Source organism: Schistocerca gregaria, chromosome 5 (assembly GCF_023897955.1).
Source record: "Schistocerca gregaria isolate iqSchGreg1 chromosome 5, iqSchGreg1.2, whole genome shotgun sequence".
Classification (NCBI taxonomy): domain Eukaryota; kingdom Metazoa; phylum Arthropoda; class Insecta; order Orthoptera; family Acrididae; genus Schistocerca; species Schistocerca gregaria.
The window spans coordinates 82,674,924-82,963,281 of NC_064924.1; the positions used below are offsets into that span (position 1 = coordinate 82,674,924).

Sequence of the window (288,358 nt, forward strand, 5' to 3'; positions counted from 1 at the left end):
CGTGGCAGGGATTAGGAAAGTTGTCGATACCTTCTCTGAGGTATATGACAGAAAACGTTCACGCACCCCGATCACACAATTCTTCATCTACATCTGCATAAATACTCCGCAAGACACCGTACGGTGCCTGCCGGAACGGGCTCTGTACTGCTACTTGTTACACTACTGGCCATTAAAATTGCTACACCAAGAAGAAATGCAGATGATAAACGGGTATTCACTGGACAAATATATAACACTAGAACTGACGTGTGATTACATTTTCACGCAATTTGGGTGCATAGATCCTGCCAAGTCAGTACCCTGAACAACCACCTCTTGCCGTAATAACGGCCTTGATACGCCTGGGCATTGAGTCAAACAGAGCTTGGATGGCGTGTACAGGTACAGCTGCTCATGCAGCTACAACACGATACCACAATTCATCAACAGTAGTGACTGGAGTATTGTGACGAGCCAGTTGCTTGGCCACCATTGACCAGACGTTTTCAATTTGTGAGAGATCTGGAGAATGTGCTGGCCAGGACAGCAGTCGAACATTTTCTGTATCCAGAAACGCCCGTACAGGACCTTCAACATGCGGTCGTGCATTATCCTGCCGAAATGTAGGGTTTTGCAGGGATCAAATGAAGGGTAGAGCCATCTGAAATGTAACGTCCACTGTTGAAAGTTCCGTCAATGCGAACAAGAGGTGACCGAGACGTGTAACCAATGTCACCCCATACCATCACGCCGGGTGACACTCCAGTATGGCGAAGACGAATACACGCTTCCAATGTGCGTTCACCGCGATGTCGCCAAACACGGATGCGACCATCATGATGCTGTATACAGAACCTCGACTCATCCGAAAAAATGACGTTTTGCCATTCGTGCACCCAGGTTCGTCGTTGAGTACACCATCGCAGGCGCCTCTGTCTGTGATGCAGCGTCAAGGGTAACCACAGCCATGGCCTCCGAGCTGATAGTCCATGCTGCTGCAAACGTCGTCGAACTGTTGGTGCAGATGGTTGTAGTCTTGCAAACGTCCCCATCTGTTGACTCAGGGATCGAGACGTGGGTGCACGATCCGTTACAGCCATGCGGATAAGATATCTGTCATCTCAACTGCTAGTGATAAGAGGCCGTTGGGATCCAGCACGGCGTTCCGTATTACCCTCCTGAACCCACCGATTCCATGTTGTGCTAACAGTCATTGGATCTCGACCAACGCGAGCAGCAATGTCGCGATACGATAAAAGGCAATCGCTATAGGCTACAATCCGACCTTGATCAAAGTCGGAAACGTGGTGGTACGTATATCTCCTCCTTACACGAGGCATCACAACAACGTTTCAGCAGGCAACGCCGGTCAACTGCTGTTTGTGTCTGACAAATCGGTTGGAAACTTTCCTCATGTCAGCACGTTGTAGGTGTCGCCACCGGCACCAGCCTTGTGTGAATGCTCTGAAAAGCTAATCATTTGCATATCACAGCATCTTATTCCTGTCGGAAAAATTTCGCGTCTGTAGCATGTCATCTTCGTGTTGTAGCAATTTTAATGGCCAGTAGTGTAGATCAAAATAGTTCCAATCTCCGTTCCGATCATGGCTTTGGACAGGGTGGGGGTTCCCCTGCTTATCAGACAAATGCTGGAACTGCAAAACCTTTCACATTATTCACAACTTGGTGTGCCCTTGCTCCACTAACAGCCTCTTCGTATAATTGGCCTAAAAGTGCCGGGGCCGACTAGTGAGCCAGATCTAAAACAGCCAGCTCTACTCTTTGGAGTAGAAACAGAAAAGAAAAAAAAGAAAAAAATACAGAGAGCTGGGACTTGTCTTCACCAGCCATCAGGATTACGATTTTGTGTAGTTTCCCTTAAATCACGGCAGGTTACTGCCCGAGATTCCTTCAAGTAAGCCGTAATATTTCTTTTTAAAAGACGGCGTTGTCGACTTCGATTATTAGAACTGCTAACTTACCAACTCCGCTGTTGCAATTTCACCCTTTGCGTCAACGGTCCAAAGTCAGCCATAGCAAGACACGGCTCGTATGATAGCTGGTTCTGCCTACAAGTGGTCCTAAGCTAACGGTTGTAATCTTAATTTCTCCCGTATTATGCGATTTTAAACAAGAAATAGTTCAGGAAGTAGACATTAATGGTCATATACTGAATGAAATACACTGTCGAAACTTCCTTGGTAGCCGGTCACGTAACAATTTAAAATGGAATCTACACAAACCCGAAATAATCAAGAAGCTCTGTACAGTGTGGTTGATGCTTAGAGACATGCCACATAGCGTTGGCGGAAAGGAAAGAGTGTTCCCTGTTGTTGTATGGAATTGTCTACTGTTGAGTGCACCTACAATAAATAAAGTGTTTGTCGAGCAGAAGCGAGCGGTAAGAATACTGAGTACCGTAGATAATCATAAAGCTCGCAGAAGCCTTTCCAAGGATCTTGGATTTCTTCAATCACTTCTCAATACATTTACTATTTAATGTTTTTGTAGCTGACAACAATAACTAATTTCAAGTGAAGTGTGATGTGCACCAGCGCAATACAAAACAGAAAAATAATATAGATACAGATTTTTCCTCCTTGTAGAGGGCTCAGAACAAAGTTATTTACTCTGGTGGGAATGTATTCAAGAAGCTCCCGTCTAATATAAACCAAGAAATTGGGAATCCCTACTAATTCAAAAGAAAATTAAAACATACTTATTACGCGACTATTTCCAGCAATCATTCAAATATCTACATTCAAGGACTTAATGTTCTATTACTTGCATGGCGAATAACAATGTTTGCTATAAAATTGCATGAGAAGTAGTATAGTTCTGTAAACAGGACTTAGTATCTACATACATACGTAAATATTTTCTTAGAGAAATAGCATTGTAATCAAGTAAATGTTCAGTTACCAATTACACATAAACATAAGCTATCTAGCATAACCAAGGCTTCAGCAACCCTTCTGAAAGTATCAGATTTCTACGCATAAATGTACATCTACATGTATTTATACTACACAAGCCGGCTTATGATGTGTGATGGAGGGTACAATGTGCACCTCTGTCAGTTTCCTTTCGCGTTTCAGTCACGATTGTTTCCGCCCCCGGTAGCGTGACAGAATGTCAGTCCTAACGACCCGGGTTCGATTCCCGGCTGGGTCGGAGATTTTATCCGCTCAGGGACTGATTGTTATGTTGTCCTAATCATCATCATTTCATCCTAATCGACGTGCAAGTCGCCGACGTGGCGTTAAATCGAAAGACTTGCACCAGACGAACGGTCTGCCCGACGAAGGGCCGTAATCAATATATATATATATATATATATATATATATATATATATATATATATACTCAGGACTGGTCCAAGTGGAGAATGACTGTTGGAATGGTAAGCCTCCGTATGAGCTCGATTCTCTCTACTTTTACCTCCATGGTGTTTCCGTAAAATAAGTAGGAGGAAGAAATACAGGATGGCCTGTGGGAGCTATCCACAAATTACGACACACGAATTTGATGACTTTTGGAGCGCTCTCCAGTCCATGTCACATGAGGCCACCTTTATGTGACGCCCTTCACTGGTTTGACGTCAAACATGTTGCAATTTTAACTTTAGGAATTATTAAATTAAAAGAAACACTTCCAGAATTATTTACGTGTTACTACATGAAACCATTTTTTTCATAAAAACAACAATAACTAAACATTTTAGAAAATTCACAGAACACAACTGATCGAGTGAACGATAAAAGTTTAATCCTCTTATGTCCACGGACTTTGAATCCATTCCTTTTTATTGATCATGGCTGGCATAGCAATCACTTCGTCCTCGATATCGATAATGTTAGCAACATGCGATGTATCCACATCTTCTTCTTCCAAACATATAGCATCATCATCGTTCATCAAACAAAAAAATTCCCTGGCACGTTCTATTGGCTGTTCTTTGAGGACGAATGTTCGTGATGAGAGAAAGCTCTTGTTGGCTCTTGCGCGATTTCATGTGTTGCTTATTGGCATTGTATGATGGAAAACATCGGCCAATAGATATCACACGACAATCTAAATATGTATGCCTCTACACTGGGCAACAGCCATCATACGGAATTGCTTCAAAGGTGATGACGACTGGAGATCCAAAGACAGCTGTAGTACTAGCGGAGCAAATTTACGATCAGAGTCATCATTTTGTTCGGGTACATACCTGTCTGAAATCTGTTGAATCAAAACAGGCGGTGGTAAAAACCCCTCTCGTAAAAATCGCCACAGGCTAGGTCGTCACGCACCTCAACAAGCAAGAGCCCCACATTTTAAAATTTGTAAAATGTATTATGATGAACGTACATGAGATGCCTACTAGCTCCAAGTCAGCAGTTCGATTACTGGAATCAAGATGCGAACAGAAAGTGTCGTGTTTCAATACAACACCAGAAAGTTCGCGACTAAGTAGCGCCATTCCTCTCTCCACTCTGAGAAGTCTTCCTGGGGCATTTGTGGCGATGTAAATACCATCTAAGTCAAAATCTTCAAACTGTTATACAACTGAAACAGTAACTCGCTCGAAACGTGAATTTTCGTCCGGACCACAATAGCAAGTAGAAATAAACAAGGGTTTTACAAAAGCTTCTACCTTTCTTATTAACTTTTCGAAAGCAGATAATCCAGAAAGTCTGTGTACGTCTGTGACATGAATGAGTCACTACTTTAGAAAAAAATGGTTCAAATGGCTCTGAGCACTATGTGACTTAACTTCTGAGGTCATCAATCCCCTAGGACTTAAAACTACTTAAACCAAACTAATCTAAGGGCATCACAAACATCCATGTCCGAGGCAGCATTCGAAACTGCGACCGTAGCGGTCGCGCGGTTCCAGACTGAAGCGCCTAGAGCCGCTCGGCCACCCCGGCCGGCTCTGCTTTAGAGGAAGAATGTTTTCCACTACGAACCGCTACGTATGCAGGCCCACTGCGCGTCGCAACTTCAGGTTTTCCTTCATAATTTTCTTTGTTACAATGCCTGTGTAAACAGAGGGAATAAGTTTATGTTTTTCAGCGACCGCGAAATCGTGATCCGGTTATATTACACGGAAAGTCAAGGTGCATTAATATTGATGCCTGCGCATTTACTGCTATAATGCCTAATGGCACACGTTTTTTGTCCATACCTGACCAAGGCCCGAAATTGAAGCTAAAGATTCAAGGTTTCTTATTTTAGCCATACAGACTTTATTATCTTTATGCTTTACATGCAGCGTAGAGTCTGGTTTGCACAGTTTAACAGGTTTTTTTTTCCTTCGTCTTATTGACTCATCTGGAAAGAACTCTTAAAGTATGAGGGTTGGAACTCAAATAGTGGCAACTATTTATTCGCAACCGATACAATAGTGTTACATGTTTTTATCTGTTACTGTCCTTCAAAGTGGTCACCAGCGTTGTGTAGAACCCGTTGGCAGAGCCTGTTCTGTTGATGGTGTGAATAGAGTGGTCTACTGCCTGTCGAATCTCTGGAAAGTTCTGAATCGAATGCTACGAAATGGTTCCTTCATCTTCGGAATCAAATTAAAGTCACAAGGACTTAAGTCGTATTACTGTTCGTTTTGGAGCATCACCTGCAACCACCTTTGCGAACAAAGCGGCGAAACTTTCTGCGCAACCATCATTTTGCACGACAATGTGCGGGCGCATACAGCGCAAGCTGTGGCTGATCTGTTCAGTCGATGGAACTGGGAAGTACTGTACAATCCTTGTGGCTTTGATTTGATTCCGAAAATGAAGGAACCACTTCGTCGCATTCGATTCAGAACTGTTCCAGAGATTCTACAGGCAGTAGACCGCTCCATTCGCACCATCAACAGAACAGGCTCTGCTAACGGTATACTACGCCCTCCACATCGCTTGCAACGGTTTCTACACAACGCTGGTGACCACTTTGAAGGACAGCAACAGGTGCAAACACGTAACTCTTTTGTATCGGATGTGAATAAATAGTTGCCACTATTTTAAGTTCCAACCGTCGTATAAGGCTGATCGAGTAATAGTATAACCTTTGTTCAGCTTACAAGTTTTTCAGCACCTTACAATTTCAGTGAGACGTGGATCACCAGCCGCGCCATCATAAATTGCAATCTGCTTTATGACTGCAATAAAACGGATTGATTTTCTTCTACTGCAGACAGACCAGCAGTATTTCGAATTAGATGAGCTGCTGCTAAGTCGGAATTAGTTTCACAAATTTGTAGAGCTTCTTGTTTCTTAGAATCACACCTTTTTTCGTCATTCCTCTGCTCTGATCTTTGTCTTCGGTATTCTTTTTTTCCTGTTGAATAACGTTCCTGAATGTGCAACTGACTCTAGTACCGGTACAATATTATTCCTATGCGTCTTATCACTAGACGTTGCTTTAAGTATTGTTTGAAGTAACTGACTACCAATTGATTGCTTCTTAATATTGTTAGTGTCTCCTGGTATGCCCTGTTTGGTTTCTTTGTGCCAATAAAAGTAAACACACAAAATGTTGAATATGGGCATTTCACACAACGATAGTGAAAATCGCATTGAAATCCACCCTGTACCTTTCGAGATTATCTCGAACAGGCAGAAAGATGAGGTTTCTGATTTTGTTTTTTAATAGTTATAATGACATCTGAACTTAACTCATGGGGTTGTTCCATTTTTCAATCTGCCTTGGAACTCCAGATATATTATTATCTAGGGAAAATGAAATATTGAAATACACTCCTGGAAATGGAAAAAAGAACACATTGTCAGACCCACCATACTTGCTCCGGACACTGCGAGAGGGCTGTACAAGCAATGATCACACGCACGGCACAGCGGACACACCAGGAACCGCGGTGTTGGCCGTCGAATGGCGCTAGCTGCGCAGCATTTGTGCACCGCCGCCGTCAGTGTCAGCCAGTTTGCCGTGGCATACGGAGCTCCATCGCAGTCTTTAACACTGGTAGCATGCCGCGACAGCGTGGACGTGAACCGTATGTGCAGTTGACGGACTTTGAGCGAGGGCGTATAGTGGGCATGCGGGAGGCCGGGTGGACGTACCGCCGAATTGCTCAACACGTGGGGCGTGAGGTCTCCACAGTACATCGATGTTGTCGCCAGTGGTCGGCGGAAGGTGCACGTGCCCGTCGACCTGGGACCGGACCACAGCGACGCACGGATGCACGGCAAGACCGTAGGATCCTACGCAGTGCCGTAGGGGACCGCACCGCCACTTCCCAGCAAATTAGGGACACTGTTGCTCCTGGGGTATCGGCGAGGACCATTCGCAACCGTCTCCATGAAGTTGGGCTACGGTCCCGCACACCGTTAGGCCGTCTTCCGCTCACGCCCCAACATCGTGCAGCTCGCCTCCTGTGGTGTCGCGACAGGCGTGAATGGAGGGACGAATGGAGACGTGTCGTCTTTAGCGATGAGAGTCGCTTCTGCCTTGGTGCCAATGATGGTGGTATGCGTGTTTGGCGCCGTGCAGGTGAGCGCCACAATCAGGACTGCATACGACCGAGGCACACAGGGCCAACACCCGGCGTCATGGTGTGGGGAGCGATCTCCTACACTGGCCGTACACATCTGGTGATCGTCGAGGGGACACTGAATAGTGCACGGTACATCCAAACCGTCATCGAACCCATCGTTCTACCATTCCTAGACCGGCAAGGGAACTTGCTGTTCCAACAGGACAATGCACGTCCGCATGTATCCCGTGCCACCCAACGTGCTCTAGAAGGTGTAAGTCAAGTACCCTGGCCAGCAAGATCTCCGGATCTGTCCCCCATTGAGCATGTTTGGGACTGAATGAAGCGTCGTCTCACGCGGTCTGCACGTCCAGCACGAACGCTGGTCCAACTGAGACGCCAGGTGGAAATGGCATGGCAAGCCGTTCCACAGGACTACATCCAGCATCTCTACGATCGTCTCCATGGGAGAATAGCAGTCTGCATTGCTGCGAAAGGTGGATATACACTGTACTAGTGCCGACATTGTGCATGCTCTGTTGCCTGTGTCTATGTGCTTGTGGTTCTGTCAGTGTGATCATGTGATGTATCCGACCCCAGGAATGTGTCAATAAAGTTTCCCCTTCCTGGGACAATGAATTCACGGTGTCCTTATTTCAATTTCCAGGAGTGTAATATGGAAACTTACTTTTACGCCCAAGGGCTCTAGCTGTTTTGGTGGTTTTGACGACGAAGAAATTGTTGAAAAAATTTACGAATATCGCTTCCTTTTTCGTAAATTTTATTTGCAATACTCTGATTTTCGAATTCTTTTCACCTTCAACACTATTACTACTTTTTAACTTGGCCATAATGTTTTAACGTGGTCTTGTAAATTTTGTTCATTTTTGTCAGCGTAAGGTGATGGCCTATACTTCATTTAGTTTGCATTCAAGAACACCTAAATCAGTTACTTCTTTATTTTAAATTTGTTACATAAATTGAAAATCACAAAATAGTAGAACTAAGAAAAACACGTCATCACTCAGTGAAAGTCAAGTGCAAACTGAATGATACACACAATGAAACATAGACGAAATCGGGGAGGCAGCGATTTTTGTCAAAGCCTCAAAGCCGGTTTTTTGTTTTTATTTCTTTGTATTTTATGGGGTTCTGATCCGAGGCTCCTTACACCATACTACATAACATTTCACTTATCTAGCAGAACATGACAGTGCTGAGGCAAAACATTAGCCATTAGGGGCAGTAAAAACTCCACAACACGACGAGTATAGAACATGGATTCAAGTTTTGCGTTCCAAGGTCCAGGTCATTAGTGACTACAAATAATGACGATTTACAAATAGTCTTATACTCAACTAATGGGCAACATACATTGTGAAACAAAACGGCAAAACTTAATTTAATCATTTACAATGATGTGTGACCGACACAAACATAAATGCCTGGGAACAATGGTTTGGACATTGCATGCCGAATCTCAGCCTCGACCTAGAGTACCGACGTGGTAATAGCACCAGTGTAGGACGTTTGTTTTTTGGCTGGCCATTGAGATCATACGTCAATAATTGACGAATTAGCGTCTTAGTGGAGGAAGGAAGTTTGGCACGAAAGCTTTCAGATATGGATTGGATCTTCTCTGGCACAGTCTTGATATGTAAGTAATTGTGAATCATGGTATCTTTAACAAAGCATGGAGCATTTAATACGATGCGCAACGCCTTGTTTTACACAGCCTAAAGGTTGTGGAGATGCGTAGATGCGGCATGTCTCTCTATGGGACAGGCATACAATTTGATTGACCGGTCGTATTATCGATTTATAAAGGAGACTCGATTTATGAGACCCTTTTTCCAGTTACAGGAAACCTGTTTTTAAGGGATACAAGGCAACAAGCACAATAATGCTTTGTTTGAGAAGTCGATTACGTGTTTTTCAAAGGTAAGACGTTTATCGAGGGGAGTTCCAAGATATTTGGCGGAGCTAGTCCAAGGAATACCTTCACTGAATAGCAGGAGCGGAGTACGTAAATTCTGTATTTTTCTTGTACAAAACGTGCATTGGGTTTTTCCCACATTTGTCTTGACCCACGCTGCCGTACGTTGGACGGTCGCAAGTCTGGCATGTCAGAAAAATGTATATTAAACAGTGTTGGTCCCAAAAGCGAACCTTGTGGCACGCCGGCGCTTATAGGTCAGACATCACAAGCAGTATCACCAACGAATACCGAATACATTAAAAGTGCAGTCTGTAAGATACGAACTAGTTAATCTGACAACGGACCGTGGGAATTGTAATTTTACTAGCTTCTACAGCAAACCATTATGCCATACCGTATCGAAGACTTGAGCAATGCTCAGGTATATACACTGGCGCGGACTGAGCATCTTTATAAAAACCTGAATCTTCTTCTGCTAGCCACAGCAGGTGTAGTGGAGATGAATGTTTTGGTTGCGTGTTTGGGAGAACTGATTTGCTGTAGCATGCTTGGCGGAGTGGACGGAGTATGACCCACTCCGCTACTTTCGAAATTGGTGATAAGAGACTAATTGGCCTGTGATTTTTCAGATACCTATCGTCCCCGGTTGGTTTAGGCATAGCAATGACCTTATGGTTTCACTGACTGCAAAAATTCCTTAAATTAATGATAATGATTAACACTTTTCGGGCACTAGGAAGCAAGTTTCGTAACATCATGTTACTGATCCCATCAATACAGGGAATTTACGTGATTTTATGCGAGACAGAACTTGTTAATTTCTCGCAGATCAATTAAATCGATGCGCTCTTTTTCATCATCGGTGTAATTGACGTCAGTAGTATTAATAATAACAATGTGGTAGGGATCGAAGAGTGCAGAATTTGGAGTAAAGAATGACGCAATTTCTTTTCCCAAAGCCTGAAGCTATTCGGTTGGTGAAGTAGTCGTAATAGGTCCGTCATGTAGTGGTGGAATAACGGTCGGTATGTGAAGGATTTTTATAGAAACCTTCCAGACTGCATTTGAACTTTGGTTAATCAGTTCAAGCCTACAGGGTCATGCGTAGTTTTTATGTCGCTATGTTTTTTCGCTAATCTCTGTAGTTAGCCTATTTAATTCTGTTTTTACTGTTGTATTACGCATCCGTTGTCAGAGTTTCCGTATGTGGTACTTGGTTTTCTTTAACCGAAGAAACTCGGGAGTAAATTGAACGGTATAATCTGTGCGACGGTAGAGGGACAAGATGCCGAGATTAAGCGCTGTAGTCAAAAGGTCGGCAAATAATACCGCTTGCTGTTCCAGCTTTTCAGCAGTCTGTACATTAGTGACATCATTCATCGTTTCAAGTCGTTGTTTGTATAGTTTCCAGTTAATATTCCTATATGGAGGAATTTTCTCTCTGCTGGTGAAGTACCTCCAACGGATACTGAAACGGCAATGGTCAGAATTCAGGATACAAAGAGTATCAACATTTAAACTACTGGCAATTGAAATTGCTACACCAAGAAGAAATGAAGATGATAAACGGGTATTTATTGGACATATATATTGTACTAGAACTGACTTGTGATTACATTTTCACGCAATGTGGGTGCATAGTTCCTGAGAAATCAGTACCCAGAACAATCACTTCTTGATACGCCTGGGCATTGAGTCAAACAGAGCTTGGATGGCGTGTACAGCTACAACTCCCCACGCAGCTTCAACACGATACCACAGTTCGTCAAGAGTAGTGACTGTCGTATTGTGGCGAGTCAGTTGCTCGGCCATCATTACCCAGACGTTTTCAGTTGGTGAGAGGTCTGGAGAATGTGCTGGCCAGGGCAGCAGACAAACATTTTCTGTATCCAGAAAGGCCCGTACAGGACTTGCAACATGCGGTCGTGCATTATCCTGCTGAAATGTAGGGTTTCGCAGGGATCGAATGAAGGGTAGAGCCACGGGTCGTAACACATCTAAAATGTAGCGTCTACTGTTCAAAGTACCGTCAGTGCGGACGAGAGGTGACAGAGACATCTAACCAATGGCACCCCATACCATCACGCCGGGTGATACGCCAGTATGGCGATGACGAACACACGCTTCCAACGTACGTTCACCGCGATGTCATCAAACACGGATGCGACCATTATGATGCTGTAAACAGAACCTGGATTCATCCGAAAAAAAAGACGTTTTGCCATTCGTGCACCCAGGTTCGTCGTTGATTACACCATTGCAGACGCTCCTGTCTGTGATGCAGCGTCAAGGGTAACCGCAGCCATGGTCTCCGAGCTGATAGTCCATGCTGCTGCAAACGTCGTCGAACTGTTGGTGCAAATGGTTGTTGTCTTGCAAACGTCAGCATCTGTTAGGTCAGAGATCGAGACGTGGCTGCACGATCTGTTACAGCCATGCTGATAAGATACCTGTAAACTCGACTGCTAGTGATACGAGGCCGTTGGGATCCAGCACGGCGTTCCGTATTACCCTCCTGAACCCACCGATTCCGTTTTCTGCTAACAGTCATTGGATCTCGACCAACGTGAGCAGCAACGTCGCGATGCGATGAAAGGCAATCGCTATGGGCTACAATCCGACCTTGATCAATGTCGGAGAAGTGATAGTACGCATTTCTCCTCCTTACACGACGCATTACAACAACGTTTCACCAGGCAACACCGGTCAACTGCTGTTTGTGTATGAGAAATCGGTTGGTAACTTTCCTCACGTCAGCACGTTGTAGGTGTCGCCACCGGCGCCAACCTTGTGTGAATACTCTGAGAAGCTAATCATTTGCATATCACAGCATCTTCTTCCTGTCGGTTAAATTTCGCGTCTGTAGCACTTCATCTACGTGGTGAAGCAATTTTAATGGCCAGTAGTGTATAAGGGTCGGCACATTTTTGTAGAGAACGACGCCCAGGAGTCTGGTAAGAACGCAGTATTTGTGGCATAATAATTTGGTTCATTTGGTGAAAGGCGCGCTAGGTTGGAGGTGCTGTGTTAGATAAACACTATATTTCCGTTAGGATTGGTGGTTGTTGAATGCCACACGTGATGTTTAAAACTCTGATTGCCCGCTAGTATTGCAGGTTTAGTAGGGCCGCCCAAATCACTAGAGAGATCAGCTGGTAGAAGTTTTCTCTGGGATAGCTGGCTCACGGAGCCTTATGTCACTTTGAGACGTTCTTATCTTGACAGATACTACTTCTGGGCTAACCATCTGCGGCAAAAGAATTTCCCAGTACTGTATGTTTTTCCGGACGAGTACTGCAGTGCGGTGGCTTTTAAATCGTGATAACAACTATCAGTCTATGTCAAGACGAACAACTGCTTGCATATGTACCAAAGATGGACCAATAAGTTATTGACTTGGTCAATTTATGAATCTCTTCCTATTGAATTAATAAGCCAACTTTTCTAAAATTGTAATTGTTTGTATGTCTCTACGTGTACACCATATCTACTGATTTCCGTTCAGTTCGGTTAATTTCTTCGGGCTGGGTCGTTTGTTTACGGTCTTAGAGTGTATTCCGGGCACGGCCCTCAAATTCTTAAGGCCACTTTACATGTCCATATAACAGACAATCTTATATATTTGGATGTGGTGTTAGAATTAAGCTCTGACTGGCATCCAGCACGGGGTGCTGTTAAACTGAAACAGGGCGAACAAGATGCTCCGATGTGTGACCCGATGAAGCGCTTTGCAAAGACTTAATTCAGCTTTTAATCACAGGAGCGTCGACACCACAGTCATCGCCCACTGTGCACGCGCAGATGGCTTCAATCCAGCTCCCGGTAGAGGCCACAATGAGCGCCTCCACCGCCTCGCGATTATCACCAGAAGCGTCTTGCAATAATAGCCACAGCAACTACCACCATCTGAAGACGTCGAACAAATGTTTCATTGGAATGTTGTGGGACTTGCACAGTTTTATCTGGCGGCAAATCCGAGAATTGTAACTACTGGCCATGAAAAATGCTACACCACGAAGATGACGTGCTACAGACGCGAAATTTAACCGACAAGAAGAGGATGTTGTGATATGCAAATGATTAGCTTTTCAGAGCATTCACACAAGGTTGGCGCCGGTGGCAACACCTACATCGTACTGACATGAGAAAAGTTTCCAATCGATTTCTTATACACAAACAGCAGTTGGCCGGCGTTGCCTGGTGAAACGTTCTTGTGATGCCTCGTGTAAGGAGGAGAAATGCGTACCATCACATTTCCGACTTTGATAAATGTCGGATTGTAGCCTATCACGATTGCGGTTTATTGTATCGCGACATTGCTGCTTGCGTTGGTCGAGACCCAATGACTGTTAACAGAATATGGAATCGGTTGGTTCAGGAGAGTAATACGGAACGCCGTGCTGGATCCCAACGGCCTCGTATCACTAACAGTCGAGATGACAGGCATCTTATCCGCATGGCTGTAACGGATCGTGCAGCCACGTCTCGATCCCTGTGTCTACAGATGGGGACGTTTTCAATACAACAACCATCTGCACGAGCAGTTCGGCGACGTTTGCAGCAGCATGGACTATCGGCTCGGAGACCATGGCTGCGGTTACCCGTGACGCTGCATCACGGATAGGATCGCCTGCGATGGTGTACTCAACGACGAACCTGGGTGCACGAATCCAGGTTCTGTTTACAGCATCATGATGGTCGCATCCTTGTTTGGTGACATCGCGGTGAACGCACATTGGAAGGGTGTATTCGTCATCGCCATACTGGCGTATCACCCGGCGTGATGGTATGGGGTGACATTGGTTAGACGTCTCGGTCACCTCTTGTTCGTATTGACGGCACCTGGAACAGTGGACGTTACATTTCAGATGTGTTACGACCCGTGGCTCTACCCTTCATTCGATCTCTGCGAAACCCTACATTTCAGCAGGATAATGCACGACCGCATGTTGCAGGTCCTGTACGGGCCTTTCTGGATACAGAAAATGTTCGACTGCTGCCCTGGCCAGTACATTCTCCAGATCTCTCACCAACTGTAAACGTCTGGTCGATAGTGGCCATGCAAATGGCTCGTTACAATACACCAACACTAGTCTTGATGAACTGTGGTATCGTCTTGAAGCTGCATGGGCAGCTGTTCTTTTACACGCCATCCAAGCTCTGTTTGACTCAATGTGCAGGCGTATCAAGGCCGTTATTACGGTCAGAGGTGGCTGTTCTAAGTACTGGTTTCTCAGGATCTATGCACCCAAATTGCGTGAAAATGTAATCACACGTCAGTTCTAGTATAATATACAGGGTGTTTCAAAAATGATCGGTTTATTTGAAACGGCAATAAAAACTAAACGAGCAGCGATAGAAATTCACCGTTTGTTGCAATATGCTTGGGACAACAGTACATTTTCAGGTGGACAAACTTTCGAAATTACAGTAGTTACAATTTTCAACAACAGATGGCACTGCAAGTGATGTGAAAGATATAGAAGACAACGCAGTCTGTGGGTGCGCCATTCTGTACGTCGTCTTTCTGCTGTAAGCGTGTGCTGTTCACAACGTGCAAGTGTGCTGTGGACAACATGGTTTATTCCTTAGAACAGAGGATTTTTCTGGTGTTGGAATTCCACCGCCTAGAACACAGTGTTGTTGCATCAAGACGAAGTTTTCAACGGAGGTTTAATGTAACCAAAGGACCGAAAAGCGATACAATAAAGGATCTGTTTGAAAAACTTCAACGGACTGGGAAATTGACGGATGAACGTGCTGGAAAGGTAGGGCGACCGCGTACGGCAACCACAGAGGGCAACGCGCAGCTAGTGCAACAGGTGATCCAACAGCGGCCTCGGGTTTCCGTTCGCCGTGTTGCAGCTGCGGTCCAAATGACGCCAACGTCCACGTATCGTCTCATGCGCAAGAGTTTACACCTCTATTCATACAAAATTCAAACGCAGCAACCCCTCAGCGCCGCTACCATTGCTGCATGAGAGACATTCGCTAACGATATAGTGCACAGGATTGATGACGGCGATATGCATGTGGGCAGCATTTGGTTTACTGACGAAGCTTATTTTTACCTGGACGGCTTCGTCAATAAACAGAACTGGTGCATATGGGGAACCTAAAAGCCCCATGTTGCAGTCCCATCGTCCCTGCATCCTCAAAAAGTACTGGTCTGGGTCGCCATTTCTTCCAAAGGAACCATTGGCCCATTTTTCAGATCCGAAACGATTACTGCATCACGCTATCTGGACATTCTTCGTGAATTTGTGGCGGTACAAACTGCCTTAGACGACACTGCGAACACCTCGTGGTTTGTGCAAGATGGTGCCCGGCCACATCGCACAGCCGACGTCTTTAATTTCCTGAATGAATATTTCGATGATCGTGTGATTGCTTTGGGCGGGCTATCCGAAACATACAGGAGGCGGCGTGGATTGGCCTCCCTATTCGCCAGACATGAACCCCTGTGACTTCTTTCTGTGGGGACACTTGAAAGACCAGATGTACCGCCAGAATCCAGAAACAATTGAACAGCTGAAGCAGTACATCTCATCTGCATGTGAAGCCATTCCGCCAGACACGTTGTCAAAGGTTTCAGGTAATTTCATTCAGAGACTACGCCATATTATTGCTACGCATGGTGGATATGTGGAAAATATCGTACTATAGAGTTTCCCAGACCGCAGCGCCATCTGTTGTTGACAATTGTAACTACTGTAATTTCGAAAGTTTGTCTGCCTGAAAATGTACTGTTGTCCCAAGCATATTGAAACAAACGGTGTATTTCTATCGCTGCTCGTTTAGTTTGTATTGCCGTTTCAAATATACCGGTCATTTTTGAAACACCCTGTATTTGTCCAATGAATACCTGTTTATCATCTGCATTTCTTCTTAGTGTGGCAATTACAATGGCCAGTAGTGTATTTGCTACAGATCCGTCGGGAAATCCTGAGAAGTCACAACAGATGTTATTCCGATGGCAGTGCTGAAAACCTCTTATTGTAAAGGGGGTGTAGATAAAATGATCGTTCCCCATGAGATCGAATGGAATTGCTTGGTAGTGTATAGAAAGTGTTTCTTCACAGTGAGTTGAAATGAATGTACTTCAGGGTTAACAGATGATGAACCGATTGTGTCTATATGCATCCGGTGACCGTACCTCCGAAATTTCAAGTTTCCAGAGCTCTTAACTTGACACCATACATCCGTCGTGTTAACAGCCCACTTTGGCGTTTCCGACTTTGATAAAGGTCGGATTGTAGCCTATCGCGATTGCGGTTTATCGTATCACGACATTGCTGCTCGCGTTGGTCGAGATCCAATGACTGCAGAATATGGAATCGGTGGGTTCAGGAGGGTAATACGGAACGCCGTGCTGGATCCTAACGACCTCGAATAACTACCGCGGATGGGGCCCCTCCACGCCCACACCAACGTGGTGACCAAGCCAAAAGTTCTACTGTCACCTCCGTATAACATGTTAGTTTTTGAATCAGGAGTCACAGGATGTGGGCTCTGATGTTGTCCATGCGTCTGGGTAAGATTACTCATTAACATGGTCCATCAGGAGATAGAGAGTGGACGAAAGCGATCGAAGGGTAGCGGTTGTAAGGGCAGAGGAAAAAAAAAGTGCCAAGGCAAGAGCCAAGGGAAAAAAATCTCTGCGACAGTAGGACGGGTAGTAAGGGCAGTAGCGGCTTGCTATCTGCGACAGTGCATGCAAATTGTGGCTATGTTAGTTGGAGGTATCGTGCATCGTTACCTTTTTTGTTGTTGGAGCTTGTTTCGGCGCTTGCTGCAGTTGCTGCGTCCCTGCAACAGTTCAAGATCGTTGTAGATTAGTGGGCGATCGGTCATAGATCGGCTCACAGTCGGTGTAGGGGGTGTGTGTCGCTGGTTTGCGTGCTGTGTACAGTACGGTTTCCCTGCGGTTGCCTGTTTTTCCGCTGGTCGAACATCTGGGGTTTCCAGTAATAACTGTGTTGCAGGGGCTCGCCAGTACTGTCGTGTTAGCGTTCTATGGACCATAGATGTTTAGTTCCTAGCCAGTAATGTCTTTGGTCTGTTATGCTTCCATCTATGGTTGTGGTCGTAGTTACCCAGAGAAAGGATAAAAGGGTTGCGCGGGTGTCTCGTGTTATTGTACAGTCGTGTGGAGAGTTTTTGGAATACCTGCAAGATGGTATCTAGCCGGTATTCCCGGTGAAGGTCCGCGATGCGTGTGTAGCGCGGAGCGTTGCTTATGATTTTGATCACTTTGTTCTGTATGAGCTGCAGACGGCGCAGGCGAGTTCGCGCAGTGTATCCCCGGACAGGGGCTGCGTACGTCATCAGGGTTTGAATAAGTGTCATGTACATGGACCTATACACCCTCCTGTTCAGTGTGCTACGCCTGTTAAGCATAGGGTAGAGTTGTTTGAGCCTCGCGTTAGCTTTGTTGGTCACGTGTTGAATGTGGTCCCTCCAGTTTCCTGTCCAGCCAGACACCGAGGTATTTGACCTTCTCGCGGAGACGTATTGGGCGTGTGTGTAGTGTTATTGGGTTGCAGTGCTGATGTTTGCTCAGTTGCTTCGGTCTTCTAGTGAACAGAACGGCCTCGCACTTGTCGACGTTTACTCTAACACGCCATTTCACCAGCCAAGGCTCCGCCGTTCTGAGTGCAGACTGTAGTCGTGAGTTAATGTTAGACGGCTTCCAATCTTGCGCAAGGATGACGGTGTCATTCGCGTAGATTGCTACCGTCGTGTTGTGTGTAGCTGGGAGGTCGTTAATGTAGAGGTTAAACAGTAAGGGCCCTGGGATACTTCCTTGGGGTACTCCTGCCCGTATACCATGTCGTGTCGATTGTTTGCCCTGCACGTCGATGTTGAAACTCCTGTCCGTCAGATATGAGTGTATGAGATGTACGAGCCCGTCGGGAAACCCTGCGTCACGAAGTTTGCGTATTAGGCCGTTGTGCCATAGACGATCGAAAGCCTTTTCGATGTCCAGGAACACCGCCCCAGTTGCTTTGTTTGTGTTGTATCCGTATGTTATGTATTCAACGACACGGAGGAGTTGTTGTGTTGTTGAGTGGTGATGCCTGAAACCGAATTGCTCCGGTCTCAGGGTGTGGTTTGTGATACAGTGCCTGGTGAGACTTTTTAATATTACCATCTCAACAATCTTGCTGAGCGCGCTCAGCAGACTGATGGGTCGGTAATTTTGTGGGAGGGAGTGGTCTTTCCCCGGCTTCCTGAACATCAGGACCTTGGCAATCTTCCAAAAGGCGGGGAAGTGTTGGTGCTTGAGTATGGCATTCGTGATGTGTGTTAGGTAGTCTACAGCTTTGTCCGTGAACTCCTGGAGGACACTGTTTTGAATGCCATCGTGACCAGGGGCCTTCCTAGCGGTGGTATGCATGATGGCCCATTTGACTTCTGCTGTACTAGCTTGTCGGATGATGTTGCGTGCTGGTTGGGCCAAGATGCGTGTGACCTCGTGGTCCGTAGCAAGTGTGAACGCTGGGTCTTAGGGTTCCAGGTTCGGTGTGAATGACGCTGTGACTGTGAGGGCCATCAGTTCCGCTTTTCCTTCCGCAGAATATGCTGGTCCGTCAGGCCCTTGTAACGTGGGGGTGTACAGTTTCTCCCTGGTGAAGTGTCGGGCCACCTGCCACACGCCAGGTCGCGTGGTGTCCAGCCCTTCGAGTTTCTGGTCCCACTGATGTGTCTTAAATGTTTGTATTTTTCCCCGGATTATAACCTGGAGCCTGTTCATGTGCTGTATGAAGTGATGGCGCCTGGTACGCTTGCCAATGTCTCCTGAGGCGGTTCCTCATTGAGATTAGGCCCAGGATTTCCTGGGGCAGGGCTGCACTGTGTTGTTGTGGCATGCGGATAGGTATGGTGTCGGCTATTGCGTCCTGGACGGCGCCGGTGAGGGTTTCAACTGCCTCGTCAATTTGGGCTGTCTCGTTAATCGCGTGGGTGGGTGGGATGCGACTGTCAAGCGTTTCCTTGAACTGGGTCCAATTCGCGCGCCTGTAGTCTAACATCCTGCGTTGTTCCATGTGCTGCAGTGTTTCTTCAATGTACAGTATAACGGGTTGGTGATTTGAGGGCAGATCGTTTTCAACGGGAACGTTGAGTGTCGTTGTTATGCCCTTGACGAGGGCCATGTCTAACACGTCTGGTAGGGAATGTGCGTCGGTTCGGTCGGCGCTAGTGTGATGTAGTATCGTTCTAGTGCGTGTTCGTATAGTTTCTTGCCGTTGGAGTTTCGTATTCGTGAGTTCCAGTCCTGGTGTTTTGCGTTAAGATCTCCAGCGGCTATTACGTGCGGTGATATGTTGAGTATTGTGCTGATGTCGCGTGTTTTAATGTTTTTAGGGCTGTTGTATACTGGCACTAGTGTAGTGTAGGCTCCGTTGAACATGACCCTGACGACGGTTGCCTCTAGTTTTTCAAGTTCAAGAAGCACTATGTTTGTGTGCTCTATGTCTTTGTGTATGATGATGGCCGCTCCGCCGTGGCCGGAGCCGTCCGGTCGGTCGGTACGATAGACGCAGTAGCCGGTGAAGTTTAGTTGGTTGCGTGATTTGAGCTTAGTTTCGCTCAGTAGTGCGATAAGGATACCCTTACGCTCCATGAGCGCGGCAAATTCCGCCCTTTTGTTGTTGATCCCGTCTGCATACCAGAACAGGATCTGTGTCAGTGTCTGGTTGTTTGCGATGGGGGCGGGGTGTGGCGTGTTATCCATGTATTGGTGTAAACAGTGTGCTGAGCGCTGTTTGTATGGCAGCCCAGTACTGCCCAGGTTGAGCAGTCAAGAGCTGTGCGATGAGTGTGGTGACGGCCGCCGCGAAATTGTTAAAGATCTGAGCGGTCGTGTGATGGGGGAATATTGTTTCCAATAAACCCTCAAGTGTTGTGTTGGTGTTGTGTGTGTCGGCCTGGGGCTCGGTTGTGGTGTTGGCGGCCGCTGGTGCGGGTGTTGGCGTTATGTGTGGGCTGGCCCTTGTGTTGTTGTTATGTGGAACATTTTGAGGTGCCTGTGTGTCAGACGTGGTGGGGGGTGGAGTAGTGTGTGTGCTGGTATATCTGGCTTGCTGACTGTGTGTCTGTGTGTCAGTGTTTTGTTGTCGCTGGGTACTTTGTTGTGGTGCACGTGTGTTCCCGCTCCTGTTTCCGCGTGTACGCCTACGCCTTCTCTGGGTTTTTGGTTCTGCTGTTCCTTGTGTGTGTGTGTTTACCTGTGTGTCGTGTGTAGGTTCGCAGGCAGTGGCTTCAGGGGGCGGGGTTGTGTTGTTTTTGGGGCTGGTGTTGGTACCGGTGTGGTTGCAGTGTCGTGTGTTGGCTGAGACGACTGTGTTGTTGTCGCAGCGGTTGTTTTAGGAGCGTATGCTGGGCGCAGAGGTTCCGCGGCCTGCTCCGCTCCTCCAGGGCGTGTAGCCATGGCGAACGACACTCCGTTCCTGACAGGGTTAGGGGCGGGCCGTGGACGTGTCATGACGTTGGGTGGCTTCGACTGCTGATTTTTGCGCCTCTGCGCCTCTCTGTATACGTTGCAGCCCCTGTAGTTGGCCACATGGCCTTGGCCACATTTGGTGCAACGGCGTATGTTTTCGTGGATCAGAGTACATGCGTTGGATGCGTGTTTGACAGCGCATCCGCGGCAACGGGGTGCCAGGCCGCAGCGGTGGGCCGAATGACCGAACCGCTGGCAGTTGTTACATTGTTGCAGTAGCTGTGGCGGTTCATATATTTCTACCCTTACGTCCATCCGCAGAAGGCTCTTTATCTGCAGAAGGCCGTGGGAGGCGGCCGTGTCGGCCATCTCGACCAGGTAGTGTGGTAGACGGTGTTGGGAGCGGAAGCCCGACATCCTGGAAGCACTTTTGCAGTCGAATCCTAGGAATTTGAGCGCCGCTTGTACTGTGCTGTTTGGGGTACTGGGATCCACTCCCTTTACCACGTACTGCTGTGTCCGTTCTTCTGCGGTCCTGTACGTATAATGTTCGATCCCCTTCTCTTTGAGGAAGATAAGGAGATCTTTATATTCAGTGTTAGTTGATACGTACAGCGAGGCCCTATCCCAAGAGTACTTCGTCTGTACCGTGCAAGGTGAGTGCCTTTCCGCAAATGTTGTGTTGAGGACGCTGAGGTCCCCGTAGTTCTGTATTACGACTGGGGGAAAACCAGTCTTCTGTTGTGCGGGCGTAGTTGCGGTTGGTACTTGTGTGGTGTTGCTGACCGCAGGTCGGGTCGTGTCTGTCGTTGTGTAGGTGTTCCTAACCGGAAGTGTGGGTTTTGGCGTAGGTAGCAGCGCCTTTCGGCTACCTTGCGAGTGTGGTTTCTCGCTTTTTTGCGTGGTGTTTTCTGTTTGGGACGTGGGCCCTCCACCTGCCAGGGCCCAGTGTAGCGTTGTTCTGTGTCCGCATCTGCAGCTGCTGGTTCCGCCGTTGGAGTCAGCTGCCGCAGTGGGATAGTAGTACAAGAGTCACCAGTTGCAGGTGAATGTAACGTTATATGGAGTGTGCTTGTCCGCGTGGGGGACTCACTTGGGCCGCAGAGGTCCGTTATCAATCGACGCTGGCTCAGCAGTTCCTGCGCTCGCGCAGCGATCTGCCGGTCTTTCTCGGCCAACACATCCTCAACGGCGGCAAGCGGGACGCTGACGTCGACGGGAACAGACGACTCTCGCGCCTCTTTAGCTGCAGCCTTGCTGCAGGTTAGGGCGGGGGAAACACCAGCGGAATCTGCCATCTTCGTATGAACCATGAACCTTGCCGTTGGTGGGGAGGCTTGCGTGCCTCAACCTCAACGATACAGATAGCCGTACCGTAGGTGCAACCACAACGGAGGGGTATCTGTTGAGAGGGCAGAAAAACGTGTGGTTCCTGAAAAGGGGCAGTAGCCTTTTCAGTAGTTGCAGGGGCAACAGTCTGGATGATTAAATGATCTGACCTTGTTACACTAACTAAAACGGCTTTGCTGTGATGGTACTGCAAACGGCTGAAAGCAAGGGGAAACTACAGCCGTAATTTTTCCCGAGGGCATGCAGCTTTACTGTGTGGTTGAATGATGATGGCGTCCTCTTGGGTAAAATATTCCGGAGGTAAAACAGTCCCCCATTCGGATCTCTGGGCAGAGACTACTCAGAAGGACGTTGTTATATGGAGAAAGAAAACTGGCGTTCTACGGATCGGAGAGTGGAATGTCAGATCCCTTAATTGGGCAGGTAGGCTAGAAAATTTTAAAAGGGATATGAATAGGTTAAAGTTAGATATAGTGGGAATTAGTGAAGTTAGGTGGCAGGAGGAACAAGACTTCTGGTCAGGTGAATACAGGGTTATAAATACAAAATCAAATAGGGGTACTGCAGCAGTAGGTTTAATAATGAATAGGAAATTAGGAATGTGGGTAAGATACTACAAACAGCATAGTGAACGCATTATTGTGGCCAAGATAGATACGAAGCCCATGCCTGCTACAGTAGTACAAGTTTATATGCCCACTAGCTCCGCTGATGATGAAGAAATTGATGAAACGTATGATGACATAAAAGAAATTATTCAGATAGTGAAGGAAGACGAAAATTTAATAGTCATGGGGGACTGGAATTAGGTAGTAGGAAAAGAAAGAGAGGGAAACGTAGTAGGTGAATATGGAATGGGACTAAGGAATGAAAGAGGAAGCCGCCTGGTAGAATTTTGCACAGAGCATAACCTAATCATAGCTAACACTTGTTTCAAGAATCAGAAAAGAAGGTTGTTTACATGGAAGAAGACTGGAGATATTGACAGGTTTCAGACAGATTATATAATGGAAAGACATAGATTTAGGACCGAAGTTTTAAATTGTAAGACATTTCCAGGGGCAGATGTGGACTCTGACCACAATCTATTGGTTATGAACTGTAGATTAAAACTAAAGAAACTGCAAAAAGGTGGGAAGTTAAGGAGATGGGAACTGGATAAACTGACTAAACCAGAGGTTGTTGAGAGTTTCAGTGAGAGCATTAGGGAAAGAAAATAATGGAGAAAAGAAATGCAGCAGAAGAAGAATGGGTAGCTTCGAGAGATGAAATAGTAAAGGCAGCAGAGGATCAAGTAGTAAAAAGTCGAGGGCTAATAGAAATCCGTGGGTAACAGATGATATAATGAATTCAATTGATGAAAGGAGAAAATGCAAAAATGCATTAAATGAAGCAGGCAAAAGGAATACAAACATCTCAAAAATGAGATTGATAGGAAGTGCAAAATGGCTAAGCAGGGATGGCTAGAGGACAAATGTAAGGATGTAGAGGCTTATCTCACTAGGGGTAAGATAGATACTGCCTACAGGAAAATTAAAGAGACCTTTGGAGAAAAGAGAACCACTTGCATGAATTTCAGGAGCTCGGACGGAAAGGTGGAAGGAGTATATAGAGGGTCTATACAAGGGCGATGTCCTTGAGGACGATATTATGGAAATGGAAGAGGATGTAGATGAAGATGAAATGGGAGATATGATACTGCGTGAAGAGTATGACAGAGCACTGAAAGACCTAAGTCGAAACAAGGACCAAGGAGTAGACAACATTCCATTATAACTACTGATAGGCTTGGGAGAGCCAGTCCTGACAAAACTCTACCATCTGGTGAGCAAGATGTATGAGACAGACTAAATTCCCTCAGACTTCAAGAAGAATATAATAATTCCAATTCCAAAGAAAGCAGGGGTTGACAGATGTGAAAATTATCGAACTATCAGTTTAATAAGCCACGGCTTCAAAATACTAACACGAATTCTCTACAGACGAATGGAAAAACAGGTGGAAGCCGACCTCGGGGCGATCGGTTTGGATTTCGTAGAAATATTGGAACACTTGAGGCAATACGTACCCTACTTCCTATCTTAGAAGAAAGATTAAGGAAAGGCAAACCTACGTTTCTAGCATTTGTAGACTTAGAGAAAGCTTTTGACAATGTTGAGTGGAATACTCTCTTTCAAATTCTGAAGGTGACAGGGGTAAAATACAGGGAGCGAAAGGCTATTTACAATTTGTACAGAAACTAGATGGCAGTTATAAGAGTCGAGGGGTGTGAAAGGGAAGCAGTGGTTGGGAAGGGAGTGAGACAGGGTTGTAGCCTTTCCCCGATGTTATTCAATCTGTATATTGAGCAAGCAGTTAAGGAAACAAAAGAAAAGTTCGGAGTAGGTATTAAAATCCATTGAGAAGAAATAAGAAATTTGAGGTTCGCCGATGATATTGTAATTCTGTCAGAGACAGCAAAGGACTTGGAAGAGCAGTTGAACGGAATGGATAGTGTTTTGAAAGGAGGATATAAGATGAACATCAACACAAGCAAAACGAGGGTAATGAATTGTAGTCGATTTAAGTCGGGTGATGCTGAGGGAATTCGATTAGGAAATGAGACACTTAAAGTAGTAAAGGAGTTCTTGTATTTGGGGAGCAAAATAACAGATGGTCGAAGTAGAGAGGATATAAAATGTAGACTGGCAATGGCAAGGAATGTGTTTCTGAAGAACAGAAATTTGTTAACGTCGAGTATAGATTTAAGTGTCAGGAAGTCTATTCTGAAAGTATTTGTATAGAGTGTAGCCATGTATGGAAGTGAAACGTGGACGATGAATAGTGTAGACAAAAAGAGAATAGAAGCTCTCGAAATGTGTTGCTACAGAAGAATGCTGAAGATTAGGTGGGTAGATCACATAACTAATGAAGAGGTCCAGAATGAAGTATTGAATAGAATCGGGGAGAAGGGAAGTTTGTGGCACAACTCGACAAGAAGAAGGGACCGGTTGGTAGGACATGTTCTGAGGCATCAAGGGATCACTAATTTAGCATTGGAGGGCAGCGTGGAGGGTAAAAATCGTAGAGGCAGACCAAGAGATGAATACACTAAGCAGATTCAGAAGGACGTAGGCTGCAGTAAGTACTGGGAGATGAAGAAGCTTGCACATGATAGAGTAGCATGGTGAGCTGCATCAAAACAGTCTCAGGGCCGAAGACCACAACAACAACAACAACGACAACATCTTGAGCCGAGCCGGTGCACGGTGAGCTGCCGTCTGGGGGTCACTCTTCCATGTCCGCCAGTCGTCGCCTCTGGACGCGGTGTACCAATTTGTACTTTCCATTCTTTGCGTCGTACTCGCAAGTGCTTCCTTCGCCTGGGCTTTTATTAGAGCAGTTCCTACCGCGTTGACGTGTCCAGTTCGCCTAGCGATTCTTGCTCGGTTATTTGTGATTTTTGCCAACTTTTTGGCGTCAGCTGCCTCTACCCTTGGTAAATCCGCAGTCCTATTGGCTTCGACGGCCCTTCTCTTCTCGTTCACAATCGCTAGTATCTTATTCTCTGCTTCATCCATTCTCTTTTCTAGGTTCTGCTTAATGCCCTTCACCACCAACAAAATCTCTAATAATAAATCCTTCGGCTGACTAGGGCATCTCCACCCATTGGTGATGTTACTCTAGACGCTTGAGCACTGTTATACTGTCGTGGCCGAATTTTCCTCGGTGTGCCCTCATCTGTGGTGTTATTTATATAAACATGAGCCTCCACATGCCTAGTGACTTCTACCTCCCCTTCGTTCTCACTGATTTCACCGCTCATATCCTTCTGCAATTGGTCTGACCCGATTCGCGTCTATCATCTGTTCTTACACACCTCCCGTCCCGTAGGACGGACCTCCTCTGATCCTGTTCCATCGTGTGCAGTCTATGTATCTGGGATGCGTTCGACAAGTCGCGCTCTGCTACGAGTGAACATTCATTCACGGAACATCAACAACAAAATATATAACAGCGAAAACCCCATATAACACTTGATACAAAAATTGCTCTAACCCACTCCCACTACTACTATAAAAAAAATTGCTCCACTAATGTCGATAAGACAACTCCTCCAAAATAATATCAATATTGAAGCAACGTGTCAGTTTCAGCGAAATGTGATGTGGTACAGGACCCACACACATCAACCAACACACACAAAGCAAATCAACATGAAATAATTAAATAAACAAAATCAATGGCTATTACATGTGCACTGCAAAATATTTCTACCACGAAATCTAATTACAGAAGAAAAAATTAATTATGATATATTTCTTTAATCAGAAAAGTTATCAATCAAGTCCTGAAAGCGTCTCAGCAGTCGCAGAAAAGAACCGAGACAATAGTCGCCATATTGTGTGAGGTACCGTGGTGGGGAAGAGTTTGCACATCTTTAATTCTGACGAATTTTGCATGAGAACGAGACATACACTCGACCCCCTCCTTATCTACCAGATAATTAATTATGCGTATAATGGTAGCGGAAGGAAATGATGGTGGACCCTAATTGGTAAAAAATACGAGTGCACACTCACAATAATGTAATAAAAATCGTAATCTACTCAGAGAAAAAAAAGAGAATATCATAATAAACAAGATGAAATTGGATTCTGCATATATCTACGAAATGGTATGCGGATTAAAAATTACAATGAGATTTATTATACATCAGAACATAAAGGTACATTATTACCGACACAGCCGGCCGCGGTGGCCGAGCGGTTCCACGCGCTTCAGTCCGGAACTGCCACGGTCGCAGGTTCGAATCCTGCCTCGGGCATGGATGTGTGTAATGTCCTTAGGTTAGTTAGGTTTAAGTAGTTCTAAGTTCTAGGGGACTGATGACCTCTGATGTTAAGTCCCATAGAGCTCAGAGCCATTTGAACCATTTGATTATCAACACGAACAGTAGGTTAAAGGGTAGGGTATCATGAACTATTATGAAAATAGGTGTTGACTCGAGAACAAGGGGCTCCTAGTCTCTGTGATGCAATAGATTGACGATAAAGACTGGAGGTCCTAATGAATCAAATATTACTCTCCCGACTATATTGCAATATCGCGGTTAGTAGTGAGAGCTCAAATGGGATCACATGGAGAAACAAGCAAGGTGGACGTGTAGCAAAGTGAGCGAGCGCGCGTGCTGTTGAGGGTTTCAGTACACAAATGATAGGTCCTACAATGCCAAAGCCGCAAAATACTGTACCATACCGGAAATCTGCAGCACGTCGTCGGTAAGCAGCGTTCTGATGATGTAGGCGCCGACTTCTGCTGTGCAACTACTCTGGTTCCAACCCTGGCCTCGAAGGCTGTCCGAGAAATCTGCCAAAAAAAAGTGCAACTAAGTCGCAAGACCGTCGGACTCCGACGAAGATCAGATCCCGAATGCCCTGCGCCCGTGCAACGCAAGAGCGAAGCCAACATTGCTCAACTCCCTACTATGCTAGAAAACCACGAATCAGCATTCAGTGCTGATTCCAAAATCCCGCCAAACTGCCTCAGAACATCATTCGCGCCAATAGCGAACGTTCCTTCCAATTGCGAGCAGGGCTTTATGACGCCTATTAGCCTCAGTTTAAGTTGACCAATCATGCCTCTGCTACTCAGCTGCGGGCACTGAACTTGCCGTTTGACCAGCTACGAAAACAATGTACGTAGGCCACCGGCTATCCAGCTCCAGACAGTCGCGCCCAGCAGGGCACGGTCCGCAAGTATTCTCAGAATCATGACGACAATGCAGTCAGTCGGTGCCAGCAGTCTTCGTTCCGGACGCGCCGGAACGGTAAACACATAAATTGCGGCGAAACCCAGACGTCTCGCAGGTCTTTTCGCCCTGAATATAACAGGCGAAACTTGAGTGACGTCAGTTGTTCCGCTAGGCGCTTAAGCCTATTGATGTACCACCCTCTGAATATTCGCAGACGTGCAGCTCACAACCGGAAACGCAGTGCGCCACGTCCTCCGGTGCTCCCCTCGCGCAGGGCACCCACGGAAGCAACCCAACATGCACAGCAATCAAGTGAGAAGTATTTTGAGCTTTCAGTATTGATACTCTCATTACAATAACCTTATTTGGCCTTTTACCACCGTGCAAAGACATAAAACATTGATAAAATTGATGAAAATGAGAGGCGACATGCAAAAGAGGGCATGGGACCTCTCAATTGTTCTACTTAAATTCGTCAAAAAGTTATCTGTCCCAAGATTTTGTGAAGTTTTCATCTTGAAGAATATGTGGAACTCTAATGAATGTGGAATTCTAAATTTAGAAGTTGTGGGAGGACCTGGAACTCGCTGGGTGCCATATGTTATTTAATCATTTGGCGATTGCAGCCTCCATAAGAAACACGCCGTTCGCCGTTACTTAGCTGGTAACTACACATTTCAAAATTTTCAAAGTGTTCAGTACATACATCTGTGGCTGCCTATGTCACACATTCACCCTGACAGCTACAGGAAAGATATGAAAACGATAATTATGCACACGACTGCATCAGTTGGGCTTGAAGAGCGATGTCATATACTTTGATTTTAAATTGTCGATCATTGGTACTAAGCACAAATTACTCCCCACCAACAGAACTGGGCGAAGAAGGTTAAAGTACTGCACTGATAGGCTTAGAAACATAGAACGCAGTTCCAAATATTACTCTGTCAAACAGCAATCTACATCAGGAAAGTGGTAAAGTTGTGTATCTCACGATGCATATGACACTAATGATTTAAACTAACATTAAAAATGGGTAGTACCAGGTTACGCGTCACACCTGAATGTCAACACACTTAACACTGAAATAAGAAAAACCGAACTCGTGATAGGGTTTGCAATGGAAAATTCAATGGAATTGTAACAGCGTTTCTCTAAAGATCAAATTTTGCAAAACGATCAGAAAAAAATGTACTATTCAGAACATTCAGTGGATATATTACTGGTTAGCACAATTTGAGTCAAGTGCGGTATTGCAACTAATCCATTTCTCAACAACAAACTGATCACACCATCTTAAAATCGTGGAGACACCAAGTAACGTGATTTACCTCCCAATAACTGTTCAGACAGTAGACCATATCGAGTTGAGGATTCTCGACCAGAGCGACCATCTAGTGGATTTGTGTGGTGAAGAGATCACGATATGCCTGCATTTGAAGCAGGATGGGTGTATGTTATAAAACTGGCATACACACCCAGCAGGACTTCACTTTACAACAGAAACATAACGCGCTAAGGCCAAATAACCGTTATCCTTAAATTGCTACGCTTGAAACCATGCAGGAACAATGCTATCACTCAATATAACCACACCAGTCGAGTATGATGTACAAATCATCTGTCAGGAATACTTCTCACACAAAATGGTTCCAGTGGCTCTGAGCACTATCGGACTTAACCTCTATGGTCATAAGTCCCCTAGAACTTAGAACTACTTTAACCTAACTAACCTAAAGATGGCACACAACATCCAGCCATCACGAGGCAGAGAAAATCCCTGACCCCGCCGGGAATCGAACCCGGGAACCCGGGCGTGTGAAGCGAGAACGCTATCGCACGACCACGAGATGCGGGCTCTCACACAAACCTTTTGGATCAGCAGCATTCGAGAACAGTGATGAGATATGAATTGTGATCGAGCATCAGGATGCTGTGACCATTCCAAGCAGGTGTTTCCTGTATTTTGAAGGTAAATTACGAAAAAACATGGGAGATCAATGGCAGCATTTCATTTTACACATGTTGCATGTTGTTTCAGGAAATAAGATACGAGCTGAATAGTATAGAACTGACTGCAGTAGGAATGTAGATATAACATCACCTTTAAAAACATTCATTTCAGGATCAAAATTGGGATTGAACGGTTTAGAAAATGCAATAAGGTTTATAGATAATTTGCTAAAATGTGTATGGGTTACTTTGAGGATATGAGGAGAATTCTAGTTAATGTGAAGTAGGAACTTATATTAATAAGAAGTGGTCCATGTCCACAAAGTGCCAATGGAAAAGAGAACAAAATTGTGCACGAGAAATTAATTTGGAAGGTCTGTTGTCTCTGTAACCAATGAAACATGCTTGAAACTAAAAAAAAAAAAAACTTTAAATACCTTTGATCTCAGATTCAACTGGCCGGCCGGGGTGGCCGAGCGGTTCTAGGCGCTACAGTCTGGAACCGCGCGACCGTTACGGTCGCTGGTTCGAATCCTGCCTTGGACATGGATGTGTGTGATGTCCTTAGATTAGTTAGGTTTAAGTAATTCTAGTTTCTAGGGGACTGATGATCTCAGAAGTGAAGTCCCATAGTGCTTAGAGCCATTTGATTTTTTTGAGATTCAGCTGCCTTTAAATTTAAGATCATGGGAGCAGTTTGAATATCCTCTACTTCCAAACTCATCAATTATGGTCTATTAAGACATCATTTCAGTCAGAGACATGTCTATTTATCAACCTCACATTTAAAACCAATGCGAAAGCGAACCTCAAACATGATTAAAATGAATTCGACAGTTGTGGTTTAACAAACACAAACGTACAGAAAGATTGGTATTGGTCCAGTAATGTATACAGCCTGCTTTTTGCTATGTGTGTTAGGTTTATTCCTGCATCTTGTGAGAGCGAAGAGAGAGAGGGATGTCTGCTCAGTCCAAGGGACTTTGAGGAGTCCGCTCCAATTATCGTTATAGATTTCTCCAAAAGAATGAGTCTGTAAATGGCAGTCTTATTGACGTTCGTATTGAATCTGAAGCCTATGAAAACTTCCCAGAAAACACAGCAGCATTCGCAATAATACTACATGATTGGATCATCAACTACAGCCCACTTTCTGGAATCGTGCAAACACCTGTGTAAGTTAATAAATATAGCATAAAAACTAAACCATTTCATGATAACACCTCTAACTGCTAACATAGTAACTGATGAGCAAAGCTTTCCTGATTAACAACATTTCGTATTTCAAACTCTCTCTTCTTCATGAACGACGGAGAAGTTATCACAATATTTTTAACAATCGGGGCTCCTTGTAAACCATTCGGAGCCATCAACTGCCTCAAAATGCGTCGAAATGTGTCATGGTTGAGGATGTATTATCACAGTATGAGCAGGGAATAAGACGGAATGATTTCTGAATATCTAGCGACATTCCTCAGAAAATTTGATCATACAGGTTCAATTATGTGAAAGACAGTGACAAATGTTTATGGATACAGCATATTTACAAGAACGCCTCTGTTACCGATCTACATAAATATGAGTGTCCTCCATAGCATTACCTTATGCTGAAGGATTGGCGTGTTAGATCGTTAAAATCCCGAGGTGGTTGGAGGTCCATGTCCGTAATCCTGCAAATATTCTCAATTGGGGAGAAATCCAGCCATCTTGGTAGCAAAGATAGACTTTGGCAGACACGAAGATAAACAGTAGAAACACTCGCCGAAACATAAGTCCAGGATGCCTTGTCATGAAGGACAAGACGACTGGGTGTATGAGGGGCGTTTGAAAAGTCCGTGCAAAGTCCGAGAAATGGCACCAACGGCGCGTATCGAGGTCATGTTTAGTTAGTAGCAACTTTGGAAAGAATGGACACCATAATTCAGCTACATTGGTCTATTTATTTGTGTTTGCCATTCGTGTGAATCAAGGAAGTCGAGTGACTGCCAAAAAAATGGACGAAAAAGAATTTCGTGTTGTGATTAAATATTACTTTATGGAAAGCAAAACGCCTCAGGAGACTAAAGAGAAGTTTGATAAACATTACGGTGACTCTGAAACTTCGATTAGAACAGTTTATAAGTGGTTTTAAAATTTCCGGTGTGGCCATATGGGCACAAGTGATGCTGAACGTTCTGGACGCCCTGTGGAGGTGACGACTCCAGAAATCATTGATAAAATCCATGTTATGGTGACGGATGACAGAAGAATTAAGGTGCGTGAGATTGCTAGTGCTTTGGGCATCTCGAAAGAACGGGTACATAATATTTTGCATAAACATTTGAACATGAGAAAGCTATTTGCAAGATGGGTTCCGCGATTGCTCACGTTTGACCAAACATGGAATCGTATGAAGTGTTGTAAGGATGGTTTGTAGCTGTTCAGGAAGAAACCGCAGGACTTAAAGCGTTGTTTCGTCGCTGTGGATGAAACATGGATACATTACTATACTCCTGAGACCATGAGACCAAAGAACAAACTAAACAATGGGCTACCAAGGGAGAATCTGCACCAAAAAGAGCGAAGACTATTCCTTCGGCCGGAAACGTGATGGCGATTGTCTTTTGGAATTCGCAAGGGATAATCCTCATCGACTATCAGGAAAAGTGTAAAAATATTACAGGTGCATATTATTCATCGTTATTGGACCGTTTGAAAACCGAGCTGCAAGAAAAACGCCGGCGATTGGACCGCAAAAAAAGTCCTTTTCCATCAGGACAATGCACCAGCACACACCTCAGCAGTTGTGGTCGCAAAATTAATGGAAGTAGGATTCCAACTCGTTTCACATCCTCCCAATTCTCCAGATTTGACTCCCTTGGACTACTATTTGTTCCCCAATTTGAAGAAACGGCTGGTGGGACGAAGATTTTATTCAAACGAGGAGGTGACTGCAGCAATTAATAGCTATTTTGCAGATTTGGACAGTTTCTATTATTTGGAAGGGATCAACAAATTAGAACAGTGTGGATGAAGTGTATAAGTCTAAAAGGAGACTGTGTTTGAAAATAAGAAAGGTTTACCCCAAACATGTAAGTAGTTTTTATTTGTGCATGGACTATTCAAGCGCCGCTCATAGAATGTCGTCGATGTACCGTTATGCTATAGGACCCGTCGCAGATGACACACAAAGAGCTCCTGCTATGGAAAGAAAATGCAACCCAGGCCATCATTCCTGTCTATCAATCTGCATGGCAGCTGATAGTCAAGTTGGTATCCCACCACTATCTGGGACGTCTCCAGACGCATCTTAGCTGGTCGTCATAGTTCATTTTGGAATGGGAATCGTCACTGAACAAAATTCTACTCCACTCAGCTAGATTATAGGCGAAAGACTTGCCTGAAGACCCCAGACAATGGTGGAATACCAACCACACTGTCTCCTACCACGCAGCGATGGTGTGGGGTGCCATTTCTTTTCACAGTAGGACCCCTTTGGTTCCTGCAGCACCTGTACTGCACAGCGGTACGTCTACAATATTCTAAGGCCCGTTTTGTTGCCCTTCATAGCAATCCATCTTGGGCTTGCATTTCAGCAAGGTAATGCCTGCTCACTTATGGCGAGAGTCCCTACTGACTGTCTTCATGCTTGTTGAAGTTGTTGTGGTCTTCAGTCCTGAGACTGGTTAGATGCAGCTCTCCATGCTACTCTATCCTATGCAAGCTTGTACATCTCCCAGCACCTACTGCAGCCTATATACTTCTCCAATACTAAATTGGTGATCCCTTGATCCTTCAGAACATGTCCTACCAACCGATCCCTTCTTCTAGTCAAGCTGTGCTACAAATTCCTCCCCAATTCTATTCAATACCTCTTCATTAGTTATGTGATCTACCCGTCTAATCTTCAGCATTCTTCTGTAGCACCACATTTCGAAAGCGTCTATTGTCTTCTTGTCCAAACTATTTATCGTCCAAGATTCACTTGCATACATGGCTACACTCCATGCAAATACTTTCAGAAACGACTTCATGACACTTAAAACTATACTCGATGTTAACAAATTTCTCTTCTTCAGAAACGCTTTCCTTGCCATTGCCAGTCTACATTTTATATCCTCTCTACTTCGACTATCATCAGTTATTATGATCCCCAAATTGCAAAACTCCTTTACTACTTTAAGTGTCCCATTTCATAATCTAATTCCCTCAGCATCACCCGATTTAATTCGACTACATTCCATTATCCCCGTTTTGCTTTGGTTGATGTTTATCTTATATCCTGCTTCCAAGACACTGTCCATTCCGTTCAACTGCTCTTCCAAGTCCTTTACTGTCTCTGACATAATTACAATGTCATCGGCGAACCTCAAAGTTTTTATTTCTTCTCCATGGATTTTAAGTCGTACTCCAAATTTTTCTATTGTTTCCTTTACTGCTTGCTCAATATACAGATAGAATAACATCGGGGAGAGGCTACAACCCTGCCTCACTCCCTTCCCAACCACTGCTTCTCTTTCATGCCTCTCGACTCTTATAATTGCCATCTGGTTTCTGTACAAATTGTAAATAGCCTTTCACTCTCTGTATTTTACCCCTGCCACCTTTAGAACTCGAAAGAGAGTATTCCAGCCAAAAGCTTTCTCTAAGTCTACAAATGCTAGGAACGTAGGTTTGCCTTTCCTTAATCTTTCTTCTGAGATGAGTCGTAAGGTCAGTATTGCCTCACGTGTTCCAATATTTCTACGGAATCCAAACTGATGTTCCCCGAAGTCGGCTTCTACCAGATTTTCCATTTGTCTGTAAAGAATTCGTGTTAGTATTTTGCATCCGTGACTTATTAAACTGATAGATCGGTAATTTTCACATTGTCAACACCTTCTTTCTTTGGGATTGTAATAATTATATTCTTCTTTAAGCCTGATGGTACTTCGCCGGTCTCTTACATGGTATAGTTTTGTCACGACTGGCTCTCCCAAGGCCGTCAGTAGTGTTAATGTAATGTTGTCTACTTCCGGGGCCTTGTTTCGATTCAGGTCTTGCAGTGCTCTGTCAGACTCTTCACGCAGTATCGTATCTCCCATTTCATCTTCATCTACATCCTCTTCCATTTCCATAATATTGTCCTCAAGAACATCGCCCTTGTATAGACCCTCTATATACTCCTTCCACCTTTCTGCTTTCCCTTCTTTGCTTAGAACTGGGTTTCCCTCTGAGCTCTTCATATTCATACAAGTGGTTCTATTTTCTCCAAAGGTCTTTTTAATTTCCCTGTAAGCATTATCCAGCTTACCCCTGGAGAGAGAAGCCTCTATATCCTTACATTTGTCCTCCAGCCATCCCTACTTAGCCATTTTGCACTTCATGTCGATCTCATTTTTGAGACGTTTGTATTCCTTTCTGCCTGCTTCATTTACTGCATTTTTATATTTTCTCCTTCCATCAATTAAATTCTACATTTCTTCTGTTACCCAAGGATTTTTATCAGCCCTTGTCTTTATACCTACTTGATCCTCTGCTGCATTCACTACTTCGTCCCTCAAAGCTACCCATTCTCCTACTACTATATTTCTTTCTCCTGTTCCTGTCAATTGTTCCCTTATGCTCTCCCTGGAACTCTGTACAACCTCTGGTTTAGTCAGTTTATCCAGGTCCCATCTCCTTAAATTCCCACCTTTTTGCAGTTTCTTCAGTTTTAATCCACAGTTCATAACCAATAGATTGTGGTCAGAGTCCACATCTGCCCCTGGAAATGTCTTACAATTTAAAATCTGGTTCCTAAATCTCTGTCTTACCAATATATAATATATCTGAAACCTGTCAGTATCTCCAGGGTTCTTCCATGTATACAACCTTCTTTCACGATTCTTGAAGTGTTAGCTCTGTGCAAAATTCTACCAGGCGGCTTCCTCTTTCATTTATTACCCCCAATCCATATTCACCTACTACGTTTCCTTCTCTTCCTTTTCCTACTATCTATTTCCAGTCACCCATGACTATTAAATTTTCGTCTCCCTTCACTACCTGAATAATTTCTTTTATCTCATCATACATTTCTTCAATTTCTTCGTCATCTGCGGAGCTAGTTGGCATATAAACTTAAACTATTGTAGAAGGCGTGGGCTTCGTGTATATCTTGGCCACAATAATACGTTCACTATGCTGTTTGTAGTAGCTTACCCGCTCTCCTATTTTTTATTCATGATTAAACCTACTCCTGCATTACTCCTATTTGATTTTGTATTTATAGCCCTGTATTCACCTGACCAAAAGTCTTGTTCTTCCTGCCACCGAACTTCACTAATTCCCGCTATCCAATTCCCCGTTTTTAATTTTCTAACCTACCTACCCGAATAAGGGATCTGACATTCTACGCTCCGATCAGTAGAACGCCAGTTTTCTTTCTCCTGATAACGGCGACTCCTTGAGTAGTCCCCGCCCGGAGATCCGAATGGGGGACTATTTTACCTTCGGAATATTTTACCCAAGAGGACGCCATCATCATTTAACCATACAGTAAAGCTGCATGCATTCGGGAAAAATGACGGTTGTAGTTTTCCCTTGCTATGAGCCGTTCGCAGCACCAGCACAGCAAGGCCGTTTTGGATAGTGTTACAAGGCCAGATCAGTCAATCATCCAGACTGTTGCCCCTGCAACTACTGAAAAGGCTGCTGCCCCTCTTCAGGGACCACACGTTTGTCTGAGCTCTCAACAGATACCCCTCCGTTGTGGTTGCACCTGCGGCACGGCTATCTGTATCGCTGAGGCACGCAAGCCTCCCCAACAACGGCAAGGTCCATGGTTCATGGGGGTATCGTACGACTACAGATCAATGAGCCACATCTGGAATCGATGAAATCACAAAATATCTGGATGTAACGTTTTGTAGGGATATGGAATGATGGCATAGGCTCAGTCATAGGTAAAGCAAGTGGCAGACTTCGATTTATTGGTAGAATACTGAGGAAAGGCAGTCAGTCTACAAAAGAGATTGCTTACAGATAACTCGTGTGGCCCATTCTATAATATTGCTATGTGTCTGGGACCTGTACTAAATAGGACGAACATGGGATTTGAAAATATACAGAGAAGTGGAGCATGAACGGTCACATATTTGTTTTATCCATGGGGTAGTGTCATAGAGATGCACAAGAAACTAAGCTGCAGATTTCTGAAGACATACGTAAACTATCCCGAGAAAACCTACTTACGGAGTTTCAAAAACTGGATTTAAATGGTTTCAGTAGAAATATGCTACAAGCCCCTACAAACCTCTCATAGAAGGATCGGGAGAAGCTAAATTAATTTCAGAAGCATAGAGACATTTAAACAATCATTCTTCTTGTTCTCCATACGTAATGGACCAGGAAGAAACACTAATAACTCGTACGATGGGACGTACGCTCTGCCATGGACTTCACTGTGATTTTACGGAGTACAGATGTGGATGTAGACGCAAACGAAATGTACACTCCTGGAAATTGAAATAAGAACACCGTGAATTCATTGTCCCAGGAAGGGGAAACTTTATTGACACATTCCTGGGGTCAGATACATCACATGATCACACTGACAGAACCACAAGCTCATAGACACAGGCAACAGAGCATGCACAATGTCGGCACTAGTACAGTGTATATCCACCTTTCGCACCAATGCAGGCTGCTATTCTCCCATGGAGACGATCGTAGAGATGCTGGATGTAGTCCTGTGGAACGGCTTGCCATGCCATTCCCACCTGGCGCCTCAGTTGGACCAGCGTTCGTGCTGGACGTGCAGACCGCGTGAGACGACGCTTCATCCAGTCCCAAACATGCTCAATGGGGGACAGATCCGGAGATCTTGCTGGCCAGGGTACTTGACTTACACCTTCTAGAGCACGTTGGGTGGCACGGGATACATGCATTGTCCTGTTGGAACAGCAAGTTCCCTTGCCGGTCTAGGAATGGTAGAACGATGGGTTCGATGACGGTTTGGATGTACCGTGCACTATTCAGTGTCCCCTCGACGATCACCAGAGGTGTACGGCCAGTGTAGGAGATCGCTCCCCACACCATGATGCCGGGTGTTGGCCCTGTGTGCCTCGGTCGTATGCAGTCCTGATTGTGGCGCTCACCTGCACGGCGCCAAACACGCATACGACCATCATTGGCACCAAGGCAGAAGCGACTCTCATCGCTGAAGACAACACGTCTCCATTCGTCCCTCCATTCACGCCTGTCGCGACACCACTGGAGGCGGGCTGCACGATGTTGGGGCGTGAGCGGAAGACGGCCTAACGATTTGCGGGACCGTAGCCCAGCTTCATGGAGACGGTTGCGAATGGTCCTCGCCGATACCCCAGGAGCAACAGTGTCGCTAATTTGCTGGGAAGTGGCGGTGCGGTCCCCTACGGCACTGCGTAGGATCCTACGGTCTTGGCGTTCATCCGTGCGTCGCTGCGGTCCGGTCCCAGGTCGACGGGCACGTGCACCTTTCGCCGACCACTGGCGACAACATCGATGTACTGTGGAGACCTCACGCCCCACGTGTTGAGCAATTCGGCGGTACGTCCACCCGGCCTCCCGCATGCCCACTATAAGCCCTCGCTCAAAGTCCGTCAACTGCACATACGGTTCACGTCCACGCTGTCGCGGCATGCTACCAGTGTTGAAGACTGCGATGGAGCTCCGTATGCCACGGCAAACTGGCTGACACTGACGGCGGCGTTGCACAAATGCTGCGCAGCTAGCGCCATTCGACGGCCAACACCGCGGTTCCTGGTGTGTCTGCTGTGCCGCGCGTGTGATCATTGCTTGTACAGCCCTCTCGCAGTGTCCGGAGGAAGTATGGTGGGTCTGACACACCGGTGTCAATTTGTTCTTTTTTCCATTTCCAGGAGTGTATTGTGGCACTAGTACAGGAACGTTCGCATTGTTTTTTATCGTAGCTTCAGTTGCTTTCAAGTGCATAGGAAGAAGTTCATTTTTCTCACAGTTAAGTGTGTTTTGCACAAATTTCACACAACATACTTCACACAAACTGCATACTTTTATCATTGGGAAGCTTACTGTTAAATACTATTCGCAATAAATACACAAATAATTAGTATGAAGCTCGGAGGTTCTCACCTTCAGAGAAAGAAAGGGCAGCGATATTTTCCAAAATTGTGATTAATGTACCAACTGAAGACATAAAGAGTTGTCGCTTTAATAATTCTTGTGCGAGAATAAATACTACAGTCCCAACGATTAGCAGTATTTACAGTCTCTTTACGGCTTCAGAAGAGTGTTATGGTAATACGTACTACATTTATTATTCTGGTGTACAAAGCAAGTCACTTCAACGACTATTTCAGATGCAAGCTTCGTTCCACGGGAGGCCCACCTTCTTGCCCAGACTCGATACGATTACAAAATTCGAAGTACATCACCAACGGCGAACCTGGGCACGTAGGCCTACACGTCATAGTGACGTCACATTGAGTGTAACACTGAAAATGCAGATAAGTTCCTTGTGCACCATGAGCAATTTTTCGCCCTTTAACATCCGTTGATAACTTGTACTGTACTTCTAATTCTGATTCTGTAAGCATTGTTACAAAAACTTTACTGGATGTAATAGTGAATTTATTTGTGAATGTATACAATTTATTGTAATTATAATGTAAATATTTTAAATTGCTGGGTAATAGCCAGTGACACTTAATTTAAATGTATCGATAGCAACGACGACATGGCAGTAGCTGCACCGTTGTTTATCTTTGCATATGGGAGAGTCTGTGTCGCGCTGCGAGCAGAGAGGAAGCAGAGCAGCATTGAGTCATGCAAGAGTGCGGGAGCGTTTGTTGGGCGCTCCCGCAGACGTCGCGTGTGCAGCAATGATCGCGCCAGTGCAGGCACCTGTTTCTTTAGCCCGCCAGTATTGAGAACACGGTAGGAGCGAACAGGCGCAGGTATAATACTCCGCCTGCCCGTGCACAGAAATATACGCATTTTAGACAGTTGAGCGGTTACGTCGGTCAGTGGAACAACATATCGAACAAGCACTACAGGGTGAAAAGAGAGGAGACATGTCGCCTTCGGAATTTTGGCGCCACCTGCTAAGTTTAGTCGACGACACCGAGTTGCCAGATACGACACTGCAACATGTATGGCGCATACAGTTACCAGAGGCAGTTAGAATGGCTGTAGTGCTTTCCGACGCTCGCGGTATTTCCTCCTTGCTCTCACCAGCCGACAGGGTCTATGCCTCGTTAGATGCAGGGCATACGTCGTCTGTGACTTTCGAACGCAGCAGACGTTCAGGAAGCTGCAGCAATACAAAGACGCCAACAAACGGACGTTACTCAACAACTGGACGAGCTAAGAAATCACATTGACGACTTGCAGCGACAGATATCGACGTCGCTGGGAGGCAAAGCAGCCGCATACAAGAAGAGCAAGGAAGATGGCGACGTGTGTAAGGAATGTATCTGCTGGTACCACCGTCGCTTCGGAAACAGGGCGACGCGATGCACATCACCATGCACTCACCCAAATGGCGACAACGGCCTGCGATGGGCGCCGCCGGTTACGAGTTGGAGCACCAGCGCCTACCACTGAGAGGTGAGAGCGTTGACAGAAAACTACTGGTGAGTAACCGTTCTTCTTTGCCTTCGCTGCCCATCGACTTTTTGTCACAGGCGTTAAATCCGTTCACGCTTATCTAATCGACTAAGGCTCTAACGTCAGTACATTGCCAGTTAGAAGTTGCGATGTGAAGCTTCCTCCATCTCAATCAAAGCTCACAGCAGCAAATCAGACTTCAATAACGACTTCTTGGGGTACTCAGTGACAGCAGCCGGTATCAGCCCACTACAAGATAAAATTGTCATTATGGAAGAGATGGCTCGCCCCGTTGATTGTCATCATCTACGCCGGTTCCTTGGAGCAGTTAATTTCTACAGACAACTTATGCCTAATGCGGCTGCCATCCAGGCACCTTTGACGTCAGTACTAGCTGGCAAAGACGAAGTGAGCAAACGACCTTTGCAGTGGACACCAGAGATGTTGATGGCAATCGCTAAGACCAAGGCATGTCTACGTCAGGCAACCCGGTTCCTCAGGCCCGACTGGCAACTGTTGTGGATGCTAGCCAGAAAGCCATCGGCGCAGCTCTCACATTTTCGGCCACAGGTGGAAGCCAGGCCATTCACGGTTTTCAAAGACCACAAGCCGATTACCTTTGCCTTCAGTGGGAACAAGGATGGCTGCTCACCAAGACAGTTTAGCCACCTTGAATTCATCGCCCAATTCACGACAGACCTGCAGCATATAAAAGGAGCTGAGAAAGTCGTAGCGGATTTCCTGTCTCGGTTGGAATCAAACTCTCAGGCTATTGACTACAAGAAGCTAGCTGCTGCCTAAGAGACTCCATTAACTCGCCGAATTCCGTTGCGACAGTACATCCGGGTTACGTCTGCGGCAAATAGCTTACACTACAGCCCATTGAAATTGCTACACCACGAAGATGAAGTGCTACAGACACGAAATTTAACCGACAGGAAGAAGGTGCTTTGATATGCAAATGACTAGCTTTTCAGAGCATTCACTCAAGGTTGCGCCGGTGGCGACACCTAAAACGTGCTACATGAGGAAAGTTTCCAACCCATTTCTCATACACAAATAGCAGTTGACCGGCGCTGCCTGGTGAAACATCGTTGTGATGCCTCATATCATCACGTTTCCGACTTTGATAAATGTCGGATTGTAGCCTATCACGATTGCGGTTTATCGTATCGCGACATTGCTGCTTGCGTTGGTCGAGACCCAATGACTGTTAACAGAATATGGAATCGGTTGGTTCAGGAGAGTAATACGGAACGCCGTGCTGGATCCCAACGGCCTCGTATCACTAACAGTCGAGATGACAGGCATCTTATCCGCATGGCTGTAACGGATCGTGCAGCCACGTCTCGATCCCTGAGTCAACAGAGGGGGACGTTTGCAAGACAACAACCATCTGCACCAACAGTTCGACGACGTTTGCAGCAGCATGGACTATCAGCTCGGAGACCATGGTTGTGGTTACCCTTGACGCTGCATCACAGACAGGAGCGCCTGCGATGGTGTACTCAACGACGAACCTGGGTGCACGAATGGCAAAACCTCATTTTTTCGGATGAATTCAGGTTCTGTTTACAGCATCATGGTGGTCGTATCCGTGTTTGGCGACATCGCGGTGAACGCACATTGGAAGCGTGCATTCGTCATAGCCATAGTGGCGTATCGTTCGGCGTGATGGTATGGGGTGCCATTGGTTAGACGTCTCGGTCACCTCTTGTCCGCACTGACGGTACTTTGAACAGTAGACGCTACATTTTAGATGTGTTACGACCCGTGGCTCTACCCTTCATTCGATCCCTGCGAAACCCTACGTTTCAGCAGGATAATGCACGACCGCATGTTGCAGGTCCTGTACGGGCCTTTCTGGATACAGAAAATGTTCGACTGCTGCCGTGGCCAGTACATTTTCCAGATCTCTCACGAATTGAAAACGACTGGTCAATGGTGCCCGAGCAACTGGCTCGTTACAATACGCCAGTCACTACTCTTGATGAACTGTGGTATCGGGTTGAAGCTGCATGGGCAGCTGTACCTGTACACGCCATCCAAGCTCTGCTTGACTCAATGCCCAGGCGTATCAAGGCCGTTATTACGGTCAGAGGTGGTTGTTCTGGGTACTGATTTCTCAATATCTATGCACCCAAATTGCATGAAAATGTAATCTCATGTCAGTTCTAGTATAATATATTTGTCCAATGAATACCCGTTTATCATCTGCATTTCTTCTTGGTGTAGCAATTTTCATGGCCAGTAGTGTACAACCTGCTGATGAACGTTTGCGGATTTGGTGCGATGTATCACGGGGAAAACTGAGACCTTTTGTACCTAAGAAATTGCGACGGCAATTATTTGACAGCATCAATGGACTGGCTCATCCGGGGATAAACGGCAGCGTCAAACTGATGACGGACAGTTTTATATGGCCCGACATAAAGAAGGAATGCCGTAGCTGGGCAAAAACGTGCTAAGATTGTCAGAGGGTCAAGGTTGGACGACACGTGCACAAAGCGATAAGAAACTTCCTACTTACGTCGCAACATATCACACATGTGCATCTGGACACAGTGGGACGTACTGCCGTCGAAAGGATACCGTTACCTCCTCACTGCAGCGGACCGCTTCACCAGATGGGCAGAGGAGGTTCCATCATCGGAAATTTCCGCGGAAACGGTGGCACGGATATTTCTTTCGTCATGGATCGCAAGGACAATCTGCTTTACTTTCTGATTTTTATTAGTAGTCTTTGTATTGACTTATGTTTTATACTTGATTGGTGTTCGAGCTTTAGTAAATAAAATGTCACCAAAGATCAAGGGGCGTCAATTCGAATCGACGCTGTTCTCAGAATTGGCCAACCTCTACGGTTTCCACCATCATCGTACCACGGCTTACCACCCAACAAGAAATGGAATGGCACAGAACGTTAAAAGCCGCTTTAATGTGCCACACGCAGTCTTGGTTCAAATGGCTCTGAGCACTATGGGACTCAACTGCTGTGGTCATTAGTCCCCTAGAACTTAGAACTACTTAAACCTAACTAACCTAAGCACATCACATACACCCATGCCCGAGGCAGGATTCGAACCTGCGACCGTAGCAGTCGCACGGTTCCGGACACACGCAATCTTGGTCGTCAGCATTGCCACTGGTTTTGTTGGGCCTTCATACAGCATTAAACGCAGATTTAGGTGCATCAACTGCAGAATTGTTTTATGGCGAACCCTTAAGACTGCCCGCAGAATTATTTACCGATCAAACCGGGGTACGACAGACCGAACTGCCTTATGTACTGCAAACGGTGCGCGAGCATATGGCCGGACATCGCCCATCCACTGTCGCGAGACATGGGGCGGTAAGTACATTCGAGCACAAAGAATGTACACATGTGATGCTACGGACAGACGCTGTAAACTCACCTCTGCAGCGCCCATAGTCTGGGCCTTACAGAGCCCTCTCCCGGGATAGATCAAAATGGGAAGACCCAAGTGGTATCGTCAAACCCCTGGGGTGGGGGAGGGGGTGGCGGGAGGGGGGGGGGGCTGTGTGGGAGTCGTCAGAGGAGCATCCGTGAATGCACAATGAAACGCAGCATTATTCTGTGGCGACGAGCGCAAGGACAATCTGCTTTACTTTCTGATTTTTATTAGTAGTCTTTGTATTGACTTATGTTTTATAGTTGATTGGTGTTCGAGCTTTAGTAAATAAAAAGTTATCGCTTGACTACTACATTGTATCTCTTCAACAGACGGAGATAAGCTGTATTTGACCAAAAAGCTATAATTCCAAACATCTACACAAATGATTTAAAATTGCCACCAGCGACAAAAACGGTACACAATATCTACCTATAAACAACACATCCATTTTTTTCTTTATACGATTATGACGCTTCGCCACAGAACATAATCGATTTATGAGCTACGATTAAAATATCAACGTCTAAAATATGACGTTGTAGCCGCTCGCTATTATCCGAAATAACTGGATTAGTAGATTCGTGTGGAATCCAAAAATCAAATCTTTATTATTACTCTGATAGACACTAAACTACGGCAATCAGCAAATTACAAACAATGGCGCTGAACTTCTCAGCCATCCGATCTCTCGTCTCTGCGCTATTGTCACTGTTATACGTCGCCACAGTAGCTCCCACCCCACTATTTTCGAATGTGGGGCACGCGGGTACCATTGTGTGGCGACTCTCTGGAGAATGTGGCTGCTGTTTCTTCTCTTTCGACTGCAAAAATCTTCTTCCGGAGCCTTGGCGCCTGGAATTTCTAGACACGTAGGATAAATGCGAAGTTCAGCTCGGTAGAACACTTCTCTGGGCTGTTCTGTTACTGATCGAGGTGTCTTCTCTGCTGTTCCCGTGGCTGCAGTTGACTGGCTGCCGAGGCGTCTGGAGAGTAGGGGAGCCGAATTGCGACTTTTCTTCCTGCCCGCGATTTGTATTCCACCTGGACTGCGTGTTCAACTGGCTGCTCGTCCTTCTCCTTCTGACAAGTCTGTAAACTACTTTTCTCCTCGCTCGTAAAGACCACTGTATTGTCAGGCGTTAATGTCTCTCCACCGTGTCGATTGTTTATGGTTTCGAGTGTTGTAGGCTGCACTGTGTCCTGTGCCACATACACTGGTTTTAGTCTCTCAATAGATACTGTCGTGGCCTTTCCTTCGTGCTCTATGACAAAAGCAAGTGTCTCACGCTTCAAGACTCAGTATGGTCCCACATATGGCGGGCGCAATGCATCTACTTGTAATCATACATGTGAACGTTGATGGAGATCTTTATGAATAAATACAGGTTTTGTACCGTGACGCAGAGGAACCTATGGACGAAGTTTTTGCATTGAACGTTGTAACTTTTGTGAGAAGTCTTGTGACATGCTAGCTGAAGGGATCATTGTATTTCGTTGCTCTATTAAATCGGCGGGAATACGAATTTGCTGGCCAAGAACCAATTTGCTTGGTACTGGGCCGATATCTGTTTTAACGGCTGTTCGTAACCCAAGCATACTACCGGCAAAGCTTCGGTCCATTTCTCCTGGTGTCACATGAGTGCAGCTTTAAGAGTTCTGTGGAGTCTTTCCACACTACCATTCTGGTAGGATGAAAGCTTGTAGTCCGTAAATGGGAAATTCCACATAATCTAGTATGCTCTAAAAAAAGTTCACACTCAAAGCAACGACCCCGGTCAGTTGTCACCATTGTTGAGGCTCCAAATCGTAGCAGCCGTCTCTGCCGAGATCTCCGTAATCGGTACAGCTTCTGTCCAACGTGTAGAGTGGTAAATCATTGTAAATAGGTACCTATATCCTTCTAACAAGAGTAATGGTCCCACGGGAGCCTAATACCTTCTGTTGTTACCTCGTCCCACAGAAATTTGCTCTTCCTTTTTCCTGCTATACATTTATCAGGGTTTAAAAGGACGTCAAATTTTTGTAAACGATCGCACAATTGTCGTAAATGTTTCTTGTGTTTTTCCTCGTCTCGTGAAAACACCAAAATATCATCAATGTAGGCGAAACAAAATTTTAATCCACGGAAGACCTCATCTATGAATCGCTGCCATGTTTGCGGAGCATTTCATAACCCAAATGACATAAGTTGAAATTCAGATAACCCGAAAGGTGTTATAACCGCTGTTTTTAGAATATCACAGGGACCCATTGGGATCTGGGTGTGCACCTTATAATAATCTATGGCACTGGATACTGTTATCCCCTACAAAATACCCGTAACGTTTCGAATGTAAGGGATTGCGTGACAACCTGGGACTGTCCTGACGTTTAACGTCCTGAAATCACCATAAAGTCTATAGATACCAACTTTCCTACTCTCCAGATGTAGATGTGATACCCATGGGCTGTCGAAAGGACGTACAGTCCCCCTGTCTAACCATATATTGAAGTGTTGTTTGGCAGCTGCGTACTTCTCTGGTGCTGGCATGGCGGGGCCAAGCGTAGACCAGCGGACCAGGTACAGTTCTGATATAGAACGTCGTTGAATGCTGACTCTGCTTCCTCCGTTCGTCGGGGTAGTCGTGCATTATCATTCGAAATGGGCGATCATCCTTAGCTGCGATTGTTGTTGTTTGAAATTCCACCAGTTTGATGGCAGGAATCTTGTGATAAATTGCTAGTAATTAGTTGTTGAATATGTATATCAATTAGTAACTTGAAATGTTCTAGGACGTCTGTCACCGAGATAGGGTGGGAGACTGCAGCCACGACGGAATTCCATGTTCCCTGAGTGTCTGGACTGACGTTCGAGTTGCTCCGAACATCCATATCGTTGTCTCATTTGTTGCTTTCAACGTAAACATTTGCTTGGGTTGCATCATTGGAATGCACTGTTGTGGCAGGATGCTAATATTTGATCCGCTTTCGACAAGGTATTCTTTCCCATTCAAAGCTCTCTTGACAAAAATAAGCCTGTCCTTGTTTTTCCTGATTTGTTGATTAGCGATTCGTGCTACAGTCACGTTGTCTTGCTCCTATCTCTCGTTGAGGGTTGTGGGGCGATAAAATCGTTACTGGCGGTCGATAATGCCCCTTATCTGCTGGCTCAAAATGGCTCTGAGCACTATGCGACTTAACTTTTGAGGTCATCAGTCGCCTAGAACTTAGAACTAATTAAACCTAACTAACCTAAGGACATCACACACATCCATGCTCGAGGCAGGATTCGAACCTGCGACCGTAGCGGTCGCCCGGCTCCAGACTGTAGAGCCTAGAACCGCACGGCCACTCCGGCCGGCCCTTATCAGCTGCTCTTGGCATTTCGGTACCCGCATCGTCGTTCATGCTTCATAGCCCGTGAACCAAATGTGCTGTTATACCACCAACACACTAACAAACTTTTCTTTCTCGAACGTGGCCTGTGGTCGTAACGTTGAGTAAACCATGTCTCCTATGGAAGCCGACTAGCGGTGAGCCGTGCGGGATTAGCCGAGCGTTCTAGGGGCTGCAGTCACGGACTGTGCGGCTGGTCCCAGCGGAGGTTCGAGTCCTCCCTCGGGCATGGGTGTGTGTGTTTGTCCTTAGGATAATTATAATTTAGGTTGAGTAATATGTAAGCTTAGGGACGGATGACCTTAGCAGTTAAATCCCATAAGATTTCACACACATTTTTGAACTAGCGTTGAGTTCATCTTCCAGTATCGTAAAGCGGCGCTGCAGGCCTCTTAAGGCACCACACAGTTTGTCGTCTCCTTTTTTGGTCTCTACAAGCGCGGCTTCCAACTACATCTCTTCTATGTTGTCCTCTTGAGGTCTGTCCTCCGATTCCCCTTAACTACGGCACGTTTCCTTGATATTGTAGTCGCTCGTGAGAAATGGGAAATCAAGTCCGCTTTGTCCCCCAATTCTGATAGCGACACGCTATCGACCACTGACCGTACTAATCCAATATCTGTTTGAAAACGGTTGAGCCAAATAGTACGTGATGTTTCGTCCGAAAATAGACTAAGCTAGCTACCATAGGGCAAAGCGTGGCAGTGCTCGAAGCCCCCCAATCTCAAGGGGCTCCCCGACCTCCACGAACGACGTTCGAGAAAGTTATATAATATCTAATTTGTATCAAGAATATTCGACTTTTAATTTTTGGACCTTGGCCAGCAAACTTCGAATGGCACGAACTGAAATCACGAATTTTAAAACCCTCGTCACCAGTTCAAAGACCTCGTCGTTACTGCTGTGGAGGCCGAGTTGCCACTGTTATTACGGTAGGCCGAGTTTGTGAGCTCGTGAAACGACTTCTGGTGCAATACTCTCCCTGCCACTACTACACAGCTATGCCTCACGGCCAGCTAACAGGGTCGGAGAACGAAGGTTCTGCGGCACTCCAATAAATTAGCAACAAAGTCACAAAAACGAGTTAAAAGGTTTACTTATCTTTGTGGCTAGCTGAAGTCTGCAACACTGCATGTAATGTAACACAAAAAAGACCCTCAACGGGTAAGTGCAAATAATCGTAGGTAAACTTCAGAGTACAAAGCAAAAGAATTTTACAACAACTGTGTGTTCACTTCTAATACATCACTAAACGACTTCCCTATCTAAGTCAGCCATTGACGAGTATCTGTTACCAAGTGGGTGATGTGGTGTCGCCGCCAGACACCACACTTGCTAGGTGGTAGCCTTTAAATCGGCCGCGGTCAGTTAGCATACGTCGGACCCGCGTGTCGCCACTATCAGTGATTACAGACCGAGCGCCGCCACACGACAGGTCTAGTCTAGAGAGAGATTCCCTAGCACTCGCCCCAGTTGTACAGCCGACTTTGCTAGCGATGGTTCACTGTCTACATACGCTCACATTTGCAGAGACGACAGTTTAGCATAGCCTTCAGCTACGTCATTTGTTACGACCTAGCAAGGCGCCATATTCAGTTACTATTCAGAACTGATAATATTGTGACTCATGTACCGTCAAGAGCGACGTTCATCATTGATGGATTAAAGTTAAGTATGAAACTAATTCCGTCCGCTTTCTGAATTCTAATTCCTTCTCATGTTCCAGACCTCACGTCAGTATAGTCCTTCCGTCCTCACGCCAGCCTGCGTGAACTAAAACGCGTGCATTTCGGCCTCCTCTAGTAACACGGTGTTGGCCCTTCTGCTAACACAACAGGTGAGAGCTGCTCTTCTAACTTTCGTGCAGTCTTCTGTCCATTGTAGTCCAGTCATTGGCGGATTGCACTCAGTCAGCAATTCGACCAGGCGAAATCGATACCTTCATCGTCAACTCCGCCCGTGTCGCTGGTGGAATTCCGACAAGTGGCAAGTCTCTGTGTCACTGGCACCAGCTCGCATCTTTGCGTCTGTGGTGCTTTTGTCCTGGCTGTGAATGGTTCGAACAACACAGCAACAAAAATTACTTCCACCTCCAGAACATAGATATAACAAGGTATACTGCTTATCCGCTAAGAAGCCGGGCCGATGTGGCCGTGCGGTTCTAGGCGCTTCAGTCTGGAACCGCGTGACCGCTACGGTCGCAGTTTCGAATCCTGCCTCGGGCATGGATGTGTGTTATGTCCTTAGGTTAGTTAGGTTTAAGTAGTTCTAAGTTCTAGGGGACTGGTGATCACAGATGTTAAGTCCCATAGTGCTCAGAGCCATTTGGACCATTTATCCGCTAAGACCTTGACCCTGCCGCCGTTCAGGTCTTGTCGGTTGAAGTCGGGGCTATTGTGGCTGCCAATATTCGCAAACTAACAGTGAGTGGCGCTGAATCACTAGCAGCGTGTCTGACAATACAGTGTGTGACTACATTTGAATATGAAATCTCTACAATGTATTATTACGGAACACTGTTGCTGCCGCGCGGAACTGCAGCCCTGCAAAGTACCGATTTTATCTCGTCTGCCAAGGCCTTGCTTGCTCCGCACCATCCCAGAATTCTCCTTAGCAACGAGCGGCTACGTTATAGTGGATAAGCAATGATACATCATTAAGAATGGTAATTCATCTGCCACTAAGCAAATGATCCGTAATCATAGAGGCCCGATAAAGTGTTGTAACCAACTGCACACTGACTTTCATAAAATAAGAAGAGAACATGTGGATCTTGGTCTTGGATGATTGTGTTTTGTTTTAGTGATCGCCTCGTCATCAGTGCAGCAAATAATACGTCCTGTGTAGACCTGTATACACTATGCGATGAAAAGTATCCGGACACCCCCAAAAATATACGTTTTTTATATTAAGTGCATTGTGCTGCCACCTACTGCCAGGTACTCCATATCAACGATCTCAGTAGTCATTAGACATCGTGAGAGAGCAGAATGGGTAGACTGACCAGACGTCCGGATTAATTCGGGCATGTCCTCCTTTTTAGCTCTTTGTCCGGGGTCCGGGCGGATTTTTACAGTGTCCGGCTTTTTCGCAAAGTTGAGCGTAATACAGTTAAATTTACAATTCGTCCAGTTCTATTGATATTTTGTTAAATACTTTAACTATTGGCACAGCCTTCGTGATAAACCCGCACGAAGGCGGTGTTAGTAGATGGCACCAGGATCGTCATTGTTATCGTTGATCTACCTATAAACGAATGCAAATATCGATTATTTAAAATTTTCGTTTCGTATCTTCACTTTATAGTGGCTTGGCCTCGTGTAGTGCACGTGTGATTTGTGAGTGTAATTTTTAACCGAGTGAGTTACGTAAAATATTTGGCTATGCCTAAACGAAAGTGTACATTTTCTAATGTCCTTTCCTGCAAATATCCAGCTTTAAGAAAGGGAGAAATGAATTTGAAACGGAATGTGAGATATGTGGAGCTGGAACGTACGTCTCAGTGGCCAATAAAGGTAAGAAATAACTCGACAGATAAGGGTCATGGTTTTATTTCATCGTTTCGTAGTCATTCAGTTTATTTATATTCAGAAGGTTAAAGTGCAGTTTACATGTCGCCAGCTGCTGCTTGAATTGTAGATGTTGGTAGCGGTGCGTCGAATGAAGGGAAGTGAATGGTTTTACGTTTTTCGGTTTGTAAACAGTTCCGTGTTGTTGACATAACAAAGCAATTGACGCCGTCCTGTCATCACAATCAATGTTTTTAATTTTTGTATGTTGTTCAGTTAACCACCACCTGACCATCAGTAACAATTAACTACTAGTTTTACCGGTAATTCCCGGCAGTCACGTGACTTGCCCAAAGCTAATGGGTGGTGTCCTCATCTGCAGCTGACCCGTTGGATGTGTCAACTTTTTTCTTCTTTTGTCCTTTTCGAAGCTGTTTGTCCTCCTTTTTAAACAGTTGCATCTGGTCACCCTAAGAATGGGGCGCTCTGTGGAACTCACGGACTTCGGACGTAGTCAGGTAATTGGGTGTCACTTGCGTCATACTCTGTGCGCGAGATTTCCACACTCCTAACATCCCTGCGTCCACTGTTTCCGATGTGATAGTGGAGTAGAAACATGTAGGGATACGTACAGCACAAAAGTGTACAGGCCGACCTCATCTGTTGACTGACAGAGACCGCAGATAGCTGAAGAAGGTCGCAATGTGTAATAGGCAGACATCTATCCAGACCATCACACAGGAATTCCAAACTGCATCAGGATCCACTGCAGGTACTATGACAGTTAGGCGGGAGGTGAGAAAACTTGGATTTCATGTATGCTATATGGGTAATCGTGACTGGAAGCAGTTATCAGAGAGAATTAAAGAACACAGTTCCCTGAGTGGCCATACGGAAGCACGTGATGTGTACTATGACAGTTAGGCGGGAGGTGAGAAAACTTGCATTTCATGTATGATATACGGGTAATCGGGACTGGACCCAGTTATCAGAGAGAATTAAAGAACACAGTTTTCAGAGCGTCCATACGGAAGAACGTGCTGTGTATAAACTTTGGGAAAAGAATGATTCTATCGAAAATGAAATTGGTAGATGCGTCATTTTGGAAAATAGTACCTGCAAGGGTATTTGATGTCAAACTTACTCTCGCAAGAAGTTCATTGACTTTCAGAGGACATTAAGAGACTTAAATCAGGAGGGAGAATACCATGGTAATTTTCTGTCTCTTGTAGAGCTTTTAGACAGGTATGATCACATTGTGCGGCAAGTTTTAGAGATGCCCAAATATAATCATTTTCACTTCCAAGAACTTTATTAGCATTTTAAATATTTTAATTTTTTCAGTTGCTTACATTCGCAAACATTTTTAAAATCACGCCTTTTTGCTTTTAGGGTCTACAAGGTATTTGAGTCCAACAATTGAAAATGAAATGATTGAGTGCTCAGGGAACCAAAAAAATGTTCAGATGTGTGTGAAATCTTATGGGACTTAACTGCTAAGGTCATCAGTCCCTAGGCACACTACTTAACCAAAATCATCCTAAGGACAAACACTCACACCCATGCCCGAGGGAGGACTCGAACCTCCGCCAGGACCAGCCACACAGTCCATGACTGCAGCGCCTGAGACCTCTCGGCTACTCCCGCGCGGCGCTTAGGGAACAAACTTGAAAATGAACTCCTAGAACAAATTAGAACATCACCGTTTTTCGCCATCAAAATGGACACTACACAGGATACGTCGAAGGTAGATCAGCTAAGCATTATTCTGAGGTACGCAGTAATAACCACGTCGGAAAATGGACAACCAATCGATACAGAGGTAAAAAAAATATATTCTAAGGCTTTTAGGCATTTATCAAACATGGCGCAGCAGATTAAGTCAAGCAGATTATTTTTTATTGATGAAAATATTGGTTTAAAAAAGTGTGTGGATCTAGGTTATGATGGAGCCACTGCAACGAGTGGTGTTTATAATGGTGTAGAAAAACAGATTAAGAATATTCTGCCAAATGCTGATTATGTACATTGCGCCAGTCATAATTTGAAAGCTTTGAAGCATTGAAACAAAAATGCTAAATTTCGAGTTCGCATTCCTTTGTGAAATAATGTACCAAATATTGAATGACATCAATTATGCAGCCAAAATGTTACAAAGATGCGATATCGGTTTGAACGAGGCAAGCAGAGCTTTAGCAGATATTAAAACAAAATTGATGTTTTATAGAAATGATTTAGAATCAGATATTTAATTTTCTAACACCTTCATTTTTGGTCACTGTAGATCAAGCAACTTTATTACAAAAATGTGATCAGTTCCGAAGTAAATATTTTGATATAATAGTCCTTCAATTTATTAATACTTATCACCTTGTTCTACCTAAATTTACTCCGGCATGGGCTGTTCCCAAATACATGAGAAAATTATAACTAAATATGCAGTGCTAGGATGCGACATGGCGGACGTGTTTACCGCAGGTTTATTAATTTGTACAATACCTGTCACTTCTGTAACAGCTGAAAGATCATTCAGAAAATTAATAATAATCAAAACTTATTTGAGGAATAGTACGGGTCAAGCTCGACTTCAACATGTGGCACTCATAGCAGCCGAAAACTAGGCCGCATCAAATCTAGGTTTAATGAGACTTACTGATGAATGTGCAAAAACTGAAGACAGAAAAAGAATGTAAAGTAACTTTTAAAAATAAACTGTCTACTTCCTTTTATTGCGTAGCTATGTTATTAATTACAATCTACTACAGCCGCGAAAACATGGCCCTACCTTCTGTCCACATCTACATGTACATCTACATACATACTCCGCAATCCACCATACGGTGCGTGGTGGAGGGTACCTCGTACCACAACCAGCGGGAAAATGACTGCCTATATGCCTCTGTACGAGTCCTAATCTCTCTTATCTTATCTTTGCGGTCTTTCCACGAAATATAAGTTGGTGGCAGTAAAATTGTACTGCAGTCAGCCTCAAATGCTGGTTCTCAAAATTTCCTCAGTAGCCATTCACGAAAAGAACGCCTCCTTTCCTCCAGAGACTCCCACCTAATTTCCTGAAACATTTCCGTAACACTCGCGTGATGATCAAACCTATCAGTAACAAATGTAACAGCCCGCCTCTGAATTGCTTCTATGTCCTCCCTCACTCCGACCTGATAGGGATCCCAAACGCTCGAGCAGTACTCAAGAATAGGTCGTACTACTGTTTTATAAGCGGTCTCCTTTACAGATGAACCACATTTTCCCAAAATTCTACCAATGAACCGAAGACGACTATCCGGCTTCCCCACAACTGCCATTACATGCTTGTCCCACTTCATATTGCTCTGCAATGTTACGCCCAAATATTTAATCGAAGTGACTGTCAAGCGCTACACTATTAATGGAGTATTCAAATATTATGGGATTCTTTTTCCTATTCATCTGCATTAATTTACACTCATCTATATGTAAAGGTAGCTGCCATTCTTTACACCAATCACAAATCCTGTCCAAGTCATCATGTATCCTCCTACAGTCACTCAACGAAGACACCTTCCCGTACACCACATCATCATTAGCAAACAGCCGCACATTGCTATCCACCCTATCCAAAAGATCATTTATGTAGATAGAAAACAACAGCGGACCTACCACGCTTCCCTGGGGCACTTCAGATGATACCCTCACCTCCGATAAACACTCACCATCGAGGACGCTTGCCGATCGGAAATCGTAATTCTAAACGAAATCGTGTTGATCGGTACTTTAGCAAGAGTGAGTAGCTGACACTGATAACAGCGTGCCTCCTCACACCTCTCTGACACCGCGGACGTACAAGTCCTGACTTGACTGTTCCCTATGTGCTCCGCGGATGTTTTCGTGGCTTTTTACTAGCTTCTACCCGCGACCTCGTTCTCTAGTATGAACCAACACTGAAAATTATCCTACGTGATCATTCTATGGGTATGAAAGTATCCTATGTCCTACCCAAGCTGTATACTATCCACGCGCAAAATTTCATCCAAATGTAACCAATCGTTTTTGAGTGAAAACGTAAGAAACAACCACATTTATAATGCTCTTAGGAAGTACGATTAAATGGTACCTGCTATGTGTGTTACGCATTATAATTTACTTAGTAGTAAATAAGTTTGTCTTATTATGCCATGCAGTTGGAAGTAAGTAGCTGTTTCCGAAGTAGTTTTGCTTTTGTTAAGTATTTAGTTTAGTTTATATGAGCCCCAGTTTCATTTTTTCCCCAGTGCCCTTGTTTACGTAGCTGCGCCACTGCAATGTCCTGCTAAGTTGCGTAAATGTCGTGGTAATTCTGACGGAGAACGATCTCCAATTGCTTTCTCAAACAAAACACGCTACAAGCGTTATTGCTTGGGCAATACTAAGCCTTTTAGGATGTCTCATTGAAGGCTTGATACGATTGCTCATGACCTGGCTTCATGATGAGTTCTTGTGCTACCTTTGCTTGCTCTTGGTCCATATTCGCGAAAATACGGCTTAGTTTGTCACTGTCGCTGTTCACATTATATTGCTGGAAAATGTTCTCGGTTCTTATAAACCACTCTTTCGGCAATGTGGTCCAAAATTTCGGCAAACGTAGTGTTGTAGTTGTACTTCCGGTTGCTGTGGCGGAATCGTTCATTTGTACGCTCGTATCTTCCCGTTGATCTTCCATCGTTGTGCAACACTGCTTTTTATTTGTGATTTGCACTGTATTCTTTACCGTTCGGGGACACCAATGTAGCCGCTAACTATTATCCGACGCACTTGCGTCGATTCCAAAAACCAATTCTTTATTATTACGCTGATGAATACTAAACTATGACAACCAGTAAATTACAAAGATAAACAACGGCGGTGAACTTCTTAGCCGTCTCAACTATCGACTCCGGACTACTGTCACTGTAATACAGAAGTCACTGCTGTAATACGTCGTCACAATGTCATTAGTCAAAGGCGACGAGTTGTATCCCATTCTTCAGTTGCCCCGAGTAACCTTACTGCGTTTTTCACGAAACGTTCAAGAATATAACTGACATAATATGTAATGATGACACTCGCTCGACTCCCGAATTTGTGGCAGGGAAAACACGTATATTTAACGGTAAATTTATCTCTGGTAGGTCGGCAATGCTAGTTGTTGGTGGTTGCTAGGCAACGTGAACCTGCAAACAGAACGCTATTCTGTGAGCGAAGTCAATGTTTTGGTAGATATCTTGTGAAGGTTGTTATTGCTACAACGCCAGTAACGTGCGTGTTACACATTTTAGATTTTAATTGGTGAAGAGTCATAAATCATGAATTCTGTAAATACACATCATGGAATACCAAACGGTCGGCCCAGTGTTGGAATATCAAATTCGGCGCGAGTGTCAAGCGTCGCCAGAAGTGGTGTGGGGAGACAGAGAAAAGGTATGATTGATTGAAAATCTGTTTAACTGCATTTGAAGTCTGTTGAGAATTTTGATTTTGCAGTGATTAACCACTTGGTATGAAGGACGTAAGAGTTTGTTCTTCCACGTTTTGTTCTCACCAGTTTTCATGTTATAGTTCCAGATTGCCCGTTAATTGAAAGTCGTAATTGGTTGATACATCTACATTACGCACGAAAGGAATTCGGGATATGTAAAATATTAATCCAAGAAGAACTTGAGAAGAGCAAAGGATTCTCTGAATTCGCAAACTATATGCAGGTATCAACGAACAGTTTTTTTTTCGTAGTTGTAGATTTTGCTGATCTTGATTATCGTATACACATTCAAAATGTTCTGTGCAGAATATTCAATTTTACGTACTTATAATAACATGACAAACATGAATTAAAATGTATTTACGCCTTGTAGGGTTTAATACTGAGGCACGAAGGAAGAATCCAAGATTCCCTCGAGTATTTTCAAACATGTCATGCCATTAATCCCATGAACGTAGACAACATCAAGCAGGTTGCAAGATCTCTGTAAGTAATATTTTGAAGGATTTGAATGAGATAACTCTTTTTATTCTAGATTTCATTTCATAGTATCTACTATAAATTAATTACTTACTTTCCTTCGTACATAAAGTTGTTACTTACTGCATGTATTGAATGGTACATTATTAACAGAAAATAGACAATTTTCAAATTGTAATTATTTATTTTCAATTGGCCCACACATTTATTCATCCAGGTATCATCGTACATGATATATGATTTATAAATTATAGAGTGCAGCAATCAGTCGTCCTTTTTTAGATTTTATTACGCAAATCCAGATTTCGGCTCGTAGCTGGCCATTCTCAATGCACTATTTTCTAACCTCAATGCATGTACGTCCCTGTTGTTTGGGTGTCAGTCTAAAATAGGACAACTGATTGCTGCACTCTGTAATTTGTAAGTCACATAACAGTCGCTGAGTGCACCCACTTTCCGAATGGAAGGTAACCTGATATTAGATTTGTAACGAAAATACAATTAGATTAGATTACATTCGGTTTACATTCCATAGACCTTAATGAGATAATTCTCGTGGGTGTAGACAAGTCAGAAAGTATGAAAAACACAAAACATTTGAATATAATACTGACTACCCTGATCATTTGTCATGTGATGGTCAAAATAGGTAAATACATTACAGTAAACTGGATCCTCTTTAATAAACTGTCAGAATGAAATGTAATTATGCACTTTTAATAAATTTATCATACATGAAATATGTAATCATTACTGTTGTCACCCAATACTGTCAAAACTGAAATGTAACAGACTTTTTACTGAAGCTGGTCTAACACTCCCTGTTAAGATATTCATCTATTGAGTAGTAGGGGTTTGCTTATCAAAAAGTCTTTTACATTCTGTTTAAACTGTGCACTACCTGAAACCAAGATTTTAATGGTTGCTGGCAATTTATTGAAAATATGTTTTCCTGAGTAGTGGACTCCCTTTTGGACCAAGGTAAGTGATTTTTAGATTTTTTGTGTGGATTGTTCTTATCCCCTGGTATTGATACTATGTATTGAGCTATTGGGTGGAAATAGAGATAATTTAGTTGCAAAAAATTTCATTTAGAAATAAATATACTGAGAAGCAGTGGTTAGGATACGAAGTTCCTTGAACAGGTGTCTACATGATGTTCTTGAATTTGCACCACAAATGAGTCTTATTGCAGACTAAAAGCTTTTTCTCGGTTTGTCAGGTTATCCCAGGATGTGCCCCTGTATGATAGAATAGAATGAAAATAAATTGCTAAAAAAAAGTACATATACATCAGATGTAGGGGCCTAAGTATCCTTTTATGAGGCAAGGAGAGATAGATAGCTGTGACTCTGATGAAGGAACCATCCTTTCACTTGTCTGAAATGATTTTGGACTTAAATCAGGATGACTATACTGACAGAGCAAGGTACTTCTCCAGAATATGAGGTCAAGATCTTAACAGCTGCACCCTCATTTGGTTGGTACCTTTAGTACGAAGTCCTTTCATATAAACACTTTTTGCCCTTCATCACTGCAGACATCAAAAAGTCTGCTGATGATTTCAGAACCATGAACTTGCTGCGCTGTGCCCCTGCACTAACTCCAGTCCATAGGGAAAACTGATTCCAGGCTCGTAAATATGCCACTACACAATTCCCCAAACACGCCTTCATATGCTCACCTCAGACTGACATCCCCCTCCCCCTCCATGATGAGTGTGATGCTGGACTTGGGACAATGACAAGACAATACTATCATGCATTATAGATCTTTTCACATGATTGTATTGCAATAGCATTGCAGTATCATAATATGATAAGGTGGTGTTGTTAACCCTCCATTATTAACCACTATTCTGAATCATATAAGTAATCTTCTTGCTAAAACATTACATACAAAGAATGCTTTAGCTCCCTTTTTAAACAGGTGTATCTTAGTAACCTTTTCATCTGCTTGGACACTTTATTATACAGCTTTATTCCATGATAGAATATACCATTTTTAGATTTTTGTTTGTTTTTCCTTGGTAATTGTAAGTCCAGACTGGCTCTTGTTCCATGAGTACTCGTAATGAAACACTTAGCAATATTTTCTCTAACATGCGAAACAGATTGAAGATGTACTCACATGGCACAGTATGTGTACCAGTACCCACGTTTTTAAACAGTTCTTTACAATGGGTCCATCTACTACTTGTAGTTATTATATTTTATTCTTTTGGCCCTTTTCTGCAGTTTAAAAACTGCATCCATCTTTTGTGTCTTCGATCCCCAGAAAAGAATCCCATAGCCAAGATTTTAGAGTACGAAAGCATGCTACCACAAAACATTTGCTGTTAAAAGCTGAACATGCTGGTGACTTTTTTTTTCTACCCTCTTCGTGTGTTTGTCCCATGTTAACTGACAATCAGTATACATCCCTAAAATTTTTTGTTACGCTATCAGTAAAATTATTAACTATGTGTAGTGCAACAGATGTGTGTTCTCTCTATAATGCTGAAGTGCATACTGTTTGTTTTTTTCATGTTCACTGTCAGTGTATTACACACTAACCAATCGTAAACATCCATGAAGGTTTCATTTTCTTTCCTTTGTAGCAGTTGAATGACTATAATGTTGTTGTCACCAGGAGAGAGCTTGTCCTTAATTATAGGTTATGGGGAGTTACTAAGAGATTATGGAAGTTAACATTTTACAATTTGAAGCTTTAAAAAGTTGGAAAAGGTGCTGTGTACATTTCACTCACTTATGCTACTAAAATGTTTTATAATAGATTGTAAAGGTTTCCTTCCTGTGTACATAGTAAACTTGTCTGTGAATGATTTTGTCTCCATATCTTTCTAAGTGATGACAAAAAATTTTCATTGTGCACATGTCTGCTTAGAAGTTAGGAATAAAACTGCTTTCAGATCAAATCACGTTGCAAGTTCAAGGCATTCATGTGTAAGCTGTTGTGGTTTTTCTAATCAGGTGATGTCACAAGATACACAATTCACTCATTTATCCATACTAAATAATACAAAGCACACTGATGCTTTCATATTAATGCCCTTCTCCTTTACTTAAAAAAAAAAAAAAAAAAATCGAGCTGGGAGTAAATTATTAGAGACTGATGAAATATTTGATAATTTTGTGAAATTTTGTGTGTTTGGTGGTCTTATTTGTCTTTTTACAATTTAAGTAAATTATTTATGTGGTGTTTGCTGCTTAGGATTTCTTTAACTTAGTTTTTTGTAAAAAAAAGGCAAGGAATTACCATTTTTTTAGTCCTTCAGCAGCTATTAAGTTTCTTAAAAGACAAGCCTGATACAAATGATAATGGAAAATTAAACAGTGCAAATGATATTTGGAGTGAAAGTGGGGTAAAAATGAAAGTAAAAGATGATTGCAAACTGCAAAAGTATGCCTAAGTACTGTAGCAAATTCAGATACTTATATTGGGAAGCACCAGAGTGTTAATACAGTGGATGGCAGAGTAACAAAACAATTTACAGCTGGACTGGGAACGGCACCCTCCAAATTTGCTGTGTGGTTACTGACAGCCTCTTGTCAAGCTTGACAGCTATGTTCTGGGAAAGTTATTTATATATATATATTCAAAACAGACTTGAAACCAAAACACTACCCTAGAAACACCTATGTTTGTGTGTTTCTTGTCTGGCTTATTTTACTAAAGATTTATGACCACTGGATGTGTGAACTCTTTCTACTTTTTGCACACTGTTTTCCAAGTATGAGTGGAAGCGTTTGTACTATATTCCTGTTATGCCTTGTGATCCTACCTTGTTTACTAATATTTTATGGTCAACTGTATCAGAAGCCTTGAACAAGTCAAGGACTATGCCTGTAACACAGCCATTCTTATCAAGAGCTTCAAGTACCAGTTTTGTGAAATCTGTAGTGACCAGCAGGTGTATTTCACCACTTTTGAAACCACACTGCTTTGTTTAAAAAGTTGTTTTTGTTCATGTAACTATTTAGTCTTTCCTTAATGACTGATTCAGTTATTGCTGTGAATACAACCATAGTGAAACTGGCCTGTATTTTCAATACCCTCAGCATTATCTTTGTTTAGTAATGGCACAACTCGTAGGCACACTGGAGAAATACTCGACTAAAGGGCTCATTTTTTTATGTTTGTTGCTGGGGATTTTATGCTGTCTATGCACAACTTAAGAACAGAGAGTGAAACCTCATCTACACCTGCTTACTTCTTATTTTTTAATTTCTGCAGTGTCTTCGTGGTTTTAAGCTCTATTGTGGCCTGATCATCTTTTGTGAAATCCTTGCACATAGGCTCCCATTTTCTGTCAATGATTCAGCCCAGCACTTGACTTGAAATGGCTGGTGATAGGATACTCCTCCCATAACTTCTCCTGTGCCACTGGTATGTAGCAGCAGTGCTCTCTTCTTCCGTACTGTGTTACCCTGATTGATGCTTTTTGTGGTTTTACTAATTTGGTGATGGTTATTTTGAGTAGTATCTGCTTCCTCATCCTTCCTATTGGTGTGCAGAGTCTGCTGTACACTTTCTTTTCCTACACGATCTTGAAGTTCCTCTCCCCTCAACTCTTACAGATGGAATGTGTTGATAGTAGACACAACAAAATCGTCAGACTGTGTCCTCCTCCTGTTAGCCTTCCTACCACCTGCCAGCATGTCTTTTATTTCTTCCTTTCTTTTTGCTTCATCATTTACAACTCTGACAGTATTTCAGGGACATATTTTTCAGACATTCAGTTTCATTATTCTTTTGTTCCAAATCTCCTCACATGAAGACACTCAACAACTGAGCTAGGTTAATAGTTGGCTCCTTTTACCGACCTCCCGACTCAGCAGCATTAGTGGCAGAACAACTGAGCGAAAATTTGGAATACATTTCACATAAATTTTCTCAGCATGTTATAGTCTGAGGTGGAGATTTCAATTTACCAGATATAGACTGGGACACTCAGATGTTTAGGATGGGTGGTAGGGACGGAGCATCGAGTGACATTATACTGAGTGCACTATCCGAGAATTACCTCGAGCAATTAAACAGAGAACCGACTTGTGTATATAACATCTTGGACCTACTGATAACAAACAGACCCGAACTTTTCGACTCTGTAAGTGCAGAACGGAATCAGTGATCATAAGGCCGTTGCAGCATCCCTAAATATGGAAGTTAATAGGAATATAAAAAACGGGAGGAAAGTTTATCTGTTTAGCAAGAGTAATAGAAGGCAGATTTCAGACTACCCAACAGATCAAAACAAAAATTTCTTTTCCGACACTGACAATGTTGAGTGTTTATGGAAAAAGTTCAAGGCAATTGTAAAATGCATTTTAGACAGGTACGTGCCGAGTAAAACTGTGAGGGATGGGAAAAACCCACCGTGGTTCAACAACAAAGTTAGGAAACTACTGCGAAAGCAAAGAGAGCGTCACTCCAAGTTTAAACACAGCCAAAACCTCTCAGACAAACAGAAGCTAAACAATGTCAAAGTTAGCGTAAGGAGGGCTATGCATGAACCGTTCAGTGAATTCGAAAGTAAAATTCTATGTACCGACTTGACAGAAAATCCTAGGAAGTTCTGGTCTTACGTTAAATCAGTAAGTGGTTCGAAACAGCATATCCAGATACTCCGGGATGATGATGGCATTGAAACAGAGGATGACACACGTAAAGCTGAAATGCTAAACACCTTTTTCCAAAGCTGTTTCACAGAGGAAGACCGCACTGCAGTTCCTTCTCTAAATCCTCGCGCAAACGAAAAAATGGCTGACATCGAAATAAGTGTCCAAGGAATAGAAAAGCAACTGGAATCACTCAACAGAGGAAAGTCCACTGGACCTGACGGGATACCAATTCGCTTCTACACAGAGTGTGCGAAAGAACTTGCCCCCCTTCTAACAGCCGTGTACTGCAAGTCTCTAGAGGAATGGAAGGTTCCAAATGATTGGAAAAGAGCACAGGTAGTCTCAATCTTCAAGAAGGGTCGTCGAGCAGATGCGCAAAACTATAGACCTATATCTCTGACGTCAATCTGTTGTAGAATTTTAGAACATGTTTTTTGCTTGCGTATCATGTCGTTTTTGGAAACCCAGAATCTACTCTGTAGGAATCAACATGGATTCCGGAAACAGCGATTGTGTGAGACCCAACTCGCTTTATTTGTTCATGACACCCAGAAAATATTAGATACAGGCTCCCAGGTAGATGCTATTTTCCTTGGCTTCCGGAAGGTGTTCAATACAGTTCCACACTGTCGCCTGATAAATAAAGTAAGAGCCTACGGAATATCAGACCAGCTGTGTGGCTGGATTGAAGAGTTTTTAGCAAAAAGAACATGGCATGTTGTTATCAATGGAGAGATGTCTACAGACGTTAAGGTAACCTCTGGCGTGCCACAGGGGAGTGTTATCGGATCATTGCTTTTCACAATATATATATAAATGACCTAGTAGATAGTGTCGGAAGTTCCATTCGGCTTTTCGCGGATGATGCTGTAGTATACAGAGAAGTTGCAGCATTAGAAAATTGTAGCGAAATGCAGGAAGATTTGCAGTGGATAGGCACTTGGTGTAGGGAGTGGCAACTGAACCTTAACATAGATAAATGTAATGTATTGTGAATACACAGAAAGAAGGATCCTTTATTTTATGATTATATGATAGCAGAACAAACACTGGTAGCAGTTACTTCTGTATAATATCTGGGCGTATGCGTGCGGAACGATTTGAAGTGGAATGATCACATAAAATTAATTGTTTGTAAGGCGGGTACCAGGTTGAGATTCATTGGTAGAGTCCTTAGAAAATGTAGTCCATCAACAAAGGATGTGGCTTACAAAACACTCGTTTGACCTATACTCGAGTATTGCTGATCAGTGAGGGATCCGTACAAGATCGGGTTGACGGAGGAGATAGAGAAGATCCAAAGAAGAGCGGTGTGTTTCGTCTCAGGGTTATTTTGTAACCATGATAGCGTTATGGTGATGTTTAGCAAACTCAAGTGGCAGACTCTTCAAGAGAGGCGCTCTGCATCGCGGTATAGCTTGCTCGCCAGGTTTCGAGAGGGTGCGTTTCTGGATGAGGTATCGAATATATTGCTTGCCTCTACTTATACCTCCGGAGCAGATCACGAATGTAAAATTAGAGAGATTCGAGTGCGCATGGAGGCTTTCAGACAGTCGTTCTTCCCGTGAACCATATGCAACTGGAACAGAAAAGGGGGGTAATGACAGTGGCACGTAAAGTGCCCTCCACCACACACCGTTGGGTGGCTTGGGAGTATAAATGTAAATGTAAAACCCAATGTTACTGTATTTCTTCTGTCTCATTAACTATATTTTTTATAATGTGATCTCAAGCCGAGATGATACCACCAGGATGATGACAGTAACTTGTCTTGAATGCCAAAGATTAACAACTATTAAAACGGTTTGTATAAATTAACTATTCTGTCAAATATTAACTTTTGTGACATAGGTAACCCACAGAAACTTGCCATGTGTAAAGTGAAATTCATGTTCCTACTTTTTGTGTGAGACCATTCATTTTTGGAGATCGAATGACACATTTTTGATGTCATATTGGAGAGTAATGTTGCATTCCCAAATCCTCTCTGACCTTTTTCCCACCACCATCAATATATGTCTTCTCACTTCTATCTTATCCTCATCCTCCATATTTACCAGCACTTGAGATACCACACTTGAATAAGGGAGAAATGGAGTTCGAATATTCAACTGGCTACCTGGATTGAAGATTTTGTGGTTTTGCTAATTTGCTGATGGGTGTTTTGAGCAGGGCTCTGTGACTTCACTTCCTCGTCCTTCTCCAATACGAACTTGGGCACCAAATTTAATGGCCATGTTGTTGATGCAGTGTGAAGCAAAATAGTCTTCTCCTTTCTTCTCTCCATATTTGTTTTTCCCTCTCTTTTATTGAACATAGATTTCCCTGTGTCCTCTAGGACTGATGTAAATATTCTGCCACTAATTTCTATCAGAAAACAAGCTCGAGAAAACTTGCACTACAACAGTTGAACCTGTTGTAAATGACCCAGCATACAAAGAGGTAATTAACAGTTTGAAGAAAAAAAAAAAACCTAGAAACCACTAAGCAGTAGGAACAGATGGAATACCAAGGAAATGCTGAAATATGATGATCATAAAATTCATGACAATTTATTTCATCTTATTCTTAAAATTTGGCAAGATGAAAAAATACCTGATGATTCGAAGGAATCAATCATTGTCCTTGTACACAAAAAAGCAGATAAACATAATTGTAGGAATGTCCCTATTAGTCATAGCTTACAAAGTACTGTCAGATGTAATGTAGCAAAGACTCGTCGCCTATACCAAGGATGCAATAGGTGACTCCCAGAATGGTTTTTGGAAAAATAGATCAAAATAGAAAGCATATTATACATCAAAATTGACAATTAAAAAATATGGGAATATAACAAGAGCATCCGTTCATTGTGTGTTCATAACTTTCAGATAGCATACAATTCAGTGCACAGAGAAATGGTATGGGAAATCATGGCAGAATATGGAATCCCCAAGAAACTCATCATCTTAGTTCAAGTGTGTGTGGAGAAGGCAGTGGGTGACACACTGTGGCTCCAGTTGTTTTGAGAACAAAACTGGGCTGAAGCTAGGTGATGCTTTAACCCTATTTGTCTTCAAAAATGTCATAGGAATTGTGGGAAGAGAAACCAAATGAGCAACAAATGAAAACATCACAGATAAACACCCAAATATACTGAAGTATGCAGATGACATAATTTTAAGAGGAAATAACAGTGGTGAAACTGACACAGTGTTCAAGAAGCTAAATAATACTGCCCTGAAAGTAGATTTAAAAGCTAATGAAGAAAAAACAGAATACAAGATCCAGAGTGAAATTTTCACTGTGCAGCAGAGTGTGCACTGATATGAAATTGCCTGTCAGATTGAAACTGTGAAACTTGAACTTAGGACTTAAGCCTTTTGTGGACAGGTGCTGTACCAATTGAGCTATCCAAGGATGTCTCATGACCTCTCATCACAACTTTACTTGTGCAAATACCTCATCTGCTACCTTACAAACTTCACAGAAACTCTGCTCTTCACATATATCACGCTAACAATTTTAAAGAATCTGGCTGTGATTTCAGTCACAACTAGAAGTTGTAAGTCTATGAAGTTTTAGTCTTCCAGGAAGTTTCAGAACACAAGATCATACAAGGGGAAAATATGACTGCAGGACAGTGTGATAACCTTCATAGATAACTACACTTTCAAGAACACTCCCAACTTCAAACATCTTAGTGTAATTATAAGTGATTGCAATAGAAGACAAGTTGAATACCAAACCAGACAGACTGCAAAATTTACTTTTCCCTCCAATAACTTCTATCCTCCAAACTCTGGACCAGGAAAATCAAGCTGGAACTCTACAACACCATCATCTGGCCAGCACTGCAATACAGATCCAAAGCACAGGGCATAATGAAGAACAAGAAGCACCAGCTTTCAGTCTTCGAAAATATAGTGTACCAAAAATGTTTGGGCCAGCATTTGACTAAGCAACATGAAGATGGGTTTGGAGATTCAACAAAGAGATAGTTAAGCTAGTCAACCAACCCATGGTAGTGAAAATCTCCAAAGCAAGATGACATTTGCAAAGGGCAGGCCATGTTGTCAGAATGGAGAAAGGCAGAATAGTGTGTCAGATATATGTTAAGAAGGTGGAAGCTGAAGACCCCCTGGAAGACCAAGAAGCAGATGGTGAGATGAGGTGACTGCAGAATGCTGGGTTTCACTGAGTGGGAGGAGGTGGCATAAGAACTGGAGGCAAATTGTGACAGCAGTGCAGGATCATCGCGTCCCAAAGAAACAAACAGAGTGAGTGTTTTCTCTGAGACATATTCTTTAGTGGTGATTTTCATGCTGTTACTACACTACTTCTTTTCCTTGAAACTTGACACTGATGACTTACACACTCAATATGTCTCTTCTTCTTAGCTAGGGGGAAAAACATTCCTGGACATAATACTTTAATTTGACTCCTATTGCATATTTTTTAGCATTTTCATTTAACCATACAACTGTGTGGTGTTTATACTGGTTGTTAGAATCCTAGCACTTCCTCAAAACTGAAAGTGAAGTACTGATTTATGTGTGTGAAATTTAGAAAATGAAGTGAATAACTGAAGAAGAGAGAGAACTAAATAGGTAAAAAATTGAGGATAGCTTACCTACTGACTTGTACTGGCCAAACAAACCACAGGCAGTCCTTGGCCTCACTCATTCAGCCTTCCATACTTTCTTGTCAGCTGCATCTTCATCTCCCAGACACAGCATCTGCATGTCTGCCATGGTATTATCCTTCCATTTCATTCTCAGTCATCCTAATGGTCTCGTTCCTTCGGCTTATCCGTCCATCACTGTCTTTATTACTATGTTATCTCCTCTACTTCTCGCATGTCCATACTCCTGAGTCTTTTGGTTTTCACACTGGCTATGATGTCAGGTAGTGTTCATTTTCTTTCACTGGTACATATATTTTTCTCAGTACTTTATTTTCAAAAGTGATAAGCTTTTTCTCTGCTTTTTTCAGGATCCATGCCTTGCTTGCTTAGTACACTATTGCTTTGATGATGGTCTGATATATTCTTATTTTTGCCTGCCTAGATAGTAACTTAGATCTTATAATGTTGTGTATAGTTCCTAGACATCTTCTCCTGGCTTGAATTTTCGAGCTAGCCACTGTGGCCGAGCGGTTCTAGGCACTTCAGCCCGGAACCGTGCTGCTGCTATGGTTGCCGGTTCGAATCCTGCCTCGGGCATGGATATGTGTGATGTCCTTAGGTTAGTTAGATTTAGGTAGTTCTAAGTCTAGGGGACTGATGACTTCCAATGTTAAATCCCCTAGTGCTTAGAGCCATTTGAACCATTTTTTGAATTCTCATTACGATCTTAGGCAACTGAGACTTCAGTCATGTGTGTGTGAGTTATACTTGCATGAGTATACAGGGTGTTACAAAAAGGTATGGCCAAACTTTCAGGAAACATTCCTCACACACAAAGAAAGAAAATATGTTATGTGGACATGTGTCCGGAAACGCTTACTTTCCATGTTAGAGCTCATTTTATTACTTCTCCTCAAATCACATTAATCATGGAATGGAAACACACGGCAACAGAATGTACCAGCGTGACTTCAAACACTTTGTTACAGGAAAAGAATTCGCAGAAGTGTACCCGTGGAGGCCAATCAGCTGCTGATAGTGCCTGCACATTCTGTACATGGTACGGAAACAATTGGTTCTCCTGTAGCACTCTCCATACAGTGACGTGCTCAACGTTACCTTGTACAGCAGCAACTTCTTTCCCGCCGACATTAGGGTTATCGTCAACTGCACAAAGAATTGCCTCGTCCATTGCAGGTGTCCTCGTTGTTCTAGGTCTTCTCCAGTCGCAAGTCATAGGCTCCCTAAGACGCTGATCAATTGCTTTGAATGTCTTCGTCAGGATACCTTCGTTCCGGAAATCTGTCTCGATACAAATGTACCACGCCACGGCTATTGCCCTGTGCTAATCCATACATCAAATGGGCATCTGCCAACTCCGCATTTGCAAACATTGCACTGACTGCAAAACAACGTTCGTGATGAACACTAACCTGTTGATGCTACGTACTGATGTGGTTGATGCTAGTACTGTAGAGCAATGAGCCGCATGTCAACACAAGCACCGAAGTCAACATTACCTTCCTTCAATTGGGCCAACTGGTGGTGAATCGAGGAAGTACAGTACATACTGTCGAAACGAAAATGAGCTCTGACATGGATATTAAACGTTTCCGGACACATGTCCACATAACATGTTTTCTTTATTTGTGTGTGAGGAATGTTTCCTGAAAGTTTGGTTGTACCTTTTTGTAACACCCTGTATATGTGTGTGTTTGCTGTCTAATTCTGACAAAGGCCTTACTGTCCAAAAGCTATCATTTGTGACAGTCTTTTTGTTGTGTCTATCTGTGACTCAGCATCTCTGCTATATGGTGAGTAGCAACTTTCCATTTCACAATATTGTTTTCTCTCTTCTGTGTTGGTTAGGTTTCTGATTGAAACTTCCTGGAAGATTAAAACTGTGTGCTGGACCGAGACTCAAACTTGGGACCTTTGCCTTTCGCAGGCAAGTGCTGGCAGAAGTAAAGCTGTGAGGACAGGATGTGAGTCGTGCTTGAGTAGCTCTGTCGGTAGAGCACTCGCGCGCGAAAGACAAAGGTCCCTAGTTTGAGTTTCGGTCCAGCACACAGTTTTAATCTGCCAGGAAGTTTCATGTCAGTGCACACTCCGCTGCAGAGTGAAAATCTCATTCAGGTTTCTGATTGTTAGATGGTTTGGTCCTAACTGAGCTCTTCTTCCTATTACAATGAACTTTGTTTTATTTTCGTTGATACTTAGACCTATTTTCTTAGCTTCTTCCATCAATATAGTTTCCAGTTTCTCCATGTCTTCCATGCTCCTTCCTATCGCCACAATATTATCTATGAAAGCCACAACATTTATTTTTTCCCCTATGATGACTCCTGCAGTTTCTTGTATTACTCTCCTCAGGATGCTGTTGAGTGCAAAATTGAAAATTTTCCTGTCTCACTCCTGTTTTTACCTCAAATGTTTCTGAGAAGTCCCCCTGTACTTTCACTCTACACTTTGATTCTATTACACACACTTTAGTTAGATTTGTCAGCATATCCGTATCCCACACTTTGCCATTATCTTCCACACCTCCTATCTTACTGCACTGTCATATGCTTTGTTGAAGTTATAAACTTACAGAAGGTATCCTGATCAGTTCTTATCTAGTATTTGTCTTAGTGTGAATGTTTGGTTGGCTGTTGACTTACCCTTTTGAAACTCCAGTTGTGCTGTGTCTAATATTTCTTCAGTGCATGCGTTGAGCTTGTTCAGTATAATTCTTGGGGTTATTTTATAGCACATGAATGATAGAGATATCCCTCTATAGTTCTATGTCAATATTTTGTCTCTCTTCTTGTATATGGGAAATACAGCAGCAGTTTTCCATTCCTCTGGCATTACTTCTTTCCTCTACTCCTCTTTTATGAGTTTGGCTAACCATTCCTATGTCTTGTCTCCCCCTTCTTTGGTGAACTTTGCTGATATCATTGTGTGCTTGAGGCTTTCCCATTTCAGTCTTTTTATTGCCTCATTCCCCTCCATCAGAGTTGGCTCTTCGACTAGTGGTTGTATATTCTGGTTGTTTTCTGCCCTGTTTTCATTCTTGTAGGTGTGTACCAGATTGTGCAGTAGTTCTTTGAAGTATCTTCTCCAGTTCTCTAGATTTCCTTCATTTGTAGTGATCAGTTTCCCATTCTCATCCTTCATTATTACAGACTTATCTCTGTACTCCTTTCTATAGCTTCTCATTGTCCTGTAAAACTATTTACTATTTTTCTGGCTGTAATCCTCCTCTGCCTTCTCTATCTGTTTATTTATGAGTGATGTTTTCTCTCGCCTGATTGTTCTGCTCATTTATCTCATGGTTGTCCAGTATTTTATTTGGTTTTCATTGTTATTATTGCTCATCATTGCCTGTGTGGCTGTCTTCCTGGCCTGAACAGCTTTTCTACATGTTTCATTGAACCATGGTTCGTGCTTAATATTGCTATTATTGTTATCTCCTAATAGTTCCTGTGCTGTCTCCTTCTTCTTCCATTTTGTATTGATATCTTCATCTTCTTTCCTATTGCTTTCATTCCATGATCCTGTGAATCCATTTGTAACCTTAATCTTAAACAGTTTATTCACTTGGTCTTCTTTTTGCCTACACCCATATACTCTTTGGGCTCTTTTGCCGCAGTTGCTCTTACTTCGTTCATCTTTATAACCACAGGAGAATGTTTTAATCCTATCTCAGCCTATCTCATTGTCCTAACATCAGTTACTACCTTTTTATGTTTTTTCTCTATCAACATGTGGTCTATTTAGTTCCTAGTTAGATCATCTGGTGAGGTCAATGTTTCTATATGCATGTCTCTATGGGGAAATGATGTACTGACTATTTGCATGTTTCTGGCTGTGGTGAAGTTGATGAGGCTTGTATCACCATGAAACAGAATGTACAAGCTTAACATGCATATATATGGTTACCATTGATATTCTTGCCCTATTTTGGCATTTAAATCTTCCAGCACAATTCTGATTTCATACTGTGTTAATCTGGAGCACTTCTGGTGTAAGGTATTGTAGAATTCATCTTTTATGTCTTCCTTCTTGTCCTCAGTTGGGGTGTGGACATATACTAATGAGATGTTTCTGTATTTACCTTTGATTGTGTGTCCTTTATTCATAAGCTTGGGTTGTTTGCCGTAACATTCATTCCAGTCCGAGGCTGGGTGTGAGCGTAGAGGAACCCTCCAGTTTTTTTACAATGTTGAATGGTTAGTCCAACGATTAACCTTCCCACTTTATCTGGACTTGGGACTGGATGGAAGGCTATCTTCCTCCCAGATGTTGTTAATTAGGAATAGCATGGCAGTAAAAAGAAAAATAAATGAAAGGATTGTGCTAGAATTTTTAGTATAAAAATTATCTGTAAAACTGTATATTTAATAAGGAAAGTTCAAGAAAGTAATGGCAGAATGTAAATAATTTGGAATTAAAAGAGGCCACTCATTGAATAGCAGCAGTGTGAAGTCATTGCCAGATATACATAAAAGACAAAGAAAACATTCTAGAATAAATCCTTTCTCAAGTGAGAGAGTATGTTCACCCCTCCCCCACCCTCTCTCTCTCTATCTCTCCTGTGGCCGTGTGTCCTTAACCCAGAAGCTAGCAGGTTTTCTTTCACTTTTGTGTGTATGTGAAATATACTGAAATGTCTTTCTAATGTTGCAATATTATGAGAGGAAAGAATTGTTTCTCTATTTGCACTCTATAATATATGTCTATTGATGGAAGTTCCAGTATATTAATATTAACATTACAGTGTTATAGAAAGGAAATGAGAATCATGTTGCAGATGAGATTGGTACTTGCATATGTATATCAGTTTTCATTTTGTGAGGTATCTGCTTGAAATTGTGTGATAAATATTAGGTTATTTAATTATTTTAAATATCTATTGCACTCTGTTGAAAAAACACATTTCCATTCAAAATCAACTGAAGCTCCACAGAATGATTGCTTATTTGCTGTATTGTCAAACTAGTAGGCACAGCAGTGCCCGTTGTCAGTACAATCAAAATATAGTAGTTTTTATTGTGTATTAATGTTGATTTTGTGGTATTTCAATAGTCGTTTTAAGGTAGTTCATTTTTGTCTTTATAACTTTTGATGCTGCTGAACATGGGTACTTGTCCTGGCAATTGTTTGATAATATTATGAATAACATTAATTTTGTGCAGCTTTAGTTTACCATGAATCAATACATTATATTTTAGCAGTATCAGATGCAAAAGATATGCCATTGTCATGTGTAACTAATTTGATTATTGTATGCCATACATGACTAATTCCCTTTGACTGTTATGTTCTTGTATGTGAACACTCAAAGTATGTATTAGATAAATGTGAAAAAATGTCTCATGGCAATTTCAGATATGTTTTACAAAAAAAATTCTGATAACTGTGCTACACTCAGCCTTTAAACTGTATGTTTATGCATACACATTCATTGTGTAATTTAATGTAAACATTTCAATCATAGGTATCTACTTGGAAGGCACAGATTGGCCTTAGAGGCGTACCGAGAAGCAGAAAGTCTTGTTCTCAAGCCTGAATGGGATATTTATCATAACTTAGGTATTCCTTAGAAAAGCCTTTCCAGTTTTCGTCTCAATTGCTGGTTTCACTATTTTGGAAGCACATTTTTGCTTGAAATATGCTGAGAAAATTACAGTACAGATTTTTATGAATTATTTGAATTACTTTCTTGCACTTCTTTGTTTGCTACAGTTTTTGCAGTGATATACAAGTATATAGTGAATCCTTTCAAACTTAACAGCAAAGAGTACAAAGAGCACCACACTGCATGTTTGCACTGTAGTATGGCATGAAGTTCCTTACCATACATTTTCATTTTGAAAATGTGCCATAATTTTAAGTGTGCATAGCTGAAATATGTGCATTGTGAATAGCGATACAAAAGGGAAAATAAAAGCTGCAATGTTAACTATTGAAACTGAAAGTTATTTAAACTTTTAAAAACCTCTCTACCTAATATACTGATTGGGCTACAGTTGCATTTCTTTTTATCTTCCACAGATGTAGCCTCTTTTGTTTATTCATTGTGCGCATGACATTCAGTACACTTCGCTTTGTATTAAGGTGTAATAAAAGTACTTCTTTTGTATTCCTGTGCCTGAACTTGAATTCCGTAAACCCATTTTGGTTATGAGCCCAGTCAGAATTTCAGCACAGAGGTTTCTTCATCTTGCTTTGCTGCTTGACTGTGAGGAGCATTACCTTCTCCATTGTGCCTTAATTATGTATAAAATAACTGTAATAGATACATATTCTGTATTTTGAGTTCACGCAAAGGTTTTAGTGAAACAAGCTCATCCATATTTAGGGTCATTCCATTTCAAATCAATACAGAAAAGTACAGTTTTCAACCTGACCATTCCCTGTTTTTATCAAGTTCGGTGTGTTCATTGCACAAGAGGAGAGAATGAAAGATGTCCAATTTCAGAATTATAGCACAAGTATGTCAAAAGTAATGGCTGCCTGGAGTTCTAAAAATATGTGGAGTATTCAAGTAACACCCCTGACAAAGGCAGCTGCAGCTTGTGTTCTATTAGAGATAGAACTGTGAATCAGATAATTCTGGAAAGTGCAAAGAACAGGCTTTCAAGTGATATCAATCATGGGCATATCCAAATTGTGTACTTATTTAAGATCAGTTGCCTTAACCTTATCACGACAACATAGTAAAAAGTCAAGTTGGGATGACATTTGGCTTGTTGTTGTTGTTGTTGTTGTTGTTGTGGTCTTCAGTCCTGAGACTGGTTTGATGCAGCTCTCCATGCTACTCTATCTTGTGCAAGCTCCTTCATCTACCAGTACTTACTGCAACCTGCATCCTTCTGAATCTGCTTAGTATATTCATCTCTTGGTCTCCCTCTATCATTTTTACCCTCCACGCTGCCCTCCAATGCTAAATTTGTGATCCCTTGATGCCTCAAGATATGTCCTACCAATCGACCCCTTCTTCTAGTCAAGTAGTGCCACAAACTTCTCTTCCTTTCAATCCTATTCAATACCTCCTCATTAATTACGTGATCTACCCACCTAATCTCCAACATTCTTCTGTAGCACCACATTTCAAAAGCTTCTATTCTCTTCTTGTCCAAGCTATTTATTGTCCATGTTTCACTTCCATACATGGCTACACTCCATACAAATACTTAAAGAAACGACTTCCTGACACTTAAATCAATACTCGATGTTAACAAATTTCTCTTCTTCAGAAACACTTTCCTTGCCATTGCCAGTCTACATTTTATATCCTTTCTACTTCGACCATCATCACTTATTTTGCTCCCCAAATAGCAAAACTCCTTTACTACTTTAAGTGTCTAATTTCCTAATCTAATGCCCTCAGCATCACCCGACTTAATTGGACTACATTCCATTATCCTTGTTTTGCTTTTGTTGATGTTCATCTTATATCCTCCTTTCAAGACACTGTCCATTCTGTTCAACTGCTCTTCCAAGTCCTTTGCTGTGTCTGACACAATTACAATGTCATCAGCGAACCTCAAAGTTTTTATTTCTTCTCCGTGGATTTTAATACCTACCCCAAATTTTTCTTTTGTTTCCTTTACTGCTTGCTCAATGTACAGATTGAATTACATCGGGGAGAGGCTACAACCCTGTCTTACTCCCTTCCCAACCACTGCTTCCCTTTCATGTCCCTCGACTCTTATAACTGCCATCTGGTTTCTGTACAAATTGTAAATAGCTTTTCGCTCCCTGTATTTTACCCCTGCCACCTTTAGAATTTGAAAGAGAGTATTCCAGTCAACAGTGTCAAAAACTTTCTCTAAGTCTACAAATGCTAGAAACATAGGTTTGCCTTTCTTTAATCTTTCTTCTAAGATAAGTCGTAAGGTCAGTATTGCCTCACGTGTTCCAACATTTCTACGGAATCCAAACTGATCTCCCCCGAGGTCAGCTTCTACAAGTTTTTCCATTCGTCTGTAAAGAATTCGCATTAGTATTTTGCAGGTATGACTTATTAAACTGATTGTTCGGTAATTTTCACATCTGTCAACACCAGCTTTCTTTGGGATTAGAATTTTTATATTCTTGTTGAAGTCTGAGGCTATTTCACCTGTTTCATACATCTTACTCACCGGGTGGCAGAGTTTTGTCAGGACTGGCTCTCCCAAGGCCGTCAGTAGTTTTAATGGAATGTTGTCTACTCCCGGGGCCTTGTTTCGACTAAGGTCTTTCAGTGCTCTGTCAAACTCTTCACGCAGTATCATATCTCCCATTTCATCTACATCCTCTTCCATTTCCATAATATTGTCCTCAAGTACATCACCCTTGTATAGACCTTCTATATACTCCTTCCACCTTTCTGCTTTCCCTTCTTTGCTTAGAACTGGGTTTCCATCTGAGCTCTTGATATTCATGGCTTAGGAGATATAAGTTAGTATCTACAGCTGTGTGATACAATAAAGCAGTATAAATCGAATGCAAACTGCATTAGATGACGTAAAGTAATGAAAAACATGTTAACTGTTAAAAAGATGGTGTGATAGCAACACACAGTCAGGTAGCAATAGTAATATACCAACAGCAATCATTTGTAATATGCAAAGTGAAAATGTGGATGCTTGATATAGTTAGTGGCATAACTACAGACATAAAATGTGTGTTAGAAGTAGAAAAAAACACACCAAAGCAAGGGCTTGTAGCCTCAGATGTTGATTTAGTTGCATTAAATTACAGTCTGGGATTCATTGGTGAGTCACTGGTGGAAATAAAAACACAAAGAGGGTACATATGTGCAGATAATGTTCGAGAAAGTGTCTGAAGTATTCCAGAAAAAATGAGGAGGAGGATGAAACAACTATGGAATCTAAAATTATAATGCAATTGGATCAGCAATTCAAAACCAGCACCACAAGTGGGGGAGAAGATCCAAATATTGACACTTCTTCTGGAAAGTTGGAGCATTTGAAGGATTGAAAATGAATTTGGAGCCTCAAACCATTTAGGAAATGGTTTACATCTGATACTGATTGTTAATGCATACAAACACTGTCTTGTTAAGGTCATTTGCAATCTTGCACTGCCAAAGTGTTATATGTCAACGTGTGAGAACTGTCCACGTACACATTCTTTCTTTCTTTAGGAGTGTTGTATGATGATAATGGACTTGATGATATAACATTAAACCATGGATATGTACGGATAGAACAACTTTCCAGATTGATCTATTTTCTGTGGAAGTCTTCTTGGAAAACATGTTGAAAAATTGAAAAGAAACTCCTGCTGCACTACTTTACAGTCATTCAACCGTCCAAATTTCTGAAACACCTGGAAGAGATGTTTTGTGACCATGAAAATTTTATACGTGTGGCTCTGCAGAGAATTATGCATTTGTCCTGCAGGATGAGCTCCAGGAGTCTCACTGGAGCAATGCACAGGGCGATTTGTTGTTTATTATACACACACAGAAAACTGATCACATTTCATTTATGAGGTCTGTCCAAAAAATCCTGGTACCTTTTTAATTTAGCAGCCGTGATGTGGTGGATTGGAGTGAAATGTGGTTGGCATTGTGGCACATGCGAAATTGTGCATGCCAATTGAAGAATGACTGTATGGGAGATTGCAGAAGAATGTAACATGTCTGATGGATCATGTCATGAAATCCTGATACAGCATCATGCAATGCATCATTTGGCGAGCAAGTTCATCCCATGGTTCATAAGTGAAGACCAGAAAGACCTTCACTTTGCAACCGGTGAGGAGCTATTAGATCACGCAAATGAGAACAAGATGTTTGTTAAAGAGAATCATAACTGGTGATTCTTTGTCATGAATTTGTGCTACAGGGACAAACCATTAATCGATTGTACTGCCGGTACATATTGTGACACCTGTGAGAAAAAATTGTGAGAAGAAAATGGCCTGAAATGTGGTGAGACAATTCATGGTTCTTGCATCGTGATAACGCACCCGCACATTCATCCATGTTTGTGCATTTCTATTGTACAAAAAACGAAATCTGATTAACTTCATGATGTACCATTTCCATAGAACAACCCAAGTAGTTTCATTACTTCTCAGATGGCGCTGTAGCGTAGTACAGACACCACAAAAAATTTGCAAACATACCTTTTCATCAAAGTGATTTCAATGACTGTGGAGAGTGGCTAAGGACCATATAACTGTGTCGCTGGTACCATCAAGAGATTTGCTCCCCATGCCAGTCTGCAGTGCATTTCAAACTCTCAGATAATAACACCCACACAGTTGTTTGAGTGGTGTTCCAACAACATTACAGTGTGTCACTTTTATGAAACTGAAATTGAGTATGATGAAGCATCTCTCCTTCAAGAGCGGTTATAGCTCATATTTGCACAGTTGCAGGTACTTTACTCACAAGATACAATGAGTTATTCCCACTGCCCATAACAAAATCCAAATGAATGTTTTCCCCAATTCATCATACACCAGAAATGAATATTTGACACAGATACAAGACTCATACCTTGGTGATATCACTAGGTTTGCTGTATGCATTTTCAAAGATCAGTGCTGTCTTGGATGTGTTTTAATGTTAATGAAGATACCAGTTAGTTTCCTACATCCTCAAGACTGTTTACTTTTATTTGTATACCCCAAGAAATCTGATTCTTTACTGTGGACAAGGAAGGCATTCATACAAAGGTTGATGTGCGAACTGCAACAGACCAAATGTTCACCAAGAACTGCATTAACAGTGTTATATTTTGCTACCCAGTATTGAGGCATGGTAAGTCCTGATGATACATTCGTCATTTCATTTGTTTATTTGAACCTGTTTGCCATACATTCCACATGTTTTGCTGGGATGGTTATATCATGTTTTCCATCACTAAAGCTCAGATGTTGTTATCTGTTATCTTGCATATTGCAAATGCTTGCTATTGTTGTATTTGTGTTGCTACCTTACTGTGCATTGCTATTGCACCATCTTTTTAACAGTTAACATGTTTTTCATTATTTATGTCATTTTATTGCAGTTTGCATTCAATCTGTATTGTTTTATTCTATCACATAACTGTAGATTTTAATTTATATCTCCAAATCTAAATGCCATCCCTACTTGATTTTTACTATGTTGTATAGTATAAAATGAAGAAGTAAACATATATTTTCAGAAATTTTGAATGTGATGTATTTTGAGACATTCAGGGTGAAGGTCTAGATCACTGACCTTTACTATGTACATTGTTTGAATATGGCTATGATGGATATCATTTGAAAGCTTGTTCCTAGCCTTTTCCAAAATTACATTCATGGTCCCATCTCTGTTAGAACAGAAGTGACAGGCATTTTTGTTAGCAGTGTTTATTGAATTTTCTGCTTATTTTTAGAACTTCATGCAGCCACTGACCTTTACTGTGTAAATCTTTTGAATATGGGTATGATACATATCGTTTGAAAGCTTGTTCTTAGCCTTTTCCAAAATTACATGATTCGTGGTCACATTATTTATCGATCATATGTTGAAAACAATAAACTGGTTGGGTGAGATTAAGATATGTGAACACAAAATAAGCAGTCTCGCATATGCGGATGTCTTAATTGTGATGGCAGATTCAATTGAAAGTTTGCAAAGTAATATTTCAGAGCTAGACCAGAAATGTAAGGACTATGGTATGAAGATTAGTATCTCCAAAACGAAAGTAATGTCAGTGGGAAGGAGATATAAACAGATCGAGTGCCAAATAGGAGGAACAAAGTTAGAACATGTGGACAGTTTCAAGTACTTAGGATGCATATTCTCACAGGATGGCAACATAGTGAAAGAACTGGAAGCGAGGTGTAGCAAAGCTTATGCAGTGAGTGCTCAGTTATGATCTACTCTCTTCTGCAAGAAGGAAGTCAGTACCAAGACTAAGTGATCTGTGCACCATTCAGTCTTTCGACCAACTTCGTTGTATGGTAGCAAAAGCTGGGTGGATTCAGGTTACCTTATGAATAAGGTTGAGGTTACGGATATGAAAGTAGCTAGGATGATTGCAGGTACTAGTAGACGGGAACAATGGCAGGAGGGTGTCCACAATGAGGAAATGAAAGAAAAACTGGGAATGAACTCTATAGATTTAGCAGTCAGGGCGAACAGGCTTAGATGGTGGGGTCCTGTTACACGCATGGGAGAAGAAAGGTTACCCAAGACACTCATGGGTGCAGCAGTAGAGGGTAGGAGGAGTCGGGGTAGACCAAGGAGAAGGTACCTGGATTCGGTTAAGAATGATTTTGAAGTAATAGGCTTTACGTCAGAAGAGGCACGAATGTTAGCACTGAATAGGGGATCATGGAGGAATTTTATAAGGGTGATTATGCTCCAGACTGAACGCTGAAAGGCATAGTCAGTCTTAAATGATGATGATGATTTAAATTTACTAACTCATTCTATTTTATAAGTTTGTGTTTGTGTATTTTGGTGGATTTTTTGTATGAGTTTTGCTTTTCCAGTTGAATGTGTGACTTGTGAGACTAGTTCTACACCTTGTTCTTTCCAGAAGATGGATTTATTGAATTTTTTTCCGTTTTTTTTTTCGTTTATTTTTAAACATGTTCTGCTGGCAAGATATAACTGTTTAAAAGAAATGTTTTATTTAATCTGTCATAGAAAGTAATGTGTAGAATAGCAACAACCTTAATTCTTATGTTTCATGTAGGCATGTGTCTCCTGCACCTAAATGAAAGGGTTAAAGCAAAAGAATGCATTTCGAAGGCCATTGATTTGAGCCGCCAAGAATGTTCCTATGTAGCACTTGCAAAAATATACTTGCTTGAGAACGATATTGTTGCTGCAGTTAATGTATATAATGCAGCATGCAGGTAAGCATTTCTTGTTGTTTATAACTAAGTATGATACAGGGAGAATGGTAAACATGTAAAATTTGGTGGGTATAAATTACTAATGAACATCTGTATCTTAAAAAATCTTGTAAAATATAAGCATGTAGCCATATCTGCAAAGGAATGTGTAATGTGAGTGTAAACTGACTTGTTCTACAGCATTACAATTCACCTTACAAATGGTCCTTCGAACATGAAACAAACAAACTAACTTATGAGGTGGTGGTTTGTACTAATTAAGACACTCACCACAGCATTCCTCGGACACCTGACAAGTCCTACAGTTCCAGAAATGCTCTGCCAAGCCTCTAGGCCATCACAATCTGTCCTCGGTCAAACTCAGATAGATTGCATGCTTTCCCCTTTCTACACACAGACAGCATGCTCACTGATACTATGTGCACTGTGCTTGTGGCTGACTAGCATTCATTCGTCGCCAGATGGTGCTGCTATCACCTGGGTGGGTTTATATTGCTAGTAGGTTGGTGGTCGTAATGTTCTGGCTGATCAGTATAAGTATATGGTGCTATAACTGAGTAATCAATTCAATCCCCCAAATTTCTCAACATGCAAATTAAACTTACATCCACAAAAAGAGCCACAATCCACCACCTAAAAACTGATCCTGACCTTATAATCCTACCTGATAACAAAGGCTCCACCACTGCTGATTCGACCACAAGGATTGCCTGGCAGAAGGACTTCATCACCTGTCAGATTCATCCACCTACAATCCCTGACACAGTGATCCCATCCCAGAAATCCAGCAGGATCTCCAGTCTTTCCTCAAATCCTTAGGCCCATCCCAGAACCTCTCCCCAGAGTCCATCTCTCCCCTCACCCCTGCCATTCCCTGCTTACCTCCTACATGCTTCCTAAAGTCCATAAACCCAGCCGTCCAGGACATTCCATTATGGCCAGTCACTGTGCCCCCACTGTGAGAATCTCTGCTCTTGTAGACAACGCCTTTGGCCCATTACCCACAACCTATCCTGCTATATAAAAGGTATCAACCATTTCCCCCTCCAACTCTCCACAGTTTCTGTTCCTTTACCACACGGTGCCCTGCTCATCACTATTGTGAGGCCTCCATTTACACTAACACCCCTAATGCCAATGGCCATACAACTATTGAACTCTACTTTTCCCAACACCTGATTGATTCAAAACTCACCACTCACCAACTCCTTTGTAGTCACCATGACCAGCTATATTCTCACCCACAATTACCTCTCCTTTGAAGATACTACATACAAACAAATCTGGGGTATGACCATGGGCTCCCGTATGGCACCATCTTGCGCCAACATATTCATGGGCCATCTAGAAGAATCTTTCTTAAACACTCAGCATCTGGATTGAGGGTAAGGATGCCCTATCCACATTCCTTCAGAACCTCATCATCTTCTTCCCCATTCATTTCACCTGGTCCTACTCAACCCATGAAGTCACCTTCCTCAATGTTGATCCCCATCTCAAAAATGGCTATATCGGTACCTCTGTCCATATCAAACCTACCAACTGCCAGCAGCCTCTCCACTTTGACAGCTGCCTCCCATTCTATACAGTCTACACACCCATGGCCATCGCATCTGTAGTAACGAGCGGTTCCTCTCTAAATAAATCAAGGGTCTCACTGAGGCCTTTACAGATTGTAATTACCCTCCCAACCTTCTACAATCTTCCATGCATTAGCTTTCCAGTTGCCGACACCTCCCAAAGTCCCACGATCTGGCTACAGAGGAGCATTCCCCTTGTGACTCGGTACCACCCAGGTCTGGAGCAACTGAATTACATTCCCCACCAGGGTTTTGACTATTTCTCGTTGTGCTCTGAAATGAAAAATGTCTTACCCACTATCCTTCCCATCTCTGCTGCAGTGGTATTCCACCGCCCGCCGAACCTACACAGTGTCCTCGTCCATCCCTACACAACCCCTGCTCCCAACCCCTTGCCTCATGGCGCACATCCCTGTAATAGACCTAGATGCAAGACCTGTTCCATACATCCTCCCACCACCACCTATTCCAGTCCAGTCAGAAACATTACCTATCCCATCAAAGTCTGAGCTATCTGTGAAACCAGTCATGTGATCTACAAGCTAAGCTGCAACCACCGTGCTGCACTCTATGTGGGCATGACAGCCAACAAGCTATCTGTCTGCGTGAATGGCCACTGACAAGCTGTGACCAAGAAACAACTGTACCACCCTGTTGCTGAGCACTCCGCCCAACATGACCTTCATTTCAGTGACTGCTTTACAGCCTGTGCCATCTGAATCCTTCCCACCGGGACCACTTATCTGAATTGCACACATGAGAACTCTCCCTGCAGTATATCCTGTGTTCCTGTAACCCTCCTGGCCTCAGTCTTCATTAGCCATTGTTCTTACCCATCTAGCCCCTTCCCTGTTCCCTTTCCAGTGCTACACAGCTCTCTGTTCCATCAGTGCACCCAGTCTTTTTACTTCTCTTCTTTTCCACTACCCCCCCCCCCCTCCCCCACTCACCATCTATCCTCCCAATTGCATTTAGCTGCCCTAGTCTCCACCTCATCCCTGCACGCTCCCAGCAGCACTTTGCTGTCCCCCACCTCTAGCCAGCCATCTCTCCCCCTCCCCTTCCCATCCTTCTCCTTGCTGCGACACAGTTGCCTCTCCCATAATGCACTGCTGCTTGCAGTCTGGCTCCATGGCTGCAGCTGCCTGAGAATGTGGTCATGTGTGTGTAAGTTGCGTTTGCATAAGTGTGTGTATTTTTTGTCAATTTTTGACAAAGGCCTTTTTGGCTGAAAACTAACATTGTGACAGTCTTTTTGTTGTGCATTTCTGCGACTCAGCATCTCCGCTGTATGGTGAGTAACAACTATCCTTTTCATAATAGTATTACAATAATCAAACACATTTACTTATCTTTTGAGAAGCAGTCATGTGGAACACAACATGCATTTCCAGTCTCTGAATAATGTCTTTTGCCAGCTCAGTACTAAGCTATCTTTCTAGCTGCTCTGGTTCTTGTGGATCTAACTAGCTATGACATCGACAGCCTCTGTCCAGTGAAGCCGAGCTGTCGAACTGAGGAGATGATCTGCACTGACGAACTCACCTCTGAGCACTGCTGTTGATGTCCTTTATGTGAATGCTGGAGAGGGCATTGTATAGTGTAGTCTTCTCAGAGAGGGGAAGCACAGCACCAGATTTGCATATACTGCCCTGCTGGCACCACCACTCGGTGTCCACAGATATTATTGTTTATGCTGGCAAGCATCTGACAGCCAGTGCACGAGAGGCACGAGTGGTGTCATTTGATGATACGACAAAAACTGTAAAGGGGTGAAGTCCAGGGACCTTGGTCTTCAAGAGAAGTAACCATTACTGCCAATTAATCTTCTGGGGAATGTTAGGTTTACATGATCTGTCACCTTACAACTAGAACATGCAGAGACCTACATGCTGGAAGAACATACCCATCCTCCCGGCTGAAGGAACTCCTTCCAATAAGTATATTATTCTAGAATACCAGATACACCAAGATCATTTGTAACAACCAATCTCGTCATCTCTGATATTTCAGAATAATGGAACACATCAGATCACCCCCCAGCAGTTGACACAATGTCATCTTCCAATAATGATGGAAGCTCATTTTCAAGTAAGTCTAGGTAACAGGACCCTGTAAGGTGATGAGATAACACAAGTCCAATCTACAGGTTGCTTATCACCACATGTAACACATTTACAGAGAAGTGTTCTTAGAAAATGTGTCTCCAAAAGCATTTGAGTTTTTGTCGGACCACAGATTTGAGTTAAGAGTGTTATTGATACCATCATGGATGAAAGAGTAAACAGTATTAATTGGGATATTCAACCATTTGCAACTATCCAGTGACAAAATTCCAATTGTATACCTTCTCCCTGTCAAAGATACTGAATCCACTGTAAATGATATGGGTGAACACCCCACATACATAATGTCCACGATATTCTTTTGTATGTGTAGAAATTCTGCACATGCTTATTGAAGGACTATGTTCCACTAACTAAATAATGTCTTCTGTGTTGTGAATGACTAGTTCATTTTAACTCTCAGATAAAACATGATGCAAGGTTGTGCACCAATCTGTCACAGTTTAGTGAAAATACAAGTAAACACTATTGAATCTGATACTTTGCAGTTAGACAATCATTTAACATATTCTCTACAAACAGCAGCAGCGTTTCCAGTACAAAATACGTATATAAACACTGTATCAGCGTACTTTGCATCTGTAAATCTTTTCAGTATTCGTAAATGGAATAGTAGAATTGACCAACAAATCGTAATAACAAATTGAAAAATTCAGTTAGATAAACACAAGCACAACTTCACAACTAGAACTTCAGTACAAAAATGAATAAACCCGTAGCAACTGCAGTACAAACACACAAAATGAAAATTTATCTCTATAAGCAGCTGTGTCTCTGTAACCAATAAAAGTTCAGTATTGTTATGTGGAAGGTTTTATTCAAACTAATTTATGCTACCAGCTTTTGGTGTCTGTGGCAGACAACACTACAGTGATTTTCTTCCTTTTCATGAACTGAAGTAACTCACTTATCTCAGTGAATTCCTCAGAATCATTGCCTACCCTGAAACATATAACATGGTTCAGCCTGGAAAAGCGTTTTAAAAGATAGGATGCACTTATATGTTTCAATGGGGTGCATAAAATTTACTCTCTCATAGCTGAAAAGAGAGTTCATTCTATCCGGTCTGACTTGGGCTACTAGATAAAGCAAGGTCTTCGTTAAAATAACTGTACTGCATTATCACTTTAGCAGCACACATACCACTTCTAAGTCTGCCCTGACATGAAAACATATTTGATCAAAGTTTGTACTATTCATGTCATTGACACAGCATATTACCTAATTGGAAGTCAGCATAAGTACAGTGCTCATGGCCAGTTGTCCAATGGACCATAATTTTAACCAATCAGTAATCAGGTTTAAATTCCACACAGTATTCATCAGTTTAGTATGCTTACCCAGTGCAACACACTTCAACACTAGTCAGTAATCTAAAGTTTCTGAAATATGATTGGCTATTATGTTAACCCCCCCCCCCTCCCCCCCTCGCCCCCCTCAATATGGACCTTGCCGTTGGTTGGGCGGTTGCATGCCTCAGCGATACAGATAGCCGTAGCGTAGGTGCAACCACAGTGGAGGGGTATCTATAGAGAGGCCAGACAAACGTGTGGCTCCTGAAGAGGGGCAGCAGCCTGTTCAGTAGTTGCAGGGGCAACAGTCTGGATGATTGACTGATCTGGCCTTGTAACATAAACCAAAACGGCCTTGCTGTGTTGGTACAGCAAACGCCTGAAAGCAAGGGGAAACTACAGCCGTAATTTTTCCTGAGGTCATGCAGCTCTACTGTATGGTTAAATATTCTGGAGATAAAATAGACTTCCATTTGGATCTTTGGAGGGGGGGGGGGGGGGGGGCTACCCAGGAGGATGTCATCAGGAGAAACAAAACTGGTTTTCTGCATATCGGAGTGTGGAATGTCAGATCTCTTAATTGGACAGGTAGGTTAGAATATTTAAAAAGGGAAATGGATAGGTTAAAATTAGATATAGTGGGAACTAGTGAAGTTAAGTGGCAGGAGGAACATAACTTTTGGTCAGGTGAACACAGGATATAAATACAAATTCAGGTAGGGATAATGCGGTAGTAGGTTTAATAATGAATAAAAAAAACAGGAACACAAATAAGCTATTATGAACAGCATAATGAATGCATTATTGTAGCCAAGACAGACACGAAGCCTACACCCTCCAAGTAGCACAAGTTTATATGCCAACTAGCTCCGCAGATAGGGAGAGATTGAGGAAATGTATGATGAGAGAAAAGAAATTATTCAGCTAGTTAAGGGAAACAAAAATTTAATAGTCATGGGGGGCTGAAATTTCATAGTAGGAAAAGGAAGAGAAGGAAAAGTAATGATTGAATATGGACTGGGGGAAAGGAATGAAAGACGATGCCACCTGGCAGAATTTTGCTTAGAACATAATTTTATCATAGCTAACACTTCGTTTAAGAATCATGAAAGGAGGTTGTATATGTGGAAGAGACCTGGAGACACCAGGTTTCAGATTGATTATATAATGGTAAGACAGATTTCGGAACCAGGTTTTAAATTATAAGATGTGGACTCTGACCACAATTTATTGGCTATGAACTGCAAATTAAAACTGAAGGAACTGCAAAAAGGCAAGGTTTTAAGGAAATGGGACCTGGATAAACTGAAAGAACCAGAGAGTTTCAGAGGGAAGATTAGGAAATGATTTACAAGAACAGGGGAAAGGAACACAGTAGAAGAAGAATGGGTAGCTTTGAAAGAAGAAATAGCGAAGGCAGCAGAGGATCAAATAGGTAAAAAGATGATGGCTAGTAGAAATCCTTGGGTAACAGAAGAGATATTGAATTTAATCGATGAAAGGAGAAAATGAAAAATGCAAAAATGAATCAGGCAGAAGGAAATACAAACATCTAACAAATGAGATTGACAGGAAGTGCAAAATGGCTAAGCAGGTGGCTAGAGGACAAATGTAAGCATGTTGAAGCATATATCACTAGGGGTTAGATAGATGCTACCTACAGGAAAACTAAAGAGACCTTTGGAGAAAAGAAAACCACCTGTATGAATATCAAGAGCTTAAGCAGAAAACTGGTCCTAAGTAAAGAAGGGAAAACAAAAAGGTGAAAGGAGTATATAGAGAGTCTACACAAGGGAGATGTACTTGACGATGATATTATGAAATTATGAAGATGGAAGAGGATGTAGATGAAGATGAGAAGGGAGATATGACACTGCATAAAGAATTTGACAAAGCACTGAAAGATTTAAGTTGAAACAAGGCCCCAGTCATAGACACCATTCCGTTAGAGGCACTGATAGCCTTGGAAGAGCAAGCCATAACAAAACTCTTCCATCTGGTGAGAAAGATGAAATACTCTGACTTCAAGAAGAATAAAATAATTCCAGTTCAAAAGAAAGTGGGAGCTGACAGGTGTGAAAACTACCAAACTATCAGTTCAATGAGTCACTGTTGTAAAATACTAACACGAGTCCTTGACAGAAGAGACGAAAAACTGGTACAAGCCGACCTCAGGGAAGATCAGTTTGGGTTGAAGATAAATGTAGAAACACATGATACAATACTGACCCTACAACTTCTCATAGAAATTAGGGTAGGAAAAGAAAAACCTATGCTTATAGAAGTCTAGACTTAGAGAAAGCTTGTGGCAATGTTGACTGGAACACTCCCTTCCAAATTCTAAAGGTGGCAGGGTTAAAATACTGGGAGCAAAATCCTCTTTGTAATTTGTACAGAAACGAGGTGGCAGTTATAAGAGTCGAGGGGATCAAAGGGAAGCAGTGGTTGAGAATGGAGTGAGTCAGGGTCATAGGCTATACCTGATGTTATTCAATCTGTTTATTGGGCAAGCAGTAAAGGAAACAAAAGAAAAATTTGGAGTGGGAGTTAAAGTACAAGAAGAAGAAATAAAAACTTTGTGGTTTGCTGCTGACATTATTTTGTCAGAGACAGCAAGGGACTTGGAACAGCAGGAACAGAATAGACAGTGTCTTGAAAACAGGATATAAGATGACCATCAACAAAAGCAAAACAAGGATAATGGAATGTAAATCAGGTGATGCTGAGGGAGTTAGATTAGGAAACAAGACACTTAAAGTAGTAGATGAGCTTTCCTGTTTTGTAAGCAAAATAAATGATGACAGTTGAAGTTGGGAAAATATAAAATGTAGACTGGCAATGAGAAGAAAAGCCTTTATGAACAAGAGAAATTTGTTGACATCAAGTATAGATTTAAAAGTCGGGAAGTCTTTTCTGAAAGTATTTGTATGGAGTGTAGCCATGCATGGAAGTGAAACATGGACTATTAATAGTTTAGACAAGAAGAGAATATTGTTGTTGTTGTTGTTGTGGTCGTCTTCAGTCCTGAGACTGGTTTGATGCAGCTCTCCATGCTACTCTATCCTGTGGAAGTTGCTTCATCTCCCAGTACCTACTGCAACCTACGTCCTTCTGAATCTGCTTAATGTATTGATCTCTTGGTCTCCCTCTACAATTTTTACCCTCCACGCTGCCCTCCAATATTAAATTGGTGATCCCTTGATGCCTCAGAACATGTCCTACCAACCGATCCCTTCTTCTAGTCAAGTTGTGCCACAAACTTCTTTTCTCCCCAATCCTATTCAATACTTCCTCATTAGTTATGTGATCTACCCATCTAATCTTCAGCATTCTTCTGTAGCACCACATTTCGAAAGCTTCTATTCTCTTCTTGTCCAAACTATTTATTGTCTATGTTTCACTTCCATACATGGCTACACTCCATACAAATACTTTCAGAAAAGACTTCCTGACACTTAAATCTATATTCGATGTTAACAGATTTCTCTTCTTCTGAAACGCTTTCTTTGCCATTGCCAGTCTACATTTTATATCCTCTCTACTTCGAACATCATCAGTTATTTTGCTCCCCAAATAGCAAAACTCCTTTACTACTTTAAGTGTCTCATTTCCTAATCTAATTCCCCCAGCATCACCAGACTTAATTCGACTACATTCCATTATCCTTGTTTTGCTTTTGCTGATGTTCATCTTATATCCTCCCTTCAAGACACTGTCCATTCTGTTCAACTGCTCTTCCAAGTCCTTTGCTGTCTCTGACAGAATTACAATGTCATCGGCGAACCTCAAAGTTTTTATTTCTTCTCCATGGATTTTAATACCTACTCTGAATTTTTCTTTGTTTTCTTTACTGCTTGCTCAATATACAGATTGAATAACATCGGGGAGAGGCTACAGCCCTGTCTCACTCTCTTCCCAATCACTGCTTCCCTTTCATGTCCGTCGACTCTTATAACTGCCATCTGGTTTCTGTACAAATTGTAAATAGCCTTTCGCTCCCTGTATTTTACCCCTGCCACCTTTAGAATTTGAAAGAGAGTATTCCACTCAACATTGTCAAAAGCTTTCTCTAAGTCTAGAAATGCTAGAAACATAGGTTTTCCTTTCCTTAATCTTTCTTCTAATATAAGTCGTAAGGTCAGTATTGCCTCACGTGTTCCAGCATTTCTACGGAATCCAAACTGATCTTCCCCGAGGTCGGCTTCTACTAGTTTTTCCATTCGTCTGTAAAGAATTCGTGTTAGTATTTTGCAGCTATGGCTTATTAAACTTATTGTTCGGTAATTTTCACATCTGTCAACACCTGCTTTCTTTGGGATTGGAATTATTATATTCTTCTTGAAGTCTGAGGGTATTTCACCTGTTTCATACATCTTGCTCACCAGATGGTAGAGTTTTGTCAGGACTGGCCCTCCCAAGGCCGTCAGTAGTTTCAATGGAATCTTGTCTACTCCGGAGGCCTTGTTTCGACTAAGGTCTTTCAGTGCTCTGTCAAACTCTTCACGCAATATCATATCTACCATTTCATCTTCATCTACATCCTCTTCCATTTCCATAATATTGTCCTCAAGTACATCGCCCTTGTGTAGACCCTCTATATACTCCTTCCACCTTTCTGCTTTCCCTTCTTTGCTTAGAACTGGGTTTCCATCTGAGCTCTTGATGTTCATACAAGTGGTTCTCTTATCTCCAGATGTCTCTTTAATTTTCCTGTAGGCAGTATCTATCTTTCCCCTAGTGAGATAAGCCTCTACATCCTTACATTTGTCCTCTAGCCATCCCTGCTTAGCCATTTTGCACTTCCTGTTGATTTCATGTTTGAGACGTTTGTATTCCTTTTTGCCTACTTCATTTATTGCATTTTTATATTTTCTCCTTTCATCAATTAAATTCAATATTTCTTCTGTTACCCAAGGATTTCTACTAGCCCTCATCTTTTTACCTACTTGATCCTCTGCTGCCTTCACTATTTCTTCTTTCAAAGCTACCCATTCTTCTTCTACTGTATTTATTTCCCCCATTCCTAACAATTGTTCCCTTATGCTCTCCCTGAAACTCTGTACAACCTCTGGTTCTTTCAGTTTATCCAGGTCCCATCTCCTTAAATTCCCACCTTTTTGCAGTTTCTTCAGTTTTAGTCTACAGGTCATAACCAATAGATTGTGGTCAGAGTCCACATCTGCCCCTGGGAATGTCTTAAAATTTAAAACCTGGTTCCTAAATCTCTGCCTTACCATTATATAATCTATCTGATACCTTTTAGTATCTCCAGGGTTCTTCCATGTATACAACCTTCTTTCATGATTCTTAAACCAAGTGTTACCTATGACTAAGTGTGCTCTGTGCAAAATTCTACCAGGCGGCTTCCTCTTTCATTTCTTAGCCCCAATCCATATCCACCTACTATGTTTCCTTCTCTCCCTTTTCCTACACTCGAATTCCAGTCATCCATGACTATTAAATTTTCATCTCCCTTCACTATCTGAATAATTTCTTTTATTTCATCATACATTTCTTCAATTTCTTCGTCATCTGCAGAGATAGTTGGCATATAAACTTGTACTACTGTAGTAGGTGTGGGCTTCGTATCTATCTTGGCCACAATAATGCGTTCACTATGCTGTTTGCAGTATCTTACCCGCATTCCTGTTTTCCTATTCATTATTAAACCTACTGCTGCAGTACCCCTATTTGATTTTGTATTTATAACCCTGTAGTCACCTGACCAGAGGTCTTGTTCCTCTTGCCACCGAACTTCACTAATTCCCACTATATCTAACTTTAACCTGTCCATTTCCCTTTTTAAATTTTCTAACCGACCGGCCCGATTAAGGAATCTGACATTCCACGCTCCGACCGTAGAACGTCAGTTTTCTTTCTCCTGATAACGACATCCTCTTGAGTAGTCCCCGCCCGGAGATCCGAATGGGGGACTATTTTACCTCCGGAATATTTTACCCAAGAGGACGCCATCATCATTTAATCATACAGTAAAGCTGCATGCCCTCGGGAAAAATTACTGCCGTAGTTTCTCCTTGCTTTCAGCTGTTCCCAGTACCAGCACAGCAAGGCCGTTTTGGTTAGAGAGAATAGTAGCTTTTAAAATGTGGTGCTACAGGAGAATGCTGAAGATTAAATGGGTAGATATACAACTGATGAGGAGGTACTAATTAGAATGTGGAAGAAGAGAAATTTGTTGCACACCCAGATGAGAAGAGGCAATCGTTTGGCATTATACATTCTGGGGCATCAAGGGATCACCAGTATAGTACTGGGGAGTAAGGGGGGGAGTAAAAATCATGGAGGGAGACCAAGAGATGAATATAGTAAGCAGATTCATAAGAATGTAGGTTGCAGTAGTTACTCGGAGGTGAAGAGGCTTTCACAGGATGTACTAGCATGGAGAGCTGCATCAAACCAGTCTTTGGACTGAAGAAAACACACAACACACACACACACACACACATACACACACACACACACACACACACACACAGAGTATGCCATATGCCATGCTGAATATTCACTCACTGGAAGAAATTAGAATTTTCACTGTAAGTACCAAAACTTCTAGAAACATTATTTACAGCAGATCTTAGTTTCTGAACTACTCAGTTTCTCAATAAAATTTATATTAGGTTATTTAATGCAAAACAACTAGAGCACTGAGAAGTATGTTGTCATGTTGCTAAAGCTGAATCTGTACTTTAGCATATTCAAATGCCTCCTGCTTCCAAGATGCACATTCGTTCTCCTCTGCAATTGGCTGTAGCCAATCAGCTTTTTTGGTATTCTTGAACAACATGAAAAATTCGCTCTGTGATCAATCCTCAACACCAAATTTAATGTAGTCATATGCCAAAATATGTATTGTTCGAAAAGCAAAGAAACTCAAACCAACCTATCTTTACTTATATTAAGTACAGAAATAAATATTTAGTTTTCAAAATAGCTAACCTGGCTATTTTACATTAAGCATTTCATGCCTTATATGTGACTCACTGCATGATTACATAATTTGATTCATGGGCTCATTCATTAATTATTAACACCCAGTCACTCATTCTGACAGTGTAACAGATGAAAATAATAATGTCAAAATCAAACAATGGAAACTCCAGGTAGGAATATCAACAATGCAGGAAAAGAGAGATTGCTTCTTTTTGTAAAGAAGACATGTAAGTTACAGATAGGCACAATTAAAAGACACTTACACTTAGATAAAGTTTTCGGCCACAGTCTACATCAGTAAAAGAGAAATATCACACCATTCATGCTCACAAGCAAGCACATCTTGGCCCGAGATGCTGGAGTTGGCAGTCATGTATGCTTGCTAGTGTGTATAATGATATGTGTTGTTGTTGTTGTTGTTGTTGTTGTTGTGTGTGTGTGTGTGTGTGTGTGTGTGTGTGTGTGTGTGTGTGTGTGGGCACATGTGTGCAACTTAATGTGTTTTCTTTACTGTAAGTAGCAGTCTGTCTTTTCCTACAGTCTTGTAAATAATAGTGACAGACAGCTGAAAATAATAATTACTGCTTGAAACTGACACCATGATTTAAAATATAGTTTTATGAACATTAAATTCTGGGGGTGGTCTATTTACTGCTGTCTGACACTCAGTTGTATGCCAACCCAGGTAATCATCCTCATTTCACATTCTGAGCTTGGGACCAGATGGCGATGTAATTATGAAACTAATTGCCTAAAAGTTAATTCTGCAGTTGGACTATCTGGAAGTGAGTGGATTTAGCTGTGAAGGAGTCCTTAGTAACATACTAATGTTTTGCAGATATGAGTACAGTACTTTTATTATCTAGCCTCTCAGATGCCATTACAAATGACTAAATCAACTAAGGAGAAGGGCAGAAAAGTACAGAGGACCAGCACCAATTTTATTTATTTCATTCCTAACAATTTCAGTCAAGATCTGAGTGTAGTGATTTATGTTTTCTGAGTGCCTGTATTAAAATTTTCATTAAAGAATGTCGCGGGGAATTCTGTTATCGATACTTAGATTTCAGAAACCCTCAGTATGTTTTGTAACTGTGATGTTTAATCTTGGCAAACATGTTTTGTCATTGCTTGTAACAATTATTTAATGTGCTGAAAAATTGTTAATTGTTTTTCAGCATATACCCAGAAAATTCTGACCTTGCTACAACTCTTGGTTTACTTTACATGAAACTTAGAGAGTATCAGAAAGCATTTGAGAAGTTGGGTTCTGCTTTAGCACATAACCCATCTTCAGCAAAGGCATTGTTGGCAATGGGTTCTATAATGCAGGTAAGTACCGTAATTTGTATGATGTTCATGCTATTGGGCGAATCTCTCTTGTTTGGATGCAGTCTTTAGTGATCTAAGATGTATTTTTTTTTTTTTTTTTTAAAGCATTAACCTCGCAATACCAGTATCATAATCTAACCATGTTCTTTATATTTTAAATCAAACAATGGAAAATCCAGGATGGAAAGTAACAATGTTAGGGAAAGGAAAGTTGCTACTCACCATATAGTGGAGATGCTGAGTTGCGTATAGGCACAACAAAAAGATTGTGACAATTAAAGCTTTCAGCCAACAAGGACTTTGTTGAAAATAGATCACACACAAACACAAGCACAAGCACAACTCACTCACACATGACTGCAGCCTCTGTGTGGCTTCAGTTGCCTATATGCAACTCAGCATCTCTGCTGTATGGTGAGTAGCAACTTCCAGTTTCGTAGTATTGTTACTTTATATTATAAATTAAAAAAAAAAGTTTATTGCTTTTATTGATTTCTTATACCAGATTCCACAACTATTTCAAATTTTTCAGAAAAACTAAATCAAAAAATTTAAGGATTAGTGGTGAACACGACTTTCAATAGCAAATGGCATATTCAAATTTTCACATTCAGGACCTTTCTTACGCATCTTCATGTCTTTAAAAAGTATGTTGTGCATAAAAGTCAGTGACAGTTAATGAATTTTTTTAGCATAAAGTAACCTCCCACCCTTCTTGGTAGTACATGTTATGCAAAATGCACTGGTGTTGCTAGGGTTGATGAACTTATTCTAATAAACTACAGAAGAAAGATGAAACAGGAAAAATGAAGAAAAACAACTGCTTTCATAAAGAAAATGAAATGTTTACAAATGTAAAATTAACACGTAAAAGACAAAACTGCGTATGGGTACTTGGATAGGGCCTTCCTGTGGAAATCCATTGTATTAGTTACTCGAGTGCCCCTCAAAAACTTTGTTGTTTAATTGTTTTGTGTGATATTGTAAGGCATAATCTACAGACATTTGTCTTTATTTTGTGAGATGTGTAGCTGTCAAGAAATATCCAATAAATAATTGTGCACACTAACAATGCATTGTATACGAGTAACACAATTTTTCATAGAGTAATTATTTTTTTCTTAGATAAGAGATGGGTGTTAAAGGAAACAAATACTCTTAACTGTAGATAAGCATAAAATTGTAATGATAAAGAAATGCAAAGCAAATATTTGACAATGGAATAAAGGAAAGGAAATAAAATAAGAGAAGCCTCAAAATGGTGCAGGTCATTGTAGTGTAAGATGCACGAGTCTGGGCACATGTAGGTCCTGGTTTCCATACCGCCAACAAATGTTGTTTGTGTACATTGTGTGATCACGGTCTGTGACTCACTGTCCTAAAGACAGATTGGTATTGGATGTCAAAGTTATATTGTGTCGTGGACAGCAGTGTTCCATCAAATGGTGAGGTCACCAGACAGAACATTAGTACCCTGCCACATCACAGTGCAGAGTGCCAAACTGTAAAAGTGAGTTTATTAGTGGCCATTTATAATGAAAAAAGTTAATATGTAGTTTTTGCATTAAGGAATTAGCAGTGACAGTAGCTGAATTTATTTATGACCAAATTCGTATTTGTAATGCTTATCCTGGACAAAAGTTACATGGTATTTGTTCTAACTGGGAACACAAGGAAACAAAGCTGTAAAAGAGATACAATTTCTTGGACCCTCATAAAGTCACCCACATCAGGTGTTGCTGGTGTAGTACTGCACAGCCCACATGGTGATGGCGGTCCTTGACCGAACTGCCTCTAGGGGCCACTTGGTGTAGTTGTGGGCACACTGTTTGAATGCCAGTGTGCACTCCATTTGTCATAGTGACCTGACTTATGTGTCTGCTATGAACAGTAGGTGTAATAACTGGTGAGTTACTACACATCTCCTTCCTTGGGGGGCGTAACACCAGGTGTCACTGTCTATAATGCTGTGACTGAAGAGACATCCATGGCATCTGTAGTGGTGCCAGGGGCAGGCGACAAAGGCACAAAAAGTTCCCGATCTGCCAGGACCAGCGAGTACAAATGACAGTGCACAGGCCCGGCAGCAGGGGGTGGGAGCCATATGGATGTCAGAGTCTATGACAAGGGGACTTCACACACAAAGTGACGATGATGGACTGCAGTGGAGAGTTTCTGGCGACAGAGACCCAGCTTCCATCCCTACTGACAGTGTTACCTGCCCAGCTCAGTGAGAGACACTAGCCACAGGAAGCAAATTGTGCCATCAGTGCTGACGAATCCCTCACTGTCAAGGTAGGCGGGCACAGCCAGGCCCATTTGACACCCAGAGCGCCGGCGGCCGACAAAGAATGGGGCATCAGGCCCGAGGAGGGGATCTTGTGCCCATCTCAGGGAGCAGCTGGTTCTGATAGCATACATTGAGTTGGTCTTTGGTGCAAACTGTGAGGATGTGGCGACCATGCTGGCAGTGGATGATGACTTGAATCTGGGGTGGGCACTGTCCAAATACCCTGGCATAGAGTGGTGTGCCAACTGTGATGTTGGCAAAACTGGTGCCACTGGGGGATGCCTGCCTGGCAGCAAGAGGTTGAGTAGTGTCTGTGGCTGACAGCCATGCAGGACTCAGTGGGATTCCTAGCACCAATTGGTGTCGCTCTGTAAGAGCTTAAAAAATAAATGTGAGGGCCTTGTTGGCTGGGAAATTTTCTGTGTATGTGCACATCTGCTTCTTAAATGTTTGGACAAGGCATTCTGCCCCACCATTTGATTGCGGATGGTAAGGTGGCACTGTGATGTGGCAAATGCCATTGTGTGTACGCAGGTACTTGAAAGATTGTGCCACAAACTGAGAACCATTGTCTGAAACTGTAGTGCAAGGCAAGCCTTCTGTGTTGAATATCTTCAACGGGACATTGACATTTGCATCTGCTGTCACAGATGAATGATGAACAACATAAGGAAAACAAGAAAAAATATCAATTGCTAATAACCAGGAAGTATCTAAAAAAGGACTGGCAAAAGTTAGTGGATTTTTTCCTAGGGCTGTGTAGGGGCCATCCACGGCAAAAAAGCAGTGTTTGGTGATGCCTGCTGACCCAAACACTTGCAGCAGGCTAAAAAAAGCATTCCACCTCTGGATTGCTGCCCGACAGAAACACATGGCAGCACAGCAATGTAATAAACGGAGGGTCTCATGCCACAGAGCAGCTGTAATCACAATGCAGGGAGTAAATCCTTTGATTGACAGGAAAATAACGCCATCCAAGAAGGAGAGGTGGTGGTGCAACACTTAAAATTCCAGAGTGGCTTCAGAGCCCAGCCCAATAGATGGTTGGACAACCTATGTTGTGTACTGCATATGACCTCCCGGAGCACTGGATCCACCATTGTAGCAGAGACAGTATGGGAACTGATGATGGGGAGCCATTCACCATGAGCCTCACCTCTGCATCTAATTGGAAACCAAGCAGTTCCTCCAGGTCAGACGAGTGATCAGGGCACATGGTGAGCAGGGAAAAAGCACCCATGTTTGCATGTTGTGATGTGGGACAAAAATTGATTTCGAAATTGTACAAGGATAAGAATAAAGTCAATCACTGGAGACAAAAAGCAGCTTTGTCCAGTAAGGACACCAATAGGTTAAACAGAGAAACCAGGGGCTTATGGTAGACAATTAAATGAAATTTTTGCGCTATACTACAACACATGAAATTTTTTTAAGTTGTAGAAAATTTCCCACTTGAAAATAATGTCACTGGTCCGATCCGAGTGTTTTCAACACAAAGGCAGTTGATTCAATGCGATCAGAATGGTGATGGGCCAGGACAATCTCCACATTGTATTGGGATGTCTGTGGCCAGGTTGAAATTTTGCAGGACATTTTACAGCATGAAGACTATCCTTAAGCCACACCAAAGTATGCTCATAGGGTGCACACTAAACACCAGGAGCACTTTTCCAAAGCAGTAGATACAAGGGGTGGGCGATAGTAGCCACTCTGGGAATAAATTTGTGATAGTATGCTACTTTTCCCTCAGGGGCTGAGCATTCATTTGGTGGGTACGGATTCCTGAGCTGGGGACTGGTATGTGCTGCCAGTCCTCTGTTGCCGTGAGCTGCAGACATGCTTCAGGACCACTGTATGGTGTGAAGAGGGACATAGGCAACGGGCATCTTGGCTTGTCTGCCTGGTTCATGAAGAAGGAAAGAAACCTCTATAAAAAGCCCTAAATCTCAAGGTATGAGGTGCATAGCTGTTGGGATGGAACATTCGTTAGTGGTAACCTGCTGTTCCTCAGTTGTTAACACTTACTCAGACTGCAGGGCTCTGTCTGAGCAGACCTGTATTTCCCTAGCTGCTCATGTGACCAAGATGGGACCCTTAAAACTAAATTCTTTCACTTCCAGTGAAATGGGAATCAGCACCCAGTCCAGCAATAGGGCTTATGTGTCCCGTCCTCAGGGATCTTTCAGAGTGCTTACGTTAATGGTAACAGAACACATGCTATTGGTCAGACTGCATTTTATAATTGTTAAAGAGGAAGGCATCTTCAAGAAAGTTTCCCTTTTTACATTCAAAAAGGTTTAAAGGTAATTGCTGTGAAATTAAAATCTGTCAAGTGATTGTGCAATGAAACACTTGGTAGAAACTGTTAATTTCCAACAAGTAAAAAAACCACCAGAAAGTCAGTCAGATGATTCTGCTGTGGAATGCTGTTGGTAGTAACTATTGGTTTCCAACAAGTAAAGAACCTCCAGAAAACTCAATGCTTGGAGAGTATGCAATAGAAACTGAACTGCTCAACACCTTGAACTACAGCAAAGGTGTTGTGCCTTGCAGGGATCTGATTGAGATTCTGAGGCAAGAACTGAAAGCTGAGTGGGCCAAAGAAGGCACTGTTGACATGCCAAACATAATGAAAAGGGTGGATGGCAATCTGATCAGACCAGACTCATTTATACTTCATTTAACAGCACAAAACTTCCAGATCATGACATGATAGATTTCCTTAGCCTAATCATGTGGCCTTATTTCTGCAACCCAGTGTACTGTTTCAAGTGCCAGTGCTTTGGGCACACTATTCTCAGTTGTAAAGGAGAAGCCACTTATTGCAACTATGGTAAGGCCACCCACAAAGGAGTTGGTTGTTCACCTCCTCCAAAGTGTGTCGGCTGCTCAGGGGATCACACTGCCTGGAGTAGAGACTGCTTGAAGAAAGGAAGACTCGGGAGATAAAAACAACAAAGTGCATCCCTTATAGAGAAGCCAAAAAGATCTAGCAGGCCATGCAGCCACCCATTTTTGTTGCCTCCTTCGCTTCCATTCTCAAATAGTCAGTCCAGAAAACCAATGCTGCTACACAAACTGATGTTTCTAGTGTCAGCCATAGTACCAGCATTTGTCAATGCACTTCTGCACTGCAGATTGCAGGTTCAAGGTGGTAAGATATCTGCCATCATCAGTACATGGCTCTATCATATAAGCTCCCTGATATTAAGGGATATACATGGCATTGAAGTAATCTATCTGGAGCTGAGTGGCTTAACTGTTGTTTCAGTCGATAAACTGCTGAATATCCAGTGGCCACTCCAGTCTTACCCTCTGTACCTCATCCATGTGTATACATAGGTGATTTCAACAGCTGTCATGCCACTTGAGGTTATAAAACGATGACAATAATGGAGAGCAACTAGTAGAATGGGTAGAAGGGGGAAAAAACCTCAGTATTAGTTATGATGCCAAAGAAATGAAAACCTTTGGTTCCGGTAGGTGGTAGACTGGTACCAAACCTGACCTGTGCTTTCTCTCCACTGATTAAAACACACTTCCTTTGAGTAATACCAGAAAAGTCTTAAAAAGATTCCAAAGTAGTCAACACCACCCTACAATAATAAATGCAGGGCTTGAGATACCTATCATAAATTCCACTAACAAGCAAAGATGGGTTTCAGGAAAGTTAACTGGGTTCAGTACACTACAGGTTGACAGCAACCTATGTTGGATAGCCCCAAAAGTAGAAAACTACAAGAGATTTGTGGGAGTCACAATTGGTGCATCCAAATGCAATGTACGACGAGGGCTCAGTAAACATTACATGCCTTGCTGGGATGACAAAACAAAAAATGTATATGCAGAGTACCAACAGACTGAAAACCCTAGAGCACTGAATGAAGGAAGAAAGTGTAAATGGATGGACTTGACTTCCAGTTTAAATTTCATTCATTCAAGCAGAAAGGCATGGACATTATAAAGGAAACTTGGAACTGCAATGAATTTTTGCTGTCAGCAGCCAAAGAAAACACCACCAGAACTAGTATTACTCATTGGATCAAGAGCTAAGAAGGTCTCTATGGACACAACTACCAAAGAAAAGATAAAGAATGAACTGAATGAAGAAATAGCTACCTTCATCATAACACCACCTTATCAGATTGCTTTAATGAAAGAGAGATAAATGAGGCTATCAACACAGCAAAATTGAGGTAAGCAGCAGGACAGTATGGCATATTCCCTGAATTTATAAAACATTCTATACTGGGGAACATGGAAGAACTTGGCTGAAGAGGTTCTACAGTGATGCACTCAAGTCTGGAAAAGTAGCTCAGCAGTTCAAAATTGCACATAACACTAACAATCCTCAAGTGCGGAAAGCAAGTAGACGGCCCCTCAAGTTTCAACCCAATTGCACTGCTAAGCACATCTTTCAAACTACTGGCGTGACTTATCCTTAGCAGAATTCAAGGGATAATAAATAATATAACTCCAGCATATCAGGCAGGCTTCAGAAGCCAGCACAGCTGCTATGAACAGGTTTTAGCCTCGATTGCCTACACTGAGGCTCAGTTCCAAAAGAAACTAAATACATTAATGGCCTTTGTTGATCTGTTAGCATGTGAAATTGTGTGGTTAGATGGACTACTGGTGAAACTAAAAATCATCTCCCAAGCAGAAACTGACAAAAGTTGTGGACAATATGTTAACCAACCATTACTTCAGGGTTAGAGTTGGGCAAAACAAAGTAAGTTATTTACCATAAAAATGGGCTTCTCCTAGGACAGATTCTCTTCAGCCTGTGTACCAGTGACATGCCAGACACTACTAGCAAAAAGTTTTGCTATGCCGATGACCTCGCTATAGCCACACACATCCAGCACACTTGTCCAAGAGTTTCCCTCTTGTGATGTTTAAAGCTTTCCCGGCGTACTGATTGTTCCAAAAAAACACGGGAGAACTGCTGGATATCAGTAACTTCCTGCCATTTGGCGCAGAGTCTTCTGGCCGTCTTCAGGTGAGTGCCACTGTAGTAGTACTGGCGAGTATGGGCTGAGCTCCACTATTTATAGCCTTCTGAGGTGACATTGTGCATGCGCTGCTCAGCGTGCGCATTCATAACAGCTCCGTGCGCTGCGCCTCGCGCCCTCCACTGTGAAAGCCTCTGTTCACTTGCCAGAGTGATGAAGACCTACAAACGACGGAACAAGGAAGAGGAAGAGGCTTTCAGGTCAACTGTTTATCTAACATTTATTTTCACATTCACCTTTCACTTGCAGGCAAGTACTTTCTCCTTCATACAATCACATTTATGCCGCCCCAGGGGGCTCGGCACTCATTAGTGAGTTTGTGCTTGGCTATCATGGGGCCTCAGCCTTTGCAGCATTTTTTCCCTTCCATGCAGCATGTCTATCCTCTTGTTCTTTTTCCACTTCCTTGGGGAACATGTCTGGGCTATTTTTGTAAATGTATTCTACGTTTTCGGTAGTCAATATCATAATACTCTCCACAGTTTTTCATTCCTTTTTCCTTTCATTGTTCACCTTCTCCTATCGTTCCTCCACTTTAGCATTTGACGTTCCTCTTTTTCTTCTTTCTCCCTGCACATTCCTGAAGGCTGGCCCACGAGTCTGATGTGTAACAAGTGACCGGGTAACGCATAATTACCAGCCACTGGCCAACAGGTAGGGTTTGCACGTACTCCCTGGTATAGGCCATGCCCAGAGAGGCTTGATTACTTGAGCTGATAAGTTCTCAAATTGCTGATTAGTCCCTCTGTCAGCTGTTTGGGAGGTGTGACCTGAGATGTGAACAATCACCTAAGGTGGGTGTGCCCACTTCTGAAGAAGGCCCCCATTTGGAAGGAGCACACCAGCGGAGACTGGCAATCATGGGGGATTTTCTCACAATGAACCTATAATCTTCACAGTCAATAGCTACAAAACATAAACGGAATGAGGCTAACTATTCAAAAACCCTCCTAGCTGCACCAAGGTTCCTCATGGTTTCACATACTGAAGACGGTCAGTCCTTCACTACTGTTAATCAGTTTCTTATTCAGAAAGGTGTTGATGCAATTGCTGGCCCTGTGAAATCCTGTTCTCATTTACACAGTGGCACTTTACTTTTGGAGAGTACTTCAGATTTTCAAGCACAACAGCTGTTTGCACCTTCATTCCTCCATGGGTAACATATTCGTATCGAGGACCATCGAACGATGAATTCGTCCTGTGGTGTTATTTACACTAGGCTACTCAGTGGTCTGACCAAGGCTGAAATCCAAATGTACATCTCTAATCAGGTTATCTTAGCAATCCATCGGGTGTTGAAAAAAGCATATGCCTCAATAGTGCCCATACATACTCTCTTGCTCACTTTTGATAGACTGGTTCTTCCATGAAAGATCAAAGGGGGTTATGAAGTTATCACAGTCAGACTGTATATTCTGAACCCGACATGCTGCTACCAGTGTCATCATTACAACGACACTTGAGAGTCCTGTTGACACCTGGTCAAATTTGTAACCTGTGGTAGCACTGCTCACAAGGGTGATTGTCTACCTTCTTCTCCTGCTGCATCAACTGCAATGGCGTCCATGCTACCCCCACCTGCGATTGCCCCATGTATCTCAGTGAGCAGGCTGTCCAGGAGATCAGGGTGAAGGAAAAGTGCCTTTTCCAGTCGCTCACAAGTTGTTGGCTAGTTGGAAACCCTGCGTTCTACCATCTCGCACCTACAGTATTGTTCTTGCTACATCTTGCTCCACAAAGGATGTGACCATTCAGACATGTGACCTCAAATTTAGCACCGTGGTTGTAAAGTCACTCAGCATCATGGCAGTGTCCCCATCTCCTCCTTAAGCTGTGCAAGACGCCACCAAACTTTTGGCTCATGGTGTGAAGTCACCAGCTACACAATTGGCAGGTTGGAAAGAACAGAATGGATATTTACATGAAGTCCCTCCAGCTAACCAACATCTGAGTCTTTCTCTACCAACCGGAAATGCTCCAAGAAGTCAAATGAAGGCAAACAGTCTTCTCCTTCACAGACTTGGAGATCCTCTTCAACGGTATGGCCATGTGATACCCTCACCTGGCCGACCTCCATGTCGTTGGTGCGCACCATCAACCGTTTTTCTGCACTGGACTCTGCAGGCTAACAGAAGGAGAATGCCAATGCTTCTGTAGATCTCATGGAGCAGGATCCTCCTGCCTCCATGCCCTACAGCAGCGACTCTTTGAAGGCTGGCAGTCGGCACCCGCTGATGAAACCCTTTCATTTTTTCCTTGTTACGACTCTCCTCCAATGGAACATTCACAGTCTTCAATCCAACAAAGAGGATTTATGGCTGCTCTTAGAATCACAGTGTCCACTTGTTCTCAGGAAACAAAATTGTGTCCTCATGACCGCTTTCTTCCCAGTATGTTTTGACCTTCGACCTGAGGACAGCATTCCATCTGATTGGGGGAGTCATACCGCTCATATGGCATGATGTTCATAGTCAGCTCTTCTCCTTGACTACCCACCTTCAAACTATCGCAGTTTCCTTTTTCCTTCCTCACTTGACCTCTTCCCTTTGTACCGTTTACATCCCTTCCTCATATCATGTCATCAGGGCAGACTTCCTCCAGTTTATGCCTCCCTTGACTGTCCTTGACACAGTGGGCATGCCCTTTTTCTCTGTTACCTCCTGTAGTTCACTTTCAGCTACTGCTTCAGAAACTTAACTTCACATTACCTTCCAAGTTCCCAGTGGGTGTGAACTGTTCACCGTTCACTGCCTTGACTTTATGTGGCAACTCGTGTTTATCTTGGACTTCATTTGCTTTCTATGGATACTACGCTGAATTTGATCTGTCACTGTAAGTTGATCCTTGCACGCGACTTAGTGATAGCACCTCTCTGTACATTGATGGCTTTAAGACTGGCTGTCAGGTGTCAGGTGTGCCTTCATCATTGGCACTGACCATTTTCGGCGTAGGCTTCCAGAACATTGCTTGATTTTTATAACAGAGCTCTTCACCCTCTGTCAGGCCACCTCTTATATCTGGTGACGCAGGCTTTTCAATTGTCATATGCTCCAATTCTGTCAGTGCTTTTCAGAGCTCTGTGTGGTATATACAGTCCATCTCTTAGCACTACAGGTGCAAGAAAGCTTCCACTTGCTTGCTGTTGAGGGAGCCACTGTAATGTTCAGGTGGGATCCTGGTCACATCAGTTTGCAGGAAGTGAATCTGCTGCCAAGGCTGCTGTCGTCCCACCTTGGCCTGCTAGTTCTTCCAGTCCTTTGGATGAGCCCCATGTTGTTGTCTATTTGCAGGTGGTGTCACTTTGGGTTCATCACTGGTTTTCTCTCCATGGAATAAGCTCTGGGGAACTAAACCTCTCCCAGCAGCTTGGCCAACCTCCTCTCGGTCCTCTCATCACGAGCAGATCATTATAGTTAGTTTGCATGTTGGGTGCTGTCCTTCTAGCCATTACCATTTGTTAAGTGGTGATCTCTCACCACTTTCTGCTTATTGTCATCAACCTTTGAAGGTTCATCATTTTCTGACCAAATACCTTTTTTTTCTTACCACTTATTTTCCAGAGTATAGGTGCTGTCTGAGCTATCAACTGTTTTATCAAATGTCATGCTGGTTGTAGTCCACATTTTACTTTTTATCCATCATAGCAATATGGCGAAGGACATTTAATCTTTGGTTCAGGACCTCTGCTGTCTCTCGGGTGTATTCTGTGGACCTTTCTTCAAGGGGAAGTCTTCGTTTTTAGCTCATTGCTTCTATTGATTGGGCTTAATGTATAGTTGCTTTTTTTAACTTCTTTTACTTATTCGCGCTCTAAGGTTATGACATGGGCACTTATGACTTCAGTTATTTTTGTCTAGTTAAAGAGAGAAAGAGAGAGAGAAAGAGAGATGTTGTTTTGATTCCGCGTCTAACAGAATCCAAAGGTAGGATTCGACCAAGTTGATTTCAGAAAAGTATTGATGCCAAGAACAAGGACGGGCAGAGGGTTGAATGTGATATGTGCCATGAAATAGTTTGTGCAACTTAACTCTCGGGCAAACAGATCTGAAAACTCAGAAGACAAGGGACCCATTTCATGATAAGACATGTGGTCCAACATTAGCTACATTGCATCCACGATAGAAAAACTAAAGGAAGCAAAGGTATCTAACCCAAACAGATTTTCAGTGTTCACATTATTAACAATTATGTGTATAATGGAATGGACTACTGACTTGTAAATTGTGTCAGCTGTGGCTTGGCTGAGAATAATAGGAATCTGCTGTTGGTTATAGCTTGCCACGTGACGCTCGACACATGTCAGTGGTGGTGGGGACCCCAGCCTGGTGTACGTTTTTATGTTGAGTAGGAGCACTGGTGCCCCCACATCAACTTCTAGGATTAATGGCTTATCCATCACCTGCGCTTCAATGAAAAATTTGAAAAATTGTTCTGGCCTGCAAACAATGGTGAATATAACAATGAAACAGTATGAATATCATGCTCATTGATTCCTGCAGTGACTCTTTGGTGGTGGGGGGCTTAAAGATTGACTTACTGTTGCTATGTGACCTTTTTGTCGTTTGAGGCAAGGTACCCAGTACTTGGTTCAAGCCACCATCTCATGCTGTAGGAAACAAGGAGGACACAAAGGAAGTGGTGTTCACTGTTCCTGTTGCCGACAACATGTTTGTCCCCCACACCCCCACACCCCCCGTTGCACCACTAGGCACCATGTGCCAATACTGCACACTATCAACAATGGCAACATAACTCCAACCCTGTAACTCGCGGCCCACAGCATGAGAGACAATGAACGACTGTGCAATATTCAAAACCTCTTGTAACATAGGATACTGAAACTGAAGGGCAAGTTGACGCACCTCCTTATCTGAGCCAGGATGAAAGATTGCATCTCTGATCATTGTGCACACATAACACTGAACTGGCATGACTGTGGCCATAAAGCTCGGTCACGTAAGCTTGATACAGTTTTTGCAGCTGTTTGTGACATTGTTAGAATTCACCACGTGCAGCAACCATATGCATATGCTTGTGGTAATAGGATAGGAAACAACACACAGTGTCAAAGAAAAGTGGCACTGATTCTTGTAGAAGAGGTAACTGGCACAGCAAGTGATACTTATGAGGCGGTATCCACCATAAGGAAAGAACCTCAAAGACCTCCGTGGCGGCACTTGAGTCTGTGTCAACATATCTAACTACTGATCCAACACAGCTGTTGCAGAAGGGACTGGAATAAAGCCTCCATGGGAGAGTCGAATGACAGAAAGACTACAGAATCTAAAACCTGCAAAAATTCTACCCTTCAGGTAACTACTTGTGTTCTAATTAGTTGCACAAGGAAACAAATGAAAAAGTGGTACCATTTACTGGGTCACAGGATAACACCCATAAGAAAACAGTGAAAGTAGTTTACATTTCTCGAAGACATTAATAACCGAGGTCCTTGAGCCCCATGCACGCTCATATAAAGATGCTATCCACATTAGGTGTTGCTGGCATGGAGCTGTGTGTGCAGAGCAAACCTGGTATGGTGGTGAGTGACAGAGCTACCCCTGGTGACCGCCTCAGGTAGTTGCAAGTACAAGGTTTTGAGTGTTGGTGTGCACTATGCTGGCTAAGCGGCTTGACTTACATCCACTTTGGGCACTAGGTATAGTAATCAGCGTGTTACTACAGTATGTTCTACACAAGGCAAGGACCTGAGTGAGTGGAAGAAGTATTGAACAAACCTTTCACAACTTCAGTATTTAATTGTTCAAGATAACATATGCATATAAACAGTATAACAATAATTAGAAGGCAGCACACACTTCCTTTACATATCATTTTATTTTGTGGCAAATAAATTTAAGAAAAAAAAACTGAAATTCTATCCCTTAATGTACCTAGCTCTTTCACTATTGAAACAAATTTCGTAATCAAAATGCTTTAGGATGACCATATGCATTGCTGGATTTTTTGTTAGCCTGTGTATCATGAATATTTCTCTTTCAAATACTGTCTCCATCCCGTGGGAGAACACTTACAGGAAAACCATTGACACAATTGAGTCAAAATCTGAAACAGAATTGTCAGTATCACATTCTCATGCAACCTTCACATGAAAACAAAGAAAGAATTAAATTAAGAAGCCAAAAAAGCACAACGTACTTGACTATAACATAAGTGTAGTGAGATTAAGTTCAGTCACTCTCATTATACCACTGTTTGCTATTTTCCATGCCATTCTATTCCATTAATGTTTGTTGTGAGACCCACCATTTTAAATACATTGTGGGATGTTTTGACATGATTGTGTAGGTCATAAACAAATGTTCAGTGGTAATCAGCTACAATTGATTCTTTAATTTGTCATACACACAAAGTTTGGACCTGTATCACTCATTTTCTCCCAAATAGATTTTTTCTGCGTTCACAATGTAAGTACTGACCAAGGTGGCACAGAAGTTAGTATACTGAACTCACATTCAGGAAGATGACGATTCAAATTCCAGTCAGGCCATCCAGACTTAGGTTTTCCATGATTTCTCCTAATTACTCAATGCAAATGGCACGATGTTCCCTTTGAAAGTGGATAACTGAGTTTCTTTCTCATCTGTCCTTGATTTGAGCCTGTACTTGTCTGTAATAACCTCATTGTTGACAGGATGTTAAACTCTGATGTTCCTTTCTTCCTTTTTCACAATTTAAACACTGTGCTTTCAGTAAGAGGTAATGATCACACACAGTCTATACTGATGATACTCAGTACGCTATCACAGAGTATACATTGCAACACAATAGTTACTTCTTTGATTCTGGCTTGGCCATGTGATCAGTTTGGATTCTGTGCTCCTGAACCTGCACTGTGTAGCTACACTGGTACAGATCTCTAGTTCAGGTTCTTGACTGCCATGATGCACCACCCATAACTGATCAGAATTTCTTCTGTTATTGTGTAACTGCTTTCTACTATACTGCTCCCCACCCCATTTTGAAGCATTTCCTATTCTAGAATGAGATTTTCACTCTGCAGCGGAGTGTGCACTGATATGAAACTTCCTGGCAGATTAAAACTGTGTGCCCGACCGAGACTCGAACTCAGGACCTTTGCCTAACATCCCCCAGGCTGTGGCTAAGCCATGTCTCCGCAGTATCCTTTCTTTCAGGAGTGCTAGTTCTGCATGGTTCGCAGAAGAGCTTCTGTAAAGTTTGGAAGGTAGGAGACGGATACTGGCAGAAGTAAAGTTGTGAGTACCGGGCGTGAGTCGTGCTTCGGTAGCTCAGTTGGTAGAGCACTTGCCCGCAAAAGGCAAAGGTCCCGAGTTCGAGTCTCGGTTGGGCACACAGTTTTAATCTGCCAGGAAGTTTCATTTCCTATTCTGTTTCCATTACTTTGCCTCCTTCTTACAAATTTGCTTTGTATCTCTTTATCATTCGCATATTTTGCTTTTCTGCAGTTGACATTTTTTTAATGTTTATCCCTTATATCTGATAAATAAATCACAGTCCATCTTCATTTGATTGGGTTTTCAAATCTCATCTGATGCAGTCTCCAACAATCAGTCTTTCTTTCTCATCCTGTCTGGTAAGTCTCCCCTGACCCAGGATTCTGGACAACTTTTCCGAACTCTGCCCCCTTTCCTAAACCAACCCTGCCCCTTTTCATAAACCTCACCAGTCCTTTTCCTTCACCTCTCTTCCTTCCTCTTCAAGCCTTCTGCCAGAAGGAGTGAGCCACTGGCTCCAAAAGCTTGCCCACTTTAATACCCATACATGTGTCCTCTTCTGTGCTTTCTGAGTAGATTTTTTTTATCTATCCAAACATTAGATTTGCAAAAATTAATTGTTTATATTTGATGATAGCAAAGAAGGGAAATCAGAAAGGTGGAAGGAGTATATAGAGGGTCTATACAAGGGCGATGTACTTGAGGGCAATATTACGGAAATGGAAGAGGACGTAGATGAAGATGAAATGGGAGATACGATACTGCGTGAAGAGTTTGGTAGAGCACTGAAAGACTTGAGTCGAAACAAGGCCGCAGGAGTAGACAACATTCCATTACAACTACTGATGGCCTTGAGAGAGCCAGTCCTGACAAAACTCTCAAAACTCTACCACCTGGTGAGCAAGATGTATGAGACAGGTGAAATACCCTCAGACTTCAAGAAGAATATAATAATTCCAATCCCAAAGAAAACAGGTGTTGACAGACGTGAAAATTACCGAACTATCAGTTTAATAAGTCACAGCTGCAAAATACTAAAGCGAATTCTTTACAGACGAATGGAAAAACTGGTAGAAGCCGACCTCGGGGAAGATCAGTTTGGATTCCGTAGAAATATAGCAACACGTGAGTCAATACTGACCCTACGACTTATCTTAGAAGCTAGATTAAGGAAAGGAAAACCTACGTTTCTAGCATTTGTAGACTTAGAGAAAGCTTTTGACAATGTTGACTAAAATACTCTCTTTCAGATTGTGAATGTGGCACGGGTAAAATACAGGGAGTGGCAGGTGTAAAATACAGGGAGCGAAAGGCTATTTACAACTTGTACAGAAACCAGATGGCAGTTATAAGAGTTGAGGGGCATGAAAGGGAAGCAGTGGTTGGGAAGGGAGTGAGACAGGGTTGTAGCCTCTCCCCGTTGTTATTCAATCTGTATATTGAGCAAGCTGCAAAGGAAACAAAAGAAAAATTCGTAGTAGGTATTAAAGTCCATGGAGAAGAAATAAAAACTTTGAGGTTCGCTGATGACATTGTAATTCTGTCAGAGACAGCAAAGGACTTGGAAGAGCAGTTGAACAGAATGGACAGTGTCTTGAAGGGAGGACATAAGATGAACATCAGCAAAAGCAAAACAAGGATAATGCAATGTTGTCGAATTAAGTCTGGTGATGCTGAGGGAATTAGATTAGGAAATGAGACACTTAAAGTAGTAAAGGAGTTTTGCTATTTGGGGAGCAAAATAACTGATGATGGTGGAAGTAGAGAGGCTATAAAATGTAGACTGGCAATGACAAGGAAAGCGTTTCGGAAGAAGAGAAATCTGTTAACATCGAGTATAGATTTAAGTGTCAGAAAGTCATTTCTGAAAGTATTTGTATGGAGTGTAGCCATGTATGGAAGTTGAACGTGCACGATAAATAGTTTGGACAAGAAGAGAATAGAAGCTTTTGAAATGTGGTGCTACAGAAGAATGCTGAAGATTAGATGGGTAGATCACATAACTAATGAGGAAGTATTGAATAGGATTGGGGAGAAGAGAAGTTTGTGGCACAACTTGACCAGAAGAAGGTATCGGTTGGTAGGACATGTTCTGAGGCATCAAGGGATCACCAATTTAGTATTGGAGGGCAGTGTGGAGGGTAAAAATTGTAAAGGGAGACCAAGAGATAAATACACTAAGCCGATTGAGAAGGATGTAGGTTGCACTAGGTACTGGGAGATGAAGAAGCTTGTACAGGATAAAGTAGCATGGAGAGCTGCATCAAACCAGTCTCAGGACTGAAGACCACAACAACAGCAACAGCTTCATTCTTCAACCATTTTTATTATTCATGTAGTCTGTAATGTGGCATACAGGCATAAGATCCAGTACATTCCTCTATGGCATTTAATGTTCATAGCAAATTTATTGCTCATTGATTTTTGTTGTGTTAATGCAGCAATTTTCAGATATTGGTGTGGGAAGCTCAGTCATTTGAGCATTGCCTGTGAAGGCAAGGTTATGTGGATTGTAGACCCAATCTGGCACACTGTCTGGAATTTCTAAAACTGTGCACACTCGATTGCAGAGTGGAAGACTCACTCTGTAATTATAAGATGCACTTTACATTTGATGTAAGGGTAGAGGTACGACTTATGTAAACAAGGGTAGTCTGATATGGGAGCAGCAACATATTACAGCTTTCCTTGTGTCATTTGGTTGCTGATATTTCAGGCTATGTAGGACTGGCAGCAACATATTTCTCACATTTTTCTGACCAAAGGAATAAATACATTGATGGGTGAGAAGGCAACCATTCTTATCCAAATGAGAATAGTGTTGTGTGTGAATAGTAGACTCCATCGAGATGGCCTGATGATTACGAAAGTAATCTGTTCAATATGTTAGCCTCACAATTTTCCTGCATTTTCTGAAGTGCTGTTCCACCACCAACGCGTTCCAGTCCTCTCCTTTTTTTGAATTCTTGGTCTTTTGCCCTAGAGCTTCAGTTCATGCATTTTTCTTGAAATTCTATCGCATGTTATTCTCTTAACACATCCGTACTGCTTAAGCCTTGCAGGTTCTATCCACTGTTTCTAAGTGTTTTTGTACCATCTCCCAGCTTCTTAATTTTGTTATCATCCTTGATACTCCCCCTCTGCTTCTGTGAAATTTCATTTTATATGCCTGTATCTTGCTAAAGGAGATCAGATGTGGAAGTGACCATAAAAAGTGAATATTTCTTTCATGCCCCACAAAAATAGCAATTTCCCCCACTTTCAAAAGTGTATGGTTTGTTAATATTTGCACTTTTATTTGCCTTAAAATGTTGTGCGTAGCTTGTGGCCTCTTGCTGCAGTCACTTGCTCTTTCGGTTCAGTGATGCTTGGCAACCAGAAAAATGGATTTTTCTTGAGTTTTGTCTGTCACTTTGTCATAAAGATTCCACATATATGTTGAAGAAAGCCGTGACAGGTAACAGAGCTTATAAACACACTACTTTATTTTTTGTTGTCATGAATTAAGATTTGTAAAGATGGCTTTCTCCATTCCTGATAATATCAGACATTACTACATATGACGTCTGTGACTTTAACTTATCAGTTTTGTTTCCATGTTTGTGGTGTACAAAATAGAAAGAATGAAGAAATTTAATATTAATCTTAAGTTCTGTAGCAATTAGTTTAAAACTGCAACAGTTACCAGGGATGCTGTGGAAGATTGATCTGTGCAACAAGAGAAATCACCATGTAATAGTATCAAATGCAAACTTCCTTTAATGTGGAGACTCTTTTGGCCGTTAAGTGTAGTTAATGACAGACAATATTGTAACATTCAAGTAAGCAAGCTGAAGTGAAAAGGTCATGTCCAGAAGTGAATCGGAACGAAGTAAAGACATTAATGGAACCACCTTTCAAGTGGAAAATGTATAAAATGGCCCCAGCCCCCTCCCCATAAAAGGCAGTCATATTGTGAAAATTAATAAAATATTGTATATGGTAGTGTGTCATAAAACTTTCAGGAGCGTTAATTCCAATTGCTTTATTGTTACTCAAAAAGGCCTTACTTTCATTTGTTTCAGGACCATAAAGACTGTGAGGTAGCACTATCAAAATACAAAATTGCTACTCAGTATGCACCTGAATCAGCACCATTGTGGAGTAACATTGGAATGTGCTTTTTTGAAATGAAAAAGTTCATTGCAGTAAGTCATTGTGGTATTACAAATACAAAATGCAAGTTCAGTGTACTGTTCTGTTCTCATTTCTTGTCTTTTCTTCCTGCCCATTCATTGCATTTTGTACAACCTTCACAGAGCACAGACTAAACACCTCGACCTTGTCATCGTGTGTTAAGATTTTCATCATACCACCCTAATTTTGATTTTCTTTGATTTTCTGAGATCAAATACAGGTAAGTTGAATAGCAGTTTGCTCCTTGCAGTGAAACAATGCCCAAGGCTTCCACTATCAAATATAAGTTTGCATCTGTGCTTCATATTTAATGACCTTATTGCCAATGTGACATTACGTGGTAAAAGTTTTTCCATTGTTTTTGTTGAATCTTCTTATTCTGTCAATGATCCCAATTCTAAATTATTTTCTCCATTCTCTTCTCAATTGTTTTTTGTCCCTTCTTATTTATTTAGTGTTATTTTTCATCTCTGCCACCATCTTAAAAATCTTATTAGCTCCAGTATAAAGATTACTACCCTTTTTTCCTCCTGCTTAATAATTTGTAACTAATTTCCATAGAGCACTATTTGTAATTTGGTTTGCCACTTATTAAATCAGCACATTACTTTCTTTTTACAATTATGACTTATGTATTTTCAGGCTATCAGCTGCCTTAAGAGAGCAAATCACCTGTCTCCTTTTGATTGGAAAATATTATACAACCTTGGACTGGTTCATTTAGTGACACAGCAGTATGCATCAGCTTTTCATTACTTGTCTGCATCGATAAATCTCCACCATAGATATGGAAAAGCATTTATGCTGCTTGCCCGTAAGTTTATTATACTGAATTAGTTATCAAAATATTGAATGAATTGTACACTGTTTTGGCACACAGTGACATTGTTTCAAGGAATATGAATTGTTCAAACTGTATAATTTTGTCACAGAAAAGAAGGGGAATCTGAAATGTAGTGGAAAAATATTGGCCAGCTATGAGTAGGACTCCATACAAACTTCATTACGTATATATTATAAAATGGATAGATTGCCACTCACTATACAGTGGAGATGTTAAGTCGCAGACAGGCACAACAAAAAGTCTGTTTGTTTAGCTGTCTTTTTTTCTGTCTGCAACTCAGCATCTCCACTATGTGGTGAGTAGCAATCTATCCTTTTCATTGTATTGTAATTATGTATACAGACAGTTCATCCATCCTGGGAATTGAGGATACTGACAGTTTTTGCTTGTTATTGACATTCATACTGGCAAGATATTGGTCCTGAAAATTCAGTTTTTTGAGAATGTTTTAGTTATAATTTTGAAATAAGACAACAAATGACAAAAAATATTTGTTTTATATGACATAATTACATATTTACACTTTTCAGATGTTTTTTTCTTTACTTGCACTGTAAAACATTGCTGTTTCCGTAATATTGATTCTAAGCCCGTGGGATGTACCCTATAGATTTTGATGAGAAAATTTCTGGCTATCAAAGTATGTGACATAAATGTCCATATGTTGTGATTACGTTGACTTAGAAGCTTCAGCTTCAATTTTTTGCACCAATAAAGAACCATGTGTGACATTGTCTGCTTGTGAGTGTGTATGTGCGGATGGATATGTGTGTATGTGCGAGTGTATACCTGTCCTTTTTTCCCCCTAAGGTGAGTCTTTCCGCTCCCGGGATTGGAATGACTCCTTACCCTCTCCCTTAAAACCCACATCCTTTCGTCTTTCCCTCTCCTTCCCTCTTTCCTGATGAAGCAACCATTGGTTGCGAAAGCTTGAATTTTGTGTGTGTGTTTGTGTGTCTGTCAACCTGCCAGTGCTTTCGTTTGGTAAGTCACATCATTTTTGTTTTTAGATATATTTTTCCCACGTGGAATGTTTCCCTCTATTATATTCATAAGTGATTATATATAATTATATATATTGTGAGGCTACAGTGAAGTTCTCGAGCTCTTCAAATAAGTGTCTGCAGAATGATCTGGGATGAGCTCCAGCAATTATTCTGATTACCCGCTTTTGTGCAATGAACACTCTTTTACTCAACGATGAATTACCCCAGAATATGATGCCATACGAGAGCAGAGAATGAAAATAGGCATGGTAAGCTAATTTAGTGAGATGTATATCGCCGAAATTTGCAATGACCCTAATAGCATAAGTAGCTGAACTCAAACGTTTCAGCAGATCTTCAGTGTGTTTTTTCCAGTTCAACCCCTCATCAATGCACACACCTAGAAATTTTGAATATTGTACCTTAGCTACCGATTTCTGATCAAAGTCTATATTTATTAATTGTGTCATTCCATTTACTGTGTGGAATTGTATGTGCTGTGTTTTGTCAAAGTTTATGAGAGCCCATTTGCAGAGAACCACTTAATGATTTTCTGAAACACATCATTTACAATTTCACCAGTTAATTGTTGTAAGGAGCCATTCCAATCCTGGGAGCGGAAAGACTTACCTTCACACACACACACATCCATTCATACATATACAGACACAAGCAGACCAATCTCCTAAATTATTTAACAGTTACATTGCAGACCCATACACATTCCCTGATACACTTACACATGGAATAACTTATATGAAACCTAAAGATCAAGCAGACACAGCAAACCCAGCTAAATACCGCCCCATAACATGCCTACCAACAATATACAAAATATTAACTTCAGTCATTACACAGAAATTAATGACACACACAACACAGAACAAAATTATAAATGAAGAACAAAAAGGCTGTTGTAAAGAGCAACTGATAATAGATCCAGAGGTGACATATCAAGCTAAAACTAAACAAAGGTCAATACACTACGCATACATTGATTACCGAAAAGCTTTTGATTAGTGTACCCCACTCATGGTTACTACAAATATTGGAAATATTCAAAGTAGATCCTAAATTGATACAGTTCCTAAACATAGTAATGAAAAATTGGAAAACCACACTTAATATCCAAACAAATTCAAATAATATCATATTACAGCCAATACAGATAAAGCGAGGAATATACCAAGGAGACTCATTAAGTCCTTTCTGGTTCTGCCTTGCTCTGAACCCACTATCCAACATGCTAAATAATACAAATTATGGATACAATATTACTGGAACATACCCCCCCCCCTCCCCTCCATGAACCACGGACCTTACCATTGGTGGGGAGGTTTGCGTGCCTCAGCGATACAGATAGCTGTACCATAGGTACAACCACAAAGGAGGGGTATCTGTTGAGAGGCCAGACAAATGTGTGGTTCCTGAAGAGGGGCAGCAGCCTTTTCAGTAGTTGCAAGGGCAACAGTCTGGATGATTGACTGATCTGGCCTTGTAAGAATAACCAAAATGGGCTTGCTGTGCTGGTACTGCGAACGGCTGAAAGCAAGGGGAAACTACAGCCGTAATCTTTCCCGAGGGCATGCAGCTTTACTGTATGATTAAATGATGATGGCGTCCTCTTGGGTAAAATATTCCGGAGGTAAAATAGTCCCCCATTCGGATCTCCGGGCGGGGACTACTCAAGAGGATGTCGTTATCAGGAGAAAGAAAACTGGCATTCTACAGATCGTAGCGTGGAATGTCAGATCCCTTAATCGGGCCGGTAGGTTAGAAAATTTAAAAAGGGAAATGGATAGGTTAAAGTTAGATATAGTGGGAATTAGTGAAGTTCGGTGGCAGGAGGAACAAGACTTCTGGTCAGGTGACTACAGGGTTATAAACAGAAAATCAAATAGGGATAATGCAGGAGTAGGTTTAATAATGAATAGGAAAATAGGAATGCGGGTAAGCTACTACAAACAGCATAGTGAACGCATTATTGTGGCCAAGATAGATACGAAGCCCATGCCTACTACAGTAGTACAAGTTTATATGCCAACTATCTCTGCAGATGACGAAGAAATTGAAGAAATGTATGATGAAATAAAAGAAATTATTCAGATAGTGAAGGGAGATGAAAATTTAATAGTCATGGGTGACTGGAATTCGAGTGCAGGAAAAGGGAGAGAAGGAAACATAGTAGGTGAATATGGATTGGGGCTAAGAAATGAAAGAGGAAGCCGCCTAGTAGAATTTTGCACAGAGCACAACTTAATCATAGCTAACACTTGGTTTAAGAATCATGAAAGAAGGTTGTATACATGGAAGAACCCTGGAGATACTAAAAGGTATCAGATAGATTATATAATGGTAAGACAGAGATTTAGGAACCAGGTTTTAAATTGTAAGACTTTCCAGGGGCAGATGTGGACTCTGACCACAATCTATTGGTTATGACCTGTAGACTAAAACTGAAGAAACTGCAAAAAGGTGGGAATTTAAGGAGATGGGAGCTGGATAAACTGACTAAACCAGAGGTTGTACAGAGTTCCAGGGAGAGCATAAGGGAAGAATTGACAGGAATAGGGGAAAGAAATACAGTATAAGAAGAATGGGTAGCTTTGAGGGATGAAGTAGTGAAAGCAGCAGAGGATCAAGTAGGTAAAAAGACGAGGGCTAGTAGAAATCCTTGGGTAACAGAAAAAATATTGAATTTAATTGATGAAAGGAGAAAATATAAAAATGCCATAAATGAAGCAGGCAACAAGGAATACAATCGTCTCAAAAATGAGGTCGACAGGAAGTGCAAAATGGCTAAGCAGGGATGGCTAAAGGACAAATGTAAGGATGTAGAGGCTTATCTCACTAGGGGTAAGATAGATACTGCCTACAGAAAAATTAAAGAGACCTTTGGAGATAAGAGAACCACTTGTATGAACATAAAGAGCTCAGATGGAAACCCAGTTCTAAGCAAAGAAGGGAAAGCAGAAAAGTGGAAGGAGTATATAGAGGGTCTATACAAGGGCGATGTACTTGAGGACAATATTATGGAAATGGAAGAGGATGTAGATGAAGATGAAATGGTAGATATGATATTGTGTGAAGAGTTTGACTGAGTTCTGAAAGACCTGAGTCGAACAAGGCCCCCAGAGTAGACAACATTCCATTGGAGCTACTGACGGCCTTGGGAGAGCCAGTCCTGACAAAACTCTACCATCTGGTGAGCAAGATGTATGAAACTGGCGATTACCCTCAGACTTCAAGAAGAATGTAATAATTCCAATCCCGAAGAAAGCAGATGCTGACAGATGTGAAAATTACCGAACTATCAGTTTAATAAGCCACAGCTGCAAAATACTAACGAGAATTCTTTACAGATGAATGGAAAAACTAGTAGAATCTGACCTCGGGGAAGATCAGTTTGGATTCCGTAGAAACACTGGAACACGTGAGTCAATATTGACCTTACGATCTATATTAGAAGAAAGATTAAGGAAAGGCAAACCTACGTTTCCAGCATTTGTAGACTTAGAGAAAGCTTTTGACAATGTTGACTGGAATACTCTCTTTCAAATTCTAAAGGTGGCAGGGGTAAAATACAGGGAGCGAAAAGCTATTTACAATTTGTACAGAAACCAGATGGCAGTTATAAGAGTCGAGGGACATGAAAGGGAAGCAGTGGTTGGGAAGGGAGTAAGACAGGGTTGTAGCCTCTCCCCGATGTTATTCAATCTGTATATTGAGCAAGCAGTAAAGGGAACAAAAGAAAACTTCGGAGTAGATATTAAAATTCATGGTAAAGAAATAAAAACTTAGAGGTTTGCCGATGACATTGTAATTCTGTCAGAGACAGCAATGGACTTGGAAGAGCAGTTGAATGGAATGGACAGTGTCTTGAAGGGAGGATATAAGATGAACATCAACAAAAGCAAAACGAGGCTAATTGAATGTAGTCGAATTAAGTCGGGTGATGCTGAGGGAATTAGATTAGGAAATGTGACACTTAAAGTAGTAAAGGAGTTTTGCTATTTGGGGAGCAAAATAAGTGATGATGGTGGAAGTAGAGAGGCTATAAAATGTAGACTGTCAATGGCAAGGAAAGCGTTTCGGAAGAAGAGAAACCTGTTAACATCGAGTATAGATTTAAGTGTCAGAAAGTCATTTCTGAAAGTATTTGTATGGAGTGTAGCCATGTATGGAAGTTGAACGTGCACGATAAAAAGTTTGGACAAGAAGAGAATAGAAGCTTTTGAAATGTGGTGCTACAGAAGAATTCTGAAGATTAGATGGGTAGATCACATAACTAATGAGGAAGTATTGAATAGCATTGGGGAGAAGAGAAGTTTGTGGCACAACTTGGCTAGAAGAAGGGATCGGTTGGTAGGACATGTTCTGAGGCATCAAGGGGTCACCAATTTAGTATTGGAGGGCAGCGTCGAGGGTAAAAATCGTAGAGGGAGACCAAGAGATGAATACACTAAGCAGATTGAGAAGGATGTAGGTTGCAGTAGGTACTGGGAGATGAAGCAACTTGCACAGGATAGAGTAGCATGGAGAGCTGCATCAAATCAGTCTCAGGACTGAAGACCACAACAACAACAACCCACACAAAATCACACATTTGCTATACATGGATGATCTAAAACTACTGGCAGAAACTAATCAACAACTCAACCAATTACTAAAGATAACAGAAGTATTCAGCAATGATATAAATATGGCATTTGGAACAGAGTCAAGGGAAAACACACTAAAGAAGAAGATTACATATTGGATAACCACAGCGACTGCATAGAAGCGATGGAAAAAACAGATGCCTATAAATATCTAGGATACAGACAAAAAATAGGAATAGATAATACAAATATTAAGGAAGAACTAAAAGTAAAATATAGACAAAGACTAACAAAAATACTGAAAACAGAATTGACAGCAAGAAACAAAACAAAAGCTATAAATACTTATGCTATACCTATATTGACCTACTCATTTGGAGTAGTGATATGGAGTAACACAGACCTAGAAGTATTCAATACACTTACATGATCACAATGCCACAAATAGAATACATCACATACATTTAGCAACAAATTAAGCAGAAAGGAAGGAGAAAGGGGATTTATCGACATAAAAAACCTACATTATGGACAGGTAGACAATTTAAGAAAATTCTTTCTAGAACGAGCAGAAACTAGCAAAATACACAAAGCAATCACTCATATAAATACATCGGCTACACCACTGCAATTTCATAACCACTTCTACAACCCTTTAGATCACATAACATCAACAGATACGAAGAAAGTAAATTGGAAAGAGAAAACAATACATGGCAAGCACCCGTATCATCTAACACAGCCACACATCGATCAAGATGCATCCAACACATGGCTAAGAAAAGGCAATATATACAGTGAGACGGAAGGATTCATGATTGCAATACAGGATCAAACAATAAACACCAGATATTACTGCAAGCATATTATTAAAGATCCCAATACCACAACAGATAAATGCAGACTTTGCAAATAACAAATAGAAACAGTAGATCACATCACAAGCGGATGTACAATACTAGCAAATACAGAATACCCCAGAAGACATGACAATGTAGCAAAAATAATACATCAACAGCTTGCCTTACAACATAAACTTATAAAACAACACGTTCCCACATACAAGTATGCACCACAAAATGTACTGGAGAATGATGAATACAAATTATACTGGAACAGAACCATTATAACAGATAAAACAACACCACATAACAAACCTGACATCATACTCACCAATAAAAAGACGAAATTAACACAACTAATCGAAATATCCATACCCAATACAACAAATATACAAAAGAAAACAGGAGAAAAAATTGAAAAATACATCCAACTGGCTGAGGAAGTCAAGGATATGTGTCATCAGGATAAAGTTGACATTATACCAATTACACTATCAACTACAGGAGTCATACCACACAATATCCACCAGTACATCAATGCAATACAGCTACATCCAAACTTATATATACAACTACAGAAATCCATAATTATTGATACATGTTCAATTACCCGAAAGTTCCTAAATGCAATATAACATATACCGTACAGTTAAAAGGAAGTTACGCTTGATCAAGGTCCGCGTCACTTTCTACTTTTGACCAGACATTACGTCTGAGATAAGAAAGAAATAATATAATAATATAATAATAATAATAATAATAATAATAATAATAATAATAATAATAATAATAATTATTATTATTATTATTATTATATTATTTCTTTCTTATTATTATTATTTTATTTATTTGTTTATTTATTCTGTGTTTTTGTGCAGTTTCATGTATGATGCTGTTGTTCATGTCCATAATTTCCCGTTTATATGTTTGTTGATGGACTGCTCCCATTTGGTCCCACCTCACTTCGTTCTTGGCAACCCCGCGACTGGAACGGTCACAGTTACAACATATACAGCACTAAACAGTGATTCAGTTTTGTTTAGTCAGTTGAATAGTAGCAAAATTTGAGTCTCAGTTTGCTTTTTGGTACTTACAAGAAGATTTTTGGTGTTACTCCACATCATCATTTACAAACTCATACGTTTGCACTCCTACATATCAACTTAGCCTCAGGTATTCTGCCAGGAATTATTATGTGCAGTTGAAATTATATATGTTCTTCACCCAAGGAGTAATTTGTAATCTAGGTTAGAATCTTACATATGTGATAGTACATGCTGGTTTACTAAGGTTTGTGCTGATGTTGCAGAAATGTTGGAAATAAACTATTCTCATTATTGTGTGAAATATTTGTATTTCCTAAAATATGCTTAAATTTTTTTATATGTGCTTAAGCATAAAATTTTCCAAATGAAGATGACTCTACAGTTGAAACTGCAATTGTGATAAAGAAATAAAGCTAATGCAGAAATTTTGCCCTACAAAAAGCATAAATTATTTGTTAATGTGATAATGGAAGAGCTTTGATGGAATATAAATAATCAATTGATGGAATATGAATTACTTGTTAACTGTATTAACAAAGCATTTTGTTGTCTGTTTGAAATACTGTATGAAATTATTATTACATTTAACTTTAAAAAAATTCAGATATGCCTCAAAGAACCACAGCATTTATTTGGACTTGGACCTTGCATTAATATACCTGAAGTCCCACAGGTGATAGATTTGGGGTGTGAAAAAAATATATAAAAATGATAGTTTTTGTACTCTTCTCACAATATGACATTTCTTGAATTGTTTTGTGGTCCTGTCTTACTTATTCTAAAATTATTACAGATGCTACCTACTTTTTCTTCACAAACTTAAGGACTCAATAAACATCCTTTTAAAAGCATTGAAAAAAAGCTCTTCAACTGTTTGACATCAGTTGTCTTAATACAGACAAAATAATTTTCTCAAAACCAAAAAATGTGACTAAAACTTTACAAAAATATGTTCGACGTCTAGTGGCACTGAGTTCAATCTGTGGATCATGTATCTGAGAGCAGCTTGTTTTTGAGACTGTGGGTGGTTTTAGGTTTGGTGTGGTATTGTGTCTATTGTGGTGGTTTTCTGTAAATACTGAATGAGTGTTGGTTATTTTTTTGTATGATAGATATATTTAGGAAGTTTCTTTGACCTGCTTCTTTCTCTGAAGCGATCTTCACTTTTATGTAGTGCATTTATCTCTGTATGCAGTTGTTTTGTCTTCAAGTCTAGAGCATCTACTAAGCAGAGGATGTCAGTCGTGTATCACCATCACTATAGTAGATTATATTTTCTTGGTAGCATTTTATGAAATATGAAAGACTTTCACTTGCCTTTCATGCTAGTTATTTCACTTCTTGATTTAATTTAATGTTCCTTCTTAACACTAAGGATGTAAGGAATGTGATAGGGTATTGCAGTTCACAACTAGTGCTGCACCGTGTTCACAATTAGTGCTGTACTGTGTCCTTTCTCTTATTTTATCATATTATCTTACATTATACTTATAAATCCATTTAAAAAGTATAGCTACAATTTTCTCTATTGGACAGTTACCTTGAAGAAACTGGAAGATCCAGACAATGCTCAAAAGGCTTTTGAGCAGGCTGCACACCTGGACCCAACAGATGCTTCCATAGCTTTGAACTATGCCATATTTTTGGCTGCTAATGGAAGAAAGGAAGAAGCTGCAGCTCAACTGAAAAGCTTCCAAGATTTAGCAGAGCAAGGAACAGTTAACCAGGAGGTGAGAATAATTAGTCTATGACAATATGTCTCAGACATGGTTGCCAGATCCTTCTTTGTCTTTTTATGTTAGAACAGTTTTGCTATATTCATAGGCCAAACAGATAATTGTGGTGGAAATTAAGAAGACAGTGGGTGCTTATTCTGGAAGCATCTAAAAGAAAGTAGAATGAGGCAGAATTGGACAAAATCTTCCTTTAATCGATGCCTACAGTAGGAGTGTTGAGAATCTTGTAACTGAATACCACTATTAATTCACCCAAAACATTCATGGAAGCATAAAAGTGGCTTTACTGCAAAAGCTCTTTTAAGGTGACATATCATATGTTGATAGGTATCAACTTACACAGGCTTCACTGGGCAGCTCTAGAACAGGAATGTGGCAAACAGTAAAAGAATAACCAGTAACATTTATTAAGAGTATGTCACAAAACAGCACTTATCTTTAGTACAATTGGTGTATAGAACTTGATATGCTATACTAAATACAGTGAAATCAGAATAAATTTATTGTCTTTTAGCAGCCTATAATAATGTCATTATGACTGAATGTAATATTGTAGACACTCACGATTGTCCCACTACTCTGTAAATAACAACTGCTAAGTCGTAACATTGTCTTCTCAGTGGATCTCATAGAACTGCGCTCCATAGCATAATTGCAAGAGCAGTATTGAGCTGGCTGCGGTTACTGAACTGTCAGACTGCTCGATCGTAACTGTGAGTGTCTGTAGTACATAGTGTTTTGTGTCTGGTGGAAAGATATCCATCTCTGCCAGTACAAGGCAGAACCAGTGTAGTCAGCACTCCCTTTGGCAGCTCTCCAAACTATTGGCAGATGTGTACAATGTGTAGGTGGACATGGCATGGAAGCAGAAAGTGATCTGAACTTGTCAGGCTGCTTCTCGGAACCGAGAGGTGCCGGGTGAGTGGTTGTGCTTCTGTTGGTGGCACCCACTTGTATTTGTTGTGTACCCTTAAACCTAACATGACAAAGAGATATTGTTTTTATGAGAATCCACAGTAAAACAAATTTGGGGAATTAATAAACCCAGTCTTTGGATAAATACAGATGACTTCTTCAATGTGCATCCAGAGTTAGTACATTTCATATATGTGCAGGAAACAATGTATTGCTATGGAGTGAGCATTCAGAAGCACAGAATGAAATTTTTGTTGCAAACACCTGAAAGTCACATGGCTGTAACGTTACTACAGGCAGATACCACTCAAAAGCACTATGGGTTTTGTACACATGTACATTGTCTGCAGCTGGTGGTCAAGTAGTTAGCAACACTGCCTGTAGATCACAGGGTCCTGGGTTCGATTCCTGGCTGACTCAAATTTTCTTCACAACTGGGTGTTTGTATTGTCTTCATCACAAATATGTGCAAGTCTCTGAAGTGGCACCAGATAGAAAGACTTATACCAGGCCCAGGCAGCCAAACAAGCCCAGAGGCTAGGTCTCAGCTATTAATGCCATATGGACATTTCATAAGTATACTAATAATTTTTGTTTTATAACTGGAATGAACTTAATTTCTTAGACGTTTCTGGCGATTTTGTGACATCTTGTTGAATCGGGTGTATTGTTGGTGGTCTTCGTTTTTCTAACACAATATTTCGATGTCGTACCTTGGCATCTTCATCAGGTGCTTTCTGCGACTGAACAACAGGCTGACCATGTTCTGTATTTATATCTGGACCATGTCTGGCATTCCCTACGCCATCCATTCCCACTGTGACCATGTCGGTTGGTCGCCAGATGTTCCATCTTCCGTCCGCGCCCACCTCCGCTGTTTTCCCTGGTGGCAGCCATTTCATGGCATTTCCTACTAGGTCCGTGCCAGCCAGCCTGATTCCTCACACTGTTGACAGGCTGGGTTTGTTGTCAGTGACTGTTCCAACTTTCTCCAGCATCCCTGTCATTCTTCTTGTCTTGTGTTTTCTTCCGTTGTTTTTGTAATAGGTCCAAAGCTGGGTTCCACACCATGTCGAGTTGGTATCCAGTTTCCCGGTTTATCAAGTTCTCTGCAATCTCGATTTCAATTGATTCAGTGATGACACTATCCCAAAATATGGGGGTCTGAGATAAGATCCTGGTTTTATCATAATTCATGGTGTGCTCAAGTTCCAAGCAATGTTCTGCTACTGCCGATTTAGTGGCTTGTCATAGCCTGGTATCCCTTTGGTGCTCTTCACATCGTATGTCTACGGTCCTGGTGGTCTGGCCAATGTGAGACACACTGCATTCATATGGTATATGGGAGATACCAGATTTTCTCAATCCGAGCTCATCCTTAACCATTACAAGAAACACTCTGATGATCTTGTTTGTTGGTCAGAACACGCTCTTGATATTGTGCTTTTTCATTATTCTGCTGATCTTAGCAGATATAGGTCCTGCTTATGGTAGAAAGGCTACCATCCTGGTCTCTTTATCTTGTTCCTCTCCCCCAGTATCAGGCCATGTGTAGGGGTTTAGCGCCATGCGGATGTCCCTTGTTGAGTATCCGTTGTCTGCGAAAACTTGCTGTAGGTGTTCTAACTCTGCTGCTAAGCTGACTGAGTTGGACAGTGTTTTGGCTTGGTGAACAAGTGTTTTCAGCACCCCGTTCTTCTGTGCTGGATCATGGCAGCTGTCAGCTTGTAGGTATAAGTCGGTGTGTGTAGGTTTTCTATACAAACTGTGGCCTAATGTGCCATCTGTCTTCCTTTTCACCAGGACATCAAGGAAAGGAAGTTGACCATTGTTTTCTAGTTCCATTGTGAACTTAATGCTGGGGTGTATCGAGTTCAGATGGTCAAGAAACTCGTGCAGTTTTTTCCGACCATGTGGCCAGATGACAAACATGTCATCAATGTACCTAAAGAAATAGGTCGGCTTGTAGGCATCGGTCATAAGTGCCTCATCCTCGAATCTCTCCATAAACATATTTGCAACTACCGGAGATAAGGGCTACCCATCGCCACTCCTTCAGTCTGTTCATAAAATTGACCTCCACATAGGAAAGAAGTTGAGGTTAAGACATGCTTGAAAAGGTCCAAGACAGCTCCACCAAACTTTTCACTGATTAATCTAGTGTGTCCTGAAGTGGTATGCTAGTGAACAGAGACACAACATCAAAGCTGTCCATGATGTCTGTGTTAGAGATTATTAGGTTTTTGAAACGTTCCACGAAGTCTGATGAGTTACGGATGTGGTGGGTGCACTTTCCCACATACGGTGCTAACATCTTCTTAATGTGGGTGACTGTAGGATAGGAGGTTGCACCAATATTGCTTACAATAGGATGCAACGGTATACCCTCTTTATGGACCTTGAGCAATCCATCTAATCTAGGTGGTACTGGTGCCTTAGCTTTTAGTTACTTGACAACCTTCTCAGACCATCCTGTTTCCTTGACCAGAGCTCTGGTTTTCCTGTCCACTCTATCGGTGGGGTCATTCTCTAGTGGACTGTAAGCAAGTTCCTGTAAAAGCTAACTGATCTGCTCATAGTCTGATCTGCTCATAGTCGGTCTTCAACAGTACGACAGTAGAGTTCCCCTTGTCTGCTGTTAACACCACTATGCTTTCATCTTCCCACAAATTCTTGCGGGCATCCTCTCATCTCTTGAAATGTTTGTTTTGGGTTGTCTGGCTTTGGTGAGTGCCTTGTACGTCTCTCTCCGAATCTCTTCTGCAACACTTGGTATTTCTGCAGAGCTGACGAAGCTGGGGATTGGCAGGTTTCTAGGAGTGACTGTGAAGTTGAGGCCCCTTCCGAGCACTTTTAAGGTGGCTCCTTCTAATGGGGAACCACTCAAATTTACCACCTTGTGAGTATCGTGCCAGTTGCACTTTTTTTATTCGTGCTCTCAAACTTCGCCAGTTGTCGAGCTGTAGCATTGTGTTTAATGTATGCCATTAGTGACCATGTCATACCGCCCATCCTGTTCCAGTCCTCTGGTACTAAGTTGTTTGCCAAATCCCGGTGTAGTCGAAGCAGATCCCTGGAGGTAACGTTCAGTCTATGCCGCTTATCACGGATCCTCTGCCTTACCAGGCCCATACTAACGTGATGCTTGATTCTGTTAGCAGTCTTAGATGTTATATGGTGTTTAGTTTTGGCAAAAAAAGACACCACATCATCTTCTCTGCATCAAAGCAGGAAACTGAGCATGCTCACCATCCTCTCTTTGCACTGTCGTAACTTCTCCAGTAACTTCATCTTCTTGCATATTTCCTCCTCGTAGAGTCTTGCAATGTAATTTCTTAGACTTTCTGGTGATTTCGTGACATCTCGTTGAATCGGGTGTACTGCTGGTGGTCTGCGTTTTTCTAACACAATATTTCAGCATCGTACCTCGGCATAAAGGGGTACGCCATGAAACGGCCACCATTGGGGAAAACAGTGGAGGTGGGCGCGGACGGAAGATGGAACATCTGGCGACCAACTGACATGGTCACAGAGGGAGCGGATGGCGTAGGGAATGTCAGATATGGTCCAGACATAAATATGGGACACGGTCTCAGCCTGTCATTCAGTCACAGGAAGCACCTGATGAGGCCGCCAGAGGACAAATGTAAGGATGTAGAAGCACATATCACTAGGGGTAAGATAGATATTGCCTACAGAAAAATTAAACAGGTCTTTGGAGAAAAGAGAACCACTTGTATGAATATCAAGTCATAAGCAAACAAAGGCAAGCGGAAAGGTGGAAGAAGTACATAGGGGGTCTACACAAGGGAGACGTACTTGAGGGCAATATTATGGACATGGAAGAGGATGTAGATGAAGATGAGATGGGAGATATGATACTGTGTGAAGAATTTGACAGAGCACTGAAAGACCTAAGTTGAAACAAGGTCACAGGAATATACAACATTCCATTAGAACTACTGATAGCCGTGGGAGAGCCAGCCATGACAAAACTCTACCAGCTGGTGAGCAAGTTGTATGAGGCTGATGAAATCACCCACAGAAGAAAATAATAATTCCAGTTACAAAGAAAGCAGGTGCTGACAGTTGTGAAAATTACCGAACTATCAGTTTAATAAGTCACGATTGCAAAATATTAACATGAATTCTTTACAGACAAATGGAAAAACTAGTACAAACCGACCTCAGGGAAGATCAATTTGGATTCCTTAGAAATGGTGGAACACATGAGGCAATACTGACCCTACGACTTATCTTAAAAGACAGAGTAAGGAAAGGCTAACCTATTTTTCTAGCATTTCTAGACTTGGAGAAAGATTTGATAATGTTGACTGGAATTCTCTCTTTCAAATTCTGAAGGTGGAAAGTGTAAAATACAGGGAGCAAAAGGTTATTTACAATTTGTACAGAAGCCAAGTGGCCATTATAAGAGTAGAGGGGCATGAATGGAAAGCAGTGCTTGAGAAGGCAGTGAAACAGGATTGTAGCCTATCCCCCATGTTGTTCAATCTGTATATTGAGCAAGCAGTAAAAGAACTAAAAGAAAAATTTGGACTAGAATTAAAATCCATGGAGAAGAAATAAAAACTTTGAGGTTTGCTGATGACACTGTAATTCTATCACAGACAGCAAAGGACCTGGACAGCTCAACGGACTGGACAGTGTCTTGAAAGTAGGATATAAGATGAATGTCAACAAAAGCAAAATGAAGATGATGGAATGTAGTATCAGGCGATGATGAGGGAGTTAGTTAAGGAAATGAGACAGTTAAAGTAGTAAATGAGTTTTGCTATTTGGGGAGCAACATAGCTGATGATGGTCGAAGTAGAGAGGATGTAAAATAAGGAAAGCGTTTATAAAGAAATTTGTTAACATTGAGTATAGATTTAAGTGCCTGGAAGTCTTTTCTGAAAGTATTTGTTTGGAGGGTAGCCATGTATGAGAGTGAAACAAGGACTAAAAACAATGTAGACAAGAAGAGAATATAAACTTTCAAAATGTGGTGCTACAGAAGAATGCTGAAGATTAGATGGATAGCTCATGTAACTAATGAGGAGGTACTCAATAGAATTGGGGAGGCGTTTGTGGCATAACTTGACTAAAAGAAGGCATCAGTTGCTAGGACACATTCTGAGGCATAAAGGGATCGCTAATTCAGTGTTGAAAGGAAACATGGAGGGTAAAAATCATAGGGGGAGACCATGAGATGAATACACTAAGCAGATTCAGAAAGTTTTAGGTTGCAGCTGTTATTTGGAGATGGAGAGGCTTGTAGAGGATAGAGTAGCATGGAGAGCTGCATCAAACCAGTATCTGGACTGATGACCATAACAAGAACAACAAAAAATGGTAAAAATGTTATTAAAAAAAAAACTACTTGAAAATTAAGGTGTGTCTTATAATCTGTAGCATATTATGGACTATAAAATACTATATGTAACTCTTCACAAAAATACTGAATTTCCTGCAGAAGGTGACTGAAAAAGTGAGTCCTTTCTTCTGCTTACTTTGTTAACAAACACCTCAGAAATTGTATCAGTAATTGTTGTCCATTGTTGCTGCTAAAGATATTTATTGCTATTGGACACTTAATTGTCGTGAATGCTGTCAGAACATCAGATATTTAAAGTTTACTGTTGCTAAATGTAAGTATTTTTCACTGATTATGTTTACAGCAAGCTTCCAATTACAAGGGATAATGTGTATGTGAGACTGCAACGATCAGAATACTGAAAGCTGCTATTTAATGCATTTAGAGAACATGTTACATGCCATATTTGAAAGCTCACTGTAAAATGAAGACTTCTCTGCGAAATTACATTTATAAAATGCACACTATTTAGTCTCACTCGCTTTCAGTCCACCTTCTTTCTTTTTCTGTGTTGTTCACTTTTTCCCTGGTAATTGTTTTTAATTTCTGGAGAGCTAAAACAATGGTAAGCTCAAATAAACTTTGTCCTGTATATTCTAATTACAGACTAGTGCACTTCGACGTGGTGCTGTGCTTTATAACGAGCACCTTATACACCTCATCTTCACTCTCTTCCTCTATCAAGTATACTTCGTTCAAAATTTGTATCACGTAGCTGCTCAAATCCCGGATTGTGGGAGTTGTTATTTAATCACTTGCAGAAGTTTTTGCCATAAAAATCTTCACTACAAAAAAATTTGGTTCATAAGGATGACAGTCAATGATTGCAGTTTGGTAAGTGGTGGGGAGGGAGGGATTGTGTTGGGTGGGAAGTGTAAAGGCAAAAAGAGACAGGAAAGCAGGAAGAAGTGTTGCAGATGGGTTGCTAGAGGCTCGGAGCAAAGCAGCAGGTGTGCAGGATAGGAATGCGGGAGGGAACTGTGACTGATGAATGGACTAGGACGTGGTACACAGGTTGCAACTCAAGAGTTTGTGTGGCATACTGAGAAGACACAAAGCTATGTATCCACTGAGGGGAGGATATATAAACAAATCTGTAACATAGCTATGGGCATCACCATGGCACCCTCGTATGCCATCTTATTTATGGGCCATCTAGCCTCCCAAAACCCCATACCACCTTGTCTGGTTCATGTACGTTCATCCTTGTGACTGGAGGTCTGAGGGACTTAGCCATTCTCTAATGTAGTAAACTGGAACACCTACAGGCATCCTTGTGATGCTATTTATTATATGGCTACCAGTTTTGGTGCTTCAGAGCACCATCTTCAAGCCTTAACTGATGCTGAGGGGTTAATACACTGGTGTACAAAATTAAAGCAACAAACAGAAATTTTGCAAGTTTGTGTATATTTTGCTACAAAATAGTATAAACAGGTGATAGTAAAGTACAAAAATGATGAGAATACAGAATGTAAACAACTTCAATATGCATAATGGTAGACAAAAATGTTCTTTGTTTTTTTCCAACTTAACAGGTTTTCACATACATTCTGACAACTGTCTAATGTGCTCAGTATGTGGTACGACGATCTCTGGCAGCAATACGGACCTGACAACAACTGAGCAGGCTGTGAATGACATCATTACTCTCATGTTGAGACAATAACACCCAGTCTTACAGGAGACCTGCTCACAAGTCTTGGAGAGTGGTTGGTGGATGCTGACATGATTCAGCCTGTCTCCCTAGTGCACCCCAGACATGCTCCATGGATTTCAAATCGGGAGAGTGAGCTGGCCACACCATGTGTGCAGTATCTTCCGTTTACAAGAAAACATCAACTTATCTTGCCCTATGAGGTCAATCATTATCGTCCATGAAGTCTGGGCCCACCCCACCTTGCAGCAACTGCACATGAGGCCCCAAGATCTCATCGCAATACTTGACAGCAGTTAAACTGTGCCGATTCACCCATACAACTTCATGAAGAGGTGTTCATGTGGTCATCATAATCCCTGCCCACAACATTAAGCATCCTCCTCAACGTCAGTCTCTTTCCATAATGTTTACATCATGAAATTGTGTTCGATGTTCCCTCCAGATGTGACTCTCAAGACCAAATCGGGACTCATCTGTGAAAAGAACATTGGCCCACTATTCAACTGCCCAGATAGTATGGACTCCACTTTAGACATTCCTTTCTTTGAAGACATGTCACAGGTACACATACAGCAGATCTCCAACAATAAAGGCCATTCTGCCAAAGTCTTCTGTAAACCATTTGTCTCGATACAACACGTCCAGTGGATGCTGCTAGGTCAGATGCCAGGTGCCATGCAGTACTAAGGCGGTACTGTCATACCCTTACATCCAAATAATCATCCTCTCTTTCTGATATCACATGTGGTCGGCCCTGTTCTGGTCTTTGGGGTGCTGTTTTCCACATCTGAGAAACAACAGAACGATTCACATTAAGCCATCAGACCTCCTCACTTTACGACTGTCCTGCTTCCATTCTCCTTACGATCCTCCACCCCAGGAAGTCTGGTAGGTGTCTTCTCTGTGCCGTACTGCACCATCAGTGATTGTCTATACAGTCAATGATGCTGCAGTATGATTGTGGATGTGGGACTACCCGGCAAACACTACCCCATTTGGTAGGTGCCCAATTAGACACAAGACAGGGGAATAGAGGTTTGTTGCTTTAATTTTGAACATCAGTGTACCATCTGTGTACACACTTTATCATTGGCCAACATCTATAATTGGTTTTAGCAGACTACCTGTAACAGTGATGTTATCTCTTCAACCATCAACTTTCAACTATAGTTGATGTTTGGAGAGACAGTATCACTATTACAGGCAGTCTGCAAAATACATATTATTTACACAGGTGGTGTTAACCCCTCAGTGTCAGCTAAGGCCTGAAAATAGTGCACCGAAGCACTGAAACTTGTAACCATATAATAAATAACATCGTAAGGATGGCTGTAGCGGTTCCATTTTATTACATTATCTGGTTCAGGTTTGTTGATGATATCTTCATGATCTGGTCACAGGGTCAAACCCCTATCCTCATTTCTTCTCTCCCATCCACATCACGTGGTCCTTCTCAACCCAGCATGTCGCCTTTCTGGATGTTAATCTCCACCTCTGACAAGGCTCCATCCACACCTGTGTCCAATGTCTCTGACTGCCAGTAGTACCTGCATTTTGAGAACTGTCATCCCTTACACACCAAAAACTCACTGTCATATAGCCTGGCCATCTACAGATGGCATATCTGCAGTGGCAAGAATTCCCTTGCATAGTATGCTATAGGTCTCACAAATTCCTTCAGAAATAGGTTGCACATGTAGTCTGCAAACAGATTTTCCCCTATCTCATCCACACACAGCCCTGATCCTCCATCCAAGAATCAGATTGTAAGGAGTATGCCCCTCTGTGTCACCCAGTCCCACCAAGAGAGGAGCAACTGAACCACGTCCTTCGCCATGTCTCTAATTATCTATCACAAGTCCCAGAAATTACCTACGATCCTTCCAGCCCCTCCTAAAGTAGTCTGTCATCCACCTACCCAACATACACAATATTGCGGTCCATCCCTATGCCACTCACACTCACAACCACATGTCGTAGGGGTCATATCCCTGTGGAAGAACAAGATACAAGACCTGGTGGGCATGACCACCAACCAGCTGTCAACCAGAATGTATGGCAACTGCCCAAAAGTGGGCAAGGACAGAGTGGACAACCCAGAGGCACAACACACTGCTGACCACATGCTAGAGTTCAATGGCTGCTTCATGACCAGTGCCACCTGGATCCTTCCCTCCAGTGCCAGCTTTTCAGCACTGTATGGATGTATCCTCGCAGCACTTCTTTTGCTCCCATAATCCTCATGGCTTCAATCTCTGCTAACCCACTGTCTCCACACATTCTGTCCAACAGTTTCCCCCTCCTCTATGCTGTCACCCACTGCATGAACTCATCAGCTCCAGTGCTTGTGTGTCACATGCCTAGCCCATGTACCTGCACCTTCCCCTCCCGTATTCCTATGCTACACAACTGCTCTGTGTTGCTCCAAGCTGCCAGCTATCTGTCCCAACACCTCCTTCTGCCCCACCTGCTGAATTGCCATCCTGGCATTGTCGTTCCAGCCAGCACAATATAGGAATGTAGGTGTACAGGTATATGTGTGCAAGCTAGCAGGAGTCTGCAGTCTTCTTTTTTATGTGCCTGTCATTGACTCAATACTTCCAATATTCTCTCAGTGGTCCCCTTTACTCCTGAGTATTGTATTCATGTCCCACAACCCTTAATTTTTTTATTGTGAATTCACTGTTTGCAACGTATAGATAACTTCTAATTTCCTTTTGCTCATTAGAATAACACTTCCACGTTTATCTGTCATGTTGCTAACACATATAAACCACCCATTACTTCAACAATATACTACACAACATGATGTATGCTAACACTTATTGTCAATGATACATTTTTGAAGCTACTGTGTTATTGGAATCTGTCGGTGTCACGAAAAGTACAATGAACAATGTGTGGCAGTGTGTAACAGTATATACACTCCTGGAAATTGAAATAAGAACACCGTGAATTCATTGTCCCAGGAAGGGGAAACTTTATTGACACATTCCTGGGGTCAGATACATCACATGATCACATTGACAGAACCACAGGCACATAGACACAGGCAACAGAGCATGCACAATGTCGGCACTAGTAAAGTGTATATCCACCTTTCGCAGCAATGCAGGCTGCTATTCTCCCATGGAGACAATCGTAGAGATGCTGAATGTAGTCCTGTGGAACGGCTTGCCATGCCATTTCCACCTGGCGCCTCAGTTGGACCAGCGTTCGTGCTGGACGTGCAGACCGCGTGAGACGACGCTTCATCCAGTCCCAAACATGCTCAATGGGGGACAGATCCGGAGATCTTGCTGGCCAGGGTAGTTGCCTTACACCTTCTAGAGCACGTTGGGTGGCACGGGATACATGCGGACGTGCATTGTCCTGTTGGAACAGCAAGTTCCCTTGCCGGTCTAGGAATGGTAGAACGATGGGTTCGATGACGGTTTGGATGTACCGTGCACTATTCAGTGTCCCCTCGACGATCACCAGAGGTGTATGGCCAATGTAGAAGATCGCTCCCCACACGATGATGCCGGGTGTTGGCCCTGTGTGCCTCGGTCGTATGCAGTCCTGATTGTGGCGCTCACCTGCACGACGCCAAACACGCATACGACCATTATTGGCACCAAGGCAGAAGTGACTCTCATCGCTGAAGACGACACGTCTCCATTCGTCCCTCCATTCACGCCTGTCGCGACACCACTGGAGCCGGGCTGCACGATGTTGGGGCGTGAGCGGAAGACGGCCTAACGGTGTGCGGGACCGTAGCCCAGCTTCATGGAGACGGTTGCGAATGGTCCTCGCCGATACCCCAGGAGCAACAGTGTCCCTAATTTGCTGGGAAGTGGCGGTGCGGTCCCCTACGGCACTGCGTAGGATCCTACGGTCTTGGCGTGCATCCGTGCATCGCTGCGGTCCGGTCCCAGGTTGACGGGCACGTGCACCTTCCGCCGACCACTGGCGACAACATCGATGTACTGTGGAGACCTCACATCCCACGTGTTGAGCAATTCGGCGGTACGTCCACCCAGCCTCCCGCATGCCCACTATACGCCCTCGCTCAGAGTCCGTCAACTGCACATACGGTTCACGTCCACGCTGTCGCGGCATGCTACCAGTGTTAAAGACTGCAATGGAGCTCCGTATGCCACAGCAAACTGGCTGACACTGACGGCGGCTGTGCACAAATGCTGCGCAGCTAGCGCCATTCGACGGCCAACACCACGGTTCCTGGTGTGTCTGCTGTGCCGTGCGTGTGATCATTGCTTGTAGAGCCCTCTCGCAGTGTCCAGAGCAAGTATGGTGGGTCTGACACACCGGTGTCAATGTGTTCTTTTTTCCATTTCTAGGAGTGTACTTCCATTCTGTATCTATACAAAGAATCTGAAGGAAGGTTTCGAAGAAGAAAAAATGAAATCATTTTCTTTTCTTTTACTATTTGCTTTAAGTTTGTAATTATCAGCTCTTAGCTCTTCCATTCTAATTATGACAGAACATTGAGCTTCTGCCAAACTGAGAGTGGATAAGCTGCAAACTGGATATTTTCATCATGATGATCAGGTGTTTGTTGTACTAATCGATCAATCAGCAGCATGAACCGATGCATGTAAGTTGATTATGCTAATAGCTTGCCTTCCAACTTGTTAGAATGGCCCACATATCTAACTTTTAAATTTGTGAACCAGTATCTCCATTGACGGTTATTATTCAGCCATTTTATGATGTGGTAAACTATTATATTTCATGACTCCCAGAGCACTGACCCAATAATTTTCTTTGAAACTATATAGTCTCTCCTTATGTCATTCCACAGCTCCATCAGCTCAGAAATTGTCCCGTTTACTATCTCACACTGATCAATTCTTTCACTTCAATGACATGCCATGTTTTATCAGAGCAAGTCAATTTCTGGTTGAATTAGCAATAAAAAAATGTTTCTTTTTATCCTGGAAAAACAACACTATGTACTGCAGTAGATCTTTTTTTGTTACTGAGAGATAATACAAAGTTCTAGGACTCTATGGATGTACAGACGATGTCTGCTTGATGGTGCTACTGCTGATACAAAATTAGATTAAGATATTTTATACTGGTCTGTACCTATTGCTGTCAGGGCACATTATTTAGGGCAGATTTTCCCATCCTCTTGCCCTTTTGCCTCTTGCCTCACTCTCCTCTCCCTCATCCTCTTCCATCGCAAGTAATTCTGGACACAGGTAATAGACAAACAAGACATGTTGAGCACCTATTTCTTGTTTTATACCTTGTTTCTGCAGTCACATATTGAGAGGCCAATGTAATTTTACCTTAAGCTGATGAAGATTACTAACTGGAGCTGTACAGCCATAAATATCATATTGTTGGACGCTACATTCATATGTCTTGTATAGGCATAGTTCTCCCATTCCTATCTGAGTGCCACACGGATTACCCTATGAAACAAAACACTTCAGCTTGTGAGCTGTAAGCTCATCCAGAAAGTTAGATCACCTGGTGCTGTTAACAAAACAATTATAGTTACACAGGAACATTTATTTAAAAACAGATAGATTGATCATTAGGTGGGTTGACAACACACTCGGCACTGAAATTGAAAAGCTTGTAGCATCAAAGCCAGATGCCAGAAACTGGAGCCAGTTTGTGACAGCCACTCACACCTTTTGGTCTTTGTTGTTATGTTGACCAGACAGGCATTTCTACAGGTTTAAGAAAATATGCAAAGCACTGGGAACTAGGTCAGTATAATTTCTGCAAGAAATGTTTGCACACTGAGGTGTAGGTTGAAAGAAATTTTCATGGTTGAGAACAACATGTACATACAGTGAATACCCCACACTTGTTTTGAAGTATCCATTGAAAATTCCAAATTATGAATATCTGTGACAAATTCAGTTGTAAAGGGAAAATTCTCTGTTTGGTATATCTCACTTACTACACGAGTTCATCATCAATGAAGCTGCTTCCAAGCATGGGTAAGAAAAGAGGAAGGGGAGGACTAACACCCATTAAAAAGCTTCAGTTTACCTACCCCTGGTGATTCACCTCACGAGGTTCCCTTGCTGGGACTGCAGCAGAAACTTCTGTTGGCAGTGAAATGGGTGAGCTGGCAGATTAAGCAACCCTGCTATCAGGGGTAGTTTAAAGGCTCGGGAGAAGGAAAACTCTGAAGTAAAAGCTGTGCAGTGTCTGTTTTACAGGTTAGGAGTGACTGCAGAGGCATCTGTTCTCCAGGTTAGAAGCAGCCTAAAATTAACTTTAAAGCTGACAAACTAAGTTTTAAATCTTGGGAGTGGGTTATGCCCACCCTCTCAACTATCTTCGAGAAAACATTTTGCTAAGGTTAGCTACAGGAGGTAATTGGAAACGGAAATCCTCCACTGCCATGAATGGTGTGATGAAGCCATTACATTCTGGAGCTTCCCAGAACCTCAGAATGGGGGATAACCATGCAAACAAACACATCCACTCGAAACCCTGAAAGTTGACGTGTTCTTGAAAACAGAATCATTAAAGCAACTTATCACTGTTTTGGGCATGTACATCTACATGACTACTCTACATTTCACACTTAAGTGCTTGGCAGAGGGTTCGTCAAACCATTTCCACATTACTTCTCTATCGTTCCACACTGTAAGAGTGTGTGGGAAAAACAAACGCTTAAATCTTTTTCTGTGAGCTCTGAATCTTCTTATTTTATTACAGTGTTCATTTCTCCCTTTGTAGATAGGTGTGAACAAAATATTTTCACAGTTTGAGTAGAATATTGGAGACTGAAGTTACATGAAAAGATCTCACCACAAAAAAAATGCATTCGATTTAATGATTAGCATGCCAACTCCATGACTTTCTCTCCTATCTGACAATAAAACAAAATGAGCTGCCCTCCTCTGAACTTTTTCGGTGTCCTCTCTGAATTGTGTCCGGTAAGGATCCAATACTGCACAAAAATCAGGTGTAAGTGACTGGTAGAGATGGGTTGGGGGAAGGGGCCTCACAGTGCCAATCAAACAGCCTATAATTCCAAATGTTTTATTATGGTACCCCACTGTATCTCAGTACAAGAAGTGTCAACTCAGCAGCGGCATTCAGCGGACTCCTGCACGTTGTCGCTTTGCAGTGCTGACAGAGTGTATCATTGACCCGACAGTGGCTGATGATGCAACTCCTTCTGTCAGCAGCAAATCTAGGAGCAGATAGCCTCAGCTAGCTGTGACCGTGTGTGCTGTGGCAAGGCTCACACACCCCATGCTGTCTGGAAGGCAGCAAGCTGGTGATGGATTGATCCACTGCAGTGAGTTGATGGCCAGATAGATGCTTCACTGGGCCAGTGCAGGTCCGTTGTGGTGGTGGCTACATGTCCCGCTGTCTCTGGGTGGACTTTCCTGACGTGGATTTAAACTGTGGTCCATGAACAGCATTCTATGCAGCAGCCAAGTTACACAGGTCTATGATGATAGAGCTGCAATACTAACAGAAGTGGCTTTATTATAAATGGCTAGGTATTTACAAGCTTTCTAGTTGTGCTTGTTTTGGGTTTGCTATGCATTGTGGCACGTGTGCTAAACATTTTGGTAGCTGCCAGTGTGTATAGGCTTTTGACACCTACTGGTTGGGTACTGCTATGTCAACTGTTTTCACATTGTGCCAGGTGAAGACGCCTTGCAACATGATCAGTGTTGTTTCTTTCTGGTACTGTTTCTCCCTGTAGTACTGGTTTACATGCTGAGTTAATGCCTCCATGGAAATTTACCCTTCCTGTTCATTAACGAATTTGGTTATGGACTGAATTAACTCAGCTCCTAAAATCTGTTTCAAAGCAGCCACATTAGTGGCTGGTAACACTTCCATAGGTTCCTTTGACCAGTGCAGCCAAGACTGTGAAATGCCCAGATGTGTTATTCCTGAAGTTGTGGCAGGTAGACAGAAAGTAGGTCCTACTGTTTTGCATGATGTTCTGTTTATTAGCAAGCCATTACCACCCAGTTCCATTCTTTTTGCTGCCATGAGGTTCTCCTGTTCAGAGCAACTGGCTATTACTATCACTTTATTGAAGGCAGAGTACAACCAGTGTGCCCAACATGTTAGAAGTACAACTCAGACCTAATAACCTCTTTTGTGCAATCCTTGCCTGTTTTCTGACCCAGCAGTAACTTCACTGTGCAGGAATTTTGACTCTGTCTCACAGCTCTGTTCAGACAAATCCTAACTTCACCCTGTAACACTTCTATAACTCTCCTTCCTCCATTTCCACACAACTGCTCTAATCCTCTGCCATTAGCAACACCCCCTTACCTCGACAAACTTCCTCAGCATCCCCCACTTGACAGGATACACATTGGCAATGTAACATTGGTAGCACACCTGATTTCATGTTGCTGTGAAAGGAGACTGAAATGTACACCTATGCTCCATCAGTCCACTGTGGCTATGTCAAAATTGAAAGGCAAGTTTTCATGTCCTTGTTCATTAACGTCTGTAATTTGGGTGGTAGTTCTTTTTGCACATTACCTTCCTGCTTCTGATCATGTTTCAGTAAGTGCATCACCAGTTGTCCTCGCATGGTATCTCGAATTTCAATACTGATCCGCGTGCTTTCCATACCCTGATCACCAAGGACTGCAGCCACTTTGTTATCACTAATTCCCTACCAAATCACTTTGGCTTGCAACATCTTTGGATAATTCCATGTCAGTTTGGTGCAAGCACTCAACTAGCCCTACTCAGATTTCATTCAAATTTGATCCAGTAATTCAGATAAGAGATGGAAAACTACCAATTTGCAGAGGTGTTTGACAATTGTGATGTAAGTTAGAGGTCTGGAAAGTTTGGAAATTGTGTGAAATTTACATGTGTGTGTCTAAACATAAATGACTATAATTCTGCTTCTAATCCACATGCAGTGATAAAGCTTGTGTCACTGAAGAACTAATGAGTAGGGCTTTACCATAACAGGTTTCTAAGAATTTTCACATTCTAGGTCACTGTCCTCAACCTGTGATCATGAGTATCTATTGTGTCAGGACAAAAAACAGAAAGATACTGCCCCAGTATGCTAATATAAATGTGATAAATGTGTAGATGGCATCATGATAAAAAATTTATTTTGTCTACGTCACTACACTAACAGAATGCAGTACTGTAACAAGCACTGTTGTTCCGACAAATATAGTAAAAATTTTTTGCTGTGAACAGTCAAAGAGATTTTATTTCAACCAATCATGCTTGATTCGTGCATGTAGCTTTTTTAATCAAACTGTATTGTACATATGCTGACAGTGTAACGGTAACACCAACAACTTTAAACAGCAATCGATGTGAACATTAAACTCTGCGAGGAATTTCTGAGAAAGTTGTGACCATGAGATAACCTAATGGTAACAGAAAAATCAGACTAGGATTCATTTCCGAAACACTCCAGCAGAGTATAACCAACAGCAAACAGGTGGGTCAGGAACAGACATCTCCCAGCACAAAAGCAAGTTGTAATATTACATATTCATATCTGTCGCCAGCCTAATTAGACGTTCTTGTGTCAAGCAATATAATAAAGCAGAAGGCAGTGCTAAGACTAATCTAACCTTCCTTGACACACACACACACAAACACACACACACACACACACACACACACACACACACACACACTATATCTATTTACACTAAAACACAGTAACCTAACAATGCAGATAAATGCACTACCAACTTGGAAGTCAGACAAACAACTGGCCAATGACATAGCAAACAGTAACAACGTGTGCCTTAAATGAACTAGATGCAGCAGTTTATAAAAATAATCGCAAACACACATGAAACTAATAGCAATACTAAGCAGAGAAGAGCATAAAACGATTCTGACTTAAATCAAGGGATCATACTCTGTAATGATCATACTCTATAATTCCCATGCAATCATACGCTATAACATCATTGCTTAGTACAGGGTCTCTATGCCTGTGCATTAACCAACTTGCAATAGAATCGCTAACACAGTAAATATTTCCTTCTTACGATTAGTGTGAAGCAGTTAAACAGAAAGCAAATCTAACTACAATGGCTCTGAAGGAGCGTTTGCCTTGCTTCATTAACTAAGTAGCATAGCACATGAGGGCCCTTAAACTTTCATGGTTTGAAGAACCATGCTCATTAGCAAAACTACTGAAGTATGTGTGAGAAGTGGTAAATATTCTCATCAATAATTATTAAGTAAAGCACAACTAACTATAACCCTTTAAATAACAAGTGTGCTTTGATAAGCACTTTTTTAACCTACTCAAAGTAGATTTGGCTGTGCAAATGTCAACACAACATTAAATTAAAGTTCAAACACTTCCTCTCATGAAATGAACCCTCATAAAACTGTAATTCTGATCAAAGTGCATAAATGCAACAATTAATAATCTTCTTCACTTCAAATCAATATTATTTTTCTTTAAACTAACAACTTAACTATTTTCAGGCAGCTTTTCAAGTAAGGCAAATTATTCAAGAAAATGACTGCAGATTGATTTTAAAATGTGCTGGAAGTGGTGTATTTCTCAAACTATAAAACTGAACTTTTAACACTATCATTCCACACATTAGGAAGCACTCACAACTATTTTTACAGCTGTCGATTAAGTCTTTCCATAATAAATTAGGATACTTAAATTCACTAGGATCGGATTCCTGTCCAGGTTTGTGGTTTGGGATAATCATGGGTGTAAGATAAGAGTTTTAAGCAACACCATGATTATTGTTAAAATCAACCAAATTTCACGAATACCTGGTCCATTAACAGAGTGCCAAATATAAACAGTTTAGAAGAAGGCTAGTGGCACTGGTGGCATAATTTTCAGTGGCTGTTAACATGGTGGCGATGCAGTCATGGCAATACTATTGGCCTCACCCTGTTACAGATCTTCTTGGTGTCGAAATTATATTTTTACGAGGCCAGAAACAATGCCATAATAATAGTATCACCAAATGCAGCATCTGAAGCCCATACATACTGCTCTTAAGCTCCTCAGGCCTCAAAACTCCAAGAATATGAGTCACAATGATTCACTACTGTTAGTGAGATGTTAACCACAGCACTTCTCAGCCAAGTCTTCTTACCCACTTGCTACTTGTGTGCCAACCGCACCTTTTCAACTCTGCCAGGCTACTTCATAGTTGTGGGGTTTCCCCACATCTTTTACATTCACCCTACATTCCTGTGGTGTGCGTACTGTAAGACCTTCGGTACACACACCATCAGATTATTTGACTTGTCGCTCTAATGAAGTAGGCGAGTTTCAGCAATATGTCTTGTGGTCTTATCGTGGCGTGTTTATCTTTTGCCGTTAGGTCAGAAGATAGAAATGCCACTTGCACGCTTAGAGTAGCAGATTGACAGTGACCAACTTTAAATTGAACTTGGTTAATTTTCACACACATTTATTAAAATAATAAAGAGGATAGACATTACGTAACTTGATTCTGGATGCTGTTTACAATTGACAATCTGAAGTTCCTTTGGTCTTGGAACGTTAATCTTATTCTCACATATACTTGACAAAGTGTCTATTCATTTATCTTCATGGCTATGTGCAGGAATATGATAACCGTATTAGGTGCAGACTAAAACTTGTCTATAGACTGGTACAGACAAATGTAGACTGCTACAGACAGGTGCAGATAAATGCAGACTCGTACAGACTAATGCAAACTGACTGATTGGAGGTATGTACACTCGTTATAATACCTTTGCACGCTCAGGTATCACTGCGCGTGTGTGATCCGCGAGGAGAAAAGGTTCTACTTTAGCAGCAATGTCATTGGCTGTGTTACATATTAATACGCAGGCGGAAGCAGAATTTGGTCTGTCTCTAAGGCAGCGCCATCTCGTAGTGCAGAGACAGACGAGCGCTGCGCCTGCGCTGTTGTGCTTAGCAGGTCGCGCTCTAGTGGGAAAGTTGTGTACGCACTGACTACGCGGAACTATGTAAACAACAATTCCCTAACTATGGAACAAGTCATTTACAGTACATTACATAACAATCATCCCAGTAATTAGTTAAATCCACAAGCCCAGTCTAAACAACAATGTTCAAAAAATTCACATAACTGAAATATGTATTCTTAGTCAAAGAATTTCCATGACAGATATGTACAACACTTACTACAAATTGACATAGAAATATTGATACAGATACAAAATAGGTCAAAAATAGGTGTTACAGTGGTATTCAGTAGTAGTCTGTAAAAAAGAATTTCAGGTCAAAATTCTGCTGTTGCAATCCATTTAAAAAAGAAGATAATGCAAAAGTATAGAAGAATTTGAAGAATGTTGAGTGGATGGTAAAAAAAGTCCATGAAATGTGTTCGCAGTTGCAAATATGTATAATGGAATGGTGACAATGAAAATGTGTGCCAGGCTGCAACTTGAACCCGGATTTCCCACTTATCGTGAGCAGTTGGCTTACCATTAGGCTATCTGAGAATGCTTCATGCCCAATCAATACATGCATATGTTGACAACCACATGTCTACAACCTTCACTGGTAGATCCATTATGTACATTCCCATACAGGGGAGACATTTTAATTGATAGTCGATTGCTCGGTGTGGTGGATAAGCTGGGCAAGTGACTTTCAACTTTTCTGGTACCATTTTTCATGGTCCCAACGTAGGTCCTGTAAACGGCATCTAATCCTGCACACATAACTGTGACTGTTTACATTTGTCACCCATCTTCTGTTCTGTTCACCATTCCTTAAACTCATTACTTAGTATTTGCAACACTGCTACTTTCCTGTATTTCTTTCTAGGTTTATGTATAACATGAAAATCAACTTCACTCAATTGTAATGCCCATCATGTCAATCTACTAGATGGATCCTTCAGCCTCCTCAACCATTTCAACGCTGCATGATCTGTTCGCACCTGAAACTTCTTTCCATAGAGAAAAACACTTGATGTAGGTGATTCATACAACGGAAAGTTCAGGATGGAATGTAACAATACCAGAGAGCTGCAGTGTAGTTTCAGTTCTCTGAGACTGCAGATGTGTGTGCTAGTTGCGTTTGCGTGAGCGTGTGTGCGTGTGTGTATGTGAGTCTACTTCTGACAAAGGCCTTAATGGCCAAAAGCTATGAGTGTGTGAATCTTTTTATTGTGCCTATCGCGACTCAGCATCTCTGCTATATGGTGAGTAGCAACTTTCCTTCTGTGGTATTGATGTAGGTGATTCCATAGATAAGGCTCAACATTTCCATTCTGTGGACTTCTTTCTCGATGCATAGGCCACAGGATGTTCTGCACCTTCAGCCACCTTCCTCAGCACACACTGCGGTTGGGTTGGTTGCATTGCATGACTGAATGAATTCCTTATTTAAATTTGGAGACACTGAGACTGAACTCACTCTCAAAATTTCTTTAAATCGTGACAATTTTCCAACCATATAAATCTTGAACCTTCCTTCAGCAATTGCGTTAATGAATTGGCAATATCTGCAAGTCCATTTATGAACCTTCTATAATAATTCACAATGTCAAGGAATGATTGCAGTTCCTTCACTAACTTAGGTACAGGAAATTCACATGTAGCTGTAATTAACTTTGGGTCTGTCTTAACCCTATCGTTATTTACTATGCAACCAAAGTATGCCACCTATTCTAGTACAAAATTACACTACTCTGTACTCAGTGTTAAACTTATAGCCCTTAACATCAAGAATACCTCTCGTAGGCATTGTATGTGCTGCTCAATGTTACTCACAAACATAATTATGTTATCAAGATACACCATGCACTTGTAAAATGTACACTTTCACATCAGGAAATATCACAATTAATAAAATGTTCTGGGCTCTTATGCTGTGGTCAAATGGATTTCACATTTAAACCTAATGTTTTGTCCCTATCTGCGGAGTACATTTTCAAGAGGGACTGTAGTTCCTTTGAATTCTGATTCACACCTGGCTCGCTGCTGAATGCAGCCAAATTTCATTTACGTATGCTCCCGCACAGTGGTGTGACATAACATGTCTTGAATACCTGAGTGCTGTTGACTGTTCTTGATTCCCATCTGCTGTTTATATCACCCCATGGTAGAAGACTGGTACAAATCTTCTTCAGCAGTGGGATTCAAATGTCATTCAGTTTCATGTTATTCTTCGTGTTCAAACACCTGGGTTATTTTACAATCTCTATGACCTCTCTCTATTACGTTTCATGGTATCTGCTTATGGCTGCCAGTACTTGAGTCCTATCAAAATGAATGTGGTGTTCTCCAGGCAGCAAAGCATGTTCCGCACCAGCTGATCTATCAGCTTCCCCCCCCCCCCCCCCCCCCCCCCTGTCCACCCTTCTGCAATTGCCCTTGTGCTCTTCAAGACATTTTTGACCATTCTTTTTCTAGGACCCATGTACACCTAGTCACAACTGCATGGAATCCTATAAATTCTTCTGCACATGCCTCATCTGTATCTGTCCACATATATAACAACATAAACTGGCCAAAAAAAGAAAGAAAAAACATTTATCTTGCAGTACTGTTGACATGTCACGTTTCCTTGCATTCAATCGAATCTGCCATCACAACTAAGTCATCTGCATATGTAAGACTGCTTATTTTGTGTTTACATATCTTAATCTCACCCATCCAGTCTATTGCTTTCAACATATGATCCATAAATAATATGAACAACAGTGGAGACAGGTTGCAGCCTTGTCTTACCCCTGAAACTACTCTGAACCATGAACTCAATTTACTGTCAACTCTAACTGCTGCCTGACTATCTATGTAAAGACCTTTAATTTGCACATACTCAGTTCACTTACCAGAGAAAGGAACAGCTAAACTTGCAATTGACAAATCTGTATTTCACTGTACTCCAAGTTGGCCACATAAATCCCTATTGTCAGATGTCAGTTGTGCTACCCTTTCCAAAAATATATGTACTGCCCCTGGTTCTGAAACTCCTTGCAACTCTGACTCTGCCAATGCCTAGCCCTTCTCCATTCTCATTTTGGAATACCAGCAATTACAAAATGTACAAATTGAATTACATGAACTTAATTCTTACACCTAATCATCAGCCAGTTTTAATTCCTGCCACTGTCTAGCCATGTATCTGTAATGCTTAAATGGGAATCATACTACTGCTACTGACTGAACATGGCACTGAATGACCATCCAAGTTACACTGCGTATATCTGACAGGTACTAACCAAACATAACCCCATTACCTCTAAAGTGTGACATATCCACCAGATCCTTACTTTTAACAAAATTTATGTTACAAAAAGCTTCGTGGTCAAGTTTTTTTCCGTGACAAATACACTTTGATGAAAATTAAATTTCTTGACTCACCGTAAAGTAGGTTTAGACGTCGAGAAAGGTGATGACAGTAGTCTGATAGCTGTTGTAAGCAGACTCATGGAGATGAGATTGGGGGAGAGGGACACCTCCCAGTGCCAATTAAACAGGCTGCAGTTCCAAATGCTTTATTATGGCACCCTGCCTTAGCCCAGTACAGGAAGCAGCAGTGGCTGTCAGTGGCCTCGTGCATGTTGTTGCCCCACAAAGCTGTCAGGGTGCTGTGTCAGCTGGACAGCAATGCATGACCCAAGTGTTGTTGCGTGGTTCATGAACTGTGCACAGTGCAGAACATGGAAGACTGGTAATTTAATGGCAGTAATACACTGTTGCCTAGTCAATGGCTGGCAGGCTACCAGCCAGGGCCAGTACTGGGCTATTGTGGCAGCATCTCCAAGTCCTGTGGTCTTTGAACACACTGCCCTGATGCTGAGTTGAACTGTGGCCCCCAAACAACATTCCAGGTGGCAGCAAAGTGATGATGATAGTGCTGTGATACTAACAGAAGAAATGGCTAGGTATTGAGCTGCTCTTGTTTGCGGTATACTGTGCCTTGTGGATCGTGTACTAGGCATTTCAGTGGCTGCTTGTGTGGAAAGGCTTGTGACATCTACCGCTTGTCTATTGCTGTGTCAACTGTTTCCACATCCTGCCAGGCCGGCTCGCCTCACAATTCAGTGATGGCTGTGTTATATTTCCTAAAGCGTAACACCCACACTTGACTGTAGCTGGTACTGCTGTAATTCACCTCCACCTTCACATGTTTATGACCAAAAATGGCCTGTGCACTATGTAGAGGATGGGCAAGTGTATTGTGGGCAGTGTCTTTAGTAAACCTATTGCATCTTCTTAGTGTTCTGCCAGATTAGATAAGATTAGATTGTTACTTGTTCCATTGATCATGAGTACGACACTTCGTAATGATGTGGAACATGTCAGGTTAATAAAAGGTGTCTATACAGGATATTAAATTACACAAAATATTACATGACACTTTTTTGGTGGGGGTTGGGGAAATTACCCACTTATTATACCCAAAAATACATCTAATGAGTAGAAGGAGTTGCCAGTAAGAAATTCTTTTAATTTCCTTTTAAATGCTATATGGCTATCTGTCAGACTTTTGATGGTATTAGTTAAGTGACCAAAGACTTTTGTGGCAGCATGATTTACCCCCTTCTGAGCCAAAGTTAGATTTAACCTTAAGTAGTGAAGATCATCCTTTCTCCTAGTGTTGTAGCCATGTACACTGCTATTACTTTTGAATTCATTCAGATTGTTAATAACAAATTTCATAAGTGAACATATATATTGTGAGGCTACAGTGAAGACCTCTAGCTCTTTAAATAAGTGTCTGCAGGATGATCTTGGATGAGCTCCAGCAATTATTCTGATTACACACTTTTGTTCAATGAACACTATTTTACTCAATGATGAATTACCCCATAATATGATGCCATACGAAAGCAGAGAATGAAAATAGGTATTGTAAGCTAATTTACTGAGATGTATATCGCCAAAATTTGCAATGACCCTAATAGCATAAGTAGCTGAACTCAAACGTTTCAGCAGATCTTCAGTGTGATTTTTCCAGTTCAACCCCTCATCAATGCACACACCTAGAAATTTTGAATATTCTACTTTAGCTACTGATTTCTTATTGAAGTCTATATTTATTAATGATGTCATTCCATTTACTGTGTGGAACTGTATATATTGTGTTTTGTCAAAGTTTAATGAGAGCCCATTTGCAGAGAACCACTTAATGATTTTCTGAAAAACATCATTTACAATTTCACCAGTTAATTGTTGTCTGTTGGGTGTGATAGCTATACTTCTATCATTGGCAAAATGTACCAGCTTTGTGTCTTCGTGAATATAGAATGGCAAGTCATTAATATATATTAAGAACAGCAGAGGACCCAAGACCGAACCTTGCGGCACTCCATTCTTGATTGTTCCCCAGTTTGAGAAATCAGTTTTTTTGCATATTATGTGAACTGTTTATTTCAACTTTCTGCACTCTTCCAGTTAGGTATGATTTAAGCCATTTGAACACTGTCCCAATCATACCACAGTACTTGAGCTTATCTAGAAGTATTCCATGATTTACACAATCAGAAGCCTCTGATAGAACACAAAAAATCCCAACGGGTGACTTCCGGTTACTTAGAGCTATTAATGTTTCATTAGTGAAAGTATATATAGCATTTTCCGTTGAAAAACTCTTCTGGAAACCAAACTGACATTTTGTTAAATTTTATTTTTACAAAGGTGTGAAGCAATTCTACAATAAATTACTTTTTCAAGAATTTTGGATAAGGCAGTCAGAAGAGACACTGGGCGGTAGTTGTTGACATCAGACGTATCCCCTTTTTTATGCAGTGGTTTAACAATGGCATACTTCAGTCTATCTGTGAAAATACCCTGCTTCAGAGAGCTACATATTTGGGTAAGAATCCCACAAGCCCACTTATTTATTGGGAACAAGCTTTTATTATCCTGCTGGAAATGCTATCAGTTCCATGTGAGCTTTTATTCTTGAGAGAGTTTATTATCTTCCTAATTTCAGAAGGAGAGATGGGTGGAATTTCAATTGTATCAGATGGTGTGGGTAAGGCCTCTTCAATTAACTGCTTTGCTTCTTCTAATGAACATTTGGATCCTATTTTCCCTACAACATTTAAAAAATGATTATTCAAAATGTTTTAGACTTCTGGCTTGTTGTTTATCAAGTTTCCATGCCGTCATCCTGGACTCTTGGTTGCCCTGTCTCCCTTGTAATAATATTTCAAATTGTTTTGATTTTGTTATCAGAGGTATTAATCTCAGGCATGATGCACATGCTTCTGGACTTTTTAATAACCTTTCTTAATGTAGCACAGCAGTTTTTATAATATTTGGCTGTTTTTGGGTCATTACCCTTTCTTGTTGTTAGATACAGTTCCCTTTTGTGGTTGCAAGATATTTTTATTACTTTAGTAAGCCAAGGTTTTTTGCATGGTTTCTTCTAATTAGATTTAACTACTTTCTTGAGGAAACAGATTTCAAATTCTCTTACAAGTGTATCATGAAATAAGTTATATTTTAAATTAGCATCATTGCTCTACTGATTTTTGTTTATCTTGAACTAGTTTTTCGCTTATTAGGCCATCTTCAGGAAACAATTGACTAGCTTCTGAAAGTGACAGTGGTTTGATAACTGAACATTTTAGACGAAAATACAATCACTTGCATATAGTGTTGTACATCAAACTTGTTTCCTAATTGAGTGCCCATAAGCCCCCCCCCCCGTTTCTTAGTGGACAACATTAAGCACTATAAATAGCTAAACTAAACAATATTACAGGTTAAATGTTCTCCAACTTCATTTGTTGCTATCAACCAGCCATATACCCACAAACCACCACAATGACACATACTGCCACACAAAATTAAAACATAACAGAGTTTCCTATTCTTAACCACACAATCTTCAACAGTATAGATTGTAATACTTTATATTTGAATAGTGGACTACATTCAGTATTGCCCATAGCATAACATTGTTGTTTACAGTGTAAAACATTTTTGTTTCTCAACATAAGTTACTAGTACTATGTTAGGTAGCTTTCAACCAATTTCACAATCTCACAGACTATGGCATTGTAGCCATATATTCCATAATAATGTAAGATTATTTATTTGAATTATTTAGTATAATATTGTCCATTGCCTAGAGTTTAATTTACAGAGTTGAAAAAAATGTCTGTTGCATAACATAAATGAAGAGTACTCCGTTTAACGGTATCTCGGGTTAAGAATCAAGTTTAATACACAACACTATATGGAACAAATTGTATTTTCATCTACAATGTTTTATTGCCTAGAACAACTGTCCTTTTCAGATGTTAGTTTGAAAAACAAAAGTGAGTGGAGCATAAACTGTATACTTATTACTCAACCTTAAAAGAGTAATGTGTAAAAGGTGGAGGAAGAGTTCAAAAACAAGAATGCGAGTGACTTTTACAGGACCTTCAGAGAGGCACTACAAAGATACCAGCCACCATGTTTGTGTTTTACACAAATGAGTGTTAGCATATTAAAATGACAACAAGAACAGTCAGCTCTTGACTGTTTCAGAGTGCTGTCAAAATGTGAAGAGCATATTTAAAGATGGGATTCTCAGAAACAAATCCACTGTGATTTAGACTCCAAACCTTGGTAAAATTAAGCATGTAATCAAGGAACTCAAAGATAATAAAGCGCAAGGTGAAGACAGCATTGCAGCAGAAATGTCGAAAATTGAAGAGGAAGTCACTGCAGATGGAATACATCGCCTTATATAAGAAACATGGAAAACTGAAAAGATACTAAAAGACTGGAAATGTTGATTTCCAAAAAGGCAGGTCATGGGTGGAACAGATATTCAACTTTAAGTGCATTCTGAGAAATGAGCAATAAGAAGGTAGAATACAATAGTAATTTTTGATGACTTCAAAAGATTCTATGGCTCAGTTGATGATCAAACTTTTTTAGGGTTTCAGAGTATAACATCCACGAGATAAATTTTAGCTACAGTGCGATGAGAGAAAATTATGCCTCTAACAGTTATAAACATTACCTATTCAAAGTATGAAAAACAAATGAAAACAATGATAAATATTAATTATTTATGTAATATTCTGTGATGTAATTGGACATATCAATGTGTATCATACAAAGACAATGATAATTGTAAATTCCTTTTATGATCTGCATTTGTCTTCCTTTGTTTTTTACCTTTTGTTGGTTGGCTTTTGTAGGTTGCGGACGCATATTGAACTGAGGTCTGTTAAGAAACTGTAATTATTTGTTAATTATTACTTGAGAATAGAGTTCTTTATTATTATAAATATGTGTGAATAATTATTTGTAACTTTAATTGCTCTCTCAGTAAGCATTATCTGTGCTAATTATTTCTTTCCGCTGCAAGCAGCGCAGCCTTTGATAATAGCGATTTGTATCGCGTTTTTGTCTGTTTTCCTTAGAAACAAGTCAGATGTTTACTTGATGAAGTCTAAATAGTGCACAATACGAAAGTAGATTTTATAGCGTTTAATAAGCATTTTAAATATTTACTTATTTGCTCTAACAATAGAAAGTCTCTATCTATTGTCTGCCGCCATCTTAACAATTATCTCAGAGGCAAATTCAAATTTAAATTACACAACTCTGCAGAATAAATGCCAAAGGTAATGCAAATGTGTAAAAATAAATGTGTACCGGTGGTCCCGAACTCATTTTAATGAAAACGATTTGAATCAGATTGGTTCTTTAAAAACAGTGCTCATAGCACGATCCTTATAAGAAACTTTTCTAGCTGTTGTATGGAGCCGAAATTAATTACGCACGAGTTGCGAAGAATATTGTTTCAGGTAACATACATCAGTGTTGTGCACGGCTGATATTCGGTGGTTTTAATGATCATTTTGCTGAAGATAACTGCTTCCATCTTAATCAATAGTTGTAAGGAATCTGTTGTATGAACTGTGATTTAGCGACACTTACACAACTTACAGACAACACTTTAACACGGCATTAACTTGGAGTTCTTTAGCAATTTGATCAAATCTTTAGCTGGGAGAAAAATTATTTAGTAATTACGCAATTTAATAAAATAAGATTATCATTTCCATTTACAAATTAGTTAAATACCAAACCACTGAATAACACAGCAAACGCCACAAGAGGAATTCTGACTTTTGGAAAATGATGGAAACTGTAAAACAAACCATGAAAGACACCATCCCAAAAGTTAAGTATTTTTTGAGAAATCTCAGAACCTTTGAAATAAAGACAGGGGTCAGGCAAGAGAAATATTAACCCCCAATTCTCTTCAGTATCATCCTGAAGAAAATTATGAAAATCTTGGAAGAACTCTGAAGTTGGGAGGAGTGAGTGAAATACACCTTGGGAAGAAAGGAAACAACTTTGAAATCAGGTATTTAGCTTTTAGCAGTGACCTGGTCCTTTTAGATGGAAACTGGAAATCTTGCATGAAATCACTGGAAAAATAGGTCTAAAAGTCTCGTGAAAAAAGGTGGAATTGTATGGAACACAGACAGCAAGAATAGAAATACTTGGAGGTAAAATATGGGAAGATTTAAATACCTTAGAGAATGAATCCAACCTAGTGGACTGGATAGAAGTCAAAGTAAGAACCAGAAAATTAGACCTTGCTGGACACTAACACAGAACAAGTACAACAAATGAGCAATATCCTAAAGGCCAAAATCAGGCACTGTAAATCAATTATAAATTCAGAAGGCATCTATGTTATTATGTGTCTGTTTATTTAGAATAAGGAACACTCATGGAAGTACTTGAAAAGAAGGAAAGGAAGAGTCTGAGGAAAATTCCAGGACCCCAAAAGACTACTGGTGGAACTTCGAAGAGTAGGAAAACATGAGGAGATCCACAAGAACATCAAAAGGATCGTGGACTAAATGTGTAAACAACAGTTGAAATTTCATTGACCCCTAGCTAAAGTGACCAAAAACCAACTTTTTAAAAAAGACCTTGTCATATCACACATTTAAAAGTCCACTTTTAAGTAGTGGCAGCTGGTAATCATGTGCTACAGCACACTATAATTTCTACATCTTCATCTACATCCATACTCTGCAAGCCACCTGACGGTATGTGGCGGAGGGTTCCCTGAGTACCTCTGTCGGTTCTCCCTTCTATTCCAGTCTCGTATTGTTCGTGGAAAGAAGGATTGTCGGTATGCTTCTGTGTGGGCTCTAACCTCTGATTTTATCCTCATGGTCTCTTCGCGAGATATACATGGGAGGGAGCAATATACTGCTTGACTCTTCGGAGAAGGTATGTTTTCGAAACTTTAACAAAAGCCCATACCGAGATACTGAGCATCTCTCTTGCAGAGTCTTCCACTGGAGTTTATCTATCATCTCCATAACGCTTTCACGATTACTAAATGATCCGTTAACGAAGCACGCTGCTCGCTGTTGGATCTTCTCTATCAACCCTATCCGGTACGGATCCCACACTGCTGAGCAGTATTCAACCAGTGGGCAAACAAGCATACTGTAACCTACTTCCTTTGTTTTCGGATTGCATTTCCTTATGATTCTTCCAATGAATCTCTGTCTGGCATCTTTTTTACCGACGATCAACTTTATATGATCATTCCATTTTAAATCACTCCTAATGCGTACTCCCAGATAATTTATGGAATTAACTGCTTCCAGTTGCTCACCTTCCATTTTGTAGGTAATTGATAAGGGATCTATCTTTCTATGTATTCACACCATATTACACTTGTCTACATTGAGATTCAATTGACATTCCATGCACCATCGTCAATTCGCTGCAGATCCTCCTGCATTTCAGTACAATTTTCCACTGTTACAACCTCTCGATACACCACAGCATCATCTTCTAAAAGGCCTCAGTGAACTTCCGATGTCATCCACCAGGCCATTTATTTATATTGTGAATAGTAATGGTCCTACGACAATCCCCTGCTGCACACCTGAAATCACTCTTACTTCGGAAGACTTCTCTCCATTGAGAATGACATGCTGTGTTCTGTTATCTATGAACTCCTCAATCCAATCACACAATTGGTCTGATAGTCCATATGCTCTTACTTTGTTCATTAAATGACTGTGGGGAACTGTATCGAATGCCTTGCGGAAGCCAAGAAACACCGCATGTACCTGTGAACCCGTGTCTATGGCCCTCTGAGTCTCGTGGACAAATAGCGCGAGCTGGGTTTCACACAACCATCTTTTTTGAGACCAATGCTGAGTCCTACAGAGTAGATTTCTAGTCTCAGAATAGTCATTATACTCGAAAATAATATGTGTTCCAAAATTCTACAACTGATCGATGTTAGAGATATAGGTCTATAGTTCTGCACATCTGTTCGACGTCCCTTCTTGAAAACTGGAAAGACCTGTGCCCTTTTCCAATCCTTTGGAACGCTACGCTCTTCTAGAGACCTACGGTCCACCGCTGCAAGAAGGGGGGCAAGTTCCTTCGCGTACTCTGTGTAAAATCGAACTGGTATCCCATCAGGTCCAGTGGCCTTTCCTCTTTTGAGAGATTTTAATTGTTTCTCTATCCCTCTGTTGTCTATTTCGATATCTATCATTTTGCCATCTGTGCGACAATCTAGAGAAGGAACTACAGTGCAGTCTTCCTCTGTGAAACAGCTTTGGAAAAAGACATTTAGTATTTCGGCCTTTAGTCTGTCATCCTCTGTTTCAGTACCATTTTGGTCCCAGAGTGTTTGGATATTTTATTTGATCCACCTACCGCTTTGGTAGAAGACCAAAATTTCTTAGGATTTTCCGCCAAGTCGGTACATAGAACTTTACTTTCGAATTCATTGAACGCCTCTCGCATAGCCCTCCTCACACTGCATTTCACTTCATGTAATTTTTGTTTGTCTGCAAGGCTTTGGCTATGATTATGTTTGCTGTGAAATTCCCTTTGCTTTCGCAGCAGTTTTCTAACTCTGTTGTTGTACCATGGTGGCTCTTTTCCATCTCTTGCAATCTTGCTTGGCACATACTAATCTAATGCATATTGTACGATGGTTTTGAACTTTGTCCACTGATCCTCAACACTATCTGTACTTCAGACAAAACTTTTGTGTTGCGTCAGGTACTCTGTAATCTGCTTTTTCTCACTTTTGATGAACAGAAAAATCTTCCTACCTTTTTTAATATTTATATTTATGACTGAAATCATTGATGCCGTAACCGCTTTATGATCGCTGATTCCCTGTTCTGCTTTAACTGCGTTAACTGTTTCACACTAAACTTGTGTCATTTCTCTTCGAGTGTAAGCTGTAAATCCCACTAAAGTTATGCCATTTCTCTTCCAATGCGTTTTGGTATACAAATGAAATGGACAAAACCATGATTTGTGGTGCTGCCTCCATGATGACCAGTACCAGTATAACCAATATCGAGTACTGAAATGATGGTCAGCCACACTATGATAAAGTCAGAGAAGGGATGCAAATCTCTGTGAATAACACATGCTCTGCTCTTATATCAACCCTGCTGGCACTGAGGATGCTATGTTGCCCACAGAACCAGGTCAATATTGTTTGTTGAAAATACATGAAAATTATTGTGAAAGTATAGAGTACAAGCAATTTTAGAGGAGCAGCTGACATATTGGTACTGTAGCCAAGTGGCTAAGAGCACCAACTGTGGCAGTTTGCTGGGTTAGGTTTGATTGTGCTATCATCATGTACTTTTTTAATTTCTTGTGATGTTAAATGATTATTATAAGATTTAAATATATTTAAACAGTTCAATTAATATACGCAAAATAAATATGTTCAATTTAGCCACAATTACTACCCTTATAAGTCAAAAGGGCTATTATAGGGAGTGGTAAAAAAGAGCAAATATATGAGGAAATTTAGTATTTAAGTCTATGGAAAGAGTTGTATCTGTGGGTTTGATGTTCACAATGCACTTTTTTTATTTTCTTTGTTTATTTCCGGTAACACTGATATGTGTAGTACTGGGGAAGTGAAAGATCTATGACATGTTAAAGCATTAATAATACAAATAATAAGAAATATGGAAATCATAGCAACATACTTGATCTATTGCATTATGTAAAACTAATATTGCAACAATTTTAGTCATGACAGAGTGCAACACGGTCTGTTTATTTTTATAGTATTGTAGCACATTGGTAAAATTTTGCATGAATCACCACTGCATCAAAGTGGGTGGGAGAGGTGTAAAGAGATCCACAAGAAAGTGGCATTATACTAGAACTGATTAAAACTAAGAAGGATTCAGGAGCAAAATGCAGGGGGAATATCATTTGAAGAGAAACCATTAAAAAAGAGGTCCACACATTACATTTTTAAGAAGGAGAAAAAAAAGAAGTGAGATACTGAATAGGTTCCAGTAAGATAGGATAAGAGTAGCCAAGAAGCCTACCATGAGGTCCACAGTTGGCCGAATTCAGAGGAAAGGTGGAGGATGACTGTCCATTGGGTTCATTGTAGTGGACATGTTGATGACTTACACTGCTTTGGCTATGAGCTTGTGAGTTACTATGAATATGAAAAGTTAGGTTATGATGCTAATTCATTGCTAAATATTTCAGGTTGCCTTAGTGAATGAAATTTTTTATTTCTGAGGCACTCCTGTATCTTCCAAGCTTTTGTACAAAGAGTAAATGAGTGAGTGAGCATGCGAGTGTGCACATGTGTGCATAGTCACATTTTGTTGTTGTTGTCGTTGTTGTTGTTGTTGTTGGTGGTGGTGGTGGTGGTGGTGGTGGTGGGGTAATATGTAATATATTTTAGTGTAAAAGTTGTCTATCAATGACAGGGAGGGGGAGGGAGAGAGAGAGAGAGAGAGAGAGAGAGAGAGAGTGTGTGTGTGTTGGTATGTATCTGTTGTGATGTTTGATGTTGCCAAAAATTAAATGGCTCAGATAATAAAGTGTGTTTGGTGTATCCACACATTATAGACGAATTCTTGTAGATGGGAAATTCATCTATGATGCTTTAAAAGCTCCGATGTTCTGTTTTCTCCCATGCATCATGAAAGCCCTTCCATGTGTTTCCCATTAAACTCTATCTTCATTTAACATAAAGTCTTCTGGGCATGGGACTGTGTCATAAAGCCTTCTGGGTATGGTACTCTGCCATATTATAAATAATCGTCACCTGTCTTTCAGCTATGGTTGCAGTGGCTTCCTCTTGGGTCTACTGGTGTATTTTTTATGGAAAAGTCACATATATTTTGTGTAGGTTGCTCTGCTTTGCATGACATTGTGTCACAGTTCTAAAAACTAAAGATGTTATTGGTTGCTAGTGGCAGGAAACATCTCTTGTTATTAGTGCACCCTGTTAGGCTCTGATTGCTGGCAGTCAGGATGGTGCAAGCTTGAGTCTGTCCTCTCTATTCATGCTGGGGTGTTTTAATATCTCAGTGGCCTCTCATATCCTATATTTCTCACTCCCTGGGTGCATGATAAGTACACAGGTTTCAAGAATTTTATTTTCTTGTGTCAGTTTTCTACTGTTTGCCCACAGATTTGTTGTGCTGCCAAAGTTGAATCTACCACTCATACTTCTGTATGTTTGCTGCTACAGGCCTGCTGGTTTTACTGGTGTAGACTGGTCCACACTCACAATCCACAATGCAGAGCACTTATCTTGTCCTTGGTGAAGCCTAGCACACCCTGGATCTTGCAGATGCTGTAGAAGAGATGCTGGACACTAACCCAACACTGGTGTTTACCAGTCTGGTTGCTGACATCCTTTACATAATCTAAGTGTGTTGCTGGCGGTGGTTTGTCAACATCTTGCCTCTCATGCATTCTTTTGTTCAATGCCGTGGCTGTGAGGTTTGATTTGTGATTGTAACCATTGGCAAACAATGTTTTTTGCAGCCTTTTAAGTTCAGATGTTTTGTTGTGAGCATCTCTTATGCACTGCATGTGAATAGTCAAAGAGTATGGATGACAGTTCTTCTGTGCTGGGTGGTGATGGAATTGGGCGTGCAAATACATGGTCCATGCATGGTGGCTTCTGATATGCCCTATGTCCTTGTGTGCCATCCATTGTCCTATTTATACTTGTTTGGCTCCTTTACACCCACACTGATGGTTCAGATATGTGGACAACACATTTACTATATGGCCACATTGTGAGCTGTAGCTTCACAGGTTTCATGAATACTTGAACAAAATGCGTGGAAAGATTCAATCCACTCTTGAATTACAGACTAATGATGTAGTTCCATTTTTAAATGTGAAAGTGTAGTAGATGCTACACTATGGCACAGAGTATATCAGAAGCCAACACTTATGGACAGGTATTTACACACCGAATCCTATTACCATCCAGCACAGAACAACTGTCATCCATATTCCGACTATTCACACGCAGCTCATAAGTGATGCTCACAGTATAATATCTGAGCTTAAAAAGCTGCACACAATGACGTGGTCAATGGTTTCAACTTCAAATAAATCCTGAGAGCCATTGCAACAAACAAAAGAATGCACAAAAGACTGGATATCAACCAGCTAAAGCTAGCAGCACCCTTACCATATGTGAAGAATGTCATCAACAGAATTGGTAAACATCTGCATGAGTTGGTGTCCAGGCCATCCCCTACAACACCTGCAAGATTCAGAATGTGTTAGGCTCGAACAAGGACAAGGTAAAGTGTCTGCACACTGCAGGTCTGTACAATGTAGACTGCGAGACATCAGAGCTTGATAGCCTGCACTAACAACTCGAGACAGATTGTTATGAGCACTTATCTGCCACTGCATGGCCTTTGTCCAGCATGAGGAAAATGAGAGTCCATACCCCATTTGTCAGTGTCTAACAATCATAGCACACTTTGTGAGGAACAATAGAAAACAGCAGATATGCACTTCCTCTACCACAACCTATCATATAATAACCTAGTTTTTTAGGACTGTGACCTAATTTTATATTCAACACACATTTTTGCCAAAATATAAGGGGCTGTATAACAAAAATGCACTGGCTGACCCAGAAATGACCAAAATGTTGGTGATAGTTATTTACAGTAAGACACAATCCCATAGCCCAAAGGCTTGTGTTAACTGATTCTGGCTGTGGAAGCTTATTCAGTTATATCTTTCTTCATTTGTATGTCCCAAAACAGAGAAAAACAGAGGCATTGGGAACAGAAACTAGGAAAGCTTGTATGTGAGTTGCACTGATTCATACATGAGCAGTGGAAAGGCTGAAATGATGTTTGGTTACTGCATGGTAGTGTAGGGATAGATTAAATCCTAGATAAGACTGAGAGATAAGAAATTCATTATTCTTCTTCTTCTTCTTTGTTTACAGATGCTTGAGGTTGCAAGCAAAATGTTGGAAACACTTTCTGTGGAAAGTGCTGCTTCATTATCAGACAATAAGCCTGCTGATGTTCATACACCCACACCTGATTACCCCCATATGGATCCTGATGAAGTCTGAACAATTGTAACAAATTAAAATTTAATTAGTTGGTGTAATAACAATTAGGTTGCTTTTATATTTTGTACATTCTGTGAGATGAAATTAAACTGTAAGTTTTTATGAGAACTGTTTTTTTCTGTCAGCTGTTTCACAGCTATGTACATTATCATCTAAATTCTGTGAGCAAGATAGGAGATATAAGTGTTAAGTATTATTGTACAAAGTACTACAAGAAACATTAATATAATTTAGGTCAGCTACTAAAAAATCAGTTATGAGGGGAGATGAAGTTTATTGCAGCCTTTAGTGAAGTGCACAATTTCATGTTAGCTCGTATAAAGCAAGGTGCAGTCTTTGCACAACCTTGAAATCTTATCAAGATCTGAATGAATACTTGCACAGCTTCTTCCAGACAGTACTTCACTGTAGATAAATGATCATCTGCAAAACACCCGAAGTTACATCTGTATCTATTAAATGAACATGTAGATAACATGCTAGACACTCCCTGCCAAGAAATCCTCAATCAATGATCAAGTCATGAAATTTGTTTGATTCCCCATTCGCTCATACTTTACTTAACAAATGTTGTAATGAGACAGGTGCTTTTTGAAAATTAGGAAATACTACACTCAATTAATTTCCTGGATGCATGGATTTCAGGTTGTCACATGAGAAAAGTATTGACACTACTGAAATTGGATGGTAATTTTGTGGATCATTTCTCCTATCCTTGATCCAGAAAAGCTGACCTGTGCTTTCTCCCAGCTACTCATTAGAGTTGTTTGTATGAGTGATCTATGGTGTATCATGGTCAAAAGAGGGTCTAATTAAACCTCAAATTCTGTATAGAATCTAATAGAAATCAACTACAATTCTGTTTATGCATCACATAATAGCACATTGGTAATGTCATGGTTACTTGCAGAGTAATGTGCAATACAGGACCTAGCCCATTTAACTTCTTCACTCTTTGGTGGTCTTCTCACCTTCACATACCCCACTGATAAGCTGTGCACTTCTTAACATCAAGTGGAGGACTGTGCCAAGTCTTACGGGGATTACCATCCCTTGTATTATCCTCTTATGATTGGGACAAATCAGCAAGAAACCCCATTAAGTGGTTCATCTGCTGAGGTGCCACCCCAATTATCTCAAATCGTGGTTGGCCAACTGACCCAGTTTTGGCAGCTGGTGAAATCACTTGCACAGATGAATCACTTGCACAGATGCGATGAGTGTCTCTTCTCCTTCTCACCAAGAGTGGACTGGAGATCATGTGCCACCATACCCATCCTGTGGTGGCCAATCTGGCATCCAGACAGAGAGACATGGTGCGTGCATTACCTGAGGTGTAGCTGCTCCTATGCAAAGCTTCATAGATCAGCACTTCCTGCTCTTGTTTCCTAATAGGAGACTTGAAGGGATGAAGAGACAAAGGAGGAAGCCAGTAGACACAGCAAGACTTTGACGTCACAGTGGAGCATCATCTCTGAACATCTGAAGGAATTTATAACCATTTGGGGTAGAGGACAGTGACTCTCCATCAGAGGACAGCATAACACAACCTATACAACCTGCCGACACTGCCATTTTTGAAGCATCTAGCAGGGCTTCCTGCTTGTGCTCCGTGTTTCTCAGCTTTGGACAACGTTATCAGTCTATGCTGGGGACCCACATTCACCCTCCTAGGCCTAGTCCACATGTGCTAAAGGCAGTAGGCTCGTTGGCTCAAGGAAGGAGGTGAAGACCTGGTCACCTCAGTGTTCTTGAAGCTGCCGTGTGAGGTGGTATTGATCGTAGTTTACCAGAGTCGTGGTTGCCTTCAGGAGGAATCATGGGAGCTGTGTATATGGACTACTGGATAACGCTCGATACTCCGGGGCTTGTGGACTTATTAGTGGACTTCTTCACCAATAATCTCTATTACTGGCTCCGTCAAGCCCTTAGGAGATCAGAATTTGTTTGCTGGGTACAAGTTTGGTGCGCCCAGTGTACCTGAACTGGGGAGTAGTAAGTGCCGCCAGTCCTCAGTCATTGAAAGCTCTGTTGGCAAGGCAGAGGAATATTGTGTACAGACGGGAACAGTGATCTTGGGTTGACTGCCCCAATCGTGAGAATGGGACAAAGCTCTCTGTCTCGGAATGTGTTGTACACTGATGAGATGCATCACTGTTGAGGTGGAACATTCATTTAGTGAGATACATTTGGGGAAAGTGCAACACCTCAGTGGTGCAAGGCTTACTGAGGCAAGTGGGAGTAGACCCTTATTTCCCTAGCTGGTCATGAGACCAAGATGGAACCCTTGAGATCTTCTTCTCCTCCTCCTCCCCCAGCATGATGGCAGTACTAGTTGGGAGTTCTCACTCCTATTCATCCAAACGAATGAGGGAGGCTAGTCCTCCTGATAGTCAGCTTGTGTTTAGCAATGGGGCTGAAGCAATCATCAGAATGATTCTGAAGTGATCAAGAGGAAGAAGGGGATGTTTGAAATCATCATCATCATCATCATCATCATTTAAGACTGATTATGCCTTTCAGTGTTCAGTCTGTGGCATAGGCCCCCTTATAAAATTCCTCCATGATCCCCTATTCCGTGCTAACATTGGTGCCTCTTCTGATGTTAAGCCTATTACTTCAAAATCATTCTTAACCGAATCCAGGTACCATCTCCTTGGTCTGCCCCGACTCCTCCTACCCTCTACTGCTGAACCCATGAGTCTCTCGGGTAATCTTGCTTCTCACATGCGTGTAACATGACCCCACCATCTAAGCCTATTCACCCTGACTGCTACATCTATAGAGTTCATTCCCAGTTTTTCTTTGATTTCCTCATTGTGGACACCCTCCTGCCATTGTTCCCATCTACTAGTACCTGCAATCATCCTAGCTACTTTCATATCCGTAATCTCAACCTTATTGATAAGGTACCCTGAATCCACCCAGCTTTCGCTCCCATACAACAAAGTTGGTCGAAAGATTGAACAGTGCACAGATAACTTAGTCTTGGTACTGACTTCCTTCTTGCAGAAGAGAGTAGATCGTAGCTGAGCACTCACTGCATTAGCTTTGCTACACCTCACTTCCAGTTCTTTCACTCTGTTTCCATCCTGTTCCTCCTACTTGGCTCTCAGTCCCTTTATATCTCTTTCCCACTGACATTACTTTCGTTTTGGAGGTGCTAATCTTCATACCATAGTCCTTACATTTCTGCTCTAGCTCTGAAATATTACTTTGCAAACTTTCAATCGAATCTGCCATCACAACTAAGTCATCTGCATATGCAAGACTGCTTATTTTGTGTTCACCTATCTTAACCTTACTCAGCCAGTCTATTGTTTTCAACATATGATCCATATATAATATGAACAACAGTGGAGACAGGTTGCAGCCTTGTCTTACCCCTGAAACTACTCTGAACCATGAACTCAATTTACTGTAAACTCTAATTGCTGCCTGACTATCCATGTAAATACCTTTAATTGCTTGCAAAAGTTTGCCTCCTATTCCATAATCTTGTAGAACAGACAATAACTTCCTCCTAGGAACCCGGTCATATGCCTTTTCTAGATCGATAAAGCATAGATACAATTCCGTGTTCCATTCATAACACTTCTCCATGACTCGCCGTAAGCTAAAGATCTGGTCCTGACAACCTCTAAGAGGCCTAAACCCACACTGATTTTCATCCAATTGGCCCTCAACTAATACTCGCACTTTCCTTTCAACAGTACCTGAGAAGATTTTACCCACAACGCTGATTAAAGAGATACCTCTGTAGCTGTTACAATCTTTTCTGTTTCCATGTTTAAAAACTGATGTGATTACTGCTTTTGTCCAGTCTGACGGAACCTGTCCCGACTCCCAAGCCATATAAATTATCCTGTGTAGCCATTTAAGACCTGACATTCCACTGCATTTGATGAGTTCCGACTTAATTTCATCCATCCCAGCTGCTTTATTGCACTGCAATCGACTGACCATTTTCACCACTTCCTCAAATGTGATCCTATTTCCATCCTAATTATTACCCCATTGTACATCAAAATATGAAACATTACTGATCGTATTTTAACCTACATTGAGCAACTCTTCAAAATATTCCCTCCATCTGCCCAAGGCATCCACAGGATTCACAAGCAGTTTTCCTGACCTGTCCAAAAGACCTGACATTTCCCTCTTACCTCCCTTTTGAAGACTGCTAATTACACTCCAAAATGGTTTTCCAGCAGCTTGACCCAAAGTCTCCAACCTGTTTCCAAAGTCTTCCCAAGATTTCTTCTTGGATGCTGTAATTATCTCTTTGGCTTTGTTTCTTTCTTCAACATAACTTTCTCTGTCTACCTGAGTTCTAGTTTGAAAAACCCTTCTATATTCATAAAGGCTTAGAAGGGTGTATTGATACCTTAAAGTCTATCAGTTGATTGTGAAATAGTTATTTACTGGTGTAAACTAACAGTGCAAGGCAGGTGAAACTGCTTAGGAAGTCATAAAAATTTGCTGATTGTGACATAATTGTTGAGTTGCATAACTCAGTTAACTCCAGCAAGGGTGTAGTCACACACCATGGCATTAGGGAAATGGATGTAACAGAGCTGAAACAAGAGTGGGTACTAAAGAGAATAATGGATGTGGAGCAAAGTACACATAGGAAAAATGGAGAAACAGACTTGTGAAGTGACCTATGGCAGTGTGGAAAGGAAGGCCATGAATCTTGGACTCACTATCCGTTTCCAGCTGTCTGTTTTAACTGCTCTGAGAGCAGCCCATTCTGGAGCCAAAACTGCCCTGTTTTTGCTGAGGAACACAAAATTCAAGAAATAAAAGTGATCATGTAGATCCCCTTTGTAGAAGACAAGAAGGGATATAAAGTGACAAAACCCCCTGCCTTTGCCACTTCTTATGCTTGCATGGTGCAGAAACCTGTTCCCAAGGTTGACACTTGTCAAGCATACCTCTGTCCACCACCAGCACCCACACTTGCACCTGTATGTGCCATAGCAAGGGTAGTAAAGACATAGTGGTTCAGGCAGCTACAACAGAAGAGACCAGTGATATTCTTGCAGTGAGCATCAGGAAGGGATCCCAAAGGAAAATACCTCAGAATTCCCACTTTCCTCAAAGCAGAGTGCCTCTCAATACCCTCTTTCCCCCTCGCCCTTGAGGGAAAAGATCTCAGCATTCAGGTTGAAAGCTGTCCCGGGTATCATCAGACATCATTCTCATGTGTCTGACTCATGATGAGGACATTGTGTATTTTGATGCCTCATCTTCAGACCCCTCCATCCCCCCTCACTCTACAATTGCCTCATCACTCCAGCACAAGGATAGGGGTAAATGAAATAACACTGCTGAAATGGCTCCCATACGTCAGTGCAATATGAATGGATACAGGACTTATGTGGGGGAATTGAGGCTCCATGTATAGGACAGACCCTTTTGCCTCTGTCATCAAGACGCTCACTTTAAGCAGATTGACATACCTGTACTTGGATGCTACAATGTACCTGTACTTGTATGCCATCACCCATGCAGGAAAGACGAGCGCTTACTGGTGACAGGGCAAAAGATGGCTCAGTGCACTATCCTGCATTGAGGATAGTACATTGAGAATGGCTAGTTGCTAGCCGAAATCTAGATCTGCCAATAAATATTCCAAAGGACGACTGAAAGCTGAAATCTATTGTTTACAAATCGAAGTTACGGTTGCTGCGTGCAACAGCCTCTGAATGTAGGGTAACCTGATGAATGATTTTTGTGTTCATTGTAATGTATTTTGTTCCATTTCTTTGCTGTCTTACCAATTAACTGTTGATTTGACAAGTTTATACACACCTGTTCGTAAGAATTCCATGCTCACACAAAGATTCGCTTTAAATTTGATTGGCATTCTCACAGTACTCATACCATATTTTCACAGAAACTATTTAGTAATTTGAAATATTATGCTGTAATGTGGCAAATGTCATTTAGTTTCAAGGCAACTGCTCAAGTATTTAAAAACACGGCTGAATTTAAACATAGTGTTGTATGGTTGATATTTTATGTTTTTTAAATGTTACTCAACTTGTGTTCTATGTGTCATTGTTTTTAAAAGTACTGTATTTTTATAAATAGCTCTTGTGAATTTGTGTCATCATGACATCCATAAGATGTTTCAGTATTTGGAAGACATAACTAATATCAGCATATTTTATAAATGACATGTGTTGTTCATATAATTTGAATTAATATAGATATTTTTTAGTTATGTCATATGAGTTGATCTCATATCACAAATATTTTCATCCTGTAATGAAATGAATTAACAGAGAAGCACATTTGATGAAAGGCAGACAACAGATTTAGTTTTATAATATAATTTTGACTCTGACCTTAATAATGAGATTCTTGAGTTTGATCAGCTGCTTGCGCTTCTTGTGTTTGATTAGCTGCATGCACAGCTTCACTTTTTGGTGGTCCAAATGCGCCACGTAGCAGGCCTCATACACTGACTGTCGGGCGCAAACTACTCTCCCCACACCTCGCAGCGGCTCCCTGCCTCTTAGAAAGTGACATGGCACCGGGCTCTGCTGGTGCCTCAAACACTGTGGGCTCAACTGAAGGATTGGAATTGCTGTTTCTGCGACTGCCAAGGTGAAATTGCTGCTGGGCCTTGCCAGCAAACAACATTATGGCCAGCTTAAAATGCCTTCATGAACAAACCAAAACCAGGACAACCACTGTCAACGGCTTGTTTTAGTACGTTCCTAATTGTGCAGCACAATTAATATGAAATTACTGATGCCTTACTAACATATGCTAACTAAACTGTGATCTTTAAAAGTACAACGAATTCAAGTCTAAATGACTTGCTACATGCAATTCTTAAGTTCAGGATCCATAGGTAGAGCCATAAGTTCTTCACGTTATCAATTACATATTGTACATGTTATAACCTTTAATCACCAATAATTGCGTGATATTCAAACACACTCACTTAGAAACGATAGCTGGTTACATGATAACAACTCAGTATCTCTTATTCGACTGCCGTGCCGTGACATGTGGCCGGCGCCGTTCGTAGCTAGGTGACGCTCCTGCGCGCAGCCAAGTTGCGGAGCGCCTCTATCGCCGTTTGCGCGTACTGTCGTGGCGGCACTGTTAAATGTCGTGGCACTGTCACAACACTTTTCCCCCCTTGAAAAAAAAAAAACACTCACTTCCTTGGAGACATGGACAGTGCTGAGACATCCATGGCCTATTGTGAGGCCTCGAGAAGATCCTGTGGAGAGACACGAGAGTATCGTTGAAAATGTCCAGGACGGAAGCTCGTGCGTGGAACGTGCCTCCTGGACGAGATGATGGGTGAAAACTCCGGAGCAGCATCCATAGGTCTCATGGACCTGGGGGTGCGCTCCAGCGAGATGGGTCCCGCAGAAGGCAGCGTCGCGACTGGGGCCGGTTCCGGCATACTCGGAAGTGGTAGCTTCATCAACACGTATGGTAGATCGACAGCAGCGACAGGACTGGCTTCTCGGGCTGGTGGAGGTGTAGGAAGGGGTGGTGGCACCGGCGTGGCCACCACTCGTGGGCACATCTGGTCATAATGGCAAACAACCATGCCGTCGTATTTCACAAAGCCGGCGGCCGCGAAGAGCCTTGACCACCCCTGGAATCCATTTAGGGAGAGATCCATACCCTCGTGCCCACACGTTGGTGCCCACCGAGCATTTTCCCACACTAGGGGACACAGCACAAAGCCTGACATGGTGAAGCAGGTGCAGTAGAGTGCGTGGTTGGCGGCCATGCAAGAGTTCAGCAGGGCTGCAATTACCCAGAGGCATGAAGCGATAAGAACTCAGAAATTGCAGCAGAGCGTCATCTGTGGAAAAATCACTAAGGATTTTTTTCATCTGGCTTTTGAAAATGCGGGCAAGGCGCTCGACCTCCCCATTCGATTGTGGATGGAAGGACGGTGCTGTAACATGATGAATCCCTTGTCCAGTACAAAAATCACAGAAGGCCTGCGAAGAGAACTGAGGGCCATTGTCCGTGACGATCGTGAATGGAAGACCTTCTAGCACAAAGATTTTTTACAAAGCCAGCGTCGTCGCTGCAGTGGTGGGCGACGGACATCGAACAACAAATGGAAACTTCGAGAAGGCGTCAATCAACAGTAGCCAATAAGTACTGAGGAAGGGGCCGGCAAAGTCAGCGTGCACCCGTTCCCATGGCTGCGCTGGATCAGGCCATAGAGAGGGCATTGTATGAGGTGCAGCCAGTTGTTGAGCACACTGATCACACGCAGCAACCGTGTGGGCGATGTCCGAATCAATAGCGGGCCAATAAACGTGCCTGCGGGATAGGGACTTAGTGCGAGTAATACCCCAACGGCCTTCATGCAACAATTTGAGAACATCTTTGCGAAGAGAGGATGGCACCACGACTCGTGGAGATGCGCCATCCTTGGCCAGAAGAACAACACCATCACGAACAGACAGACGAAGGAGCAAGGCATGGTAGTTGCGAAGGGGATCCGATGCCTGGCCCTTGGTCCTGTCCAGCCAACTCCGTTGAACAAAACCGATCACCTGACGCACGACCGGGTCCTGCGCAGTAGCCGATGCGCCATGCAAACCTGTAAGTGGAAAACCCTAAACCGCACGACGTTCTTCCTCATCAATGTGGAAACAGAGTAGTTCATCACGATCGAAAACTGGGTCAGGGCCCATCGGCAATCGCGACAATGCGTCAGCATTGGCGTGCTGGTCCGTGGGGCGATAGTGAATCTCATAGTGAAAACGAGACAAGTATATAAGGCCCAACGTTGCAGGCAGTGAGCTGCCTTATCCGGAAGCGACACCGATGGGCTGAACAGAGACACCAGCGGCTTGTGGTCGGTGATGAGGTGAAACTTCGAACCATACAAAAATTTTTTAGAGCATAAATGATAGCGAGCGCATCCTTTTTGATTTGAGAGTAACGCCATTGTGCATCGTTGAGTGTCTTGGAAGCATAGGCAATGGGTCGTTCTGACCCATCCTCATAACGATGGGCGAGAACAGCCCCTAGGCCATAATGTGACGAGTCAGTCGCCAGAACCAAGTGCTGACCCAGACAGAATGTGGCAAGACAAGGCGCCGACTGCAAATGAGCCTTCAGGTGGACAAAAGCCTGCTCATACTCGTCGGACCAACAGAAAGGGACGTTTTTGCATAACAGCTGATGCAGAGGATGAGCTACCGCCGCCGCGGATGGAATGAATTTGTGATAATAAGCAATCTTGCCTAGAAACGCCTGAAGTTCTTTGACTGTAGACGGCTAGGGTAGAGCGTTAATGGCCGCAACGTGCTGACGTAGAGGACGTATACCCTCACGGGACAAGTGGAAACCAAGATACACAATGGAGGGTTGGAAGAACTGTACTTGTCTAGATTGCACCTCAACCCAGCCGAATGCAAAACCTGAAACAGTGAACGCAAATTGCGAAGGTGCTCCTCAGTGGAGGCCCCCGTGACAACAATGTCATCCAGATAGTTTATGCAGCCAGGAACGGAAGCCGTGAGCTGTTCCAAAAACTGCTGAAAAATGGCCAGCGCACTAGCAACACCAAATGGTAACCGCTGGTACTGATACAACCAACAAGGAGTGTTGATGACGAGAAATTCCTTGGAAGAAGCATCCAACGGCAACTGATGGTACGCGTCCAATAAGTCAAGTTAGGAAAAGAACTGGCCCCCAGCGAGCTTGCTAAATAACTCCTCAGGACGGGGAAGAGGATAAGTGTCAATGAGGCTCTGAGCGTTGACAGTGGATTTAAAATCACCACGCGCCCATTTGGTTTAGAAACCACCACGATTGACGATGCCCATTCGCTGGAGGTAACAGGAAGGAGAATCCCTGAAGCTTTTAACCTGTCTATCTCAGCCTTGACAGGTGCACACAACGCCACCGGAATAGGGCGCACCCGGAAAAACTTAGGGCGAGCTGTAGGTTTAAGAGTAATGGGGGCTTCAAAATCTTTGGCTCGACCCAGACCAGCAGAGAACAAGGACGAAAATTCAGAACACAATCCATCCAGCTGTTGATAGGAATATCCTCAGATATGAGGTGCACATCATCATCAATGGAGAACCCGAACAACTGGAAAGCATCATAACCGAACAGGTTTTCAGTGCCCGCATGATCCACCACATAAAACATGAGGGGCCTAGCAACAGACTTGTAGGCAGTGGAAGCATCAAACTGGCCAATGATAGGAATTTTCTGTTTATTATAAGTTCTCAGATTTTGCGTAACTGGAGACAAGGGAGGGGAACCCAACTCCAAATACGTGCAAGAATTAATGAGAGTTACTGCAGAGCCAGTGTCCACTTGCACGCGAATGTCTTTATCCAGAACACGAACAGTAACAAACAACTTGTTTGTTTGAGAAAGCACACATAACTTCCATGTCCGATGCCTTGTCCTCGTTGACAGGAACTTTAGGGGGCTGACACACAGAAGCAATGTGGCCTTTTTTCCTACATGAATTACATGTGACCCAACGTTTTGGACACGCGGCCCTGTCATGCTGTACGAAACAATGTGGAGAAGAAGTAAGTGCAGAACGAACCTGCTTCTGTGGTTGCTGTTTTCGCTGCGAGCGTTGTGGCCCTACGCGACGTTGTTTACGCGAGTGAACCGCCGCCACATCTTCGTTCTCCTGTGAAACAGGCAAATTGTCCGTGTTGAAAGTTGACTGTACAGCGCCTACATCACACCATGCGTCTATTTGCGCAGCAGCGTGAGACACTTCAAAGGATTGAGCGATGCTTAGAACTTGCAACAACAATGGGTTTGGCAGTTGTAGGGCACGTTACCAAACTTCTTTATCAGGAGGAAGCCGTAGAATAGCATCCCTAACCATTGAATCAGCATAAGACTCATGATGAGTGTCCGTGACAAACTGACATTTCCTACTCAGACCGTGTAGTTCCACCCCCCAAGTCCGGTAAGATTGATGGGGCTGTTGATGACACTAGTAGAATGCCACGCGGGCGGCAACGACGTGGGTGTTTTTTCGGTAATAATTAGACAAAGTCACACATTTCTTGGAAGGACAGAGAGGCAGGTTCCCACAGAGGGGATAACTGAGATAGCAGCTGATAGATCCATGGGAATCCAAGATAGAAATAACGACTTACACATAGGAGTGTCGACAATGCCGAAAGCCAAGAAGTGTTGCTGCAAATGCTTCTCATAATCCTCCCAGTCTTTAGCGGCCTCGTCGTAAGGAGGGAATGGAGGCGGAGAAGAGGAAGACAGACGATGAGTTAGCGACGTCGACAACGCCTGAATAGCAGCCGTCAGCTGTGTTTGTTGTGCCTGAATAGCAGCCATCAGCTGTGTTTGTTGTTCAATGAGCGCTTGCATAAGCTGTTCCATGTCTGCCCTGTCACAAACGCACAAATCCACAATGCAGTGAAAATATCCAACCTCGTCGCCAAAAAGTGTTATAACCTTTAATCACCAATAATTGCGTGGATATTCAAACACACTCACTTAGAAACGATAGCTGGTTACATGATAACAACTCAGTATCTCTTATTCGACTGCCGTGCCGTGACATGTGGCCAGCGCCGTTCGTAGCTAGGTGACGCGTTTGCGCGTACTGTCGTGGCGGCACTTAAATGTCGTGGCACTGTCACAACAGTACAGTAATTACAGCATGCATCTGAAAGGAGTGTCCAGATCCTAATTAACTTTCTGTGTCAGGGTAAACATTTTTACACACAAGGAATTTTGCACCCTATAACCAAAACATCATAGCCTAAACAAGGCCAGATGGCTTCCCATAGCTGATAGAGTGTACTCGCCAGATCTGTTTTTCCACCATGGGCTTCCAGCCATTGTTTCACACCCCTTTCCATTCAGAATCTCTGCTGAGAATGCCAGTTCCCAAGATATCATCCACCACAGTTAATTCGGAATATTAAAGGAAATAAGGTGTGAAAAACCAAACTAATGTTACACCACCTGACCCACTTAGACACTTGCTGTGGCATAAGTAAACAGTACGATACAAAAACATCAGTACAAAAAAACCCATACATCGACTACAATTTATCTGCCATGACATATAAGATTGGGAGGAGGAAGACTCAAATGGACCAATGCCTCCGATTTAAAAATGTGTTTCCTACAATAAAAAAATCAGGAAGATAACTCACCCTTAGAGACAGTACAGTGGTCTTTGGACATTTAGGGAAACCATTAGCATATGTCATAACAGTCAAAGTCATAAAGTCTGCAGTGCATCCACCCCTGACCACGGTATTGCATCAGCAGCGGGCATTGTTGCCACCTTTCATGACTGTGGCTTGTGTTAAGTCTACTGTGTTGCCGACTAGCTTTTATGTGGTTAAGGGAAATTTGTGTTTAGTTACAGAGCCAAAAGTGTGTATATTTTTATGGAAAATACATTTACTGAGTGACTAGTGTTAGCTATGTTGATGATACTGTTTGAGATGTACTTTCGGCATCATACAGAAATTGCCTCCATCTCAATTACAGCTTTAACAGTTGGTCGAATGATCACGGTACAATAGTACATTGTGTGGCCATCAAGATCTCCAGACCAAACACAGGAATTGTTCTTTTTTACAGAGTTGACTAATGGCAGAAGTAAACAGAAGAGAGGTGGACACTTGAAATGAATTGTTAGGATGTGAATGCTACCTCCCTGATGGACACAAAAGAGGCATATGCAGATAAGCAGTACTGTACAACAGCTTGAGATCACAAATTTGGATTTTCACTGCACAACTGGAAATTTATAAATTTGTAACAGGAGAAATGTGATAATTATAAATAATACATAAAGAAGCACAAATGTATCATTCCATAAAGCTAATAATCACTGACAACTGTATTTCATGAGTAACATTTGAAGCATTGTAAATGTTTAGAGGACCATTTGAACTATTTATTTCAGAGATGGTGTCTAAGGAACATGTTATGTTGTGTTGAGGTCTTCAGTCCGAAGACTGGTTTGATGCAGCTCTCTATGCTACTCTATCCTGCGCAAGGCTCTTCATCTGAGATGAGTAACTGCTGCTACTTACATCCATTCTTCTGTAACACCACATTTCAAAAGCCTCTATTCCCTTCTTGTCAGAAACGCATATTGTCTGTTTCACTTCCATACAATGCTACTCTCCAGACAAGTACCTTCGAAAAAGACTTCCTAACATTTGAATGTATATTTGATATTAATGAATATCTCTTCTTCAGAAATGTTTTTCTTACCATTGTCAGTCCACATTTTAGATCTTCTACTTCAGCCATCTTTTTTTTTTTTTTTTTTTTTTACTGCGTAAATAACAAAACTCATCTACTGGTTTCAGTATATCATTCCGTAATCTAATTCCCTCAGCATAGCCTGATCTTATTGCCTACATATCTTTACTATTATTTTACTGTTGTTGATGTCCATCTTACAACCTCTTTTCAAGAGACTATCTGCTCCATGCAACTGCTCATAAAAGTCCTTCTCTGTCTCTGACAGAGTTATGATGTTGTTAGCAAACCTCGAAGTTTGTATTTCTTCTCCCTGAACTTTAACTCCTTCAAATTCTTCTTTGGTTTCCTCTACTGCTTGCTCATTGTACAGACAGAACAACATTGCAGGTAAGCTACAACCCTGTCTCTCTCCCTTGCCAACCAGTGCCTCCCCACCCCTCGACTCTTGCAACTGCCATTTGGTTTCAGTACAGGTTGTAAATAATCTTTCACATCCTGTATTTTACTCCCTGCTACCTTCACAAATTAAAATAAAGTATTCTGGTCAATATTACTAAATGTTTTCCCTGATTCTACAAATGCTATATACGTATAATTGCCTTTCCTTAATTTATCTTCTAAGAGAAGTCACAGGATCAGTATTACCTCGCATGTTTCTACGTATGTTACAAAAAACCAAACTGATCTTCCCCGAGGTAGACTTCTATGAGTTTTTTCCATTCATCCGAAATTAATTCGTGTCAGTATTTTGCGACCTTGACTTATAAAACTGACAGTTCAGTGATATTGACACCTGTTAGCATTGCTTTCTTTGGAATTGGAATTATTACATTCTTCTTCAAGTGTGAGTGAGTGTATTTCACCATCATGACTAACTTAGAAGTAGATATCCTCTGTACAGCATCTCAGCTTAAATCAATTAATCAAGCCAAGGCCTCCAGTCCTGATTGTATACCAGTGATGTTCCTGTCAGCATATACTGATACAATAGCTGCACATTTAGCAATCATACACAAGCAATCACTCGTTGACTGACTAGAAAGTTCCAACTTATGTTATTCATATCTTTAATTCATAAGTATTTAGTTCAGTTTGCAACCTTTAGAGTTCTGGGATAACAGAAGTTGGAACGATCTCATAGATAATGGTGTTGGTTAAGCAAACCAAAGTCTACGATTTATTGGCGGAACCCTAATAAAATGTAACAGGTCTACTAAAGACACTGCCTACACTGCGCTTATACGTCTGCATTTGGAGTACTGCTGTGCGTTGGGGGATCCACATTTGATAGGATCGATGGAGGAAATAGAATTTTGTTGCCAAACAACAGCAGATATGATATGTGAATTGGGGCACCAGTTATTAAAACACAGGTGTTCTTCGTTATGACAGTACCTCCTGAGGAGATTTCAATCACCAGCTTTCTCCTCAGTGTGTAAACATATTTTTTGGCACCCACCTAAAAGGGGGGAGTGGCCATCATGATAAAATAAAAGAAATCAGAGCTCACAGAGAAAGACTGAAGTGTTCATTTTTCCTGCGTGCTGTTCGATAGTGAAACAGAGAAATTTTTAGCAAGGAAAAATCGCCCAACAGCCATATGTTTTGAAAAGTTTTTTTTTTAGACAACCAGTTTTGGCATTTGAGTAATGCCATCTGCAAGCCCCATATGCTCTTCATGTATCGACAATAAGATGTATGGATACTACCAATTCTATCAGTATCTGGATACCCTGAATTCATTTTTCAGTGTTTCCTTCTAGGATTTGATAACACATGAAGTGCATATGGAGCCTGAAGATAATGTTATTGAGGTGCCAAAACTGGTTGTCGAAATAAAACAATTTCACAAAATATACAGGTGTTAGGCGATTTTCCTTGGTAAATATCTGACTAGCTGCTGTCCCCCATCCACAATGGGTCAACAGAAACAGTAGAGAAATAGCTTGAAGGTGGTTCGATTAACCCTCCACCAAGCACTTAATTGAGAATTGCGCAGTAATTGTGTAGATGCAAGCATAGATGTAGACTCACAGAGCTTGCACCCCAGGTGGAATAGTTTTGTCATGGCTTATTCTGCCAAAGATATGACTGGTTCTGTCATCTAGTAGAGAAAATAAGAACTGGCGGATATAAAATCGATTCTAAAATAACCCATCTCACTTTCACTTGTATATGGTGAGCAGTTTGAATTAAATATCCATATTCAGATTAAAATGTCCGTGTGGGGAGACATCATTACGTTAGGTACGCCTGAATTGCGTAAAGTAAACAACTGGAGTCGAAACCAGTCCCAGTTGTAAATAAAATCAGCTTGGGAAGAATTAAATAATGTTGTTGTTGTTGTTGTGGACTTAAGTCCTGAGACTGGTTTGATGCAGCTTTCCATGCTACTCGATCTTGTGCAAGCTTCTTCATCTCCTAGTACCTACTGTAGCCTACATCCTTCTGAATCTGCTTAGTGTATTCATCTCTTGGTACCCCTACGATTTTTATCCTCCACATTGCCCTCCAGTACTAAAATTGGTGATCCCTTGATTCCTCAGAATATGTTCTACCAACCGATCCCTTCTTCAAGTCAAGTTGTGCCAGAAACTCCTCTTCTCCCCAATTCTATTCAATACCTCCTCATTAGTTATGTGATCTATCCATCTAATCTTCAGCATTCTTCTGTAGCACCACATTACGAAAGCTTCTATTCTCTTCTTGTCCAAACTGTTTATCGTCCATGTTTCACTTCCATACATGGCTACACTCCATACAAATACTTCCAGAAATGACTTCCTGACACTTAAATCAATACTCAATGTTAACAAAGTTCTTTTCTTTAGAAACGCTTTCCTTGCTATTGCCATTGCCAGTCTACATTTTATATCCTCTCTACTTCGACCATCATCAGTTATTTTGCTCCCCAAATAGCAAAATTCCTTTACTACTTTAAATTTCTCATTTCCTAATCTAATTCCTTCAGCATCACCTGACTTAATTCGACTACATTCCATTATCCTCGTTTTGCTTATGTTGATGTTCATCTTATATCCTCCTTTCAAGACACTGTCCATTTCGTTCAACTGCTCTTCCAAGTCCTTTGCTTTCTCTAACAGAATTACATTGTCATCGGCGAACCTCAAAGTTTTTATTTCTTCTCCATGGATTTTAATCCCTGCTCTGAACTTTTCTTTTCTTTCCTTTACTACTTGCTCAATATACAGATTGAATAACATGGGGGAGAGGCTAGAACCCTGTCTTACTGCCATCCCAACCACTGCTTCCCTTTCATGTCCTTCGACTCTTATAACTGCCATCTGGTTTCCGTAAAAATTGTAATTAGCCTTCCGCTTCCTGTATTTTATCCCTGCCACCTTCAGAATTTGAAAGAGTGTATTCCAGTCAACATTGTCAAAAGATTTCTCTTAGTCTGCAAATGCTAGAAACGTAGGTTTGCCTTTCCTTGATCTTTCTTCTAAGATAAGTCGTAGGGTCAGTATTGCCTCACGTGTTCCAATATTTCTACGGAATCCAAACTGATCTTCCCTGAGGTTGGCTTCTACCAGTTTTTCCATTCATCTGTAAAGAATTTGCATTAGTATTTTGCAGCTGTGACTTATTAAACTGATAGTTTGGTAATTTTCATATCTGTCAACACCTGCTTTCTGTGGTATTGGAATTATTATATTCTTCTTGAAGTCTGAGGGAATTTCGCCTGCCTCATACATCTTGCTCACCAGATGGTAGAGTTTTGTCAGGACTGGCTCCCTCAAGGCTGTCAGTAGTTCTAATGGAATGTTGTCTACTCCCAGGGCCTTGTTTCGACTTAGGTCTTTCAGTTGTATGTCAAACTATTCATGCAGTATCATGTCTCCCATTTCATCTTCATCTACATCCTCTTTCATTTCCATAATATTGTCCTCAAGAACATCGCCCTTGTATAGACCCTCCATATACTCTGTCCACCTTTCTGCTTTCCCTTTTTTGCTTAGAACTAGGTTTCCATCTGAGCTCTTGATATTCATGCAAGTGGTTCTCTTTTCTTCAAAAGTCTCTTTAATTTTCCTGTAGGGTAGGCAGTATCTATATTATCCCTCGTGAGATAAGCCTCTACATCCTTACATTTGTCCTCTAGCCATCCCTGCATAGCCATTTTGCACTTCCTGTCAATCTGATTTTTGAGACGTTTGTATTCCTTTTTGCCTGCTTCATTTACTGCATTTTTGTATTTTCTCCTTACATCTACTAAATTCAGTATCTCTTCTGTTACCCAAGGATTTCTACTAGCCCTCATCATTTTACCTACTTGATACTCTGCTGCCTTCACTATTTCATTCCTCAAAGCTACCTATTCTTCTTCTACTGTATTTCTTTCCCCCATTCCTGTCCATTGTTCCCTTATGCTCTCCCTGAAACTCTGTACCACCTCTGGTTTAGCTAGTTTATCCAGGTCCCATCTCCTTAATTCCCACCGTTTGGCAGTTTCTTCAGTTTTAATCCACAGTTCATAACCAATAGATTGTGGTCAGAGTCCACATCTGGCCCTGGAAATGTCTTACAATTTAAAACCTGGTTCCTAAATCTCTGTCTTACTATTATATAATGTATCTGAAAATTCTAGTATCTCCAGGGTTCTTCCATGTATACAACCATCTTTCATGAATCTTGAACCAAGTGTTAGCTATGATAAATATTTTTACTAATTGTTATGACAGTTTCTGCCATGTCATCGGGTATATAGAATATAAAAAGTCAGCAAAAAGTGTTACTTTTTTACACAGTATTTCCGATTGACGTTAAAACTTCAAGAGAACTGACAAGGCTCTGGTTCCTGTAAGGATATAGAATCTTCAAGGCAGTATGAAATTTGTGTATTGTGCACATGGTCTAGACGTAAGGTTTGTTTCCTTGAATTTGTTTGAACTTCTATTGATTTGTACAAGTTTTTGTATGCTTGCTATCAAGACTAAAAGAAAATAAGTTAGGCGGCTGAGAGGTGCGGCATGACACTCGCGATGTCGTGCTGTACAGTGTGTGGTGATAGTGCAGGCGCGACCCAGCGGCCAACCTACTGTGCGTGTGGAAGGTGACAGTTTTCCTGGATCCGTTGCACCAAGGGATGGGCACTGCACAGCGCACAGGGGCTTTGAATGGTGTTGAGAGAGTTTGAGCGGATGGCGCAATTGAAATGCCTGTGTCGCCGGATGTACTCTGTGGCCTGATACAGCTCTGCTGTAGATATTGAGCAGTGCGCCAGAAGCCGATACCGAAAATCGTCGCCGGCCGGGGGGCCAAGCGGTTCTAGGCGCTTCAGTCTGGAACCGCGCGACCGCTACGGTCGCAGGTTCCAATCCTGCTTAGGGCATGGATGTGTGTGATGTCCTTAGGTTAGTTAGGTTTAAGTTGTTGTAAGTTCTAGGGGACTGATGACCTCAGATGTTGAGTCCCATAGTGCTCAGAGCCATTTTGAACCAAAAATCGTCGACGACAATGACGAAGGCACAGCCAACATCATGAACAGTCTGAGAGCCATCAGTGTACACAGTTGCGAGATTCCATCTGTAGGTAGCAAAACTGAAGGTGACAGAGTGAGGCTGGAGTAACATCCTTTGGTAGGAATGAAGGCCAAGTAAACAAGGACCGCCACGTGATGGGTTAACATCCACTGTGATAGTTGCAGGCAGCTTGAAGTTAAGCTGCTAGAACAATATCTGAAAGCGAATTCCAGAGGGTCGCTGAGAAAAGGGATGTGCCCCATACTGATGATCAAAGGGGTCATCAAAGAAGGAGGCAGAGGGTGGTTAGCCACACATGACAGACAAATGGCATGCTGAGGACAAAGTCATGGCGTTAGGACAGCAGTAGTACAGCAGCTTCTTCATACACACTGTCAACTGGGCTAGTGTAAAAGCACCAGTGGCCAAATGGATGCCACGGTGGTGTGTAGTATTGAGATGGCATAAGAGAGACGCAATTGCAGATGCATAAACAAAGCACCCATAATCTGGTTTCGAATGGACTAGGGACTGGTACAAAACGGAGGAGAATGGTTTGATCTGCACTGCAGGAAGTACCTTGGAGGCCACCAAGGACACTGAGGGTCCATGTATAGTGGGCCGCCAGGTATGACCATGAGAGGACCAAGAGAATTTCGTAGTTTCAACGAATGGAAGAGCAACAGACCCAAGATGTAAAGATGGTGGGAGAAACCAGTTTTTGCGCCAGAAATTCATACAATCGATTTTGTCAGTGGAGAAACGAAAGCCATTGTCGATGATCCATGAGCGAACACTATCGAGACATCGCTGAAGACGCTGCTCAATGAGACAAGTCCATGGAGAACAGCAATAGATGGCAAAATCGTCTACACCAGAGTTGGAGATGCCCGGTGGGAGACATCATTTGGAACGATTAATGGCGCCAGCAAAGAGGACGATGCTCATGACGGAACCCTGAGGCACACCATTTTCCTTGATGAAGGTGTCTCACAATGCAGAACCGACATGGACGATGAAAACTAAATTTCTCAAGGAAATTGGGAATGCAGCTACTTAAACCCCACATGTAGAGAGAATGGAGGATACCAGTCCTCCAGCAAGTGTTGTAAGCTTTCTCCAGATCGAAAAACAAGGCCACAGTCCGAGAGTTCCATAAAAAAACCATTCATGACATGAGTGGACAAAGTGACAAGATGGTCAACTGCACAAAGGCGTGCTCAAAATCAACACTGTACAGTGGTTCCTAAATTTCGAGACTCAAGCCACCATACCAGCCAGGCATGAATCATATGTTCCATCACCTTGCAAACACAGCTGGTGAGAGACATGGGGCGCTAGCTAGAAGGAAGATATTTGCCCTTACCAGGCTTAGGTATGGGTATGACAGTGGCTTCACTTCAGCATCTGGGAAACGTGCCCTCTGACCAGATGCAGTTGTACGTATGAAGCAGAAAATGCTTGCCTGCAAGAGAAAGATGCTACAACATCTGAATGTGAACATCGTCTGGCCTTGGGGCGGAGGATGGAGATGAAGTGAGAGCATAATCTAACTCCCTCATAGTAAACGTGGCATTTCTGGGAAGATAAGGTTATTGCCCGAGCCTCCTCTGCTGTTTATATTGAATGCAGTTTGCCATCACTGGATAACAGTTACAAACGTGTAGAGTACGCCTCCTTGCACGAATTGCGCCATGGAATGCCTCAGTCCACCAAGGGAGCGAAGCAAGGCGTGGTAAAGAGGAAGTGCAGGGAATGAAACGTTCTGCAGCAGTAAGGATTACATTTTTAAGGTAGACCACCTGGTCATCACAAATGGGGAAATCGTATTTGTCGAAGGTCGCCAGAAAGGAGTAAATCCAACTAGTCAGCCTTAGTAACCTGCCATTTGGGTGTGCACGCAGGTGGAGTGGGTGTCAGCAAATGGGTAGACATGGGAAATGGTCGCTCGAGTATGTGTACAAAAGGACACACCACTCGAGTCGATGGGCAAGTTGGGCAGTGCAGAGGGATAGATCCAAATGGGAATAGATGGGCGGAATGTGGGTGCTCATGTGTTAAGGCAGAAGTGGTTAAGTTGATTAAGGTCAGCCAAGAGAACATCTGTCTGACAGGTTCTATAAGAACCCTAAAGGGGATGGTGCACAGTGAAGTCACCAAGCTGCAGAAATGGGAGAGGTTGCTGCCCAATAAACTGGAGGAAGTCTGCCCTGGTAACATCAAATGATGGACAGATGTATATGGTACAAAGGGTAAACGTTAGGTGAGGAAGGAAAAGGTGAACTGTAACAGCTAACAGCTTGAAGATGGGTAGTCAGGGAGATGGGTTGACTATGAACATCATCCTGTATGAGCAGCTTGACTCCCCCACAAGATGGAATGCCGACCTCAGGGGGAAGGTCAAAATGGACTGGGAAGTAATGTGAAAACTCAAAGCGATCTTGAGGTCTCAATTCTTGAGGTCTACAATTCTAAAACCATCCGTAAATCGAAGGCCGCAAACGTTTCACTGGAGGAGAATCAGGATGAGAAAAAAATGAAGGGGTGTCACCTCAGCAGCTGCCGAGTGCCAGCCTTCGAGAAATTGCTGCTACAGGGCATAAAGACAGGAGGATCCTGCTCCATGAGGTGTTTCTTGTGCTGTTGGTGTGCAGAGTCCAATGCAGAAAAACGGTCGGTGGTGCACACTGGCGACTTGGAGGCCAGCAGGGCGTAGGTATCACGTGGCGACATCGTCGAAGAGTATCTTCGAGTTGCTGAAGGAGAAGACCGTTTGCCTGTGTTGGACTTATTCAAGCCTTTCCTGTAAGCAGAACACTCAGATGTTGGTTGGCTGGAGTGACATAGCAAGTCTCCAAGGGAGTATTCCTTTTATTCCCTTCCACCTACTGGTTGTGTAGTTGGTGACCCCCCCCCCCCCCCCCCTGAGGTGAGAGTTTGATGGTTTGTTGCGCAGCTGGACGAGGAGACAGCGATGTTACCTTGACAATGGGAGATTTCACAACCTCAGAGCTGAATTTGAGGTCGCACGTCTGTGCAGCCATGTTCTTCATGGAGCGAGACTGAGCAAGAACAGTACTATAAGTGCCAGACGGTAGAATGCACGGTTTGCGACTAGCCAATAACTTGGGGGGGGGGGGGGGCGACCAGGCAAGAAACTTTTTCTTTTACCCAGATCTTCTTGACAGCTCGCTCGTCAAGACACATGGGACAATCTCGAGAGGGGGCGGCATGGTCTGCATTGCAGTCAATACATTGCGGAGGAGGCGGCAGACAATCGTCCTCATGCACGTCTCTACAACAGATTACACATTAGGCCGTGTTTCAACAAGATATTCGAGTGGGGTTGAAACAATGACATTGGTAGCAGCGCATTGGGGTCAGAATCTATGGTTGTACTGCGATAACTTCATAGCCTGCTTTGATCAGGACGGAAGCACCACTCTATCAAAGTTGAGAAAAAGAGTGCATGTGGGTGCTAAGGAGGAATCTACCTTTTTCATCACTTGACGGACAGCAGTGATCAGAGAGATATGTTTGGATTTCGGCCTCAGTTAGACTGTCGAGCAGCCTAATGTAAATAACACCACTGGGAGAATTCAGAGGTCAGTGGGTCTTGACACAGGGAGAATTCAGAGGTCAACGGGCCTTGACATGAACAGCATATCTACTCTACATCCATACTCCGCAAGCCACCTGACGGTGTGTGGCGGAGGGTACTCTTGAGTACCTCTATCGGTTCTCCCTTCTATTCCAGTCTCGTATTGTTCGTGGAAAGAAGGATTGTCGGTATGCTTCTGTGTGGGCTCTAATCTCTCTGATTTTATCCTCATGGTCTCTTCGAGAGATATACGTAGGAGGAAGCAATATACTGCTTGACTCTTCGGTGAAGGTATGTTCTCGAAACTTTAACAAAAGCCCGTACCGAGCTGCTGAGCGTCTCTCCTGCAGAGTCTTCCATTGGAGTTTATCTATCATCTCCGTAACGCTTTCGCTATTACTAAATGATCCTGGAACGAAGCGCGCTGCTCTCTGTCGGATCTTCTCTATCTCTTCTATCAACCCTATCTGGTACGGATCCCACACTGTTGAGCAGTATTCAAGCAGTGGGCGAACAAGCGTACTGTAAGCTACTTCCTTTGTTTTCGGATTGCATTTCCTTATGATTCTTCCAATGAATCTCAGTCTGGCATCTGCTTTACCGACAATCAACTTTATTTGATCATTCCATTTTAAGTCACTCCTAATGCGTACTCCCAGATAATTTATGGAATTAACTGCTTCCAGTTGCTGACTTCCTATTTTGTAGCTAAATGATAGAGGATCTATCTTTCTATGTATTCGCAGCACAATACACTTGTCTACATTGAGATTCAATTGCCATTCCCTGCACCATGCGTCAATTCGCTGCAGATCCTCCTGCATTCCAGTACAATTTTCCATTGTTGCAACCTCTCGATACACCACAGCATCATCTGCAAAAAGCCTCAGTGAACTTCCGATGTCATCCACCAGGTCATTTATGTATATTGTGAATAGCAACGGTCCTATGACACTCCCCTGCGCCACACCTGAAATCACTATTACTTCGGAAGACTTCTCTCCATTGAGAATGACATGCTGCGTTCTGTTATCTAGGAACTCCTCAATCCAATCACACAATTGGTCTGATAGTCCATATGCTCTTACTTTGTTCATTAAACGACTGTGGGGAACTGTAGCGAATGCCTTGCGGAAGGCAAGAAACACCACATCTACCTGGGGACCCGTATCTGTGGCCCTCTGAGTCTCGTGGACGAATAGCGCGAGCTGGGTTTCACACGACCGTCTTTTTCGAAACCCATGCTGATTCCTACAGAGTAGATTTCTAGTCTCCAGAATAGTCATTATACTCTAACATAATACGTCTTCCAAAATTCTACAACTGATCGACGTTAGAGATATAAGTTTATAGTTCTGCACATCTGTTCGACGTCCCTTCTTGAAAACGGGGAAGACCTGTGCCCTTTTCCAATCCTTTGGAACGGTTTGCTCTTCTAGAGACCTACGGTACACCGCTGCAAGAAGGGGGGCAAGTTCCTTTGCGAACTCTGTGGAAAATCGAACTGGTATCCCATCAGGTCCAGCGGCCTTTCCTCTTTTGAGCGATTTTAATTGTTTCTCTATCCCTCTGTCGTCTATTTCGATATCTACTGTTTTGTCATCTGTGCGACAATCTAGAGACGGAACTACAGTGCAGTCTTCCTCTGTGAAACAGCTTTGTAAGAAGACATTTAGTATTTCGGTCTTTAGTCTGTCATCCTCTGTTTCAGTACCATTTTGGTCACAGTGTGTCTGGACATTTTGTTTTGATCCACCTACCGCTTTGACACATGACCAAAATTTCTGAGGGTTTTCTGCCAAGTCAGTACATAGAACTTTACTTTCGAATTCATTGAACGCCTCTCGCATAGCTCTCCTCACACTACGTTTCGCTTCGCGTAATTTTTGTTTGTGCAAGGCTTTGGCTATGTTTGTGTTTGCTGTGAAGTTCCCTTTGCTTGCGCAGCAGTTTTATAACTCTGTTGTTGTACCACGGTGGCTCTTTTCCATCTCTTACGATCTTGCTTGGCACACACTCATCTAACGCATAATGTGCGATGGTTTTGAACTTTGTCCACTGATGTTCAACACTATCTGTACTTGAGACAAAACTTTTGTGTTGCGTCAGGTACTCTGTAATCTGCTTTTTGTCACTTTTGCTAAACAGAAAAATCTTCCTACATTTTTTAATATTTCTATTTACGGCTGAAATCGTCGATGCAGTAACCGCTTTATGATCGCTGATTCCCTGTTCTGCATTAACTGATTCAAGTAGTTCAGGTCTGTTTGTCACCAGAAGGTCTAATATATCCATGGAGAAGTGAAGCAGAAAGCAGTTGCGCTTGAGAATCAGAAACAAAAGCAAAGTGCCATTCTGTAAATGAGACCAGAGGACCAGCAGTTGTATCAACACTTTTCTGAATAATAAACGGATTGACCATTGCAAAGGAACGACCGTCTTCAGTACCTGAAACCATGAGGAACCATAGTACAGCTGGAAGTGTCTTTGGATCGTTAGTGTCATTCCGTTTACGTTCTCTAGACATATATTGTGAAGGTGATAGGCTCATTGTGAGAAAATCCCAGTGTCCCCGATGGCGCGCTTCTTCCAACTGGGGGCCACTGTCACAAGGGGGCGCATCCGCCTCAGGTCATTGTTCACACCTCAGGTCACACCTGCCGACCACCTGATGGAGGGGCCAATTGGCAGTATTGTAAGGTAGCAGCTCAAGCAGTCATCACTCCCTGGGCCTGGCCTGTACCAGGGGGTAAGTGCGAATCATACCTGTTGATGTGGGACTGGGAATTATGTTTTACCCAGTCACCTGTTACCTGACGCATGGGCCAGCCTTCAGGAACACACAGGGAGCAAGAAGAAAAAGAGGAACCGCACACTCAAAAGCGGAGGAAGGATAAGAGCAGGTAAACAAAGAAAGGAAAAGGGAATGAAAAACAACATTGAGATTATTCTTACTTCAGTGACGGACAATGTGGTACATTCCCAATAATACGCCAGACATATTCCCCAAGGGAGGGAAAAAAGAACAGCAAGAGGATAGACATGCAGCACAAAAGGAAAAAGATGCTGCAAAAGCTGAAGCCCCGTGGTAGCCAAGTATGAACCCACCAAAGAGTGACGAGCCCCTTTTGGGAACAGACAGTCATGTGAAGTACCATATCACTAACGCCAATATAAAGTTGGCTTTAGATATCGTGATATTATAGCGACTGCAGTTACAAAAGTCAATGAATCAGTCAAGAATGCTAGGAGCCTGTTTCTGCTAGAAAGAGCAGATAAGTAGTTGTTAGCATCTCACTTGGACAGTGAATCGTCTCAGCTGGTAAGGTGGACGTAGTGGAATTATGGGCAAAGTTTAAACAGATTGGTAAGTCGTGATCTGGAGAACTACGTGCCTAGTAAGTGGATTAAGGGCGGAAATGACTTACTATGGTTTAACAACGAGATTCAGAAACCGCTGTGGAAGCAGACGCTGTTGCACTCTGGGTTCAAAAGAGAATGCGCGAATAACGACAAGCAAAGGTTACTAGAGATTCGTGCGTCTGTGAAAGATCTACATGCAAAGCATAGAACTACTACCACTGTCATACCTTAGCAAAGATCTGGTAGAGGACCCAAGAAAATTCTAGTCCTGTGCAGCATCATTAAGTGCATCTAAGGCTTCCACCCAGCCACACGTTGAGCAGTCTGGTGAGACTGTTGATAACAAAACGAAGCCGAAGTTTTAAATTTCACATTCAAGGAATCATTAACGCAGAAGAATCGTACAAACATACCATCATTTGACCATCGAACAGACTTCCATACGACGTAGTAATAAGCATCCGTGGCGTAGAAAAACAACTGGAGTGGTTGAAAGCAAGTGAGTCACCAGGTCTGGATGGAATCCCAGTTGGGGTTTTCAAACAATATTCTACGGCACTGTCCCCTTACTTACCTTGCATTTATCGCGAATCTTTCCCCATGCAGAAAGTCCCACGCAACTAGAAAAAAAATGCAGGTGACTCTTGTGTGTAAGAAGGACGAAAGATCGGACCTGGAAAATTACAGAAGTTGGTAAAGAAGTGGGATACAAAAATAATCTACATTAAACTGCGAACAAAAATGGTCCCATGCTTAATCTTGCTAAAGTGAACAGTTCCAGATTATGAAGGGGTTAACAGTAGAAGTTTTTCGTATTTTTTTTTAGATTTGGTGGAAAACATATGTCATTATTACTACGGAAACTAAATTTTTATACATGATAGTGTTTTATGAAAGCAAACAGAGATTTTAGTGGCCGGTGGTATGTTAGTGATAAGCCCTTGAAGGAACGACAACCTCACCACCTGCTCAAGGGGCACTACTTTTTAAGGGAAAAGAGGCTTCCACAGGCCTAGGCCATATAAACCTGTGGAACGGAGAAACCCACTCTGAATTTTCTCTGGACAATGCCGCATCAAGAATGAATATGTCTACAACATTTTTTACGTTTAATTTTAAATTATAAAACTATTATCTGTATAATAATTATGATATATAATTATATCATTTTTAATCATACTATCCTTATAACTGCAGCTTTTCGTGGTTTTTCTTTAGTAAATAGGCATATTTGACTGGATATTGCGACCATATTTTATTAAAATTTTCGAACTGCATAAACTGAGTCCAGTAGCAATATTGAATAAAAATGTAGAATATTAAATGTGATCTTAAATTAGTGTAAAATATTCATCAGTAATCAATCCTCTTCAAACATAGCACCCTCCACATCTAGATTTTGTGTACGATGTTCATGTCCCTGTTGTCATATCCTCGGCCTGAGAAATTACTGCATATGCATGAGCAGTTGAGACCGCTCTTTCTGCACTACCTGTTACGGACGCATTCGTCTTTGCAAGCGCACACTATGAGGGAATGATTCGAGTTGATTTGATTTTGACAGGGAAGCTAAAACAGCTCAGGCCTAACCTGCCACTGCCCACATCGAAACCGAGTTTATGGTGTGGTATCGCTCCGTATGTATCTAGTAAAGCCAACCAGTGCCCTTAAATAGTGCAAGGAGTCCCTTCACCAGTTTTTTGTTAGACACAATTTCTTCAGGTCTAGTTGCCCTAAAGCTTCTGTATCTTCTGCTCTCCAGTGCTGTGCATTTGAAGATTACGTGTGGTGCAGTTTCTTCACCCTCATCACAGATCCTACATTTAGGGTCTTCTTCCGTTATACCCACTGTGTGTAAGTGTTTTTTGAAATTCCTGTGGCTGTTCATCAGTCTAGTCACGAGTTTGATCTCTTTCCTGTTCAATCCCAGGATTACAGAACTTCTTTTAAAACATGGCTTGGGCATAATTACCTTACCATGTTTTTGTTTATAGACCTTGGTCCAATATTCTACGTGCTGTTTCCTGTGCCAGTTCTACAGTTCTAGTTTGATCATAGCCTTGGTGAGTGTCAGGACAGGTTCTAGTCTAATAAATGGAGTCGTTGCTACCGTCCTGGCCAATCTGTCAGCTTGTTCATTGCCACAGATCCCTGAGTGGACAGGTACCCACACTAGGTTTACCATACTGCTTCACCCTAGCTCCACCAGAACCCTGTGGTATTCTGCAACAATTTTAGATCTTGTTGCAGGAATTGGCAGTGATTTGAGGGCTGCCTGGCTGTCTGAATAGATGTAGATGCTACGGTCATTGTAGCACCTACACATATTCTCCTTCACACAGCCTCTTATTGCAGTAATTTCAGCTTGGAATACAGAGGCGAGTTTTCCTAGAGAGATGATGCCCTCCAGTCTTGGCTGAACCCCGCACACCTCTACCTCAACGCCTTGGTAAGCTTTCGACCAATTGGTGAACCAAACAATGTCCCCCATATGGTGCTGAACTGTTTTTTCCACTGCTCCCTGCTACCAGTTATTAATTGTAAGGCTTGCTGAAGCAGTTGGGAGTTATCATATAGTAGGCAGGCATTTCCCCAGCCATTCCTATATTTGTCTCACTCACTATGTTAGTGTGTGATTCTAGATATCCCGATGAGATCCATTTTCTGCCAGTTTTAAGTCCATATGCCCCAGTTGATACCTCCATCTTGATCCAAAGGTGTAGCGGAGGCATATCCAGCATGTCTTCCATCCGAGCGGTTTTTGTGCTGCTAATTCTGCCTGTTATGGCTAAGCATGCCAGTCTCTGCACTTTAGCAAGCTCCTTAGCTGCAACCCGCTATCCTACCTTCTTCCACCACACTCCAGCCCCATAGGAAATCCTAAGCCTAACCAATGTGGTGTATATCCAGTGCATACCTCTGGACTTAGGCCCCAGTTTTTACCACAAGCCCCTCTGGTACTCACTAGAGTACTTTTTGCCCTGGAGCAGATGCTCTGAATGTGAGGGGTCCACGTTAATTTATCATCTAAGTTTACCCCTAGATATTTCATTATCCCCTTCACGGGTAGAGTTTCATTGAAGAACTTTAGGTTCCAACTTGAGTACTGGATACGTCTCTTTGTAAATGGAGCAACAGCAGTCTTAAGAGGATTAACCCTCAGATCCTGTTTACTGCTCCACTTTTGCACAATGTCCAATCCTCCTTGTGCCATATTTCTAACTATGTCAGTAAATTTGCCAAGTATTACTGTGACAAGGTCATCTGCATATCCTGCAGAATCATTCCTGGTAGGAATCATTCCCAATGCTTGGAGGGCAATGAAGGTTGTCTTCATTCCAAAGCCAGGAGAACTGATCATACCGAGGCAAAGGATATGAGAATGAAGACAACATTCATTGCATTGTCTGGAATTTAGTTCCTCAGTGAGTTCGTTCACCACTAGATTCCACAATAAAGGGGGCAGAGCTCCTCCTTGTGGGCAGACTCTAGTAGTGTTAATTACCATCTTTTCATTCATCATGGTATCCTGTACCTTCCTTCCACTAAGCAAGGCCCTGGTCCACCTACATATAGTGGTCCCTAGGTCATGCACCTCTGCTGCCCTTACCATGGAATCAAAGGTCGTGTTATTGAAGGACTCCTCGATATCCAGGATGATGCAGAGGACTATTTCTTGGAAGTGAAGTGCTTTCTCCACCCTCCCAACGAGTTGGCGGAGAGCTGTCTCACATGATTTACCTGGTTAATATGCATGTCGGTTTGAATGTAGAGGAGCCCTAATTAGCCTCCTCTCCCCAATGTATACGTTAACCAGTTTGTGAATGTTTTTAGAATGAAGGGGGACAGACTGATTGGTCTCATATCCTTGGCCTTGGTATGATCAGTTTTCCTGGCTTTGGAATGAAGACAACCTTCATTGCCCTCCAAGCATTGGGAATGATTCCTACCGCTAGGCTAACCCTGAATAACCTGTTTCAGGGGAGCTGGAAAAATTCCATCTGGGCCAGGTGACTTGAACGGTTGGAATGTTACCACCGCCCATTGGATTTTATTAAAGTCGACACACTCCTTGGCCGATTCCAAGTCCTCTTTTAGAGAACCATTGTCTCTCTGGGATCACATTCTGGTCTGTGTTTTCCAGCAGAACATATTGAAGAAAGTGAGTTTTGAGGAGCAATTTCAGTATCTCATGTGCTATCATTGTATATTCCCCGTCCTCCTTCCTCATCGTACCTCCTGGGTAGATTGGTACTCTAGCAAGGATTCTGTGAAGTTTAGCTTGGGCAGCCGTGCTCTCCACTTCCTCACAGAATACCTTCCAGGATGTCTTCTTTGCTTGTCTGATTTCAAGGTTGTAGTTGACAAGGGCCTCACGATATATATCCCTTTGTCCTTTACGTCTCGCAATGTTAAACAGTCTTCGTACTTGTTTTCTTTGAATTTCCGAGTTATTATTCCACCGAGGCACACTCCTATTTGTGCACTTCTTAGTGACTGTGCAGTTGTTGTGATATGAGGTCACTATGGCAGAGGTCCTCTGCTTCTTCCTCAAACGCTACTGGATTCTTTATCGAGGTTTTAATTTCCAATAAGCCTATGTCAAGTTCCCTCCTATATGTCTCCCAGTCTGTTTTCCTGGGGTTCCTATAGGTCATGACATTATGAGGGAAAGTAATTCCTGCAGGACGTACTGTTGTAATTGGTCTGAGATGTTTGCCAATCTTTTTTCACCCGCACTCGATCGGCATTCTTCTCTTTCGGCCACTCCTGCCAGTAAACTGCTGAAAAGAGGGATGGGGGAGGGATGCAGCCAACTTGACCAATGAATGTATAGACTGCTTTGCAACACCCTGCAAGTAACAGTGGTAGTGAAAACAATATAGATCTTCTGTGTTCTTGGCTCCAAACATTGCAAGAAGAAAATTCTTTCCAGCATCAGTCACTGCACTGGGGTCAGCTTTGGTATCGTTGAAGACTGTAAGTTTTGTACAAAGAGCGTTGTTGGCTTTCACTTTCCACTTCTTGTAGATACTTGATACAGCGTTACATCCTGTGAAGACGTATATAAGAGTACACCTTTCATATTCACAATGCCTCGCTGAACGTCAGAAATAGCCTATACTTTTTCCTGCTGATTGCCTTTCTTTGGTACCACGATTTTCAAGTTGTTCCCTGATAGAGTGTGGACAGTCAACAAGACTAGTAAGCCCATGTCATCACCAACTAAAGAAGCTTCAACTCCTTTCTTCACTTCATCAATCGCTATTGAAACTATTAATAAGTTAGCATCACCCGATGCTTGATGAACTGTGAACCACCTCTTTGTATGTGCACTGCAAGGAGAGAAATAAGGCCGATTTTGTTCTTAGCGTTAGCTAGAAATTCGCTTTAATTGATATTTACATGGACTGAGTCTTCTACTTTCACTTCAGTGTTAGTGGTAGATCGTGATCTGGGTATGTGTTCTTCATCTTTTGTGTTTCCTTGCTTGTATCCATCAAAAACAACAGTTGTTTGCCCCTAACGAGTAATTATGTTTTCTGTGTATAGCTCTCAAATCAGTCAGAAGATAGCTGGGCGTTGCCAGACAACAGGATAAAGGAGGTGACTCCATCAACGATGTAGGACACTTTCTCTGAATCTGTGGTGATCAATGATTCGTTTCAATCTGGAACAAACACAGTCACCATTGAAGATTTGCTTCCTTTCCTCATTAAGCCAGATTCGTCGATGAAAGATGGAGGATAAGCACATAATTCAACATCAAATATTTCTTCAAGTCCCTCATCATTCTTTACAGTGCACACCCCCCGATGTAAGAGTGTGCTAGGGTTCGCACATGCAGTATTGTTGTTATTTGTCATGGACTTGGTTGTAGAGGCTAAAAACGTAACAGCTAACGTTCTTTTCAAGTGTATCTCATTGAATGTTTTGTTCTCATTCTGTTTCAAGGCTAGTGTCCCAGTTTCAAACGCTTTATCACAGTTTACGTTTTCGCCTGCTTCAACCCCTGCTGACAAGGAAGAGAGTTCGGGTGTTTCAGAAAACAGATTGTGTTCCTCAAACCAAGAAATATAAGTTTGAAAGTCCTTGCAGCTTCTTTTCTGCCTTGCCTCTTGTATCTGCAGGCGCTGCTCTGAAGAGACGGTGCACACACCAGCATATTCTTCCGTTGCTTCACACACCTGAGAACAAACTGGCATGGAGTTGATACAAGTTGCAATAATTGCTGCTGTTATTCCTCTGCCTCCAGTCAATGCACCAACGCTGCTTAAGGATATCATCGAAACCTGTTCAACGGTAATGTCACCCCAGACTCCAGACCAAAGCTTTTCAGAACGTCGGATGGAGAAATAACCACAATTAACGAACAAATCGTTTTCTGGGCTCATTGAGTTGAGAAGTTCCAGCGAATCTTGTAGGTAAACTTGTGCAGATTTAGCGTAGTTTAAGTGACCAGACGCATGGAAAAGGGGGAGCATTTGATGTACACAGTGAAGGTAAAGGAGAAAGTCCCCTCTCCTCTCAGCTCTAATATACGTTCGAACAAGTTCAACCATTTCTGTGAAGTTGGTTTCCCAAATTTTTACAAAACTGTTCACTGCAGCTGCCTTCTTAAATTCTTCAAAAGATGTATTACTATGCTTGAAAGTTGAGCAGACAAAATTAAGCTAATCTTTAACCACACGAAATAGAGCTTCAGTAGTTTTCAAAAATATAGCAATTAGTGCCTCTTCGACTAGGAAGAGAGTACAAATAAACTTCGTGTCAGCTTTCACGTTCATCATTTGTTGAACACTATTTTTCGCATTGACAGGACTGTACAGCTACTGCAAATCATTTCCTGCCATTATGAAACCAATCGCTGACAGAAAGGACATTAACAAGTGAGAACCTCCTAGTCGAATGAAAAGTGACTTCAAAAGGCTGTCATCATGTGTTGTTCCTACTATTTCACGAGCTTTAGCGTACAAAGGCTGATCAAAAGGCACCATTGTTGTTCTTTCTCCACTGCTGGTCCCTTTTGTGGCAGCTTGAGGAACAGCCGTATAAAATGTTGACGGATGTGAAGGAGCCAAGTTGATGAATGGAAGAGAGACTACAGTGGAAGTTGGAACTCACTCTTTGCATATTGCATTTCCATGCAGCCACTACAATCAGTTTTACATTCTTGTGGGCCTTCCAACCAGGTATCACTCAACCAAAACAAATTAAGAGTTCGGCCATGTTCATATGACAGTGGTTTTATTTTCAACAAAGCCATTTTTGTAGCAATTACTTTACAATCACCAGATGTACTTGGTGCTCTGTAAGTCTGCAAATCAAACAGGCCTCGTTTTTCAACAGCATGATGAGCAGTAATATATTTTCGAGGTACGTTGTCCTCTACCTGAAGAGCGGTTTCAGGTGTTACGCCAGCAGTTCCACCCACGACATAAAACATGTCATGGCCACCCACAGTTCGGACATTGTAGTCTCCATTATCGAAGACAAATTGCACGCATCCTTTCTCAATGTTTATATGTAGGCGTATGAGAGTAACTGTTCCTAATTATCTGATTTCATAGCGGACATGAACATAAAGATTACTTATCGATAATGCAGTGTCTGCAAATGCTTCTTTTCTCACAAAAAACAGTACTCATTAATCAGATTTTAGATGCTTTTGTTTTAGCTCTTATTCTAACGACACATTGTTATTGATTACACGAGACAGAATGACTTCAGTGGAATTTTTATTCTTAGTTTGGGGTATCAAAATACATGAAATTGTTTTTCTTCGAAGGTGTAGAAAGACCGGTTCCATAATTACAGAACTGATAGCGAAAGTTAAATTTCCTGCCTCCGGTATGATATTTTTTGTTTTTTTGTTTTCTGCATTGGCATTTCTGATTCCCCACACATTTTCAATCAGAATTAGAATGGATGGTAGTAGCTACACATTTATGCCATATTTATAAATTTATTTGAAATATTCATTGTACTCATTTATAATAATTTCGTAGAAAGGAAATACATAGTATGTACTGCACGGTAGTGCCCATTAGCCAGAGTACTGCATTTCTCTTCATTCTCTGGTAAGAAATGTCGTTACGGTGGTCTACAGTGCCGCCGACTAGCGGTACGTACTGAAATGCAACGCCCCAGTAGACGAGTTCGCTAACAGTACAGTACACAAGCTGTTTGACTCTGTGCGATCCTTTTCGCGAGACGCTACAGAGGCGCTCCACAAAGAGAACTTCACTCACTCGATTCAGAGTATAGGCTTTATAGGCTTCGCAGCTGGCAAATTGCTTACCTCCATTTCATTGTTTTAAAGGAAACTAATGGAGACTTTGGGCTGGGAATTTGAGGATCTCCATTTAAAGCGCTAAATGTTCTTGTGACTGCATAGAAATCTGATGAAACTACCATCCGACCAAATCGACACATTTGACAGTGGTTTCTTCCGCAGGGCGGGAAAATATTGTATTATAGTTAGATTCCTGGGGTGATAAGAATGAAAGAACAATTTTGAGTTCTGCACTATGAGTATATGGAGCTTGTTCATGTGGAGATCCCAGTACCTTGATGCGTCGGGTAAAGCTGATGGACTTAGATGGCTTTCTAAGTTTGAACAACTTTGTGAGAATATTTTCATACTGGATCTAATACTGCTGAATGACTATGATGTACATTTCCACTTGACAAGCAATATTATCAAGCTCAGTCACTACCACATAATTAGTTTCATTCACCAAGGATCGCGAATGTACTGAAATATGCGTGGTAGAAATCATTAAACCTAGAAGATCGACTTCCGCAATTTGACACTCCTGCTTAATTTTGCATAATATTCGCTGCTTGTTGAGTGTATCAGGTGAAGAAATTTCATTCATGTTACATTTCTCGCGTAACGATACGTTATGTTTTATACATTTCTTTACTGATTGTCATTATTGTAATGGTTTTTAACATAACATTTTATTTTCAAGTAACAAAATAAATGTTTGTGAAATTGTCGACTAACAAAGAAATAACTGAACTTAAAAAATAAAATTAGAATTTGAAACATAAAACATAGCTAATAAAAAGAAATTAACAGAATGATAATGGAAGTTTTCGTTTTTCAAGTAGGTGTCTTGAAAATATTTCGACAGTGCATTATTTACAACTTATTTTCAAAAATGGTGTTTCAGGAACGAGTTTCATTACATGTGAATGAATGTGGTGAGAGAGCTTCTGTACTTTATGTTGTAACGAAAGCCTTCATTTTGCAGTATTAACAAGGTATTGTTGCGATAAGTTAATTCACAAAACATCAAATTATAACAAAAATTGATTATAGTGGCTTGAAGAATGTTAATTACATTTCAACAATTGTATGAACACATTTCTTTTATATTTTGTGGTTTTGAACATATTCCCTCTAATACTAAAATGACTCTTTACCTTTTGGGTATGTTTATACCCCTTAAAAGTGAAAATGGCACAAAACGAGACAATACTATACCATTGTTTGCACTCTATGTATCCACCAAGTTTCATCAAAAATCTTAGAATGTTCCCTTGTGAGTATTTGTGCTACTGAAGAGAGTAAATAATGTTCTTACTATGTTAAATCTATTCTGACATCAAAGTCATTCTAACAGTACGGAAAACCCTCTCAGACCAATTAATTTCCACAAACTTGTCAAGTATCATAACACTGTTTTCACATTTAACACATCTGCGAAAGACATTCTAGCTATGCAAAAATTACAGTCTTTATGTTGAGTATAATAATGCTTAATTCAAATATTACTCTGTTATTTACCACACATATTCATCATACTGGTACCTAAAAATGACAGTAAACTCTAGAGTATACTCTTTCCATGCCTAATCACAAGTGCATTAAGAAAAATAGCATAGTAAACCTTATAAATTAGGTGTAAAAGATGTAAACTATAATATCACGATACAGTTCTAGGCATGCAGTGAAAGAAATTAGGCATTCTCGGCGTACTCTTGGTGTAACAGACTATTTTTCAGCACCATTTTTGGAGAGGCGAAGATAACGTGTCTTAGGAAACATAAATCGATGGCAGTTATTGCACATGATTGACATATTCGGGGCTAGTTATGAAACAAACTTTTGAAATCGGAATTATGGCTCCATAAAATGTTTGTAAGATGGACTAAGGCTCTATAGATGTGGAAGTATTTAATTTGAATCCAGTGTTCTTGCAAAGTGTACGAAGTCACTTTAGTCAGCTGTAGTGCCAGTAGTCTTAGTGTCGTCGTAACTGCCGTCTGCTCCACATCTGCTGTGCAGCAAGCTACGTAAATTTACGTATTAACTGTGTTTTTCTTACGTGTCACTTCGTTTTCCGTTTGTTTCTGCTTTTAGGAAGTTTTAATTTTCGACTACTAGTAATAGTGTTCCATAGATCCAGAGACAGTTAGTGCGTATTTACATTGTTTCCAACAAGAAGTGTCTAGTAACCACAGTTTAGTCGGCTATCAGTAGCCTTTAGTGAATTAGCAGTCTAGTTAAAAGTTGATTAACTCTCTACAGTAAATTGTTGATTTCTTCGGATGGATAGGATGTGTCACTGCTGTGTACGGACGCAGGAGGAGCTGGCCACTGTTCGCGAACAGCAGAACGTGCTGATGGCCACGGTCCCACGGTCAGCCGTCTTCAGGCTGCTGCCTCGGAGTGTAGCGACAGTGGGGAGTCTGGAGCGTAGCATGGTACATCCCAGGTGTTACATGCTTCACCCAGGGTACCTGCTGTCGAGACATGTTCGCGGGTACCGGGCGCGGTTGCTCTTGTCGGCACCAATGACTCCTTCCGTCTGGGTTCAGAGGTTATCCTCAGTTCATACAGACGGTTGGCGGATTTGGTGAAGGCGGAAAGCCTCGCTCGCGGGGTGGAATGTAAGCTAACAATTTGTAGTGTCGTACCCAGAACCGATCGCGGTCCTCTGGATTGGAGCCGAGTGGAAGGCGTAAAATAGTGGCTCAGACAATTCTGCGGAGACCTAGGGCGCAAAATACTTGACCTCCGCTATCGGGTGGAGAAATGTAGGGTCCCCCTGAATAGGTCATGGGTGCACTACACGCAGAAAGCGGCTACAAGGGTAGCGGAGTAAGTGTGGAGTGCACGTGTGGTTTTTTTTTTAAGTTAGAGAATTCCCTCCCTAGGCCCGACAAGACGCCTCCTGAGACGCGACAAGGTAGCAGTAGGAAAAAAAGCAACAGGGAATGACAGTATTAATGTGGTAATAGTAAACTGCAGGAGCGTCTATAGAAACGTCCCAAACTGCTCTCATTAATAAACGGTCACAATGCCCACATAGTACTAGGGACGGAAAGTTGGCTGAAACCAGATGTAAACAGTAATGAAATTCTAAACTCAGATTGGAATGTATACCGCAGAGACAGGCTGGAGAGTGAAGGGGGAGGCGTGTTAATAGCGACAAAAAGTGCAATAGTATCGAAGGAAATTGACGGAGATCCGAAATGTGAAATAATTTGGACGAAGGTCATGGTTAAAGCAGGCTCAGACATGGTAACTGGATGTCTCTATAAGGCCCCTGGCTCAGCAGCTGTTGTGGCAGAGCACCTGAAGGAAAATTTGGATAACGTTTGGAGTAGATATCCCGACCATTATATAGTTCTGGGTGGACATTTTAATTTGCCAGCTCTAGACTGGGAGACGCAAACGTCTATGACACATGGCAGGGACAAGAAATTAAGTGAAATTCTTTTAAGAGCATTATCTGAAAACTACCTTGAGCAGTTAAACAGAGAACCGACTCGTGGCGACGACATCTTAGACCTTCTGGTGAAAAACAGACCAGAAATATTTGAAACAGTTAATGCAGAACAGGGAATCAGCGATCATAAAGCGGCTACTGCATCGATGATTTTAGCCGTAAATAGAAATATTAAAAAAGGTAAGAAGATTTTTCTGTCTAGCAAAAGTGAAAAAAAGCAGACTTCAGAATACTTGACAGCTCAACACAAAAGTTTTATCTGAAGTACAGATAGTGTTGAGAATCAGTGGACAAAGTTCAAAACCATCGTACAATATGCATTAGTTAAGTATGTGGCAAGCAAGATGGTAAGAGATGGAAAAGAGCCACTGTGGTACAATAACAGAGCTAGAAAACTGCTACAGAAGCAAAGGGAACTTCACAGCAAAGCTAAGCAGACAAACAAAAATACCACGAAGCGAAATGTAGTGTGAGGAGGGCTATGCGAAAGGCGTTCAATGAATTCGAAAGCGTACTCCTATGTACTGACTTGGCGGAAAATCCTAAGAAATTCTGGTCTCATGGCAAGCGGTAGGTGGATCAAAACAAAATGTCCAGACACTCTGTGACCAAAATGGTACTGAAACAGAGGATGACAGACTAAAGGCCGAAATACTAAATGCCTTTTTTCTAAAGCTGTTTCACAAAGCAAGACTGCACCGTAGTTCCGTCTCTAGATTGTCGCACAGATGACAAAATGGTAGATATCGAAATAGATGACAGAGGGATAGAAAAACAATTAAAATCTCTCAAAAGAGGAAAGGCCGCCGGACCTGATGGGAAAGCAGTTCGCTTTTACACAGAGTACGCGAAGGAACTTGCCCCCTTCTTGCAGCGGTGTACTGTAGGCCTCTAGAAGAGAGTAACGTTCCAAAAGATTGGAAAAGGGCACAGGTCATCCCCGTTTTCAAGGAGGGACGTCGAACAGATGTGCAGAACTATAGACCTATATCTCTATCGTCGATCAGTTGTAGAATTTTGGAACGCGTATTATGATCGAGTATAATGACTTTTATGGAGACTAGAAATATACTCTGTAGGAATCAGCATGGGTTTCGAAAAAGACGATCGTGCGAAACCCAGCTCATGCTATTCGTCCACGAGACACAGAGGGCCATAGGCACGGGTTCCCAGGTAGATGCGGTGTTTCTTGACTTCCGCAAGGCGTTTGATACAGTCCCCCACAGTCGTCTAATGAACAAAGTAAGAGCATACGGACTATCAGGCCAATTGTGTGATTGGATTGAAGAGTTCCTAGATAACAGAACTCAGCATGTCATTCTCAAAGGAGAGAAGTCTTCCGAAATAAGAGTGATTTCAGGTGTGCCGCAGGGGATTGTCGTAGGACCATTACTATTCACAATATAAATAAATGGCCTTGTGTATAACATCGGAAGTTCACTGAAGCTTTTTGCGGATGATGCTGTAGTACATCGAGAAGTTGTAACAATGGAAAATTGTACTGAAATGCAGGAGGATCTGCAACGAATTGACGCATGGTGCAGGGAATGGCAATAGAATCTAAATGTAGACAAGTGTGAGGTGCTGCGAATACAAAGAAAGAAAGATCCTCTCTCATTTAGCTACAATATAACAAGTCAGCAACTGGAAGTAGTTAATTCCACAAATTATCTGAGAGTGGCATTAGGAGTGATTTAAAATGGAATGACCATATAAAATTAATCGTCGTTAAACCAGATGCCAGACTGAGATTCACTGGAAGAATCCTAAGGAAATGCTGTCCGGAAACAAAGGAAGTAGGTTACAGTACACTTGTTTGCCCACTGCTTGAATACTGCTCACCAGTGTGGCATCCGTATCAGATAGGGTTGATAGAAGAGATAGAGAAGATCCAACGGAGAGCAGCGCGCTTCGTTTCAGGATCATTTAGTAATCGCGAAAGCGTGACGGAGATGATAGATAAACTGCAGTGGAAGACTCTGCCAGAGAGACGCTCAGTAGCTCGGTACGAGCTTTTGTTGAAGTTTCGAGAATATACCTTCACCGAGGAGTCAAGCAGTATATTACTCTCTCCTAGGTGTACTCGCGATGAGACCATGAGAATAAAATCAGAGAGATTAGAGCCCACACAGAACATACCGACAATCGTTCTTTCCACGAACAATATGAAACTGGAATAGAGGGGAGAACCGATAGAGGTACTCAAAGTCCGATTCGCCACACACCGTCAGGTGGCTTGCGTGGTATGGATGTAGATGTAACTGTAGAAATCTTTCGTATTTTGAGAAATAATGCAATTCCATCTTGAGCTAATGGTCATAGTGATCTGGAGTTATACTTTTACGATGAACAGCTTCCGTGTGTGTGTGTGTGTGTGTGTGTGTGTGTGTGTGTGTGTGTGTGTGTGCGCGCGCGCTTTATTACTCGATGAACTATAAATAATTTTATAGATGATTTTGGTTCTGAAATATCTAATCTGTGATTTTCTTTGTCATGTTATATCTCTGTCACCCACCTATAACGTGTGTGCATAAAAAAAGCAGTTGTTCTCCATTTTAGGTAATATATCACAGTATAGCACCTTATTCTTTTCTTCTTACATCATCAGTGTTTGTGTGTGCTGTGTGAATGTGTGGTGTTTTCATTACATGTTTGTGTTTATTATAGGAAATGCTGTGAATGTGTTTCTTTTAGACATCGCCTCGACTCGGTATAATCTTTTATAATAATCGCAATCTGCAATATGATCTATTATCTACATCCTTCGTAATTGGCGCTATTCCTGAATGAGTTGGCTCAATTATACATTCAAAAATGCGTATTTGTTTTTTGTGCTCAAATAGTAGTTATCTTAGTTAGGATAGTTTCGATGTTGGAGGCCTAGCTTAGAGCCTGACTGTCTGTTACTTTTCATAAACGACATGTATTTTGGCATGGAAATAGTATACTTATGATTCACAATAATGATTTGGCAACATGTATTACAAACACGTGTGGGTAATAACAGTGCGATAATTAATTTAGACATGGTGATACACGTTGTCAACACTGCACTTTTTGCTCTGCTGGTGTGTTTTTTGCAGACATTCTATAGGTGAAAAAACATAATGAAACATGGAAGCATCCCAGATGTGGAAAGTAATTAGTTTTAGGAGTTCACTATAATGTTTGACTGACTTTGAAATCAGAAGAGATTTGGCATGCTGGTGACATTGCTACTCTTGCCGACAAGTGCAATATAAGTTCTAGCGCCTATGTGTGTCTTGTCAAGATACATGCATTTCATGTTGTGCTGAGAGGATGTGAGAGTTGTGGATACGAGGAAGAGCACTTCCTCTGTGGTTCAGTACTCTCGAAATATCGAAGCATATTTTACATCGTAAACTGGAGAAAACTGCATGTGTTCTACTCTCAGACTAGCAGCGGCGTGTAAAATGCATAGTCATCTGTTTATTCTTGACGCTGCTTTCCTACCCAACTTTCGAAATGTGAGAGGAATTTAGATTTGGGAAGTAATTAATTTGTGCGTTAGTTCAGTCTTTGCAAATACCCAAGTGCTGCTTTAAGTAACGTTTGGGGAAAATATGGCAAAAATATTCAGAGCATTTGTATACCTCTGAGCACCCTTAGAAGTACTATGAAATACTGCAAGTTACACATTTTACGTAAATTTTCGATAAATATGTACCTATCTATTATATATAATTAATACTCTCATTGCACATTCTGGAATATAAGACCTGTATTTTTATATACTTTGCGCCATCACGATTTTAAAATTTGTGTACTTGAGAACTTCGTTTTCTTACAGAAACATTTCCTCCTACTGAATAATTAAATCAGATACGATACGATTTCAACGATTACCGTAAAAAACGATTAGAGTAAGAAACAAGTATTAAGAGGTTTAAGTGCAAAACCAGCGTGCGTAATGCCTAATTTTCAAGGTATACTAAACAAATTATACCGATCCTCACGTCAGTTGCTACGTATAATCTCTGTCTCCGAACATTTATAACGTGGTCGACGTCCACAGTTCTCACGACCTCAAGACCTGGTAGTTTTTTGTATTTAATTTTTACTTTCTGGCTGGCCACCTCAGCTATAAGTTAAGCCTAATGGAGGAAACCTGTGTTCACCACCTGTCTGCGAATCCTGTAAACACTGTTCTTTATAGAATGAGATCTTCACTCAGCAGTGGCGTGTGCGCTAATACGAAACTTTCTGGCAGATTAAAACTGTGTACCAGACCGAGACTCGAACTCGGGATCTTTGCCTTTCACGGGCAAGTGCTCTACCATCTGAGCTGTCCAAGCATGACTCACGACCCGTCCTCACAGCTTCAATTCTACCAGTACCTCGTCTCCTACCTTCCAAACTTCACTGTGAACCTTCCAGAACTTGCACTCTTGGAAGAGGGATATTGCGGGGACATGGCTTAGCCACAGCTTCGAAGATGTTTCCAAAATGAGATTTTCACTTTGCAGAGGACTGTGCGCTGATATGAAATTGAAGCTGTGAGGACAGGATTAAAACTGTGTACCAGACCGAGACTCGAACTCGGGATCTTTGCCTTTCACGGGCAAGTGCTCTACCATCTGAGCTGTCCAAGCATGACTCACGACCCGTCCTCACAGCTTCAATTCTACCAGTACCTCGTCTCCTACCTTCCAAACTTCACTGTGAACCTTCCAGAACTTGCACTCTTGGAAGAGGGATATTGCGGGGACATGGCTTAGCCACAGCTTCGAAGATGTTTCCAAAATGAGATTTTCACTTTGCAGAGGACTGTGCGCTGATATGAAATTGAAGCTGTGAGGACAGGTCGTGAGTCATGCTTGGATGGCTCAGATGATAGAGCACCTGCCCGCAAAAGACATAAGTCCCGATTTCGAGTCTCAGTGTGGCACACAGTCTTAATCTGCCAGGAAGTTTCACTGTACTGTATGTATTCCAGTTGCTTGTGTATACGTTGAGGCAGAGACAGCGGACCAGCACAGCCTAAACGAGCGTGAAGAACCGCCTAAAAACCTCACTGAGGCTGGACAATGAATCAAACCAACATCTGTAAGTCCACCGTATGGCATGCTTTCGTGTCTGTTCCAGCTCCCTGCCTTGTGAACTAGCTCGCCACACGTGGAAACTCTACGAGCACATCTATAGCTCTGCTGATGTGGAGTCCACATTACACTCACATTGATTTAGTGCAAGTACACTGTTTCAATCCGGTATTCTTACTCAATGTCTGCTGCAACAGTTGGCTATGATTTCTTTTACGTCAATGATACAAAAATATTAATTCAGTGTCTATCGCTGTTCTTCTTATGATGCAAACTCCGCCAATAAACTGCTTTAATTTACTATAGTATTTTAGTTAATGTGACATTTAAAACGACAAAAGCTCTGTGTTGAAAAGATCTTCCTCGATATTTTTGTAACAGGTCTGACACAGATTCAAGGAAACTAGATATTTAAGATGTTCGTCCTGTGTTGATGCAAAGTGTTTGACATTAACGAGGAAGTAGTGGTTACATGGAAGTTTTTTTATTTTATATCAAAATGTATTCACTATTTCACGTCCTTTCTCTATCTTGCGTTATAGCACTGATAACTCTACTACGATAATTACATTTCAAGATTTTTTCCTGTTTTCTTTTTTAAAATATGGAACTCACACTACTAAACTCATTATCTATGAACCACTACAGTTTATAAGAGGAAGTATACTAATATGTATTTGCTTACGTTATTTCATGCTATTCATTATAAATTACGCCCAACACAACAATTACTCTGCGGAATTCAGGATGAGGCTGGGAACAGATAATTAAAACGTTTAACTGAAAAGTTTTTACTACCATTACGGAAACTAAAGTTTTCTCCTTCAAATAAAACAGTTTCAGTTGAAAATTTGAATGTAACGCAACGATTAAGTCTTTGACATATCACCACATTATATTTACAGTGTACTGTGCCTAGCGTATACGAATTTCTGTTTATATTATTATTTTACTGACCACTGCTTGCGTAGCTAAAGCTTTCACAATACGTTACCTCTGCAGCTTCTGCGCTGACGGCATCTTCGTGCAGCCCTTCCACCCACCTGCAGCGGTCCCGGGCGCTCCCAAAATGCCTCAGCACCCATGCCGACACCATCTCTTGCTTCTCCTTCGTGTATGTTTCCTGCAACAGAAAACGATAGTTAGATTAATTCAGAACTACTTTCCCTGTTAATAAAACATATACCTATCCCACAAAGACCTTTCCCGTTCTTCTGTTATTTATCTCGTCTACACTTCCGTCCTGCAACAGATGAAGACACTGCAGTCAGTTAACGAAACGCTAGATCCGTTTAAATAGAAATTTCTCTCTATGCTCAGTGTTACATCATTGTTGTAAATGGTGGTGTGAATGACGAAAGCACAGAGAATGCGAGCTGCAAGGGGTGTGTCAGTGATGAGGAGTGATGGAAACGGATAAATATATCAATTCGACGCATGAGACTCTCGGCCAGAAACGAAGGAGTCTAAATTTGCAATCGAAAATCATTCTGATACCTCTGACAGTGTATCAGTTCTACTGGAAATTCTTTGCTTTTCACATTTTGGGATTAGATAGTTTGAACCAAAACAACAAAAATATCCACTAAACAAGGGCTCTAAGATACATAACTAATGAGCTATTAGTTCTTGTTCAGTAGAAGAGATGTATTTCACAGTAGCAAAAGTTAACAACTGCTCATAGCTCTTCAGGTTTGTACTTTAAGAGTCCATATTTAATGAACCATTTTTTTATTTATCGATTCTACTTTCGTCGTAAGTACGGACAACGAAGAGCCTGCTGCAGAAAGGTGACTGTCAGAGACACCAGAATAATTTTTGCTTGTAACTTTCGACTCGCTCGTTTACTGGACATGGCCCCCTACCTCATGCTGATACATATACCCTTTTCTGTAAATCCCGAGAGTCTGTAGCATCATTATGAAATCATCCTGTAGACTGTATATTATTCTCCAATTAAGACATTACCAATAAGTACAATTTGTACACTGCTTGGTGAAAATTTTATGTACTTTGTTTGTTATTCAACACTTCAGCATCTATGCTTCTGATTGCTAATATATGAAATGATGAATGACAAACCAAGTATGTTTATTTTAACCCATCTTCTTGCATCTGTAACCTATGTGATACGATACCCAGAGGGTTTAAACTTTAATGTGGTCAGCGGGCTTCGTGACTTGGAATAACGTAGAGATAATCGCAACAGCTTACAACCAAGACAAATCTCTGAAGACAGTGGACAGAAGCAGGAAATTGTAGCCATTTTAATTTGCATTGGAGAGGAACATGTCCCAGCTAAAAATATCAAGGGTATATTCCTAAGCCCGTGTAACAGGACAGAGTCGGTGACTTTCCTGACGAGTGTTACAAATAGGCAGCACATAGTAAGCTCAGAGGTTAATTAGTTACAAAACTAAGTATCCAAGCTATCAAAATGTTTTATAAGAAAATGTCATATTTGCTAGAAATAAATTACAAATTATTCCTATTCCCCAGCTCCAAGCAAGTATTTCGAAAAACTGACCTCAATTTCAAAGCATATTGCAGTCTGAAAACCCTTCCTAAACATTTCCAGATGGGGAACCATCTGATTCACTACCAAGTCAGCTGCCATTAGACTGAAGAGATCTGGGCTCTGGATCCTACCTCAAAGTATCCACATTACTCTGTGTGCTATAGAATGAAAAATATGAATTGATGATAATTTCAAATTTTCACTTTGTACCACTTCCTTAATCGCAGAATAGCAGTTCTTTTAGAGGTAGAGCCAAGGTTACATCGTGACTCATAGATTACACTATGTAGGCAGACTGAGTTACTATTTACAGCTAGTCTTATTTAAATTAAGCTTCGCTAGGCTTCTGTTGTCATAAGTACAATTAACCATATATTACAATTTTCCGTCGGGTCAGAAATAATGCCAATTTCTCTCCATCATTACTAAGTTAACTACTAATCAAAATAATGAAATGGGTACTGGACACGTAGTAGCATCTTACATGTCTTTAAAAAGATTTTGTGAGTTCTGTACATGTTTCTTTCAATACATACCGGGATTTTGTTGGCAGGGTTCTGTTTCTTAGCCTGACTGCCAGGTGCCAGCGCTTCTTCAGGATGAACTCTGAAATAAATTAAATATTTTTAGTTTTATTTATTCATAAATTTAAAATCGTTTTGGCTCAAATTATCCATACAAGAAATTACGCAAGCTGCCATGGAAAATTGTTATATAGTTATGTTTAATTTGATTAAAACACATATATGATTATCTCACTTAAATAACACAAACTTTTTGATACTTGAATTACTGTTACAATTTGTATTTTGCACATTCTTCGTAGGCATTCTTTGAACTTGATTGAGCAATTTCAGTACAATGAGAATTCTGAAGCATGGAAACTAATACTCAAGTCCTAGCACACAGCTTCAGAACATAAATTTTGATAAGCCGAAAAGCCCCTCCCCCACTCCCTCCAACCCTAGAGGTCACTGTGTGGGGCAATAATTACAGATTATTCACGAATTCAGCTGCGCTACGTGGTAAGTTCCATGCTGAAGAATTCTGAACACACGGCACAACAGGCCGGACTCACCTGCTGGTCCTCCTGGACCTGCGGCCTCGTGGCAGCCTAATGCAGAGGCAGCAGGCCAGCAGCCGCCGCAGCAGGCCGCGGCTGGTCTCAGCCTCCCCCACCTCCTCCTCCACCTCCTCCTCCTCTTCGCCTCCCTCTGCCTCAACCACATCGCGGTGCTGCTGCGGCTGCTGCTGTCGAGCTGTTTCGCCTCCGCCTTGCCTCTCTTGCACCTTTACCTGCTGCCACGTTTAATACTACATACGTGAGCGTGGGTCTCGGGGACGGCTCAGACTGCACATCGTGGCGGTAGCAGTGGCCTGTAAAATAAAAGTTCACAATCAGTCTAAACAACATCTATCCGCAGAACTCACTGACATCCACTGCTACAGACTAATAATGTATCATAATTGCAGTATGTACATAGACAGCTGTAATACTTATCATCACTGCTCTTGAATGTCAGAAAAAGTGAATACATCTTATAGTACTCACTGCTATCCAACGTTGCTGACACAGTTGGCGGGCAAATAATAATAAAGTTAGCACCCTCTGTAAACAGAAATTTATTTGATGTGGTAAATAATTATGAACCAATCTAGTGTTTAGGAAGTACGAAACACCAGTGATGACCATCACAGCGGGCTGTGTTATGCCCATTATCAGTACAGTATTTAGTGCAAATATGACTCACACTACGGTCGTTCTAAGCTGGAGAGCTATGAAGCTTTCCTCAGCGTTTGCTGTAACTCTGTTACTACCACAATAGTTGAAAGTTCCATCCGGAGAGAGTTCACTCACTGACAGACACAATTCATGGAATCTGTCCTTGCTACTTAGCTATCAGGCTAATGAAGAGACCATAACCAGTAAAAAATTCATACCCTTAAACGTGACCTTTCCTGGCATCACTGCTAATACAAATGATCGGCACAGTGCTTTTTGCTGTAAGACTATCAGAAGCTATCATCCTTAGCAAATATCACAGAATCCCCAGGGCATGTTACGTATGATGCAAACTACGACACACTAACAAAGACGTTGCAACACTACATTCATTTTGTGTTTCTTATAGCAGACGCAGATGGGATATGGAAAAAAGTTGCTGATATCAAATGCAACCTCTGTAACAAAGCCACTTCGTCAAAATCATTACACAACTTGAATCCTTACTACTTGTATCCTCAGCACACAAAAAGGTACTCACGGTATTTCAACAAGATCTCCACGTCTTGCTCCCGTACAGGCCGTAGAGGTGGAACGGCCCTACACTCTGCATCAGCACTCATCACCTGTAACAGAGATACAGAATGCAATGAGTAATGGGTATTACGCTAAATTGCAAGATGCGGAATTTTATGAATGGTTGTAAATGTTTGTAAAACGCTCGGTAAAAACGTTTGCTCGATATGCAATACTGCAATCACTCCAGTTAAGTGATATTAGAACAAAACGATATGTGATGTTGTTAATGTGAAAAAAGAAAGAACACTAGCTTTGGTGGTTGTACTAAGGAATTTCTTCAGCTATATTTCGTAAATCATGACGATAGTTTCCGTACAGGGCATGTCGGTGGAATGGAGCTACATTCGGCAGCAGTGCTTAGGACCTGGAACAGAGACGCAGAATGCAATGAGTGTGGAGTATTATGCTATATCAAAAGCAACGGTATTTTCTCAATAGTAGTCAACGTATGTAAAACTTACATCAAACTATTTGTCAACGTTCAGTTCAGTAATTATTATAAATTGTATTTCATTGCGTTCCAACATTAATAAGAACAAGATAAAGCGTGCTTGCACCGATGTGCTAAGAAAAACTCCTAAGATTATTCCGTAAATTACGTATAAATCAATTCAAACGAATGATTGTTAGTCATATATCTAGTTATGTCCCTACCTCCTTTATATTTACTAAATAATATCACTGAAAAGGATTTTCGGAAGTGACGCTATATATTTTATTTCTCTGCCAGCAAAGCTGCAAATAATTTATTAGTGTCCAAGGTGTAAAAAAAAAAAAAAAAAAAAAAAACGCTGCAGGACCACAAAACTATGTAAAGATTAATGTGTTAATTGCTGTCGAGTATTCAAAAACGGTTTGTAAAGCCAAACGTGTAGTACGACGCTTCTCTTTACTCGAATTATTGTACGAACCAGAATTACAAAAAATGGAAGCGTGCAATCAACTACAATCGATTGTATGAATTAAATTCTTCTGCTTTCATAACCGCGTCATTTTGTAACATTTCAATACAACGCAATTAAAGACAGAGAAGTGTTTTATTGAAAGTGAGGTGCAAGTGAGGAGGCCGATCAACGAGGGGGAACCTCAGTCGCCGTGCTGTCTTTTACTATGTTGCAAATTAAATGGCGAGGACTGTAAACAATATGAAATTACGTGTCATACGCTGCCATTAGCAGTAATCGACATTTCTTCTCATCTTCGTTAAATTTTCTTGCGTTTTGATTATAAAAGTATTTCAAAATTCACACGAAGTCAACGTTTCTAATCAAGATTGTCTACCGAAACCATTTTGTGTGGTGCATCACAAAGTTTGTGAGTTTTTAGCCTATGCAACCTGAAGAGGAATATTCTTTTGAATGAACAAAAATGGAATGGACAGTGTGTTGAAACGAGGATACAATATAAACACCAACAAAAGCAAAACGAAGATATTGGAATGTAGTCGAATAAAATCAGGTGATCCGACGGGATTAGATTAGAAAATGAGACACTTAAAGTAGTAGATAAGTTTTGCTATTCGGGCAGAAAAATAACTGATGATGGTGGAGATAGAGGGGATATAAAATGTAGACTGGAAATGGCAAGCAAATTGTTTCTGAAGAAGAGAAATTTGTTACCAACGGATCTAAATTTAAGTGTCAGAACGTCTGTTCTGAAAGTATTTGCATGGAGTGTAGCAATGAATGGAAGTGAAACAGGGACGATAAACCGTTTGGACAGGAAGAGAATATGAGGTTTTGAAATGTGGTGCTACAGAAGAATGCTGAAGATTAGATGGGTGGATCACGTAAATAATGAGAAGGTACTGGATAGAATTGGGGAGAAGACCAATTTAACACTGGAGGGAAGCAAGAGGGGTAATAATAGTAGAGATGAATACACTAAGCAGAGTCAGAAAAATGCAGGTGGCAGTAGTTACTCAGAGATGAAGACAGTTTCACAGGATAGAGTAGCATGGAGAGCTGCATCAAAGCAGTCTTTATACGGAACAATAGAACAACAAAAATTTTCGCTACTTGGCATACCATTCCGTAGAACAATTTAATATACAAAGAATTACAATGTGCTACTAATAATTTGTTGTTCTATATCTCACTGAATATAGAAGCTGCAGGCTAATAATTCATACTGACAGATATAAAATCAGATTGATTGCCCCAACCACAAAAGTCTGTGGAAAATTTGTCGCAAAACTGTCGCTGTTGCCAATATCAAGTCAATGTGAAAAAAAGTGTTGTGTTGAGATTTATTCTGAGAAAACAAGACAATGGAGTTGAATGCCACTGCGCTCATAGACAAGAATCATTATTCGCGTCACGATAATAGACTCAAACCCATCATCTGCTGACAAGAAAAACAGACATTGATTCCGGTAATGTGGCGGGACTTTAATACGATATAGCCGAGTCACAATAAATTATTAGTGTCAACTGTGGAGGTGCTTAGAGTTACTGTACCTTTGGTTCGGTTAACTCAATAGTAAATACGAAACTTTTGGATGCCGGTCGGGAAGAACATGAACTCGCACTACCTACCATACGCACTTACAATCCAGACACGCTGATGCAAGTAACACATCGATTTTCACCACAAGTAGAGAGGCCTACTGTAGCAAGCGCAGTTCTGCATCTTTGCATTGGTCTTGTAATAAGTAATATCACTGCTTCCAACGCTGAACGTCACAGAAATCGTTACATCTATAGCAACTCTAACTGAGTTTTATTGTGCGCGAAACGATGCTAACTTTGTATATCTGTAACTCCTAATACATGTAATTACTGCAGTTACGCACTTCGTGTAATACTGCATAGGGCGTGTTCTTTACCTTTCCATACCGACGCAAGTGCACGTATTACTTCAGCTTCTTCACGTCTGGAACAGCAGCTGGAACACTGCTGGTTCGCTCAGCCATTGTGAACCAACCGAAGAGAGGTGTTCCTGCAGCTACAAACCTGGCGATCGTCAAACGTAATCAACTGTTTTATGTTCGAGTTCGCAAGTGCGAATCAATCTCGTGTAATAACATTTCTGTTTTCAACAGAAATTCGTGTTGTAATACATCGAGATGAGCAAAAGTAGGGCGTCTTTATTATAACGCAAGCATCCTGGTTTCATGACGGCTCTTTTCACAACTATTGGATAACAGTTACACGAGTTGTGTTACTCCGATATACTTCATACTCGACTGTTACCTAAAGTCAGGATTCTTCAGGCTAGGTGAAGTAGAACTGTACCGATAATATTTCGGAGGTTTGACAGGACATTTTTCATCATTTTGGTATGAGTGACCTACGAGCTCTGGTAGCTTTTTACAGAGTAATTGCATTTCGTTTGGTTTCATACTCCCATTCCTGTTTGTATCTGTGCTGCACGGAAATTATATGCGCAACATTGCAAGTGCCCACTATACGCGTTGCGTGTCTTGTTTGGAAACAATTTTGTACCATTTATTTATCGTACTTTCTGTCGATAAGAATAAGCCCGCTAGATTCTTCGTCCTCAATGTTGTATTTAGTACGGTTCAGTAATTTTCTGCCTCGGTTTAGATTTGCGACAATGTCGCACTGATACACAGCTTTGCGAATAAGTTTACTGACGAAGAACAGGCCGACTTTCCTCTCGTGTGTGGGTTGACTGAGTGCGGTGGCAGACTGCCACAACAACTCTATGCTGACTGTTCCCGCAGCCACAGGAAACACATGACTGTTTTTGCGTTACACTGTTTGGATTCGTATCTCTTGTTGATTGCGTGTCACAGGGTATTTACTACTATGAAGATACTTCAAATAAATATCGGTAAATGTGGTAAAAAGTTGAATAAATCATAATTATAATATTATTCTGTAACGGAGGGCTGGTGACCACGAAACCATTATACTGAAATACTCATAAACTGCCCAAAAGAATTTCAAGAGTTCGGATTCGCTCCGAATTTTGGGTCTCATGTCTTCACTGCTTTACCTTGAACATAGATAATTCAAATTGCTGCTGACAAGAAAGTAAAATATATTCACACTGTCACCGTAGACCGCATCACGTGTACGAAGGTTGCCTTGTAATTTTGTAAGTTACCTTAGTTCATGTTGTTGAGTACAAGTGCTCGCTCCATAGGCTGACTCACTCCTTAACGGTCATTATTACACACGCGATGAAAGATACTAAAATTAGCACTATGTGGTACTAAATTAATAGCCGGTAATGCGATAAACACGTTGACGTCACTTTAAACTCAATTGGTAATTTGTGGATCTATCTTGATGAAAACGTATTCGCTTACTACCCCCAAAGCTAGTTTCAGAGGTAACTCATGAACACCTGCGGTATTTCTGTTCCTGCACATTTTCTAGTCCTTCCATGTTACTACTTTGTTAAACTGTTGCGCTTTCCTTAGCAACATATCAACATGTCTTGAAGGTCGACATACAAGTTTAGGGGTGTGGGACGAAGGTGTCTTCTGCAGTGATTTGGGTTTCAGCACTAGATATATTTATGATCGAAACCGCTAAATAAAAATAGAAATTTAGCGGCTCAGACGGTGTTTTCTATCATGACGCAGCGGTGACGCTTATCCCACGGCATTATGCTCTGTTTTATGCAAAATATTTGTCACGAAAACGGGCAACTAAAAGGAACATTAGACACTTGAATGCACAGAAAATTTTTTTAATTTTGTTAAATACATAAAATTTGAGAATGACGATGACGTTACAGTGGCGAAGACAGTTTCCTAGCCCAATCTACGAAATAACTGCATAGATGTAAGCGAGATAAGAATGATGGGAAAACTTCCAGGCAAGAACAGAAAGTAAGAGAAGACGTACACAGGTCAGTTACTGACCTTGCGAAGTTTATAAGAAAATATTCGCCCTTACTGAGGTAAAAGAAGATAGGGTTAAGAGGGAAATGAATTTCAACTGATTATATACCATCCTGCCTATTATATCAAAATACGTGGTATTGCATATAATTACTCATTAATTTTCACGTATATGAAACAAAATATACTTTCCCATAAGCATCACAAGTAATATACAATTGCTATAAAGACAGAATGAAATGCATCTTTTGTGACAGTTGGTTCCTTGTAAACAAAAAAACTGTTTTGTAAAGAACTTTGACTTATTTTCACAGTCTACATCATAGACGGTATAACTGTTAAGTAAGGTAATTCACGCAACGCAGACAGCGCCGAGTTCATGTAGAACACATACTGACAGGAAAAACGAAAATCCGAAAACAAAACAGGTTGAACACTATTTTCTGTTATTTCTAGAAGGTGAATGCGATCTGTCACCTGACTTTAGATTTATAGCTGAGCATAAGTATGATTTATATGCTTATCTCGTAACAGAGCTGTCTCTTGAGTATGCAGTTTAAAAGTTTCTAGCTATATAACGAAAATAATGACATTCCGAAGAAAATATCCAGTAAGACAAAAATCGGTTTTAGATAATTCACTTTTAGAAGAAATGTTTCAAATCTGTTATTTAGGCGACGATATTGAAAATGATATTGAAAACAAAATATGTAATCGAACTGTCTGTGGAACCTTTAACAGAAAATTGGACCCTAAAGTGAAAAAATATGTCACTACAGAATTTTGTAAAGTGGTGGTGATTACTTTGTTAGACCTGCCAGGTTAGCTGAGGGTGCCCGCATCTCGTGGTCGTGCGGTAGCGTTCCCGCTTCCCACGCCCAGGTTCCCGTGTTCGATTCCCGGCGAGGTCAGGAATTTTCTCTGCCTCGTGATGGCTGGGTGTTGTGTGATGTCCTTAGGTTAGTTAGGTTTAAGTAGTTCTAAGTTCTAGGGGACTGATGACCTAAGATGTTAAGTCCCATAGTGCTCAGAGCCATTTGAACCATTTAGCTGAGGGCGTTATTGCGCTGGTTCCTGTACTTGGGGTAGCGCGCCGGCCCTGGATCGAATCCACCCAGCAGATTACCGACGAGGGCCGGTTTGCCAACCAGACTCGATGTGGTTTTTAGGCGGTTTTCCACATCCCACTAGGTGAATACCCAGCTGGTCCCCACGTTCTGCCTCAGTTACACTACTCACAGACATTTGAAAACGTTCGCACTATTTTATGGCTTACACTAGACACATACAGGTGGGGTACACTAATTCCATCCTGGGGGTATGGGGTGCGACAGGAAGTGTATCTGGCCACCCCCTGACACCAACATCGCCAAATATATTGTAACAAGGCCGACCCGCGCTGAAGTGGCATAAAGGCCTAAAGGAAATGAATGATGCTGGGTGATGGTGATTACTTTGTTACACAATGTAAATGAAACATTGGAAACCATGAAAAGAAACAACAGAGATGTGATTGGAAATGAAGGAACAGAATTAAATATTTTCAACATGAAAAATCACATGAATCGTGAAAAATAGACAGAAAACCTCATGAGAATTCGAGATTCCACAGAAAATCGTGAATTACAATTCGAATGAAAAAGAGTTATTGGAGGACTTCGAAAAAGATTGAAATGATTCTGTTTGTCAAGTTTGTAACGGCCAATAGCCTAATTCTTGAAGGGAAGATGATGATGTGATGTGTATCCACTAGCGTAACGCATTTTTGTTTGTTATTGGGGAGAGGGGTTCGTGAGATCGCATTCCTGACTATCGTTACAAAGTTAATGTTAAGTTTCTGCTCATGGATACCCAACCCATTATGCTCAGGCTTGATGGTATGGCCCATTTTTGGATGTACCATCTTCTTGACTATCTATAAAACTGAAGTTAAGAAATACTTTTAGTGTTTCATATACTCCTATCTCATATTTGCTGCGAAAATTGTAATATTACTGATGTTAGGCAAATGATATTACAACCAGCGTCTGCTGATATAAACGTGAACAAAGATTACAAGTCAACCACATATGCAACGGTAGTTTGACGTGTGAGATGCTCAAGAAAAGGTAAAGATGCACTTACCCTGTATACGGCCTTTTTATTGGAAGAGTTCCCGTGAAAAATGGTGGGAAGCGAACACGGCGAATAATTAATCGGATGTGGATAAAGACCAACATTGCTTCTTCGTAACGTCCTGTGTTTCATAAACGAAGTTGATGGATATTTTCTTTCACTCGGAGCAATTCTTAGCCACAGTTTCGTAAATGGAGATATAGTCGGAAAAAAACCGAAGAGACTGATTTTCAATTGCTACCATGTACTATCACTAGGCTGGCTACGACGTACGACAACGAATTACCAACGGATGAGTTGCACACGCTATAAGTTCACGTCGGTTCAACAAGTTATTAATGAAACGCAAAATAGATACAAAATGGAACCTACAGTGATTAAATCCTTCATTTCGAAATGTGTATCACGATAAGGGAATTTTGATAGTCTTTTTCATTTCGTCTATTTGCGAACTGCATAGCACACAAAATCACTCAAATCGACACGCATTTCAAGCAAAGAAATAACGACTACACTTTGTTTCAGTATCTTTGTCTCTCATAATCAGTAATATCATTGGATGTAACTTCCAAAGTCGCTGAGTTCGTATTAAAGTCGTTTTATGAAAGCGGAGCGGTGCACACTGCATCCGAATTCTGTAGCTTCTAATCTGTGCACTTTCCACTGCTACGGATCTTACCTGAAACCGTGAACATCTCACTTACCTTTCCGTACTCGTGCCACGGCACGTAGTACGGCTTCCGCTTCGCCTCGGGCACAGAGACAGGAACACTTCCGACGCGCTGCGACATCTTGAAGTGAATGAAGGGATGCGTTTCCGCGGATATGATCTTAGCGATCGTCAACTGTCATTCATTGTTGCGTGTGCCGTCTCTTCTGCAATATCGATGTTACTGTTTTTGGAGGATTAAAGTCAAGCCGTCAAACGGACTGCATGACCAAGAATAACGCTTGTAATCAATACAGAGTGTTAAACCCGAGTGGAGATTGTCGCCATGTGACAGTCGAAACCAACATACTGCCACGCAGGTAGTATTTAAGGCTTCTTTTACACTGTTTGTGTCAGTTGTTTATGGGAATAACTAACCACACCCGTTAGCAAAATGTGAGCTTCGTCCTTAATTCACATCTAACTATAAAATGTGTGACGAAAAATGAATCTAACTTTGGCGTTAATAGGGTCGATCTAAAATTGTTACCACTCTACGAGAAACTATTAGTTGTCTTCTTGCCGACTCGTTAAACAGCAAGTAATATTTAATAAAACCATATATAAATAAACGGCTTTCTATTCGATCTTTACATTTTGACCCGAAAACTTTTTTTTTTTGCGGTAACCACGTAATTCATCTCACTTATTTGATGTTTTTCCTTTGAGAATGCTATATGTCTACATCATCACCTAGAAAGAGACGTCATGGCTAAGGAATAGTTTGAGGTAAAGGTAAAGCCATTAAACTCAAGTTTTTGACTCAAAACAGTATCTGACCAGAAAGAGGTGGTAAATAAAGTTTTCATAACAAATTGTGCTGTCGCCCTGCAGCAGAAGAAGTGGAAATACGAATGAAACTGTTATCCTTTATGATCGGCGTTTAATGTCACACCACACGCGTGAAGTTTTTAGAGGACTGCATGTGTCGAGTTATGGAAAATTGTCTTGTTTAAGTAGTAACCTTCGCGCAAGTTTCGTACTATATTAGAATCAGGTAAAGTGTTGGTAATTGTACAGCGCCGCTCCTTGTTGATACGACTCACTCAAATTACGGGTCGGCTATAGCTGTGATAACGTTGTCGGCCAGTCAGTCAGTTTCTGTTACTGAATGCGCAACCTGTGCATATGTCCACATGATAAGCGGTTTTCATACACTACCAAGATAAGTCTTACATTCTACCAGTTCACGTCTTTCACATATTTATTGTTAGATCTATCGTGATTTTGCAAATCTGGAGTGACTCAGATTGTTTTTCATTCTGATGCCAGTTCCCTACTATACGCTGAAGTCGTTCAGGATAACTTTTTATATGAATTCTCTGGGAACGTCATCATTTATATTGAAGGAATCGCCAAGTTTTTTGTGTTGTTATCTTCGCCAGTTGCCCAATTAACTGAATCACTATGCTCTGTAAGAGCAATTCTATGACAAAAAATAAAAATAAAATAAGAATGACCATGAGGCACAGCGCTTCATAACGCACCCATATTAAGTAAGAAACGGCAGCGGGCAGCAGCTTTCAACAACGAGTCATGGTTATCTTTACGTCTGGGGTCGAAAGGCATCAGCTTCTTATGGACTATGAAATTATCTGGTAGTTAAAACATAATTTCGAAACAAAACTGTGGTTTTTATGCTTATTACGACTGTCATTAACTATTGCTAACTTGTTTAATAATTTTAAACCACTCAGCTTGCAAGATCCGGGCAATCATAGAGGGAGCGATAATTGGTAGTTGGGAGCTGCAACGCTATGCGCGTTATGGGGCCTCGTAGGAATTGGCTGACAATATGGGAAAGAAAACCAATGTGCATACCGGGTGGAGTCATTCCAGGTGTGCAAATGGACCTCCTGGATGCCATGAAGAACACAGCTTGCAGTCAATTGCAGGTGGTTGCTCACGTCGGTACCAATGATGTGTGTCACTTTGGATCAGGAGAGATTCTCTCTGGTTTCGAGCGGCAAACAGAAGTGGTAAAGGCTGCCAGTCTTGCTTGCAAGATGAAAGCGGCGCTGACCATGTGCAGAATAGTCGTCAGGACCGATCGCGGAATGTGGTACAGAGCCGAGTTGAGGGTCTAAATCAGAGGCTCAGACGGTTCTGCTACCGTGTAGGCAGCAGATCCTCGACTTGCGCCAAAGGTTGAACGAGTTCATGTTCAGCTGAATAGGCCAGGTGTCCACTATGTAGTAAACGGTTGTGAAAGCACACTTGACCTCTTAGCAACAAATAATTCTGAGTTAACAACGAGCACCAAGAGCGATACAGGGATTAGTGAACACAGGGTTGCCGTAGCGAGAATGAGTATTGTAATACCCTAATTCTCCAAAAATAAGCGAAACATATACCTATTCAAAAAGCAGATAATAATTCACTTGACGTCTTCCTCAGAGACAATCTCCTCTCTTTCCAAATTAATAATATAAGTCTAGACAAGATGTGGCTTAAATTCAAAGAAAGATTATCGGTGGCAATTGAGAGATTTATACCAAATAAATTAACAAACGACGGAACTGATCCTCTTGGTAAACAAAACGGGTTAGAACACTGTTGCAGAAAAAACGAAATAAACATACCAAATTTGAACAGACGCAAAATCCCCATTATTGGCGATCTCTTACAGAAGCTCGCAATTTACCACGAATTTCAATGTGAGATGCTTATAACAGTTTCCACAAAGAATCTTTGTCTCGAAACCTGGCAAAAAATACAAAGATGTTCTGGTCGTATGTGAAGTATGTTAGCGGCAAGAAACAATCAATGCCTTCTTTGCTCGATAGCAATGGAGACACTGTTGAAATCATAGCTGCCAATGCAGAGTTACTACACACAGTCTTCCGAAATGACTTCACAAAAGAAGACGAAGAAAATATACCAGAATTGGAATCGAGAACAGCTGCCAACATGAGTAACGTAGAAGTAAATATTCTCGGAGTAGTGTAGCAACTTAAATCACTTAATAGAAACAAGTCTTTTGGTCCAGACTGTATACCAATTAGATTTATTTAGGAGTATGATGTTGAATTAGCTCCATACTTAACAATCATGTACAACCATTCGCTTTACGGAAGATCCGTACCCAAAGACTGGAAAGTTCAGGTCACACCAATATTCAAGAAAGGTAGCAGGAATAATCCACTAAATTACAGGCCTATATGGTTAACGTCGATATGAAACAGGATTTTGGAACATATAGTGTGTTCAAACATAATGAATTACCCGAAGAAAACTGTCTATTGACACACAGTCAACACGGGTTTAGAAAAATCGTTCCTGTGAAGCACAACTAGCTCTTTACTTGCATGAAGTGCTGAGTGCTATTGACAAGGTATTTTAGATTGATTCTGTATTTCTGCATTTACGGAACGCTTTTGACACTGTACCACACAAGCAGCTTGTAGCGAAATTGTGTGCTTATGGAATATCGTCTGTTATGTGACTGGATTTGTGATTTCCTGCCAGAGAGGTCACAGTTCGTAGTAACTGACAGAAAGTCACCGAGTAAAACAGAAGTGATTTCTGGCGATCCCCAATGTAGTATTATAGACCCTTTTGCTGTTCCTTATCTATAAAACGATTTGGGAGACAATCTGAGGAGCCATCTTAGGTAGTTTACAGATGACGCTGTCGTTTATCGGCCAATAAAATCATCGGAAGTTCAATACAAATTGCAAAACGTTTTTTGAAAATATAGATGAATGGTGCAAGAATTGATTGACCCTAACTAACGAAACGTGTGAGGTCATCCACATGAGTGTTAAAAGGAATTCGTTGAACTTCGTTTACAAAATCAATCTAAACTAAAAGCCGACAATTCAACTAAATACGTCGGTATTTCAATTACGACCAACTTAAATTGGAAGGAACACATAGAAAATGTTGTGGGGAATGCTTACCAAAGAGTACGTTTTATTGGCAGGACACCTGTAAAATTTCTCAGATCTGCTAAGGAGACTGTCTACACTACGCTCGTCCGTCCTCTTTTAGAATACTGCTGCGCGCTGTGGGATCCTTACCCTATAGGACTAACGGAGTACATCGTAAAAGTTCAAAGAAGGGTAGCACGTTTAGTATTATGGCGAAATATGGGAGAGAGTGTCACAGAAATGGTACAGGATTTGGCGTTGACATCATTAAACAGAAGGCGTTTTCCGTTTCAGCGGAAACTTCTCACGAAATTCCAATCACCAACTTTCTCCTTCGATGCGAAACTATTTTGTTGACACCGCCCTACATAGAGAGAAACGATCGCCACGATAAAATAAGGGAAATCAGAGCTCGTACGGAAAGATATAGGTGTTCTTTCTTTCCGCGCGCTATACGAGATTGGAATAATAGATAATTGTGAAGGTGGTTCGATGAAACCTTTGCCACACACTTAAATGTGATGTGCAGAGTATCCATGTAGTTGTAGATGTAGAATAATGGTGTGAATGGGAAGGAAGATATTAAATGGTTATTATTATGCCTACTGACAAAGTACACGTAAGCGTGAGAACTGTGACTGTACAGAAAAAGTAAATTATAGTCTCAAAAATATTTTGTAGTGTACAACAAGCCAAGTTATGTAATTGGGAAAACAAGAAATACAGTTCCAAAATTCTGTTATTTAAGCATCCGTTAGAGAGGTGGATACTATAACACCAACAGAAAGGAGGGCTGGGGGATGCTTTACATTGTTGAAAGTGTGTGAGCGCTCGGATGTAAGGAGTTTATATAGTTTGAAACGGAAATGAGGGAATGAAAACAGACGAACCAAAGTGCATGGTAAAATGGTTATCACAATAATAGCTTCGAAGTATACTATCACACTTGAGTCCATGTAAACCAGTTTAGAATTGCATTAATTAAACGCTAGTGATGATACCACATTGCAGTCTATTCCACAATTAAAATTTCATGGATATAAGGGAGAACATGACACAAGAAAATTAATACAAGCTGACCTTTTCTCTCTTTCTTTCCAAGAATTAATCCCGACTTGCAGGGTCTGCAGTTTTGCTACATCTCCTCCATTTCTCCCTGTCGTTGACATCTTCTGGTCTTAAGTCAACAACGTGCGTGTCTCCCCTGACGTTGTCAGTCCATCTCTTTGTCGGTCTTCCTCGCAGTCTTGTTCCTCCTGGGTTGATGTGGAGCGCTGGTTTTGCGACTGAGTTTTGCTTCCTCATGACAGAAGCTGACATATTGCACCAGGTAACAAATATCACTTTTGTTTACAGAAAGTATTGGGACTAAAGAAGTTTAGAATAAATTTTAGCATTGACACCGATGCAACGATATGTTATCAAACCAAGAACAGGAAAAATATAAAGCATTAATTCCTTGTACACTTCATTGAATGCATTCTCCCAAAATCGTTAAATAGCATACGAAGAACACTTATTGTACAAGTACAGTCTATGAGAATACAACCCTTGTACCAGCAATCTGGCCCAGGTATGTGTAGCTATGTCATATACAAGAGGTGTAAGAAAAGTAATGAGATTGTTTTTTTTCTATCATAGTTTTACTTTTTTCAAACAAGAGTATTGTCCAGTCCGAAGTAGTTCCCTTCAGGAGGTGCAACCCGGTGGAGTCGTTTCCAGTATTGGTATCTGACTTGAAGAACTTCAATTGGTAGGTCCTTTAACATCTCTGTCACACTCTTTTGAATGTTCTTAGGTGCCCTAAAATGATGTCCTTTTGAGATATTTTTCAGTTTCGAGAAAAAAAGATGCAGATACACAGATGAGGTGAATATTGGGGCTATGGAACAACAGAAATGCCGTTTTAGGTCAAAACATCCGTAATGAATGTGACCACTTGAAGTGGAGTGTTGTCATAATGGAGCATCTACCTGCCTGTAATGTCCAGCCTGATTCGATTCATTCGTTTCCTGGGTTTTTAAAGGACATCTTTGTAAAATTCTTGCTTGACGTCTTTTTTGTGGAGGGAGACTCTCACAATCGCCCACATACGTTCGATGTTTTGTCTCTCTCTGAGCACAGTTTCTCTTCAGCGTGTTTTCGGCCGAAAACAGCTGAGAACACTGCACCTCTGTATGCATAAAATCCAAGTATCTCAAATAATTTTTCACTATGAGAGCGGGTGTTGTTACATTCCCGAGTGATTAGACTTTGGTTTCTGACACAGAAATAGTAATGCTTCATTTTTTTTACTTCCGAGTGGAACCAACAGTACACGTAAAGTGACGTGTGTGTTAGTAATTTCTGACCCTTAAAAGAAAGACTGTTAACGAATCGGTAAAACTTGCATTAAATGTTTAATAATCTTAAAGTTCAGAGAGACAATAAGTGAACTAGATTTAATTTTTTTTACTGTGAATAGTGAGCAGCTACTGTCTCATTTAACTATTTACTGCATTCTGCCTAAAATGTAGATCTAGGACAGCGTTTAATAAAAGCATAAATAACCTACATCCTGAATCGCGATACATACAGATAGTCCACTGCGCGAATAGTCTGCTTTGTCTTGAGCTACGGCTAATGCCCGTTTCTTGATATTCTGAGCTGTTTATCTTGCTGAGTGTCATAGGCTACCGAGAAACAATTAACCTGGAGCTAAAAGAATAGCTGTATGTAACCAACTTGGTTTATACTAAGTAAACAGGTTTTGAGTGCCTGTTGGAAGTAAATACTTGCTGGTCACATGGCATTTGCTGTTCGGGAACGCATTTATCTTAGTGGCAGTTCATCCGGCCAGTAGAGGGGTTGCCCTTTTTGTCTACGGTATAGAAGATGCAGCGAGACTTAGCAGCCACCTAAAAAGCTTTTACTTTCCCGAAACAGCGTACAAAATAATCGTTCAGTACTATTAGTGTGAGCATATTATAGTTCTCTGTTATGAGGACATATCATAGCAGTAAGGAATAATACAGATGTCTGTCGACAATGTGGTCCAGGATGTAGTGCTGATTGTACATAGTAAAGTTGGTACATTCTGAGGGTGTCAGGTGATAGAAAAAACAACTTTACTGAAAAGACACAGAACATAAATGAAGGAGGGAATGGATGTATCCACAGTGGAACGTTCGATATAATTAAATGAAAATAAACAACACTGGTTTGATTAGTTATAGTACTTCAAATCACTTCAGGATAAATGAGACATAGTCGAGCACAAATAAGGCGTGACGAGGATGCAGCCTGAGTGTACTTCATGCTGTGCCTCTGCTGTCTTCACTGCGCCTACCAACGGCGAGCTGTTTGGAGCCCCCTGAAAGGTGCCGGAGAATGGAGAACAAATAATGTTAAGTAATAAAACAAGAGTTATTTGTTTATCTGATTAGATGAATGTTTTTGGGATTGTTGTCAAGACAATTCCTTTTCAATTGCGATTAGAGTTAAGCACTGTAGGGAGTTATTTTGTAGCAAGTGGTTTCCCAAGCGGACTGTGACTTGTTTAAGTGTCGTTCGGAGAATTTAACGCTCGTGAAGTAGAGTTCGGACATTTAAAGGAAATACTAGAGTCTTTTTTAAAATGACAGAGCAGTATCCACTCCTCTTAGCAGAAATTCTAGAGGAGATTAAACAGTTAATTCCGAGATTAATAAGTTAAGTACTAGTGTATAAGACTGAATAACTAAGGCACACAGATGAGTAGTAGACAAGGTGAAAAATGCTAACCTTTTAGTATCTGAAGGCACTTTTAACCAGAATAAAATCAGTACTAACCGAAAACCTGATGGTGGTAATCGGAGTTGTGTGTCTTCCACTCCATGAAGTAGTACAGATAGTGTGCTGATAGTGGATCGAAGGAAATCTGAGAAGGATTATTGGGATTTTCACACACCTTTAGCAAAAGTAAGTTTGACTGTAGTGAGTGTGTTCGAGTACTGGAACTGAAACTGGTAATGAGAGACAGTAGTAACTATTTTCCTACAGTCGACCCTATTGGTTGTGTGCATCCCTTAATTTCTCTTAAAGCGTTTGCAGGTGTTCTTCCAGAGTGATGGGGTAATAATAGAAGAGTGATATTAAATTTAAATGTATTTTCAACTGCTCATCAATTTATTAAAGCTTTTAAAGCAAAGTATTTGTCATAGAGTATCCAACACATACTAAGACTAGAGTAGTTTGGCTCACAGAAATACAACGAGAGCTGGGGAGGCTATCGTAATTTTATGAACTACCGTTCAAATGAAGTGAACGAATTGCATCTCGTCGTAGAACTTGTTACTCGACTACCAGATGGTGTTAGAAAATGACTGGTAGAGGAGTGAGGGACTCAGGTCCAACCCCTCTTGGAAACATTAGGTCAGTTACATTGTTTGAACTGATGTAAAGAGGAAACGGTACAGGGCGACTTAATTGGGTGTCTGTAAAGTACATATTTAAGTATGGTTGGTTTCATGGCCGGCCAGTGCCAGGTTATACTCGCTGTGGAATTGCGGAAGTACCCGACTCTTCTGTTTAACAAGCGAAATTATCAGTTTAAAGTTCTACCGTTTGAATTGAATTGTGTGTATCAGAGTTCATTCAATTATTAGACCTTTCCTTAGGAGATTAATTATTAAGTAAAGTATTTGTTTATGTTGATGATGTATTAGTCGTATCTAGAGCATGGAAGAAATACACAGAAATGTTGATTAAGTTATTTAGCTCACTTATTTTCTCTCTGAACTTTAAGATTATCAAACATTTAGTGCAAGTTTTACCGATTCGTTAACAGTCTTTCTTTTAAGAGTCAGAAATTACTAACACACACGTCACTTTACGTGTAGTGTTGGTTCCACTCGGAAGCAAAAAAAAAAATGAAGCATTACTATTTCTGTGTCAGAAACCAAAGTCTAATCACTCGGGAATGCAACAACTCCCGCTCTAATAGTGAAAAATTATTTGAGATACTTGGATTTTATGCATACAGAGGTGCAGTGCTCTCAGCTGTCGAAACCAAAAGTAAGTATGAATCAGTAATTGCGAAAACACCATTAGTCCAAAAATGTAAATTTTTCAAAAGAACAAAAAACTACATATACTGGCTATATGGTGAAATGTAGGATGCGTCCATTCATATAAAAATCAGCTGTATCTGTTACGTAAATTTTAACAATAAAATAATGAACTGTAAATGAACCACGTTGCATGTACAATTTTCTTTAAATTTTATGAACTTAGGTGGTATCGGAGGCTGAACATTTTGGACTAACATTTTAATAACAACCTTTGTTTATCTTACAAAAAGTCAGTTTATTATATAAACTCAATATACAATATTACTTTTAGGATAGCTTCACAGCAATTGTTTATTTTTTACGAAGGGCATTGACAAAAAACTGTTAATGTATGTAGATAGTGTACGAAAAAACTACAGAAATAACAGTATAAATCATGACATTACAACTAACTTATTTTAACTGACAGAATAACCAGAAAACCATGGACGAACACTACGCAAAGCTTGTTGTACACGACAGATTTTTTTATGAATTATCTCGAGGAATGTCCACAGAGGCCACTGAGCTAGTTCCAGATAAAAGGCTTTGTACTCTTCAGGAGTATACAGCACTATTTGTCCTATGTCTTTCAGCTTTCTGACATTGATTGGAACTATGTTGTTATGTGTCATTTATGAAGGCAACTTTGGGTGTGGCTATAACGAGAGTCCCAATGAAAATCGGTATTTTCTGAGACCATCAATACGATACTAACACCCAAATTTCCCTATAAACTGTGATGGAAGATCATAAATGAAGGCATTGTGAATTTAACTGTGCTGTTCTGACCCATACAGCTCCCATAACTGTCATCAGACAAACAGTATCGCTCATAAAATTTGGCCCACGATTTGTTGTAAACCAGAATCCCTTCTGTGTTAACAAGCTATACTTGAATATTTTGATTTTTGGACCAAGTGACCATCTTTCCGACTTACCCCTACAAGGAATATATCCTGTCTTGTTTTTCCATCACCCGTTATGCGCAAGCAGACTTACGATGACATGCTAAAACTACATGACCAATCACAGGAAAACGCTGGAAGACAACTTTGAATCTGCCGGAATTACAAAGCATTAGTCTAACCACTGAGTTGTTCTTGCTTTATGCAGTGGACACATCAGAGAACACGTGATATTCAGAAACACATTTATTAATAACTGTCCTGATGTAATCAACCAAAAAAGCTCTTGACTTTGAAACAACAATGGTGTCGCAAGCGACGGATGGCATGCAAATAAGTCAGTCCTTTGCGGCATACAAGGTTCATGCAAGTTTGACACACAGTTTGTGGATCACTAAGAACTGCTATCGTAGCGTTCTCTGCTAGACCTGTCTGAATACTGAGCGGCTGAGGCTGGCAGGAGCGGCGCTTATATTCTCCTCCTGTAGAGCCCGCTGCTGTCGTGGTGCGGCCCTGATCATCGCACCATTGGCCGTCGTCGTTTCACCGCCTTCTCTTCTCTTGCGTTCTTCGTTCCGCCTCTTGTGCTTACGCCAGAACATTTTGCATCCTCCGTACTTCGATCTCCATCAGTTATTTTACTTCCCAAATAGCAAACCTCATTTACTACTTCAAGTGTCTCATTTTCTAATTTAATTTCGTCATTATCACCTGATTTAATTCGACTACATCCCATTTTCCTTGCTTTGCTCTTGTTGATGTTCATCTTATATCCTCCTTTCAAGACACTGTCCATTCCGTTCATTTGCTCTTCCAAGTACTATACTTCGTCTGTCAGAATCACTATCTCATCACCAACACTAAAAGTTTTTATTTCTTCTCCCTGGATTTTAGTTCCTATCCCAAATTTTTCTTTTCTTTCCTTTACTGCTTGCTCAATATACAGTTTGATAACACTGTGGATAGGCTACAACCCTCTCTCACTCCCTTCTCCACCACTGCTTCCCTTTGATGCCCCTCAACTGTAACTGCCATCTGCTTTCTGTAGAAATTCTAAATAGGTTTTCTCTCCCTGCATTTTACCCCAGCCACCTGTACAATTTGAAAGATTGTTTCCATCAACATTGTCAAAAGCTTTCTCTAAGTCTACAAATGCCATAAATCTAGGATTGCCTTTCCTTAACCTTCTTCTAAGATAAGTCTTAGGGTCTGTTTTGCCTCGCGTGTTCTTCCTACCTTGCTCCTGAATCCAAACTGACCTTCCTCAAGATCGGCTTCTGTAGAAGATTCGTGTTAGTATTTTGCAACCGTGACTTACTTTCACAATGTCACTACCTTCTTTCTTTGGAACTGGAATTATTATATTTCGCTTGAGGTCTAAGGGCATTTCGCCTGTCTCATACATCTTGCTCAGCAGATGAAAGAGTTTGCATGAGTGGCTCTCACAAGGCTATCAGTAGCTATAACGGAAAGTTATCTATTTCTGGGCCCTTGTTTCGACTTGAGTCTTTCACTGCCTTGTCAAATTATTCACGCAGTATCATGTCTCTCTTCTCATCTTCATCTACGTCCTCTTCCATTTTCATAAAACTGGCCTCAAGTACATCTCCCTTGTGTAGACCCTCTATATACTCCCTCCATCTTTCTGCTTTCTCTTCTTTGCTTAGGACTAGTTTCCCATCTGAGATCTTGATATTCGTACAGGTGGTTCTCTTTTCTCTAAAGGTCTCTTCATAATAATCTTTTAGGCAGTGTCCACCTTACCCATTTGTGATGTATACTTCTACACCCTACATTTGTCCTCTAGCCACTCCTGCTTAGCCATTTTGCGCTTCCTGTCGATCTCATTTTTTAGACATTTTTATTCCATTTTACCTAATTCAGTTATTGCATTTTTATATTTTCTCCTTTCATCGATTTAATTCAGTATCTCTTCTGCTACCCAAGGGTTTCCACAAGCCACCAGGAGTTTATCCACTCCATCCTCTGCTGCCTTCACTACTTCATCTGTCAAAGCTACCCATTCTTCTACTGTATTCCTTCCTCCAGTTCTTGTGAATCGTTCCAGAATGCTCCTTCTGAAACTCTATATCCTCTATTTCTTTCCGTTTATTTATATCCACATCCTTAAATTCATGCCTTTTTTGGAGTTACTCCAGTTTTAATCTGCAGTTCATATCCAAGGTCCACATCCGCCCCTGTGTATGCCTTACAATTTAAAACCTCGTTCCGAAATGTCTAGCCATTATATAATCAATCTGGAATCGTCCTGTGTCTCCTGGTGTCTTCCACATGTGCAGCATTCTTTCATGAGTGTTAAACGATGTCTTAGCGATGACGATGTTATGCTCTGTGCAGAACTGCACCAGATGGCTTCCTTTTTTATTCCTTTCCCACAGTCCATATTTACCTATAATTTTTCCTTCTCGTCCTTTTCCTACTGTCGAATTCCAGTCCCCCGTGACTATTGAATTTTCGTCTCCCTTCACTATCTGAATAATTTCTTTTATCTCATCATACATTTCTTCAATCTCTTCATTATCTGTGGAGTAGTTGGCATATAAACTTGTATTATTCTGGTGGGTGTGAGCTCTGTGTCTATTTTGGCTGCAATAATGCGTTCACTATGCTGTTCGAAGCAGCTTATCCAGGTTTCTAATTTTTTATTCATTATTAAACCTACTCCTGCATTACCCCTATTTGGTTTTGTATTTCTAACCCTGTATTCACATGACCAAAATGCCTTGCCCTCCTGCCACCAACTTCATTAACTACCACTACATCTAATTCTATCCTATCCATTTCTCTTTTTAAATTTTCTGACCTACTTGCATGATTAGGGGATCTGAAATTCCACACTCTGATCCGTGTTTCTCTTGATAATGGCGTCGTCCTGAGTAGTCCCCTCCCAGAGACTCGAATGGGGGACTATTTCACCTCCGAAATATTTTACCCAAGAAGACGCCATCATCATTTAGCTGTACAGTAAATCTGCATGCCCTCGGGAAAAATAACGACTGTAGTTTCCCCTTGTTTTCAGGCGTTCACAGTACCAGCATGGCAAAGCCGTTTTGACTAGTGTTACCAGGCCAGATCAGTCAGTAATCCAGACTGCTGCGCCTGCAACTACAGAAAAGGCTGCTGCCCCTATTCAGGAACCACACGTTTCTCTGGCCTCTCAACAGACATCCCCTCCTTCCTGATTGCACCCACAGTACAGCTATCTGTATCGCTGAGGCACACAAGCTTCCCCACCAACGGCAAGGTCCATGGTTCATGAGAGGGCCCATTTGGTTATGAGTATTTATTACTGTCACTGTCAAGTATTGTAACTGAAGTTGGTTTCAAATTTTCAGTTGTTTAAAGACTGAGTAACTAATCGTGACCATTACTAATAAAGCCCTTTTGGGTGCAAGATTACGGCAGCTTGAGTTTGCTTAAAATTCTGAATTTGTGATTATACAACTCTTTGGTTGTGATTACTGATGTCATTCTAGGGGAATAGGACTGCCTTGCGTAATTAGGTAATGTTTGTGTTAATGTGGTAATGTCAGTGTTAATAGGCATATTTTTGCATTTTGTATCCCAATGAAGATAACTGTAAATAGATTATATACCTACCTGTTTATTACTCGCGCTTCTCAGAAAATAAAAGTAAAAAAGAGAGAGACAGAGAGAGAAAACATAAATGCATTTCAAATATCAGCTCGATGACGCCATGTTCGTCTCTTGATGAAAACCAAGGATAGTTGATATGTAATATCTCATTGTACTAGCGATATGTGTGGCTACATGGTTCTTTCTTTTCTCACTGCAAACAACCAAAACAAAATTCAGTAACGAAGTGGGAAGAACACCTATGCAGTGCCCCAATTAAATACTCAGCCTTTCTTGGTTATTTTGTTAATCGTTAACAACTGTCTAATGCAGTAAACGTCTTTGATTACTGATATGTTATTAATACCATTGTTATTGTTATTCCTCACCTCACAACAGCTTTCCTATCACACGTTGCTGCTGATGCATGTAACAAATGGATCAGGATGAATGGAATGTGGGATGTTTCGTCACGGAGAATAAGCACATTTATCTCGGCGTCTTGTGTTCAGGGTAATACGAAACCCTCAATAAGAGAAGACGGCAATGGGATGCCGGTGATGCAGGCAATAACACCCAACTATTTCTGTCGAGTTAATACCATGACAACAGACAAACTGGGGTCTCGCTGTATTTTGATTATAACTCGTTAGCCTTCTTGCGACATCGTTTTAATACCACGTAGGAGCAGGCGTAATGTTTTGCTTTTTGAACACCGGGCAATAACACACAATGACAGTAGATGGAAGGATACAAAGAAACAATCAGACTCATGGGTGTGGATCCAGTTAATCATTAGAAGATTAAACAAGAGGGATACATTACGAAAGCAATGAATACACTGGTTGGTATACATTATTTTAATAGATTTGAAGATGAAAAAGCGGAGATCTGCACAGTGCCCGCATCTACACTGTAGTTTCTGTCTTAATAGGCATAATTTTTTGTTTCTTGTCGTCTGAATTTTCAAATGAATTGGTTATTACGTGGCACAGAATAATTAGTTAACTGTGTTTCTTATAGCTTCCATTCGCACCAACATTTTTCCACATTCGCGTGCAATTCATGAAATTCTACTTGTATGATCACAACAACACTGCACATAGATGCAATCGATTTCGAGGTGCAAAGTGTTTGTTATGTTACTTTCCATGACAGGTGGGAAAAGTTGAATTCCAAGGACTTTTTACTGTACTGAAATAATCTTTTGTCACAAAATAACAAGGTAAGTGTTTTATTCGTATATATTTTGTGGGAAATTGTAATCGCTATGGAAGATTATACACCTGAATGTTTGACACAGCTGGTAGGAGAAAACGCTGCATATTACCCAAACCCTGCACCTTCACTCCGTATCCTCCTATGACATGAGCATGGGATTCCCCTCGCATACCGCTACAGAGCTGTTCCTAGCACAGCTGAGATTTGGCATCATCGTCACAAACATTTGGCAACACTGTCACAGTGCAATCACTTCTGTGTATGGTAGTGAACTGACTCGCTAAATTCACTTGATATTCCCTTTCCATCTGAATGACTCGTGCGATATAATCCTCATGTAAATTAAGACAATGAGACAGAAAATTCAATTTTTTGGCTAAAGAAATGCTATTCTTCACGTAAGTGTGACAAGTTTTATTATCTTCCCCGATGCGTTATGAGGCTGAGCGATGAATACCATGATGAGAAAGGCGTGCTGGCAGCAGTGTGCCTGTAGCCCCGAGATACCGCCCCTGTCTCGTGTCACAACGGCTCAATGAGTCGTCAGCCCTAACTATGGTTGGGGCCAGCGTGTGTGAGCTTTTTTTCTGATTTATTTTATGGAGCTGCGAATTTCCAGAAAAAAGTCTGTAGCGAAATCGGAAGAAAACCTTTACACATCAAGTCCTCTTGGTAGCTCGACTCAGTAAGTTGTTTTAATGGTCATATACCTCGGCTTTCTGGCTTCCAAGCTGCTTCACAATACAAGCATCTCTGAAGAAATTCGAATATACTGTCAACAATACGAATTTCAGTATTGTTCTTCACTGAAGACTCACATGCGAGGATGATAAGTATGAAGGAAATGAACCTCTTGATGACTATAGGGCCTCTATGCTAAATTTCCACAGTAGCAATTAGGTACTCTCTGCAGACATGTGCTAACAGTGGCTCTAGCAAGCTACTTTTTCTCTGAGTAGCTTCAAATATGGGCAATTTTGTCACCTTAAATCCAATTGAATATTTTAAATATCACATTTGAACAGTGTTCACTTCTCCAATAATTAATGTATGGAACTCAAAACAAGCAATTGCCTGAATAGCTATAGAGCAGGTTGAGAAAGGTATTGACATAATGTTTCGCATCCATTTATCATAGGGAATCAAAGAAAGAAACCATACACATTACATTGCATTCACTCTCTGTGCCTTGACTAACATATATGAATCCGTGACAAAAATAAATTATTTGAAGAATCTCCTGTGAAAGAAAAAAGAACAGGATGTGACATATTATAGTGCACTGGATCAGAAACATTGAAATTAATTTTGTGCTACATTGATGAATTGCATACTAGTGTAATGAAATACTCATCAAATATAAAGGGTTTCCATTACTATCGAGTGTGAAATATAAATTGTAGACAGATTTTATGGGTCACCACTCAACAACATTAAAGCATTTTACATCATCGAGAGTGAGGAGTGGAGCAGACATTGTCAGCAGAAGGCGACGCAGTGCAGTGTCTCAGCTCCGGTCGGTAGGCAGGAAACGGGTCCCAGAGAACTCAGACGCATGCGGTTTTCAGAGGCAGTTGGTCGGCCAAGAAATATCTCACTGAAATATTGTTGAACCAAACTATTATTACCAATGTGACAGAAAACGAAATCTATTGTAGATTCGCTTGAATTACACTCATATCTTCAGCACAGAGAGGGAAGGGGCGATAAAAATTTTGTTGACGTGTGCTTTCGGTTGCCAGAGTTGGTATTAGCTAGTCTCGCAGCTTACCTCAAGACTATGGTTGCAGTCTAGAGTGATGTACTCAGACTGCAGTCAAGACTTCCTTCGGGAAGTGCCACAGCTTATAATATTGCCAGATTGAGCATATTGCCGGACACAGAATTCTCAGGGAAGCATGACTGTATTGTCCACCTTACGTGAAAGACTTGGCGGTCAATTATTTTGTCTAAGACTGTATCTGAAACACATATTGCACACTGAAGTCCCAAAAGAATTAAAAAACAAAATTAGTTTGTGAGAGAGAGGAACGTTAACTATAGCATTCAAAGTATTCATAGTATTGTTTACGTGTGTGTAAACGCCTTCCAATGCCCACTCAAGGAAGACAAAGATACACAGTCTAGCTTCAGTATTATAAATACGCCTCAGTTTGTGGATTAACTCAGGCTTAGGTTGATATAATCATTTTGAATATTTAGCAGTACTGTACCCATTCTCTTCCTTTTCCTACTGTCGAATTCCAGTCACCCATTACTATTAAATTTTCGTCTCCCTTCACTACCTGAATAATTTCTTTTATCTTATCATACATTTCATCAATTTCTTCATCATCTGCAGAGCTAGTTGGTCATCTAAACTTGTACTACTGTAGTAGGCATGGGCTTCATGTCTATCTTGGCCACAACAATGCGTTCACTATGCTGTTTGTAGTAGCTTACAAGCACTCCTATTTTTTAATTCATTATTAAACCTACTCCTGCATTTACCCCTATTTGATTTTGTATTTATAACCCTGTAGTTACGTGACCAGAAGTCTTGTTCCTCCTGCCACCGAACTTCACTAATTCCCACTATATCTTACTTTAACCTATCCATTTCCCTTTTTAAATTTTCTAACCTACCTGCCCGATTAAGGGATCTGACATTCCACGCTCCGATCCGTAGAACGCCAGTTTTCTTTCTCCTGATAACGACATCCTCCTGAGTAGTCCCCGCCCGGAGATCCAAATGGGGGACTATTTTACCTCCGGAATATTTTACCCAAGAGGACGCCATCATCATTTAATCATACAGTAAAGCTGCATGCCCTTGGGAAAAATTACAGCTGTAGTTTCCCCTTGCTTTCAGCCGTTCGCAGTACCAGCACAGCAAGGCCGTTTTGGTTAGTGTTACAAGGCCAGATCAGTCAACCATCCAGACTGTTGCCCCTGCAACTACTGAAATGGCTGCTGCCCCTCTTCAGGAACCACACATTTGTCTGGCCTCTTTAACAAATACCCCTTAGTTGTGGTTGCACCTACGGTACGGCTATCTGTGTCGTTGAGGCACGCAAGCCTCCCCACCAACGGCAAGGTCACCATCTGCTCTTCTTCTACATCCATACTCCGCAAGTCACCTGACAGTGTGTGGCGGAGGGTACCCTGAGTACCTCTATCAGTTCTCCCTTCTATTCCAGTCTCGTATTGTTCGTGGAAAGGTCCATGGTTCATAGGGGGGTACGAGGACTTAGTGATAGTATATTGTTAGGGCATCCAGGTTTGACCAAAGACATTTGTGTGGCTGCAGATGCGTTGAGATTTGAAATGGATTGTCAGGTGATCAAGGAAACGGTAAATGACGGAAGAACAGTGACATTAGCATTTGCCAGTCGTATGTTAACCAGCTGTGAGTGGAATTACTCAGTTACTAAAAGGATACTTCAGCAGTAGCAACTGCTATAAAAATGTTTAGTTATATGTCGTATGGGAGAAAGATTGGATTTCATACTGTACAAAGACCATTGTTATTTTTAAGGAGAAGGAAACTTTTGCACAGTCGTTTGATGCGATGGTTTCTTTTGCATAAGGAGTATGATTTGGGAATACGATATGTTATAGAAAAGGACAATTGTGCGCCAGATGCACTATCTCGCCTGTCTGTAGAATGGGAAGCGAATGGAGTTGTGAACTAGGGAAGGAGTTCAGTTTCCAAACTTCGTCATTTAGACTATGAGAAAGAGTAAGAGGCTTAACTAAAAAATCTTAGTAGAGACCACAGAAGGGGAAGTGGATTTGCTGTAATGACGTTTTATTCGTTAGCAACGTACCACAACCCTTAACAGGAAGAGTCACAGTACCAACTTAATCTGTCACAGAGTTTATGGGTATTATGGTATAAACAAGTGTATTGCACACTTGCACAACTGTTATTTTGCATGCAAAGGGTAAGAGTAGGATAGCTAGGAAGGAGTAGAGAACTTATGAGGTATGACAATAAACAAAGATTAAGAATCAGAAAGATACAGTGCAGCCTGTTGCAGTAGTACCCAAGAGTATGTGCGAGATATTTAAGCAGTTGATATTCTAGGACTATTGTCAAGAGATGTTGGTGGAGAGATTTTTGCTGTGCACGTGTTAGTCCAAATTTGTGAAATTGTGTCAAGTGAAGGTGGCGACCAGTAATACGATTATGCATATCCTGGAGAGTCGTATTTCCCTATCGTAGGGACACCATCGCGACTGTCGTCAGACAATGAAGTGCAATTTGTGTCTTACGAATTTCAAGATTTCTTGAAACAGAACAAAGTACAAGAGTTGTTAATAGCCAAACGTCACCCAAATCGAATCCTTGAGCGAGCATTATCCACTTAATTGAGAGGCATTTGACTTGGCCTAAATTTATTCGAGAATTTGAGAGGGTACTGAAAGGTAAATCTCCTAATACTATTGTCGTGGCGCCTAGAGAGGTAACAGAAAGCAAGATACAAATGCATCGTCTTTTTGACAAGATTAAATATCCACCTATAATACCTAGCTTTCGATATAAAATTATTAAGTTTGTGGATACCGATTTAAAGAAGAGTGCTGAAACCAGACAATGAAGATTTGGAAGGGAAGGGAAAGAAACGCTTACATGATAGGAGATTTAGTGCTATGAAAAGGATTTATAAAAGCAACAAATTAAATAACAATATGAAAAACTGTTTCTACCTGTTTGAATGACCATTTATTGTTAAAAGTATCCTCATGCTACGGCAGTAGTGCTGAAAGAGGTTAAAAATGATAAGGAAGTAGGGAAACGTAATGTTCACCATATTACGAAGTACTTGGTGGCTAATGTTGCTGAAAGTAATGGTAAACATAATTTTGTGGGAAAGACGGTGTAGAGAAGGACTTGTACCTTACGTTGTGGTAAGAATGTAGGTACGAGTGTGGGTGGAGTAGAAAGGTTGTCAACAGAACTGAATTTATATTGCTAAATCAAGTAGCGAAGAACAGAATTATAACAGCGGTAAGATTATTGTGACATGATGAGAACATCTAACTCGTACATGTATATTGAGAAGTGAGAATGAACGAAAACTAAAGAAAGAAAAGAAGAAAAATACAAAAAAATTCAGTCAGAAGGCAGACAGCCTCAGGATTATCAGAAGTATTAAGATAGAGTGAAGTTTGAGGGAGATATAAACTAGTGGTTATGGTATAGTACAATGTGTTGTTCGATATGTTGTAAAATTATTGCAACTAGAGGACTGGGCGTTTGGACGGGCCTCACTACACCTTTGGCAGGGCAGTTTTTGCTCGGGCGGCAACGATTTTCTCCATGTCGGGAGCCGTAGTTGCTACGAATCGCCGCTCAACCCCACTGCCGAGAAAATGCAAATTTATGTTGTTGTACGAATGTAGACCTGTTCCTTTAGTCGAGTACATGGTTCTACGTCGGTTTAGATCGTAATAAGGGCAGCCTTCTAATCCGAGATCCGGAGGTGGGAATTAGAGCTCAAGTAAAGGCAGAAAGACTATGCTACGCGCATGTATAGCTGCAGCTCTTAGGGGTCTTTAGATTAAAGAAAAGTCATTAAAACGGTACCAACGAAAATAATTGTAGCGCCAGAAATTGACTTACAAAAGCGTTTGGTAGCTAGCCTCTGGTGCTGTGAATTAATACTTCGAGGTGCCGAACGACATTGGTGAAGGTTCTGTGTATGTGGTTATCGATAAAATATTTCGTATGATGATATTGGTAAACATTGCGGTTCTTGACCGATGTTAGCGTTTCGCGAAACGCAGTGTATGCTGAGAGATAACATAGTGGGGAATTTGAACGTAAATGTCCTTGGTTCCCAAGCTTAACAATGTGTCAGCCCTAATAAGTTTTAGAAGACGAAAGAACAGTGATTGATGATACCTCGACTAAGAGGTGTTTTATTTTTTTAAATGGGATTCTGTATGGAGAAGTAAGAGTACACTCGTCAGAATCCTTCGTCAAGCAACACGCAATTCCTCGCTTTAGATTAGTAAAGCTATGGCTATTTATTGAAAATAAAACAAACCCATGTTCTGAACCAGAAATTTGGAAATTTGGATCCCTACCTACTCACACCTTAACCCTAGAATGAACCCATTAATGACTGGAACGTCACAATATGTCAATGTAGTATTATTGTGAAATGTTACTACGTAGCTAAGGAAGAAAGAGTTATACAAAATATAGCTAAGATCCTTTTTATAACAACACAAAACAGAGTTTTTTAATTTTTCTCGAAATCTGGCTAATAACCTTCACCTGCGACTAATTATATTCATGAACGTCAGCGACGTCATAGCTATTTGGTACTGTCGTTCGAAATAGAGTTCTAAAAGATTATTTTATCGAAGAGTCACGACGACAGAAACACTATATATCAATAATGAAAGTAGTTTCTTTAGGTATCATAAAAAATTGTAGTAATGGCCACAAGAAAATAGTATTAATATTTTTGAAAGAAAGGAACAACAGGAAAGACACATTTTTAGTTATATGTGCGAGGAATACGACCGTAGCAGTAATCACTGAGCTTGTCGCTGGTATTGTTAAAACTGTGTTGGATAGAAGGACCATCTCTGTTCTAAGGTGCCGCACTTGTTTCATTCAAAGAAATAAACTGAAGTTAAGCACAGAAAAAAGTATAAGATATTCTTGTGAGAGGAGGAATAACCTAGAACTTCAAGGTAATTATTTCTATGTACGACTCATAAGGAAGCGAAAGCAGTCGTTCTATTTAATTATTAATAAAATTAGAGCTGTAGCAAACACTACTGTGGTGGGTTCACGAAAGCTCTGATTATCTATGTAAATAAACTACGTGAATAATTAAGCGGAAAGTTACGTTAACAAATTAGTGGATGAAAATATATTTATTTTTCTGTAATATACGACACCCACTGGATAGGGTTATCCTATTGCGTTTTTATGAGCGTATAAAACAAATTTACATTTGGTTTCACCACCTGAGGACACTGCAGCACTATCAACATAAAGCCAAAGTATCTAAAATAATTTGTAACTATTAAAAGTGGCTGTTGAAGTATCATCGAGTGATTAGATACTGGTATTGACACGTCCCCTTAGAACAATTATACAAGACTGTGCTTAAACTGACACACAATATTTTTTTTAGCGCAACGCAATCTGACTTTCAGTAATCCCCACAAGAGAAAGGCCCTGACTAACATTAACCTATATGTTTCACAAATCACTTACCTCACAAAAATCTTCGTTACTCGAACTAATGCAATACAGCGAGCGCCACTACTGCCACCTAACTAAAAGATTCAAACTACAGAAGTCACTAACTACTGATAGGCACAGTTAGCAAATGAAAGATTTTAATAGAGAACAAACAATGTATTTACCTTAATAGCCATAATATATATATATCAGTTCATGACACCAATTCTTACAAATTTCAAATCTCCGCCATCTCTCTCCCCACGTCCACCACTGCTAGCGGCTCATCTACAACTGCGCAACGTTACCAGCTGCTAACAGCCTACTGTCCAACACTACAATGGCGAGTATTACAACAATGCCAACCAGGCACAGACTGCATACAGCACAGCCAGTGATTTTCATACAGAGGTGGTGTTACAAATAAAAAAACCTAAACAGCCTACTTACATAGCCCCCACACTCCCCACAAAAAATTTTACAAATTGTTTTGGGGAGTGGCCAATGCAGATTTGAAAAAGTTTTTCATAGTTATAATTACAATAACAAAGAAATCAAATACACACACTTATTGATACAATTTTGGTCAAAAGCTAAAATTTTCTCACAGTCCATAAAGACAGTCCTGATCATTCATCACAGTAAAATTACAGATTTTTTGGTTTCTCAGAGTCAGAGCAGTAAAAGAAAATGCACACGGAAGTAGTGGATTTCCATGCAGTCTTGAAGTAGTGTTGTCCTTCCAACAAAAAGACAGTGCTGACTCTTGACATGCAGACAGGTAATGGGCCACAACAGAGCAAACCCACAGCAGAGTCAGTCGAAATTGAAGAATATTGGTAGGTATGTCATCAAAGAGCAGACCCACTGTAGTCCTGGTACGGATTATGTTATTGGTGGGCCACCAGAGGTGCAGACCCACTGCAGTTCTTTTAGAAATAATGGTATTGGTGAGTCATCAAAGGTGTAGACCCACTGTAGTCCTTGTAGAGACTGTGCAGGTGCACAATCACCATTGAAGAGTTTTGCCGATATTAAATAGCAAGTCCATAACCCATCACTTGTGTACTCACAAAGTTTTTGGAATATCCTTAGAACCAGCAATGCTGTTAACCAGTCGATTGCTGAATTGTTAGCACACGTGCAAACACTATCAGTCCCTACTTCTCACAAATTGTCCATATACTATGTCCAACAAAAACGTGTGCAGTGAAATGTAACTTACAAGTTACTTAATTTGATGAACTGGTGTCAATTACAATTTCATAACATAAGAATACAATAACAAAGGTACACAATACATCATTAAAGAACATAACAATACAGAGAACATTTGTAGTAATAGGGGCTTTACAAAAGAATAGAAATAAACATATACATCAGTGTTACAGGAATTATGACATAAGTAAATACATAAAAGATCAGAATAACATTTGAAACTTCAACTTCACACATGAGCATTAGAACAAAACAGAATAAATAATGTGTAAACATCTTTACGAAGTAAATAACATGTTATTAATACAAATTATATTTGAGGATAACAGTATTCCTCATCATAGTGAATGTAGCTTAGTATTAGAAGAGAAAAAATTCTATGAAACAGTACACAGAGACAGGATGAAAATAAATACACAAGGGTACACAAACACATAGTGGGATAACACAAAAGGAAAAGACAGGGTTTGTTTTCAGTGTAACATTTGGTACTGCAGTCCACCCAAAACTTCATTCCATAGATCTTTTGTCTTATTTCAACATTTGTTTCCACCAAAAAAATCCTATCCAAGCATGCTTTCTGCATTTATATGTTCACATATATCTTTCAAAAATAGTTTTTCTCCACTGTACACTACTTTTTTGGCAAAACCATTTTCTTATAGCTTCTCAATGCTTTTCTTCCAATTCATCATAGTTAGTTTCTTATATAGTCTACCCCCTCTTAAGCTAACTTAAACCTACTGAGCTCAGATGCTAAACTAAGGGACGACGCAATGCAGCAGCACAAAACAATTAACACAAACAACAAGGACAAGAAATGGAAATTGGCAAAGCAGTTGCAATATTATAACTAATATAAGGCACTGTGCAACAAACAAGAAAAATAAATACATAGTTAAACTGGCTTAACAGAGTAATACAATGTGAAATGCAGTAGCACTATGCCTGGTACACAGCAGCAGCAAATGCAATAACTTATACCTAAACATGACAAAGCTCAAGCAGAAAAAATATTACAGTAAAAATGACCATATTTAATACCTACATCACATCTTACACTAGGGTGATGCATCACGAGAACTTACTCTAGCAGACAAGTTACCAAATTGTAAAAAAAAATTATTTATACATTTCCTGTGAAGGGAAATGTCTATTTATGTTCCCTCGTTTTCTTTGAAGTAGATCATATTTTTTTTACTGGATCTGTAGACACAAAATAACTATGTTAGTACATCTATTAAATTTTATTTTAACCAATGCTGCAGTGCAGCTAGAAACTAGATATTAAACAAAATAGGCAAAGCAAGGCGTGAAACGTCATTCGCTAGCCAGAAGGCATTTCATAATGCAGTAAGCAATCTTCCATCTAGGAAGACAATAGACATGAAACGTTTCTCATCATTTCATTTCAGTAAATATTATAAATTAAGAACTCTACAGTGTAATCATGTTTTCAAGTTTGAGGGTGTCGTATTTACGATGCTTTCTACAAAGGAATGTCAATAGCGAGGATAATGGCCTCTTTTTTTTTTCTCTCCACCCGTGCCTCTGACAGGCACACACTAACGGCTTTTTTCAAGGTGTCTGTCGTGCAGCTAGGTGCCCACGACGCATAACGTGCAGGTGGTCCCTTAACTTTCTTACCCAAATATTTACGAGAGCAGTTTCTGCTACAGTGACAGTCTCATATAAAAATATTTCACATGTCAAGAATTTGTGTTGCAAATTTGTAGAAATAAAATCCTTTAAATATAATAGTGTCCAAAAAATTTTCGCCAGCATAGTGATACATTCAAGCATATACACACATTTCATAACTCTTAAAGTACGATTCTCTGTTTCCCACATCCTTTTTCACAAACCAGAGTCCCTAACCACTACTCATTATTCCTTACCTTATTACACATATACAAATTCGTCGACACTTCTACAATATTTTATCATAACAGATACGTAGCATAACCAAATAACTCTTATAGCATGTCAAGAATTTGTGTTGCAAATTTGTAGAAATAAAATCCTTTAAATATAATAGTGTCCAAAAAATTTTCGCCAGCATAGTGATACATTCAAGCATATACACACATTTCATAACTCTTAAAGTACGATTCTCTGTTTCCCACATCCTTTTTCACAAACCAGAGTCCCTAACCACTACTCATTATTCCTTACCTTATTACACATATACAAATTCGTCGACACTTCTACAATATTTTATCATAACAGATACGTAGCATAACCAAATAACTCTTATAGCATCAGCTTAAACATACCTCAGCAGCATAATTCACATCGTCGTCGTAATAATAACATCATAACACCTCAGTCAAATCTCAAAAACGTCATAGCTTTCATCAATAATTTCAAAACCTAAAAACAATTCTCTGCTCATGTCAAAAGTGTCATCTACCTCAAACATACTTTAAAAATCATGATTCCATACCAAATACGTCATTCAAAGCTCTCATAGTACCACAATGGTTCCAAAAAAATATGATCATTTCACAAAGTACAGACAAAATACAATTTCATAAGTGTGAAGTTATCCAACCGTGTAATTGTATCAACATGTGTCACTGACGTAGTAAAAAAAATGTTTGTCTCTCATTTAAATGATCAGATAGCTGTGTAATTTATGTGTTAGAGAAATATGGTACCGATGTGTAAAGTTGTATAAGCAAATAGCATATTAGCTAGGGCTCCTTGTGCTTGCCATACACATGGTACACAAAGTAAGCGTGTACCCCCCTGAGGATTAATGTAATTATACCCTCAGGTGTTACAGATTACTGCAATGGAATGAAATGTATCACAGGAAACCTTTGTATCATTGTACCTCAAATACTTTTAAAAATAAATATTTTAAGTACAAAATTAATCACTCAAATACGTGTACTGTAGCGCTAAACTGTGCATCTTGTTGTAAGATAATCTCTGTGGAAGTGTCGTAGTTATCGTCCTCCGTAAGCAAAAGTTCTGCTGAAGTCAATGTACTTCCCTCGTAATAAACGAAGTGAATTGCTTTGCGTATAGATATCTTAGTTATTACGCTTATTGCCGTGATGAAGGAAGTGCTGTGCTGTAACGTATTGTTGTGCTACGGAAAAGGCTGCCTCATTGTAGCTATACCACAAAATTTACTACTAAAACATGTTTTACTTTCCAGAATAATTCAGAAAAACTGTGCAGATATAAAACAGGTACACCGCAAAAGCAACATTGTAAATTGTCACTCATTAGTAGCGTCGTGATAAAATCGTGTAGTTGTCACATAAACTAACCACTGTGTCATTTGGTATCTCACAGAAAGTACTTTAAATCCAGAATGTATTTTCAAGTAAACCAAAATGTTGCATTAAAATCTCATTAGCAGTATATGTTCTAAGTATGTAAGCCTTATAGTCGTTGCGTAATCGTGCAACTAACAAGCAAGAATGTACACACACAATAACACTGTGTCGTCTGTTCACAGTAACAATGCATTCGTAATTTCTGTTTAAATATGTTCCCTAGGTTATAGACTGGATATTTAACTTCAAACATTGTTGCATGTTAACAGTTTCTAAGTCTGACAAAGTATACTAGAAATGTGAAGTAAAAAGTTCTATTTCAAAGACTAAGTTCAACAGCAGATTATCATTCAATAAACGGTTTTACATGTGAAATGTGGTGTAAACCTTTGCTCTTCCTAGTACGCAGGCTGTCAACTGAAAAGCAATTATCATGTTTCATACGTCGGTAAGGAAATCTTTTCTCAAGGTTAGGGTCTCTGTTATTTTTCTCTGAGCCAGCAGGCGCACGTGGCTGCCTGCAGTGTGAGTCATTGTCTGTCTCTTTGTTGGCGCGCGCCGTTATTGGGATTAGGAGACCAACTTCTACAAGTTCACCTTGCCGAGAGGGCCCAGCTCTGTTTGAATCCGCCAGTTCTGATGAAATTCCGATCTGTCGTTATGATTATATCGTCTGTCGTCATGTCGGTAGTTCCTGTAGTTTCTTTCTTGTCGGTTAAGTGGTGGAGAATTTCTCCCTGAATTATCACTGCACGATGGACTGTTGCGTCTTAAGTTATTCTGTCTCCCGTGATAATAATAGTTCTGGTTGCCAAATTGTCTGTTTCTATGATTGTCTCTGTGATAGTCATTACCGCGGAGAGGCGGCCTTTACCTGTAATTATCACTACTCTGCCAACGGTTGTCATACAGGTGGTGTCTGTTTTGGTCACGATTTGCGTTGTAAGAATAGCCTTCTCGTGTATTATTTCTGTCATCGCGGAATTGTGACAGATGTGACCTGTAATTGTCGTGCTCCTGTTTTCGCGTTCTGCGATTGTCAATGTCAATTTCCAGTTCCTGTAACAGTCCCTGGAAACCTTCAATTTCGTCTTTGCAACGTCCTGCCAAAATAATATGTCGTAAATTTTCAGGTAATTTAGTTAAGCAAACGCGGATGAGTTCTGAGGGGCTGTATGGGTTTGACAGGTACTGATTCTTGTACAACATGTCTTCAAAATATTTCACAAGACTGGAAAATTCAGATTGTTCGAAACGTTTCATCATTATGATGCTATGTTTTACTCGGTCATGTGTAGCTTGAGACCAATACGCTGAGAGGAAGGCATGATAAAATTCTCCTTCACTGTGACAATCGTGAATGACTGATCGCATTCTTACAGCTGGTTCATTCTCCAAGTAGCCACACATAAATTCTAATCTGTGCTCTAATGACAAGCTGGGAGGAAAACAATGAGAGAATGGATGGAGCCACGCTTGTGGATGAATGTCGTTGTCAGAATTCTTAAATGTTTTGAATTTACGTGTAGTAATGAACAGCTTATAGTCAAAATCATCGTGTCGGCGAGTCGCATATCGGTCATTGTTACGTCGTGCCGGCGGTTCCATCTCAAAATTTGGTGCACCTTGCCAATTTCTTTCATAATTTCCGAAATGCCCTGTGTTGTTATTTTGTGGCTTTTCCGTATTTCTTAGTCCCTCTTCTCGTGTTGGAGCGCGAGTGTCCTCTGAATTATGTAATTTTTGTATTACTTGCGTCAACTGATCTTGTACTTCCCGGATTTCTCTTTTGCACGGTGTAATGATTTGATTTTGATTTTGTTTGAATTTTCTAATTTGTTCATGCTCTTCTGTGTCAGTGAAGGCTACGGGTCTTGTGTCATTCAGATCGTCATCTACCTTTGTAGATAAGTTAGTGAACTGATGCGAAAGTTCAGCTACTTTCTCCGATAGTGAACACATTTCCTCAGTGTGTTTTTCTGAACCAAGTTTCAGCGTGTCCATTTGTGTTGAAATGGAATCTACTGTGTCCTTTAAGTTTTCCTGAGTTCTTGCAAGTTGCGTAACCGAATCGATGGATGCAACTGAGTCCATTTTAGCTTGCAAGGTGGCGTGATTTTCACGAACTTTAGTTTGAAGTTCTTTTATGACTGCTTCGTGATTCTGTAATGCATTTACATGCCACGAAAAAATTGGTTGAAAATGCTCACAAATTTGTGTTTTTACGTCATTACAGATTTTTTGACATTTCGATTCAATGTTATGTAACTCAGTAGTTAAATCTTCACGTGTTTGTTCAAGTGTGGTGTCTAACTTCCGAAAATTTTGTTCCATTGTGTGTAACGTTTGAAGCGTTTGCTGTGTTTGTGTGTGATTTTGTTCCAAGGTGTCTAACTTTTGAAGATTTTCTTCCATTGTGTCTAACTTTTGAAGAGTTGGTTCCATTGTGTCTAACTGTTGCTGTGTTTGTCTCTGATTGTATTTCATTTGTTGCATTAATTGCAATAATAATGTATTAGTGTCTGGAATCTGTTCCTCCATGCTTTTCGGCAGTGCATTTGCACCGGCAACAATCACATTTTGACAAGCAGAAAATGTGTCTTGACTTATTTGAGAAAACGGTGAGGACGCAAAACCTGAATTTACAGTATTTGCAAGATTGTGTCCTGTCATTTCGGATTCCTGATGCGAGCTGTTGCCGACCGATCGATCGATAATGCTTCCCTGTTCACTAATTGTTTCACTGCCTACACCATTATTTGCAGCCCGCTCCATCTCCCTATGCACTATTACCAAATTACTACTTTGAACATTAGTTAATTCATTACATGGTGGCGATAACACACTGTTTTCGTCTTCACTGTCATTTCTCAGTTTACTTTGGAGCCTAGTATTACGTTTTCACATGCCATTATTGTCACAATATTTCGCACGATAACATAGAAAATCACAATTTGAAGAGCGAAAATAAGAGAACACATTAACATAGCACTGAAAATAATATCTAGTTAATTGCAAGCGTAGGCTGCGAAATACTTGGTGCAAATCTACATGCATGCCACAACTGTTTTACTGTACAACAATGAAAGACTGCAACTACAAAGGAAATTCTCTCTATGATTACGCGCCAGCAATAAACAAAAACTACACTAATTACACAAAATACAAGAAAAAAATCAGAAGATTCCAGTGAGGTATCATCGGCTAAGGGTCGACATATGAAACGTCCCCTTAGAACAATCATACAAGACCGTGCTTAAACTGACACACAATATTTTTTTAGCGCAACGCAATCTGACTTTCAGTAATCCCTACAAGTGAATGGCCCTGACTAACATTAACCTATATGTTTCACAAATCACTTACCTCACAAAAATCTTCGTTACTCGAACTAATGCAATACAGCGAGTGCCACTACTGCCAGCTAACTAAAAGATTCAAACTATGGAAGGCACTAACTACTGATAGGCACAGTTAGCATATGAAAGATTTCAATAGAGAACAAACAATGTATTTACCTTAATAGTCATAATATATATATATATCACTTCATGACACCAATTCTTACAAATTTCAAAACTCCGCCATCTCTCTCCCCACATCCACCACTGCTGGCGGCTCACCTCCAACTGTGCAACCCTCACAAAAATCTTCGTTACTCGAACTAATGCAATACAGCGAGTGCCACTACTGCCAGCTAACTAAAAGATTCAAACTATGGAAGGCACTAACTACTGATAGGCACAGTTAGCATATGAAAGATTTCAATAGAGAACAAACAATGTATTTACCTTAATAGTCATAATATATATATATATCACTTCATGACACCAATTCTTACAAATTTCAAAACTCCGCCATCTCTCTCCCCACATCCACCACTGCTGGCGGCTCACCTCCAACTGCGCAACGTTACCAGCTGCTAACAGCCAACTGTCCAACGCTACAATGGCGAGTATTACAACAATGCCAACCAGGCACAGACTGCACACAGCACAGCCAGTGATTTTCATACAGAGGTGGTGTTACAAATAAAAAAACCTAAACAGCCTACTTACAGTATTAACTGAGAAATAGTAATTCTCAGCTTTTTTCCTTTTTTTAATTTTTTTTCCCTTCTGAGTGGAAAGAACAGCACACTTGAAGCGAAGTTCGTATTGGAATGGTACATAAAAGAAAGACGCCTGATGAGTCGTTAAATTTGTAATAATCATTAAGTTCAGAGAAGATGATAAATAAACTACATAGGTATTTTTCTGTGAATAAACAGCAGCTACTGGCTCGTAGGAGTACACTGTTGTATTCTGTAAAACGTACTCTTGGGACAGAGGTTAATAAAAGCGTAAATAACCTAGATCCTGAATCGTGATATATGTAGATAGTCCACTGCAGGAATATTCTGTTACTGTGTCTTGAGCTTGTGCTAATCCCTGTTTCGTGATATTCCGCGCTGTGTGTGCTGTTCAGTGGTATCGACTACTGCGGTACAATTATCTGGGGCTAACAGAATAGCTAAGGTAATACGCTCGTCCTCTGCTAAATAAAAAAGCTTTGAGTGATTGTTAGGAGTAAACACTGTACAATCACACGGCTAGTGGTGTTCGTAAGCGCATTTACCTTAGTGGCCAGTCCATTTGGACCAAAAGGGGGGTTTTCTCCTTTGCCTGTGGTAACAGATTCACAGAGACCTAGTAGCCATCTAACAGGGTATTTCTTTTTCCAAGGCAGTTTCCAAAATGATCCGTCAATAACTGCAGTGAGAAGATAGTAATGTTGCCCACTATCACATCAAATCACCCTGATAAGATACAGAACGAAGAGGTGGTTTTATCGACGCCTTTATGACACAACCTGAGGCCATTTTGTGTCGATTCTCAGAGTAGGGACATGTGAAATATTTTCCTTTCCACCGGTTAGGAAACCACGTGGTTGCAGCTCTGCATGTCGCGATTCTGACGCCCATCGCAGACGCATCAATAGACGGGGTGAAATTTGGGTAAGATGGGGTGTGTCACCCTCACTATCGTGTGGCGCATCCACGGTGGCACAGAGCAGAACTGTGGTGACTCTTTGGTGCCAACGTGACATCATTAATCCAACTGACAGCTCACTGGAACGTCTGTGCTGTTGCCTTCTTTCATCGCTTGTCAACACTTTGCTGTTTCAAAATGGTTCAAATACCTCTAAGCACTATGGGACTTAACATTTGATGTCATCAGTGCCCTAGACTTAGAACTACGTAAATCTAACTAACCTAAGGAAATCACAGATATCCATGCCCGAGGCAGGAATCGAAACTGCGACCGCAGCAGCAGCGCGGCTCCAGACTGAAGCACCTATAACCGCACGGCCACAGCGGCTGACTGACAAACTCCTATTGCGGTAAAGTTATATTAACGAATAATGGTTCTACAATAAAGCTGGTATTAGTCGAATGTGCATTTATCGAAAAGAACTCAAATCATTGTCTTAACCCTCGCAATACGAAGGATAAACAGGGGCGGGGGCACTTTATGCCCACCATTTGGAAATATTGTTATCAAGTCATTTAAACTAAATTTTAAAATTTTGAAAAAAAAAGTTTACTGTTTTAGCGAATCATTCTTCCAGATCCCATATTTTAATTCTTCAGTTACAGTTAGCACAAAAATTTAAGGGTTAAGTGTAGAAGTTACTTCCCTGATGAGTGTTGTACTCATTATTTCCAGGTTCAGGACTTCACTTACACATCAACATCTCTTTAACTAGTAAGTTTCAGTAAAATTTGAATTTGCGTTTCTTAAATATTGTTTTCCTTGGACGTAAAGTACTCCGACGTCCCGTTGGTACTACACGTTAGTCTAGGTGTGGTGTTATTGGTAAGAGTAGGATAAGAGACATTCTCAGGTTGCGATCTCTACTTACACATCATTATGTCTTCAAAAACTATGTTGCTTACATAGGACAAAAATAAATAACGAATTATATATTTTTTTCATTATGTTTGAGGATGGGCATTAAGGGGAGTCTTACTGCCCTATCTCGACAATGTTAAATTGGGTATATAAATGTCCCGTTTTCTCAGGAACTGTTGAGTATATAAATGTAGTGTTTTTATCACATGTTCTCCCATGTTTTGTGACTGTTTTGCTCTACAATCACTTTAAAATAACAACTGGAAAAAAGTTATAATTTTTTCCATAAACGTATAATTTTTTGGTGTAAATTTTCACAATTTTAATTTCTTGAATTTTAACTAGTACAGTAAATACTACTGAAGTAGAGCTACAACATCATTGCACTATTTATGTTATGTGGTACATAATTCATTGATGTAGATTCAGAAGTTTCTGAGAAAAAGGGGCTTTTATACTGAAAAGTGTCATGTTGAGAAAATTACGTTTAAAGATAAAATTTTAATATACAGCCAACTGATACGTAAAAAATATGTTAGAATCCTCCAGGATGGTAGTCCCCATCTCCTCCTTCATCTTCCTCACCCAGTGCTGTCGCCCTTCTCTTGGATCTGGCTTCTTTTGACACATTGTTTGTAGCAATCTCTGCCTTCATGATTCGCATTTGGTCCAAGTCCATGACACATTTGGTGGTGTTGTAACCTTTATGAATGCCAAGATATTCCAAAACCTGTAGTCTTCCAGAATAGCCATCAGTAAAAGTAAGAACAGCATCCAAAACACCAAGTTCAAAGACTGACCTTCCAACAAACACATTTGTTGATATCCTTGACCATACAACGTTGTTAAATGATTCATTCGCATTTTGTGTTTTGCCCTTGAGACATTTCTTCAGCAGCTCTGGTTGGGCAAGATCCTGAAACACACGTTTCACGGCAAGCGTAACAGCATTTGTTATAGTAATTTTGTGTGAGAAAATGTCTACTTTATCCTCCTCTTTTGCCTCCAAGTATTTACACCATTCAGTGGAACACAAGTTCTGTATTGGTTCAGCATCTGTAGACAGCTTGTGAAAATAAATTGCCCAAACAGTTCTGTTCATACCATCTAAATTAGATCTGTTACCTCTAATAGCCATACCATATTATTGTGTGATCTGATCAATTTGTTTATCAGTCAGTCGACGTCTTCTACTTAGACCATCAGATAACTTGGTACTTCCCACCACAGGGTTTACTCTCCACCACTGCCTTATACGAACGTGAGTCTCCATCCCCAAGAAAACTCATGTAGCTAACAGCACGGTCATGCTGGGAACGTTGGGACATTTTCACTGCAGAAGCAACCTCCATCCTTTCACTACCTCCTTCATAGTTTCTCTGACAATTAATTTCATGCTTAGTTTGCTTTTCAGTGCTCTTGCCTGGTTGCCTACAACCCTGACAGTACATGGTCAACACCTCAACATCCAACACTTCCCATTGTCGATGCTGATAATAGATGCTCACGAATTCTTTGACTGGAAACCTCTTTTTTGCCAGGATACGTCGAATGATATTGCTATGTCAGAACTACAATTCTCTGCTACAGCCTGCTCTGCTGCTCTGCTGCTGTAGTCATTGACTACATAGCACACGCCTTGACACTATTTCTTACTATAGAGTTGTATTTGATAGATTTTGTAGAGGGACTAGGGAGGTTCAGCAAACCACAAAAAAAACCTTACCAGCGTAAAGGCCTTTTCCTATGCATCTAACAAGGGGAGGCCACGACGTTTGGAACGCAGATTTACTGCAAACTTCGTACACTCGTAGTACTCCATGAGGACAACAAAATGTGAAAGCAGTAGCGCGTAGTTCCCAAGCGTTATTGATAAAATCTTAAGATAATTTCGGGCGTCGAATATATATTTATGCGTGGCCATTTTAACCATGAAGTGGCTGCAGCCGAGTGGTGCCGGCACGGTAGCTCAGCGTCTGGCTTTAGCTGTCGCAGCGGTCGCACGCTCCTCAAGTTTGCTCCGTCAACGTTCAGTGTTTACGCCAGTGTTTTCGTGTTTCGTGATCGTTTATTGGCGTTTTGCACGTGAATTAAGCGTTATCTACTGAGCATTTGGTCTTCGTTCGTGTCGTCTTTCTACGTAGTGCCGTTGGGATTTCGGAGTGGTCCGAGATTTCTCGCTGCAGAACACCATGGCAAACTCCGTGAGAAAAAAACACCGTGATTTTCGCCTTCGACAAGTACACCCGTCGAGTACAGCCCTGTGCACCTGAAATACACGACTGGATTACCGAGGTAATCTGTTGATACCATGCACCTAGACTCTGATGAATACTGCATTTTTGTAAAGTTTAACGACTCCGTGAGCGTAGACCGCTTTCTGGAAAAATTTGGTTATGAAACGGAATTTATACACCGTGATGGTACTAAAAGTACTGTATAACTCCGGAATTCCGAGTCTGTAGTTAGGAATGTTAGGGTTTTTAATATTCCCATAGAAGCAGACAACTCGAAAATTAAAGACGTCCTTTGAAAGTATAGGTTTGAGAGGCAAATAATCAACGAAAGGTGGGCCTCGCATTTCAAGCTGCAGTGCTTTAACAGCATTCGCTCCGTGGAAATGGAAGTGAAGGCAAACATTCCCTACCACATCTTTGTTGACGGGCGCAAGGCGCATGTTATGTACTCAGGGCAAACATTTACATGTCATGTATGTAACGAGTCTGGTCACCTCCGTCAGGACTGCCCTCGCCGTGTTTTTGTGCTGACAAATAACCTTACGCAACGCCGGAAATTAACACTCAACGATTTGTTGCCAGCCAGTAATACAACAGAGCCGGTGGCTGTCGTGTATCCTGTTACTACCTCTGACTTTCCGTCTTTAAAACCTGAATTAACTGCTGAAATTCCGTCCCGTGACAGCGAGATTCCCACTAAAAAGCGTCCTCTAGAGGACACTGAAAACAATGTTGATGACGACTCTTCCTGTGAAACACCCGTTGCCGGGAAGCCGAAGCCCATTACTGAAGATCTGTTGGAAGTGGAAAAAGGAGATGGAATGCAGGTCGATGTATCTCTCACTTATACCGCCACGAACAGATAGTGATACAGCTGGTAGTGACCTTTCACGGAAATGTGACCCTGAGCCTGAGGTCACAGCTTCAATAACCGCATGAACTGCTTAGCCCATACAGTGTGAACAGTACGAGGAAGTACCAAGTAAACAACCTGCTGACTCCGAAGCGCAACGCCGCGCCGAAGGAGGGAATAAACAAGCACCACCGCCTCGCCAGCAAGACAACACAACAGACACCACGCCGGAACCAAATATTGACGACTCGCAAGCCACCGCCGTTGCCCCATACAGCCACCGCCGGCGGCAGCGACCGACACCGGGTCTTGCTGTCACGCGTCATCAAGCGAAGGCCACACCAGAGAAGGAAGACATCAAGAAAAAGAATATTAAATATGAAGTCATCAGGGCCCACACTGACGAGGAGAAAGAGAAGGGCCACAGTGACTCATAGCCATGCATTGTCAGGATCTCAGGATACTTTCCTTCTCAAACTCTTTGTTTAAAAGCAGTGCAATTTTTTCTAGGAAGTTAGTACATGTAATGGGCACACAGCTTGTAAACATCGTGATTTGTAGAGAAGAGCGTTGCCGTTATAATCATACCGATCCTCATCCCAAATAGCTTCTTCCAGTATGTCTGTGATGCAAGCTTATAGCATTAATACTATTAACATTAATAAAATGCAGTCACCCTTGAAATTGGCAGCACTAAAAGAATTCTTGTACCAGTATGGGACAGATATCGCGTTGCTACAAGAAGATGCGACAACGGAATTTCAGATCCCAGGCTTTTTTGAAATTGTTAATGTTTCTACGGAAGCCAATATCGGTACAGCCAGTCTTATAAGGGAAGGCATTCCAGTGACTGAAATCGAACGACCAGAATCAGGAAGAGCAATAGGCATAACAATTTTCGATGTGACAGTGCTTAACCGTTACGCCCCATCAGGAAATTCCCACAAATTGGATCGTGCGAAGTTTTTTCAAGATCAACTGATTTATTTATTGAGGAAAAATCCGTGTTCTCTTATACTAGGTGGAGCTTTTAACTGTGTTTTAAACCAGAAAGATCAACAACTCAATTTCAACTACTCGCCACAGTTAAAAACGTTAGTAAGTGATCTACACCTTAAGGATGTGTGGGAACTTCAGCACCCGACGTCAGTCGGGTTCACTTATATAACCAGCCACCCCCGCAGCAGACTAGATAGAATTTACGTGTCACCAAATTTGCAAAATTATTTATTAAACGTTGAAACTATTCCAGTGTATTTTAGCGCTCACAGTACACTTTTAACTTGCTTTAATTTAAGCGTACAGCCAACCCGTCGATTCAGAGGACAATGGAATTTAAATATCTCTGTTTTAACTGCCGAAGAACTGGAACAGGAAATAAGAGTAGCGTGGACTATGTGCCCCCGCACAGTAGACAAGCACCCAACAGTCATTGACTGGTGGACTAGGAGGGCGAAACCAAGGCTGCGGAAGGTTGTCATGCAGTATAGTGCAGCGAGGCACAGGGAGTTGACGAATGCAATGGAGTTTTATTATAAAGTTTTAAGAGACTTATATCAACAGGTCCATGATGACGTAATTCGTCTGAATGATATCAAAAAAATAAAAGCCAAGTTATTAAGCATTAAACGGTAACAGATGGAGGGACTAAACGTTAAATCGAAAGCCACATCAGTCGTAGCAGATGAAACAGTTTCTCTGTATCACTTGGTGCGGCATGCTAAAACCAGACGTCAAACTTTTATTGATGAAGTCCAGACGCATACCGGTACGAGGCTCACATGCCAGAAAGAAATACTGGACGAAGTCCACAGGTACTATGAAATCTTATATGGCACTACCACACTAGAAGATGCAGCTCTCGAGGACTTTCTCACTATTTTAGGTCCACAATTGTCGGAAACAGACAACGCTGACATCCTGTCACCTGTTACTAAACATGAAGTGCATGAGGCAGTGCGTAACTCACCCCCCAAAAAATCTCCGGGACTTGATGGCCTCCCTGTGGAGTTTTATGCCCGCTACTGGTCTATAATTGGGGACAAGATCACTTCCATGGCAAATGAGGTCCTGAACGGAAAAACGATCCCTGCAGAGTTTAAGGAAAGTAAAATAGTACCGATTCCTAAGAGTAAAGGCAAAACCAACTTAAACAATTTTCGGCCTCTTTCGCTACTAAATTCCAACAAAATATTGAGTCATCATCAATCTTGTTCTCCCACCAGAACGATATTCGAAAGTCTATCTGCATACAGAGACGTCATTGCAATTACCTCAGTGACGAGTATAAAATGTGCTTTAATCTTTATAGATTTCAACAAAGCTTTTGACCGCGTTAGCCATAGATACCTCTTTGCGACGCTGTCAAGAATGGCTTTACACCCGCAGATTGTGAACATGCTAAGGAATATTGCAACAGGTATAAATGCGAAAATAGCAATCAATGGCCAAACTTCTAAACCCATACAGATAAGGCGAGGGGTTCCACAGGGCAGTCCCTTATCTATGTTTTTATTTTCCGTATCTTTAGAGCCCTTCCTCCGCACTGTCCAAGCAAGATTAACAGGCATAACATTGAGTGGTGAGAAAACTGTCATACGAGCTTATGATGATGACGTGGGCGTCGTAGTGAGGAATAAGGATGAGACAGTTACACTGGGAAGAGAAATCCAAAGGTATTGTCTAGCGTCGGGAGCGACAACAAATGAAAACAAAAGTAAAATATTGAATCTACGGGGCCTAGATCACCTACGACTGGCATGGGCAAAACAAGACAACAAACATAAATCTTTGGGAATAACCTTAATGGCATGTCCGATGAGGATGGCTGCTTTTAACTGTTCGGAAACTAGGAGGAAAGTTCATGGTACTGTAATGGAGAACATCCATCGAACTATGGACCTGGTACAAAAAGTCAGATTCATCAACTCCCGCGTTTTGTCTAAATCGTATTTCACTGCGCAGGTATTTCCAATCCCTAAGCTAGTAGCGAAAAGGATCATGTCCACTGTTACTAATTATTTATAGCGAGGAGACATATTCAGGGTTGTTGCGACTACCGTTATACTGGATGTCAGAAACGAGGGCCTCGGTTTGATGGATATTCCCAATAAAGCGTCTGCTGTGTTCCTCAAACGGACTTTCCATATACTCAGAGAACTTCCACAATGTATAACCGCAAAGCTCTTTGAGGCTGTGACACACCATAGCTTGCAAGCACCGATTGATGTGCGAAGGATTAATGCCCGTCTTCAGTATGTGAGGAACTTTTTCCTCGAAGGAAGTTATCTTAGTGACGAAATCAGAAGCAACACATGTATCACAGCGGGCGACATCATACTTGAAAGGAAGTTAAATGAGGGCAGAAACAAAATTGAAACGAAAGTCCCAAATTGTGTGTCAGCAGCTCGATGTCGTGCGGTAGCGTTCTCGCTTCCCGTGTCCGGATTCCCGTGTCCGATTCCCGGCGGGTTCAGAAATTTTCTCTGTCTCGTGATGACTGGGTGTTGTGTGATGTCCTTAGGTTAGTTAGGTTTAAGTAGTTCTAAGTTCTAGGGGACTGATTACCGTAGATGTTAAGTCCCATAGTGCTCAGACCCATTTGAACCATTTTGAACCCAAATTGTGACTGGAAAGCTGTATGGCCGAACGTCAACTATGCCGGGCTATCTACAGACGCTGTTTCTGCATGGTACAAAACAGTTAACAATGTCATCAGCACCAACGAGAGACTATATGGGATCGTTTAAACCAGACACGCCTTTGTGGAAAATGCAATCTGGTGGATACACTCATCCACAGAGTCACCCGGCATAACTGGAATTGGATCAGGCAACAAATCGCCTTTCCCACCAGATCCTCTACGGAATATAAAACGCCATCGCTCCTCCTGAGACCAGACATGACATACTTTCCGAAATTAAAAGCCAACGCCATTAGCTGGTTACTGGGAAAATATGTTAGTTATGTCATCCACAAACTTGGGCCGGACAACGAGATAGAATTCCGCGTTTACATGAAGTGTGAATATGCAAAAATCAACACGTATCGCAACCACAAGAAGCACTACGGCAACATGCTGAATATAATTTTTGAAAGAATGGGTGTTGGTTAAATATGTGGAACCCCTACAACACCTCGAACGAGAACGATCAGAAGAAAATTAAAAGTCACTTGGTTTCTTATTTTTGTTTACTATTACCTTACTTCCGGAACTTCTATGTTACAAGAAAAGTATTTTTTTCAAAACATTTTGTTCCGAATTACTCGTTTTTGACTTCCAAAGTATTTGTGTGATTCAAGAAGAATTGTTAAGTTTTTATCAGTGATCAGATTCTACTCAGAGAAGAGGTTTCTTTGTCTTTCTTACATCGGAGAATGGGAGTTTTGTGTTAAGATTTCTGCACACTTAGTGCTATGACCCAACAGGGGACATGAAAAAAGGGGTGCGAGGGGTTTGGGCCTCGACGCACTGGCAGTGCCGTGAAGAGACCCGAGTGCTAGTGCGGCGTGTACCACGCCCTGACCATCATAAAAATAAAAAAAGGAAAAAATAAATAAAAAATAAATAAATGTGGTTAAAAATATTGGATTGTTGGGGAAAAAGGATAGATAGAGCGTCAGCAAAATAAATAAATAAATAAAATGGATAAGACAAAAGAAGCGGGTTCTATAAGGTCGTTAGCTAGCCTTTATAATAAAAAAAACTGAGCGAGCAGATGAAAAAACAAACTAAACGGGTGTCATCGGTCGTCCGCCCTGAACAAATTCAGCGAATAATACGGAACAATTTTTTTTTTTTTTTAAGTGTTTGGTGTTCAAACCGCTGGATCGCTGGATCGAGTTCCCGTTCGTCATTTTTTTTTTTCATTTTCAACACAGTCATTTTCTTTACTATTTGTATTACAATTGATGTAATGGGAAAAAATACGTGTAATCGGATGAACTTTTATTAAATTTACAATGTTATTTGGCAATCTACAAATTTTTATAATCACAAATAATGTAACATTCTTAACTATCGACTAGCAAACGACCAAACGCATAAAGTGATACTGAAAATGTATGCTTGTCCGTGTCTTCAAAACTGTTGGTATTTAATCGAAAGAGAACGAGAAATTGCTTCTCGGAAAACGATATTAAAATACACTCGATACTGTATAGCCAATCATCAGCGCCGATTTTTAATGAAATACTGCGTCAGGCATAGTTTGCTTCCAAACTATCGCCTGAAAGATAGGTTTTTGAAAATTTTAACGAAGTTTGTTTTTCCATGGAAAACGACAAAGGACCTTGCATATGCGGAAACATGGCATTTATTCTATGCAGCTGGTGCCGTTTAACTTTATGTTTGCCATGTTTTTACGAAAAATACCATCCTGCAACTTGTACTAGTAATGTCGAAAGCGACGATTAATTGTACGTCTTTCGAAAGCCGTCTGTGCCGATCAAAACTTGGAGGTAACAAATCGCTTCAAGCTCCTTCTAGGTATAAGGGTTTTTCTCAAATCACGGACAAGCATACATTTTCAGTATCACTTTATGCGTTTGTTCGATTACTAATCGATAGTTATGAATATTACATTATTTATGATAATAAAAATTAGTAGACTGAAAATAAATAAAAGTTCATCCGATTACACGTATTTTCCCCATTACATCAATTGTAATATACATAATAAAGAAAATATCTGTCTTGAAAATAAAAAAAAAAGCTGACGAACGGAACTCGATCGAGCGATCCAGCGGCTTGAACGCCAAACACTTTTTTTTTTTAAAGAAGAAAAAGAACACTTTGTTCTATATTGTTCATAGAATTTGTTCATGGTGGACGGCCGATGACACCCATGCAGTTTGTTCGTTCTTCTGTTCGCTCAGTCTTTTTATAGTAAAGGACAGCTAACGCTCTGACCGAACACGCTGAGCTACCTTGCTGGCACCGCTCGGGCGCTGCCGCTTCATGGTTAAAATTGCCACGCATAAATATATATATTCGACGCCCGAAATTATCTTAAGATTTTCTCAGTAACGCTTGAGAAGTACGCGCTACTGCTTACACATTTTGTTGTCCTCGTGGAATACTAAGAGTGTACGAAGTTTGAAGTAAATCCGCGTTCCAAACGTCGTGGCCTCCCCTTGTAAGTCCATAGAAGTGTCTTAGATTAGTGTCAAAAAGTCCATTCTTTATACTTACTGTTGTGGTTGGCAGGAGAGCTAACCCGTATACCTAAAGGAGGCCGAAATGCACGCGTTTAACTCACGCAGGCTGGCGTGAGGTCTGGAACATGACAAGGGAATTAGAATTGAGAAAAACGGACGTAGCTGGTGGAATACTTAACTTTAATCCATTAATGACGAACGTCGCTCTTTATGGTACATGATTCACAATATCAAAAGTACGGATACTGGTGCCTTGCTAGGTCGTAGCAAATAACGTAGCTGAAGGCTATGCTAATTATCGTCTCGGCAAATGAGAGCGTAGAAGTCAGTGAACCATAGCCAGCAAAGTCGGCTGTACAACTGGGGCGAGTGCTAGGAAGTCTCTCTAGACCTGCCGTGTGGCGGCACTCGGTCTGCAATCACTGATAGTGGCGACACGCGGGTCCGACGTATACTACCGGACCGCGGCCGATTTAAAGGCTACAACCTAGCAAGTGTGGTGTCTGGCGGTGACACCACACTTATTTCTGAGGTCTTGAAAGTCTTTTCGCTTTTAAAGTCCAAACACATTATTTGTAAAGTGCACACCAGACCATTGCGTTGAGATAGCTTTTCAGGAATTTCAATTTGCCCTCCGCATATATAACAACACACTGTTTCACACAATGCTGAAATAAGTATATGGAGATTAATAATGATATAACAGTTTGTTTCACTGTCTGAAGCTGCGTTGTATTTTACATCATTACCCAGCAGTTTTTTCTTGGAAGCACTCGGAGGAGTAGAAGGACTGTCACTATTTACAACCAAATTGTCATGCCCTTCGGCTCTAACCATTCTTTTTACTGCTGCTATATTTGTTCTGTAGTATCTGTTTCCTTTGTTTTGTATTTTTCAAACACTCCTTTTCGTTTAGTCATGACGAAAACTGTCACAAGAAACACAGAAACCAAAACGCGGCTAGTGGGTAACTGTTGTTGTCAAACACAAACAAATGTACAGTTCAAAGAGTTTACTGCGAAGTACCGCCAGTGTAGGCAACTTATGAAACTGACAGTTCCCTACAAAATAAAAGAAACCACAGCCTTCTAAACTATATAGTTCCAGAGAAAAATGCCAATACGATGGAAAGCAAAATTCTCGGAAATGTCATTGCATGATAATTTTCAAATATTTATTTAAAATAGTAAGTAATTGAATACTTCAATAAAACGAACACCAAATTAAGCTTAAACATCTATGTTTTCATAATTTGCATAAAAGTAAAAATGTCAAAATTTGTCATTTTTGGCGCTATGAGGCCCCCTTAAGTACACCCCACGCCCCACCCTTGATAATGCACGCTATGAAAATGCATTGGTATTAATAAAGCTAAGTTTCTCAATAAATGAGTATTGTCATTTGGTCGGTAGCCAGTTGAAAGTGAAAGTTGTGAGCATGTAATTTTTTTCGTCTTATTACCAAAGATATGTTTCTACATTGTTAGAAATGTAGAAGTGAGTTCGTTGTGTTGATGAGGCAGAGAAAGCAGCAAAAGAGATTTATTTAATCTATTGCAGCGTCATTCATAAATATTTTCAGAGTACCCACATGTGATAAAATGTTTTCCTTATCAGTTTGTATGAGAGGAGCATAGCAAGTTCACTGTTAAATTCTACCCTACACCATAGGTTTACATAGGCAGAATAGGGGCAGAAATAGATAAGATATTACAGCAGCTTGTCATTGAACCTACTGTTAGTACTTACAGTAATCCGTTTTTAGATGTCCGAAACCAAAGAGTCAGAATTCTATTGTCCACTGACATGAGATATGTTATTGGCAGATTGGGTTGCATCTGCCATGACCAAAATATACGTCATCTTTACGTTTGCCCCTCGTCATCAATCAGACAAATTACTGTTTGGACTTACTGTGAGTTTGGCTACGTTCATTAGAGGTTAGAAAGATTTAAGAAAGAGTGTAACAACGCATCTCTATTATATCTTGAAAGCAGAAAACGCACATTGATCTACAGAATTCAATTTAATCTCTGCTCACTGACAATGCATCTTTAAGTTTGATAGTTGTCTTTGTCTCATGTATGCAGCGTCATAGCACAGTTCAGTGTGTGATGTTTGGTGCACAGAACTCAAGCGACACATCTATGTTCAGCAGTAACTAATTCAGTGTAATTATTCCAGCCAAGCTTTTATGGTCTAAATTTTCTGTTTGAAGTAGTTTTGTTATACTGTGATAACAGGGATCTTGCTAAAACTGACTGAAGTTGAACTGGTTGGGAATGCATCATAACAACTGAAAAATTGTGCAGGATTGATCTGTCAGTTCTTGTTTGGCCAAATTGTTGTAAACACTTTATGAACTTGAATACTTTAGCTACTCCATGTCTTTGCGCACATATGGGACAAAATTCTCCATGGAGTTGGGATGCCTAGGTGCAAACTGAATTCAGTGGTGTGAAACAGGTTCTTCATGAGGCTCCTCTCCTAACATAACTTGATTTGAGTAAGGATTTTTCTCTCTCTTTGAACAGTTGTAGAACTGTCCTTACTGCTGAGCTGTTTGCAGTATTTGAAGTTTGATGATTTTATGTGTCATCTAACTACTGCTTTGCGAGCTGAATGCTCACAATATGTGAATCTTACTATTCAATTACTGAACTGGAAGATTGTGTCACAAAGGACTTTGTCAATTTCGTTGTTATCTGGTCGATTAAGTGGCCAAAGTATCCATACACAACAGAGCATTATAATTTTTCATGAGTTAAATCAGGTGGGTCCTATAACTGATTTGATTTCAGTGTTACTAAAATTCTTGTAAAAAGAAAATATTATTGCCAATATCGTTTGAGGTTGGTGTCTAGGGGTGAAAAATGACAGTAAGGGTAATCATTGTGAGAATCGATTAGTTTTCTTTTATTTGTAGACAATTTTTTAATTTTTTTCATGGTCACTTGCCAGTATTGCTAAGGCATGCGACAAGGATCCTTCCTGGAAGGAAGTGAAATTGAAGTGGATGGATCGCTTCACTACTGTGCTTTGGCAATACTAGGTTGTTGAAAGTGACAGTTTCTTTATGATATAGGATATCGGCAATTTGTATAGGGTTGATTTTATATCATCTTCGTAATACATGCTTCTTTGTTGAAATAGGGGAGGGACTCTGTAAGCCAGATTTCTGTCAATCTTGTTAGAGAGGTGCCTACTATACTATCATAGTAGGAGGAGAGGTGATACACCTACGTGGCGTGTCCTGGGTCGCGGATAGGAAAGTCCTCACCGGATTACCGGCGGACTTGAGTGAAAGAAATTAGCTTTCGTGGACCAAACACACCCTATGCAGTTAACAACCATAGTTGTAAATTGGAGCTTGCTCCAACTAAGGTTGACAACCTTCGAAAGTCAAAAATGGAAAGATCTTTTAGGAAAAAAAATCCACCGTCCTGCTCAAAAAGGCTGGAAAAGGCTACATTAGATTCGGTGGGTAGCCAACTAGAAGAGAGCAACAAATCGGAGCGTTTGCAACCATCAAAATGCACACTTAAACACAAGAAGAATATTGAACATAAGCAGATAAATTATAAGCCACACATAACATAAACTCAACTCACTACTTCAGATCGGAAAACTCAAGAAGCTCATAGATGAACTAAATAAATAAAAAATTTTAGTAACAGGGATCCAAGAAATGAGAAACACCACAGAGGACCCATTCGAATCACAAGCAACAGAATTTATAACCGGAAACCAGGACCGAGGGCAATGAAACAATGTCCTCAGTTTGGAACAGGGTTTTTAGTAAACATAAAAATAATAGATTCAGTAACGGATTTCCAAACAGTATCACCAAGAATTGTGAATCTAAGCTTTAAAACAATTAATAAAACAATAATAAATGTTCATTCACCATCAAATGAAAAAAATTGTCTAACAAAAACAAAGGAAGACGTAGATAAATTTTGGGACCTTCTAGAACAAACTGTGAACAGAGTAAATAAAAAGAATGTAAAAATTTTATTGGGAGATTTCAATGCTTAGTTGGGAAAAGAAAGTAAATATAAAGATATAATTGGAAAATGGAGTCCACATAAATTTACGAACAAAAACGGTCAAAGACTTATAGAACTCTGCAGAGAACACAACCTTATATATAAATCAACGTACTTTAAGAGGAAGCCAAGTAAACTTAAAACATGGAAACATCCAAACTGGAGGAAGGGGGAGTGGCAGTTATACCATGTCTGTACGGACAAAAATTTTCATAAGGAGATCCACAATGTTAAACTACTGAGAGGAGTAGACACAGGCTTAGACCATTATATAGTTAAAATTAAAGTCAAATACACTCTGTCAAAGAAGAGGATCGGAAAAAGTAATAAAATAAAAAAGGAGGTTTGACCCACATCAGCTATTGAAAAATAATAAACACCAACAAATAACATGAACCATCAAATTAACAGATGATCTAGAACTACTAGTGCCTAATCTTAAAAAAGAAGCAGAGAATCTAGCTCCCTTCAACCCACAAATGAAACATGCATGGTGGAGATCAGAATGTGACCAATTCCATGAAGATAGACACCAAGCATGGTTAAAGTATCAAACACATAAAAGTGAAGAAAATGCATCAAGCTAAAAAATGAAAGAAAAAGTACACACAAAATATTTGGAGAATCAAGAGAGGATTCAATAAATATATTATAAACTCTATAGAAGGTAATTATCATGAAACCAACTTCAGGAACTACTGTAAAATCTTTGGGAAACAGCTACAACAATATGAGGCCCCTACACTAATGCTGAAGGATGAAGATGGAAGAATGACACACAGTAACAAGGAAAATGCAGAAATCATGGGAACAGCATTTAACAAACTCCTGAATTGCGAGGAACCCAAAGAACCCTTACAAATCAACATAAATACCTCAATAAAAACCAAACCTAACAAACTAGACCCTACAACTTTCGAAGATGTAGAAAAAATTCTTAAACAGCAAAAACATTATAAGGCATGTGGAGAAGATCAGGTTTTTGTTGAAAGGTGGAAATATGCAAGTGACACAGTCAAGACCTCCTTACACAAGGCTGTAACAAATATTTGGGTAACAGAACGATTCCCAGAACATTGGACCACAGCCATCATCCACCCTCTACACAAAAAGGGAGATAAGAACAACCCACAACTACAGAGGAATCTCTCTCCTAGATTGCACATACGAAATTCTATCCAAGATCCTATATGACAGAATCAAGGAGCAATTAGAACAGGAGTTCGGGGAATAGCAGGGAGGTTTCAGACCATAGAGAAGCTGTGCAGAGCAGTTAATTAGTTTAAAACTGATTATCACGTACTACAAGAAACGAAACAAACCTCTGGCAATAACATTTGTAGATTTTAAGAAGGCATATGACTGTCTCCACAGACCTTCAGCACTAAAAATTTTAAGAAATCTAGGTCTCCATCCAAAACTAATTAAAATAATACAACTCACTCTAACCAACACCAAATCAAAAGTGAAGTTTAGAGGAGAAATTTCGGAACCATTCCTCATAAAAACAGGCTTAAGACAAAGTGACTGCCTATCACCATTACTGTTCAACTGTGCACTGGAATACACAATGAGAGAATGGTACAAGGACAATCCAAAGATGATAAGAATAGGAAGTGGAAAAGACGATATTAGCTTAAACTGCTTGGGATTCGCTGATGATCTTACTCTCCTAGCTAAAACCACTCAAGAAGCCAGGCAACAAGTGAAATCACTACAACAAATAGCAGAGAAAGTAGGCCTTAGAATATCATTTGAAAAAACGGAGATTATGCTAACTGATCCATCACTTTCAAACAGAATTACAATAGGAGAACAGGAAATCAGAATTGTTGATAAATTTAAATATTTAGGCGAAATAATGACATATAATCTAAATGAGACGCCATCATGGCAGAATAGAATAAAAAAACTGAACTACGCAAATTACCTTAGCAAAAGTACATACAACAAAAAACAGCCTATCTATAGATGCAAATTTAAAACATTATAAAACAGTTACACAACCAGAAATAACGTATGCACCTGAAACTATATTCAAAACAACTAACACAGCAGAAATTGACAGAATACTAAAAATAGAAAGAAGAATAATTAGGACATGTATAAATAAACAGTATAAAATAAATGGACATTGGAGAATAGCATCAAATGAAACAGTATATACGAAAATAGAACCAGTCATGAGTACGATCAGGAAGAAACGCATCTCGTTCTTTGGACATCTAATGAGAACTCCAGAAAACAGAATTAGTAAAAAAAATAATACAAAACTTGAGGAATAGCAAGAGTGACATTAAATGGAGCACAGAAATTGAGGAAGATATAAAAGAACTCCAAATTACAGTAGATGACCTAAAAAACAAGACAGAGAAAATTAGAGTACTGCTAGACCCACAAACAAGACTGCAAACGAAAATAAATAAAAGGAGTACAGGAAGTGTGGTCTCTTATGAAGAAAGAAAGAATATATAAAGAAAATATCTGAAAGCATGAAAAAATATTGGGCAGACAGAAGAGCAAAACACCTTTCATATGAGAATAGGCTATAATAATTATATTACCTAAATATCATATAGTTATTGTTGAGTCAAATTGTATCCTTGTGTAACAACTTGTTTACAACTTTGAATTTTTGACTAGAGTGGTTCAATGAAGGCCAAAAATAAATAATAATAATAATAAAATAATAAAAAAGAGAGGTAAAGCTGCTACCAGTATCTCATCATAGTCCAATGTTTCCTGTCATTCCTTCAAAGCTAAAGAAGGTCGCTGTGGTCAATCTATTTGGTCCACTGCCAAGGAATACTAAGAATGTCTCATATATCTTTGTAGCGGTATAACTGAAGTAAAAGTATGTGTCATTGACGCCACATAGGGAATCCATTAGTATGTCGGCCATATGAGTTTTAGTTAAACATTTTATAAAGCAGTTTGACATGTTCAAAAGGCCATTTCGGACAGCAGGCTACATTTGTAGTCACAAATATGGCAGTGAACAGTGTAAAGATGGATAATTAGACTCGTTTTAATGTTATCGTATAAACTTGCTTCATACTCATTGGTACAGGTTCTAAAAGCCTTTGAGTAATTACTAGCCACAATCTTTTATTTTAATAACAGTGTAGTGTACAGTACCGCCGTTGTTATCGACCCTTGTATAGACCCTCATATCGTACAGACTTTTCTTTGTTTTGGTTAGAACAGCTCAGTATCGGTTAGACCGTCAGTGAGAGATCACCTTGAGTTTCTGCTGGTAATAACCAGAGTACACCGTTCGATTGTTACATATTTTTACAAGCTTGAAACGGGACCGACGTCAGTAATGGAAAGTATGCGAGCTGAGCTGGTGACCCTTCGCTCACAGCTCCAGGCATTGTTGGCCTCCGTCAGACAGCTTGAGGCTGTTGCCAAGGGCCATCAATTTGGGGGTCAGATGAGGGGATTCGAGAGACATCGAGCATGTGTCACGTGTTCCCTGATCACTGCTGAGGCTTCCCCAAGTACTGCCTGCACTGATGTTGACTCCTCACCCATCGTTAGTGGTAGATAATTTCAAAGTCTGGCAGGCAGCGAAAGACTTTCCGAGGGGCCGATCATAGGGCCTCCTCAGTTCGTTTGACAGACAGGTTTCGGGCGTTATCTGTGGCTGACAAAGTCTCTGAGCTTTTGACACTATACCTCACAGACGAGTTCTAAACAAATTGCACGGGTATGGACTATCGTCTGAGTTGTGCGGCTGGGTTCATGATTTCCTGTCAGAACAGTCATAGTCTGTGCTAACTGACGGAAACACATCGAGTAAAAGAGAAGTGATTTGTGGTGTTTTCCGAGGAAGTGTTATACCCTCTGCTGTTGCTGTTTAGGAGACCTTCTGGGTAGTCCTCTTAGTCTGTACATTATGCTGTCATTTACTTTCATGTAATGTCATCAGGTGATCAAACGAACCGAAAAATGATTTAGACAAGTTATCTTTACGGAGAAAGGGAATATAAGTAGTGAAAAGTATAAATTCATCCACGTGACTACTATAAGAAATCGTCTAAATTTCGGTTACATGATAAATCACTGAAATCTAAAGGCTATAAACTCAATTAAATACTAAGTGATTACAGTTACGAATAACTTATGTTCTAAGGATCACATAGGTAATGTTGTGGGTAAAGCAAACCAAAGCCTACAATTTATAGGCAGAACACTGAGAACATGCAACAGGTCTCCCAAAGAGGCTGCCCCCCCACCCCCCTCCCCCAACACTGATGCCTCCTCTTTTGGGTCACTGCTACGTGGTGTGGGATCCGCATCAGATATCAGACAGTGTCGACAAAGGAGACCAAAAAACTTCAGAATAGAGCAGCTCGTTTTGTATTGTTGCGTAATATGGGGGAGTAAGCCACGGACGTGATATGAGAATTGGGGTTGCAGTCATTAAAAAATAGGCGTTTACCGTTGCGACAAGACCTTCTCAGGAGGTTTCAATCACCACCTAACCTATATTTTTTTTTTTTTTTTTTTTTTTGGAGATCACCTTCATGGGAGGAACGACCGTCATAATATAATAAAGGAAATCAGAGCTCAAACAGAGAGAAAAGTGTTAACTTTTCCCGTGTTCTGTTCAACAGTGAAACAGCAGAAAAATTTTTATGAAGGAAAATCTCCAAAAATCCGCATGTTTTGAGAAGTTTTTTATTTAGACAACAAGTTTCGACATCTCAATAATACAATCTTTAGGGCCCATATGCACTTCATGTACAGACAATCAGATGCATCAATACTAGCATACTATCGGTATCTGGATACACTGAATTCGTTATTCCAGTGTTTCCTTCGAAGACTTGACAACACATGAAGAGCGTATGGGTCCTGAAGATGGTGTTATTAAGATGTCGAAACTAGTTGTCAAATAAAATAACTGCTCGAAACGTGCAAATATCCTTGGTAAATATTTAACCAGTCGCTGTCCCACATCAAAAGAGGGGGTAGAGAAATTACTTGAATGTGGTTCGATGAAACCTCGGCCAGTCACTTAACTGTGAATTGCGCAGTAATGTTGTAGATGTAGACTCACAGATCAAGCACACCAGTTGCATGCCTGGTTCCTCAATGCTATGATAGGTTCTGTCGTCTAGAACAGAACATAAGGGACTGATAGTTATAAAGTCGATCTTTAAAAAATCCATGTCGCTTTTACTTGTCTATGGGGAGCGCTTTCGATTACATATCCGTATTCAGACTACGACGTCCGTCTGGGACATTATTTTTCACAGTTTAGGAGTATCTAATATAAACAACTGCAGTCGAAACCAGTCACGAGTTGTAAATAAAATCAGTTCGGGCAGAATTAATTAATATTTTTACGAATTGTTATGATAGTTTCTGCCATGTCATCGGGTATGTATGATATACAAAAGAAGTCAGCAAAACGTATTACTCTTTCACACAATATTTCCCACTGACGTTAAGCCTTCCAGAGAACTACCAAGGATCCCGCAAGGAAACGGAACCTTCAAGGCAATATGAAATTCAGGCATTGTGCACGTAGTCTAGTTGTGAGATCGGTGTTCTTGTAGTTGTTTGCCCTTCCACTGATTTTGCGCAGAGGTTTTATCCGCTAGCTGCGGAGATCAATAGAAGAATTTTGAACGCGTTTTCTGAAAACTGTCTTGAGCAACTACTTCGGGAGCCCACATGCAATGGAAATATCTCAGACCTTGTAGCTACAAATAGGTCGGGCCTAATTACCACCGTCAGTATGCAGACGGGGTTTTTTGTGTCATAACAGTGACTATGGTAACAGAAGTCAATAAATCAGTCAATGAAGCTAGGAGAGTGTTTTGCTAGGAGGAGCAGATAAGCAGGTGCTATCACCTCACTTAGACAGTGAATCGTCATCATCCAGTTCCGGTGAGATAGGCGCAGTGGAATTATGGGAAAGTTTAAACAGACTGTTAAGCCATTATCTTGATTAAGTACAGAAGTGACTTACAATGTTTTAATAACAAGATTCGGAAACCGCTGAGGAAGCAAATTCTGCAGCACTCTCGGTTCAAAAGAGAACGCACAAATAGCGGCAAGCAAAAATTTCTAAAGATTCGTACGTCTGGGAAAAGGTCTGCACGCAAAGCATACAACTACTACCACCGTTATACCTTAGTAAAAGATCTTGCAGAGGACCCGAGAAAATCTTCCATCCAGTCACTTCTTGACCAGCGTGGTGAGGCAGACGGAGATACCAAACGAGAGCCGAAGTTTTAATTTCACGTTCAAGAAACCGTTGACGCAGCAGAATCGTACAAGCATACCGTCGTTTGACCATCAAACAGGCATCCGTATAGACGACGTAGTAATAAGCATCCGTGGCGTAGAGAAACAACTGGAATGGTTGAAAGCAAGTGAGTCACCGGGTCTGGATGGAATTCCATTTGGATTTCTCAAAGAATACTCTGCGGCATTTTTCCCTTGCTTATCTTGCAATTATCGCGAATCTCTCCCCCAGCGAAAAGCCCCAAGCAACCCGAAAAAAGCACAGGCAACTCCTGCACTTAATAGGCCATGTTTCAACTACATGCAAGAGGCAGCTACATGGATAGCGAAAGGTGTGTGAAGTGGACTAGGTGACTTTAGGTTAGACGTACTCGAAAGATTGTAGGACGAACACAGAATGACGGTAGACATAGAAACGCCGGCCGCTGTGGCCGAGCTGTTGATGACGTCATATTTTAAGTCGCATAGTGCTCAGAGGAAATTGAATCATCTGACATGGCAACAATCAACACAGCAATTGTAAACTGTCAAAGCTACGTTGGGGAAGAACTGTCATAGCTGAGTTGGGGAAGAACAAGACCTCCAAGAACAAATAGAAAGCAATGAAGTTCAGATAGCATGTAGACTACCGAAAGTTAGCTAAAGTCAGGGATAAGTTCAACTGATATTTTAATAAAGGGCCTGACCGTGTTCAGAAAGCGTAGATTAAATTTAGATTTATGCGACATTTACGCTTTTAGCAGTAGTTTATCCCATAGCAATGTTGAAGTAGATAATGCCTATGAGTTAGTAAGGTTAGAGGCTACACGTAACAGCAGGAACAAATTAATAATTGGTTCCTTTTATCACTCTCGACTAGTATGAGACGCTTACTGAAGAGTTCAAAGATAACTTCAGTCTCATCACAAATACGCACCCCGTCCATACGACATAAGTTGATGGTGACTTGGATGTGCCCGCGATTTGTTGGCGAAAATACGTATTCACTGCTTGCGGTAGGTATAGAACACCGTCAGAAAGTTATTTTGTGGAGTTGGTTCAGGAGAGCACTAGAAGTGGGAATGAAATTACAATGAAATCAAGTCCATTAGCTTCTTACAGGGGTTGATAAATGTCAATGGGGACAGTTGAGGATGTCTGCCCTGACGGGTACTCGAACCCGGGACCTTCTGCTTACACGGCAGACGCTCTATCCGACTGAGCCGTCAAGGACACAGGCGATAGTGCGATTGCAGGGACTTATCTCTGACACGCTCCCCGTGAGACCCACACTTCCAACTTACTGTCCACACACTACATATGTACTGCCCCTGCTTAATATACACATTACTTCCGGCAGGCACTGTACCGATTCCCGTGAGAGTTTGAGCAATTTGAGAACATCCTTGCTGAAGAAAATCATTGGCCGGTAAGCCCTATCTATGTGAAAATGGTGTCTGTTCTTTCGGACATCCACTAAAGGTAAACGTAAAATATATCTGTTAAAAAAATCAGGCTTCACGCCTTCCTAATAGGAAGTCTCCGTTCCTTACGAACCAACAATGTAAACTTAGATAATATGCAGCTTAAATTCAAAGAAATAGTATCTGAGGTAACTGAGAGGCTCACACAAAATAGATTAATAAAAGATTGGCGATTTTTACTTAAGCTCCAAACCTAGTGCAGACTTCAGTGCGAGATGTTTTAAACTGCATCGACATTGAGACTGTCTCGATATCAAAAATTCCGAAGAAATTCTGATCGTATTTAAAGTACACCAGAGCAACACGCAATAAACACCTTTTCTTCAGTTTCAATATTTTATTGACAGAGACCAGAAACTTCATTGGATTCCTTAAAACGTTTGTTAGTGAGTCTCTCTGCAGTTACTGTATTTATATTAGGCGAGTAGTTCGAAATCTGAGTTTGGTGTGCAGTTTTGGGTCTTTCTTCATAGACATTAAAGTCATTTTATAGTAATCTGGTTGCTTCAAGCTTCGCTCTGGAGACTTGTATTTTAACGCCAAAGAACAGTGTCATTCACCTCTGATCACAGGTGTGACATGCCGTTCCGTTTTAGGATCTGTTTTGAATTAGAATCTTGACAGTCATCATGATTACAATTAAATCATTATTATGATATTTCCTCCCAACCCCTTTTGTCACCAGAAGTGCCAAGGTCTTGTTATTAATTTTGACACAGGTTGCCATTTGTTTTGTTTATAACTGTGTTGGAATAATAACTTTGCAACAGGTTGTCATTTGTCTATCAATTATTTTATTGGAATAAATCGAGTAACTGTAATTACCGCCTCATTTAACAGCCGCAAGTTTCCTTTCCATTTCATTTTGGAGGGTACCCTTGGACTCCTTTGCGACGCCTCCGTGGATTCCAATTCACTAACCTGGAGTATCAACATAAAGATTTTAGAACGTCATCAGGCATATTCGGGCCAAACCTCCATAGGATTCGTTGATGTGCGACCCCCTGAAGCAGCTGTTAGATTGCACAACAGAAGGATACGTGTCACTATCTTAAAAACAATTAAATTCACAAAATGTAAAGTAGTTTTGGGCGCTAGTATGTAACCATTTATGTATTTTTTCAATGAGATTTTTCGGTTTGTGGCGTCTGTGTTGACGAGAGGGATAATTGTCGTTGAAATGTAGGAGTGGCTGTTATAGGTTTTGCGTACATGTCTGCTGCATTTCAGTAGAGGATAAAATTTTAGAGTGTATGTGATGACTCCCCCCCCCCCCCCCCCAAACCCCTAATGAACCGTGGACCTTGCCATTGGTAGGGAGGCTTGCATGCCTCAGCGATACAGATAGCCGTACCGTAGGTACAACCACAACGGAGGGGTATCTGTTGAGAGGCCAGACAAACGTGTGGTTCCTGAAGAGGGGCAGCAGCCTTTTCGGTAGTTGCAGGGGCAACAGTCTGGATGATTGACTGATCTGGCCTTGTAACATTAACCAAAACTGCCTTGCTGTGCTGGTACTGTGAACGGCTGAAAGCAAGGGGAAACTACAGCCGTAATCTTTCCCGAGGGCATGCAGCTTTACTGTATGATTAAATGATGACGTCGTCATCTTGGGTAAAATATTCCGGAGGTAAAATAGTCCCCCATTCGGATCTCCGGGCGGAGACTACCCAAGAGGACGTCGTTATCAGGAGAAAGAAAACTGGCGTTCTACGGATCGGAGTGTGGAATGTCAGATCACTTAATCGGGCAGGTAGGTTAGAAAATATAAAAAGGGAAATGGATAGGTTAAAGTTAGATATAGTGGGAATTAGTGAAGTTCGGTGGCAGGAGGAACAAGACTTCTGGTCTGGTAACTACAGGGTTATAAACAAAAAATCAAATAGGGGTAATGCAGGAGTAGGTTTAACAATGAATAGGAAAATAGGAATGCGGGTAAGCTACTACAAACAGCATAGTGAACGCATTATTGTGGTCAAGATAGATACGAAGCCCACACCTACTACAGTAGTACAAGTTTATATGCCAACTAGCTCTGCAGATGACGAAGAAATTGAAGAAATGTATGATGAAATAAAAGACATTATTCAGATAGTGAAGGGAGACGAAAATTTAATAGTCATGGGTGACTGGAATTCGGTAGTAGGAAAAGGGAGACAAGGAAATGTAGTAGGTGAATGTGGATTGGGGCTAAGAAATGAAAGAGGAAGCCGCCTGGTAGAATTTTGCACAGAGCACAACTTAATCATAGCTAACACTTGGTTCAAGAATCATAAAACAAGGCTGCATACATGGAAAAAGCCTGGAGATACTGACAGGTTTCAGATAGATTATATAATGTTAAGACAGAGATTTAGGAACCAGGTTTTAAATTGTAAGACATTTCCAGGGGCAGATGTGGACTCTGACCACAATCTATTGGTTATGACCTGTAGATTAAAACTGAAGAAACTGCAACAAGGTGGGAATTTAAGGAGATGGGTCCTGGATAAACTGAAAGAACCAGAGGTTGTACAGAGTTTCAGGGAGATCATAAGGGATCAATTGACAGGAATGGGGGAAAGAAATACAGTAGAAGAAGAATGGGTAGCTTTGAGGGATGAAGTACTGAAGGCAGCAGAGGATCGAGTAGGTAAAAGAGAAGGGCTAGTACAAATCCTTGGGTAACAGAAGAAATATTGAATTTACTTGATGAAAGAAGACAATATAAAAAAGCAGTAAATGAAGCAGGCAAAATGGAATACAAACGTCTCAAAAACGAGATCGACAGGAAGTGCAAAATGGCTAAGCAGCGATGGCTAACAAATCTAAGGATGTAGAGGCTTATCTCACTAGGGGTAAGATAGATACTCCCTACAGGAAAATTAATAAGAGACCTTTGGAGACAAGAGAGCCACTTGTATGAACATCAAGAGCTCAGTAGGAAACCCAGTTCTAAGCAAAGAAGGGAAAGCAGAAAGGTGGAAGGAGTATATAGAGGGTATATACAAGGACGATGTACTTGAGGACAATATTATGGAAATGGAAGAGGATGTAGATGAAGATGAAATGGGAGATGGGATACTGCGTGAAGATTTTGACAGAGCACTGAAAAACCTGAGTCAAAACAAGGTCCCCGGTGTAGACAACATTCCATTGGAACTACTGACGGCCTTGGGAGTGCCAGTCCTGACAAAACTCTACCATCTGGTGAGTAAGATGTTTGAAACAGGCGAAATACCCTCAGACTTCAAGAAGAATATAATAATTCCAATCCCAAGAAAGCAGGTGTTGACACATGTGAAAATTACCGAACTATCAGTTTAGTAAGTCACAGCTGCAAAATACTAACGCCAATTCCTTACAGACGAATGGAAAAACTGGTAGAAGCCGACCTCGGGGAAGATCAGTTTGTATTCCGTAGAAATGTTGGAACACGTGAGGCAACACTGACCTTACGACTTATCTAAGAAGAAAGATTAAGGAAAGGCAAACCTACGTTTCTAGCATTTGTAGACTTCGAAAAAGCTTTTGACAATGTTGACTGGAATACACTGTTTCAAATTCTAAAGGTGGCAGGGGTAAAATACAGGGAGCGAAAGGCTATTTACAATTTGTACAGAAACCAGATGGGAGTTATAAGAGTCGAGGGACATGAAAGGGAAGCAGTGGTTGGGAAGGGAGTAAAACAGGGTTGTAGTCTATCCCCAATGTTATTCAATCTGTGTATTGAGCGAGCAGTAAAGAAAACAATGAAAAATTCGGAGTAGGTATTAAAATTCATGGAAAAGAAATACAAACTTTGAGGTTCGCCGATGACATTGTAATTCTGTCAGAGAAATCAAAGGACTTAGAGGAGCAGTTGAATGGAATGGACAGTGTCTTGAAAGGAGGATATAAGATGAACATCAACAAAAGCAAAACGAGGATAGTGGAATGTAGTCGAGTTAAGTCGGATGATGCTGAGGGAATTAGATTAGGAAATGAGACACTTAAAGAAGTACAGGAATTTTGCTATTTGGGGAGGAAAATAACTGATGATGGTCGAAGTAGAGAGGATATAAAATGTAGACTGGCAAAGCGTTTTTGAAGTGAAATTTGTTAACATCGAGTATAGATTTAAGTGTCAGGAAGTCTTTTCAGAAAGTATTTGTATTGAGTGTAGCCATGTATGGAAATGAAACATGGACGATAAATAGTTTGGACAAGAATAGAATAGAAGCTTTTGAAATGTGGTGCTATAGAAGAATGCTGAAGATTAGATGGGATGATCACATAACTAATGCGGAGGTATTGAATAGAATTGGGGAGAAGAGGATATTGTGGCACAACTTGACAAGAAGAAGGGACCGGTTAGTAGGACATCTTCTGAGGCATTAAGGGATCACGAATTTAGGGCAGCGTGGAGGGTAAAACTCGTAGAGGGAGACCAAGAGATGAATCCGCTAAGCAGATTCAGAAGGATGTAGGTTGCAGTAAGTTCTGGGAGATGAAGAAGCTTGCACAGGATAGAGTAGCATGGAGAGCTGCATCAAACCAGTCTCAGGAATGAAGACCACAACAACAACAGCAACAACACATAACATTTAAATTTGTAATAAAATTTCAGTCATCTTAACAGGAGGGTTAGAAATTTCAGAAAATTACCTCTCGTCTTCCAAAGCTCAAATTGTAAGAGTGAGAAACGTCTTGTTAGCTGCCGCGCGGGGTAGCCGCGCGGTCAGAGGCGCCTTGTCACAGTCCGCGCGCTTCCCTTCGTCGGAGGTTCGAGTCCTCCCTCGTGCATGGGTGTGTGTGTGTGTCGTCCTTAGCGTAAGTTGGATTAATTTAGATTAAGTAGTGTCTAAGCTTAGGGATCGATGACCGCAGCAGTTGCACCCCGTAAGACCTTACCGCAAATGTTTGATAAATGATTCCATATCAACTAAAAATCCCCTCTTCCTTTTTTTATAAGCCAGTAGGAATACGAGCATCGGCCTTAAAAATGCTAGCGGTTATCGCCCCCGTTACTGAGTGCGTTGGTTGTGTGTATGTGTCTTGTTATCCGTTGCGTGCACTAGTGTTTTATCAATAATTTAAAATCAGGGTCGTACTACCACGAAATATTATCACGCACATTCAACCACAGCATGCACTAGCCGTGATACAAATACTGTGCATACTAGCGTGCGAGCACCAAACGACCAAGCAGGCAGGAAGCAGAGGCCAGCAGCGCAAACGAGAAAGACGGTCACCGAGCACTTGATGCGAATGTGCAGGAAACCATAAACCGCCAGAGCAAGGAGACATTGGAGCCCTACCCACAGAAATAGAGAAGATTAAGTTTCTGACAAAAGACAAGCGACAAGATAATGTAGCGATTCAGAGCGAAGAATAACGCAACAGGGAAGAGATCTAATCGAAAGGTTATGCCAAGCCATAGAAGAGCCACGACGCTCTGAGCCATCAATAACTTCCACTGCGACTGCCGATACGGCTTCTTGCAGCATGGACGAAGAGGAGCTGAGGAAGCAGTTTGTGTTGGTTCAGAAATTTTCACCGTTTCCGGACATCGCCAACCGTCTACACCCGTAGTTGTGGACCAAAGAATTCTGCGAGACGTTATCAAAATCTTGGCCGCGTGTTTTGAAAATTAGATTTCTCAGTGCTCGCTTCACAGAGAAAGCGGCGACGACAATGTGAAAGATCGCAGGACAATGTAGGACGTGAATAATTTACCCCCACAGTTTTAGAAGAATACTGGTGCAAGGGAAAACAAGAACAAGTGAAATTAGAAATCGTGACGACAAAACTACCTAGAATCGAGAAGGCAAGATCCAGTGCCATTTTCCAAAGATGTGGAAGGAGGACATATGAACCATCCGAAATCATACAACTTTGGCTGACGAAACTTTTACATCAAATTAAAAAAGAAAACGAATCGCTGCATGCCGTCAAAGAATTCCAGCAGCTACTGTGTGAGCTTGGATATCACAGGAGCAAGGAAGACAGGGCGTCACTAAATTTCACAGAGAAAATTTCGCACCAGTACATCAACCAGCAAACAACCAGCAGTGGGGAAGGCCCCATCCACCAAGAAAGCATGGAAATGAATGAGGAAGAAGGAATGACAACCCTCGTCGGAGACCGCAGTATCGACCCTATGATGGCATAAATAAATGGAGGAAAGATGACAAAATAAACAGTGATAACTGGAGATACGTCGACAGGAGAAATAATGGCTTGAGAGAAGACAGACGAAAGGGAAGAGTGAAGATCGTCCAAGTTAGAGGGCCTTGAACCCCAACAGAACTCCTGGTATGAGGGAATTGATTGGAGGGATCTGCTCCACAACGAACGGTTTGATGTAATAGAACAGTTGGAGCTTTGTGCACGGATTTTGAAAAAAAAAAAAGAAATATGTTACTGGGAAAGGAAGAGGAAGTAGGGATATGCGAGTATCCTGTTGTAAATATAGACCTTAACGGTAGATTAAACCAACCTGTACACAAAGACTGAAATTATAGGCGATATTAGGGCTTGACTTGTTAAGAAGTACGAGACTGTTTTGCATTTGAGAGTGAGTTTCATCACTGTGAAAGTGGCAGGGAAGACTGCCGTTTTGAGTTTCGATAATTGTATGGAGAAAGATAGAAGGCAATGAGTCATGGCACTCAGGTTAGTGGAAGCCCATAAAGACGAAACTCAGGCTATTTATGAAGAGGTAGGGGTGGAGCTATGAGATTTTGAATCTTAAGACGCATGAACTGGACTAGACATGTTTTGAAATCGTACTTGGAAGTGCTTTCACATTCACTGGGGACGATTAGTTATCTTCTAATATAAACTGAGGGTGAAGAAACTTCGCAAGGTTTTTGTCAAGCCCCACCAACTGCGAGTAATATAAAAGAAAAATATCCAGAACAAAGTTAAGGAAATGGAGGAAGAAGATGTAATAAAACAAACTGTCAGCTGGTACACAATCGAGTACGGTGTATGAAGAGAAAAGACTGAACCATGAGGGTTTTCCCTAACTACCGGTAAATAAATATTGTAACAGAGCCAGTAAAGGACAGACCAGAGGCAATAAAAGAAGTCTTCCTGCACTTCAATGGAGTAAGAAGTCTTGCTGCACTTCCATGGAGTATGTGTTTTGACATCAGTTGATTTGTAGATTAGCTGTTGGCGAACTGAATTTCGCCCAGATTGTCGCCACGACACAGCTTTCTTGTGCTGTGGACGTTGCTTCCAGTTTAAGAAACCTTCATTTTACCTGAACGTCTGATCATCAGCATATATCACAGGACTATGATCTGAAATGTCAGAGACGCTGAAAGGGAAGGTTACGATGCATGTTGATATACTGATTCCAGGAAAAATGTAGGAAGAGCATGATGAAATTTCACAGCAATTACTGTAAGCTTTCAGAGATTATGGACTTACCCCTCAATTTATAAAAGTCAAAATTTGGACATAACGTGGCGCGCTATCTGGGATACGTAATACCCACAGACAGAATCGGCTCTGATCTGGAGAAACTAGAGGCCACAGAAATATATTGAGTACCTGAGACGAAATAAATAAAAGCTTTTCTAGGACTTTCTGTAAAACAATCACAAGACACTAGTCACGCCACATCTTTGGTGTTTGATAGGACAGAGTAATGGGTTGACGTTGACTGAAGTAGAACGACGGTATTTGTACGTTCAAAGGCAGCACTAATGAGACCACCGATGTTGTCCAATCCTAAAATGAGATATTTGTATGTCAACAGATGCATGAAGAGCAGGTCTCACCACACATGTGTTTCATGAAACAGAATAGGATGGACGGTTAGAACCATCTCATTTGGAAATCATGTCCTGGGTAAGCCACAGCAAAACTGCTCGTGACTAAGCTGGAAGTTCTCGCCATTGTGTGGGTTTTCACAAATTTATGTACTTTCTGACAGGAAAAACGACAGAGGTCTACACGGATCACACGCTTCAGAGTTCTTGATGACAGTATAACTGACACATGGACAACTCTTGCTCTGGGGGACATGTTTTGCAAGAGTTTAGATTCTGTACAGAGCACATTCCCATGAAGGAAAACATGGTAGCAGATGCTCTGTCACTGGTATCCACAGGATGAACACAGGATGATGTCAGCGATATTAAGGAAGCCAGTTTCAACGGGACACATTAAACGCATTCGCAGTTGCGATTACCGACAACAATCAGCTGAATAATGGAATGGCGACAATGAAAATTTTTTCCGGCCCGGAACTCGAAACCGGATTTCCCGCTTATAGCGAGCGGTGGCCTTACCATCTGGGTATGGGTCACGACCAGGCACGAATCCCAATATGACGTCAGACGGGAGCATTGCGTCGTAATTCGGAGTATCACAGGCCCTGCAGTATCGTAATTTCAACGGTCTCTACATGAACGTAATGTTGAAAAACCTTCTGGGGAACGTGCTTGTAAGTATTGGAAGAAACAGGACAAAGACCCGGTCCCATGCGCAGTGAGAGAGAAGTGGGAAGATCGATTTGCTGCAGATATCGCGAAGTTTTACTTAACCATATGGATGGTATTTTGTTTAGATGCACGAACCAGGCTGATAGTAACTGAGTACTATGTATTTGAGCAGAGACCATAAATAAAATAATTTGGTATGAGTATTTAAGACACGCTCATTTTGGACCCCGCAAATGTTACCCAAAAATGAGAGAGTCAGTCTACTTGGAGAACATGGACAGTGGAGTAGGGAACAAAAGAACACATACATGAGGGCCCAATGTTTCCAACAGTACCAGAGGGATTAAAGCACAAGGCCGTCACGAATGTTTTCCGACATGTCTCACCACAACCAGACGCTATCGGTATAAACTCGTGACGTTACAGCTGACCTCAAAATTTGTGACATCTGCTATGCTAAGGAATGTTACGTGAAGTATTCAATATTCATTCCCTTTCCATATTAGGAAAGGTGAGGCGAATTTTGTTGGATATTGGAAAACAGTTTAGACTGAAAATTTAGAAGAACTTTATGAAGCGAAAGTAGAGCAAGACCATGTACACATCACACTATCACCCTGACTCGAATCATTCGGTGAGGATGAGGCATGAGGTCTCCAAAACGTGCAGACCATTGTTCCACAAGCATCCTCGAACGTGGGATATGCATATAAAAGACTTCCAGAAAGTGTTTTAAACGACTTGCAACACGAAGTGACAGGATTGGAAACCAGATTAGTTTTAATGGACCGACTGCGCCATGACAGAGTAAGACAAATCGTGCCTTCCCACCATCTCGACGCAAAAGGCGTCAAGAAATGGTAAGAGAAGCATTGGACAGGATTACTGAAAAAGCAGAGAAGAGGAGAGTAAATCAGAAGGGATCACTAGGAGAAATGAGGTTCTTTGAGATCCAGGAAAAGGTAAAAAATGAGACAGTATGTAAACAAAATGTTTTCCATGCAATTTGCAGGCCTTGCCAAATTCGGAGAATTGTCCACTAGAACGTCGCCGAATTGGAAAGAACGTCACCGAATTGGAAACTTTATGGAGTCATAGATCAATAGGGAATAACGATATTTCGTACATCAGAGCATTTAAGCAATAAAAAGTAATAGAAAACTGAACCATGATATAGTATGTAGTCTCCATTTTGTCGTAAGGAAGAAGTAATAGGATTAATATCAGGAAATCCTACTGAGTAAAATTTAAGGCAAGGAACAGTTCTGCGTGTATTAAGCGAGATCATCAGTAAGAGTCAAGGTGATGATGCACGAGAGAGACGTGAAAAAGAGAAACATGAGACAGATCGTTGGCCATAGGTGGCTTGATGGCGAAATGCGTATTGAAGGTTAGTTTTTGTAAGTATATCAGATGTAAAGATTTGCTGAGCAAGAAGCCACGGTGCTCAGTGAGTAAGGTTTCTGCAGACGTTGACAAGTTAGGTTTCAGTAGAGCCACAGAGATGCTGTAAAGTGGGTTTTAGCAGATGTAGGGAGATTGCAGAATGATTTTGTATGGATATATATGAGTTCAGTACTCTATTACGACTTTGTTATGAGTTTATGAGAGTATGAAGTATAATACAGATTTATTGTATCATCAGGACTGTTGATGTGACAGACAATTGAACGAAGCGGATATCCATGTAGTGTAGAGTTCACACATTGGAGAAAATAAACGAAGATATCCATATTAGAAGAAGGTGTGTTCACAAATGTTGGGTCTGCCACTAAATATGTAGACAGACAGATAATAGTGCGATGGGGTAGAAAAGGTAAAACGAATATATAAAGAGCTATAAGCAAATCGTACAGGTAATATAAAGACGTAGCAATTAATATCAACTGATATGGAATAAATTTTGTATGTGCTGAGGGCCAAATTACGCTTGCGATCTTGTTGCAGTCCGTTCTCCAATTTCAAGGAAACCCACAATGAGTAAAGGAGGAACTGAAATCGTAGAAGGCTGAGTGGCGAATTTTGGAGTCGAGATGATAAATGGAAAGACTGACGACCAGAACGAACAAAAGTGGGGGTAAAATTAAAAGCTATATGTCGCCACAGTAGTTTTGAGGTGAAGTAATCTATGGCAAGTGGGGGTATTTGCGAGAGAACTTCAAAATATTGGTAGATCTCTAGTGTTGCATAATACAGCACGTATCCAGAAAGTGAGTTCACCGATGTTTCCCTTAATGTAGACGTTTTTACACGGGAAAACTGCCCATGCGCAACAGATCTGTGACCTGACAGTCAATTGTCGGCCAGACAGGTTCCACCTGGTGCCACTACCGAAGACGTGGATTTCTTACGTGATCCCGGAAACCAAGCAGTTGTCAACGCACTGACATCACGGTGGATCTCTGGGGAAAAAGAAATTCAGACAGACTATGTCGGTCAAGAAAGTCATGTGCAGGGTGTTCTGAGACAGGAAGGGCATTCTGCTCATTGACTTCCTTTCCAGAGGTGGAAGAGTGTGTGCCGACCGTTACTTGTACGTATTGTTTTCAAAAAATTGGTTCAAATGTCTCTAAGCACTAACGGACTTAACACCTGAGGTCATCAGTCCCCCAGATTTAGAACGACGTAAACCTAACTAACCTAAAAACATCATCCACATCCATGCCCGATGCCGGGGTCATCAGTCACTTAGACGTAGACCTATTTAAACCTAACTAACATTAGAACATCACACACATCCATGTCGGAGGCAGGATTCGAACCTGCGACAGTAGCAGCAGCGCGGTTCCAGACTGAAGCGTCTAGAACCGCTCGGCTACAACAGCCGGCCGTATTGTTTTCCTTGGCGAGGGAATTTCGAAAGGATGTCTTTAGTAGCTCTGCTTTAGGAGCACTGTCATCGATAGTATATCCATTACTATTGCCCTGAGAAGGCATTTATTGTGTCTTGCCACTAGCATACCTTACATGCCACCAGAATCTCTTTGCATTTTCTGCCAGGTTTCGACACAAGGTTTCGTTGTGGAAACTATATGCATCTCGCATTGAAGTTCGCGCTAAATTTCGAGTTTCTATAAAGATCGCCTATATTGGGGATTTTACGCTTGTTTAAAGTTTGCATGCTTTTTTCGGTGATTCTCCAACTGTGTCTCGACCTGCCTATTTTATGTAGCATTGGGGGGGGGGGGGGGGGGGGGGAGGGAACAGCTCCGTCGTTTGTTTATTTAGTATACAAATATCAACTGCTGTCGATGCTATTTCTTTGAATTCAAGCCATATCTGGTCTACACTTACATTGTTAATCTGGAAGCAGCAGAGATGTCTCTGGGGAAGGCATCGAGCGAACTTTTATCTTCTTTTTTCAATATATGTATGTTTCGTTTATTTTTGGGGGATTTGGAAATTACAATATTCAGTCTCTCCAAGGCAACTCCGCGCTCACTAGTACATGTATCTTTTTGGATGCTCGTTATTAGCTGATTTGTTATTAGGAGGTCAAATGTATTTTCACAACCCTTTTTTCAATATATGTATGTTTCGTTTATTTTTGGGGGATTTGGAAATTACAATATTCAGTCTCTCCAAGGCAATCCCGCGCTCACTAGTACATGTATCTTTTTGGATGCTCGTTATTAGCTGATTTGTTACTAAGAGGTCAAATGTGTTTTCACAACCGTTTATTATTCGAGTGGGCTCATGAACTAATTCCTTGAAATAACTTATAGAGAGTGAGTTTAGCACAATTTCTGATGATTTTTTTATGCGGACCTCCGGATTTAAACATGTATTTTCCCAATATATCGAGGGTAAATTGAAGTCACCATCAATTATAATTGTATGCGTCGAGGACATATTTGAAATTAGACTCAAGTTTCTTTGAACCTTACTGCAATTGCATAATCTGAGTTGGTAGATCGGTAAAAGGATCCAATTATTGTTTTTTTTTTCAGGTTACCAAGGATGACCTCTACCCTTACTAACTCACAGGAACTACACTCCTGGAAATTGAAATAAGAACACCGTGAATTCATTGTCCCAGGAAGGGGAAACTTTATTGACACATTCCTGGGGTCAGATACATCACATGATCACACTGACAGAACCACAGGCACATACACACAGGCAACAGAGCATGCACAATGTCGGCACTAGTACAGTGTATATCCACCTTTCGCAGCAATGCAGGCTGCTATTCTCCCATGGAGACGATCGTAGAGATGCTGGATGTAGTCCAGTGGAACGGCTTGCCATGCCATTTCCACCTGGCGCCTCAGTTGGACCAGCGTTCGTGCTGGACGTGCAGACCGCGTGAGACGACGCTTCATCCAGTCCCAAACATGCTCAATGGGGGACAGATCCGGAGATCTTGCTGGTCAGGGTAGTTGACTTACACCTTCTAGAGCACGTTGGGTGGCACGGGATACATGCGGACGTGCATTGTCCTGTTGGAACAGCAAGTTCCCTTGCCGGTCTAGGAATGGTAGAACGATGGGTTCGATGACGGTTTGGATGTACCGTGCACTATTCAGTGTCCCCTCGACGATCACGAGAGGTGTACTGCCAGTGTAGGAGATCGCACCCCACACCATGATGCCGGGTGTTGGCCCTGTGTGCCTCGGTCGTATGCAGTCCTGATTGTGGCGCTCACCTGCACGGTGCCAAACACGCATACGACCATCATTGGCACCAAGCCAGAAGCGACTCTCATCGCTGAAGACGACACGTCTCCATTCGTCCCTCCATTCACGCCTGACGCGACACCACTGGAGGCGGGCTGCACGATGTTGGGGCGTGAGCAGAAGACGGCCTAACGGTGTGCGGGACCGTAGCCCATCTTCATGGAGACGGTTGCGAATGGTCCTCGGCGATACCCCAGGAGCAACAGTGTCCCTAATTTGCTGGGAAGTGGCGGTGCGGTCCCCTACGGCACTGTGTAGGATCCTACGATCTTGGCGTGCATCCGTGCGTCGCTGCGGTCCGGTCCCAGGTCGACGGTGACGTACACCTTCCGCCGACCACTGGCGACAACATCGATGTACTGTGGAGACCTCACGCCCCACGTGTTGAGCAATTCGGCGGTACGTCCACCCGGCCTCCCGCATGCCCACTATACGCCCTCGCTCAAAGTCCGTCAAGTGCACATACGGTTCACGTCCACGCTGTCGCGGCATGCTACCAGTGTTAAAGACTGCGATGGAGCTCCGTATGCCACGGCAAACTGGCTGACACTGACGGCGGCGGTGCACAAATGCTGCGCAGCTAGCGGCATTCGACGGCCAACACCGCGGTTCCTCGTGTGTCCGCTGTGCCGTGCGTGTGACCATTGCTTGTACAGCCCTCTCGCAGTGTCCGGAGCAAGTATGGTGGGTCTGACACACCGGTGTCAATGTGTTCTTTTTTCCATTTCCAGGAGTGTATTTACTTCAACTTCCCTACAAGATAAATTAGTTCCAACAGCAACAACCACTCCTCCGCCAGCTCTGTTTAGCCTGTACTTTCTGATCACTGTTACATTCTTCGCAGGCGGCCGGAGTGGTCCATGCGGTCTAGGTGCTTCAGTCTGAAACCGCGCGACCGCTACGGTCGCAGGTTCGATTCCTGCCTCGGGCATGGATGTGTGTGGTGTCCTTAGGTCAGTTAGGTTTCAGTAGCTCTAATTTCCAGGAGACTGATGACCACAGAAATTAAGTCCCATAGTGCTTAGAGCCATTTGAACATTCTTCGCAAAAATTTCGGATGAATTTTCCTCCGGTTTATCCATCTGTCAGTGCCTACAACGATCTGAGCATCAGTTCTCTCTAATATTCCTTGGAGCTCTTGTACTCTCCCAACACAGCTACGTAATTTACAACAGTTATACCGATGGTACCATGATCTACATTCTTGCTGTGTTCAACCTGCACCCTTTGATACTCAGGCCACTTTTCTGTTTCTCCGAGAGCCCCTAACCTAAAAATCAGTTCAGTTCGCACCACTCAGCCCCATCTACTTGTGTAGTTGCCTCCTGCATGTAATGGGGACCTGCCCAATTTAGCGGAACCCAGGCAACCGAGACTTCCACCCCAGATCGCGTAAGAAACAGATTGACCGTCCTTACGGCGGAACAGGCAACCGTAAAAACAGTTTTTCCGTCGGTCAACATATGTTGCAGGCGACGCTACAATGTTAACTGACCTGTCCATGTCGCGGAATTGGCAACGCTGTATCTTCGGTGACTTGAATGACGCTGATCTGCGTTCGCCTAGAGCGCTGCGCGCGAAATGCATTCGTCACACTGCTGACTGTAGCTCATGATCGGCTGTGGTTTTTCCCGAGTTTTCAATCCAAGAATGTAGATTAGCTCCTGTAATTCTACAAACCAAGTTTATTTCTCACAATCATATGCGAAATGAAATAAATGAAAAGTAACACACAAACATTTCTCGCGAGTTACTGTTTAAATGCAGACTGTATTGCAGTCGCGTAGGTTTTACACTCACTTTCCATGCCGTCTATTTTCTCTTTGCTATACAGCTCTTCTGATACGGATTATGATGGTAAAGATCTCCACGTGCAGGTTAATTCTAGAAAGTTTTCAAAATCCGCACTCGGCTATTATGCGAATTAAGGCTGGTCATATTTCAGTGACAGTCATTTCAAATTTAAATTCATTTACTTTGCATGTAACTTATCGTAAATGATATAAGAGAGGCACAAAACGATGAATTTTGGATTGTTGTTGAAAGGGGGCTGCAAACGCTGTAATATACAAGTGAAAGCGTGTTTCTGGAGCATATTTTGGCGCTGTAAGCTTTGAAGAGCCACAGACGGCAAACCATAAGTATGTTAAAAATTTACTTTGTACAGTTTAAACATAACCAGCATATATTCGCAATAGATGTACGCTTTTATCTGCAACACAGTTATTACTGGGGATATCCTCACTCGCTCAGAACTGTTACTATAAGTAGTGTTGTTTTCAAGTGAAAGCTGTGTGAGGAATATTAGCACACTGATAAAAACAAATTAAAATAGGCACCATCTATAGTTTGCATGCTATGCTCGTTCTCTTCTATTCTCCTTCCTTCATTCCAGTATAAACGCTTGTTCACAAGTATAAACGGATGACAGTGAACATTGTCAAATTATCTATGAATACTCGTTTGCAGCAGTGTAAACGAGGTTTTACACTTCTTCACTTCGTTCACTCTAGTAAATACCAGGATTTAGAGGGACCGATGACCTAGCAGTTAAATGACGGCTATTATTCATTTATTTCACTGTTGCGATGTCAGCTCTACAGCCATTTTCAAGTACCAAGGGAAAGGTCTTGTAAGGTAATATTTCTTTAATTGTTTACTAAATGTTACCACAGAATGCTTTGCGTTTTGTTATCCATATCTTATATTGGTTTCAGTTTTCACATTGCACACAAAAATGTCTCTACAGCCAAAATTACGATAGTAAAGTGAATAAACAGTTTAAAAAAGTCCAAATCGCAGCAAAGATTTCACTTAAAAATTGTATGATATGACTATTGTATAGGAAGGGCTGCCACTTTATATCAGAATATAAGGTCGACAAAATTTAGATAGGATCGAATGCTTAGGGCTCTTTATTAATTCTTACTCTTACCTAATTTATTGATTTACCTGAATTTAAAATCCACTCCCGTAACCTTTCTTTATCTTCGACGGGAAATTTGAACAATTTTAGTTCAGGATTTGTCCATCTACTCCTTCCACAGTTGATATACTCGCAGGCCCTCGTCATGACGACTCGATCCACTACCACCGGTACGTCAGAAACAGCTGTACTTCACAGACGCCAAATGGTGGAAAGCTGCACGCGTTCGGACAATGTTGTTGCGTATTTCACAGAGCAGAGTGACAGTAAGGGTGTGATGCTGTTGCCACCTGGTGGCCGTTCCCTAACAAGGGTTGCCTGCTAGACCAAGCGATCGGACGATCTGTTTTTTACTTGATCTGGGCTTACACTATGTTTGGAAATTTTATGAATAATATTATGTAGAAGAGCTGAATAATAACAGGAAACAGAATAAATTATTATGTGAAGTTGTGTTATTGAATTTCAATTAAATTATTAATTAGTTTCATTTCATTAGTAATAATCTTGAAGTGACAACAATAGTTCACATCAAGGATATTAAATCTGTAAGTATTTAATAACCACCAAATGTAATAATTTGAATATAATTAGGTCTTTATGTAACTTGAGGAAAGGATAGAGTAATAATCTGAATATATTGAATCTCAATGTAACATTATGTGAAAGTTAAGTAATGACTGAATATGTTGAGAGTAGTTATAAAAATGTCATAAGAAAGGATTATGTATTTGTATGTATTTGTGCCTCTGTAACCTCACTATAAACTTGTTTTGAGGCCGCAAAGTTACACGAGGGTTTGAGCTCCGAAAAGAAAAATGCAAATGGGAAATGGTATGTTTAATTGTATGGGCGTTGAACCTTGGGTAGGCACGAGACACACACACAACTAAACTGGGTCAACAGGCCAAGTCTCTAGTTTGTGGCTGCAGTTACTGTTTATCACTTGGAGTCGCTACCGGAAGAGAGATCCATGAGCCAAAAGCTTAAGCTGACTACAATAGGCAGGAGAGGTAAGGTTTGCTGTCCGGCGGCCTTATGAAGCCACTGGGAGATCCCTGATCTGCTGTTGTCGCCACACGGAGTCTTGCCGCTCTGTCACCACACGTATCAGCTAACGGCAGTGTCGTCATTTACAGATGCACTGTCTACAATGCCAGGAAAGAAAGTAGCCTGCTGACTATTTACTGAATGTTTCACAGACCACGGGAGACTATATTTCGTGAGACTATATTTCAGGTTGCAAGGAAAATACAACTCTAATGTTATACGAATGAACTCAAACTGTTACTGTGCAAGAAAAGATTTCTGACCACTTCCCTTGATTAAACACTGTCTATAGCCCATAATCTCAAATCCTGTTGGACAGCAACCCTTCACTATTAAAAGACACTACTTAATTCCACTTGAAAAGACACTCCTCAAATCATTAAATACCTGCAACTAAAAATTTCAATGCACTCAGGTGTGTTCTGGTCAAAGACTTGAATTTATCTAACCATATCTAGGTCATCTACGCTTTGAATAAAAGAGTTTTGGTTAGTATATGTGTATATGCAACAGAGTAAGGAAAAACAGTATGCTGTGGATGATCATGAACCGCGAACAGGTTGCCTTATGTCGAACTGAGCTCCATCAGATACTTTAAAATCAACAGACTTCCAATGAAAAATGATTATCTACCCTAACTGCGTCCTCTTATTCCCAGGCAGTGCTATTCTGATTTTCATATGACGCATTAATTGTGCCTGAAACTATGATGTGATGATTTTTCAGGAATGGTAATGTTTCTACTGATTTGTTAAATGTACTGTAATTTTAATTGGACAGTTGTGTTTCCTGGAGAACTGAATTGTGAATGCACTAACAAGTAAAATTTGAGAAATATGTATATTGCATCTTTACGCCAATCCATACCCAATGACAATCGAATTTGTCATATAGAATGACGGTTTAACCTTGAGTGTGAATGAACAGTAGTATTCGTGAATTACTACTGGATACTGTGTACAAATGCCTTGTACGTCCACTTCATTTTGTGATGTGTTTTAAGAAGAATTATTTTTGCAGTTTTGTGCACTTTGTATTCCCAGTTTCATCTCGTGATGTGAACATTTTTCTTATGTCTTATTGTGAAGTATTAAAGCAGTATTACAGTTTGTCATGGTATTGGATGTTATAAGTTTTGAGAGAGTGGGAATGGAGTAAATATGAAATTGTCTGAAGAGTAAATGGAAATTAATTATTCTTTAAAATGATGGAGTGAGTGCATGCTGCAAACGATCAGTATGTATGAATAGAAAAATATGATTTCATGTAAGATAAGTAAGAAGTAGTTGCAAAGGAAATTTTCAAGATACATAAATGAGTATAATCTGGGACAATAATGCAAAGTATCGATTCACGACACCAGCAAAATTGATGGATGCATATAGTCAACAGTTTCAACTGTGCACATAATTCCAATATCACACAGCACCAAAATTCTTTGATGCACTGGTGCTTTAATAGGTTTTGGGCACAGATGCATTGGCATAAATTTAAAACCAGAGGGACAGAGTGATGTTATGGTACCTTTCTTCCAGAACCACTCACATAAGTATGCTGATTCATAATGCAAGTCCCACTTGATTAGAATATTTAAGTTACACAATAAGGGGCGGTACTAGTGATTGTCAGAAACTGAGTGATATAACCTTACTATTCTTTTACTTCTAGTTCTAATTTGCATTTTGCTTATCTGGTAGAAGTGAGAAAACGTTGAAAGCATTCTGAATGGTGAGGAATAACATGGACTACCGGGGTCAGTAGATTCAACCGCCCTTAGACCCAATTCGTGGGGGGTTGACTACGGAGACCCGAGTGTCAGTAGCCAAATGGACTTCTGTCATCTCATTGCTGTCGCCCTAGGACGACCAGCCACCTCATGTACGACTACCGATAACATTTCCCGTAGAGTGAACTCCTGGCAAAATCATTTTATGACCTGAGATTGGAGTGAGAGGGCTTCCTGTAAATGGAAGGTAAAATTGTGCCGAAAACTAGCAGTTTTTTAGGAAATACTCATAGCTACAGGTAAGCTTCTGAAGATGTATTGGCCATACGCAGTCCTGGGCCTCTGAGAACTTGTGACAGCACTGAACATTTTGTCTCAGCACTCAGTAAATATTTATGCTATATAAAATACATCAGCAATGGCTAATGTAAATAAACTGTAAGTTAGAGACACAGGACGGTGACAACGAAGAGTACCTCATTGGTCCCAAAGAGAAAGAGAGAGAGAGTGAGAGAAAGAGACATGAATTTTCTATAGAGAATGATAGAAAGAAGATGTAAGTTCGTGGTTGACCACCTAGAGGAAGGAGACTAGCATCTTGTAGGGAACACTTCTGTCAGTCACCGCTCAGGAGACCCAGCGCCTCCCAACAATAATTTAACAACAGACTCAAAACCTGCTACTGCGAGGTTTCATTTTGATCAACATTCGATCAGAAATCACTGAATCATCGGGAGCCTCTGTCTTCTATGTTGATAACTGCTGCCTGGCTACCATGCCATCTTGAGTGCTGAATTGGGGAATTAGCATATTTTTGGGCTTATCTTTACCTAGACGCGAACGAGAGGCATTGGTTCCATCAGTGATTGACGCTATGGCAATCTCATCAGGTCTTGAAGCACTGTCACTGGCTGCAGACAAAGCTTATTCCAGTTCTCACATGGAGAATGGAAGATTGTAGTCTTCTTCATTATGTGAGAAGAAACTCAACTTCCTCATCTCAGCAGTATGATGGAACACCTGAAAAGCAGGAGTTCCTGTGGATGATATAGTGGCAGTAAGGAAGTGTTCTGCTAAAACCTGAGCCATGTCATCTGGCGTGGTCACCGAGAGCCCATTACTTGACAAGGCCGTACAGGGATGTGTACTACTACTCTTGCCTGAAATCCATCTTATTGATTCCCAAACTTGGCAGTGGAAGTGGACCGATTAATGTGAGTCGTTAATTTCCTCTAGGAAGTCCTCTTCCATTCATCACTTGCCTCGCATGTGCTCTCGCAGATCTGAGACACGAAGATTTTCTGTAGTTGGACAATGTCTGAAATTCCGCAGAGGTGTTCATCTGGCCCTGATTGCCAATCGACAGTCGTCATTCCACCAAGGTACAAGCCATCGTCTGAGGTGGTTACCAGTTTAAGGGATGGACACTGGTGCACCCCGTTGGATCTCACAAGTGATATTGGCCACCTTCTTCTGTGCACAATGCTTTTGATCAAAAATGAGCCTGTCGATTGTACTGCAAGCAATTTGCCCTTGGTATCACCCATATGCATGGTCTCCTGTCAGCCACCATCCTAGTCGACAGATGGAGCTACCTGTGAATGGTCAATAGAATGTGTATCTGTACCCACTTCACACTGAAATGAGTCTGCAATAGCTGGGGAACAAAACGGAGGTCAATGACTGAAAAAGCCCCCGTAGCTAAAGAAAAGTGTGTCATCTGGCCAGATATAAGAGGGCAGATAATCTCAGACTGAACGAGTCGCTCGATCATCTGACCCCTGTAGTAGGTCGTAGCCGAGCCCCACAGTACATTGTGTGCATTGAAGTCCCCGAAAAGGCGGAATGGCCGTGGGTGTGCTCTAAAGAATTTTGCCAGAGCGTCTGCATTCAAAAATACATTAGTGGTAAGGCATAAAGAACACTCTGTGATATATAAGGGTGTGAGAACTTTCTCAGCAATGGTATGGTCGTGGTAAGAGGGAGAGAAGAGAAGTGTCATCTGGTACCAACTGAAACAGCCACTCCACCTTTAGCCCTGTCTCCAGTAGTATCGTCCTTCCAGTATGTGTGGCAACCTCGTAATGCAAGTGTGTAGGTGACTTTGAGATGCATTTCTTGTAAGCAGATGGACAACGGTTTCTCCTGTACCTGGAGCTGATATCTGAGCTGAGCCTCCACAATTGCCACATGTAGCCCTCCAATTACGTCCACTGGTGGTATGTCCAAACATTGCCATTTGTAGCATCATATTAGATTAGAAACTAACAGGCGAGCCCTAAGACGGATATAGCCTACAAGGATTTGTTCAGGTTATTCCGGAGTACTAAACGTTAGATTGAATGTTGCCGATTTTTCCAATTTGCCATAGTACTGCACTTCCACAACGCCCATATTTTTCCATTCTTCGCGTAACTCTGCGGGGTTCACCTCCATTAGATCGGCAGGTAACCACGCCCTTGCTAAAGTTAAGAGTAATATGCAACTCAGCCCCGATTGGGTAGTCACCTAAGGTCTTACATCCCTGGAGCTTAGATATTTTGGTTGAAGCAGCAGTTTCAACTAGAAGTGTTCTATTACAATGTTGTTTGACACTTTACAGACCCCGCAATATCTTCCAGTGCCTTTTGAACATAGAAACGGTTCCCTCAGTTTGCTTGATTACAATGACAGTCTTATGCCCAGTTACAATGATTCTGAGACTTTTCGGGAGGACTGACCAACTGGGCTCAGTGTGATGAGTGGGTGTAGGTACTACCTGATGGTACATCCGTCCTGTCAGTAGCAGTAGCTTGATGAGGCCGTTCCATAGGGATTCCACGATATGCTAGGGAAACAACCATCAACCCAGGCAGAAACTACGGATTCGCTGTCGTTTCACAGACAGGAAGTCTTGTGAAGTACTTTTGAACAAGTTTTTCGAAAATATGTCGAGTATCTAGTTCAAGAGTCCATATGTAATGGGAGTGTTCCAAATCTTGTAGCTATGAACAAACTTGACCTTATCGATTGTGTCAGTATAGAGACAGGAATAAGTGATCTTAATATCATTGTAACAATGGTTGTCAATGTATGCAAATCAATCACAAGAAGACTAGGAGAATATTTTTGATATAAAAAGCAGATAAGCAGTTGTTAGCATCCTGGTTAAGGGTAGATTTAATAGAAAACTTAAATAGTTATTTAACAAAATCATT

At 41.3% G+C, this 288,358-nt stretch overlaps 2 protein-coding genes across 2 annotated transcripts; one reads left to right on the forward strand and one right to left on the reverse strand.

The window, feature by feature from the left end:
* The first annotated feature begins 55,918 nt into the window (after window positions 1-55,918).
* LOC126272923 (Bardet-Biedl syndrome 4 protein-like) lies at window positions 55,919-164,339 on the forward strand. Its single transcript, XM_049976214.1, has 10 exons — window positions 55,919-56,180; window positions 56,319-56,461; window positions 56,612-56,724; window positions 72,434-72,528; window positions 79,635-79,797; window positions 92,925-93,078; window positions 111,662-111,784; window positions 112,416-112,587; window positions 121,629-121,822; window positions 157,976-164,339. Exons 1-10 carry the CDS (start codon window positions 56,066-56,068, stop codon window positions 158,105-158,107), a joined length of 1,404 nt encoding a protein of 467 aa, XP_049832171.1. The 5' UTR covers window positions 55,919-56,065; the 3' UTR covers window positions 158,108-164,339.
* A 36,850-nt stretch (window positions 164,340-201,189) lies between these two features.
* On the reverse strand, window positions 201,190-212,859 carry LOC126273325 (uncharacterized). The gene is made up of 5 exons (XM_049976871.1): window positions 212,373-212,859; window positions 205,392-205,476; window positions 204,424-204,504; window positions 203,664-203,733; window positions 201,190-201,732 (listed from the first exon to the last, which is right to left on the reverse strand). The coding sequence occupies exons 1-5, from the start codon at window positions 212,493-212,495 to the stop codon at window positions 201,684-201,686; spliced, it is 408 nt and encodes a 135-aa protein (XP_049832828.1). The 5' UTR covers window positions 212,496-212,859; the 3' UTR covers window positions 201,190-201,683.
* Window positions 212,860-288,358: the final 75,499 nt, after the last annotated feature.

What these genes read in the sequence shown, in the direction of transcription:
- LOC126272923 (XM_049976214.1), top strand. Translation starts at nt 56,066, where the DNA reads ATGAATTCTGTAAATACACATCATGGAATACCAAACGGTCGGCCCAGT. An exon ending in GTATATAATGCAGCATGCAG is followed by an intron (nt 79,798 to 92,924) that starts GTAAGCATTTCT and finishes ATTGTTTTTCAG; the next exon opens with CATATACCCAGAAAATTCTG. An exon ending in AAATGAAAAAGTTCATTGCA is followed by an intron (nt 111,785 to 112,415) that starts GTAAGTCATTGT and finishes ATGTATTTTCAG; the next exon opens with GCTATCAGCTGCCTTAAGAG.
- LOC126273325 (XM_049976871.1), bottom strand. Translation starts at nt 212,495, where the DNA reads ATGAAACACAGGACGTTACGAAGAAGCAATGTTGGTCTTTATCCACAT. An exon ending in ATAAAAAGGCCGTATACAGG is followed by an intron (nt 205,477 to 212,372) that starts GTAAGTGCATCT and finishes TCTCTGTTACAG; the next exon opens with GTGATGAGTGCTGATGCAGA. An exon ending in ACCCTGCCAACAAAATCCCG is followed by an intron (nt 201,733 to 203,663) that starts GTATGTATTGAA and finishes TTTCTGTTGCAG; the next exon opens with GAAACATACACGAAGGAGAA.